The 245595-nt window shown below is 41.1% G+C and overlaps 1 protein-coding gene across 1 annotated transcript; it reads right to left on the bottom strand.

Annotated features, from left to right (window-relative positions):
* Positions 1–91064: 91064 nt before the first annotated feature.
* ATP10A (ATPase phospholipid transporting 10A (putative)) lies at positions 91065–200957 on the bottom strand. The gene is made up of 21 exons (XM_063149734.1): positions 200320–200957; positions 158650–158854; positions 141242–141327; positions 134721–134827; positions 134488–134619; positions 131989–132122; positions 130145–130397; positions 119866–120083; positions 118159–118353; positions 116116–116677; positions 110714–110817; positions 110416–110542; positions 108093–108277; positions 106384–106705; positions 104023–104099; positions 100590–100715; positions 96078–96278; positions 93789–93869; positions 93594–93698; positions 93058–93245; positions 91065–92364 (listed from the first exon to the last, which is right to left on the bottom strand). Exons 1-21 carry the CDS (start codon positions 200760–200762, stop codon positions 91659–91661), a joined length of 4557 nt encoding a protein of 1518 aa, XP_063005804.1. The 5' UTR covers positions 200763–200957; the 3' UTR covers positions 91065–91658.
* Positions 200958–245595: the final 44638 nt, after the last annotated feature.

The raw sequence follows: 245595 nt of genomic DNA, 5'->3' as shown, positions 1-245595 counted from the left end.
ATAATTTATGAACTGGAATCAAAGTTGTAGAGTTATTTCTAGTACTATAATGCTTGTAATGCTGGAAATAGTATTTTCATAAAGCATGTCATATGCTTCAAAACTAATTAAGATATAACTAACTATCATGTCTAAGTAATCTTTCTTTTTATATACTTTTTTATTTTTATTGTCTTTCAGAAAAATTATGCCAAGTCTGTGAACTAAAAATATACAAAAATAATATCAAAATTAGTTTAAAAACACTCAGGGTTAGACATAATCTCTGAAGTTTAATAGCAAGGGAAGTTCTGATCCACAGTTTTATTGTGATCAAATGGGATACATTATAATCCAATATAATACATGGGATACATCAAATATGGGATACATAAGGAACAATGGCTTTCTTTGTTATATTGAACTTTCCTTATGTACTGGTTTTATCTGGGGGAGAGTTAATTTTCTTCACAGTGGCTGATATGGGGCTATGTTTTCAATTTGTGCTAAACACAGAGTTGTTAATATAGAGATGTTTTTGTTATTGGTGAGCAGAGCTTACACAGAGTCAAGTTCTTTTCTGCTTTTCCTACTGCCAGGCTGGTGTGAAGACTGCGAGTCCATGGAAAATTTAGGAAAGACATAGCTGTGACAGATGACCCAAACTGACCAAAGGCATATTCCACTCAACATGACATCCTTCCCTGTATGTAAAGTGGAGGGAAGAAGGAGGAACAGAAAAATATTTGGATTGATGGCATATGCCTTCCCAAGTCACCATTGTGCATGATGGACCCCTGCTGTCCTGGAGATGGCTGAACACCTGCCTGCCTGTGGGAAGCAGTGAACTAATTTCTCCTTTTGTTTTGCTTTCATCCTTGGCTTTTGCTTTCCCTATTAAACTGTCTTTATCTCAGCCTGTGAGGTTTCTGGCTTTTACACTTCTGACTCTCTCCCCAGTCCTGCTGCAGGGGGAGTGAGCAAATAGCTGTGTAGGGTTTGGCTGCTGGCTGGGGTTAAACCACGGCACCTTAGAAGAGGAAAAGACCTGTCATGCTGTCCCCCAGAGGACGTGGTGAGATGTCATCAGAGACACAGAGGGCATGTGTGCCTTATCTTCCTTGCACAGACACACGTTCATGGTGAGTGAGAACTGGAGAGGCCACCTCCCAGACTGACACCCATTAACAATTCCTTTGTGCTCATATTTCAGTTTCCACTCCCTTAAATTATAAATAAATAAATATAAATCTAGCACAAGAGAAGACCTCTTTTCGTGGTGTTTATATTACAGACTACATGTAAGTCATGTGAATGATGAAGTATTTGAACTGCAAGGTGTTTTATATTACATTTACATCAAAAAAATCTTTCCTGCCCTACTTGAGCAAAGAATTCTCTTGTGTACAGAGATCATGACTTGTCTCATTTTCAAATGTCTTTTGCTGGCAGTGGTTGGTCTATAAAGTATTTTGTTTTCCCTAGCTTTTTTTTTTTAGGTATCTGTTGGGGGGATGCAGGAAAAATGAAGGAAAATGTATGATAAAGGCTAATATTCGAAAAGGTTGCTTTGGAGTATTAGAACATACCTGTATTGGGATGTCACATATCTATGGGAAAGAAAATTTTTATTTTTATCCTGATGCTTATTTTTAATTTTTTTTTTTTAACAAAGGGTCTGAATGTGTCCATATACTGTTGAAATGAAATGAGGAAAACTGGAATAAGTTGCTAAATGTTTATATAGAGACATTGTCAATCTAAATGAGTATTCATAAGAAATGACCTGACTGATAAGACTCTTAAATCATGTAGATTCTACATCAGTGGTTATCACTATCTAGTCTGCTGTTTTGCAATTATTTTTTTTCACCATTTGGGGTTGACTTGGTACTTGAAAAGATGTGATATTGATAGCTTTGTGGCTGTGAAAATGTTTTCAGTCAAGGCAGCATAGATAAAAGGGCAGCAGGGGAAGCATCAGGGAGGGATGTCTTTGCTCTGTGGGTGCTGACAGAAGTTGATTATTGAAAGAGAGTTGTTCCCTGGACACTTGTGCCAGGTTCTGGTAGCTGAAAATAGTAGCGATTGCTGTAGGGCTGTCTATGAAGAACTAAATTTTATCTGCAGATAAAGCAATTATAAGGGTACTGTATGTACTGCTATCACAATACTATTTTTTACTCACTTGGGAAAATAATGTGAGCGGTTTGGATAGCCTCTGTTGATCTGTAAGCATCAGGGTCCTCAAGATGATGAATTACCAGCTGAAAATGCCTTGTACTGGATGTGGACCAGGGAAGTGGATTTGGAAGCCAGTGGAGTTAATGCAGCACTGGAGTGTGTGGCCCCAGGGGACAAACCTGGATGTGCAGCAGCCTGAGATCTGAGTTAAGCTCTTGGGGAATTGTAGCAAAGTCCACACCTCCAAGAGGGGCTTCTAATACCTCAGTGAACTGGACAGGCAGAAACATCCCTAACTACTGCTGCTAGCAATTGTATTGCAATAGTGTGGGATCCAAGCAGGAGATTTTACATTTGGGGTTCAGATTCCTGAGGGAGCGCAAAATGGCCCCCTCACGTTTTCTGTACTGGGTAACAGATGAGTCATCCTCTCTGCAGAGTTTTGCACTGACTAGGGATGGAATTTTTCAGTACTGACCTAATAACTTTCTTATTGGTGTTGTGCAGAACAGAAGTGGGCCAAAGCTAAACTTTTAGTGCAGCTATTTAAGTAAATGGTGCAAGTAACACCTCGTGTGTGAAACTTGCAGGAAGTCCCAGGGTGTCTAGGTGGATGTCTGAGACACACTGGGGGGGTGTCACAGAAAAGGAGTTTCCTTCTCAGCTCTCCTGGCTTTTCTTCTCAAAGATTTATGACAGGTTTTGTCAGGATAAACCAAGTGGCTTTTCCCAACTGCATCCTGTAGGTCTGTGGTGCCCAAACTGAATGGCCTTTAACATTAGTCTTTAAATCTTTTAATGTAGTGATTAAACATGACAGGGATTAAGTCCCTGCCCAATAGAAGCTCACCTGGGTACGTTGTTGGTTAGATGCAAAGCACAAAGCCAAATGCTCTTAAGCACCCAAGCATAAGGCGGTTTGGAAATGTAGCAAGACCCATCATGTCTTGTGATTAGGAAGCATTTCTTCTTTATTGAATATAGAGTGGAACAAAAAAGGTGGCAAAAAGAAAGCCTTTCAGAGCAAAAGAAATAGATTGTGAACAAAGTTTGGAACAAAAATTGAAAGGCTTTATCCTAAGTGTTTTTAAAATATATGTATATAGTATGGTTTAGATATATTTATGAGGTACCTACTGTAATGGAAAAAGAACTTAAAATTTCATAATTTCCTCAAGTATCTGGGCAAGAGACTAAATTACTCATTTAAAGCAAATTAAATAGAGTTTGACACACAAACCATTAACTAATAAAAACATTCTTCTCTTTGCCAAGTCACTTAAAAATCTCTCAGGAAATGGCAGAAAGGAGGCATATGTGTGAGCCATAGAGCCTTTAATTATGCCAATGCGTGTTATATTTATTCTTGCAGGCTTTTTGCCTCAGTATTTTTTATTTTCTCCTCATTGTTTTATGTGGATTTTATGGTTAACACACAGTTCATGTGTGATTTAAACCCTGTTCTGGAGACAAAGTCCTTTGTTTCCTTATTGGCCTTTTCCTATGATGCTAATTACTATAGCAACTGAATGCTTCCCATGGCTTTATTTTCATAACACCTCAAAATATTGATGGGGTAGCATTACTGTACTTTACAGATTAACAACAGAAAGTTTGAGGTAAAAAAATGAAGTAAGTTTACTCATTTATAGAGGAAAAGCACCATTTCAAGAAAATTAAATTGTCCATTAATGAGTTTTGTTTTTAGCTAGAAACTATTCTGGGAAGTGTGATGATGATTTTTTTCCTCCAGAAGAATAAAATCCAAATATTTTCCTTCCATGTGCTTGAATTTCACAGGAACACATTTGTGTTGCACTGGCTCCAAATACTTAATTTGAAATCTCTTCTCCTAAAACAAAGTGAACTCGGACAGTGGAGCAGAGTCCTTGGCAGCTTATGCCTCCTAATGCAGAGTCTCTGTACAGGGGCTACATGATACTGTGTGCTGCAGCAGATGGAAACACAATTGTTAGCCTGGGTATCTAAAAAGCAAAGAAAACATGTGGATTGATCATACTGTTGATTTGTGTGGACATGCTAACAGCCAGGACAAAAATGTCGATTTCCCTGTGGAACAATCTCCCTGTGGTAGGTATGCAGTGAAGAAGGTGGTACAGAGCAGCTGCCAGCTGCCCTTTGTGGGTTGCCTGGTGGCTTTTGGGAGATCTGGGATGCTTTGTTAGAAACTTTCATAGGCATTTCTGGACAGAAAATTAGAAAAGGAGACCCTCAATGCCTCTCAGCTCCCAAAGCTTTTCCTTTAATCTTTCTACTTTTTCTTTGCATGCTGCTTTGCCTCTCTTACTCTCTTCTGATGCCACATGCTCGCCTTTCTCTGCATCCCTGGTTCTCCCCAGCCTTCTGTTCTTCTTGTACCATGTTTTATTTATGCATCACTCTTCCTACTAACATCAGCCCATGCTTTGCCCTTTCATGCTTTCACTACTCAGCCAGTCCCAGTTTTCCAGTTCCACTCCTCTGAATGTTATTTTCCTCATTGTCTTGACAGTGTCCAAACCCATGTTCCCTATTTTGTCCTCTTGATCATCTTTGCTTTTTCCTGGTGCAGTTGCTGGTCCTCATCTGTCCCCTGCCTCCCCCAAACTCTGATGATCCCCAGACCGATGATCCCCATCCACTCCAGGTCTGAATTCAGGTGTCTTTTACATGGTGTTTGGATGGAATATTGCTATTCAGTTTCAGCCACTGCTCAGTCTGAAGTATCCCAGAGTCATGGAAGTGCCCCTCCAGGCTCAAGGGAGCAGATGGAGCATGTGACAACACTATCAGTCACTTTGAGGAGCCTCTTCTGAGGCCAGAGAGGCTTTGGACATCAGAAAGGCTGCTCATGGACAAGCAAGATGTGTAAAACAGGATCCTTTGGCAGGTCGGGGGAGGATGTGGGGGCAGAGGGTATTGGGGAGGGGGCATTGGTGGTGGGCAGGGGTCCGAGGTGGAGCCTGCCCCATCCCTCCAAGGTGGCCTTTTGGACAGCCTTGTTATTGCCAGCTCCTCTCAGGGCTTGCTTTTCCCATGCCCTCTGAGGCAGCAAGAGTTAACATAAAGGGAGGCAGCTGGGCATGGCTGAAGCCCTTGGCAGGCCTGCCTGATCCATCCCTGCCTCCTTCACTCTGTCTGACCATCACCCTCCACACACAGGGCTGCCTCCTCTCTCAGCCAGGAGGACAGCATGAGGTGGGTGCTTTCTTTTTGATGCAGTAGCATGATCCAGCTAGGATTTTGTGAGGAAGAGCAAAGGATACTCTGACCCTTCACAAAATCCCGTTGCATGAACTGCTGCTAGAGGGAAGCTGCCCCCACAATGGGGAGAGATTTTTCAACAGAGGAGATTATTTGCAGCAAGGTGTGCAGGGATGGTCAGAGCAGTTTTCCAGTTTAGTTGCTACCTAACCCCAATTTTGAGATGGTTCAAGGAGGGCTGAAGAAATGGGGAAATAGTGCATAAACTGAGGACAAAGAATACTGAAACTGAAAAATGACACAAGGCAAGACGTCATCCACATTGCAAAGAATCCACAGATTCCACAGATTCCACAGTGGTCTGTACTTACTGCTGGACTTATCTGTACCTTACTTCTGAAAACTGTTCATCTGTTTGGGCAGCACAGCTGAGTTAAGTTTAAGGAAACAAAGACTTTGCCCAAAGGTATTCTCTGTCCCAGAAAATGAACTGAAAATATAAAACATATGGGGCAATCTCATTTTTAACAATGCTTTAAAAAAAAAAAAAGGAAAACACTTTCACTCTGTATTTTAGAATTTCAAGGATAGCAAAAAATCACTGGCATGATTAAGCTGTATCTGGAGAGCTGATGCAATCCTTATCAGTAGGGAGTTATTTAACAAATCTGGGCAGAGTTCCTGCTGGTGGCAGATATCTTTGCAGTGTAATAGGCAATATATGGATGTTTTAGGGTCCCAGCTCTGGGTTCCTCTGTTAGAGCCTGTCAGTTCTGCTTGGTGACAGACTTTGGAGCTGGGCTGTCCTAGCAATCACAGACATTTGGTCCGATGTGCCTTGGACCCTCAGAAAGTACAGGTAGAAATGATAGAGGCCTTTCTGATAGCTTAAATTGGGGTATTTTGCCATCACTTGTATTTCTTTTGAGCTGAGAGGCTCAGAAGAGGGTTTAGATACCCTTGCATTGAATTTCACAGGCAGAATAATCATGAGCATTGACAATAAAAGTGCCTGTGTTATACCTTTGTGGAGAGAAGCAGGAGGTAGAGACAGCAGGTGTCTTGAACATTGCCAGAATGATGGTCACTGTGGCAAGCAGAGGTCCCAGGAAGCTGTTTAGCTGTTCCAGCTAAAATAAACCACTGCAGATTCCCTCTCACAGCAGACCAGAGATTTGGGCATTTTGCACTCAGTTTAGGATCCTCCCAAAGCTCTTGCAGCCTCTTCTGAACTCCTGCACACACATAATCCCCAGCTCCTGCTAAGTGTCCAGGCAGTCCAAAAATACTTTATGTCTGTATGCTTTCAAGTATCATTGTTGCTGAGGGGAAATCCCTGCTGTTTCCCCCTCATCTGTCCCTTTGCTTCTCTCTTCTTCACGTTGCCAGTGAGGATTAGGCTTGACTGCAGCTGACTTTGCTGCCTCATTTCCTGCAATGGGGTGCCAAGAGTTCCACAGTGACACAGCAGTTTTTCCTCTGCCCCACTCATTCAAAGCCACAGGGCTGAGGATTTTGCTGGTTCAGGGATGTCACCAGGCTCTGAACTTTTGCTGGGGGCTGACTTGCCACAGTGGGTCTGAAAAGTGCAGCAAGGTGAAGGAGCAAGTGAGGACCCACAGGATTTTCATGATTTTCACTTTACCAGGAATGAACCAATTCAGAGTTTACAAATAGTTTGCATTGGTAAAACAACACAACCTCTTTTTAATTTTTTTTTTTTTTTGTGGGAGGAAGGAAACCATTATGAAAAAGTTGTAAGTTGTATCCATGCATGAATGTGTGCACACATGCTTGTTTGGATTGATAGCAACAAACACTGAAAAAAATGCAAGAACATTTTTAAATTTCTGTCAGACATTTTCATGAGCCTAAAGCATTGTCACAGGACTTGACTGGTTGCTGATTTTAAAAGTTCAGTGAATCTCACTGTGATCTCTCTGAAATTACTATGAGGTTTAATAAGTACAAGTTATTAAGACAGTGAATAAAACCTAAAAGACCTAGTTTTTCTCTTGATTTTGAAATATGGTGATTTATTATTATTGTTGTCATTCTTGCTGCCAGTCTGGGGTGTAGAGGCTAAATTTCAATATCTTTGAAGACACTCCTGGAAAACAAATGAGAAAAAAAATTCTGCATCAGCATGGATGGCTCACATTCTGCTTTACTTGGTACATTATAATTTTCCCTGTTCTTATTTTCCTTCTGATTGTCAAAAGTAGTTTTTAATTTCTCCAAATCACTCTGTAAATTTACATTCTGGCTTAGCTGGCCTATTTTTCTATTTTAGAAAAATCAAATTGAGTTGGCTTGGCAAAGTAAATTACTTATCTTCAGATGAGAGGCATTTCACTCAAGTGTTGGTTCACAAGATGCACAGTTCCCTAACTGCCAAGCTGGATTTATTGACACAGATGCAAAGTTGTCCAGCTGAAGTTATTGCTATTTGCAAAGGTTTGAGTAGGAAGGAAAGTTGTTCCTTGTCCCTCCCTGCCCTGTGTGACCTGTACATCCAAGGCCAGGTCCAAGTCTTTGGGTGCAGTGCCAGCAGTGCCTGCTGAGGATGAGCAGCAGCAGAAGGGATCTTTCCTCTGCTTTTTGTTTCAGGTTTCATACACATGCTCATTCTCTGCCACAATCACTTTGCTCTTCACTGGGTTACGTTTTTAACTCAAGCTGCCCATCTCAACTGGACTTCAGTACACCTAGGAAAGCACATTATCAGTTTACAGGGAGAGGGATGCAGAACCAGGTGATATGAGAGCACCTGATGCCAGTGAAGAGGCTGAAGATATCAGACTTACTAAGTTTTTTGGTTTTCTATTTAGACTTTTCCCTGCTGTTGTCTTGAGAGGAGTTTGAGCTGTAGATGGTTGTGTAGACAAGGTTGTCTTTCTGTCTCATTGATGTTCATCATCTGTTCAAAAAGTTTTATACATTCTAAGCTGCTTGAAGTCTTTTGGCTTTACTTTTATTTTTCCCCCACTGAAATCCTTGTACCTATCTCTGAGTTGAGAAGTCTTATGCAGACTGAGAACCTAATTGTGAAAGGTCTGTGAATAAATACTTCTGCTAGTTAATATTCTGGCCTGATGCTGGAGAGCAAAATATTTCTGTCTGTATTAAAATGCTAACCATTCTAAGTACTGGTTCAAAGCTTGTATTGATTATGGCAAAACCTCATCATCTTTCTGATCATTATCTGTGTACTGGAACAGTCCTCTATAAAAAAATTAAAAATCAAAGAGCAGATCAGATGGATGGTGTTCTCATTCGTATTTCTTTCTGCCAGTGTGTGTCTAGGGACTGAAGGAAAGAGGTGTCTGAATTTTCCCAGGCTGTTCTTGGCTGGTTTTCCCTGCTGCTCTGCCTGGCTCTCCCCTCTGGCTGAGAGTGGAGGATGAACTCTCGTGCAGAAATGGGGAAAATCTCAGGGCGAGTGCACAACCCTTAAAAAAAGCAGCTTATCCTCCATAGAAGAAAGAAATTTTAGCAATGTTTTATTCCCTTCTTTAAGGGGAAGGAATACTACTTGCAAATAACTGAGTTTTTATGTCATGGAATTTCAAGTCACTAAGCAAAAAGAAACACATATAATGCATGAATAGAGGTGTCAAGGGAATCTTTTCATCTGGACTTTTGGAAAATGCTACCCATTAGTTGTGTAAAAGCTTATGTTATGTTCACCTCTTCAAGCAGGGTGGCTGCATAATTCACCATGCTACCTGGGGAGGATGCTGCATTAGAAGATCACGTGAGAGAAGTGAAGTAAAAATAGCACAACAATAAAAACCATGGAGCAGAACTGATGCTTGAAACAGCCATTCACAAAGTAGTAGCAGTTGCATTTCAGAACCTCTGCTGCTTGTGAAGAGACTGAACATCTCTGAAAACATGCTGAAACAAGGAAGAGGGTGGGCATTTCTGAAATACTGAGTATTGTGTATGTTACACCATCTCTTTCTGCTCTCAAATCTTTGTTTGTAGGCCAGGTGTTTGGCCCACCCTGAGTTCCTGAACAGGCAGCAGAGGGAGAGGGACTCCTGGCTGGAATCTCCAAAAGTGGTGAAACATCCCTGTTTGTCCATGTAATGCCTGAGAGCAGCACAGTGGGCCTTACTGAAAATTTTAAGACAGAGATGAAAAAAGTGGAATACAGCAGCTATGCCAAAATTGGTCCTATTTCTCTATTTCATATCTTCAAAAAAAAACCAAAAACCATTTAGTTTTAGCCAAGTCACTAAGAAAAAAAATGAAATTAATGTATCTGTTCTTACAGTGTGTTTCAATGATTGCAAAACCACAGGAAAGCTGTCAATTAATTATGAGTTAGTGTGTGTGAGTGCCAGGGGTGAAAGTGAGACCAGTTAGCAAAACACAGGATGTCTTTGTTCCTCTCTAGAGCAAAGACACCATCTCCAGTCTTCACTTGACACAGCAGCTTGTGTCAGTTTATTAATCACTCCTTGTCCTAGGGTGACTTTATGATGCTTGTATCCCAAATTGTGTGTTCTGCTTATGCTGGATGTTAAATTCTGCACCTTCAAGAGTGGTTCTGACAGCAAGGGGATGTTATAGATGATAATGAGATGATTGGCTCTTGCAATTAAGGGATGCCCATTGTGTGAATATTAAGAAAAGCTTTAGTGATGTACAGCTATGTTATTGTAGTTTAGATGTTCTCTGTTCTCCCCACAGTTCCCTTCCCCCCTGTATTGTGACCATCAGACAGCCGGGGTTGTCTAGGACAGGTAAAAGAAGGCTGCACACCTGTCCTTTGCATGGGCCAGTTGGGAATGGAAAAGCTTGGTGCTTTGGGGGTGCAGCATGGCAACACCTGAACTCCAATGAAGTTACAAGAAAGCTGATATATGGCAAAGAAGAGCTGACTGACAGACTTTGGGAGGGGCCAGTGTTGGCTGATGCAACTCCCAGGGGCATAAAAGACTGACCATCCATCTTGAAGATGAACTGGCCACATGATATCCACAAGGGCAGTTCCCAGCGCTGCAAATTTTTCCTTATGTAGTCCTTTTGTTGTATTTATGTCAAGGTTTAATAAACCTTTTTAAATTTTCAAAGTGAGCAGTTGTTTCTCACAGGGGGAGAAGAAGCATGCAGTTTGTTTGCAGAAACTGCACTTGGCTCCCCTGCTTTCCTTCTCATGGACTGTGGTGTCTGCAGCACAGGCAGTGGGACAGAGCTCTCCTTTGCTCTTAGTCAGGTTTTTTCTAGTTGGCTGAGGCCAGAAGGCCTTTGGAATTGTTCAGCTATTGTTCAGTCTGGAACACCAGGACTGCGGTCCGGGGGCCCCCAGGCTGCACTGTGGCCGGGACACCCGACCCAAACCCCGGAAAGAAAGACCTGAGCCCTGGAAAATGGAGTGAGCTGAGCTACAGCCCATGGAAAGGATTCTGTCTCTGAATTTACTGTCTCTTCAGAACAAGGAAAAATTCCATTATTTAATATTATTCATTTTTTTTCCTGTTTGTGAGTACTTTGCTTGTTAGTAAACAGTTTTGTCCACTTCTCTCGAAAAATGTTTATATCTCCCAAACCAATGAGGAAAAGGGCAGTTTAAGTTTGCTTTCTAGAGTCACCCCATTTGGAAATTTGCTCCCAAATTTGCCCTAAACCAGGACACTCCTGAAGACATACTGCCCACAGCTTGTCTCTGTTTTCCCCTGCTGGTTTCCAAGTGAGAGTATTATTCTCTCAAAGTCTGGATGTTTGAGAACTGAGCTGAACTGTGGGTCTGGTTTTAATTTTTGCACTCCTGCAAGCTCTGTCTCTTTTTGTCTCCCTGTGGCCACGTTTAGTCTCTTCCAGATTTTTCCTGTTTGCTGGTACAGTAGAACAGGACCTGTTGCTCCATAATCAGCCACTCCTTCATCTGTTCCAGCATCCTCTCTGGGACAGTGGAAAGTGCCAGGTTTGTCACTGAAAAGGTCTGAGAAATTCTAGAGCATGATAGTTAAATAGAACTTCCTTGGAGGGGAAAAAGTTTGCTCTTGCCCACCTTCAAAGATCACTTTATGTCCTGCAGCCTACACTGGAAGATAGCCTCCATTAAAATCAAATCACATCTTTACTTTTAGCACTTGACATATTCTTTTTTTTTTCCCCATTGAAATGTCCATTCCTTTTTAATTTGTAAAAAATAACTCCTGGTATCAGTTGTCTCTGGTGGAGAGGAATAGCATCAGACAGTTGCTGTGGGAAAGGATTGTTCTTCATCCTATGTCTTTCATTTTCAGCAGATGCCCTTCTGCTCCTTTATGATGGAAAATGATGAGCAGAACCCAGTTTCTTTGTAATTCTGAATACCTTTATCTTTTCCTTCTCTGAAGTGAACAGGTTTGATTTTATTATTCATCTAGAAGATTTTCTTGCCTCTAATTGTTTTCATTGTCATTTCTAAACTCATTTCATGTCTCTTTTGTCCTTCTCAAGGTGTCCAGAACTGATCATGATGTGCTTAGTTTGGGTAATAAAAAGTATTTTCAGTATTGCTTCTCTGTTCCATTCTTTTCCCTTCCAAACTGTTCCTGTTTTTAGCACTACGAGACATCTCTGACAAAATGCCAGTGACACCCAAGCATTTTTCTTACTCTTCACAGTTAAATGTAGAAGCCAGAAGATGTAGTTTATACTCTTCCTCTCAAAAAGCACCATCTTCTGTTTGAAAATGCTGCATTCATCTGTGATGCCATCTTGCTTTATTGGTATCTCACCCAAGTTCCTCTTTGATTTACTTAATTTTTTTTTGCTTTCCATCATCTTCACTCTCCCATTTCTTTGCTCATTTTCAAACTTTCTCAGCAAAAAATCTTTTGCACTTGGCTGCCCAAGAGTGTTTTGTATCCACATTTTATTCCTCTCAGTTCCCAGAGCCTGAGTTTGTAACAAGATAACTTGAGTAATCTTCTACATTTAGTATTGTACATATTTAAAATGCTTTTAATCCAGATCAGATCAAGGTATTACCATGGTTTATTAGTGGGTCTAAAAAAGCTTGGCTTGTCTATTCTGTACTTACAGCAAAAACATTTCATCCACCAAGACAAATCACTCAAGTTCACTCAGAAGCACAGGTGCCCATCAGCTCATCAGTCAAACAGGCTGCAGAAGGCCATGGAGCAGCAAACAGTAATAATTAATGGCAAATTAATTATTTGCTTTTTGTTTTTCCTCCCTGAGACATACTGACCTACAAACAAGGAGAACAATGTAGCTGGATATTTCATGATTACATCAGCCATCAAAGAGGCATATTGACATGTCAGAAAAGAATATGACAAATTTTCTTTTTAAATAAAAATGCTTACTTGGGAATTGATAAATATTTTCTCATTACTGTAAAATAGTATTGGCTCAAAAAATATAATTATGTATTAAAAAAATAATCTAAAAAACCTGCCCACAAATGCCTGTTTCTTTCTCAATTGCCATTTTCTGACTTGGGGACTGTTTCCAGGGCAACATAACAAACACTGAAGGAAGTGCATGAGAGAATTCCCTCTTCTATTTTAGGTGAGAGTTATGTCCCTCCATTATTGCTAAGGAAATGAGGAGTATTTTGCACTGAAAAGTACTTATCATGCATCTCTGCCTGAAGCACACAGAGCCTGTGCAGTCTGTTTTGTACCTGATATTTGCCAAGAGATGGAGCTGCAGAGTAAGGCACCTCCCAAGCCTGACCCTGTAAATCAGGAGAGATATAATAAAACCCTTGGCAGCAAAAACCTGTAGCTTCTCATACTGATGCCTGTTACTCTTCCCCAAGTGGCAGCGAGGCTTGTGTTGGGCACTTAGCCAACTCTGTTCAATCTAGTCCAATTTATTTCATTAAGCTGTGGCTCAGAAAAGCCAAGAAACAAGCTATTATTAATCTTGCTGGATATCCTGGCCCCTGCTCAGATAATGTTATAGAGAATGCTCAGCAGCCCCACAGCTGAGCAGTAACAGGGTAAAACAGCTGCTCTTTTGGACTTGCCTTAAAACGTGTGTTCCCTGCAAACACTCCAGTGAAATCTTGGTTGCTCTGTATTGTTGTTGCTCAGCTGATAATTTTCTGGGGCTGCCTTCACAATTGAGGCATTATGAAAAAACCCGTTTCATTATCCAGGCACCTGCAGCGTGAGACAGAAGACAGCAAAAGGATTCCCAAACTGCCAGAGAGCTGAGTTTGTCAATCTATGAAATGTCCCTCCCCGTATGGATTTACAGGCTTAGCTCTGGGAAGCTGTAAACCTGTGTTAGCACTGAGCAAAGCCAAGTATTTTTGGAGCAGGGCTCGGGTTCAACGCTGGGTTAATGCAGTGATCTGGCATGACTGAGCCAGCTGCCATCCACACCGTGCTCCTGTCCTTCCTGTCCCAGCACTCTGGCCTGTAGAACAAGTCCAGGTTTGTCTGTACCTGCCCATAATATCCCAGGATTGCCTGGAGCTACTTTGGGATTAGGTACAGCATGGAGAGCCTTCTGAACTAATCAGGCTCCCACCCCTCTCCAGGCCCCAGGGCATTCTCAGAGTAGACATTCCTGCAAACCAAGTCACTCCGGTTTCTGGGTCTCCCCAACATCTGCCACATCAGTTCTCACAGGGAAAAAAAGAGCTGTGAAAAGGCAAGGATTGACTTACCCAAGTACCCTCTTGTACCCATGAGCAGTCAGGGCATTTCTTTGTTTTCAAATCTGTGTTCTGCTTCATTTGCTTAATTCAAAATCCTCGTGCCTACTGATTCTTTGGGTGAGAACCAGCAGATTAACATGGGATAAATTCTGCCTCTGTTGTGGTCCCAGGTGAGGGAGGAAGGGAGAGAGGAAGGTGAGTGAAGAGAAGTCAGTCTACCTCTGCCTTTGGATTACAGTGCAAACCCTGGGGCTGTGTCAACCAGTTTTGAGCCCTTCTCCTAATGAAGATTTCATAGATTTCATCCTTTGTGTTATGCAAATAAGGAAGAGACTCAAAGTGAAATCAATTAGAAGAAAAGCCACTCATATATTTGCTAAACAGGATTGAGAATAGTTTTTTTCCTCCCTGTGTTTTCATGGGAAGAGGCTGCCCTGGGTTATAAGCATAACTCCAGCAGGAAAATCATGTCTGGGAATACTGATCAGACTGAGTGGTTCAAAGACTTTTTGGGATGAGGATTCAGCAGCCTGTGTCTAGTTGGTGTTTCCCTTTGGGTGTCCAAGACAGCTCTTTGCTTGCTATTTTCTGTTCTTTTCCCTAATTTTGGGCTATGATTTGCCCCAGCTGTCAGATACTCAGAAAATTTTGCATGGTATCCCTAAGGTTGCTTTGGAGTTTTAAACTGCACAGAGTTGGTGAAATATTTTCTAATCTGATTTCCCAGGGAAAAGTCTGTTTGTCAATCAGTCTGTTGTTTTATAGTAGGGCAGGGAAGAAAATCCAAAAATAGTACAGGAGAGAAATGGACTATTGGTCATACTTTTAAGTGAGGTGTGTCTGGTCAAAATACGTGTTCGTTTCAGGCATGTGTAGATCCAAAATAGCATAACACACACTTGCCTTGCTGTAGTGTCAAAAGAGAGAAGATTTTGAGTTGTGGAAAAAAAAAACCTACCTGACTTCAGATGCTAACTTTTTCAAATACCTGTGGGGTTTTAATGTGGTAAGTAAATTATGGGGGTTTTTCAAACCAAAAGGATCCCTATTAGACTTAAGGTCTTCTGATACAATGACTTCCAGGTCCATACACTTCACTGGAGCAGTGTTGGAGAGATGCCAGTATATTTATGTGCCTGTATCAGCTGGTTACAATACAGCTTGTTGGGAGCTTTTGCTCTAGAAGACCTGAGGCAATTTGATCCTGTCTCCTGTGCATACTTATCTTGGTTTTCAGGGAGTAGTTTCATGCACTAGAGAGCAGACAAACCACATGCATGGAGCTGAGCTGTGTTTGAAAAAAGCAATTGAGAGCAATATTTTTGCACTGCACAGGTAGTTGATATTTTAAATTATGTAATTGCATGCACATGCTTTGTTTATTAAAGATAAAGCATCTCTTTTAAAGTGCTGTAATTAAATAACCCCCTCTTGTTGGAGCAGCTCTATTTTCTATATTGTAAAACCACATTCCTCCAGCACAGAATTTGTGCCAGCATTCAGCTGCCCTCTGAGCCTGTGGGGACATTGGTGTGCTCTGCCTTAGCCAGGAGCTGGTTGTGTCTGGTGCTCACAGCCTGCCAGCTTTCAACAGAAGATGTGGACCTTGGTGGTTACTTCGGGAGTTAACTCTTGAGACCAGAAAAACCTTTAAACACTATTTAAACAGCAACTTTTTTTCAGTCTCTAGCTGAAGTTCTATGATGTTAGATACTTTAAGTGTGTCAGATAAAGCAGACATCTCTTGGACATTCCAGTTTTGCTCCTCTGGTAAGCCATGGTGTAGTAGTGATTCAGACTTTAGGACTTTAAAAAGTCACGGGATACCAAGGACTATTTGAGGCTCTGCTTCTACCTGTTTGTAGAAAGATGATTCAGTGTCAGTTATAATGGCATCATATTGGGATGAGTATACACCACATTATTTCAAAACTAACTAATATGTGTATTGTTGGTTGATATCATACATAAGATTGAAGAGTGGGAAAAGAAAAACATCACATTTGGGCTTTTTAGATAGAAATACTGATGGAGGAGCTTGGAGTAATTGTACAACAGAAGGCATTGGTCCATGTGCTTCCCTTTAGCTAGATAGGTGTTTGGTTTGGCTTTTTGGGCATTTCTTTGGGTCAACATGAATAATGTTTTCTAGGGTGATGTTTAAGAGTAGTTTGGCCTTAGAGAGGCTTGGGATGAACGTAACAGTTTTTGGAAAATTTATGTCCAGCTTTGATATTTTCACATGTTGGAATGAGCAGCTTCAAAGACTAGCAGGGATTGCTCTTTTCTCAGACCTTTTTCTTAACCTCAATGCTATTTGGTTCCAGACTTATCACAGTGTATGGGTGCCACAGAGTTCTCTTTATTTATGAGGGTGGGTGGGCTGTGCAACATATCTCCCAGTGTTACCAGTGCCAAGTAATGGAAAAGAGAGGTAAAGCCCTTTGACTTTTGGAGCTTTCAGTCCTGGTGCTTTTCACAAGCAGCACATTCAACCTTCCTTCTTTACTGGTGGCTCAAGCTGTTCCTTCTGAGCCTCCTGCACTGTACTGGTACAGGAACAGGCTGACAGATTTTACATCAAGAGCAGTGTCACAGCACTTTGTCCTAACAATTTAGGGTGGTCAGTTCAGGTTATCTGTAAAACTTTCTGTACTGCTTCCCATACCTCCCTGGACCTTCAAATTCAAACCTATTTTTCTTCCCACAGAGATGTCAGATTATTTCCTTTCCTGTTGCATTCCCTTCTGAAGCACTCTCTCCACTGGAACATACAGTTCTGTGGAGAGGTATAGGCAATGCCTGGCTATTTTTGATATATACTTTAGCAAGGCCAAGTGCTTGAAATTCCTGGACCATTAAACTGCTGGAAAGCATAGTTCCAGAGGAAATCTGCTTAGTTTCCCACCAGCTCACAAGCTCAGACTTCTGGCCAATGGTCCAGAGGCAGCCCTGCCTTTTTGACAGCTTTTGATTTGTATACTTTATAAAGTCAAAAATGTGTCTGAGGTTCCCTGGCAGGAATTGGATCAGGGGACTCTGCAGGTTGTGACCATTAACTGGACATCTGAGCTACATCTGTGGTTCATAAGTGTCAGGGCAGGTGTTTGAGTGCTGCTCTGTGGTTCCCATACTGCTTGGCTGGGTTATCCTGGCTGCTGCCATGGGTTTGTGGCACTGATTACCAGCTGCAGATACTGGGCACCGAGAGGAGAGCAGCATACCCTTCTGGCCAAGCACTCTGAGCATGGTCACCCTAATTTTGGGAGGAGAGGGGTTTGCCACACACAGGGGAGAGCTGGGTTCTGCCTTTTGTCCTCAGGGTCAGGGCACAGCCCATTTTACTAGTCCAGACAAACCAGTGGGTGACTGCTGAGGGATGAATTGTGCCCTGGCTGCTCCAGGGCAGGATGCTCCCCCAGCAGTATGAAGGGCTGTGTAAAACAGTCCTGTTCAGATGGCTTGAGGGCAGGCTGGTGCCAGCCCATGGCACAGCTGGGCATCATGTGCTGCCCTCTGCCTCTGTGACTGTTGTTGCTGCTGCTGCTATTGCTGCCATTGATATTGTGATGAGGATGATGGAGTGTGACTTTCTGGGCTTTCTGCCTTCAAAGTGACTTGAAGACTCTTCCTGACCAACCACAGCAACACTTGAATGTCAGGAAATTGGAGCTGGGGCATAAAAGCCTCCAGGAGCACATGGAGGTGAAGGATGGGCTGGGGTCATGCTGGATGGGGGTGATGGGCAGACCCCAAGCTGGTGTCACCACTGCTCAGTGGGATCTGCTCCTGGAGCCTGCTGTCACCCAAAGCTGAGGGCAAAAGCCACTCATCCACAGCATAAGATCATCCAAGGCCAGGGCTTAACAAGGAACTTTGTGTTATTTGAGAACAGACATACCACAATAGTTTGAACTAGTAATTATGAAGCCCCAGCTATGCAAGTTGTTATGGGCTGCCACCCAGGGGTGCATCACTGTGCTGGCTGTCCCCAGCACCTGTCCCAGGTGTGCTGGAGACTTCCTCAAAGACTGACAGCTGCCCTGACACGCCTTTCAGTGGCTCCTCAGGAGTGATGGGGCTCTGAGTATCAGTAGACAGGGACAGCAGCAAGCAGATGTTTCCCAGTTTCCTCCCCTAGACTGAGGGGTGTTGTGTCTCTGAGTATTTTCTCTTCCTGCAGGATGTCAAAAATGGCATTTGTGAAAGCTCAGTGAGTTCTTCTGATCCACTGTGCAGGAAACAAGTGAAAATTCCTTTTCCCCAAAAGAACCTAACAGTTTTCAAATAATTTGACAATATAAAGAAATTATTTCTATTAGTTTAAGGGATAAAGAAAAAATATTTGGGAATATAACAGAGTCATCTGGGTTCAGTGAAGCAAAACTTCAGAGATGTTATTTTAGGATGACTAGTTTTACAGTCCTGGTGGAATTTCTCCTTTTAATTAAAACCAAGGAGTTTTCAAAACATGTTACATGCATCTTGAATAAGAATTATTCTGGGAGCTTGCAAAACTAAATCTGAAGTAGTTCTCCTTAAGCTTCAATAACTGATCCATTCAAAAGAGGGATAAATCTTTCCACTGTGACTCTTAAGTGCAACATCCTTGCTAATCTTCTTTTAATTGATGGCAAAGACAGTTCTGGTGTTTTACATATCAGTACTTTCCAGTTGGTGCCATGCTGAATGACTAGGCCTTAAGGTGATAAAGGAATTCAGGCCTGGAAATGCTGCACTGCTTCCTAGGATATTGTTATCACTCAGATATAATTATAATTTAGAATAAAAAAGCATGGGTAGAACAGCTGCTTCTTTCTTGCCATTGTGATCTCACATATATCCTCTGTTTTATACCCATGCTAATGCATCACCTGAACCTAGAAGGAGTTAGCAACATGTACTTTTATGAGTCACACTCCTGATGTTTCTACTTGGGCCAAACCCACGAACTATGTCATGGCTAGCTTCATTTCCACATTTGAAGAACTGGAGCTCATGAGAGCCAATTATTAACAATATTGCTGAATGTCCTAGTATTTTTTGCTTAAGTGATACACTTGTTCTTCTGGATTGTCTAAAAAGGATGAAAATGTAGTTTAAAAACATGTTGAATATGTTAGCTAAGGAGTTTAAATGTATTGACCAGGCAGGAATACCTGAACCTAGTGTCAGGTTAATTGGTTGGCTTGGAGTCCGCTGTTAAAAATGCTTCCTCAAGAAAAGATCAGGCTCTAAGTATTGTGATGCCAATATATTTTTAAACATCTTAAAAGTTTTTCTTGGTTTTTAAAGAGACAATAACTTCTTTTGTGATTCATAAAAATAATGTTTCTTGAAAGACATGGTAAAACCACCCACACTGTCATTAAAAGAGACATATAGTTGCATTAATTGCAAAACTGATAAGAGGTCATGGAGCTTGCAAGGAGTTATATATCCAAACAAGAATAGACATATCAAGGTAACTCCTGTTATGGAACTCCAGGGTGAAAAATATATCACCTGAATGATAGGTGACACATTTTTGTTATATTTTACTCAAGGATGGGCTTTATTTTTCTACTGTCAGGGCATGGTTAACAGTTTTTAAAAGGGTTTATCCCAGAATCAGCTGTAGTCAAAGAAACAGGAATTGCTTTACTGAAGGTGAAGTAGTTGGCTCAACTACCGAAAAGCACAATATAATGAATAGACTGGATTTTCTATCTGTCCCATTGAAAGTGCACTTGAAATGTAATCTTCCTGCATTTTGATTTTTTCAGGTTATTTTTAAAAGTAATCACTGACTGCTAACAAGTGGCAAGCTCTTAGTGTGTATATTTCTAGTTATGATGAGTTTATATTTCATTACTTGAGTGTGAAAACAAAGCAATATTCTTAAGGAATGTTTGCTGGCTGTTTCTCATTCCTTTCCCAGCTGTGGTAGGGATGTGCATTAATCATACCCAGGTATGATGCCTCCAGAGCTGAGAAGCCATGAGAACACACAGCATATGTGGCTGTGCTCGGACACCTGAGTGGGAGAGCAGGAAGAGAGAGGCTAACAGCCCATGTTGTTTCCCTGCACACAGATAGCCACAACTCACACTTACACATATGCTCTTGCCTTTAGCTTGGAGTGGTTTTCCCGTGCAGCTCCGTGCCACGCTGCATCACACAGCACGAAAGCCGTTGAAAAGCCCATAGGCTGTTAGCACAGGAATGCTTCTCCACCTAAGCACCATCTGCTCACCAGAGCTGGAGGCTGAACCCACCAGTTGAACTGTTTGGAGGCAGCTGAAACACGATGCAGACACATGATCAGAGAGCACTGCTCCATGCTTTTGCTTCTTTCTGGTCCTCTGGTGAAACCATGCCATCCCCCTGGACTAAGGGAAACAGGAGTCAGTCTTTTGTTGGTTGTTTTTATAAGGAATGTTTGGTCTTCTTTGAAGGTGCTATAGTTTAAGGGGAATAAAAGGCATCTTGGGTGATGAAAGCAGAAGAACTTAACTTTGAAAAAGAGAAGAAAGTTGGCCCAGTCAGACCATTGCCTTATGAAGGAAGGCTGCAGAAGAGAGGAGAGGGAGAAAATGAACTTGTTAGTGCAAAAGCCATGCTTGACTTCATGCCTTACCATTACTTACCTTTTTTCATTTTTTCCAGTCTCTCAGGCAGGCTTATCATTCCTAACAGCAGTTGTTGCAGTAGGAGTAAATCACTGTAAGAGTTAATCTCATTTTCTAACCTCTCCTAGTGGGAAGGGTTACATGCCTGTATTTAAAAAGACTGCAGTGCCAAGTGCAGTACACTGAGAGGCAGTGCTGAGGTAGATTGCAGAATCATCATGCCTACGCTCTGTCTCTGATAGCTGGGTTTGCTGGGAAGCTTTTTTTTCTTGCTACTTTCAAGCTTTTATTTTTTCAGTATTTATTTTTTTGGCGATCTAGGAGAATGCAATGCCTTGGGAACAACAGAGGTGTCACGGCATGACTCACGTTTAAGCCACTAGTAGGGACAATACTCAAGGGACAAGGTATTCTTGGTGCAGTGAACTGTGATAAGGAGACTTGGAATCTCACAAATTTAAAACAAGTTTCGAGCCTCATTTCAACCAGGCAGTCTCCTGAGTGCATGTTAACAGTAGGGTAGCTCTGAAATTTTGAGTAGAGAGCAAGCCTGTTACAACCCCAGCACATTCACTTCTAGTCCTACTTTCTGGACTTCAAACACACTGAAGCAGTGCTAGAAGTTAGATGTAATTGGGATTCTGCAGAGAGCACAGCTGCCTCACATCAATTCTTAGAGGTTTTTTCTTTTACAACAGAGCCTGGAAAGGCTGGCCACGGTGTCCTCTACAGGAGCTGCTAATTAAGACAAAAGAGTAGAGAGACATTTAATCCCTGTTTCACACCATGTTTTAGAGGTGCAGCATTTTACCCTTCAACTTCACTTTCTCATGATGTTGCTTTGGGTTTTCCTCTTGTCCCTGATCAGAGGATGCTGTTTATTGCTTTTGTGTCTCTCTGGTCCTTTGCTGAAATTACTTCTGCATTAAGAAGGAGTAAAGGCCTGCCATTTCTTACTCGCTGGTCACCAGCTTACAGTTCTCAGTCTTTATAAAGGTGATGGAATCAAAGGAAACAGTAGAACATCTCTTGTCTCAGGGTAAGAAAGAGAGCTGACCCTGTCTAGCTTGATGGGGAAAGCTTGGAAACACGAAGAAGGTATAAACTGTGTCGGCACAAAGAGAAGAAAGACTCCTCAGCCTATTTTTTGAACCTCACTCTTTTGGTGCTAACTCCCAAGATTTTGACTGCTTTGCAGAAGTGCTGTTGCCAATATGCTAAATTTGAATGCACACCCAAACACATGCATATATGTGCAGCTCTTTGGGGCTCAGTTACTCAGCCTCCTCTTGGTGCAGGTTTGTTTAGCAATCCTTCTGCCTGCTTTGAGCACCAGCTTTTGCCTAGCAGATGCATGTTGATTGCTTCACAGCAAGAGAAGCTAGTCCTGCCTGTGCAGAAACATGTATTTTCTGGTGCTGCCTTTAGTGCTTTGTTCACTTGTCTTTTGCTTGTGGGTTCCCATCAGATCTCCCCCTGTATCAGAGCATGAGTCTGAAAGGGTTTCCTGACACCTGCTGTGTCATCCCCAGCTCTGTGGTCTAAATCAAGCAAGGCTGTGGCTCTGGCTGTCCCAGCTTTCCTTCTCAGTGCTGTGAGCTGAGTGTTGACTCTTCTGAGTAAACTGGTGATTCATATGAAAATGCTCAGCAATGTGGGAAGAGTCACAGAGCAGTAATATGAAAATGAAGGTTTCTTTTTCCAAAGAATCTTCTGCAAGATTTTTCTTTTGAAAATAATTTTTTTCCTTCTTCAGATCACAAACAGAAAGAAAGATGTCTTTATTATTTTTTCCCTAGCTTAAAAATTATAGTTTTATGTGTAATTTCAGGTGAAAATCCCCCTGCCATGTTAAGAAAGTAGAAAAAGAGCTTTAAGACTGGCCCCTGTTTCAGTATTCCTTTCCTTCACAATCTCTCTCCTCCAGTGTCTCTCCCCTTCATCTCTCTGCCTCTCCCAAATTTGGGGAGAGTCTCCCAAATTCTCCACTTGCTTCTCATCTGTTTCCTCCTGGCTCTGAACATTTCACCCCACCTTGTGGTGTTTTCCTCACTGCCGATGTTTCTCAGAAGGAGTAAAGGCCTGCCTACTCTCTGGTCAGCAGCTTACAGTTCTCAGCCTTTATAAAGGTGATGGAATCAAAGGAAACAGCAGAGCTTCTCTAAAAATATTTCTCACCTTTCTCGAGACATCTCCATGTCTTTCTCTAGGTCAGGTTGTGATAAACAAAGCAAGAAAGTAGGGTATGTGATGATGTCTTCAAGTCAGGAGGAATTTGGGCTGCAGTGGGCAGAGTCATTCAGAGCTGCCTTCCTCAGAAAACTCCTATTTAAAATTTGTGTTTTCCCTGTATCCTCCACAAGACCAGAGCCTCACAAGCAGCACCATATGGCAAGGAGCATGGGAAGGAGCTGGACACCAGCATGGAGACAGGGCATCATTCTGGATGGGCTTGTAGCCACAACCTCTCTCCTTGGGCACTTGGGGAATTAAAGGGGAAATTAGAAAACAGAGCTCTTGCAAAATCACCTACACCACCACCATACAGTCAAAGGGCTGCTGACCCTAATGAAGGCCCTAGATGGTGTCTGAATCCTGCCATTATGCATTTTAATGTCTTAATGTTTGTGAGAAGTATATTTCTAATGCCCCAAAGGAGCACGAAAGTGCACAGCTTGCTGCATGGCAGGCCCAGTGCTTCACTCAGAGTGGCAGATTGTATTTTTCCTAATGTAAAGATTTTTTTTTTTTTAATGGGAGGCAAAGTGTAATATTGTGCCATTTATACAGGACATTAGAGATGTGCTGCACTCTGGCTGAAAAGACACACCAGTGCCTAGAGTAACTTAGTCCTTGCTGTCAGTTTTTGCTGGCAATTCTGCCATGCAATTTCACTTTTAGATAAGTCCTGCTGTAAATGTAGTGTAATATAATAAAAGGGGAGGCAGTGGGGGAGTCAGAGAAGCACAAGTGGGAGAGATGTGAAGGACCACAGTGCTCAGAGAGACTTGTGGATAGAAGCTCCTGCCACTCAGCCACTCTGTGCCATGGTCCCATGCCCCACACACACATGGAACCTCCAGCACTTGGAAAAAACAGTAAGAAAATAGATTAAATCCTAGTGAATTTTATCAACTGCTCCTTAATACAGGCAGGTAATTGTTGCACAGGCTTAATTGTTCCATCTGGAATGAATGGTGTGCAGCTAATGAGCCCTGTGGGCAGAGGAAAAGCCCTGTCTGGCCCTGCTGGCAGAGGGAAGGAGGGGAGGGAGGGATACAGGGATGGAGGCACAGGGGATGGAGGTGTGCAGGGATGCTGGACGCCCCGAGAACACAGTCCACCTCCCGGGGATTTCTCCCAGCAGATGTCACTGTTCACCCACCAAATCAAACACTCCCAGGCAGTAAAAGGCCTTTGGAAAAAGGCACTGCAGGCTATTACTTAAAAATGAAATACGCTGCCTCAGAGGAGCATTTCCACTCGGGGATGAGAGGCAGAGCAGTTTATTTTTATAAAGATGGCATGGGATGAAAATTGGCTGTAAACCTGGAGGAGAGCTGTGCCTGCAGCAGCCCCCTGGCCTGGCACTGCCTTACCTGGCACACAGCTCTAAGGTGGGCTACGTGGGGTGAATGGGTGCCTCTGAGGGTGGAGGAGGAAAGCTTGAGCTGCTCTCACTAATGTTCCTGCACTGCAGGGTTTAGTAGGATTTAATCATGACTAACCATTTAGTGATTTAATCATGACATAATTTTGTGGTTTTAAATCATGACTAGCCCTACCCATGCTTTATTTATTCAATATGTAGGTCCTTATGATGTTATATAGACTCAAAATTCATATTCAATATTGGAAGAGGTGAACTATCTTTCCCTCAGTACATAAATTAGCTATGAGCGTTTTGAAACTAGGCAATTTACACTAGAAGCGACTTACATTCTTATTCCCTTTTAAAGATTTTTAGGGATACTCTTCAGTCCTCTTCTCTAGGAGAGAGGCTCTAGGAGGGCTTTGTTTTCCATGCAGTATGACAGAGCTGTTCCTGGCATGCAAGCAAAGTATCACTGCAGAGATATGCAGATACAGCGATAAGGCAGTGCAGACACCCGAGTGACAGACGAGCAGAAATGCTGCACTGCACACAGGAGAGGCAAGCTGGGGTCTTGCTGGCCTAATGATGGGGTTGTAAATGGGGTAATGGGCATGTTCAACGTGGGACATCAGAAATATTCACAATGGTGTATTTGCAAATCTCATCATCGGTGATTTTGCATTTTAAAACAGGAGAGAAGGCGTGCGTCAAGAGAAAAGCAATCATCTTACTGCTGGGACATCATTAGCCTGGAGCATGCTGACACTGATAGGGGCATGCAGCACAGAGCAGCAAAGGGCAAAACTGTGTGCTACACACTGCTTATCTCAGAGCCCCTGGGTGCAGAGCACTCCTGGTGCTACAAAATCCCTGGAAGAAGCATTTCTCCACCTGAAAACATGTTCACTTTTTTCCATTTCAGAATCCTGTATTTTCCTGCCAGCCTAAGCTCCCTTGTTTGCTCACCCCACTGACACACTTGTGCTTTCATAAGCACAGCAGGCTCCAGTCAGGAAGAAATTTAGACTCTTTTCTCCATTGTCCTACACAAAATCTGATGGATCCCTTCTCTCATCTGAATTTCCAAACTGAATTATTCATAATCATTTAAACTTGTGCCAGCATTGTTTTTTGAGGTGAGGAGCTCCTCTGCCCCCCAGCAGGCATTTCTAGGAAAGCAATTGCATCCCCCTCTGTCTCTCCTCCACAGGATAAACAACTCAGGCTCTCTGGGTCTCTGCTTGTTGGACTGGCCCTCCTAGCAGGCCCACCTGAGGTCTGGGCATTTAATGTTCCTCCTTGTGAGGGGGGTGAGCAGAAGTGAAATGTTGTGCTGTGTGAGCCCCACTTGTGCCTTGTACATTTGTTTTACCAGGCATTTTTCATTTTTTTAAAGAGCTCAAGATAGAAAAGTTTGAGCTGCAGTGATATCTGAAAGCAAGCGTCTGTGTTCAGACTGAAAGCTATTGCTAAGGCACTCCTTGAGATTGCTCCAAACGTGATTTCCTTGAGGAACCTCACCAGTGATTTCTTGTTAGTTCAAGAGTTCTCCATGTGGAGCTGATTCAGTCTCGTCTCCAAATAGTTCTTCACCTCCTTGGCATGTCCTGACAGTAAACTCAATATCCAGCATTATGAAAGAGTGGTGAAGGTGACTTTGTGTGGAACATGAGAGATGTAAAACATGCCACGGGTGGGCTCAACCATTGCTGTTGTTTTCATTGTTTGTGAAGCCCCAACAGAAAAACAATTGGTTTAAGCAAAAGGGTCATTGAGTACCCAAACCCTGTAATGACTGAGTTCACTCATGGGGCTGGGTTCCTGACATGGTCTCTGACCTTCTCTCTAACTCATGAGGGGTTTCCATCAACTTTGGCAGGATTGGGAAGAGTTTGTTACAGAAAACATTGGAGGCAGATCATTCTGGGGTCAGGGAGGAGATGCCTGTGAGTTACTGATGAAAAAGAAGAAGCCAAAGCAGGGCAGGAGGCCAGAGCTGGATTTCTGCAAGGCAGTGGCAGTGGCACAATCTGCAGTGGCAGAAGGAGGAGCAGGTTATGCCTCAGGTGCTTTTGGGGCCCAGGATGACTCCCCTCCTGCCTGTGCCTGTCTGGATTGTGGGACCAGCTGTGTCCAGGAGTGAGGAGCCCAAGTCAGCTGCCTGGGTGAGCCACTTCAAAGCTCCTTTGCTCAGACAGTGGGTGAGCATTTTGCTAAGGCTGTAGAGTGACAAGGCACTCCCTCAGCAGCTGAGTCTTACCCTGCCTGAAATCAGATTGCCTCACTTGCCAGCTCGGCTCAGCCAAGAACCATTATAAATTGGCCCTCATGAAATGCAAAATGCTTGTCTGGCAGAGTTAGAGAAGACATATTCCATTCCTTGGGTTTTGCTGTGACTGAATAACACTGCAGTGAATGGATAAGACCCTGGAGAGCACCTTGTTTGGGAGAGGAATTTATCAGTGTCGGAGGTGTAAATTAAATGCAGTGCAGACCTGAAGTCAGTGAAGAGGGGAAGCTCGGTGTCTGCACATCATGCTGGTGCAGTGGGTGCTCCTCTGACAGCACTAGGAAGAGTCTGGCTCACCCAAAATAGAGCATTGCAAACATGGGCATGAGCAGAGTGGGTCTAAATAGCATCAGACTAAAGATATAGTCTGGGCCTCAGTTCTAGAGCTCAGCACTTTGTAGTCAGATGTGTGCCCATGGACTCCCAGCCATAAACCAGGTATCTAAATCTTCTGCTCAGTCCAAGGGCTTGATTCAGGACTCTCGGCACAGGTGGTGGGACCAGTGGGAAACCCAGGTCCTTCTGGAGTGGCAGCTGAAGACATCTCAAGTGGCCCTGGCTGGCAGTGACACTAACCCCTAATTCATATTTATGCACCTGTGTGGAAGAATCTCACTCAAAGTGTAATCAAAATACAATGAAAAAAGGCCACTGCTGCATCTTAAAAAAAAACCACTTTGTAGATACCAACTCAATTAAAGCAAGTGGTGGTGGGCTGACTTGCTGCAGGCTGTGGGTTAAGCTGGAAACAGTCTGTCAGCACATGCCTGAGGCTCCTGTGCATCCTGAGGATGACCCCAGGAAAAGGGTTTGGGACTAGCAAACTGTGTAAAAAATGTATATAAGCTGTTCTTGATGGAAAGCTTGTGCTTTGCTAAATTATACTATTTCACGAAAAATGCCACCTCCTCGCAGTAAGACGCAGATTTTTGTTGTCAAAAGGTAGGTTATAGAAAATGAGCACAGAGCCAGGGTACAAGGATTTCTTCATGTGGGATGCTGGGTTGTTTTGTGGGATGGATCATCTTAGCTAGCTGCTCACACCATAGCAGCAGCAGGAAAATAAGGCTCCTGAATCAGTGCTGTTGTGAAACACAGCAATACTCACAGCCAAACTTTCAGAGGAAAGCTCATATTTTGTCTGAAAGTTGGTAATTTCCATGGAAATATCCATAAAATCTCTCCACTTATTTACATTTTGGTTGTGAAATAGTTTGCTTTCTGACCATCCCTAGGGGGAACCATCCTGAGAGAGGCAAGGGCTCCAGCTCAGGGGTGTTCAGCAAGGCAGAGGGCAGAAACAGCAGTGTGTTTCTGATGGCAGCAGTCATCAACATCCAATCTGGAGTTACAGGAGGAGTTTATGAACACAAGGCAGAAGGGGAAACCCCAAGATTGCTCTCACAGGGCAGGCAAGAGAGTATCTTTTAATAGGTGTCTCTAAGCAGAGCTAAAACATACTAATGATGGGAGAAGGGCCTTTGAGAGAGAGGTTTGGAAATGTGAATTACAGCGTTCACAAAGAAACTTTCTTCCACAATACACACATTTCTTTAAAAGCTAGAGATGTGAAGGAGACCGAGAAAAATCAAGGCAAAGCTACCAGGTGAAACAAAAACCAGCTTTACTCCTCCTGCCATTCCTCTGTAGGCTCATTAATATGACTTATCTCCTGTTTTTTACCACCCTTCTTGATGAAATGTCTCTGAAGCCCAGCAGAGACTGCTGCTGCCTCAGCCAGAGGAAATTGGCCAACGTGTTCAGAAGCTGCTAAGAAAGAAATGGACATACAGGAGAACCCTCTGATCACATTAGGCTTGTTTCCTTCAATGCACAGGCTAATAGCAAACCTGTGATGTACACATGAATTGGTGACCCTGCTGAGCCTCCCACTGGACTTGGATGGACCACAGCTTGTGTGGTCAGTGCTAGGAAGTCAAACAAGGGCACAGCTTCTCAAGGTGATGGTTTAAAAGTCTGTTATACAAAGAGTGTGGCGAGGCAGAGAAAGGTCAAGCGTTGCTCATGGGCAGGCTGAGGGAGTTAATCTCTCTTGTTCTCCTGCTGTGGCCATGGCATCACAGCACAAGAAGTATTTTTGGTGTGTGATACTCAGTTTCACAAACATGTGAATCCATAACTGGACCAAAAGAATCAGGCAGAGAAGCTTACCAAAAATACTTCAAAATGCACAGGGTTGTTACTAAAAATTTGCTTTTTAAAATTTTCAAAGTGACACAAAAGTCTTGCCCAGCACTTAACACCTGCAGATAGTAACAGCTGCATAATCTGAGTAATTATGCAAAAAATGTTCTCTAAGCTCAATTTAACTTACCCCATCCTTTCCCTCAGCTAGAATCTTGGTGCTAATAAAAAGGCCTATCTGTGTTTATTTAAAGAAAAGGGAGATGTTTACAACATCATTTCAACCAAATGAAGAAAACAGAACTGAAGACAGAGCTCTATTGCCTTAGATCCTTCCTTGATGCTGTTAAAAGACTGTGCAGTAAAAATCTGGATTGATTTACTGAAAATGTGGGATTAATTAGTTTTCCTATCCAGGGGAATCCACACTAATAGACAGTTCTTCACCACTCCATGTGAAGAATTTGATTTTGAAACACAAAAGATGTTAAATTCAATGCATGGCAGTAGAAAAAATGGGTGTATGACCCTTTAACAAGGGCAACAAATTTGCCTGGAATCCACCTTCTTCCACAGTGTGGGGAAAACCTTCCCTTTCACTCTAGGCTCTAGAACACTATATATGTATCAAGATAAGAATGTTTAGGGCAGAAAACAGGAATTAGGCTTAGTCCAATGCTTATGGGACCATTGAACCAAAAATGCTAAGCTGTTCTAGGTAACTCCTCTTCAATAAGTTGCTTACTGATGGTCCTGCATGTGAGAAGCATCTTCCTTCATGTGAGAAGTAACAAGCCTGAGAACAAACTTTAAGGTAGAAAAAATAGATTTTTCAAATTAGTTTCTTAACATCTTAAATAGTCCGTATGGCAAAGATGTTTATGAAATTACTTCTGCAGCTTGGATAAACCCCAGCAGAACTCTGTGATGTGTAAGAAACTGTAAATATTGCACATGATCCAAAAAAGCTGGCCTGCATCTCTCTAGAGAACAGTAATTTCTGTCTTCTTTGCTAGGTTTGGACTGCACACTGACTGTGAGCACTCCTCCTGCAGTCCCATTGGAGGGATGGCAGGAAAACCTGGTTTGTGCCTTCCTCTCCCAACAGTCCCATGCCCTGGGAGGAGCTGTGTCAGAGAGGGCTGCAGAGGGGAGCCTCTCCAGCATCTAACACCAGCAGCCGAAGGGAAAGGGAGGTTGGAGATGGTGGCCTTTGGGCACCTTGTCCCTGGGCTGCCACATCACAGTTTGCAGCACCTGCAAAAAAGGCACAGCTTGTCCTGAGAATTGTGCATGGGGAGTACTGTCTGCTTTTTACTGCCAGGAAGGGGAAATTCCACATCAGGTAATTCTCACCCTGCACACCCCAAAATACTGTAGGCACTACTCAATGAGAGTGGCAAACTGCAGCTTCTTGTTGTTTGTGTCCACAGCTTGAGCCTGGTGCTTTCCAGCCAGAATATCCCCGGCTTGGTTTGCATTGGCTTTTGGGTTTTCTTTTGTTCACACAAGGATAAGACTTCTCCTTTGCTTAGCACAGACTCTAAGCTCTCTGAATGGGTCTGCCTGATCCCATCCCTCCAAACCACTTTGTGCTTTGTCCTCCAGACTCTTTTACAATTGAGCAGAGATGACGTTGATACACACTGTGGGCCAGATTCTGCCATTCTTCTCAGTTGGAGATGGTCATAATTCAAGTTTTGGTGACAGGATGCTGCCTTAGAAATACAAGATCATAATGTGGACTTCCAGTATTTGTTATTTCCCAGTTAGAGCTCTTAAAAAAAAAACCAAAACAAAACCAAAAACAAACCAAAAAACCATACAAAAACCCAAACCACTCAGAGGTCCTTATTGTCAAGCACTCTATAAATCTACGTGATGATATTTTCATTTACTTTTTATTTACTAGTTTAAAATGCCACCTTCTGTGATTTATGTCTTGCAGTGCTCACCAGCAGCCTTTAAATATATCATAGCAATGATTTATCAACAATTTTCAACAATTCCCTGTTGGAAGTGAGGTTTTGTGTGAAAAATTAGGAATTACAGCACTCTCTCTCACATCAGGCAATAGCTTTTGACTAATAAATTTTGCACCCAGTCATTTACCACTTCTTTAGTTTGCAAATGATGATCATGATTCTTAATGGTGCAGTGTTAATAATAATTAGAAAAAAAAAGGAGATGGCTTTCCAGAATATGACTGAATAGGGCTGAGTGCTTTGTTCCAGTACCCAGGACTTTGTCAACTATTACCAGGCAGTGAATGAACATTTATTCAGCTCTGAGAGGACCACAAAAGATACATGATTAGGACAAATTTTAATTATTAGCTTCCAGTGTGTGAATTTTGTAGCAATGCAGTGTGCCCTCGGTGCAGTGCCCTCAATTTGAGAGACTGCTTTGCCTCTGCCCATCCGCGTGTAATTTCTCTGCTCCACACAGAGCCCAGTGTTAGCCAAGTTCAAAGGCGAGTAGGGATAATTTATGACTCTTATGCTTTCACTTGTTAGTCATCAAGATGAAGTTAGGTCCAAGAGAAAAAATGCTCAGAGGATTGGCTCCAGCTCTGCATGCCATAAAATTAGAGTGCCAGAGTGAGACAGACTCCATGGGCAGCTCTGCTGCCCTGCTGGACCATTTCCATCACCGATGGAGAGTGACAGGCAAACCCAAAGGGAAATCAGCCAACGTGATGTTTGAATGGCTTTCATCAGTGCCTCTCTGGGGCAGCAGTGGGACCTGGGCATGCTGTGTGCTCAGCACGATGGTGCTAAGTGAGGTGAAACCATGCCTTGCTCACCCTGTTCATCCTTTTATTTTTCCTTCTTGTTGGTACTCCACTTGGCTTCAGCTAGACATTGCTATTTAGAAACTAGAGCCAGTCTTTGCTAAGTTTATACTAAGATCAAATTCCCCAGTGCTTATTATATCTAAAAGGAGATTTTATTTTTCCCTCTTTCCATGGGAAGGTGCTGGATTTTGTCCCACCTACGTCTTCCCAGTTCAAAATCACATCTGAGCATGCAGAGCAGAGTTAGTGCTCCTGAGGTCTCATTGAGAGCCAATGCCCAGCATCCGATGGCCTTTAAAGCTCATCCAGCTCTGCAGGGACTCATGGCTCCAGAGTGAAAAAGGAGTCAGAGACAGTCTGTAGGGTTTAAACCTTTTCATATCCCTTCTCCAACTGAACGCCCTTTGCAAAATGAAAGAATCGTCATCTCATAATTCTTGTTGCATAAGCAAATTACATGAAAACAATCCACCTTTTTTTTGAATGTATTACATGAGCCTAGAAGAACCATAATCTCAGAGACAAATAAAATATCTTTGAACTTCCATGCATGAATGACAGAGAATGTATAAATCCAAATAATGGAGCTTGTTCTTCTTTGCTGCAAGTGAACTACTTGGTGCTGGAAGTGTAGCCACCTATGAAGTTGTAGAAATATAGTTGTCTGTATAGCCTACTGGCTTGTCTATAGAAGAGGGAGGATTTGGTTTGTTTGATTGGGTTGGTTTTTTCCCCTTTTTCTTTCATGATATAGGCATTTAGATTCTTTCAGGGTCTGACTGGGGTGCAGTTAGCTTTCTTCATACCAGCCTGTGTGGTGCTGGGCTTTGCATTTGTGGCCAAAACAGTACTGAGGAGACAACAGTGTTCTGGCTGCACTGAGCAGTGACTGCACAGCATCAAGGCTGTCTTGCCAATCCTCTCACCCCAAAAAAGACCAGGCTGGGAGTGGGCAGGAGCTGGGAGAGAGAAGTGGCCAAAGGAATATCCCATACTACATGATGTTGTACTCAGTATTAAAGGCAGAGATAAAGGGAAGAGTGAGGAGACATCGCAGCTGTGATGTTTGTATTCCCAAGCAATTGCTATATGTACTGAGGCCCTGCTTCCTAGGAGGTACCTGCTGATGGGAAATAGGGAATAAATTTCTCTTTTAGTTTTGCTTCCCTGCAGAGTTTTTGGTTTTCTTACTCAACCCATGAGCTTTTCCATCTCATTTTCTCCCCCATTCTGCTGAGGAGAGGGAGTGAGAGTGTCTGGGTGGGTGTCTGGCAGCCAGCCAAGGTGAACCCACCACATCCTGCCAGCACAGCGTTCTGCCAACAACTTCATAAGCCTTCAGCCTTTGTGTGACTTCACAGTTGGATGTTTGAGACTTTAATTTCTGTATTGCCAGTGACAAATTGAAAGGTTGAGTTTTACCATGAACTGAGCCTCAGAGGGGACCATCATGACAGTAAAAGTAGGATAGGCCTTAAAATGCTATAAGGCAGGGAAAGCAAAACCAAAGGAAAATGCTGTTTGTGATTAAAAACAACAGGGAGCCAATTCAGAATAACTTTTTCTCCTTTTATCCAGTGTTAGTTATTCTGCATACCTGTGCCAGACCCCCAGCTGAAGCTGCACAGCTCGAGGGCTCTTGGCTTGCCCAGCTGCCCATGCCAGAGTTTGGACAGCTGGTGGGTGCCACTGTGTCAGCACTATCCTCGACCAAAATGTATATTCCTTACACAAAACCCAGAAATCTGAGGAGATCCTCCAGGAGGGAGCTGAGGAACAGAGCCTCAAGCTGGGGCTTTAATGACCATCTATGAATAGCCTGAAAACAAGATCATTAAACCTATTCTTGCAGGGATTTGCTGTTACATTTTTTTTCCTTAGTTTTCACAGAATCTCAGTGACTCACCTGAAAATTTTCCTCCTCCAACATCACTTGTGTCTGACATCAGAAAGCTGATTTTCCTTGTCCCTTTCCAGGACAAGACCAGAGGCAGCTGGAATTGGGTGGGTGAACCTGTATTTGTCAGGTTTTCCTGTTGGGAATTTCAGATGTTAGGACAAAGAACGCTCAGTAATGCTTAGCATGGTAATAGACATCATTCCTTTATGTAACTTGTACAGACAGCAAGCCATCCTTACTCATTGATCTGACTAATAACATTGTTTAGGCATCTCAGATACTCCCAGGTGCCTTTTGGGATTTATTAAAGTTCCTGAACAGGACAAGATCATAGGTACCCTACACCCAGACCACTGCTTCAATGGGCTGCACTGCAGGAGTGGATCCTACAGGATCCAGGGGAGCCAGAGGAGCTGACAGCCATCACAGGCTAGCTGAGAGCAGCACCTGGCTGGGGCTGAGGCTGTTCAGCACTGCAGGCAGAAGCCCCACATCCAGGCAGCTGGCTGAGAGCACTGTGGGTTGGAGGCCCTGCCCTTAGCATGGGGACCTGTGTTTTCCTGTGTCCTTCTTTCAGTACTGTAGCTTTGGGGGTCCTGCCTGCCTCAAACACCCACCATAAACCCAGTCTGGCTCCACAGCTTAGGGCAAGGGATTCAGTGCAGGGCAAGGCACTTCTGCTCCCTTTTTTTAAATGAACTTTCTGCATTTTGAGCTTTTAAGCAATGAGTGTCTAAAAACACACATACAGTTCTGCAGCAGTGTCACGTAGGTAGAAGGTGTGGTTTACAGTAACTCAGTTGCTCCCATAGTCATAATGATCACAGAACCATAGAACCATAGAACTGTGGAATGGTTTGTTTGGAAGGAACCTTAAAGATCATACTGTTGCAGCCCCCTGCCATGGGCAGGGACCCCTTCCCCTAGACCAGGCTGCTCAGCCCCTCATGCAGCCTGCATTTAACACTCCCAGGGATGGGACAACCACAAATTCTCTGGGCAATCTGTTCCAGTGGCTCACCACCCTTGCAGTGAAGGATTTCTTTCTAATATCTAATCTAAATTGGCCTCTTTCAGTCTGATTATGCACTGTCAGACTTAGTGGTAACCCAGGCTTCTACAGCCTCTAAAGTCTAAATGCTCAGGTGCTTATCTGGATTGCTTAACCTAGGAAAAAAGAATTCCTATGTTAACTGCAGTATCTTATTTCAACTGAGATTTTCATAATTTCTTTTGGACTCTGCAGTTTTATCCATCATTGTATCTGATAAATCTGACTCTGCTAAACTGCAGAGGTTATAAGCCTGTAAAACAGTGTGGCCTCAGCAAAAGCACAGTAGTGAAGTCTGGGAGAACTGGATGTTTCAGAAACAAAATGGAATTTTACTGTGTATGCTAAAAATAATGTAAGTGCATTGGCTGGGACAAGGACTCCCAGATAAGCTGAAGCAGCAAAGCAGAAATCCTTCATTTGGTGATCAGAGACACAGAGGGGTTTGCAGGGGAACTTCTGGTGAGGATAGTTGCTGGTAGGGATTTCTCCAGCCCCAAAGCTCCCTGAACTTTTCCAAAGTTTCACAGCCTTTAACTGAACTTCCCATAGGCAGAGCATCCCACAGGATGGCCTAAAGCCTTCACCTCTCTGTTTCTCAGCATCCTTCTGATCATAAACTCTTTCATTTTGTCCCCTTGGGTTCCCCAGCTTTCAACTGAGAGACCTTGGGATCATTTTGCCAGCGGTGCAGAACCAACGTGTGCCAGCCCAGCTCAGAGCTGTCCCCTCTGTGAGACAGAACAGCTCCTTCTGTTCTCATTGTGTAGCACTCAGCCTTGGGTTTTCCTTGAGTCACTTGGGCTACTCCTGTGGCTGTGGCTGTGCTTATCTGGGGGTGTGTGAGTGTCCATCTTGCTTTTGCAGGTTCCAGGGAAGCAGAAGCCCTGCTAAAGCCCACCAGAGTGATGCTTTGGGAGTGTGAAATTGCTGCCTGTGCTGCAGGCTCTGGGGAACAGCACAGGAGCTTGCAGGCACAAAGGCAGGTTGGGTAGTACAAGGGCTGTGTGTGCTGGAGAGAAACAGACCTGGGATTGCTTTGTCCTTTATACCTTCTTTCAGCAAAATGTGGTGTGCAGTACTCCTATGAAGTTCCTGTAGAGAGGATGTATGTGGTATTACCTGGCAGGCTTTTACAGATTCACTCTCTGTGGCTCAGGGGTTTTCCTCAGTAAGTAGCTGCAGACAGACCATCATGTTAAGTCCTTGGTGGTGTTTCATGCACTGTTCTAACACCCTTTTGAAATCATTATAATTTCTTCACTTTGCATTATCCTGTGCCACTGAGTTCAGTGATACAATTATGTTCTGGGTGAAAAAGTTCTTCCTAATCTTTGTTTTAAACCTGCTACCAGACCATGCCATTGTCCCAGAAAAGCAGCAAGTAAGGGACAACTTTCCCTATTTGTTTTAGCAATAGTGTGTTGACTTTGGAGTCCTGTGTACCCTTTCAATCATACAATTTCCAAAGTGAAGTCCTAGTCTCTTTAATCATTGTTTCATTTGGAAGTCATACCATCCTGCTGCCCACCAGCACTGCTTCCAACTCTATTGTATTCCTTCTGAAATGGCACAACCAGAGTGATACTCATTATTCCATGAGTATATACTCTGGGGATTTTTACAATGGCATGATAGTATTGTCTGTTTTTTTCCTCTATTCTTTTGTTAGTAATTCCTTCAGTGCCTTTTTAACCACTGCTGAACATGGAGTTACACCCATAGAACTAACACAAGTTAGTTCTTGGGAACACATGGTTTCAAGATTTCTTTCCTGATTGATTAAACCTTCTTCAGACTCCATTAGATATAGTTTAAGGTTTTGGGTTTTTTCCCCATGTGCATATTTTTGCAGTTACAGATACCAAAATTTGCCTGCCATTATCTCCATGTTGTGTAATCCCTTTGCAGCTCTGCAGCATCAGCTTGTCTCCAGCTTTTCCCCTGGGCCTGGCTACTCTGAATCACTCTGCACCCCCAGTGAACTTGTCACTTCATTTATCCCCCTTTTCCTTTCCAAGTTCATATATGGATATGCTATTTAGTACAGGTCTCTCAAATCCTCACCACATCCTGCTGGGAAATTTGCTTCACTGTAAACTTGGACCTATCTGTGTCCATTGTGTTACATCCTCTCACTAGTCACTGATTCAGAAGAGTGTGTTTTCACATGTATCCTGAAAACTCAAATGCTTAGCAGTGTTGAGGAGCTTGTTCAAAGCCTTTTGAAAATCAAACTGTGTGCACCTCCAAGATACCATCCATTTGCTTGCATACTAATGTCTCATTTCTTTGGTTTGAAGTGAGTATTTTTCTTTTTATGTGAATACTGAAATGATTTTCCTGCATGGCTGCATAGGGTTTGAGGACTGTTACTTGTGTATAAATGCCAGGGAAGATCATTGGCAAAGAGTAGCTGCAGCTACATGTCTGTTTACTGAGTAAGTTTAAGTTAACCCACATCAGCTGGCTTTGAATTATCTGGTTATATCATTGCAGTTTATTTGACTGATAGGAGAGAGACACTACTTCATTCTTTGATAATGTGTATTTGATGAAAAGATCAGGACAAGGATATTTCCAGTCCATTCTGGTCATATTACCACTGAACAATTCACTTAGTGACAAAGACTGCACCCAGAGAAGTGGTACCTGGACCTTGAACTCTCCGTCTGTCAAACAGGAAAAATAATCACCTCCAGTCCATGCCAAAGATGCCATTATCAGCAGACAAGACACAGTCCTTTCTTTTTATAAAAGGGCAGATTTCAGGCTTTGGCAAACCTTGTAACAAAAGGCAATTGTATAAATAGTTCAGTTTTGTCTTTGTTATGCATGCATAAAGTTATTTAGAGCCATATTAAGGACTATATTTTCATCTCCATGTCTTAGAATGATTTTTGTTTTGGAAATACCTCTGTGCCTTACCTATAAAACACAAATAACCTTTGGTCTACCAAGAGCTGGCCATGAATGCAATTGTGGATGCCTGCTATAATAAAACCTCACATAATAAAGCTGGTTATGAAAAGAGGAAGAAGACAAAATGTTAATACTTATCACAATATCATGTGTAAGTTTTATCATTGTTTCCTAGAGATGTTGTAACAGACACACAGCCTGAAGCAAAAAACATGAGATTCAACTTTGGCTGTTGAAAAGTTTGTAAAGACACCTGTAGAAGAAAAGGAAAGGAAAAAAAGAGACTTTTTCATCTCTTTACTGGACATGGAGCACCAACTGGTGTCTAGTGCCAGACACAGGCAGCAAAAAGGGAGGTTTCACAGGGAAGATGCAAGCAAGCTTTGAACATCTTATCTTGGCTGGGGCTGGCATGAAGGAACAATCTCTGTGTTTCCAGAGACACAGCAGGTAGATGATTGAAGAAAAGGTGCAAGAAGAATCAGAAATAATCTCACAATAAAAAAGAACATGATTATTGTTTGACCTAGAATAAAAAAAAGTAGACACCAGCTGCTATGGAGGTGGATCTCTATTGTTAAACATGCCCCTGTTCAGGAACCTTATTTTATCTTTTAGAATGTCATTCTATGACTGCCTATCAATTTAAAGTAAACATTTTATTCTCAAACCCTGATTAGTGCTAAACCTGGTTCTGAGGGACTTGGCTGGCAGCAGATGACTCCTCTGGAGGTCTAAGGCAGGCAAACCCAGGGACCAGGAGCCCTAAATAAGCATCCAGATCTTTGTGCATTGCTCTTCCTACTGCCCTTGAAATTGAATGAGTCTGGGTAAAAAGATGAAATCGGTGAGATGGAAAAGAAGGAATGTGTCTTACAAGGGCAAACTAAGAAGTTCTGTGTTGAAGAGGAAGATGCTTCAACCCTACAGGTTGTTAGTAATATACTAGCAGAATTTAATGGACTTCCAAGATTGTGATCTGGTCAAAAGCCCCTTTGCAAACTAATTTCCAGAACATTTTAAAACAGAATACCCATGCCAGACTTTTGAGTCTCAGGAACAAGAAAAAAAAGAGCTTTCTATGTCTGCAGTAAGAATATTAAAAAAATGTAAACTTACAGAAAACCTCTCCTTCTCTTGAGAATTTTAATAATGGAGAAACTTGTTTTTTATATTAGTTCACTATTACATGTATTTTGCGCCAACAGGCATTGTCTATATTAAGTAATTAATTGCTACCTTAGTCTTAAAAATTTTAGTCTGGGGCAGTGTAGTGGGTTGACTCTTGGCTGAATTCCAGGCACTCACCAAAGCTGGTCTCTCACTCTCTCCATGACTGGACAGAGAATATACAACAAAAGGATCATGAGTTGAGGTAAGGACCATGAGAGATCACTCACCAAGTACTGTCATGGCCAGAACAAACTCAGCTTGGGGATATTTATTAAATTTATTACTAACAAAATCAGAGCAGGATAACGAGAAGTAAAACAAATCTTAAAAACATCTTCCTCCCTCCCACCCATCCTTCCTTCCTGGGCTCTACCTTCTCCCCTGCAGCAGTGCAGGGAGATGGGAAATGGGGGTTACAGACAATTCATCACATGTTGTTTCTTCCACTGCTCAGGGACAGGAGTCTTTCTCCTGCTCCACTGTGGGCTCCCTCCCATGGAGACAGCTCTTCACAAACTTCTCCAATGTGAATCCATCCCACCGACAGCAGCTCTCCCCAGACTGCTCTGGTGTGGGTCTGTTGCACACAGTGCAGTCCTTCAAGCACAGCCTGCTCCAGCGTGGGTCCCCCACAGGGCTGGTCACGAGTCATGCCAGGAAACCTCCAGCCTGGGCTCCTCTCCTCACAGCTTTACAGGTCCCTGCCAGCACTCTGCTCCAGCATGGGTTTCCTATGGGCTCACAGCCTTCTTTCAGGCATCCTCCTGCTCCAGGTGGGTCCCCTCCATGGGCTACAGGTGAATCTCTGCTTCCCCTGTGGATCCCCTTGGGCTGCAGGGGCACAGCTGCTTCACCATGGTCTCACCACAGGCTGCAGAGGAATCTCAGCTCTGGCACCTGGAGCACCTTCTCCACAGACCTTGTGTCTGCAGAGTTGTTCCCCTCACATGTTCTCACTCTGCACTTTTCTGGTCCCAATTACATCTGCACAGTATTTTTAGATGCATTATCAAATAAGCATTACTCTCATTCCTTATGGGCTCAGCCTTGGCTGGTGGTGGGTCCATCCTGGAGCTGGGTGGCATTGGCTCTGCTGAACATGGGGGAAGTTTTCAGCAGCTTCTGACAGAAGTCATCCCTGTAGACCCCCACACCAAAACCTGTCCATGACAACCCAATACAGTTCATGGGGGAATTTTGTACTTGCCAGCTGCAAAATGCACCGCTCTTATTGATAGAGTCAACCTCCACCTGTACTTGTTCCTGTGATTCTTGCTGCTCTTCATGTTTAAAGATGATTTTTATCATTGGCATATGTTTATTTCAAAGTATTTGAAGAGATTGGTTTTATGGAGATTAGCATTATTATTAGAATGGTGCTTATTTTACTAATCTCTATTATGCAACTGTTCATTCTTGATTATTAATAAGCAATTCCTTTTGATAGAAACACTTCCACAGCAACCAATTATAGTGCTTTGTGCAAACACAGGATTATGAATTCCAGTGGGGAATAAACAACAAGTGCAGTGGAATTTTAAAAACAAAGAGCTTGTTTTCATGCAAATGCCTCAGTGCTAAAAAATGGGGAAAATTATATGCTGGAGAAGCAGAAGTTCTTTCCAATTAGAATGTTTTTCAACAATTTCCACAAAATGTCTAAATTAAGAACTTAGCACTGAACTGCTGGAGCAGTACATCTCATCTGGTATTCTATCTCCAGCAGCAGCCAATGTCAGAAATGTGTAATCACAACTGCTCCCCAGATCCATTTTCCCTAGAAAGACTCACTGGATGTCATAGCTGGTCCAGTCTGCCTAATTAGGCAGGACTACAGCCATTTCTAAGCTGAGATTTTTACTGAGCAGATCCAGCTGAAAGAGGATGCCCTGACTTTGTGATTTGTTTTCTGGCTCTAATACTGCCTATCTTGGGCAGTGCAGCTGGAGCAAATGGTATCTCTGTTCTGCAAATACTTTTGTGTATGATTAATGCTGTACCCTTGATGAGAGTTTTTGTATCTAATGATAAGCAGAGGACAAGGAATTTGCAGAACCTGGTACACATTTGCTCTTTGCTCTGCAAAGGGTGGTCTATCTGTGAGAGGTGAGCTTTGCAGTTTCTTTTAAACAGCTGATAATACTTAGGCTTAAACCAGAATACCATACACTACACATGTCCAAGTATTAAGATTAGAATAAGATACATGCCAAAAATATTTCAAAACTGCTTATTTAATTTTGGTTTTATCAATCAGGAGATTTCCTCTGTATTCATTGCTTCAATTTACTGTTTATAGCTCCACAGTGTGATTTTTTCCCCTAACAAATACAGCCTTGCACCCCTTACCTACAATAACGATTGCTTCAAATAAAATTTACTTTCTGCCTGTGAAAACAATTCCAAGGGTAAATAGCAATTTGCTAGTGTGTGCTTTAAATAAGCTTTATTTTGTTGATGTTGTATGTGATTATTTGGAAAAGAGATTTTATTCCCTAAGAATTGGCTTGTGCTGTGAGGGAACTTGATCACTTGACAAAAGCAGACATACAGTTCCCTCATTGTAGGAAGAAAAAGAGTATAAATGTCCCATGGGTCCATTTCAAAGACACAGACAGCAAAATCAGAGAGCCTCCATCCTACAAAGGTCAGCCGTGCTCCTGACGCCTGGAGAGTGAACAGACACTTCTCTCCTGAGATGAATTTCCCTCAATTTCAGAAAAACAGGCTGGTGAGGCAAAGCAAGGATGGCACAGCATATAATGAGTTCTTCTTTGAGCTGGAGCTGTGCATTTCTAGTGTGGTGCAAAGCAAATGACTCAAAAAACCAGGCAGACCAGAAGCCCTGCTATGGCAGGAGCTGTGTGCTATGGGCTGTATGGGGTGCAGGTACAAAGCACCAGGAGGGATAAGCCATAAATCTCTCTGCCAGCCCCACAAGAGCTATGTTACAGCAAGAGATGGCCCTAAGGTGTGGTGGAGGTTGGCAGGGATGTGCCTGGGACCTGGGCAGTGCTGCTGGAGCCCTTTGCCAGGATATGACACAGCCCAGTGCACCCCTGGATGAGCCTGGAAAGACAAACCTGAGGCAGTGCCCAGATGCTGCTGGGCCTCAAGGCACTGGTGCAGGATTGAAAGCAGTGCAGGAGTGTGTTCACATGGGGAAGGTACCAGGGCTAAGACACCCTGAGCTTTTAATGGTTTTGCAGTTGTGACTGGAGCAAAATTCTCTTGGGTCCCGTTTATCCCGAGTGCACCATGGCTGAAATCAGTGTGAGTGATCTCTTGGTTTGGTTCCCCACAAATAGCAATGTCAGAGCTACCTTAACTGCTGGGATTTTATTAACCTTGTCAGTTTTTCTCAGCCATCCAAAGGAATTCAGGGAGTTTAAAAACCAGAACAACCACTCTGACTATAAAGGAACTGGGTCTTAACCTGCCAGCCTGGTCCTTACAGGGCAAGAGTTGGAATTTCACAACCACCATGTCTCTCAAAGGATTCCAGTAGCAATAACAGAAATATGGGGGTTTTCTTTAAAGATTTTGTAGTCATTCTATTTGATAAGCTCTGATTTTCTCTGTTAGGATGCCTCTGGGTTTCCCAAGAGAGAGAACCTGATCCTGCTGTAGTTGAAGTCAAGGGCATCTTTAGCACTCAGTCCAATGGAGCAGATGCAGAGCTGCAGATGATTCTGTTTGGGGACCCCAGAGTTCAGCAGGGCTTGCCTTGGCTGCTGTGGTGCTTTTGCCTTGGTGGAGGTGCTTTAGAGACACAAATGGTCTCTTCTATTTCTTTTGGAGCAGCAGTGTCGGTGAGGTCAGCTCTTGTTGTTCTGGGACATGGGGTGAGAAAACGCTGACTTAGGAGCAGGACTGGTTCCCAGGCACAGATGCTTTAGTGTGATTTGCAAGCCTGGCACACATCTGCAGGTTGTGCCTTAGCAGCAAGCAGACAATGTGGAACAAGTATAAAGCCAAGGATTTTATTTTAATTATTTTCTCTTTCTTTTGTTTCCTTCTTCTTCCCATGAGTATTTTACAACTGGCTACTGTTTTTAAGCACAAAATGGTTTGTGCTTCTTCACAGGAAGGCATTAGGCTGTGAATGTCTGTAACTACTGGGCTGACCAAAGCTTTTTTCCATCTCTGCTTAGTGTTCTGCAGTAGCTCTAGCAATCCTGTGTCAGGCTCTTCATGAAACTCTTTTGCTTATCCTCAAAGTTGCAATTTTAAACTTTTGTCTTTTATTCACTCACTGGGATAAACCTTGACTGCCCTAAAGCTCTGCCATCTCTTGCTATTTCTGGAAGTTCCTGGCTGCTTGGTTGTGGTTCTCAGTTCTGGCTTGAAGAGTGTCCTTACATGATTAAAACCCATCACATTTTGTTCTTCACACCAGTGTTCTGTGGGAGCAGGGAAATATCTCATGTGCCACATAAGAACCAGGCTCTCAGAAACCCCATTACAGAATGAGAAGAGGATTCTATGAGTACAGTTTGACCATCTTTAGCTACACACATAGAGTCTAGTGGACACTTTTGTCTAGTGATGAGTGAATTAGCCATCATCAGCCTCAAAGACACTAAATATGTGTCTTTATTCAAGGTTGTGGAATGGGGGAATTTGTACCAAATTTTTTTTTATTAAGTAGCTGTTTGTACTGGTTTTTAACACTTAAAAAAATAATAATTATGCTGCATTCTGAGCAGTGATAATTTGAACTTAAAGTTTCAACAGCATGAAAGGGATCTCACATTGGAGCTGGTCAGGAAAGCTGAAAATGCAAACAAAGAGCTTGATCTTTTCCCACTGCTGTAGCCTTTTTTCCCTGATTTTGCATAGTTCCTGCCCTTCCGCCTCTAGCCAGGGATAAACCTACTGACCTCATCAGCAGATGTATTTTTAGATGTATTGTTTCTAGCTAGAAGGTTGCAACAGAGAGGGCTGTTAACATGTGTTACTTTGAGTTTGTGCTTTTTGTGTTTCAGAATACAAATAACTGCAGCCTTCAGCACCTTTGAAGGGGATGGCCTTGCTGCTCTTTCCTTGCTCTTTTGTGGACTCACTTGGCAGATGAAAGTTCTCTTCATCAACAGAATAGTCTTGGGTTTGGCCACTTTTGATTTGGAATGTATTTGATACTGTTTATAACACTGCTAAATAAACAGAATTATTACCTTGGATTTGACTGCTTCTAAAACAGAAGGACATAATGTGTAACATGGAAATAGATGTTTAGTAATTAGTACTTATTATGCAGCATCACAAACACATTCATTGTCAGAGCACACGCTGACACTGCTCACCTGCCTCATGGTTTACCTGTACATTTTCTTACTTGAGTGATAATGTTTGAATACCAGATGTGCCTGGAAAGCTGTGACTCCAACTCCTTCATGGACAAAATTAATTTTGAGTTACATTTGTACAGGAAAAATACAGTGGAAAGAACTGAGAAGCTTTTATAGAGGGCCTGTTTCATTAATATTCTTCTGCAACCTGGTGAGACAGAGCTCTGATTGTCATCTGCATACCACTCCCTCCCTTGTTCTGCTGGGTTGGTTGACCATAAAACTGTGCTAATTTCCTAATTTCAATAGTAAAATAGAGTATTTTTGTGGAATAGGGACCAATTCAAAATAATGAGGGAGAGCCCTCAAATATTTAAATTGAATGACAAATTAAAAAATAGCTAACTGATGGTTATGTTGACAAACGTGGCCAAACACTTCCCTCTCTTCCTCTTCAGGGCACAGCCCCCCTGTGCTGGGTGACCCCATCATCCATGTTCCAGATGAGTAAAGCAATGAAAATACACCTGCTTTTGGGCTGTGCAGTTGGACATGCCTTTCCCAAGGTTTGCAAGGTTTAAAGGCAAGGGGATGGTGGACGTCTCAGCAGATACAGGGCTGCCTCCAGCCCCAAGCCCTGGGTGCATCCCAGCACTATCTCTGTGGGAAACAACCTGCTCCTGGGGCACAGTGTGGGTGAAATTGTGTCTTTATCAAAAAGGGAGGCTTGTCCTACACATCTGGCACAAGTACCAGAGCCAAGCATGCAAAAGGGAGGGAGGAAGCTCTCTGGGCCACCTCTGCCATGACAAAGATGGACTGTGGTCTGGCCAGTGAGGACAATCATGGGGACACTGGGAAAAGCAGCATCATTTTCCATGCAACTTCACTTCCTTCTCATTGCCTCTGTGGAAAGAATTCCATTGGCTGCTTTGCAGATGGTGTTATATATAGCCCAAACACTTACTGCCTCTAACCTATATGGATACCTATTGTGTAGCAAAGAAAAACAATGGAGGATAATTAATCCTGGAGGCCCACTCCTCTCACGAAAAATCAATAAAGAGTTTTCCTTGCTATGTTTCCAGGTAAGAGAAGAGAGGACAATTTTTATTACAACTGACAGCTGCCTTCCCTGGAGCAGAAAGGTTTTCCCTTACATCCAGCAGAGACAATAGTGTTTTGCACCTGCCAGATGCTGTTGCCATGGCAATTGAACTTCGCACTTACATTGGAGAAGCAAAGCCCCAGGAGTAGGTACAGAGCAAACACAGCAGAGAGGGCACTCTGCTGGGGGCTGCCAGGTGGCCCAGGACTTTGCCTTCCTGTTTTCCCCATTCAATAGATGGGTAATTTAACTTTTCAAACAATTTTGGAAGGAGTTTCAATTGAGCAAATGATGCTGGCTGGGAATTTTCTTGCCAGCAGATCGTGTTTGGGCTGCTTGCCTGTGGCTCTGGATGCAGCAGTCTGCAGGAGCTGAGCTTGCCTCCAGGGCTCTGCCAGCCCAGGCTGCCCTGACACCTTGTGCCCTACTGGGCCTGTTCCCTCCTGTGCCCAGGCATACAAGTCGTGGTTAGACAGCTGTAGGCTTTTTAAAGAACTCATAATTTCTCTTAATTCCTTCACTGGTGCCTAAATATTCACAAGGTACCCTTGCATATGGCCCAAACCCACTCCAAAGTGCACAGGGGCCATGAGACTGTCAGCAGGCAATTTATTCTCAACACCTCATTTCCCAAATGTCCCAAGCAAATGCACATTTTGCCTGAGGACTTCCACACCAAACTTAATTCCTGAAGGATATTCCATTGCTCAAACACGATTAACAAGTGAGGGAGTGTGTGGTGCAATGAGCACCCAGAGCTCCTTCTTGGCTCAGCTGCTGCTTTGTTTGAGAGCACCACACACGAGGACATGACACCATGACACATGGATTGGTGCCCACCCTGCCAGGCATTGCATACATCCAGAGAGACCTGGCCTCGAGAGAAACCCCTGTTTATCAATGTACTTCTGGCAACAAGACAGGGTTATAATGTGGTGAGAGGTGCAGCTGACAACTGCAGAGTGCTGTGCATTCACTGGAGGAAAGAAACTTCAGTTACACAGTGCTATTCTTTTTAAAAGAGAATTTTCTATGGAAAATAAACCCCAAAGCTCAGAGAAATGTTATAGGTGAGACATTTCATTAGGAGAAGTGACTGGTAGAATTAAATACTAATCAAGCAAGCTCTGAAGAAGCAGGCTACATTTGTTAGCCTCTAGGACCTTGAAGAATTGGCTTTCTTACAATTTCTACTTTTAAAAAGGACCAAAAAGCATGATGGAAAGCCTTCTGCTTTAAATAACATACTCCTAACTCTGTTAACCTCTAGTTACCTTGGCTGAGAGTCGTGCCAGTCTCTACATCTCACTCAACATGTTCATTTAAGCTACTGCATGCTCATATTCAGGTTCTTTCTGTAGTTAGTGGAGGAACAGAGTCATTGCTCTCAAGGCAGACATCCAACCCCAATCTGATGAACCTGACAAGTGCCTGCTCCTCTCCCTCTTTCCCAGATGGAGCTGGTGCCACAAATGGGGATGGGCACCATCTGCACTGGCCATTTCTGAGCTTAGATACATGGCATTTCTAAGCTTAGGTGGCAGGTCTTGCTGTCCAGGTCAGCAGAGAAGCAGCACTGCAGACAGGCAGGAAAGACCAAAGTCCAGATGCACTGACTGTGTTTCCTTGGAGGAAGTTGTGCTTGAATCTTTGTGGTAGTAAAGCATGAGATAAACTAGAGGAGTAAGTGGGGACAGAGGGTGCTGAGCTCTGACTGCCCCAGTGAGCCCTCCCAGCTCCCCCTTAACACAGGAGAAAATGTTTCTCTGTTCTTTTCCTGCTTGTTGCTCCTGTCTAATAACAGACTACTTCAAGGAACACTGTCTGTTTCTCTGGGTCTCCACAACAAGAATTCCTCTAGTCTTTCATGGAGACTGTCACAGAGCAAATAATAAACTGATCTGTCTGGGTAATTACAACAAAATCCATCACTTGAATGGCAGGAAGAAGGGAATGTGCAGTGGCTGAAGGAAGGGTCTTCCCTTCTCGTCTTTAGCTCTGTGTTTCAATCAGTCAGGCCACTCAGCTTTGAATTATCTCCCAGAAAATACCACAGGAGCAGGGCTGAAGCAGAGGTTAGTCTTAAAAAAAAGGATCAGTGAAGAGTTTGGGTGGGGCTCAGCGTGGCTGCTACTTGTGAACATTTGTTTCCCTGGCATCAGCACATGCAGCAGGTGAGGATGGACAGCTGGACTTTTTCACCAGGGCATACTGAAGGGGTCAGACAGGCCAGTGAGGGATGTGCAAGGGCATTGAGAGAGGGACGTGGCTTCTTGAAAAACTTTTGCCCCCCAAATATCACCCTCTGCCACCCTGAGGTAAGAGTGGCTTATGCTTCATTTCCCATCCATACACCACTTTCCCTGGTGTATAGAAAATGAACATATTGTACTCTGCAGAGGCGGGCAATTTGCTGAATTTCATTTCACTCCTTCAATCTGCTTAATGAATAACAATAAGCTTGAAGGTTTCACTAGATTCCAGCACTGAGCTGAAATTTTCATTAACAACAGGTTTTCAGACCTCACTTGAATTTGGTTCTGCCTGGATCACCTGCCTCTTGCCTGTCCTTGCATGGCTAAATTTTATCTTGCCAAATGAAAGCAGTCACTCCAAGTTCACCTAAAAGGCAGAAAGAAGTAGTCTAATAGGAAATTCTTGAAAGAGATTTATAATGCCAAAAGTTCCTGCATGGACAGATTTCACTCTTCTGGTAGTTAATATGACTCACTTTGAAATTGGATAATTGCTATATGATGGTGAATTCATCACTTCAAAACAAAATGAGGTGTGGGTGTGTTTATGTGTGCATGCAGGGCATTAGCATTTACTAACCATTAAAGAAAGTATATCTTCAGTCTACCAGTTCAACTGTTTCCCAAATTGTATTGGAAACCCTGTGTTATATAAATGGTTAAGGCCCAGTCAAATGCTGGTGGTCTTCTGGATTCTGACCACCATTTATCCTGGTGAGCTCTGCCAGCTCTGTCCAGGAAAGGGTCAAGGGCCTTGCAGGAAGGACCCAAATACACATAGCTGAATGCATGACTAAAGGGAAGACACAGAACTTGCAGTGGTACAGCCCAGACTCTGGCAAGACTTAATGTGGTCATCTAGGCTGAACTTGCAGTGAAGAGAGACAATCAGGGTAGAGGTACAAAAGGATTCTAAAATAACCCTTTTGCCCTTATAAGCAATTAATATTATTTATGGTTATATTTTAATTTAAATATGCTTAGATTATACAATAAGTAAAAATACAGGTATTTATATACTTTTTTCTCCTAGAGATTCTAGCAAATATATCTTTAGAACTGAATTTTTTATCTAGTCAGGACCAGGCTGCTTCAGAACTTTTCAATGACATGGACTGGCTAAAAGAGCAAATTAACTACTCCTAAGGTGGAGACAGAATGGAAGAATTCCATCCCATGTATTATTTCATTGGGTGAGGAAATGCAAATGTCTGAAGATTACGGGGATCTTGTTGCTCTGCCTTCACTGAAGACCCAGCTTCTCCTGATATTTAATCTAAGTCCTACAAATCACAAATGAATGCCCTGAACTTGAGTCCTTCAGAGATAAAATCCCATTTCTTAAGTCTTTCTCATATTCCAGAGAGACATCAGAATTGGAAATTTTCAAAAATGATCTGGGAAAGATGTTGAACAATGTTTTGAAGTTAACCTTGTTTGGAGCATAAATTTGGACTAGATGACCTGCACAAGTCCCCTTCGAGCTCAATTTCCCAGTTAATCTATCTTTCTCTGCAGGGGGATTCTCCCCAGACAGTTTCCATCTTTCCTGAAACACAGTATACATTCACAGACGTTGAACTACATCTTGGCTTTGAAAAAAAGTTATTTTGGATCCCTTATAATCCTGTTCATACACCTCAGTATTATCTTCACATAACAGTTCTCACTTTTCTTCAGCCTATGACAGATGCATCACAACCCCTACATCCTTTGCTGCATAACTCTCATTGAGTTTTTCCCAACCCAGTAGGTCTTTAGTTTAATATTTTTGTATACCTGAATTAACTTGCACTTATCTTACTGAGTTTTTAGGTTTTTTTCAGCCTACATCTCCTGCTTGTTGAGATAATTTTGAATTCCAACCCTATCTTTTGATGTACTTTCACATCAAAGTCCCCTCAAAGCTTGGTATTTACAGATTAAATAACCAGGAGGTTATTAAACACTTCCTGATCTCTCCCTCTGTTCCACCTACTTCTTACAAGTGAGCCACAGAGGAAACATGAAAGACCAAAGGAAGATATCATTTTGCTATTGGATACTACTTTTGAGCTACATTTTCACTGAGAAAAATAAAATCCTCTGTTATGGCCACCCCTAAATAAAGGCATGCCCCAGAGCACAAAACAGTAAAAGTCCTACCAGGATGAAGGGTCATATCCTGAACCAAGCCAGCTAACTCACTTGAGACACACATTCCCCTCCTAAAGGGCAAGGTGCAGAAGGAGCAGTGGGGGAATAAGCCTGGCCCTTTTAGCACAGTGCTGAGAAGTGTGCATCAACATCTTCTGTTGAGCTGCTGCCTTCCTTCAGCTGTTACCTCCTCCCATTGCAGAGCGTCTCAGCAGTCTCTGTGTCCCAGGCCCATGGCTTGTTGGCCAAATGCTTTTATTTCACCCATGCAGAAAAGCATCTTCACAGCTGTTTCATATTAACCAATGTGTGGCTCACAGTTGTAGGAGCCATCTGTGCTGAGTACCATTTTGACTGCTGTCCTGATGCTTCTAAGAGTAGCCTTGCTCTCCATCTTCCTCAAATGTTATAGAGCCCCCAAGACTACACAGCACATTTATTAAGAGATCAGAATTTGTTCCACACTGATGGCACTCTCTGGGAACATAGCTCTGAAGCAAAATCTTTTGCCATGCACAGATGTCAAGCCCCATAAGGCTACCAAGAACCAGACATGGAAATGTCAGCAGACTGTTAAACAGGGGGTGGAGGGAATCTTTTATGATTATCTCCAATTAGCTGGAAATCTGAGAACAAAAATCTTGTTAAAAAACTTTCAGACTTTTAATCACCACTTGTTGATGGCTACGGCTCTTCCCATCTAAACGTAACATGGGCACAAAGTCCCAAAAGCAGATCTGTAACCTTGACTTTGCAAGGAGCCAAAGGCTGGACTGTCTGCACAAAGTACCCCTTTGGAGCATGCAAATAAATCTGCCACAGACTTGCATCACATTGGTGATGTAAACAGCTTGATTTTGTCCATGAAGTCAGCTCATCACCATCAGGAATGATGGGCCAGGAAGTAGCAGTTTACTTCCAGGATGCTACTGCTGGCCCTCACTTGTTTCTCTCAGTGCTGGTCAGGGGGTTCTGCACCAAGCTCCCAGATTTAGGATACATCCTTGTTGTTGCACGCCCATGTAAGTTCATGAAATTATCTTTGGACAGGTGCAGCATAAAAATAAGAATATATTGCCAGACATGGGAGTGGCTGTCGAGGGCGGCAGAATGGGTATTCCTTGGTGTTGTTACCCCAGAAGTGAGATAAGCTCCCTGGGATAAGGGAAGTCTAGATGTGCAAATAATGTTTTGTAGTTAATAAAATTAGAGAGAAAAATGTTACAGTATTTTGGTGCCTATTCTCCTGCCATTTCTCTCTGCAGGCTATGGAAGCAGTTTCTCCCAAAACACCTTATCTGCAGAGGTCAGAAAGGGCAGCTCACATCAGAGGAGGTCCTAGTACAGATACAGGCACAACTTTTTCTCTGCAGTCATGGCCCTGCTGCTCACCCCAGTGTCCTGCCTTCCCTCTGATCCTCTGCCAGGTTCTAGTTTTTCCAGCTCCACTCTTCCACTAAGCGCATTCCACTAGAGAATACCAATTGGATCATTTGTGTTCTCACAAACTCTGTTCTATTACCAGTAATAGGTCACATTTCAAATATCTATGTAACAGAAAGAGCTAGCACTCCTACTTCTGCATTAGCTCAGTTCAGTGTAGAAATCCAGTTTGTGTATCCTAGTTCAGACTTAGACGTCCAAATAGGAGACCCCACAAAGCCTTAAGTAGAAACTGTGATCCATAAGCCTACATGACAAATGTCAGGAGCATTTTTTACTCAAAAATAACTTTTCCTCTCAGAGATGAAAGCCCCTCCAATAATTGCTAAGGTAGGTTTAAGACTCAACATTTAAATGCTGTCTATCACAGCCTGTGTCCATGCCTGTACCCTTACTGAGAACGTTTTGGGGAGATTCAACTCATCTAACAAATTCATAATTGTAGGTGTCTTCATCTGAACTAATCACTCTGGACTCCCTTTTATATTCAAGAGAGAGAAATAAGCAATTTATGCTGTGACTCATCTGACATATCTTAACATCTGTTTTAGGATAAAGTGAATCATGCTCTAGAGCTGTTCCCTTTCTTTCTTATTTTTCTCAAGGCAGCTAGGTTTACTAAATTGAGCAGCAATATCTACACACCTCTCTCCCTTTCTGCCCTAGAATCCATCCAGATCACAACATCTCCTCTCAGGCTCTGAATTTTTGCTTCAGCTTTTTCACATATGCAGTTTGTGTTCTGGTCAGCGCTGTGCCATGGCTTACAATATGTTCACTGGTGAAGTCCTTTGGGAGATATCCCTCAACACTTTCTTCCTACATCTCCCCTTCATTCTGCAGCTGTTTCCTCATGTACTGCCAGGGAATGAGCAGGACATCAGAACATCTCCGTGCCTTGTGAATGGCTGCAGCCTGAGTAACACATTTGTATTTTCCTAGGGCTGGCTGACTTATACTCCTGCTTCTGTCTCCATGTTTTCATGGTGTCCAGCTGAAGCCCAGTTAGGGGGTAGTTGAATGCCCTCCCATTCTCAAGTTAAAGATGAAGAATACAACAAATGTAGTTTAGTGAGAAGGAGCCATGCTTCAGAGTCACATTCTGCATGAGACCAGTCTCAAGTGAGCTCTGCATGTGAGGAGCATTCTTGTGGAGAGCACCCGCAAGAGAGCATGAGAGGGGTCTGTGTGTGCCATTAGTGTTCTCAGCACAAGCTGAGAATCCCATTTTCTTGAACATTGCTAGAATTTCAAATATACCTGCAATGTTGATTACCCATAGATGTATTAGTTCCATAGCACCATTACCAAGTTCTAGCATGGCCTCAAATTGTACCTTGCATCACTACACCATTTACCTGGGTACCAGAGGCAAGCTGTATTCCAGACAGCACTAATCTCTTGGTTTTGCACTGATATAGTATTGGGGTGAGAGCTGCCTGGGGCAAGCTCATGATAGAGATCCACAGGAATTCACCCCCCCTGCAGAAATTCCAGAGCCAGACTCTGTTGGGGTGTGTGAGTTTTCTTGCTGCTGAAGAGCTGCTTTGCAGGTGAGGTAAAAAGGACAATCATAAGATGCATCATGCAGTGCAAAGATGTGATCACCTCTGCTCCTGGAGATCTCTGAGGATCCCTGCAAGTCCCAAAGTGTTTCTTTCCCTTTCAGCAGCAACTGGGAAGCTGGGTTGTTTCACCCTGCTATGAGATGTCTGAGTGGTGCAGAAGGCTGTCAAACCATCATTCTAACATGAGGCAACAATTTCCATCTCTCAGAGGTGCAGAGAGAAGGCAGAATCCATTGCTGCTGTGCCAACTGAGCACAGAGATCATTGCTTATGCCTAGAAAGGCTCTGCTTAAATATCCACTGCGGTAGCTTGTTGGGCTGCACAGAGATCCCACAAACTGAGCAATAAATTAACTCACTCTGGATGGAAAAGGGACAGTCACATAGGCTGATCCAGAGACATCCTGTGCTGACACCCTCTCTTCCTCAATTGTCAAAATTAGAAGCACAAGAAAGCATGGGGTGGGATGCCCCTTCCAAGGGCACTTAAAATCACAAGGCTCATTTACCTTACAGGGCTTTTTCCACTGTAATATCATATATGAGCTTTTGACATGTGACCTAGTTTTCTAATCCTCCAGTCACTTCCCATATTTCTTAGTACTTGTTGTTGTTTTGTATTGGGTTCTCAATTGTTTTTTAATAGAAATTATAGCAGATGCTGTGATCTAAAAAACTTCTGGACAAAAGTAAAAAAACCCAAGAATTGCAACTTATTTCTAGTTTCAGAAAAAACCCGAGCAATTCTATTACTGAAAAGGAATCTGTAGTGCAATATTAAAAGATAAATTTCTTTAAGAATGAAATTACTCTAAGAAGGATGAATATTCTATTGCATATGTAAGGTTGGTGTTCATCCAGGAGAAAAAAGGACCTTTTATAAGGTCATATGAAACATTTGCAGCAGTAGGAAATGTTACTCATTTACATTCCATGGTTTTTTCTTCTTTTAAATATTTTCTAACAAAGAAAATGGTTTCTGGCTAAGAGAACCCATTCACTAGATTTACTTTTCTCTTTGGTTAGCTCACTATTTATAGGCAGAAGTGTAGTTTTGCTATCTGCTAAATCTGAGCAGTATTTAACAACAAGAGCAGCCCAGCTGAAACAAATAGTCTTCTTTGTGGAGGAAGAGATAATTCAGTGAAAAAGTGGCAGAACTCCAACAAAAGACTCAGTCCTGAGTAGTCTGGCACTGATCCATCATGGCCCCCAGTTTGAAAACTGCAAATCTACCTGTGTGTGTATTGTCAAGCATTTCCTTAGGCACAATGCAAGAGCAAAACACCCCAAATCCTGCAGGACACAAGCACAAACAAAAAGAAGAAATAACCTGAGCACATCTTCTGGGTACAACAGAGGTCTATGAAATTCTAGGACAGCTGATGAGGTTCAAAAGGTTGACCTGAAGAAGCACCTGATTCATGTACAACTGTTGTGTGAGCCAGATTTTTAATAGGCAATGACTGGTGAGGTAGCTCTATTGCTACCAGCTGGTATCCTGTTCTTCATCTTTGGATATAGGCTGGAAGCAATTAATGTTAATGCTATTACACATGCTACATGGAAGATTTGAAAGCCAAAGAGATTTCTTGGCACTTGCTTTAATTTTTTTTTTGGTGGGGGGGGGGCAGGTAGGGCATGTGGAGAGAGTTGGCATATTCCTTATCTTCTTTTAAACAGTAGCTCCTCAAAGTTTTCATACTCCTTGCAGAATATGGTGGGGTGTTTTTGTTCTAAATTGGTGTATTAGACACTATATCCATAATTCCCTGCCAGATTTGAAAGTTATGGTGTTTGAAAACCAATAGTTTATTTTTTTTCAAGGATAATTTTAAATTCTATTTCTAGACCTTTAAAATTCTCTGATTTTTAAAAATGGTTTTTTTTTTTTTTTTTTACCTTGATAAGACTGGAATGAAAAATGGAAAAAAATTGTAAGGCCATTCCGTATTACCAGTGGTCTATCAGAATTTTAAAATTTTTTTACTTAAATAGTAATAGTCTATTAGTATTTAAGTAAGCCATTTTAGTGGCCACTGCCACTTATTCTTTATAAACATTAAAAAATGACTATTTTGTGTCAGACCTTCATGGATGGCAATTATTCCCCAACAGTGGTTAATCCTGGATGACTTGTGAGGAGGACCAGGATACACTGGATATTTTATCTGATTTTTAGGTTTCCGTAACTGTGAGGTTTCCTACAGGGATGCTTCCTAGCATTGCTTCTTGGTCACCAGCTTTCTGAGGAGAACATGGCTCAAGACTGCCCTAGGCTGAACAATCCTCTAAAAAACTCATACCTGAAGTCTTCTGGAGGACTCTTCCATCTAATTTATCTTTGAAAGGTAGCATCCTTTCCAAAATGCATCCAAGAATCATTGCATGATGTGGATCAGAACAGATGCATACTACTTGATTTCTCTGGTGCAGTTGCACTGCAGAAAAATCGAGAGGATTAAATTGGGGGTTTGTTTCTTGCTACACATGTGCCTGTCAGCCACTGAGTCATGAGCTGGTCAAAAGCTGATGGGATGTGGTGGCTGGAGCTGCTTTTGAGATGCCCTTTTCCCATGCTCAGGATTGACAAGAGCAGCTAATGACTGTCCCTGTGCTGAGCCGTGTGCAAGGTGTGCTGCACCCCTTTCCTCCAGGAGCCAGGGTGAGAGCTCCTGGCCAGCTCCACTCCTGGCTCTGCAGGTGCAAGGGGATGTGCTGCCTGTTGAGGCATTGCTTTCCTCCTGAACATTGTCAGGCTCTTGGGGGAAAGCTGAGGCCACATGGAAACCTCCCATTTCTGTGGGCTGCCAGCTGGACCACTGTGAATAGAGGCTGATATTGCCCCATGAGCACAGACAGAAAGAGGCCATCCTTCCTTCTGTGGAAAACAGCAGAATGATAATTCTCTTGTTTCCTAATAAGGAGATTTCACAGAGAACTTCAGTTTAGCCAATTTTTGTCACACATTGCTGGTTAATTGTTTTTGTCTCTTAATTAAGTTCATCTGCCAGGATTTACTCAGAGAACTGTAGCTAAGAGCTCTTTTGCTGACTGAAAATGTCTGTGGAACATTTTTCCCTAAATTATTTGGTTTGCTGTGTTTGAGTCTGTTGATCAGAGTTGTCAAAAGTTTAGGACAGGACTTTTGGGTCATTTAAGGAAGGCTTCAAAATATGTAATTGGCAAAGTTTACATTTTGATAATGATGTTACAAGTTCCCACATATCCCTTCCCCTCCAAAACCTGAAGAGCACTACAACAACAGATCAGAGGTGGATATAGATTTGCTGAGCTTCATAATAGCTACCTTAGAGAACCTGAACTCAAATCCCATAACTTGAGATGATTCATCGTCTCACAACAGAGTCATCCAAAACTTGGCATTGTGTGGCTGTAAGGGAAAATTCCACAGCTTTGACATATCTCTGATTTTGTTGTGCTTGCACAGTTAATTTTTAAAAGGCAAACCAGATGCCACTTTGAGAAATCTAGTAAAGAAATTAAAAGGAAAAAAAGAGATGATTGCTGGTTGAACTAGAACAAAAGGAACAGAAACATTTTTTTTAAACTTTATACACTGCAAATATGTAACTGCTAATATTGTACTTATCAGAAGAAAATATAGAAATAAGAATGATCCCTTATACCAGTAAATTTTTCCCCTTTTCAGAATAATTTTGAGGTACCAAATTTTAAATTTACCAAATTTTGTGGTAAATTTGCCACATTGGTAAATTTAATTTCAAATGATTGCTCTTTCCTAGATTTTGGAAAGGAGAGTCTTCTGTGTAAAAAAACCAAACCCCAAGTTTGGCTCCAAATTGTAGCTAGTGTTTAAATATGTACTGTTGTGAGATATAGCACATGTCCTCTTGCCCTTATATTTTAGTATTCATATTGATCACCCCTCATTTTCTTATTCCTGGGTCAAGAAGAATTATCTGTACTTGTCTGGCTTCAGAAGAACTGCTGTCATTATTTATATAATGTCTGCATCTTCCTTATATTTACCTCTTTTTTATATTTACCTCTTTACCAAATTATAGGTAATGGAAACCGAATGTGATGGACAACAAGGCAATTGCTACAATTCCATTTCTCAGCCTGTGTCTATTAGGACCACCCTACTCCTGGAACACTGAGTCCATATTTCCATTTAATGCTTCCAAGAAACACATAAATGCTTCCAGACATATGGGGTAGTGAAACATCTCTAATCCTGAACAACTGGGAGACAATTTCCCAGCAATCCTGAATAAACCTTCCCCAGATCACATTAAACAGTCCATCTCCCACTGCAGTCAGGACTGGAAGATCCTAACCAGGAAACTGAAGCTGAAGCTCTCCAAAGTTCCCTTTGGCTGTGGAGCAAGAGGACAAGGGAGCAAGACCAGGAAGATGCATCACTGCATGAATTTTCTGGCCATGTTGTGCTGGAGAAGCTTCTTCATCCCCCTGTGCATCTTCTTAGCCTTATAAATCCCATGGAAATAGTGCACATAAGGACTTTCTATCTATTTGTAGCATGCTTGGTGAAATGGGAAGTAATTTTTGATGTTAAATGCAGTGGGCAACAAAGTTGAGAGAAAATTAAAAAAAAGAAGCTGCCAATAGGTGATGGCTAAGGAGGAGTTTCATTCCCATCTGGACATTTCCAGCTAACCCATATAAAATGAAATGTTTTTTTAACATGTACATAGATTCCTAGTCCATCAGTCAAGAAGTGGTCTCATAAAGACAAAGCATGAAGTCTAATCCTACAGTAAGCAGGCATGTTGGCACCAGGTAAAAAAAAAAAGAAGATAAATATATTTATGCAGACTGAATTTGCTCTGCAGAATAAAAGGGATTGCTACTGTGTGGCAAATGACACTGTCCTTGTACCTTAAGCAACCACAGTCACAATAAGTCTCTGAAGAGAACTGCAGAAAATGAAAAAAGCAAGTGTCAGACATGGTCTTTTAAGAAGATTATTTTTTCCAATCGATCTTTTATGGAGAGAGAAACTGATTTTGTCCCACTTCAATCTTAGAGTTTGTTACAAGATTTGCCATTTTTCTAGTCTTCAGTGAACAGAATAATAGTTTGCTTTTTTCCTTCACCTTGGAGCAAAACACTGAAACCCAGAATTATTGCCACAAAACAGATGGGGATATTTCTCATGAAGATGAAAAAGCAAAGACCTAATAAATGAAGAACATTTGAGAAAAGAAGGTTAAAGCAGCCTCTGCTGCACTGTGTTTGGCATTACTATTTTAGCAATGTAGAGGGTTTTACAAACCAATGCTTTTTTATGTTTTAACTGCTGCAATGCGTCTGAAGGGAAGGGTGGATTGTGTTAGTGCTCACTGCAAAGGTGGGTGCAGTCTGGTCACAAATCTGGCCATACCTCAGCACTTCAGATCTCTCACAGCTCTGTTCTGGCCAAAGGGGTGCAGTACTGCCAGGTTTTCTCCGTGGCTTCAGCATCCCCCTTCCCTGGGGTTTTTTCCTGCTGGGACCAACTATTCTGACACCATGAGACAGGGACACAGCCAGGGCAGGGATCTGGCTTGGCTTTCCCCCTTCTCTGTACACTCAGAGGTGCTGGTGGATAATATCACCAGTGACCTTGTGGTTTTGGTCAAGGGCTGATGCAACTGTGTGCGAATGAGGAGAGGAGTTAGAGAGCTGGAGTCCCAAGACAGGCAGCGCTGTGTAGCTGCAGCCAGATACTCTGGATAATACCCCTGTGCCTGCCTAGCTCTCCCTACCAGCTTCCTTGCTTGAGGTACCTTCTCTTCCAGAAAGGAATAGTGTGACTCTCTGTGGGAGCACAGTCTCTGCTACATGAATTAGCCTTTTTTCATTCCTTATCTTTTTGACTGAGCAGTGGTCTCAAGAGGGGAAACTGAATTGCTGTTTTGTGTGTGTGGTGTTAAGTTGTTTTTTTTTAAATTTTTTATTCCTTCAATTTCTAGTCAGCTAGTTTTCTTTCAAAATTAATATATGGACAATGTTATCCCCTGAGACTAAACATGAAGAATTTGAGGCCCATCAAAGAGCTTATCATAAAGTTAGCAGCCTGTGAAAACTAATGGTCCTAATAGAAATTTATAGATTTTAAATCCAGAAAGGACATTGGGAATGCATCATATGACCTCTTGTCTAACATAATTCATAGACTTTTACTTAAAAATTTTCACCCACCTTAACTAAACTGAATAATCTTGAAAAGATAAATGGCCTCATTTCAACAATTCAAGATTAAAAAACATAGCCCAGGATTTTGTTGTTGTTTGTTTTGTTTTGTGTGGGTAATTACTTTCACTGTCACAATATTTTGCCCACTTCTGTTGTGAGTTCATCAAAACTGTAATACACATCTGTCTGCTCTGGAAAGACTCTTCTCACATGCAAGCTCTTCTTATATTGGATCAGCTCTTATGCAGAAACAAATAATTGCCTCCCCATATCCTGCCAACTAATCAGAAAGAACTCCTTCATGTTTGGTGAAAGAGCTAAATTTAACATTCTTGTTGTTGTGTAGTGGGTATTTTTCTTGGGAGGGTTTTTTTAGTTTTTTTTTTTTTTTTTTTACTATTTAGCTGGTGTGTCAGGATCTTCTTCACTTACAGAGCAAGTGTTCCTTCCTTTTAGTTCAAATGGTGGAAAATCAAGTAGAGCATGTTTTGTGGGCCAATCCAGCCTTGAGATTACTGATGTTGGATAGCAGGTCTGCTTCTTTACACCAAGGCCTTTTCTATTTTTGCCTGTATAGAAGTAAGGCCTTCAATCAGTGAAAATTTGGGTTGAGTAAATAATAAAACAAAGATGTGCAGGGCCTCATGCAAGAAAGGGGCCTTTCCTTTATGGTCACCAGGGCTAGCAATAACCTCTGTGAGTTACATGGATTTGCAGTACAGTATTGAAAGCTTTACAGAATTCCAGAAAGATGACATGAGCTGGCTTCCCTTGATCAACTAGATGGGTTACCTTATCATAAAAAGTAATTAGATTTGACATGAACTCATGCTGGCTGTGACTGATGAATGAAGTGTCCTTCAGGTTTTTTTCAGTGACTCCCAGAATAATCTTCTCCATAATTTTACTAGGCACTGAAATAAGACTGAGAGGCCTGTATTTTCCAGGGTCATCTGTTTTGCCCTTCTTGAAAACTGGGACAATGTTAGCCAGCTTCCAGTCAACTGGGACCTCTCCACATTCCCAGGATCCCAATTCCCAAGACTGAAAAATCACTGAGAGAGGCCTCATGATGATATCAGCCTCCTACTTGCTCCTGGCAAAAAAGTATTTAGAATGAATGAGGACCCTTTGATCTCCAGCATCTCACCCTTGGTAAAACAGCAATGTCACCAAAGATAGCAGGATGAGGGTTTGAACTTTTTTTGGAGTATTAAGCAGGCCATTGTTTCACATTTCCTACTTGGATCCTTAAAAAATTCCATTTGATCTAACTTCACTGCTAGTAGTCCAGAAATAAAGCAATTCCTTGGGGCATGAATGCTATTCAGACAAAATAATACCAAATTTTGTCTGCTTTCCCTTGCTGATATCCAGCATCTTTGCCAGCTCATTTTTCCTTAAAGAGGAAATAACCCACTTCTGGAATTTAGATTTTCCTGACTTCTTGGAAAAAGGGAGTATCAAGTGTTCTGAATAATGTTCCCCTTTGAAACCTTCTCAAAATAGCCTCAAAAATATCTACTGCTTTGAAAGTTTGAAGTTCCCTGGGGGTGTAATTCTGCTGACATTGATGGCATCCGCCAGCAGAAACTCTGTTTCTGCAGTTTCTTCTGTGAGCTGCATTGCCTTTTGCTTGATAAGGAAAGCTGCATGAAGCAGGTCCAAGCCCAGCCATGAGTTTATTTTGCTGTGCTTTAGTCAGGCGGTGCTCAGCACTCAGGCAGAGCTGATGCTGGTCTGACAGGGGCTGAACCACTCTGGTTAGTGGGGTCACCACTCACAGCTGAGGGAGAGGGCACTTCTCCCTCAAAAATATTTGCTATGGAAATACACAAGTATTTGATCATTTTCCTAGGGAACAAATCCTCCCAAGATAATGAATATAAGTCAGAAAGCAAAGATCTCTCACATTACCAGAACAGAAGAGTTTCATAATTCTTACTGAACAAATCACATGCAAGTGAGTCATTCATAATTGCTATATAAAAATAGTGAATAAATGCTGTCTTATTCTATACTTGATTAAGCACCTGTATAACTTCAGTCAAAAGAACCTGTCTTGTGAGCATAAAGTTGTGGGAATAAGGCTCAGTAAGAACAGCACCTTGTGGAAAATATGAATCCCACAGCCAAAATGTCTTTGGGAGATGCAGTTCACTTTTAAGCATTTTCTACTTCAGGAAGACTTGCTTCTGTGCACAGGAAGAGATTGTGCTTGTCTCTCTTTAGGCAAATGAAACTGTCTCCAAAGTTAGCATGGTAGAAGCAAGAATTTCATCTATCTAAAAACTAATTCCTTCGTAAATTTATTGTCCATCTACCTAGATAATGGATAGGAAAGATAGTTCAATTGTGTTTTCTCTTTGCTTAGTTACATCTTTCATTACAGTACTTTTTTCTCTTCCTGGAGTGAAGATATAGGCTGAACTCTGGGTACAAAATAAAACAAACCCTTGGATTCCATACATCAGAAGGAGAAAAGCCGTGCCATGCTGAAGTTAGGCAATCTCATTCTTTTAATTGAAATGCTATCAGTTTTCTGAGAGGGCACTTTACCATCTCTAAAGCCAAGTTCAGTCCTTGTAAAAGTCAACATGAATGTTTGATTTTGGCTTGAAAAATAGTTTGTTTGACAGGTATTGCCTCAGAGTGCCAGCAGTCTTCAGTCCACCCACCTGCAGCTCTCCTACTGACAGGTGAGCAAATCCAGCACTCCCCCAATCAATGTTTTGAGAAGTTGCATGTGAAAAGAAAGCCCCAGAAAGCTCTTGCAAAGTGAAGCACAGGGTCTTAACATGGAGGTTTAACAAGCCCACAGGCACTGTCCAGATGAAGGCTGCCTTTCAGACCTGCCTTGGAAAAGCTGAGCAGTTCTGTATCACTTATGTCTCATCCACTTGATGGGTTTGCCCCCTGGACTCCTGCAGTTGAAATGTCTGATGAATTTATTCACTCCATCCCCACTGCCTGTTGGGGAAAGGTATTGAAGAGTATTGGTCCTGAAAGGGAGGATTCTGTGAGAGACACTATTGAAAGTTTTACTAAAATCCAAAAAGTTTATATCAACTGGCTTCCCTTAATCAATTGGGTAACCTTGTCATAAAAGGAAAAGGAGTTTGTTAGTCAGGATTTTCCCTTGTGAACCTGTGCTGGCTGTTCACGAGGGGAAAATTCTGATTAACAAACTCAATTTTTGGCAATAAGAGTTCTCCTCAAGGCAGTCTGAGGACTGTCCAGCACACCCTAAAAGAGTGTCTGGTCAGTGCACCTGCTCTTCAAACCTATATGAAAACCCCTAAATTTAGACGTCTTTATCTGTGAGGTAAGCAGCTGTGGTGGAAATGGTGTAGGGTGAGTTGCTGCCATCACTCCTGCTCACGGTTCACCTGGGATATCAGCACTGTTCCTTAACAAAAGAACTGGTGCAGGTCCCTTTTTCCCCTGAAGGAAGAAAGTTTTTGAGCAGTCCATCCTCTGTGCTGCCGGTGTCTCCCACCTCAAAATGCCCCTGAGTACTTTTCCAGCATAACTATGGTGATACTCAAAGACATTTGAAGCAGAATGATGCAGCTGCCTGGTCACTGCCCTTAGGATGTGAAACAAAAGATAAGCAAATGCAATATTCAAAATACTAAGGGTTCATACCTTTAGGGGTATTAAATGCATTTTCCTGTCAATCCTTTGCTCAAAAACTTTTGACCCAGAGTGATTTCACCAGGCCCTCGGTAATATCCCAAATGAGTGAGCCTAGTAGGCCACATGTGTAAAACAAACTGCTCTTCCAGGCCTGGCAAGCGTTTTTAGGGCCATGACAGTTCCAGTCAGATAGATTATCAAGTTCCTGGCCAGTGCTGTCTTAACATGGTCTCCCTGGTATTCTGTGTGCCCCTTGGCCTAAAATGATTTGGGCAATCCCTGTCTGATCCACAGCTCAAAAACAACTCCAGTTGCTCTGACAGCTCCTCTTGGGGTGGAAGACTTGTGGGGACTAATTGGAGGAGTAATAAATGGTATTGCTGTGCTGTGCCTGTAGATGGGGATGGCACCCCTCTCCTGATTTGCTCCTGCTGACAGGATGAAGCTGAGATCTGGGCCTTCTCCTGACACTGGGTACAATGGCCGCTCTGATTAATGCTCTTGTCACCTCATGCATTGATCCTTCCAGCTCATCTCCTCCATTTCACCTGCTTGGCCTACTTCAGGAATCAGCTGCTCTGCCATTGAGCCTCCATCTCTGTCACATGGAAAACGAGACCTGCCCAGCCGTGGTCTGCCCCACAGAGTCACCTGTGCTGGCTGGAGTCTCATCAAGTGTTTTGCTACATATTTCACCCCACAACTCACAGGGGCTCTGCTGGGCACCACGGGGCATCAGTGCTCACCTCCAGAAATGCTGCTGACTGTTTTCTGAAGATGGTGAATTGTTTAATTACCAGGTTCGAATAGGAGAGCCTCCACACCCTTTGAGCACAGGGCACAGGAGGGTACACTGCCTTCCCAGTGCAGGGCTGTACTGCTCTGAAGAGGGCACAAGAGAGGTGGAGAGTGTGAAAAGGCTGAGGAGAGGGGAGTCACCACACCTCCACCCCTGCCAGTGCCAGAAGCAGGGAAGGTCCCACTCTCTTTTGTCAGGGAGGTTACTAAATGGGGATGCAACGGTATTATAACTATGGGAAAACTGTAATATGGATTTGCATGTTGTTAAACGGTCCAAGACTGATTCCTGACATTGCCTGCTGTTGTAGCAAGGCTGTGAGTGTGGTCAGACAGATAATGGCCTAAAGCAGAGGTAGTGCAGGCCCAGCACGCGTCCTCCTTCTTCCCCATCTGGGGAGAAAACATTTCCATACCTGACACCCTGTCTGTGCAGTGGCCTGTGGCACATATGGTGACAGCACTGTGACAGCCCAGGACCTGGGCTGCTCACACCAGGGTTGTAAAGGCACGGTACAGAAGCATCCTGAGCTGTGCTGTGTGACAAGAGAGAACAAACCCAAGGTATCAACAAGGGTCTGCTTACATCCCCACCAGTTTTGTCAATGTATGTGTACTTCCCTGTAAAATTGTTGCCTCAATTGTTTTTTTCTTCCAGGAATGAAAGAAAAAGCTTTTACAGTTGCCCAAACATATTCATTTTATTAAAGGCAGAATATGTTTTTAGTAGAAACTGTGACCTTAAAAGAGCAATTTTTCACCACTGGATGGCAGAATCTTCCTCTGGTCTAACAATCTAATAGCAGAACAATTTGCTAAAATTAAAGAGAAATTGGATCTGTCATAATCAATCCAAAGTGGAAGGATCTACTGGAAATGTAATTCCAGAGGCAGAAGTTATATATTTTAGAAACTCCTTTCTGACTATAACACCTGACCTTTCAATATCTGTCCTGTTCACATGAATTACTGGGCACTTGCTCTTCTGAAAATTTGTCAGTGTCCCAAAACATTAATCATCATGTCAACATAGTATTTGTATTTACACTGAATATTTTTTCCCTTCAACTCCATATTGTACCACAGTTAGATGTCTGAATTAGGGAAATTACAACATATGTGGGAGAAGTGTTTAGGAAGATGTTGCAGTTGTTGTTATTATATCCTCTTAAAAACAGAAACAACAAGTACAGGTGCTAAAGTTCAATTAATATAGTGATTGGACTACCAATGGAAATATTATAAAAGAAACAAATACATGTACAATATCTATAGGGAGGGTGTGGTATTTTTAAATCTTACAACTTTTCAGGAGTCACTTTTAAATAGGGAAAAAACATGTATTTATTCACCACTGCTTCTTTTACTTATAGTATACACTGAGCAGCTTCATTAGACCATGCCTGAGAAAAAGGAGAATATTGCAATGAATTAAGACTTCGCCCTTGGCAAGTGGGAAGACAAACTTCATCCTTAACCTCAGAGGGCTTGGAATTAGTTTCTATCAAGCAGAGACTATTAGTTTCCATTAGCGGAGACCATTAAGCAATCTTGAGTATTGTTAAGAATCTAAAACTTTGATTCTTTTCTGAGTTCTACTTCCATGGGCATATCCATGTAAAGGTTTTAACAGAGATTTGAATAACCTTCAAAATAAATCCCACAGCACTGGGCAAGCCTTCTTTTGAGAGAACTTTTTAAAATGTTCAAATGAAAATATTTCCCCAATTGGTTAGCCTTTATAAAGAAAACAAAAAGCATGTGGATAGGTAAGAAAGGAGAAAAACCAAGATGTATCATAAACCAAGTTGTTTCAGTGTGTGAAGCATCCACTTTGTATATTTGACTTCTGCAGCATTCTGTGGCAATGACTTCAATAGCATCATTATATAGTTTGTACAGAGTATGTCTTTAGAAGTCTTTGTTCATGGCATTTTTGCCCTTTTCTTTACTGGTCATTTATGAATTCTAAGCTTTTTGTTGAAGGGATTTTAGCTTAAAAGAGACAAATTAACATTTGGAATGATAGGAACTGAAATATGCATTTGAGTCACTTTCTCAGCAACAAAATACATGTGATATCATAGAAAAAGTAAAAGAGAAGGTAAGCAGGGCAGTATGAGTGCAAATGAAACAGAAGTCACATGGACATCTCTGGAGGGGTTGGGGATGCCGCTGGCATTTCCATGAACCACAAATCATCCTGTGTATTGGCAGGTGATGTGCTGGAGCAGCATTTCAGAGACAGTAGTAGCTCATATGGCAAACCCCAGTGAGGGGCTGAGAAATTGCTTATTCTCCCCCTTCTGGTGACTCCCTTTGGCTCAGGATTACAGTTTACCTGGATTAAAGTGACCCCCAGGATGACCTCAGATCCACCCGACCCTTCCTCTGTGTGGAGCAGCTCTCCTAGTGTGCTCTCCAAAGAGCACCTTAACCCTGAAAACTGCAGAACTGCATTTCCTCTGTGAAGCACTTGTCAAGTTGTGCCAGAGGGTAAGAGGGCCTTGAAAACATCTGGATTATAATTAAGCAGGAATTTCCAGTAACTAGACCTAAGTGGCTTGAACAAGAAATTTACTGCTGATAAAGTGAGATGAATTTACCAGTGTAATCCTCTGTGTTTTCTTCCGTCCTGAATAAAATGTAACTTTGTAATTTATAGTGAGGGAACACTGGGAAAGGCTCATTTTCACTTGAGGGCTAATTGCAGGCCAAATAAAAGACTTTATCAATGGCAATACCCAGCAGCATTACAGTTTACCTGAGTGCCAGGCTCATCAGAGAAATGTAGGATTTGAGCTGCCGATTAAGAAGTGCAAAACAAGATTCAGGGCAAATAAACCATCACTCATGATGTTTTAAAATATCCTATTAGAGCTATAGTGAAAGTATAACAAGAGTTTGCAGCATGGTCTGTAGTTTATTTTTCTAAGGACCTCCTCATTTGGCAAAGGCACGTCAGGATAAATTCCCAGTGGTCATACTCAACACAGCAAGTCACTGATATGCATAATGTAATATTCATAACATTGAAACATTAATGTTACACCTGAATTAAACACACCTGGGGCTGCTTTCTGGCATTGGGCCAGCAGGTCAAATCCAGCCTCAACATGTTTTTCAGTCTCTTCCTTTTGGAGGAGGGGACAAGAGGTACAGCCAGACTGTGCACTCCGAGTGGCTGCTGGAAGTGGCTTTCCCTGACTAGATGGACATGTAGGGGTCCCTGCTGCTCCCCCTGTGAGACCCTGCAAAGGGCAGGCCATGCCTCTTCTGTTGCCTGCTTTCTTACCAAAACCACTGTCTACTTAGTCCTTGCCCTTTTATTTTTCTCTCAGCTACCATAGGGATGGTACAGAACATCATCTACACAGGTGGAAATTCCTTGAGGTCTCCTCCTGTGATTCACATCTATAGTAATATTAATGCTGACACCTCACACTTGCCATAGCTCTGCTGTGTTACAGTTAAATGTCATTTTTGATGAACAGTGGACAAGTTTTTTCTCCCTCAATGCATGGGGAACTGCTAAAGAGAGGGTTCCCAATACACTGCTAAGAGAACATGAGGCTCCAAGTGGCTGATTTTTAGTGCTGCTCCTGTCTGACATCACACAGACCTTAGCTGCTGTGTCCTCATCCCCTGCATGGCAGATTCTCTATGGAAGGAGCCAATGGACTAATTCAGCATGTCAAAGCTGATGTTGCAAAATCCTTGGGTATATCAACGTTTCGAAGCACAGCCATAAATGGCAGCAACGCCAGCGATGGGATGAATTACAGCGAAATTATGGTTTAACCTGTCACGAAGACCAGGCTCTGAAATATTGGTAATCTTGCCTGTGTTTTGCAATATATGTCTTCAGCTGAGGTCACATTGAGAAGTAACTGATTGATGTTTAACAGAATAAATGGTACACAGCCTGATGCTTCAAAACTCTTAATTTTTGCTTGTGCTTAGAATATTTATTTATTTTCCCCATTTCATTTTTCAAGAAATGGGAAAATCCCTGCTGTATGAATATCCCTATAAAATGCTGCTGTCTTTCAGCATTAATATCACAGGTACAGGGCTTTGCCTCACTGTGGCTGATCCTGTATGTAAAACAACCCAGCTAACCTTGTAAGACCATGAAAAAGCTGTTGGTCTTCCCTTTATCACTGTTACCCAATCCATTAATGAGATGCTAATTGAAAGGTCTTCACTTATGGTCTAACTCTGCTCAGTAAGGTCAGGATTAAATGTAAGTGCTTCCTTAACTGAACTCCTCAGGATTCCTTCCCTTCCTCTGGCAAAAGGACTTGTGAGATGGGATTCAAGCTTGATGTCTTTGATGTGAGGAAGAAGTCCCAGCACTTATTTCTGACAGCTTTTTCTTCCAACGCTTTGAGTCCTTCTTAAGGCCCTTCCGAAGGCTTCAGGGGCTCCTTTGTTCTGGTGCCAGCTCTGTGTGGATGCAAACCATCACCTCAGGACACTAAATTGTCTGGCTTGCCAATGTGGAAATCTGCTCCTGCTTCAGAAAATGGGGTCTGATTTGTGAGGGCATTTGGGAAAGAATGGGAGGTGCTATCTTTCTGACTCACTCAGGCAAAATGCAAAGTAGGGTAAATACTGTATAGCAGCAACAGGGAATAAATAGGTTTCTGTTTTGCATAGCTGTTATCCAGGGATACAGGGCTAGAGCAAACATATTCAGTGATAAGGCTCCTTTTTTTGTCTCATCGCTGGGTGTAAAATCACTGCTCTAAGAGTGAGCAGGAAGAATTTGATGTGAAGTGGCCAGAATAAATGAAGATACATGAACACAGACCAGGGTGGGTTTGTGCTGAGAGGACCACCTGCAGTTCTTGTGGAGAGAATGACAGGGAAGTCTCTGCAAATCAAGGTACTTTATTTTTTAATGTAAGAAAATAGAAAACCTGAGTCACAGTGAAATGAAACTCCCCATGTCTCCTTAGAAATGGCGGTTCACACTCCTCCAAAGGTTCTTATTCCCTCGATGGTCTTTGAAGGGTAATGAGGTGATCAGTGGAGGGCTCCTTCAGCTGTTAGTCTTCCCTGGACTGAGTGATACTGCAGAGAATTAAAGTTCCCAGAAGACAACAGCCATTCCCACCATCTCAATACATTTTATTTCTGTAAGTGGAAGAAAGGCTACATCAGAATCATTCACCCTTCCCCCACTGCCCATAACTTCCCTTATTGCTGCTGTATAAATTAAAGCTTGCAAGGGTTTTTCTCCTAAGCAGACTCTTAGGGCAGGTGCAAAACTCATTAAATGAAAACAAAATGTTCAACCCTTCCCTGTTATTTCCCTCTCCATCTGGCCTGCTAAAAAAAAAAATCCTAAAACTGAAATAGAAAAAGGTAGGAGTTTCCTGTTTTGCTCCCTAAAGGGAAAGGCCAAGCTGAGCCCTGGTGCAAACAGTGAGACCATCCACCCAGCCTTCAACTGGGGCTGACCAGGAAAGGAGAAGCAGCCTCAGTAGTGGGTGCAGGGATGCTGAGCCCTGTGCTGGTGCACAAGAGGAGAGAGGCATGTATCTCCTCTTCAATGCACGGCCCCAGGCCTCTGCTGGGTGCAGACTATGTGCAGGCAGTGTGTCCAGCATCAGCTTACGGTGGCCATTTAGTGACAGCAGATGCACTGAGACTGGCACCAGCCATGGTGTGATGGAGTGAAATCCCTCAGAGATACATTGGCTGCATGGAAACATGCAGCAAGTTTGCCTCTGCAGTGCTTAAATGGAGTTGTAAACAATGGAACTGCAGAAGGGCTTTGAAAGGGTAAAATGGCCATGGAATCCCTAACAGAGCCCTTTACCATTTCAAGTTATGAAAACCCAGTACCAACGAAAATTACAGCAAATTTCCTAGAAACTTTAGGTGGACTATACTGGAGTCTATGGGTACTGAAAACAGCTATATTCCTGAATGTAGCCTGCCAGCAGTGTTGGTAGGGCTTTGGTAATAACACCAGAGCCCACATGGCAGTTTTTCTTTGCCCTGGTGTGAACTAATGTCTTCATAACTCTCTGTCAGTGAATTGTATTAGCTGCAGTTCAGAGCAATCAGTCTCTTGGGAAGTTACCATTTGACTTTCTCACTTGCCCTTACTAAGTAATACTATAAATCTTTGAATCATCTGGCTGCCTTTGATCTGGCCGCAAGTGTGTGGAATGCTTGGTGACTGGAGTGGAGGAAGGAGGGAGAGAAATGCCTCATTGCTGTGCTAAAGTCATTCAGAGTGTTGAAAAAAGAGAGATGGATATGGCTTATCTTCCTAATGAAATTATTTTAGTTTGCAATGTTGCAATTTGTGTTATCACACTTCAGAGCTGGGGAGGAATAATATTTTTGTAAGCGTATATTTTCTGGGGAAAAACAAAAATATGTTTAGTTGTATCTTAAAATAGCTTCAAAATAAGATCTTGTCAATAGCAGAACTCACAGGTTGTTTGTAAATAGCACTTTGAGACACGATTATACAAAATATTTGAACAAGGCAGATTTGAGGAGACACATGCTGCTTGCAGGTGGATCACCCATGGCAGAACCAGATGATAGTGTAGGGTATGCTGAACTTGCAGCATAAAACCCCTGAGTCATGAGCCCAAGTGATTGCAGTACAGAAAATGCACTGGATTTCCCAAGGGTGGGATTTATCTCATTGAGTTCAGATCTTGCACAGTCATCTAGAGTCCCTTTAGCAGATAACAGACTCAGCTCATTGCATGTCTGCTGGAACGTGGAGCTGACCTTGCTTTTTGTCCCTAGTTATCTGGATGCTGCTGTTTGCACTGCCCCTTCCCACAGGCCAAGGGACAGTTTCTCATCCCCTGAGCATTTGTTACCTATGTTTTTGTGACACTGTGAAGTGGAAGAAAAAAGCCAAATCCTGTAACTGGCTTAGCATGGGCTGTATTAACATTTGTAGGAGATATCATCTGGTGGGCAGCTCTCTTGGAGTGGATCAGTCATTACTAATGAGAAGCACAGCAAGGTTTGCGGTGGAGGTGCTTTAGTGAGAGTAAAGCCCTCAACATGGTCTGTTGAGGCTACACTAGCCCTATTACACCATGCCAATGTCACAGAGAGCACATTGCCCTGAAACCTGTTCAGAAAAATGAGAGTGATAGCTGTGCCAAGCGATATATTAAGAAAAAAAGGAAAAGAAGGGCATTGTACTCAATATTTGCAAGGCCATCAGTCACATCCATCAGCAATCACATCTATTAACATGATTACTATTGATAACATACCCTTCACTTCTGAGCTTCCTTAATTTGAGCATTCATGGAACTCAGGTACCAGCTGAAATGATTCTGATTTTTTTTTCCCCCTGAATATTACTAGATGAGATTATTATCTTTGAAAAATGGCTTCCTCTGAGAATTTAATTTTGGCATCCTTTTTTGGTAATATTTAATACTCTTTGACTGTCTGCAAACAAGAGCAGAAATGGGAGAGAAATGCATCCTTGAGCACACGTTCAGTGCTCAAATTCAGCTGCAGCACCAGATTTGAATGAGACAGCAAAGCAGGACAATCACCTTTTACTCCTGAATGCTCTTGAGGTCAAAAAGGAGAAAATGCACCATTCAGCTATAGAGACTTCCAGTTTCTGAGGCAATCACTTCTTTTTTGCTGTTATCAGCTACTTGTGTTACCGTCTGTTATAAAAAATTACTCCCACACCCTTTATCTCCTTGTATTGTGCTTGTTTGTGCAGTTCTGCTGAGGCACTTATGAAACAGAGGAAGCTTGAAACAAATCTTCGTATAATATTACACATAGACAACATGTGTATGTGTGAATATAGATATATTTTTCTGGAGGCTGGAATAGTCAGGCATCCCTGAATACATTTATCTATCTCCTAAGAGGAAAAGTGTATCTTACTATTAAAAAAAAAAAATCTATATCTATACCTGTGACAGTGTTCACAGGGGTCTTAGGTTGAGGGGAGAGATGTAGATCTGACTCCACATTTCAGAAGGCTTGATTTATTATTTTATGATATACATTACATTAAAACTATACTAAAAGAACAGAAGAAAGGATTTCATCAGAAGGCTAGCTAAGCTAAGAATAGAAAGGAATGATAACAAAGATTTGTGGCTCAGACAGAGAGTCTGAGCCAGCTGGGCTGTGATTGGCAATTAATTCTAAACATCCACATGAGACCAATCACAGATCCACCTGTTGCTTTCCACAGCAGCAGATAACCATTATTTACATTTTGTTCCTGAGGCCTCTCAGCTTCTCAGGAGGAAAAAATCCAAAGGAAAGGATTTTCATGAAAAGATGTCTGTGACAATACCTGTACCTGTACCTATGGCATAGAATCAAAGAACGACCTTAGAGATCATCTTGTTCCAACCTTTGTTCCATGGGCAGGGACACCTTCCACTAGACCAGGTTGATCAGAGCTCCATCCAACCTGGACTTGAACACTTCCAGGGATGGAGCATCCACAGCTTCTCTGGGCACCTGTTCCTGTGCCTCACCACTCTCAGAGTAAAGAATTTCTTCATAATATCTGATCTAATCCTACTTCACTTCAGTTTGAGGCCTGGTACTCTTGTAAAAAGTTTCTCCCTCTGTCATGTGGGTTCCCTTCAGGTGCTGGAAGAACTCAATCTTCTCTTCTCCAGACTGAACAATTCCAAATCTCTCAGCCTTTCCCTGTAGGAGCCTCCATCAATTTGAGAGGGATGTTCTAATCAACATGGTGGCCCTTCTGTGGACTCAAACAGTCCTTTCTGTGCTGGGTCATATCCCAGATGTTCCCACAGCTGGATGATATCTATCTATTTCCACAAACACTGAAAAAATACAGAGAAATAAATGTGTGAAATGGACCCTCCCATGCAAAGCAGCAGTGGGATCAGACAGCCTTGCATGGGCTCAAGCCTCTGCAGCACATAAAGGCTCAGAGGGAAATGATGAGTCCGGTCTATCTCTGTTGTCACAGACATGTCCACAAATGTGAATTATGCAGTGCAGTTTTCTGGTTACCTGCTCCTAAAATGTGTCTTGTACGTGGGTCTATGAATACCAGAAGAAAAAGGGAGGCATGCCTTGTGATTAGCTTTCCAGCCCTAATGGGAAATACTATTTTCTGCTTAAAACACACCAGAGTTTTGTGGTCTTGAATTTCTTATGAAAGAGGAAGGCTTTTGATTTTCAGAAAGGAGGGTTGACTGGAAAACAAATTTGATTTGCAATTTTTGAGGAAAAATATTGACATTTTATTACATGCCAGGACAAAACATGCCCTTCCTGTTTTTTGTGAGCAGTAGGAAAAGCATATTTTGTGAAATGCACTTTAATTGTATTTATGCTTTGAGCAAGGTGAGACACAGCACACTGAAAAAATGTGCTTGGTGAAAACAACAGGCAAGAAATCCAGGTGCCAGACTAGTGAAAATCGGGCAATGAAAGCACTTTTCTCTCCTGTAACAGAATCAGAGGTGTAAGTTACAAAAACCACACTGCCTGCTTTCCTCCAGTAAGTGGGACTCACCTCTAGGACTGCTCATGTAGGAGCCACATGGGACATTTGGAGAGGGGAAAGGTTGCTTTTCTTTGGGAAGGCAGAGAGCAGGTGCTGTGGTGCCCTTTCTACCTGTGTGCTTTGGTTAGCTCCTTCTGCCATGAGGAAGTGCTCCCCGCTTCCCACATTTGCAGCAGAGCACTCTCACAGTGTAAAACAAGCCAGGAGATGCAACCTTCAGGCCAGCTAGCAGGATCAGCTCACCAGCCCAGGGCCAGTGCCTGAAGACAAAATGACAGCAGGAGGGTGCATGAGAAATTCTAATTCCCACTAATGGCTGGGAGCAGAGGCACATGCAAGTTTGATTTGATGCATTTTCTTTAGCAGTGAAGCAGGTCATCTTGGATCTGCTCCAGACAGCTTATTCTTGTCTTGTAATAGAGTGAATAAATATCACTCCTTGCTTGTAAGGCCAGGTCCAAGCAGGTGACTTTCCCCTGGGGAAGCTCCATCAACCCCTCTGCAGCTCTACCAAGTGCCTTTGATTAGGCTGAGTGCATTATATAGCAATAACCCTCTCCAGTACTTTGGAAAACCTGTATTAGAACCAGCAAATTGGGTGCTGGCAGTCTGGATTGATGGATAGCCTAGGTCTGATCACAGCAGCAACATCAAAAAGAGCAGCAGGATGCCATGCCTTGGCAAATGCAGCGGCAGGACAAGAGTAAGAGTGAGTGTGTTCAAGGAAGCTCAAACAGATTGTTGCAGCTCCAGGCCTCCCATGTGTAGGCACAGACCACATAACTGAGCAGTGGGAGAGATCAATCCCTAAGAGAGAGGCCACCCCCTGCTTGCCTGGGGCAGCTGCTCCCTTGCCCCTGCCCTGGAGCTGCCTCTGCCTCCAAACACCCTCCAGGGTATGGCAGCCACTGCACTGGGGCATGTGCAGCTATCTCAAAACACCAGGCATTTCTGAGGGTCCTTTTCCCAAGCTTACACAGCAGTTCAGGATGGACATGCTGACCCCTGCAGTGCCCAAGCACAACCAGATTGCTCTGGGATGCTGGCCCTCACATCACTAACTTTTTAAATGAAAAAAAAAAAATCCTCAGAAATGCAGAGTTTTTCCTTTAAGGCTCACTTTATCATTCTACAGGAACAGTGGAGATTTCCTCTACAATGAATAGAGAAGCAGGTATCCCTTTCCAGTACCTACACTGCCTGACAACAGCAAGCCACAGCTCTGCTGGAGCAGATTTTCCAAAGTACTGGAGAGAGTTATTACCACATAATGCACTCAGCCTAATCAAAGGAACTCGGTAGAGCTGAAGAGGGGTTGATAAACAGTTGCATGGAGCAATTTGCACATCCAAGAGTAGGTGGGAGCCAAACCACTGCTGTGGGGGTCTCCTGGGGGTGCAGCATTTTCCTTTAATCCCTTCTTGATACTCCTCTGAGGCAGATCCTAAAAACACTTCACAACCAGCCCAAGGGATGTCCTCCAGCCTTGGCACAAAGCCTGTGACAATCTTGTTTTTCTAACAAGGAAACCCTCTCCAGGAAAGCCTCTGATCTGACACTGGGGAGTAATACTCATCATTTAGATCCTTTTAAAAAGGATGAAGAGCTTTGGGACTGGGATGGGCGCACCTGAAATAGGAAACCTTGGTCCTTTTGAGTGCTTACCTTGGGTGTGTTCTTGGTTGCTCAACTGGGAGGTCCAGCCAGCAGAATTTTGGAGGCAGGGCATCTGCAGCCCTTCAGGGAACTTAGGGCTGAGAACCACTGTGCTGACCAACAGCCCTCATCCCCTTGACACAGGGCTGCCTTCTCCACCTTAAAGGTAATGAAGTGAGTGAAAATCTATCTAATTGAGCTTGGTCTACAAACAAGGCAGGTTGGAGAAGTCTGGATGATCTCCAGAGCACCATATGATATTCAGGTCCAGTTTTAATTATTTTTAAAGCAAGTATCTTCAGTTTAACCATGTAAAAAGCCTCTGAATTATGTCAACAAACCAAATAGGTACCGAAAGGAATTCCTGCTACACATGAAAGCTTTCTGCTGCTCGTTGCTAAAGGCAATCATGTCTACATCTTTGCAGGACTTGTAGCCTCAAAGATCAAGAATCAAATTTCTTAGTCACGTTTTTGTCTCTGAAATCCAGTACTCTGCTTTTTAACTTTTACCAGCAAAAGTCTGTAGTTTCAGAATACAGATGGCAGCTCTTGTACCTCTCTAGGCTCAGCCCCTTTCTTCTCCTTCCTTTTGTGTTTTTCTTCCAGTTTAACATCTCCACCAACTAAATGTTTTATATGATTGTGCTCCGTGATGAGCTAAATGTTGCTATAAGTATTAAAGGATTGCTATAGAACAAAATGCCCCTCTGGGTGAAAATACAGTAGTTAAATGTGGAAAACTTGTGTCTCTTCATGCAGTCAAAAAACAATTTAAAGCAGTGAGATTTCAAAAGTTCTTTAGTTGGGCAAACGTAGTGCATACTTTTGTTACCAAAATATACATGGGTCACTATTGCCCTTTGAAATCACACAGGGTCTCTGCTGGAAGATGACTGAGCTGAAAATTACTCTGTCTGGGATTTCACATTGTGCTTTGTTTTTGCTCTCAAACTGAAGGAGAGGTTAGAGAAATGCTGATGCTAAGGGTACTGGGCTACCTCTGAAAGTCCTTCAGCTTTTCTTTGGTGTTTTCTGGCCAAGGGATGTAAGGCAATGGAAGTCAGGCATAGTATTTGCTTCAGGTCCTACTAAGTTGCAAGACACAGGGTTATAGAGATATTATTGAGCCCTAAATTCAGGTTGTTTTCTGAAAATAACATTCATTAATCATGGTTTTCTTCTCTCTGTGGGATACTTGTACTTGGATTTCTGTTATCATCAACTTCTCAAAAATTAAAAAGTTGAAGTGTTTAATGCTTTAACACTGTAAACTTTTAAGGCCCTATTTTTTTTTTTTTTTTTGAGATAAGAATCTTCTGAAAGATGTGCATGGCTTGCAAAAATCTAATTGGAACATGTGGATTTTGGAAAAACCCCATGTAATTTCCAACTGTTAATGTCCCATCTGCCTCCCTAAGACTCCGGCCCTCTGCAGTTTCTTATCTCATCCCAGTCTTGATGCAGCCTTTAATATGATTGCCCCTGCAGGCACGAAAACAAGCCCCACTGACAAATAACTACATGCACCACAGACATGCAGCTTCTGACCAACCTCCCCATCTGTACCGAGGGCCGAGGGCCAGGTGCTGAGAGCTGGGACCAAAAAAACCCCCAAAAAAGATAAAACTCGTAATCATTTCTTTTCTGTACACCTGCACACAAGAGGGTGCAGAATATCCTTGCCATGGTGATGCAAGTGCACAGGTTGCCAGATAATTTAAGGCTGGATAATAAGTGCCTAAGTGCATTTTTAAAGGAAAGTGCATATGTTTCTCAGTGCCTCTAACAAGCTGCAGAGGAGTAGTATGGAAATCGGCATCCCCCTGCCCCCGCTGAGCCTAGAAAATGCTATTTAGAGCAGTTTGTTGTAATTTTAGTGGAGAGATTTGCTTTAAAAGCTTGTGCTCTCTATAGTATTATGCAACATATGCCCTGAAAGGCATGTTATTTAATCTGTTTTCTTGTTTGTGTTCTATTTAATGCTAAAGGGGGAAAAGGGAATACAGAGGTTTTCTACTGTCCTCAGCTCAGCAGCTTTTTGAGCAGGATTGAGAAGCAAAAGCAAGTTCTGCTCCAGGAAATACGGCACAGGATGGATGCATTTTGGACAAGCAGAAAGAAACCCGAAGGTGTGGAGCCAATCTCTGCCTAGCCCTGCATGCAGGAGAGGAGATTGTGCTGCTGGTTAATGTAAAGAACACAGGGGTTGTGTGGTTTGGCATTGCACAGGCACTCCAGCCATCTCAGGGCAGCTGCTGCTGTGTGGTGCCACTGATAGCAGCAGCACATGTTCAGCTCTGCGTCCTCGCATCTCAGTGATGACCTCAGTCCAAAACTTCAGCTAGAAACTGGTGAAACTTAGAAAAAATCTGCTTTTTTAGCACAAATAAAAGTGCAGGATTGCTTCTGTTGCTAACCTCAAGAATAAATGGCCGTGTCTGTACTAATTCACGAAGAGAAACCCACGACAATTCCTGCCATGAATTCCTGTTCATTTTGGTGCAGTGAGGTGCTGCTCCAGAAAGAGCAGAGTTTTGTTCCTTGGTTAAGCTGCAGGATTTCTGCCTGGTGTTTGGTTTCTGGCCTCACCCTGCACTTCTCCCATGGACTGAACTGAAACATTGACATTCTCAGAGGGCTCTGGGGAGCACCCTCAGCCCTGTGCTCAGACACAGCTGCAGAAACATCTCCAGGGTGGTGTTTTGGGGCTTAAAAAGCTCTCCCTCTCAGTAAGGGCAGCTCCGTTTTGCCAGCAAAAAGAAAGTGATTCCCAGGAAAGTAAATGCATTAAAGCCCTGTTGGAGATATTTTCCCAAGGAGAGACTGGGAGGGCATGGTGTTGAGGGAAGGTAAAAAGGGAAAATACTGAATTCCCTTTTGAGCAAGTATTATACAGAATAATTCTTCTGCCACTTTGTTGGTCTCCAAATCTTCACAGCAGGAGACCCCTGGGTGAAGCCCAGCAAGTTTCTCATCACTGGCCATAACTTCCTCCAAGAGAACTAGTTCTTGCTGGTCACTGCAGGACTTCCCCTCAGGTGTGGAGCAGACACCCTCCCGGGCTTCCTCATGCAGGTCATGCTTTTGCACTCCGCAGCTGGTGCATCCCCTGCCCTTTCAGCAGCCCTGACACTCAGATGGTGTAGATTAAAAAAAAAAATTTAAATTTTTTTTTGAGGCATTTCATGTTCAGGAGAAGGGCAGGAATTTTCAGTTTGAATGTGGGAGTCTTGGCACCCTGTATTCTGCATCTGCCCAGGGTGCCCTCAGACCCTCATCATTCATTCATTCCTCAAGAAGGAAATTCTTTGCTGAGTTTTCTCTAATGCTGTGAAGCTCCTCTGATGTTATGGCCCATGGTGGCTTTGCAGCCCCACTCCCCAGTCCTGGCCCAAGCACATCTCACCCTCCTAGAAAGCTGAATTCTTGGCTGTACTGTCACAGCCATTCAAAAAAAAAAACCAACAAAAAACCAAAACCAAAACCAAACCAACCAACCAAACAAACAAAAAACCCGACACAAAAACAACAACAAAAAAGCCCCCAAACAAACAAAACCCCCAACAAACAAACAAACAAAAACAAAAAAGAAGCAGCAAAAAGCAGTGTTTCCCACAGGCTTCCCCAGCTGCATGATGCAGTTGTGATCTAAATACCCCAGGCAGCATTTTCAGAGCTTCATGTAAGCACACAGCTAATAAAGGGATTTTTATTGGCACAAAGGATCCTTTTCAGTCAGTGGCTGAAAGAAATAGGACAAACCTGGGCATAAGGAGGGGAAGTGCTTCAGCTCAAGCCCCCTAAATCCCTTATCTTTTGTCAGATTATCCGACTGCCACAAGTGACCATACTTTGAAAAACCCTTCTTGTCAAAATTTCTGATAGAAAATCCCTCTTTAATCTACTCTGAATCAGGTCCTGCTGGCATTTTTTATGCTGCCAGGGTATTCCCAACAGTGACATTTCCCAGGAGGACGACAGGCTCATAGGAATAATGGCAGCTCTGGTGAGGCAATGCAAAAATGGTCCTGGATTTTGTTATATGCAGAGTGCTGCCCAGAGGGGTGGGAATTTTTTCATGGAGCAAGGCTCAGACTATAGCTTCCTACAGTGAGGGGAGGGAATAAAACAGGGCTCTCATTTTTTAAGAGCATGAGGAAGGATCCACCTCTCAGACAGAAGTTTTCCTTCAGCAACCAAGTATGACTACAGGCCACCCAAAAAATAAAAAATGGAAAAGAAAGGGAGTGGCCAGGCTTAAAAGCAGTATTTGGGATGAGATGCTTTGTAGTCATTCACTGCCATGTTCTGGGTTCTGGATCTACTTCAGGGGTGTGTTGTGGTCAGTAACTCTTGAGGTACCTCGAGAGTTAGAAAATAATAATAATTTAATAATTAAATAATAATAATAATTTTTAAAATGCACAGAAATCAGCTGGCACCTTCCTAAATCAATACAGCTTGCAGCAATCAAAGTAAAGAAAAAGTACTTAATTTATTTTCTATGGATATCCTTTAGGGAAACAAGCACTTGAAAAACCTGATGGTATTTTACTGAGTAGATGAGTAAATGTGTGGTGGGCTGATCCTGGCTGGATACCAGATACCCACCAAAGCTGCTCTATCACTCTCCTCCTCAGCTGGACACGGAGGAGAAAAACATAAAACATAGCTTGTGGGTCAGGATAAGGCCAGGGAGAAATTACTCACCAGTTACCCTCGCAAGCAAAACAGACTCAGCTTGAAGAAATTAGTTTAATTTGTTATAATTTATTATCAGCCAAATAAGAGTCGGGTAATTGTGACAGTGTTCACAGGGGTCCCAGGATGAGGGAAGAGATGAGGATCTGACTCCATGTTTCAGAAGGCTTGATTTGTTATTTTATGATATATATTATATTAAAAGTATACTAAAAGAATAGAAGAAAGGATTTCATCAGAAGGCTAGCTAAGAATAGAAAAAGAAGAATGATAAAAAAAGCTTGTGTCTTGGACAGACAGTCTGAGCCAGCTCACTGTGATCGGCCATTAATTAGAAACAACCATGAGACCAATCACAGATGCACCTGTTGCATTCCACAGCAGCAGATAACCATTGTTTACATTTTGTTCCTGAGGCGCCTCAGCTTCTCAGGAGAAAAAATCCTAAGGAAAGGATTTTTTATAAAATGTGTCTGTGACAGGTAATGAGGAACAAACCCAAATTTTGAAACAGCTTCCCCTCACCTCTTTCTTCTTCCCAGGCTCAGCCTATGTATTTCATGAACTTCTCCAGCACAAGTCCTTCCCACATGTACTGTTTCAGCGTGGGTGCCTTCCATGGCGTGCAGTCCTTCAGGATCAGCTTACCCCAGAGTGGCTCCCACGCTGGAGCAGCTCTGCTGGCAGCACCTGTGACCCAACGGGGCACCCACGTCACAGGTCCTGCCAGGGGCCTGCCCCAATGTGGGCTCCCCCAGGACCACAACCTCCTCTGGGTGTCCTGCTCTGGCATGAGGCCCTCCATGGCTGCGGGGGCACGGCTGCCTCACCACGGCCTTGGTCACAGGCTGCAGGGCTTGACCTGTCCTGCTTCACTGACCTCAGCTGCTGCAGGGCTGCTGCTCTCACATATTCTCACTGCTCTGTTTCAGCAGCTGCTGCTGAGCAAGGTTTTTGGCCATTCTTGAATCTGTTATCCCACTGTCACCAATGGGCTCGGCCTTGGACAGCAGCAGGTCTTTACTGGAGCTGGATGGCTCATTGGACACAAATGAAGTGCCTGGCACTTTCTCACAGATGCCACTCCTGCAGTCCTCCATTGACAAAACCCTACCATGCAAAACCCAATATAAAATTAAAAAGAAACCTGATATTTCTAGACACGCCCAAATTAATTAATTAACTTGAGAGAAAGCAAATTAAAGTGCTGGTATTGTATTTTCTGAGACCCTCATTGAAGGGAGGAATAATGAATCTGACTCCATGTTCTTAGGAGGCTAATTTATTATTTTATGATCTATAGTATATAAAAGAATACCATACTAAACTATACTAAGGATACAGACAGAAGGCTAAAAGATACTAAAGAGAACTCGTGACTCTCTCTTCAGAGTCCAACACAGCTTGACCGTCATTGGCCAATAAGTAAAAACAATTCGCATGTTGGATAAACAATCTCCAACCACATTCCAAAGCAGCAAAACACAGGAGAAGCAAATGAGATAATATTGTTTTCCTTTTTCTCTGAGGCTTCCAGCTTCCCAGGAGAGAAAGCCGGGGCAAAGAGATTTTTCAGAAAATACGACAGTGACATGCTGGTAGTGTAATAATAAAAATGTCATGCAAATTATTATGAGTTGTGGAAAAAAATTCTGGAGTGCCCCCAAGTTAAGGTAGCTTGTGGAGTGACAGGAAAAAAAAGGATCAAGCTTTCCCCAGCTAACTATAGCTTCATTGTTTAATCAATGTGCCTTCTCAGGTTGGTGGAAAGAGATGGATTATTGTGAACAGGAGTGTAAAAAGAGGAGGGGTGTGTGTGCATGTCTCTCCACAGATGGAGAGGCTGGATGCTGAGCATAAAACCTTCACTTTCAGGGTAGTCTCAGTCTGTGCATCTAGTTTAGCTTTTTTTGGTTTTTTTTGTTGTGCCACATCCCAAGCTGACAATCAACAGAAGGGCATGCTTTGGTATCAAGCTTGTTACCTTCTTGGAGCAAGCACATGTGGAACAAACAAGAAGGGGTTGTTGTTGTTGCTGTTGGGTGCTTCCCAAAGGAGAATTTCTGTCTGGAGAGGTGGTTGGGAATTTTGGCCATGAGGTGGGAGGTGGCATCAGAGTCAGGAAGCTGCTCTGTGCCTGCTGGGTTTCCTTTCACAGTTTGAATGGGAGTCATCAGTCAGTTTTCCTCCTGGCCCAGTGGCTGAAACAAGCAGGGAGCCTCCATCCTGGTGGTCTGATAGATGATCAGTTCAGTCTATAGTTCTTACACAGGCCTTGAGGAAATTTGCTCTGGCCTGCAAATACCAGAGGCAGCCTTGCTGGGTGCCAAAATGAGATGTCAAGTTGTGCTGCCCTTTCCAGTGAGATGAGAAATATGCCTGGGACATGAACACATTCATCTTGGCCTGCCTGCAGCCCCCTCAGGGTTTTGTACAAGGGAGTGAGCCTGGCATGTGTGCACTGAGGGGGCTCAACCAGGCCTGAGTGCCCAGCTCCTCCGCACCTGCACTGGGCTTTTATCCACACAGCAGGGAGTTACACAGGCATGATGGCAGCTGCCTCTGCAGGGGTGACGTCCTGTCCCTGCCAGTAGCCTGCAGAGCCCATGGCAGCATCTGTGGCACAAGCACATCTTGTCCTCCACCAGTCTCTGCTGCATCCCGTGGCACCCCACAGCACCCTGCAGCATCCTGCTGAATCCCATCTCCTCTGTGTACAGCCTGCTGCCCTGTCACTGCAGCAGAATTCCTTTCCTCTTTCTGGCTGTGCTGGTGCAGGGAAAGGTGCTGCTTTCCCAACCAGCCCTGCCTGTCTCATGCAGAGATGGCAGCCAAATGTGAGCGGAGTGGTTTATTGTTTATTCAGTTGTGGCCTTTGAATGTATGTACTGGGGTAATTTAGTGCAGGGACATGGCTCACTCCTCAGCCAGTGCATCACCGTGTCTCCTCTTGGGTTACAAAGGACTGCAGAGAGGAATGATGAGTGCCAAGATTTATGGAGCCACACTTTTATCAAGGAGATGAAAAGAAAGAAAACAGCTTACTAAAACTCAGCAGCATTGTGGCATCTTTTCTTTTTTAATGATAGAAAAAAAAAAATCTCCCCACTATTACTCTTTTTGTTCTGGTTTTCGTGTCATTTCTTCATTGGGTCTAAAGCTTGTCTGCTTGCCCTGCACTGCCGAGGATAAGCTCTAGAACAGAGCCACCCTGCATAGGAAACTCTGAGTGCCTGACGTGGGGCAGCAGACAGGCTGCCTTTGTTTGCTGGTTTGTTTTGGAGGTTTGTCACAGGCTGACACAGACAGGCACTGCCTATGCCCAGGCACCACCCAGCCCCTGGCTGTGCCCCTGCAGGGACCCTGGGGACCCTCGGGCTGGGGACAGCTCTCCCAGAAAGCCACTCCCTTAAAAAGGGGTGGGGTGGGGTGGGGTGGGGGGTGTGGTACAAAAGTAGTAATTAGGTGTGGGGTGAGTTAGCAGTGTGTGTGCTATTTTGGGAAACTCAATTTTCAGTGTAGTATGGTCTTTTTCCAGATTAACAGCGGTGTAAAAATATCCTGATCTTTTAAATAGTCTTCACAAACCTGTCTCAAACAAGTCTCTTAAGGATAAGTCTCCCTTAAATCTGAAGCAAATTTAATTGAAAATATTACAGATTTTAGTTAACACTTTCATTTTTGACTTTGTAAGGAGCAAAATGTGGTTTTACTGCTTGGAGACCCTTGAAGCTGAGCTTTTGTCTCAAGACACCTAGTTACAGGTTTAAAATCTCCACATTGCTTTCAAATAAATATACAGGGGTTTTTTTGTGAACTTTTTTTCCCTCCCTCTATGCAGAAGCACTTTCTCTTTGAAGATAACAAGTGGCTGGAAATGAAAGGCAGGAGTGGGAATAGAAGGATGCAAGGGCTTTTTGGACTTCAAGCAGATGATTAAAAAGAAAAGGCCACAGTGTGGTAATGCAGTCACTTATAGTCCTTAGGTTTTCTTCCTGCTCCAAACAAACACCAAACAAAGAAATGTAAATTGCTTCTCTCTTCAGACAACACTGAATTACCTCTAAGTAGTGTTCAAAAGTCTATTATTTAAACATGATGAAGCCTGCATGTTTTCTTCTGCTTTCTTTGAAAAATGAAAGTGTTCTCCTCCTCAAAACACAGCAGTGGGCAGTGAGAGCTCCTGAGCACAGAGTCACCCCTGGCCTGGCCCAGCCAGGGACAGTGACTGAGACTGTGCTGGAGGTGCCAGCTGAGGAGCCATCCTTGAGGGTGGACCAGGATGATGAGCTGAAGAGCTGTCCCTGGCACAGGGCTGCCAGGCAGGAGAAATTCCACACTCAGAGCAGTGCTGGAGAAGAGAAGGAGATGGGATGAATCCTATTAATTTTTTAAAGCAGGTTTTCTTTGCACATTCCACAGAATGGAAAATACTGATGGAGCACCTGTACCTGTAAAACTGTTCACTGGTAAAGCACCTCCTGGTGCACACAGATTGAAGACTGGTGTCCCAGAGCTGTCCCTTGTCAGTCGCCCTTCCCGAAAATAGGATATTTTGTATTTTATTTTTCTAAAGGGCCCCCAGGACAAAGAGCAAACCCTGGGAGGAGAACATGGGATGAAATGGTGGTAATGCTATGTAGAGAAGTAATATTGCTGGAGCAAGTTCCTAGTGAATGTTTATATCAGACTAGGATGAGAGCAGGGAGCTGTGGGGAGGAGAATGGTCCATGGGTGTTAGTTTGGAAATGTATTTGGACATGACATTCCTCTGCTTGTGCTGCTGCCTCTGGAGGGGAATGTGTGGGGTGCTCCATGCAGTGAAGAAGGTGCAGATTTGCCAGGGGCTGGGAGAGGGCTGGGACAGTCCCCCATTCCCGCTGTGAGCTCTTCCTGGGGACAGGTAGGGACAGGGGTATCCCCTGTGACCCCTCAGCATTTGCTGTGTCCCCAAAACCTCACGGCAGGAGTCACCACTCGCCTCAGTCCTGGATGAGCAGGAGCCATCTGGCAAGAGGGCGGTGGCTGGTGGGCTACAACAGCAGCCAACTGAAGGCACTGAAACCACATGGGGTATTTTTGGAAAAGCTGACATCTTTCTTTCTCTCTTTTGCACTGAATAATCCAAGAGCCTGGCTTCCTTGCACTGTGGGCCTTGCTGAAAGCAGCACTCAGTGGACAGGAAATGCTGCCACCTGTTTTTGATGGCTGCAGAGACCACCAGTGCATTTGGATCTAGTGAATTAATTCACTCTTAATCTTCAACACTCAGAAAACTTCAGATGAGCTGCAGGTCTTGGTGCCTAATACTGACTGGTAATTTCCATGGGGCCCCCAGGGGAGAGGAGTCTTTGCCTGTAATGCCTCCCATGATGTCATCATTTGCCCTCAGTTTCCAGATGATGCCAACTCAAACTTTCTATTTACCTCATCTTACAAAGAGCTTTGAGCTATAATGGTTTTATTGAGTTCTTGAGTGTTAAGCAAAATAATCCAGTTATGAAGTTAATTGTGTCTGCAAAATGACAGGGATCTTACAAACTGCAAACACCCAGCCCACTAGGGATAAAAATGGTTCATGCAGCTCTAACAGTACACACAGTTGATTGAGAGTTTGTTGGTAATTTGGGTTTTTTGTAAATATAACCCCCACATTTTCATCAGCAATTTGATTTTTAAAAAAATGAAAAAAAGGAAGAGCTTTGCATTTTCAGGTTTTTAAAGGGAAAAGCTCAATATCCCCCTTCTTGCTCTCAAGTTTTCCAGGATTTGCACATAAAGAATGGGATAAGAAGCAGTGTCAGGCCCTTCAGTGGGCAGTTGTGGGGGTGTGAAGGACATGCCAGCCAAAATACTACTTAAACAAGAGGCATCTCTGCTGTTTTCATTAGCACATTTCTGCTTTGTTTCTAGGCATGCTAATGGTGAGCAATATCTCTGTTGTGGTTTGGGTTTCTGAAAGTCCAAGTAGATTTTTGTGGGCATTGTGTTTTCGGAAGGAGAGTGAGGAAGGGTACAAAGGTAGGAATTGTATTCAGGCAAGTCTGGCTGCAGTGACAATTCAGTGCCTTCATGCACGTAAAATGGGTGGTCCAGGAATAAACTGGAGACTTAAAATTGTGCAGATTTTGGGAAATGTGATGAACAAGCACCAGCAATATACCACGGGGAATTTTGGGCCAGGAAATGCTAACTTTAGCTACAGTAGTGCTGTGTGTGGGGCCAAAGTGAGAGGCCCCTTGGTCCAGCAATGAATCAACACTGCCTCTGGAATCCTGCACCCTGTCCTGGCTAGGGGAACTGCCCAGATAATGATGAGGAATTTAAGTTCCAGCATGTCTCCCTAGGGAGGGAATGGGCACTCCACCTGGTTTGAGCAGCTTTTATTCACCTTGGCCAGCTCTTCACTGACACTTTTCCAGGTCCCTCAGAAGGCTCTTTCAAGCATTTTGTGTTCACTAGCAGACTATTTCCATGTGTTGTGTGTCTCCATGCTGCAAAAGCCACGAGCAAGCTAAATGCTGATGCCTTTAACCTGCTTTTCAGAAGGTTCTTGTTTGGTTGTACCTTGCACAGGGCCACATCACAGACAGTGCTATGCAAGATGAGCTGATGAAGCAGGACTCTGAGAGCTGACCCAACTAAAGTCCTCCCAGCTGCAGAGCTGGCTGCAGGACCCAGCTGTCTTTGCCCACCCTGGAGAGGATATGCTAAATCTCATCTTGGAAAGATTTATGTAGCACTGCACTTCATGTATCAAGGGAGACATTACTGCACAGAGCAAATATCTGTACTTGAAGCCACATGGAAGCTGCTGCTCAAAACAGAGGTAATTCCTTATGCAGCTATATAGAAAAAACCTTCCTTAAAAGTTAGTATTTTCTTTTAAATGCTCTTCTTCCATGTAAATAAAGTATAGTCCTCATGGCACTGTTGCCATTTTCAACAGCAGCTTCTAATTCTAGATTTTGAGATTTAGGGGTGGTCAGGCTCTCAGGAAACCACAGGAGATTTTAAAGCACACAAAGCACCATGATCCCCTTGAGTGTGTGATACACTGCAGGGTTTCACAGCCCAGGACAGCTGGAAAACCCTTGTCTGGATATGGGTGTCCAGACCCAGAGACATTTGTAAATCTTTACTTGTTAAATACCTCTTAAGCCAGGGCAAAACATTTTGCTGTTGTGTTTTCAGCTGAAGATGTGTGGGCTGTGACCACACAGGGTGTCCTTCCACAGAAAGGAGCCTCAGTGAGAAGCACAGGGGGTGAGCAATGGAGCTGTTGCTGCTGGCAAAGGTGGCTCTCAGCCCTGGGCAGTGCCCTCAGTGCAGGTGCTTCAGGGCCCCTTCAGGAGGGGACTGCCCATAGCATCTTCCCTTGCAGGAGGTGCAGCCATCCCAGGGGCTTTCCCATGGCCAGGATTCATTCTGGAGAGCGTGGGAGAGAAACATGGAGGCTTTTATGCAATGGCACAGGAGATTCCTTATGGAGCAGGAAGTTTCTCTGCCATGTTATCTGTTGATTCCCCACCTTCTGTGGTCTCAGCCTAATGAGCAGTGGAGGTCTGCTTGCCTTGGGAGGGGCACCAGGGTCCCTTTGCTGTGGCTCCTGCCCTGGTTTTCAACAGAGGGAGGAACTGTGGGACCAGCAGTGGGACCTGCCCTGGTCCCTGGCATAGGAGAGCTCCTGACCAGGGCACAGCCAGCACGTTCCTGTTTGCAAAGCAAGTGCTGACCTGCCTCCATCTGAGTCAGCATTAGTTCAGTTCCAGCCCCTTATCCATTCTCAGCTGCAGCTAACAAACAAATTCACTTGTGGTACAGCTCCAGCAAAATTTAAGCTAAATGGAGTCAAGTCCAGCAGCAAACAGAGAGAGCAATGTGCAGAACCTTTGCAAAGGCAAAATAAGGCAGTTGGGAAGCTCTGAAGAACCCCTTATCTCTCCACCAGCCATGGGATTTCTGAATAGCATCCAGCAGTGCCCTTCCTTCCCCACTTTGCTACACCTGCATGCCCCTGCTTCTCATGGTATCTGCAGTGCCTTGACACATACCTGTTACTGTGCCATCACAGTACATGGCTTAATCAGCATCATTTTCAGAACTGCCATGTGTGCTCCCTTACAAAAGCACATGGCTGCATTTAATGCTGGGCTGAAAAATGCCCACGGCATAGATCAGTCTGGATCAAGAACCAGCTGCTGCAAAAACATGAGACTTTAAAAATATATATTTATTTAGTTCAAGTTTTGGTGCAGATTTATGTTTATGTTTTATAAATTGTCACTCCATGATGATTCAAGCACACACAGTTCTGACAGTTTATTTTAAGCTGAACATCTCCATTTACTGAAACCAGTATTCATGCAGAACCCTTTTATGTGGCAACTTGAATGAGTAAACCTTCTCAAATCCTCCATATCTTGTGTGTGTGCCATCGGGCAGTCAGTTGATGTTTAGGATGTATAAGCCTGGAGTGGAGCAAAAAGTGAGCATGAAAGGTGGCTCAAGGCACAGCAAAGCAGTGCCTGTTGATTAAGTGGGTAGAGCCTTCAGGAGATGTACTGGGAGCAAGCACAGACTGCTGCCCTGAGCAGTGAATTGGGTGTGAATAAATGATAAGTCAAAGTTCAATGCAAGGTCATTGGGGAAGTCATGTAATAGAAGCAAGAGCAGTCTCTGAGTAATCTGAAAAGGTCTGAGGAAATTTTATTCAGGGTGTATAGCTCTGGTTTCACAGCCAGAACAGGAGGGTGGCAAGCAGATTCATGACTGAGCACACAGAACAGTGATGTATAGCTGGAAAAGCCTGGAAAAAACACTGGAAGGTTGTTTTCTTCCTATTTTGACAGTCATATGCCCAGTTCTACTGGCCTGGCATATGTGTGAGATATAATTTCTGAGATTAGAGAGTCATGCTGATAGAACACTCTTGTCTGTTTCTAAAAGATCTTCATATATCCAGAAGGAACTTTGGAAATGGATAAATCACTGAGAAGTTGGTTTACATCAATAAGACTAAGAAGTATGGAACTCTGTGATGCTTAATTCACAACTCTCTTCTTCTCAGTCATTAATTTCATCTGGACTACTTCAGCCAGTAACATCAAGCAGACACAGAAGTGCTTGCAGAATTCAGTGCAAGTATTTCAAACAGTGTACTGGGGGCTGTTGTTGGTAAAAGACCAAACATGGGTACTGTTTTAATTGCCTTGTGGAATCTTTTCATAAATAGTTGCATGCTTTTTGTGGATTAGCCTCACACATTTAAAGCTTTGTTTTGCCTGATACAACAAGTGCTCAACTGCACCACCAGGAATGACTTTACAAGTTTTTTCTATTTTATTAAAATCCATGTATACAGCTTCAAAAAGCAATTAGTGTTTATTTAGCTAAAATGTTTCAAATATTAATAGCAGCTTCAAAATGTTGACAAGTCCTAAAACCCAGCAAGAAACATGTTTTGATGTGTTTGTCTTCTGGCTGCTGAAGGGAGAACTGATTAAAAATGTAAATAATTAGTTCACTTAATATTTTCTTTCCAAATGTGAAATGTTTGGGCTTTTTCCCCCTCCAAACTGTGGTTTAAGTTACAATTTATTGATGTTATTTTACAATGTATCTCCCAAAAGAAAATGGAGACAACTTGCTTGCTAACATCCAACTGACCTGGTTCTTGCCTTCAGGTAACTCTCTGTGCGGTTTGGGACACCTTGGCCTCAGTGTGGCACATCTTCCTGCCCATCTGTAGGTACAGCAGAAACCCCGCTGAGGCCACTGCTCCATTCAGGTCAGCAGGATCCTTTGGTTTATTTAAGATTAAATTAATAAATTCTTTAAGGATTGCTGCCACAATAAGGATATTTTATCTTTTAGTATGAAGGGATTAATTTATAGCTTAGGTATTTCAAAATCAATCTCTAAAGATTTTTTTTTTTTAATTTTTATTTTGCAAAAATAGAGCAGTTATGGAGGCCTGATTCCCAGCTGGGGTAAGTCATCTTGCAGATACTGGAGATACTATGATGTTGCAGCAGCTGAGGATTGAGATCTACAGTTTCCTTAAATATATGAAGCAGATGTACAACTCACACCCACAGTGGCAACTTAACACATCTATCTGGCAGTGCATGAGCACCTCTCAGTCCCAAAGGAATCCTTCCATGCCTTACCTACAAAAATAATCTTTGAAACACTGACAGCACAACAACTAAACCAAATCTTGTATTGCAAGGGCATGGCCAGAGAGGAGTTTAGGTTCTTTCTGAGGAGAGTATAATGAAATACAGCCTTGAGCCAAACCCCAGTGATGCTCCAGCCTTTTCTCCTGCCAGCAAATGCCACGAAGGCCTGTGGGACACCAATCCTGCTGTGAAAAGGAGGTGACTCCTGATGCAGAGGAGTCAATAAGCTCAGGAGATACTCACCTGGCTGTTAGGGCTGCTACAGTAACTGAGAGAGGGCACACACCTGCAACATCCCTGGCAAGCTCCTGCTATGAACCTGTGACATTCTTAGACTGAATTTAACATCCTGCAAACCTATGAACTCTGCCCACCTGGTATCTGACTCTGTGTCCTTCTGTGAGATCCTGTTTTACAAGCAGATGAAGGTTTCTAACCAGATGGCAACATTCACACATTTCAAAGTGTCATTTGACTTCTCCTCTGACATTAAAAGACGCTCCATCTCCACACAGATGAGTTATTTACAATGGCAATCTCTGCACAGGACATGTTAAATACATCCAGCTAACCTTGCAAAAAGATTACCTGCAAGGTCATGCCAGCAGTTACTATGCAGAGTGAGCAGGCTGGCAGAGCAAGCAGAGATACCTGAACAGGGGCTTTGTCCCTCAGCTGGAGACCTTAGCAAAGGAGGTTTCTGCAGCTGAGCTGAGTCCTGCAGGCTCCTCACCAGTGAGTGGAGAGTGCTGTGACAGCACAGCATCTGCCCTGCCTCAGAGGGCTGTGCCAAGACCCACACTCCTGCCTCCTGTTGGCACTGACAGGGCAGATGCTCACCTGCCTTTGTGGAAACTCAGTGGCCACTCAAACTGCCTCATTTCTGTCACAATTTCTGTAGCACAGGAGCGCCAGCACATTTTCAGCCAGAAATAAATGAGTCAATAGATGTGCCTTCCTCCACTAAACCCATACATATAAACCAACGTTCCTCTTCATCTCAAGGGTAAAAGGAAGAAGTTCAGCTTCATTTTTTTCAAATCAATAATGCTAAAAGCTGTTCACAGGAGGCTGCAATAGTGAGTCCCTTAGAGCCTTTCCCCTGTCCCCAGTCAATTCTAATCCCAAAATGCAGTTTAGTTACATGTGGATGTGTCATGTTTCATGAGGGTAACATATTTACAGGCTGACTGCTCTTATTTACATTGCTTTCATCTCTTCCTTTCATCGGCACTTTACAGTATCATATTATCAATTCAGCCTTTGGGAAAGAGGCCAGTGTATATAAATCTCTGAAAAAGAAAAAGATCCTGAGTGAATTAGCAAGTGACAGATGGTAGGTACTGAGTCTTACCACGCTGAGGCAATCCACGTGTTAGGCAGGTTGCCAGGCACAGAGCATGGCACGAACAAGTTGTGGCCTTAGAAAAACTGATGGCAAGCAATAAAAAGGCCACGAAAGCCTTCAGTGAGGAAAAGAAGTGCAGCACATAGTTCACATGTGGTCATGGTGAGCAGGTGTGAAAGAACCAGCAGCATTCCAGGCTAAATCCCCTGGGATCCATCAGGCTGGCACAGGGCAGCTGCACAGCCGTGTACCCCTGGCAGTCTGGGGTTTACAACCACGTCAGGTGGGCTCAGAGATAACCTCAGAAAGCAGTGCAGCTTCCTGCTTTTGGGACTGGATATAGCCTGCTTTGCACCAGGCTCAAATAGCTCTGCTTATCACGTACCCTCACAGCTGGTCATTCAGCTTCACCACCCACAAGGACTCCATTTAAAGCTGACTGAAACAACAGCAAAGGTGTCTCACAAAATTCCACTCTGCCAGTCCTTCACCCCACCAGCAAGCACAACAGATCTCTTCAACAGCAGTGGCTGTGGTAGTGCTCCAGCACCCAAGATCACAGGCTTCCCAGCTCAAACTCTACAGCAGACATGAGGCACCAGTTCTCTGCCACCAAATCCTTCCTTACAAACAAGCAGCAAGCTTTTTGTACAGCATGATGTAAGGCCAAGCCCAGCCAAACACCAGCTACTGCAAGGGAAGGGCTGAGTTACAATTAATGCCAGACTGGGAAGTCACCTTGCAATATGGATGTCATTTATTTATTGTTTTATCATGACACATCAAATGCTATGGCTGCAATATCAGAACATGGTGTCATTTATAAAATACCAGTATTATTAATGCGGTGGTAAGATATTGTTAACATTTACAGAGAGGTGTATAATAATTCCACAGCTTTGCCTCAGTGACAAAATACACTGGCAAGCAGATGATGGATGGAATACAGTGACTCTTTATTATCATGGTTTTTCCTCCTTGATTACTGAATGGCCTATAATGATATCAGTAATTGTTGCTGAATCTAATCCTTTCAAATATAGAAGATAGATCCTTTGCTTTTACAGTATGTGTCAGAATAAAAGAGAAGCATCTGAAAAATAAAGAAAAGGCATTTCTTTACAAAATGAGATGAAAAAATAAAACAATATAAATGGAACTTTCAAGTGTTTCTTTTTATATTTAAAGCTCTTAATAAACTGTATTTAAACATTCTTAAATAATCATTCTGTACCTTTGATTTTCTGTTTCACCTTTGGAAACAAATAGAGTAATCTCACTATAAATGTGTGCAAATAGAAAATATATAAATATATTTAAGGCCCACATCATAAAAAGGTGGTCTCAGAAATGTCATTTTTACAATGATCAGTTGGGGTTCCTTTCATTTTGTCCTGCAAGTTATTTGAGCTCTCTTCTTTTAAGCCTTTGAAGTCCACATGCAAAGAAGAGCCAAGCACACACATACTGTCCTGTGCTTCATTTTGTAAACTGCTTGATGACACCTGTAAAACAGTCCCAATGTGACTGAACAGTGGAGTTGATGTGATCCACTTCAACAAACTGAAGTCTGCTTGGTCGACTGCTGAGCTCCATGGGAATGTTGTTCCCACAGGCAACGACTCCACCTCTGCAGTGCCACACTGAACTTCCCGAAACCCCATGGACCTTTCCAGAGCAGCTGCTGATGAGGGGAGCTTGTTTTCCTCATACAGCACAGCACCCTGGGGAGAGGCAGCCGCAGTCTGATCTGTTTTGTGGTCTGCCTTTGAGTCCTCTCGGAGAAGTGACTCCCTTGTTTGAGGAGAGGCTGGCAAAGGAGTGCTTTGGTTATCAGCCTTGTAACAATCACTGGCGTTTGAGCCGAGGCTCGGGGAGAAGCTGTCTGCAAAGAGCCGTGTCTGACACATTGTCTCCTTTACATTCAGCTCGGTGAGGAGCTGGGCACGAGTCTCTGGGGACAGTTTACTCAGCTGGCGTCCAAGCTGAAGCTGGGTTGGGAATAGTGTTCCCTGAAGGGTTCTGTACAGGAACCTGCAAGATGAGAATGGCCATGTGAGAAGAAATGGAAGAAGGAAATACCCAATACGTTATTAAGGGGAAACATCCAAGACAAAAGTGCAACACAGAAAAATAGGACAGCTCTATGTGCTGTTCCTATGCTCCATACAAGAAAGCTTGCAGATGGACAGCTCTGGATGCTGGGCTAATATTTTGATTAATAACTTAATTAGGCAGTGAAATAAATCTGTATCTTTAGCCAGTGATCCACCTTGTGATTACACACAGTCTTTCATCTTTCCTGATGAGGAAAGGCAATAGGGATAAGCCTGCAGAGCAAGTTTCCTACGTCTGCAAATAAGCAAGTATGTTCTCAACAAACTATCAGAATTTGGGTACTGTGCATTTTATGTGAGGATGGACTGAATCCAGAAGCATCACAGAAAACTTCGCAGGGTAGCAAACCTCTGCATGGCCAGGAGGTTTGACCAACAGACTGCAATTATCCCATTCCTGTGGTCCTTGGCCAGGAGCTGTGGTCTGTTCCTGTGGTCAGGAGCACAGAACAGGTCAGACAGCCTGATTTCAAACAATCAGCTGCTGAAAGAAACTCAATTGGCTGTTAGGCAAAACAAAAGGTGGGGAGTGTAAAATGTTCTTGCTCTCCCAATCATATACATGAAGTGCCTTTACATACAAAAAAAGACATGAGAGAACATACAATACCTGGGCAGCAATGCAACAACTGGTGATATAATGCAAGTGAAATAGAACATAGGGTCTCCCATCAGCCTTTCCATGGTCCAGTAGGGATTGGATGGAGGATGGCAGACTGGGCAAGAAGCATTGTAAACCAGAGCCACAAACAAAAATAAAATTATACTGAAGATGCAAGATGACCAGTGGAGAAAAGTCTAGAACAAAAACCAAAAAAATCAACAACATAAGTATAATGATTCTTTATATTTTGAGAAGTTTGCTGTGACTTATATTAAAACTTCTTAATTTCTGGAGTCAAATCTATGCACAGCAAAGAGTTTAGAGTCTTGTATATTTAAAAACTCTTATAAATACAACACTACAAAGCTGTTTGCAGATCATATTTTAAAACCCTTTCCATGCTTTTTTAAAATGCCTGCTAAAAACAGAATGTACTGAGGGAAAGGAGCAACCATCTTATGTTTTTGAAAGGTGGCACTAAGAGAAGAATTATGTCCATGCCAGTGGCTGGCATACATCTATGTAGGCTGTGGGTACCTTACCCAAGTTTTGGTTTCAATAGCCAAATGCAGGATGATGGTGAAAAGAGCTATTGTGGTGATGGGAGTTCCCCAGGAGAAGATATCCACCTCTGAATCATAGTAAGTCTGTAAGAAAGAAGACAGAATTTAGCCCAAGCTGTGTTGTCAGTTCTCCTCCAAATGCTTGAAATAGAATGGCTTAAACCAAACACTTACAAAATAGGGGATGAAGAAGCAAACCAGGCTTTGATACATAGCATCAATCATGTTCATCCAAAACATGTGTGGTTGGTACTCCTGTGTTGTTAAAAAAAACATAAAGAAGATCAGATCATAATGAAGATCCTCTCTGCCAGGATAGGTATTTTGAGGGGGATATTTCAAGGGCAGTTTTAAGGGCTTGGGAAAATAGCTTCATAACTTTGCCAATCATTTAGCTACCCTGGGGGATGAAGCATGAACAGTCTACCTGCAAGTCACTCTGTTCTGGGATGAAAGTATTTTACCTCTTTTTTCTTTTTTTTGGTTTTTTTTTTTCCTTGGCAGAGGATGTAATTTTAATCTGATGCTCAGGCCAGGAAACATTTATGAAGGTGCCCTTTTTTATGCACTACAGTCAGACCACTAATGAACAGGAATAAATGGGTTCTACATCACAGAGGCATAAGCACAAACACAGGGTATTTATTGGCAGAAAACAGAAAATGCACATGTACTTAGAGAACATTCACAACAAAGGTCTTTAGTGGCAATTCATGCAGCAATTTATGCTACAAATATTTATATAAAACATATATATATATATACACATCTCTAAGTATGTGCATAAAATTGCTTGCTAAAAACCAATATTAAACTAACATTTTGGTTTACAGAAATATACAATTGCAGGGATATGGATGGTTATATAAGGGACCTAGATATAAGGAAAAATAGTTTATAAATGGAAAAATGGTTATGTAATTTTGGTATATATTCTACATCTCCAATAACTAGCTTGGTCAGGTCTTCTTCCTTTTGTGGAAAATATCATTGTAGACTAAAAATGGGAATGGAAAGATGGTTCGAAAGTATTATGATGTTACTTGGCCTCCTGAACTAGCATGGTTAATTACTGCATCAGGCTGCTCAGAGGAATTCTGGAATCTCCAGTGCTGGAGACATTCAAAACTGGACTAGATAAAGACCTGAGAAACCTCATCCTGGTTTGCAGCTGTTTTGACCAGGGGTCTGGATCAGATGGCCTCCAGTGCCATCTAAACTATTCTACAATACTATAGGTCCTTTTTGAAAGAGATCCCACCTCAAACAAGATTTTTAGGTTTTTAAAATCCCTTTTTAGGTAACTATAAAGGGAATATGATCAATAGATTTTAAAAAACCCAAAAACCAAACAAAAACCGTAAAGAAACAAGCAAACAAAAAAACTTAAAATGATTTCTGGGCTTCTCTATGAGAAATAACTGTTCTGTGAACCTGGGAGACTTCTCAGTTTGCCAGCTGAAGACAGGCAGACATAACCTCCCAACAAGCCTTAAGGCATTACAAGATTTCTATCATCCTAAAAATGTGCAAGAGAGGAAGATATTAATAGTACAGATCTTTCAAGTGCGATGCACTGAAACAGAAGAAATGTAGAAAACAGAAAACAACAGATGAAAAGGACAGAGTTTGGACTAATGGACTAAAATAAGTTATACTCAAATTCTCCTTTCATCTTTCCAGGAGAGTATCTAGCAATGCTACTACATGTGTGGGGTACCAAATACAGGTGTACACTTGGAGGCAAAAACCACTTAGTGTGTCCTCTAAGAGGACAGCTTTGTAAGACATTTTTAAGAAGGCTTTTGCCCTCAAAACAAGGTCCTCCCCATATAGATAGTTTGCCAAACAGCAAGATTTTCCCACGGTACACTGTACCTGTAATTACCAGGAATGGTTTGGCTCAAATTTCTCCTGCAATTCCTTTTGTTTTCATTGTGCAATTCAAGCAGATGGGGACAAGGTGTTTTCAATGGATATTTCAGCTGAATCTGTCATCTGTGACTACTTCCCTCAGAGACTAAGTTTAAGTGCTTATTACCAAGGCCATCTTTGTCTTCTTTTTGTAAAGGGCTGGGAAGTGACGTTTTGAATAAGTACTGTGAGGTTATTCTGTAAAAGCCTGCACTAGCTACAAAGTGCAATCTGTTTTGGTTTTTTTTTTTTTTCATTATTTGTGACCCTGGACCAAGAAGGAGGTGTTCAGTTTAGATTTAATTAAATCATCCAGCCTTCTCTCCTGACACGTATTAAAAATATGGCTGGCTGGGGCTTTTTTTGTTAGTGTGTCTTTTGTTTAGGTGTACTTTTGGCATTTTGACTCAGATAAGAAGTATCACAGAGTAATAACACTGACTTCTCAGACTGTATTTACCACTCATCTACTCTTTGGGAGCAGAGCTGGTTTTCAGTCAAAACTAAAGATGTTCAGGAAAGAAACTGCAGCAATCAAGAAGTTTTTACCTCCATATTCTGTCCGCTTTTATAAAGCTGAGGTACAGCAATTAACACTTCAGCTGGCACATCCTTATCCAGCACACCAGTAACCAGTTGTGGAAGAGAAGAGAAGAATAAATTAAAGAAGATCAGATACCACTGATCAATCATTGATGAGCCAGAGAACCCGCAGTAGAACTGGTACCAGAAGAGAAGGGCCACAAACATCTGAAACAGAACAAGTAATGCTGTAAATATAACAAGATAAGGAGGATCATCATCCCACTGTGTTCTGAAATCATTCTCATTCCAGCTCTGCAAGAACTTATCTATGAATGCTGAACATGTGAGCAATCCTTGTGAGGATACCTGCTCTTTAACTCACTTCCTGATGCATGTACCACTTGGCTAAGCTGCAAACACCTGGCACACCTGCAAGTCTTTGTGCTGCTGCAACCTTAGACCTCGGGCATCACACAAAATTCACTTTCAGTTCAAGTGAAACACTGAAGTGCAATTTAACTAACTGTAAAAAGCTCTCCCAACCACCACTGACCTCTAGGTAAATGAGTACTGATGTCACAGCACTTACACAGCTACTGTAAGAACAAGAATTGCCACATTAACACCCTCTGCTGGCTGGAGATGTTTTGGGAGACTTCTGCAGTTTACAACAGATAAATGCAGAGCCTTCTCTCAAGATCAACATGAGACCAGTAGCAGTAAGGAAGGTGAAACTGTAAGGTCTAGAAAAGTCATCTTAACTATTCAATCTTTGTGCTTTGACACTCAGCAAATTAGCAGTGCTGTAAAGATTCCTCAATCTCCTTCTTCAGCTCAAGGAAGGAATCAGATGCATACACAGATGCAGAGGGGTTGTTCATCTACTTGGGTAGGAATCACCCAAAAAGAAACAAACCACACAACTCATTTTTTCTACAATGTCTTCAGCATAGAGAATCCAGAGGGCTCAATAAAGGTGCTGATTTCAGATGCTGATGAAGGACTTGAGGCCTAGAAAAAGATAGCCAGCTTCCTAGAGAAGGAAATAAATTCCCAGGCTTGGTTCCCCTAAGACTAAAATTTTTATTATTTTTTGTAGAGTGATTAAAACCAGAAAACTGTTGGAAACTGTTGAGGGTTTTCCTACTTTAAAGATGAAGATGGGAAACGACATAACCTCTCCTTTCACTTCCTCTTCTTTTTGTATTCTGTTCTCAAAAAGCTTTCAGTCAGATGGAGAATGTTAATCCTTCATGAATTTTCGTTATATAGAGGAAAATACAGATCTATTCTATCTGTGTGCCCAAATGTGGTTGAAAATTAAACATAGGAGGAAAAAAAAGGCTATGTTGTGCTTAGTCAATGAAAGCTGTTCATTTAAGGAGAGTAAACCTGTCTTGTAAAGGGGAATTGCCACAGAATAAGAGGAACATCCTGCAGCACACAAATGTACATATGTGTGTGTGTGTGTGTGCGCGCGTGTGTATGTGTATATATATATATACATAAAGTAGATAAATGCTCAGGGAAGGTTCACATACTACATTGAAGTGTCTTGTATATGAGCAGCAAATACACCTCACTGTTAGTGAGCCCATTCTACAAATTACCCTAGGGAAAGTTAAATGGTAGTATTTTTGTAAGTACAACCTCTAGAGATGTTTCTGTAAATGTAATTCAAGAAAAATATCTTCCTATGGCCCAAACAAGACTGAGTTACCAAAGCTTACCCTCTTCAGTACAGTTGTCTGGGACACAGCAGTTTCATTCCCAAACTGAACATATTTTGAAAATTATTTCTTCTCCACACCAAAAACAACAACAAAAAATTCTTGAGTAATTTCTCAAAAAGAAATTACAATAAATATGTAAATTTATGTACTTTTTTATCACTCTTTTAAAACAATATGCAGCTAATCCTGGAGATAGTAAATTTTCTCTCTAGAGCCTTGCTAACCTGTCTTGGAAAAAATTTGGCTCTGACAAAAATAGATAGTTTGATGAAAATACAGTCAGCTGAAAATCTTCCTTCCAGTTCTACTATGGGTCTTAGTAGTGCTGTTGAAGAAAGCTTTACAAATAAATGAGGCTTAAATAATATTTTTTTTCTCCTGAAATTTTATTTTGTATTAAACAAGTTTTTAAAATTTTATTTCAAATGTTCTCTCTTGCCTCTGTGTATTACCACTCTGAAAAAGACAAAACAAATTTACATAAAGATTTTAAGTAAAAAATCTTTCCCTTTCTCCCCCGCCAGATGAGACTGTTTTATGAATGTGGTCCCAGAGAGAATTTCTCAGTGAATGAAGTATATGTTAAAAAAATTTTAGTGCTGCCTTGCAGAGACAATGTATAAACAGGAAGATGTGCAGGTAAAATTTGTTTACATGAAATCCCTTTTCATCAAGCTCAGATATTGCCTATCATGCTATGTTTTAGTTTATATTTTACTTGTATTTTTATCATCTCCATGAAGCTAAACATCTTCTTGGAGAAGTCATCTAAGTTTCAAAATGGCTTTTGCAGCAATGTGAAGTTTAAATTTTAAATTAGCTAGGTTCTAGCGGAGAATGGAAAATTTCACAGTATGAACAAATGGGAAAAAGAAACCACTTAAGCAAACAGAAAACTTGCAGAACGTCTGCAGTGCAGCTATCTTGACTCTCTGTGGAGAATCATCCAGAATAGTCTCCTTGCAGAAGGTTCAGGTGCTCCTATCTTTCCATTTTTGACAATCTTTCCTTAAGGGCAGGCACTGTGTCAGGCGTATTCATGTCTATATGCTGGATATCCAGCTACAGTTTTGAGTCAGAAGCAACAAGTATTTCTCAGGAAGCTTTGAAGGCTGCCAAAACACAGCCAACACAAAGAGATCTCTTCAGTTATTTTCTAGCCTTGAGGCAGTAGCTTCTGAAAATGTCTTATTAAAAATGGCATGAGAAATAATACTTGTAATCAAGGGCAGTTGTACCACAGAAAATGGAAGATTTTACCCAAGCTGAACAAAAGCATTGATGTATAAGCAGCATCTCTGGCTGCTGATTGCTGGAGTGTCTTATGTGCATTACTTCTGGGTTTATTTTTTTAATTTTTAATATAAGATGGCTATGCATACAGCTCTTGGAAGTTCAGATTTGATAATGTCAATGGGTACCTTGGAAACATCCAGCACTGGGGGTGGGAGTACAGATGTTCAGCATCATTCAGGATTAAGCCTTAAAACTGATGGATCTGAACACATCCAGCACTGGGGGTGGGAGTACAGATGTTCAGCATCATTCAGGATTAAGCCTTAAAACTGATGGATCTGAACACCACCACGTTTCACTGCTGTACTTCAACAGGTGGCTCTCCACTCAGTGCAGCATTACTTAAATTTGCTTGCTATTTCTGACTCAAGCAGCAGCTCAGATTACAAAGTCCCTTCATTCTTCTATGTCTGAGAGGGCACTTGCATGCAGTCCCTGCTCTGACCACAGAATGTATTTTAACATGCTTGTTTTAACAAAAAGACACTTCATTAATCCTTTAGCACCCTTAGGTATTCTGGTGATGTTCAAAATTTTGAGCAAATAATGGTTTCCTTCTGATAAAAATCGAGGGTTAGATTAAAATTGGAAAGCAACTTTTACAAAACTGAAAGCCACTTTTCTTCTGATACTGAGGACAAAATCCAGTCTCCTGCACACAATTCATACATTGCCCTTTGAAGCAAACAGAGATATGAGAGCTCTATCTCTCCTCTTTTTCTTGCTTCTTCATATGCCTTGCTCCCAAAGTGATTTGTAGCTGTTGCAAGTGAGCAAATATATGTGCCTGCCAGTGACTCCCACCCAGCTGGTGGTATTCTTGGTTTCCTTGTTAGGCTGTTTTCAATCAATCATCTTTGTACTCCAAGATCAATGCAAAGGGCCTTTGTTGAGGCCAAGGAGTTGAGCTGCTTCTGGCTTGATGCCCAGTACTGGATTGAGTCCTGTTTCATGCACCAGGGAGGAAACACAGACCCGTCGTCTGTTCTTTACCACCATGTGCTTCCTTTCTAATGAGCTCTTTTGATTAGTTGGAAATAAGATAAATCAAGGGAAAAAACCTTCCCAGTCTCTGCATCTGAGACACAGAGAGGACTCAAATTATCTCAAGGCACCAGGAAATATGTACAGTGATTCATAAACAACAATGAGATAAAGTCAGGAAGAGAAAACACACTCAACTGCTGCTTGGGACCAATGTCGGATGACTTTGGCATTGAAGACTCCCATATCCAGCCAGCTAAATTCTGCAAAACTGCTCAGTAAAGAAACTTTTCTTCAGCAGCCCTTTTTATTTGTGTTACCTAATTTGCACATTCAGCAGCACACTGTAGCTGTTATGGAGTGCGTCCCGTATTTTTGCAAATGGCAGCCAGCTGTCTTTCAGCTCTGCAAATTTCTTTGCAGCTTATTTATAAACCATTTGAAGGCTGACCTAATGCTCACTTAGCACAAAATAAACCCTGGAAACATGTGGTGCCATAAAGCTGCCAAGTCAAACACTTACTGCATTTTTGTAGAAGAAATACAGCACCATGTTGGCGAGTCGGGAATAACACCAGTGGCCATGAACAAGCAAAAGCTTCTCCAAGTGCCTGAACCTCGGGATTGCAAAGTCGCTCGCCATCACCGCCTTCAACGAAACAAAGGTTGGAGTCGTTATTGTAAAGCACCCCTTCAACACTACCAATGAATCTAGTCATCTTCTCAACTCCTGCAGGCAGTGGAAGTTGTACTCATGAAGAATGAAATTCATGACAGTGCTTACGAAGCGCAGCTATTGCTGCATGGATGTGCAATACCCACAAGCAAACTCAAGGCAACCCGGTCCTCACCCAGAGGAGATTACAGCCTGCATTGCAGATGGTGACAAGCAACAACAAAGAGCTGGAGGTGGGAGAATGGCTGGCAATTGCAGTTGCACGAGCATGAAAGCCCAAGGCTCGTGTGTGAAGACCTTGGTGGCTCTATCTTTCTCTGTAAAAACTACAGTGCACTTACAGGGCAAAATGAATTTCCAGAGGAAAAGATGAGAACAGCACAATTAAGTGGTTGCATCATAATGATTTGACTTTAAAAGAAAAAACAACAAAAATATTAGTTTTAATTTAATTTGCAGACCTGGTTTATACAGTTTACTTGGCTGTCCTGAGATATCAGTATTTTGAGGGATTTTTAAAATCACACATTTTCTGTAACTGTGTATGAGAAAAAATCACACTAGATGAGAGTCCTCTGGGACTGTGCAGACTGTCAGATGACACTGACAAAATGAATCACAGTTTCTCTCTAATTCTGACTAAATTTCAGGGTACTGTGTATCTAGATGAGACCTACTTGTGTTATCAGGGGTGTTTCATGATTTTCCTTATCCCTAAGATCACACTAAGATTTAATTTAGTATTATTTTACATTTCTTTTTCTGTTTTGGTATCACCTTTCTTCTCACAATTCAGTTCAGCAAAAACAGGAGGAAAGGTGAAAACCTCCAAAGGAGCAGTATCTTCCTTACACTCTGCTAGATATACTTTGGCTGTATTTTTAAATGAGAGACATATTTCCTTTTAAGTTTTCCTAATTCTCTTTCTTGGTAAAACATCAAAAGGGCTTAGTTTTCCCAAGTAGGTGCTTGTAGAAGCTAATAAAATAAACTCTAAAACAGTATGCAAGAGAAGGTGTAAAAATGCATTGCAATTTAAGCAGTAGCTATATATGAGGACTGAGAAACTTTTTAATATGTTGACACATCCTAGGATTTCTCAGGTACTGAGACACACTTGTTAAAACCTCCCTGCACTGAAGTCTGATTTGTCTTGCAGACACACAGCTATCTTGCAGTTTGAGTAGAAAACAGCTATGCTATGTCTGCTTCCTTGTCCTCCACCCCATCTCAGCCTATTCCAATGTCAAAACAAACCCGTTAGCTTCATTTGTGCTTCTAACACAGTACTTCTCAGCAAGCTCTGAGAAGTGTCACGATTTTTTTCTTTTTTTATTCCATTTTTTTTATGGTGAGGAACATAGAGAGAAAGATATGTTATCCAATTACATTTGCATGTTTACTTAGGCTCAAAATACCCACTTGATTTTCACATTTATTTTTTTTTCCTCCAGCTCCACATGCTTCCACAGAATGTGAAAAGAAAATAAATCAGACAGTATTGCTGTCTTAGGCATCTAAATGCTCAACACCTTCTGAGTACCTGCATGTGTGCAATTCTGACAGTTGTTCATAGTAAAGAGGTCTGTGTGGGTCCTTAGGACTCGCAGTAAGGGAAGCAATCTATAAACATTTTCAACTCTGCTGAACTTTCATTTAGAAATAAAACCAGGTAGTTTAATGAGTTAATGAGACAACAGCTTTCAGACCTGGATACACTGCAAAAGCCAGAGGATTTGAGAACCAGTTATTATAAGTGTACGAGCTGAACTGAAAGTGGCATAAAAGGGCAAAGAGTCAAAAAATGCTATGAACAGTTTATGTCTGCATTAGGAAAAAAAAGTATCTGAATTAATACATAGATGATGGAGCTTATTGGTAAGTTCATAAGAGGTGGTAAGACCCAAGAAAAATGTTTGCAGCATATTTTTTTAAATTTATAGGTTTGGAGGGGAGCCCACAAAACCAGCCTTCTCTGAGCTCTCTGGAGCTTGGACTGCCTGCAGGATTTGAAGATGCATACACAGTGAAAAGTGCATGATAAATAAGAAAAATATCCACTGACTTTTCTCCAGTGACCTGTCCTAGCTTCTGCTGATCAGGAGTCAGAAAATGCAAAAAGTTGATACCCAAGTTCATAGCTCAATTACATTTTTGTTTTATAAGTTTTTTTGTGTCGACCCAAATAAATGACAGCATTCACAAAATCCCATTAAATAAAATTCTACAGCCAACTTGTGTACTGTGTGAGGGAGGCCTCTCTTCCTTTTTGAGCAAAACATCCAGCCAATGTTGCAAAAAATGCAATTTGGGTCAGAGAACCACCCACTGGTAACTAAGTTAAGGAGCATGCTCATCTGCTCAGGTCCTCAGGATGGAAACACTTCCCACTTTCCTGGTAGAGCTATTTGACATATACTCAGCTACTCTGTTTTCTCTTGCAATCAGCCTGCCCAAATACAAGGCAGGTTGTGGAAATAAGGTATCCTCCTCATTCTCTGTGTCTTACTGCCACGTCTGGTCCTGACACTGCAACTGATCTGCACTAGCAGTAGAGGAGGCTGAGATAATACATACATCCTATACATATACATCCTCTCTTCTGGGGATGAGAGAAGTACCTCTTACACAGTGGTAAATGCAGTAAACCCCGGATGGACCACATTCAGGAGACTACAAGGCAAGCACCTTCATCCTGCTATTCCCTTTGACTGGAAATGTGGCCAAACCAAGACTTGCTATAAGGTGTGAGGAGCAGTGGTTCTGCAAAAGGCCACAATTTCTACTTTATTTACTGTTTTGCTGTCTGAATAAGCTGAGTGAGTGAGATGTGTGGGTGGCTGGGCTAAGGGTCACCACCACACTATACAAATAGCTATTACATCAATTGTACTGGCTTGTGCAGCCACTCCATAGAAGAAGTATACCCAAGCAATACAGGAGAGAGGGGAATAACATGAACCTTTATTTCTTAAATAATGCACAGCTGAGGTTTTTTTTCTCCTTTAAACAATTATTTAGCAAATTATTTCTTTAATCATATTGCTTAGAGAGATCTGCTAAGTTCAATTTTCTGTGAAGGCAGAGTGTTTGTAAACAGCCATGGATCTCAGAACATGTGTGAGCTCAAACTCAAGCTGAAAGAGCCCTTTTAAGACAAAACTGGCACTCCTCAGCACAACTTGCTGCTTTTCCTTTACTTGTGCTGACTATCCAGAGGCAGTCTGAAAAATGTGACCGATAAGAAGTGTTTCATGCCCTCATGGATGAGCAAGATTACCTGCATGCCTTCTTGACCAGAAATCCCCACACCAACATCTGCCACTTGGATCATGCTGACATCATTAGCACCATCACCTAAAGATGACAAAATGCAGTTTTGCTGTCACTAGCAGATCAACAATAGCTGGCAGCAACAAAACAAAGGAAAAACAGTTGCTATTGAGTGTTGGTTGAGTATAGTAAGAGAGATATTTACTAAGTGTTGGTTGTTTATAGTAAGGGAGATGTGCTGTAGGAGAGGATACACCTTTAAAATATAAAGTTCAAAGCTTGCAAATTTTCCAAGACATTCTGATCTTTTAGATCTTTTTATCACAGGAAAGTAACAATAAAACAAATCCATCTCTTTTTAATAATACCTAAAATTTAGGTATCAGGCTTTAACTGCACCAATAGTAAACAGCAGAATGATGAAAATAAGCATCCACAATACTTCTGCTTCCTGATTAAGAGTCTGCCTGCAATCAGGTATGACTAAGAATTAAATGTGCAAGAAGGCCTAAAGCCAACGAAAATGTCTACACTGCAAAATACTAAAAAAAGTTAAAAAGTAGATGAATGAAAGAAAAAGTCAAGAGAGTAGGGTTGACCAGTCTGAGATCTTCAGTACATGCAAGGCAATTTAACTGGACTGGTTGCAGAGCCACCACTCCCTACTCTGCTTGCAATCATGATCCCACAAGTGATAGGTGCTGTAGACAGGATACCAGAATGAGATATGTATCTAGTTCTTATCCTCTTAAATTTACAGCCAGCGTACTAATGGAAAATGACACTGTGTTAGCTTATAACAAGACACTTGCTTTTGAACTTCAGTGGCTGAGGTGCCCACCACATGTCATCAGTTTCCCTCCTGTTGGCATGTGTAAGAGTGGTAGCCACTCACCAGACAAAGCTGATGTCTTTGTGACTGTGTGATACACAATCACAAGGTTGGAAGAGACCTTCAAGATCATCCAGCCCATGTCCTAACTCCTCAACTAAACCATGGCACTGAGTGCCATACCCAATCCTTTTCTAAAGATATCCAGGGATGGTGACTCCACCACCTCCCTGGGCAGACCATTCCAGTACTGTATCACTCTTTCCATAAAAACTTTTTCCTAACATCCAACCTATATTTCCTTTGGTGCAGCTTAAGACTGTGTCCTCTGGTTCTGTCGGCTGCTGTCTGGAGAAAGAGATCAACCTGACTACAAGGAAGAAGTCCTTCCTTTCAGGAAATTGTAGAGAGTGAAAAGGCCACCCCTGCGTCTCCTTTTCTCCAGGCTACAACCCAAATTAGGTTGTGTTAGTTAAAAGGGAGGATGCATACACCTAGGCTTTAAGCCAGAGCAGGAGCTTAAGCTCAACTCATAGGCTCAAGTTGCTCAGAAAGAAAGAACATACAAGCTGCCCAGTCTCCACTAGTGTTTTTAAGCATTCTGGATAATTCAAGTTAATGAGCCAGATGTTTTTTACAACATATGAAAATTATTGTCAGTTAGCCAAAGATATAAATTCAGTGGGAGGGAGGAATATTTGAGCAAGATATAATACATTCAGCATGAAGATTGTCATAATCAGCACATATTTGGTGATGTTGATATACAATTTTTATATGTACTTAGGGTTTCTCATGGGCAGGTCCCACCCATGTGTGTTCCAGATATAATTAACCAACACAGATAGATGAAAACAAGTGTATTTGTGACAGTATATGCTGAAAGCATATCTTCAAATGAAACATGAACCTAAACTTGAGCTAGGGTAAGAAGAGCTGATTGACTTGTGTAAAAATCATAGAAACAGGGAAGATCCTGTCAAACTTAACAGAGATGGACTGCCAAAATCTCCCCTTTGCCAGTTGAGTGATTAGGTGGGAAGTGTAAGTGTTGTTATGACACCAGTTGTAAATCCACTCTCTATACTAACAAGGCCAAGTCATAGCCTGTGCTTATGGCTGCCTTGTGATGATAAAGACAGAACCTTGAGTTTAGGCATGATTGGGTGAAACAGCACTGAGCACAGTATTTTTGGGTGCAATACAGTGATTGCAAAATAGTGTTTTGCACAGCATAAGATAACCCAGTTCTTCACAGCTGTGTTTACACATGTCAAAACCTCTTAGCATAACTAGGTTCTGATTATCTAACTTGTGAAGGAAGAAATCCCAAATACTACTCCAGAGCTTTATCCTGGTTTTGAGTAAGTATGTTAGAATAAATATATTAGAATTGTTCAACATGTTTTCAGACAAAACTGGAAGGCTGCTTCATTTGTGAGGCAGCTGGGAGGGATCTGTTGCGTGTCAAAAAGAATCAAAATTTTCAAGACACATTATACATCAAGGCAGACTAGTATAAACGGAGGTATTTACCTATTGCCAAGGTCATTGCTTTGAGTTTGTCTCTGACTAGTTTCACTACCATGCTCTTTTGGAGTGGAGTAGAGCGACAGCACAGGACTGAACGGCATCGCTTGGCTAGTGCAAGAAATTTATCTTCTAGTGTGGGTTCCAGGGCATAAGCTAGAGTCCTTCCATCAATAACTAGGCCCAAGCTGGAAAGCACAGGGGAAGAAGGTGGATAGAGAGGGGTGAACCCAACAGTCATGTTTCCAGTAGCTCCGTCTATTGTGTTGTTTGAAAATTTAGACTCTACGCATTGCAGACACTGTTCCAGCAAGACAGCACAAGTCTCCTGAAAAGAAATTCAAAATAAAAATGCTTGAGAGAAAAGAACATGTATTGAAAGGCTTCTGTTTGCTGTATGTTTAGGCATAACTAATATGGGGAATGTATTATTTGCTATGCTGGTAAAGTTTTAATTTCTAATAATCTTCTACTTGTTCTGAACACACTTAACTCTTGCAGAAGATGTAACAACAGTAAAGAGTAGAAAGGCTTAAAATCTAATTCTTCTTTAACATGTACTTTTGTATGCTAAATTTCTTTTAGCTCCTTCTCAGAATAACAGTGCTGAGAAATGATATATAATTGGTACCAAGTTAAGTATGGTGATGAACTCCATTATGGTGATGAACACCATATATACGCCCACAACTCAGATCAAAGAGTTATGCATTGTTAAAGGCCAATTAAAGGTTATTTAAGCTGAAATCTCTCTCCTAGCCATACTCAACTAGAAGATGTTATTGAGAATATAAGAACATTTAAAAGAAATACTATTGGTCTTGCAGCAAAGTATGACTAAAAAGAAAAAACATGGAAAATTAATTTACCAGTTCAGTTGATACACCCAAGAATGGAAATTGCTGTTATCTTTTCTTCCTTTTTGAAAGAAATTGGAGCTGAATAGTGACGGCCTACCTCTCCTCTGCTGATCTGAAGTCCAATTTTATCACCCCATAAAAGGACTACAGCACTATCAGTCTGGTTCCTTGTATGTTAGACCATATCAGTAAACTCTTTGTGACTGCTTGCAACAAGTTGAGGACCGGAAAGATCAGTAATTCAGAAGGATTAGGAAAGGTCTGTTAGGAAGCAAGGCATTATTGTAGATGTGGTTTTCTGCCTCTCACTGTTAGCGTCAAAATTTAAATATTGGTCATTTTATCTCCAGAGAAAAAGCCACCTGAGAAAACATGAACGACTGAGTTATCTAAATACTACATTTCAGTGGCATAAAATAAAGTACAATTTCTCAACAGGTTATTAATTGCTTTCTTTCTCAACATGTACTTAATAACAGGTTGCTTTTAGACCCATTAGTGCCAAAACACAGAAGTAGGGATGTTTTGAGAATGCATACCGAAGAAAGTGATTTATGCTGCTATGGCATATTTTCATTCATGGTGGAGTTCACTGCACACAGTTATATGTTTTCAGTAAGGTAATGATACATGAGGCTATGGTTTAGAAGCATGATTCACTGAAAAGTATTTAAAGCCATGTCCTACCTGAAAATTACAGCTGAAGCAGGAAAAGAAGCAAAAACAAAAAAAAAAAAAAAAAAAAAAAAAGGAAAAGGAAAAAAGCCATCAAACTTTTAATTGTACAAGTTGAAAATATAGCAAAACTATAGCAAAACTAGTTAAATAGTCAACTTGTACATTGGATCTGCTTACTGGTGATTCAGCATTCAAAGTGATAATTTCTTCATCATGATCTAGTAGCTTGCAGGCATATGCAATATTAACAGCTGTTTCTTGCTTGTCTCCAGTAAGAACCCAAATCTGCAACCCAGCTTTGCGCAAGCTCGCGATGGTTTCTGGAACACCATCCTGCAAACGGTCCTCTATGCCAGTTGCACCTAAGCACAGAAAAAAAAGCAAAATATTCCACATTAAATGAACATTTAGGGTTGTCCTTGAATTTTAAGCTTAGATTACAAAAAAAACCCAAAAAAAAACAATCATAAAAACCACAAAACAAAACCCAAAACAACCAGACCAGCAGCCACTTTTACTGGGAGACAGCTAAACTGCCAAGGGTTGCAAGATTTAGACAACTTTTGGGGGGTATTGAGGAGGACAAAAGGAAAGTAGCTGTGGTAAACAGTTTTAAATAACAATCCAGAACTCAAAATGTCAAAAGCCACCAGATGCCACTCCTAGTTCCAGAGGTTCACAAGGCTTATTGTCTCTATGCTCTATATCTATATTATTTCTCCTGAATGTTGCTAGAGAAGCATTGGTTCTTGGAGATAATTTCAGTTCCTAAAGGTCTTAACTGCCTTTTCTCAGAAAGAAGAGAGTGGGTCACTAGAAATTCTCTTTTGAAGGGGACTAATAGCAGGACTGCAGATTGGCAACAGCAGATTAGACTGCAAACATAAACCTTTTAGTGCCTTGTTGCTGCTCTCGGCTCTTGCAGAAAGATGCTGGTGCCCAAATGAGATATAGCAGAGAATAAATCATAAATCTGTTGACCATGATGTGACAGTAAAATGTGCATTTTCATGCTTTCAATGCATCTTTCTACCTGTTACAAGACACTGAGTATCTGTTTTAAGCTTACATAAATCAATTGACTTAGACAAGATTTTCATATATATGAGAAGTGGCAAAAAGGCACCGAGGACCAAGCTCAATGTCACCACTGGTACATCAGTGTTCCACTGAGTGTCAGAGAGACTTCAATGTGAGGAAATGCAAGCCCTGCCACTAGCAAATGAGGAAGTGACAGACATACAAGTTACCTGGAACAACAGGAAAAACAAAACAAACTTTTCTCAGCTAATTATTTCTTCTATGGTTCTTCCTTGAAAAAAAAGAATTAACAACAGAAGTCCCCTTAAGTCTGAGCACCAGTCATTTACATTCTTAGGGCAATTTTGGGAAAGCTATTGCTATCCAAAAAAAAAAAAATATATTTCATACTGAATTTTTACTCCCATAACCTAATGATGACTGATCATTGCAAGTTACAAACCACAGTATGAGGTTCTTAGGGAATGACTGAACTGATCGTTTATTACTGGCCAGAGCTCACTTTTTTTCTTCTTTTTTTTTTTTTTTTTTTTTTTTTGTTTTGTTTTGGTTTTTTGTTTTGTTTTGTTTTGTTTTGTTTTGTTTTGTTTTTTTTTTAACCTCAGAATGCAGCCAGAGCCAACAGGTACACCCATGGTGGGATCTTGATTATTCTGGTCTGAATTAGGCAACTCATCCCCCCCTTTAAGTCAGAGAAGAGAACCAAACCAGATACTTTGAGGGCATGATTCATCTAATCCTAAAGCAGATATCTAAGTCAGACCAAATGAACTACACTTTTTTGTCTTCTCTTTTTGTCTTCTCATCTATATGTCGAGCCTTAGAGATCTGTAGTAGACGCATTAGAAGTTGGGTGAGGTGGATCTGTCTCCCAGATCCATGCTGGCAATTGGTGAACATCTTTCAACATCTCAGCTCAAAAGAGTATGATTTACCTCTTGCTTTTTTACACACACTGGTTTTAACTGTAACCCCTTGCCACAGAATACACAGGCCCTGAGTGCATGTGCTGAACCTGATGTATATGAAAGTTGATGCCTCTCACAGATGCAGTTTGTGAGCTTTGCTTTGTGTGTCTCTGGTGTCCCTGGAGTCAAGGAAACCTCCAACACCTTGAAGCAGCACTGAACTAATGAAATTCTGTAGACACCTTGGGCCAAGTCCTCCTCTTCTTTAAAGCAGCAGTTCCCATTTAGGATATTGTGTCAAATTCATCCCTGCTATTACTACACTTACTTCACTAGTGATAAAATGAGGAGGAGCAGGAAAACAGGGTATGTCTTTTATGTTAATTATATCTTATTCCTTTGTGGTGCTGCACATGACAGCCATGATAAAGTCCCACAAAAGCCAATTTCTATACTGTCAGAAACAATTTAAGGGAAAGAACGGATTTCATAGCCAAGCTTTCAGAATTTTTATCACATTTTAATTTCATGTCCAGCTCTCATTTCATTACCTAGCAGATGCAGATTCTTCTCTAACCGCAGTGCTGACTGAAACAGAAGTTCTTCACGATTTTCAATAGAGGATTCTGCTTCTAAATGAGTTTTTAACCAACAGCCATACTCTTCCTTGCTGAGAACCTGTTACAAAGAGTATGTGAGGGCACAGTCAACACGATGCAAAGGCATTCATACTTTACTGAATAAAATGAAAAAGAAGTTAGGAATCAAGAACAATAAAATAATAAATACCTTCAGTAATCTTTGTAAAGACTCTCCTTAAAAGCTAAGTAAAAGCCTGCATTTACTTACTCTTTTTGCAATACAGAGAGTCCGCAGCCCATCTACAGCATAAAGATTAAGGTAATTCTGGGTTTTGCTTCGTATTTTTTTTTGATGTTTGCCCCGAGGGTCATCTAGATAAGAATAAAACCATAAATTACTTGTTGAAAAATAACAACAGCTGAATTGCCTCAGAGAATAAAAACTTGTATACAGTGCTTACTGTACCAGCACTTTGTAACTGATACTTTTAAAGATGTGTTGATATTTCCTGGGAAACTCAAGTTGTTTTTTTTTTTAATCTTTTTGTTCTCTTTTCTGTTTTCCTTCTTTTAAAAAGTCACTGTGAATGTACGTGAGAAAGACCTTTTTTTCTACTCAAGTATTTCTTTCACCTGAGTATTTTAAGAAATCACAATAATCTTCACAGCAAACAATACTGTCAGAAATAGAAGTATGATTTCAAATACGCTACTAGCAAATGTTTTTTCTGCTTCTCCACAGCTCATCATGTGCAGAAAAACAACACTTAAAAATAGCACTCAGTCTTCCACCAAGGCTAATATCTGGAAAGAAGTGGAAACAGTGCTCTGTTTTGAATATCTAAGTGCATGAAGGTCCTTTTGTCTGTTACTGCTGTACTGATACTTCCTATCAGAGAATCAATGCAAGAAGTTCTGGGTGTGACTGTGATTTCATTTAGAGCAGAATTTGTACTTGCAGACCTCACAGCTAGCTTCTACCTTGGATGCATCAGCAAGACTTCCACTTAGCTTTACCCTTCACTTAAAGTCATGTGTAACTACTCAAAATGAGGACTGAGCATCTGTTTCTTTTCTCTCTTTAGCTGGGACTGGTGTAGTGTGCTCACTCTGTGATCAACACAGAGTACTAAATATGATGGCAGCACATTTTGTTCCATCTTATTACATGAAATAATGTCTCCAAAAATTAAAAACAAGTGATAATGCATCTTTTTTATCATCTAGGATTGAGACAAGTTCATGAAAAAGGTACTGTAGTAGTAATCTTTAATAATATGAATTTCAAGGTTAGCACTTTAGTAAACGTACAAGGGGGTAAATTATAAGATTGGAGCCATTGAGTGAGAATGACTGGTATATTCTGGCAGGTTTCCCTACTCCCTGATGTGATACACTTTTTTTACTAAAGTCTGAATATTTTGGGGGGATGTAGAATTATTTCAGGATATAATTCTGTAACTGGACCTGTTCCTAAGTTCACTATTTGAGTTACTGGTACCTGCACAGTAACCAGTCCCTGAGTCAGGTGACCACTCCTCACCCCAAAGTCTGGGCACCTCAAGAGACCTACTACGTACAGCACTGAATGTGCTGATGTGCTCTCATACTGAGAGCCTGTGGGCACTGTGCCACTGTACTAAGCACTTAATACAGGTATATATATTTTGAATGCATAAGTATCTTACTGTTTATACTTTTCAGTGCCCATTTACCCAGTGTGCACTCATACTGAATTTGATCTTGCTATATGTTAACTGCATACGTAGATCTGTCTATAAAGTTACACAGCATTCAGCACTTTCATATTTATACAGCAGCAGAGTGCATAATTGGGCTTCCACATGCTCCAGGACAAACTCATACATGTATTGATTTTGTAGAAATAAGGGAACTGTGAGTTTGGAATCCAAATATTTGGTTTTTGTTCCATTTATCTCAACCATGTATCAGAACATTTAACTCACTGTACAGCTACTGTCTCACCTTTAAAGACTTTTCTGTTTTCTCTAGGTCTGCAAATCCAAGAGTATAGGTACATAGTTGTTCCTAAGGGACTCTGTAAAGATTGTGGTAATTCCTGCATATGTTCATTTCAGCTTCATCTGATTAAGGTCACGTGGTGAACACTGACTGGTAGGAATATTCTCATAGGCCTGTCCATCTACCTATTAATACTACCTATGCTATCACGGTTGATTGTCTCAAAGGGACAATACAGATATATTATTCCAGAAGGACATCTCTACAAGTATTATTTGCAATTGGAAAGCCCTTTCTTACACTATATATGGAAACAGGCATAGGAGGAATGAGCAGCCTAACACAGTTTCATTTTGCTATTTTTCTCTTAGTGCATTATAACCTTTTTGGTACATGTGACTTTGCTGTATAATGTAAGGGGTTTTTTTTCTGGGAGAAGTATTGAAGCAAAACTTCCTTGAGGCTTCTTGTATTAGTGAGGTTTTTTAAACTTTAGAACAATAAAGCAGGCAAGCATTCTTCCCAATTTATTGTGATACATTAACATTCTAGAAAAAATGCAATATTTTTTGCATATCCCACATGAAATCATGTTATGGGAGTGGCTGTTTCAGTGGCTCACTGGCTTCAAATGATGCAAACTTCAATAGGTGCTTAAACACATCAAAAGCTGTTTCTATCCCTTTAAGGTTAAGTGGCGTTAATAATTTCAGATCTGTCTAAATACCACAGGTGCTAATGCAGTGATGATAATGTTAAATACTCATACCTCCTTCAATGAACAAAGACAGCAACTCTCTACAACTAGAGATGTGTATACTATTTTCTGTGCAAGTTCTCATTTCCAGCATACCAATGACAGCTAAAGCCCCTTACAGCTGTTCATATGCCTTATCAGTCCTACCCTGAGATTGATCTTGTGCTCAGAAGTTAGGAGGAGGGAAGGGATCTCATGCAGACAAAACCCAGTTGCGGAGATGCTTTTTTTTAGCTGGGACGCAGTGTCTGCTCTGAGCAGTGTGACCACATGCCCCATGTCAGTGAAAAACAGCAAGAAGTTCCCTCCAGAAGAATGACAGAGAGCTAGTAGCCTTCTGCTTCTTCATTTCCTTCCATAATCTCCAGCTGCAGCAAGCCAGTGCAGTCATTGTTTTCTCAATGATTTATGTTCACAGCTCCTGTGCGAGCTGGGTATTGACTCAAACAGTAACTTTCTTATTTATGAACATGGTGACTGTCGAGATAAAGTGAAAACAATACTCTCTTGGGAATCACTTCAAGGCTTTTGGAAATATCTGTTTGCTATCAGAATACACTAGGTTCCACAGTCTTAACTAGATATACAGGCAGAGCAAATGGAGTCAATTAATAATCTTTTTAAATTTTGAGGCTCATGACAATTTATACTTTTCTGTAAGACACAAGGAAGCTAAAACATAATACTTCTGCTTCTGATTTCAGGCTGTTTCTCTCATCATATTCTAAAATACTTAGTCTTCCAAATAGGAATCTTTGTTTCATGCCATGTGGTGCTTGAGCTGGGAGATTACAGACATGGTGCTGCCTTGGTCCTTCAGTTTAAGGGTAGAAGTTTCAAGACACATGCTCAACTAGTGTACAGTTCACATGTCCCTAAAGCACTAAGAGAGCAAAGACCAAGTTGTGGGATTAGCTGTCGTGTCCATTCACTTTTTAGTAATTTCCTTAAAATGATAAATGACTGAATTCTTGTAGCATTACATCTCCTCTCACACACATGTTCCACCATCCCCAGTGAACTGGATAAAACCAATGACAGATCCCACAATACACATAACAGCCACAGCACAAATATTTTTGGGCTCCCTCTACATCCATTGACACTAGGATACTTCAGGCAGAGACAGCAAATTCAGTTCCAGGCATGAAAGATACTCAAGAGAAATGTCAAATGCTTTACAGACAGATCTGCTGAAACATACAGAATTACTGAAGCCAGCAGGGGCTTAAGAGGACTACAAAAAACAAGGGGAACTGCTTACGGTGTTCTAGTGGATGCACTTTACATTGCTTGCAAAAGCAAAGCACACCAGAACTCAAAGTTCAATTTGGGCTAAAGAAACCCCAAACAAACAAAAAACCCAAATCAAAACAAAAGACTTCCTGCACAATTTCAGAACCACTTTCAATTTGCTTCCCTGTAATGATGGTGGAATCTGTATTTGCCCAGCTACAGACACTGCTCATTCCCACAGTGACTTTCAGGAACTCTGCTCCTTCTCTGACATATATCATCTTTGATGATGTCACCATTTTTAAATTTTCTAACTGGCCTTATGGTTTTTACCTAGGTGGGTCCTAGACTTGCCTGAAATTTCTCCGAAAATTCCTTAATCCATTGAGTCTACTGTGAATGGACATTGTAGCTTTGAACACAGTCTGTTATATGGCGGCAAAAAATTTAAGATCTGGCATAAAATATTTTTTCTTTTCTAAATGTTCAGTTCTCATTCTGAGAAACTCATTTCCAATCATTATTTTCTTGGTATTAGAAATTTTCAGTGCTAAAGATTCTCCATTAATAGTTTGGAAGGACAGAAGTTTCCATACATGATCTACATGCCTTCTGTAACATCAGATCTTTAATAGAAAATTATTCATGAATACTTTGTTGTTAGTTAAGGACAAGTTGTTCTTAATTTTTTTTGGCTCAGCTTTGATTTATATGGCTGAAACCAGAAAACTAATGCCAACATTTTTTCTGTGTTTCGTTAAACTAAAATTACACAGTGTAAGCCTTTCACAATTGTTTACTCCAACTAATGTCAAAATAACCACAAAGTCAATGCTTTAGTGAAACATGGGAAGTACCTTTAGCACTTTGGGGCTCTGTCCATTCATATTGGGGTAATCTTTAAACACTGCATGAAATTCAGTGTTGAAAATACAGTAAATTAGATGCAAACTGATTTATGCAAAGTGAAACCCATGAGTTTCCTTTAACTTCTGAAAACTTACAGGATTCTTCTTGAAACCAACTGATTACAATTAGCCATTTAAAGTTGTCCCTGCTTCCTAGGACATTTGGGTGCTGAAGAATTCTCCATGCTTTAGGGAAATTCCATGTCCACAGCTACATGTCTGTTTCTTGCTAGTCAATTATGTATTTGAAGCCAAGATTTCTTGTCTGAACAGCATCTCTCTGTCTTTTGCCACAACCTTTCTGTTTTGATGGCTGATGGATTCACATTGCCCTTTAGCAGCATAGTTAAACAGGAAAAAATGTGCTGTTTCATGCAACATATTTCAGCAAATGGATGTAAGGACTCACAAATAAAACAAAGGGAAATAGGAATAAAAAGTACTTCAGTTTCATATAAAATATTAAACTGTCCAAGCATTGCCAGGCAGGTTTTTCTAAAGAAATGTAAATTGCTTTGTCTGAGTTGTAAGAAATTCCTTTAAAATAAAGCTTGCAAGTAGAAGATCTTCTACAGAAATTATCTTCATTCTTGTGAAGTAAGGAACCAGTAATTTGTTACAGAAAATTTGCAATAATTACAAAGTATTATAAAAGAAGAGTAATGGTTGCCATTCTACAAAATTAAAAGCATGCAAATCTACTTGCTAGACAAGGCATTAAGATATTATGAGATCTTCAGCAATTGAGTGGCTCCCAACCCCCCCAAAGGTAAGTAAGAGGTATACCTGAAGAGCAGGGGAGAAGAAGATCCATAACAACTGAATCTGCTCCTTTAGTGTAAACATTTATTTCATCTGTGAGAGGATGCCTGACCACTACTGACATCCTCTTCCTGACGGAGTCAAAGCCCAACGTATGTAATACTTCAAAGTTTAAGGTTCCCAGGTGAGGTAGCTCCACTGATACCTGGTCAGACAGCCTTCCAACCAGAGAACAGTTATATGCCCTTGCTGCATAGACAAGAGCAGCTTCATCTGGACTCTCTGCTTCATAACGGAGTTCTCCTTCCTCAGGTGCACCCCCCAAAGCTGTCCTGCCTTGCTGGGAGCTGTAGCCATTGTTATTCATCTGTGCAGAGTATGCCAGCTTCTCTTCCAGTTTTAATAAAGTGCTATCCGTAGATGTAGATGAAAGCGTGCTCAGACCAAATCTGTGCATTGATTTGCTTGTAGCTAGACTAGAGGAACTGCTGCTGTTAGATCCGGAGGTCAAGCGACTTGGAGTGAATCTTCGTATGAAGTCTTCAATGGTTTTTACTGGAGATTTTAGTTCAAATCGGTCTCTAACCTTGAGACGAAGAAAAGCCACCAATGAACAAATGCCGAAGAAAAGCCACCAATGAACAAATGCCAAAGAAAAGTTGAACAAGAATTCTGACACTGATAGTCACTCTAAGCATCTCCAACTAAAGAGTACAATTTCTTTGAGGACAAAAACTAATGGTATTTGTATTTTGAGGAACAAAAGTAAATGGGTAACACTGATATAACAACAACAAAAAACTCACTAGAACTTCAGAATTATACCTGTGTGTGAAAGCACATATGTTTGTATTAAAACAGTTTTTTCTTCTTTCACCTCTTCAGCTACGACGAATGTTGCACCATCACCATCAGCAGTGCATACTAGAAGCTACCATTAGTATGAACTTGTCATCCTTCATACATATTCAGAGACGGTAGTGAAAGAAAAGTTAATGCAGTATTTTTCTATTGAATAGGGTAGTATCAGAAGTAAAGTGTAATGAGAATATGCCAACGTTGAGAATATTCTCAAAAGACATGTTGCGACAAGTAATTTCCCCCGTCGCTTTCAGCATTGAAGAATTTTGCTTCAGACTTACCATTCATCTCAGTTCACACAAATCTGTTCTAAAGATACAGTAGCAACACTAGTAATAGCATATTCATAGTAATATATATTATATTATTGTATAACAGTGTAGCATTCCTGAAACAGCCAAACTGAGCATTCTCCAAATGTTTCCTTGGCACAAAGCCACATCATTTTGCAGACTAGCTCACTTTTTATTCCAATCTGGAACAGAAGCAAAGTGCAGAATTTTCTCCAGAATGGAAATTCCAGCTGCTGGCGAGCTTTAATATTACATTCCATTATAGTTTTGTCTTACAGATCATCTTGGGAATGCATTCTTGAAATTCTCATTCATCAATTACACTAGTTAAAGGCCAATTTAAGCACTAACGATCATTATTTCTCATAATGAGCTTAAGATGTATCTTTTACATAATTTGAAAGTTTTAAGTGATGTTTTTCAACTGTATTTCTCTTTCTAAACTTTTAAAAAATGTCTCATCCTTTTCTTAATTTATTCCATATATATGAAATACTTATTCACTGACAGCTTATATCCCTTTCTGGTAAGTTTTGCACATTTACAAATTAGTTTCCACACATGCTTACATATTTATGCTTATTAAATGAATAAATTACAAGAAATCTGGAGAGTTTCAGAGGTATCTTGATATTGTCAATAAAAGAATATCTTGTCATGGAGGCAAGTGAAATAGCTGACACACTCCATTCAGCTAATGCATTATTAAACTCACTGAGTTCTACAAGTCATCACCACCCTAGCTGTTTCTCAGTAGAACAGGAGGTTTTCATTTCCCTAGCTTACCAGGGATAATTTAGTAATTGGCAATAATTAATTTGATAATTTAGTATCAAGGCAAATACAATAATTTGATAATTTAGTATCAAGGCAAAAGAAGCCTGAACTCTCTTCTCCTTTTTCTTTAACTTACCTTCTGTCGGGGCTGATTAGGTGCAGTAACCACGACTGTGTTACAAATAGTCAAAGCTATGAAGAAGTCGAAAACGTCACACAGTTCTGGACTCAGATGGGATAACGGCTGCTCGTGGCTCCTCATGACCTCCAGATGCTTTGCACATTCATTCACCTTTTCTAACAACCTAGGGTCAGGTGTGATGTCCTTCTCCTAGTAACAAATACCAGTGATTAATATCTGTGCTTCTACATTTCCAAAGCAGCAACATGCAAAGCATCCAAATTAAAGCAGCAACATTAAAGCACCCAAAGCAGTGTCAATATCAAGAGTTTTGGGGTGGCCTTACACCACAGAGTAGAAGTGGAGAGAACTGTAACACACCCATTCTAGACAATAAACAGTTAACAATGAGCCTACTGGTAGAAATGATGTGAAATATTTATAGCAGCAATATTTATCTACTTTGGAGGCAGTGGAAAGGAGGAGAGTTACATCCTAATTTTCCTCCCTCTTTCCTGTTTAATTCAAGACATTTATTATGTAATACTAAAGTATGGCACACTGCAGAGACCAGAGGTGTGGAAAAAATAGACAGCAATGACATTTAAAGTTTGGCTTTACATCAGCACAAGAAAATAAAACCATCTTCAATTGCTTCTTAGAGAACAACAACCATCCACACATTTGAAATTAATTCATGAGGGTTTTTTACACTGAAACATTGAGCCCTTTCAAGTCTATTTCATCAGTATTTTCCACTTATTTAATATAATTCTTGTCAGAGCAAACTCCAGTATTTTGTAACACAGAGGGAGGCAAGGATACAAAAGATTAAAAGATAAACTGATCTAAGCCTCTTTTCTCAGTAGAATATTATCTCTTGATGCTCAGCAGCTGATGAATATGAGCAACCAAAGAACTCCATGTATAAAATCTGCAGCTTGGAATTTTATCAAAAGAGCTTACTCTTCTTGAATGAAATCAAGAAATTCACCAGTGCAAAAAGCATCTTTCTTTGTCTATATTTGTAATTTGCTTTAAGGGTGAATTTTTGTGAACAGTGCAACAATGCAAAATCCCTGAATAGACACAACTTGGCTCCTCTCTCCTCTTATTACCTTTTAGCTGATGTAAAACTTACACAGAGTCACAGCAGTATAAAATAAACCAAATGAAGTTGTAAGGACATAAAGTCGCCAACATTTTGAAATGTAAAGACGCTTAGTTTTCAAAATACAACACATGCAGTCGACTGATAACTACTGAAACACACTAAAAATTATGCTATGGTGTATGTCAACAGTGTCTAAGAATTGTAATACATGGTGTTCACCCCAGCACTTGATAGTTTTAAAATTCTCTGACAAAACAGAAAATAATTTGCATATGCAAACAATTCAAGTCCTTGACCTCAATGCTGTTCTGAGCTTCTGTAGATAAAAGGAAGACATACATTTTCTTTCCAAACTCAAATTATAACTCAAACCAATGTTTCGGATTGTCTTTACCTTCAGCTTGTTTGTGCAGACAAGGCATTTTGATAAGATCTATGCCAACACTTCATTGTTTTTGTACAAACAGCTGTGACTACAGAAGGCAAACACCAAGATGAAATCTATAAAGAGTCACACAATGTGCTATGGATTTCTTTGCCTTTTCCTTTCCAAGACATGGTTCTATTACAAGATACAGGACACTGTGCATTTAGTTCTCATGACTTACCATTGGGCTACTGAATGCTGTGTGCTTCGAGAGTATGCTGGCTCTTTTTGCTTCAGCTCTGCTCCCCGTGCGCCGGTGGGTTTTGGTGCTCTGGCTCCTGTGAATCACTTTGATGCTCTGATGGCTGCAGATACTGTCCCGCTGGGACAGAGTTCCTCCTTTTGGGGCTGCCTCTTCTTCTTCTGAATCAGGTTCTTGGTACATTGCTAAGCGTTTGGCTATCAGTAAAAAAAAAAAAGAGGGACAAATGCTGCATATGTTAAAAGTGGCTTAGAAACAGGGAGAGGGACATGGTGACTTTTTTTCAGGTGATCTGATTTTATATTATGCTGTGCTTTCTCAGTAATAATCTCCATTACCAGGAGATAAAGTGTAGTCTTAATTGAATGGTAGTATCTAATGGAGGATGCAGATAACATAATTAGAAATGTAACACAATGCACTGTCTCCCTTATCATCACATTCTCTCTGAAAGGCAGTTAGAGTCTGCAGTAATTCAGTGCATCCCTGAAGACTATTCTCCAGCTCTGCCTGATGAAATCAACCAAATAATTTGGTCTTCACTTGAAATCTGAGTAGGAAATAAACAATCCAGAAATTTTTCATGTCATTTCCGACACAAACTTCAAATTAAGTATTTTCCAGCCAAAATGTCACAGCTACTGAGTACCAGTTACTGACACCTGAAATGTACCCAGAACACCACACCTACAGAGCACTACTGGTTTTGTTTTACACACAGAGATAAGGTACAGACAGCATTAAAGCCTTGCTTAAGCTCAGGGCCATTTGCTGCAGAGTGGAGACAGGAACCCAAATTCTAGCCTAGTGTCAAAACCACTGTGGAGCCTGTGCCTTCTTCTCTGCATGACAGGACAATGCAGCATGCAGTATGAAAAGCAGGGGACCCTCACCTACTGCAACACTTGTTCCTATCACCATCTGCTGCAGTGACCAATTCCTGGTTTACACAGAATGAGTTTTTCCAAATGATATATTTTAGATGAATACTTCCTCAGTGAAGAATCCAATCAAGCCAATTAATGCTAGAAAACAATCCTGGCAGTTAGATATAGAGAAATCAAAAAGGAAACAGAAAGCAGAGGTGTGAAACAGCTGTGGAATCCCACCCCTCTAATGACAGGCTGTACAAAAGTCTGTTGTACAGGCTATATACAAAAATACGTACAACATATTTTTTCATTCCTAAAGACCATGGACATTTAGTGTCTGGGTGATTCATTAGGCAGGCAAATGCCACTCTAACAGGTATCTATTTATTCCTTCATTATGTATTCATTGAAAAGTTTTTCATTATGCTTCCAAAATAATCCACACCATACAGTACAAATTACATACTTGTGGCTCAGTTTGTTTCGGTTCTCCAGTGTAACAAATTAGATTTTCCTAATAGCAAATGATAAATCACTAGCATGTAAGTTAATTATTCAGGCCTTTAACAAACAAAGAAATTATTTCAAAATACTTCCTGAGAATAATCTTGCATTTTATAGGGTGAGTTTGGCACACAATCACTTTTAATGTAGCTAGCTTTACAAACAAAGAAAAACCCACCCTCACTATCCACTGCAATTTCCAAACATGTTTTAGCTGTCAAAAAGCAGTTGGAGGAGTTGAAAGCAGACCACACACAGTACATGGTGATAGCTCTATCACTACAGTATTATGCATCAGAGGTTTTTTCAACTCCATTTGAAACACGTATAGGCTTTGTCTGAAATCCAGGAAACGGGAGTTTCTCAGTCCTGGCTGTGTCTGCTCACCTGGTTACTGCTCTAACTCTGTGCCCAAGGATGCAACTTCTCCACTGCACTCTGGCTCCTCCTGGCAAAAAATTCAGACCATGGGTGTAGAATGGACCATAGCACATTTGGAGACAGAAAGGACACACTGCAGTTCACTTCTGCCCTGCAAATTGAACAGAGCCCTGCAGCCCAGGTCCTGAGGCTGATGGTGAATGACTGGGGAGTCTCCTTCATTAGCATTATTTGGTGGGATACATGTTCCTCTGTGTCATGTGGGCAGGAGAGAGGTTGAGCAACATCACGTTCACTGCTGTGTAGGCAGCTGCTCCTTGAGGCACACAGCTTCCAAGAGAATACCACAGCCCTGCTGCCTTTTCTTTTCAGGACCTGCCTAGCTCTCTGATTTGTATTACAGAACCTACAGGACGGCTCAAAGAATTAGGGAGGCCACTGGTCGCCTTGGCCCTTTTGTTGCATGGTAATGAGCTACAAGTAAATGAAGTTCATTTCACCTCCTAAGGTTACTTCCTGCAATTTCATGCAAGTGCTTTGGGCCAGTGCAGTTCTAACCTCTTCCATCACTTCTGCCCACTAGTTCCCACTTCTGCTCTGTAAGCTATGCGTATTTTCCCAGTGGAAATGCAGATCCCTATAGTGTGAATTAAATTCAACTGATTATAGGTTTGTCTCTATCAGAAGCAGTCTACACTGAGGGCCCAAATTGAACCGCAACACCTTCTAAGCAGAGTTCCAGGCCCTGGATCAAGAGGAGACCCAGACTGTGCCAGACTGCTCACTGCTCAGGAAGGGAGGAAGGGGCCATGTGGATACCACAGTGTGTTAATTTAAGATGATGCCTCAAGAACCAGAATGGAGCATCACACTGAAGAGCTCTTGTCCTTCTCTCCACTGGGGAGGTATGATGGAGTGCACACCCCAGGATGAGGCATGTGTGAGGGCAGTGCCCAGTCAGACAGGGCATCGTCTGCCTTCATGATCTTCTGCAGGCTCCTTGCTACACACTGCTAACCCCAGGCTGAAAAAACATTGCTCAAGATGACACAGCAGTAAGGTTTTCCACACTTTACCAACATTTAAGATTTAAATCAATTGTAAGAAAAACATTTCTGTGGCTCATTTTCTCTAGAGCCCTCAGCAGCAAAACCAGCTTCAAGCAGAGCTGGTGCCACATTTGGACATGGCCACTCTCAGGAAAACCATAAGAAAAGTTTGGATTTGCCACAGGGACAATATTTTCACTATAGATGCTGGACATTTGAATGCTAGACCGAAATCTGAGCTGCTTCTTGTCATAACAGGTAACATCCCTTGACAGGGAAAGAGATGTTACAATTACTTCAGCTTTACAAAATGTGCCACTTAGTTGGTCCAACTCCCTTATAAGCAGAGGTTTTTTTTAAAAGGATACATTTTCTTTAATAATCACACCGACTTTAGGTTTCTCTTCTGAAAATATGTCTTGAGATATAAGACCTCAAAGATCCTGAACTGAATATAATTTTATTCCCTGTATAAAAACTCTATGGTTAAGCAGAGAATGCATTCCATGTACAATACAGTAATACCTGCATACCATATTTCTGGATTCCTCATTGCTCTTTCTTCCATTACATCTAAACATATTTTGTTTATTCAACATAGCAAAAGCTGTTTCCTAATGCAGCAGTTTATTTATTAGCATTACATTGATAGTGTCGTTCTTTTTAGTCTCTATAATAGCTATCTCTTGCTCCCTATACAGGTTTTATTGTAACACATCCATTTAATTGTCCTTGCCCCTGAGAAAAAGGAGGAAAAGGGAAAGTAGGAACTAGACTAGAATCTCATTTAACCAAATCAAATGCAATTCTTTTGATACAAATGGTGTTATTTCAGTTTATACCAAGGGAAACCTGACAGCAACAACAAAAAACAAGCCTGAGCACCTTTAAACATTTTCTCAAGTGCAGTCTTACACATTATGCAGCAAGAATGAAAGAGTTTAAAGAAATAATGAAGCGTGGTTCAATCGTTATGCTATGGCTGAGGTTCACACTGCTTCAGCTGCACAGTGCATGCCTCTCTGGGAACATGCTGTTCTCTCCACCCACTCAGCTCCCTCAAATTGAGAACCTTTTCCTGTGAACATTATAACCTGAGAGACATTGTTGTGGGATACTTTTCAGTTTCAGCACTAAAAATTGATGGCCTTGATCATTTTTTCTATCTAGTTTCTTATTAAGGGCAAAGACACAAACTTTGGTAACACAGCAATGCAATTTATGAAAGTCAGATTGCACTATCCTGTACTCCACTTTATATTTATGACACAAAGAAGAAACAACAGTTAATACTTATTCCATTAACCTTCTTTTATCTTTCATAAGACTGCAGAAGCTATAAATAAAACTCCTGTAATAGCTGCCAAGTATTGAGAAGATAAATTCTTTATCTTCTTGAAGATAAATTCTTTAATTTTAAAAATCCTTTAATTTAATTTTGATTTTGGGGTTTTTTTCTGTTTTACCTTCCATGCCATATATGCTCTATGACAAGGAGCCCATTTCTCAGGCTGACAGACTGTTGCCACACAGCCAGATGTTCCGCTAACTTGAAATGAGATTGGGAACCTGTAAAGAATTTCCCTTCAAGCAACATGAAACTGCAGACCCCTCAAGCCAGGATACTTAAGCTGTCTCATTGTGTGGGCACTATTTCACCATGGAAATTTTCCATTTTGCTTCAAACCAGTCAATAAGGCTGCTACTGAACTGTCACCAAGTAAATCTGTATGTGCAGCACTTACACCATCACACCACCTTATTTCCTTATTATTTTATAAGTGCAAGTTTATTTCACTCTGAAGTGCACTCTAGTGTCTACATAAAGATCAAGAGAAGCAGCTAGAATGCTATAAATTTGTACAAGTTGGCTAACATAATCCTAATTTATTTTGCTAGAACTTGCGCATAAGAGCAAGCCTTGAGATAAGAAAGCACCAAGATTTCCCTTCCTCTAACCTTTTGACCTCCCCAGGGGCTTAATAACCTTAAGTCCTTTATTAAGAACCCTTTACTCAGAAACTGAGATTACTTTTTTTCTTGAGATTTTTTCAGAGAAAATGTCAGTGTAGGTATATGGTTAGAGAGAAGTAGTACTTGTCTCTAGGGATGAGTTATTCTGTCTTTTATAAGATTTAAAGTGGGGCACTCACTCCCTATGTACTGAGTTCTACATCTGCTCATACTGGCTCTCTCCTTAGTTACCAATTAGAAATTTTTAAAAAGCAGTAAGAAAGGTAAAGAGAAACTACAAAAAAGCTACACAGAATGCCTTAAGCACCCAGTTCTGCTAAATATTTTCAGCTTTGCAGGAAAGGCTAGATGGACTATCCTGGTTTATAAAGCACGTCAGATATTAAAGGTGGCAAATGAGAAATCCCTTTGGAAGCAACCACTGCATTTATGGAACAGGTTTTTCAATTTCTATATCCTAAAGAAAAAATAATTCTCTAATATGCCTGGACTATGCAAGCTATGTTCTCATGAGTGCACACAAAAAGAGTGAGAAAATTCCACTACAAAACAGCCCCCTGAAGTAGGAAAGATATTTTAGCATAATGTATTTTCCTATAAAAATTACTTGCTAGCCAACCTTCATCAAGAAAAACTGGACAGCAGTAAGAAACTCATTCTCTCTCAGATTTAGTGATTGAGAAACTTTGTTAAACAAGAGAAAATCACGGAGGTTTTTATCATCTACCTTCACTTCCATAAACTTCTCTTATTGTTATGTTGTCTATAGTTTTTTCAGTCATTGGAAGGAAAGGGGAGGAATTCAAAGAATGAAAAATTCAGATTTTTCAGATTTGTGTGGTTGTATTCATGGAGATTCAATTTGTGTTTTGTCAACAGCTTCATACAATGGGTAGCTAAAACTAGAAAAACAGAGATCACATCCCATAGGCAAGAGGGTGATTAATGCAGCATTTGGAAAACAACTACGACAAATGTCAGGCCAAGACCATCTGGTTGTAGCTAAATTATGTAAAGACTTTCAGAAGCACAGTGGGCTTTTGGACACCTACTGTCTCTGGGATTAGCAGGCAAACTTGGGGCATGGCCAGTTCTAAGAATTGTTAGGAGCTGCCTCCTAGTCTGAAAGAAGAGTGCTGGTATGGTCATGCAACTTGACATATAGGGAAACAACACATTTTCTCCTTTTTTTTTATGCTAACATGTTTTGGGCTAGAAGGTACTACTGATTGGAAGAGTAATTCTGGCATTTAAGCAGAGTATAGTGCCAATGGGTATTCTGTAAATATCCAAGACACTTATGAATGGGAAAATCATTCTTCTACATGGAGTGGTCTATGGCCTACCCTGCTCCTAAATTAACACTCTGCCAGCCAAGAAGAACCTTTGGAGAAGATAATAGCCATACAGACATGAGGTGGGAATTCTCTTTGTCTGTACAGAGAATTCTACACCACAGAGATATAGGTATGATGGTACTAGAGAACCATCATAGATGTCTAAAAAAAAATCTGATAAATTACATCCCAGAAATGTTTAATTTTCTCCAGTAACTGTAAACTTACCAGATTACTATCCTCCACGCAAATATCAGCAATTAGGGAACTAGTATCCCATCCTTGTCAATATAGTCTCCACAGGAACTAAATGCAGTGCAAATTCCCTTAGTTTGATCCAAATCAGTGCAGAATCCACCACCAAAATACTGTAAATGACCTCAACAGTGCTGAGTATTTCATAGTGCTTCCATCATGGAACTATTATTACGTATGCTACATTCCTGGATTCCTCTTCAGTGCTAAGCTTTTGCATAGCAGAACCTATGAGTAATACTTTGTATTACCTCCAGCTGATTCTGTCTCACACTAGTGCAATTTATTGCCCTCCATTATTTATGCTTTTGTCACCTCTTGTCTAGACTATAACAATGCAATACTCCTAGGCAAAGCGCCATCCAGCAGTCATAAGAAACTTGGAGCTTATAGAGAATTCTGGAGGAAAATGTTTTCTCCAGAACATTCATGAAAACCTGCTTCCCATGCCTAAAAATGTATTAAGTCTTACTCAGGGTTTCTGTTTTTATGTTAAAGCATGTAAGAATTGCTTCAACTCTGCACAAGGTCCGCATAAAACTCTGTGATGAAAATCATAATTAACACGTCCATGTCTGATGCAAAACAGAACTCTCCCTCATAATCATAAAGCTCACCTTTCACACGGGGAATTTATACAGCTTTGTGGTATGAATTTACAAGGAAAAAAAGGATAGTCCCACCACTCAAGAAAAAGACATGCTACCTCAAGTATGCCAAACTGAACACAGCATAGCATACACCTTTAAAGTAGCTCCCAACCTCCCAGAATTGTGTATTGCATGTGTAGGGAGAGGAAGAAGGGGAAAGATCAATCTACATGTCAGGGAACTCATGTGCATTGCTTAATGCACTCCCTGAGTAAAAGGAACTGAGATATGACAATGTCAAATGCAGTATAGTAACAAGTAGAACAGAAAAAAATGGGATAATTTCTCATAACTCTGAATAAATTTTAGGGAGAAGAGCTTATAAAGCAGCATAGAGAAAATTTATGATGGCTATTCACAATCTGTTGGTTGAGTAATTAACAGATATGCAGTAGTCCTAGATTATGCAGAAAAAAAAATGCTTTAAAAGAGAATAAGAGTTCAAAAGTTCGGAAATTTCAGACCTCAATTTGCCAGTGTAGACATAACTCTCCTTCTCTGTGTGTGTATGGTTTAGCCCAAGGATATAGGGCCTCCAACTGACTTCAGTGGAAAACTTGCCAGAAAATCTTGCCATGGGAAAAAAAGTCTGCGACATCTCAACCTTGTTCTTGGATATGGCTGAATGGTGCTGTTATAACTGAAATTTCTCTCCTAAAATTTATGCCTGAGGCAAACGTCTGGCATGACAAATTTGAAAGAATAGTTAAAAATTAGTTTGTTAAAAATAGTTAAAAAATAGTTTGTCCAGCTATCCAAAACTGAAAACAGGATCTTATCATGAGCAGAGTCAAACAACTGGAATGACAGGCACTGCTACCCCACCACAGCAGAATAACAACTTAAATGAAAGAGCTCAGAGCACGGTTATTTCCATCCTTAGACATCTACTTTTACAGTGGAAAATGACCTGTTATTGGCAGCTTTTGCATCCTGAACCATGTGAAATAATTTTAAATTAACTTCTTCATATAGAGTGCTACTCAAAGTTTGATTTCAAGAAATAAACCACTATGCAGAAAAAAAACCAACTTGGATATGTGAAGATGTAGTGTCATCTTTGAAACAGATCAAAAAAAGCAAAAGCATTTTACTTTATTTTCTAGCATATATGGCAGACTCAGATCACTCCCTAAGTAAAAGATTTTAGAATTTTCTATTTCACTAAATCTTCAGCAAAACTTGAGGTGAAGAGCAGGATGGCATCAGTTATAATGTATACAGGAAATTCAGATACTCTGGTATAAGACACAGAAAAGTGGCTGACAAATAATTTGCAAGTAAGCACACAGGAATGAAATGTTGTTGATGCACACCCTAAAACCAGAAAGAGCTGTGATAGACATTTTATCATACCTAAACAAGAAGGCTTCAGCAGCAGAAAAGATAACAGATGGTTATAAAATCAAACTGCAGAACAGAGCGAACAAAATACTTGAATGAAGCATAGTATTTATTATGTTATTTATACTGATTATAGAGAACAAAATAAATAGAAACTATCACAATTTATATAAAGAATTATAGAGAAAGACCTATTTTCCTTGGAGGAAAAATAACAAAAGAATAAAATGCTGTTTAAATATTCTGTGTCAATTTAAAAATTATATTTGTCAGAAATGTTATACTGACTGGAGTTACAATGAAGCCCAAACAAAGCCATAGGTGAAAAGAAGGACTGAAAAAAAATCAATCAGTTTGTGTATCTGACACTTTTGTTTGTAGTGACATTCACTCTGTTTTCTTTAACTTTTATATTGTAATATGAAATCATAAGAAGAAAGTGTGCCCAAACATAGATTTCTGTTAAATTCACTAAATCTGAAGAAAAAAGATCTGAACATTCAATATTCAAACTTAAGGGCCTGAGTTCAGCTGACATATCATCAGATGACACCAAGCTCATAAAAAAACCTTCTCTGAACTGTTTTAATTGTCAATAACATCATTCTTGAGAGGAACAGAAAACACTCTTAAATCAGTGTAAATAAGCAAACAATCAGTTGCAGAGAAGAAGCAAAAAGGAATGCATTTTCAAGAGTGTCACAAGCAGGTTTAGGAATCCAGTAACATTCTCTAAGTTCTAATTCTTTTCTCTTTCTTACCTACTGTACAGAGGTAGAAAGTCACAGGTTCTCCCTAAGTCCTTTCTACAACACTTGTAACACTACCCAAAGGTCTAGTTTCTTGGAAAAAAAAAAGTGCCTTAAATGTAAGGTCTCAGTACTGCTTTAAAGTAGGAGAAATAAAAGAACAATCCACTACTTCAAAATATCTTTTTCCTGTTTAAGATCTTGTCATCTTTCTAAAGCATGTTTTAGAGTTCCCAGTCTATTTTGAGTCTTTATCTTATTCTGTATCTTATTTGTAAGCTGAAATTCTCTAGTGTTCTTTGAGAAAACTTCCTAATCAGAAGTTTTATGTGTTGTGTAAAATAAGAAACTTATTTTTTGCAAACAAGAAAATTGTCAATATTTTCTTGCATACAGAATATGATTTGAAGAGTTAAGATCTGTTCTTTCAAAAATTATAATGACAGCATGTTAGAGAAAAATACCACAAACTAAAAACACTGAAAAATAAGAAATTATAATTTTAAAAGGATGAAGAAATAATGCAGGGATGACAGCTCTCACACTGCCTTGTGAAAAATAATAATCTTTTACTGTTTTAAGAGCCTGATACTTGAATGTGGATATTCCCTCCACTGCACTGTTCATAGAGCAAACATACCTGACACAGACACTTTTCACACAGGAGCACTGAAAAGACTCTGACTAAAGTAACATAAAATATGCAATTCTATCCAATTATGTTTCTTGTTAATATGAAAACTGGTACCTTTGCATTTATTTCTCAGTACAAAAGGATCATGTCATTGCGGGTCTGTATGCTTTTAAGTGTTATTTTACACTGTGTGCTTAAACACACCAAAGAAGTGGGATACCAGCAGCACCACTGATTTTCTTACATCAGCCATGCACTCAAGTGCTCTATTACATCAGGAGCTAAAGCCAGAAGCTTTAAATGTCTCAACAACATACTGTAGCTATTACAGAACACTCTGGTAAGATTGCCATTGCTAGCTGAACACAGCCATCGAATTATACTGATCTGACAACAGCTGTTAAACTTCTTTTGTTTTCCTTTTTGATTTAAGATTACAGCAACTTTTATGGCTACTCCAGTTTGCCCAAAGTACAACTGTTAGATAGAAAACGTGACCATGAGCTCACCGTTATCATCATGGGAATACTCTATTCCAGAAACAGTACATCTTCGGAAAACCATCTTGTTTTCTGTCAGTGTCCCAGTCTTGTCTGAAAAGATAAACTGCACCTGACCCAAGTCTTCTGTGATGTTTAAAGCTCGGCACTGCAGCTGAGAGTCTGTTTCTTCATCGTATAAATCTTTATCTTGATGAATAAAGTATACTTGGCAGATTTTAACTATTTCAATAGATACATACAAAGAAATTGGAATCAGAACCTAGAGTACACAAAAGGAAAGAATTAGGAGAAAACAGAAGCAAGAACACAATTATTAAAGCTAATTAATTTGGTACTAGACTGGAACATAAAGAGGGTATGTACTTTAAACATTTATTCTAAAGTTATTATCATGTTTAAAGAGTTTATTTACTGTGTTAGATGAGGAAAACCTATGGTGAATTGCAGAGCTGGAATGCATTATTATGTCTAGAAAACTGATTATCAAAACATGGACAGAAGCAAATATTTCTTAGGCTAATAAGCTGAGCTTTACACTAGTTGGGGAAGAAAAAGAAAAAAAAATCCCATCCCAAATCAGACCATACAATCAGAATACTGTAGATGTGAAAGGACTGAATAAAATTGTTCTGCATAAATAGACTGTTTACAAATTCACTTTGCAGGAATACAAGAAACAAAGTGAGAAATGTTAATCTTTTCATAGGAACAATATCTTTGGCCTTGACTTTTGTACTGCAAATTATTTGAATGAAGATCACATTTTATAAGTGCTGAATAAGGAGAAATGAAAATATTTTCAACTATTGCTTGAGGATTGTCAAAACTACATAAAATATCTAATTTTACATGAGCTTTTCTCTGCAGATTTTTTTCAGGATAGAAATGCCTAACTGCATACATTGTTTAGTTTTCTGAATTAGATACGTGGGAGAAATTATAGCATGGCTGTGGGTGGTTAATGTGGTCATTTAAACAAAAACTACAGTGAAATGTAGGTGTTTAAAGAAATCAGTGGTGAATTTTCTTAACCAGTATCATAACTCAATCCCTCAGGGTAAAAATTATTTTTACAGTCTTTTTCATTCCCTTTTATAAACAAGTTGCTGCCTCCAGTAAAGCAACCTCCTCCAGTGTCCCACTAGGCAAACTTCCATATATCTCAGTGACATGAGGTTCTTTTACTTCTCTGAAATTAACCACCTCTACCATTCAAGATGTTTCTCCTAGGGACCAAGAAACTTTTAACATAGTTTGTTACCTGGCTGACATAGGGTTTTGCTAAGAGAAATATATGTGAAAAGCTGTTAAAAAGTATAAAATTTATTTTCATAGCAGAACACTGTACCCCAAGTGGCATCCTCAGTCTCTGAGGTGCTGTTCTGCAGTAGTTAGATAGGAAGAGTAAAGCTTGTTTTCTGGTTCATGGGGTTGTTCCTCCCCAGGTGCAGGACCCTGCACTTGCCTTTGCTGAATTTCAGGCACTCCTCCTCTGAGCATCTCTCCAACCTGCCAAGGTTCTTCTGAAGGGCTGCACAGCCCTCTGGGGTATTGGCCACTCCTCCCAGCTTGGTGACAGTGAACTTGCTGAGGAGGCATCTGCCCTTCATACAAGTTATTGGTGAGTAAGTTAAAGAGCACTGGGCCCAGTATTGAACCTTGGGGGACATCAGTAGTGACAGGCCTCCAAACAGACCCTGTGCTACTGATTACAACCCTCTGGGATCTTTTTAGTGCTTGATTAGCTTCTTACATGCCTTAGTGGTGAAATGAGTACTACTTATATTGCACGTATGTAACTTTATGCAGCCGACTAGGAAGAGAGGTGACAGCATGTACAACTTGATTACCTGGAACACTATGATCATTGTCAGAAATAAATACACTGAAGCTAAAACAGGTGACAAATATTTGCCATCGGGCCCTGGAACATCAAAAATTGGTTTCTTCTTCTCACCATATTGCCATACCCATAGACCATGACCTGCAGAAAAATTGGAAGAGAGAAAAAAGCAAATTAACTCCAAGCAAAAAGGCTTCTGGTATGACTTTGTTCTTAAGAGTTATGTGGGAAATTGTTATTTGTTTTCAAATATTCTGCATGACTTCTGAAAAATGCCCCAAACCCATGGGTTTTCTTCCTTGGGATCTGGAATTTGAGAAAGGGCTTTGGCTGTCCTTAAGCCATGCAAGACTAATTTCTCATAACTTTATCTAAATAAAGTGAGCTGGCTAGTCTAAATTAGTAGTTTAGATTGTTTCTGTCATCACCAAAGAAAACGACACTTCTTCAGAAAAAGATCTATTTCAGTGATATGCTGTGTGTTAAAATGAAAGAACTCAACTGACTGGACTAGATATATGTACCAGTCAGCTATCAGTAAACTAGCTTTAGAAGAAAGTTTAATTTTACTGTGCAAATTATATCCACCACATGCACAGAACTAATGAAATAACAGTATCAACAGAGTCAATATCATGGAAGCTGAGGAATGAAAAGCAAAAGAAATTACATGTCGTGCTCAAAATGTTTTCTTTTTTTAATTGACTATGCTGATAGCTAAATAAATATAAGATTTTTATTGTTTTGGGAAAATTACATTCTTGGTAGAGAGACAGAACGTTGCCTTTTTAAGTATAGCACTAAGATTTAAAATCCTAAAATCCCTAAAATGGTATGCCTGATGCTTTTAAGGCGTAAAAAACAAAGAAGAATTCTTCTGCAACAAAAAGCATTCAAACTATCACTATATAGTGAAAATTTTTCTGATTATGAAAATCAGAAATAAAGGACAAAGGACTAGTTTAAAAATAATCTTCTGTAAATCATCCTTTGACAAGATCCTTTACATATTGATGCATAAACCAAATACTGAGTGCTTGAAAAATAAAAACACATAAGCGAGCACATTATTTTGTCCCTATACTACCAATATGAGATCACACACATGATGTCTTTATCGATGTATTTATTTTTATTCTTGAGAGCAAAAATAGAAAGCTCCATACTGAGAATGACCTACATTAAGGTTTGTTTTATAAATGCCCTTATATTTTCGAAATAATTAAGTGTCATATCTCCAGTTATACTTTATAGACAGAAGGTAGAAATGGCCTGATTTCTACAGAGCACCAGGCAACTCAAAGGGCTGGAGCAAATTTATTTCCAGCTGTTTGTGGCTGTCAGCACCGCGAGCAGTTTGCTCTGGCCCTCTGCTGGCGGCTCCCAGCCCTGTAGCAGACGGGACAGAGGGGAAAGTGCACTTGTCACCTCCTGAGTGCCACCTCGGGGAGCCCCAGCAAGGCTGAAGCCACTCACAGGGGACACCCGCTGCTGCTGCTGCTGCTCAGGGGACACCGCCCAGGGCGCACTGGCAGGGGGGACAGCTGCAGGCAGTAGCTCCCTGCCATGAAGCCTCACCACGACACTCCAGCCCTGAGGACTGGGCTCCCCAACACTGAAACTCTACAAAAATGGGTCATGAACTCAGTGGAAACAAACAAGCTGGCTGGTTCACAACTGGAAATACTCATCTTTAAGCATTTAACAATACCTGGAAAAAGGCACAAAGAGATATATTAAAGTGGCGTAAGATTGTTATTAAACCTACACCATGGTTGTTAAGAAACATTCTGGTGTTTATGCCACATGACTCACATGCAAACATTACAGAACACACAAATATTAAGGAAATGGAATTCACATGCCGTATATAATTTTTTTTTGTGCCAAATGTAAAACTCAATTCTTTCTCACAAATTAACAGAAAAAAGGCCTGAGGAGACATAACCTGAACTGCAGCATTTGCTTAAACACTCCCAGAAGTTTAGAGAGTATTCTGCTTGGATTTATGCAGACTTTTGCTTATTTCTTCTATGTTATGACTGCAGCCTTAGGGACAGTGAGTCCATGTTGTGCACTGTGCTCTCAATTTAATAAGGAGTACTGGGGAATACCACCGTGCTGATTTTGTTTACTCTCTGCTCATAAATTACTCTTCTGCCTGATTAATGGCAAGTTACACCTTACCACCTGTAATTTTGAGGGGACTACATATAAACTGGGGGCTTTTTTGGGCTTGACATTTTTGGATGCTATCAAGGGTAGTATAATCTAAGCCTTCAGATCTCTGGTACTAATAGCATATATTTTATTGAGATTAAGAAGGTATTTAGATCAGGTTGTGTATCAAGACATTTTAATTTTTGACAAAAATAAGTATGGAGACAGCTTTATGGATTTTATGTGTTGGCAGACGTATGTTTTTGATAAAGCTACGTGCATGAATCCCAAGACAGTGTAATATTTAACTTAAATAGCAGTGTTTCTACTAGTGAAGAGCACTTACCAATGGCAGAAAACAGACACATGATTAGAAGTATGAGGACACACCAAAGGACATCGGCATTCATCTGCCTTTCCAGCTTACTGCGCTTGTAACGTGGTCCATTATTATTTAACAAGGCTTTGGTCTCATGCCCTGCAGAAAGAATTGCACCAAACATGTCATATGGAACTTGGCTATTATTGTATAGCTATTAAAAGGTAGTATGTCCTGTAAGACAGAAAAGCAGCTCTTACCTGCATAGATTACTATTCCTGCAACTTCTTCTGTGTTTCTAACGGTACATCCACGTAACAAAAGATTCTCTTTGAACAATCCATCCTTTTTTCCACTTTTATGAATACTACAGAAAATTTAAAAACAGAACAAAATTCGGCATGTCAAAACATTAAGCTTGTTACATCATACTTGTAATATAACAAGCCCAAGATCTTCAGCATTTAAGAAGTTTTTCAATTTGATGGCAAAATATTTCATTGGATCCTCCTCCTGGGAAGGTTCTCTGCTGGATTTTGAAAACTGAGATTACTTACCCAAGGATCCTTGACATGCATCAGCCCATCTGGAGCAGCACCAGTTGCTGTTGGATATACAAATGTCCTGGACAAATGCTCACTAGAGATACGTGGGCCAAATCGACAGCATGTGTGCAGCCTAGCTAATGCTTGGAAAATGCACTGGACTTCCTGTGCATGTGTAAACTGATTGAGCAATCACAGTTAATCCAGTCCACCTAAAGGCAGCTATGTACTGGATAGAATTAACCCACTACTCACACGTGCTTACTAAAGAAATCCTAGAAAGCAATATGGTGAAATTGGGAAATGTCTGTGCTTCACAACTAGCGATACTAAGGAAGATGTGCCAGGGGTAAGACACATCAGTTCAGTGAAAGGAAAAGGAAAAGTATTCCGTGTTTTTATTCCATGTATCAGTGAGAACATGAGAAATTATTTTCAGAACTGTCTTACCAACTATCTAAAAATGGCCTGCACCCTGAGGATTCTTGTTGACTAACACCAAAACACAGAAGAAAAATGGAATGAAGTCACATTTCTACTACAACTTATTATCTGTTGGGCATGGACTGACTGGAATTTCAGCTGACAGAGAAATACAGAAAATAGCCTTATGAGAATTAACAGGGAAATGCTAAAAAAATAGTAATTAAAAGTTAGAATTTTGACTATGTAAAAAAGACAAATCAAATAATAATTTAAAGCTAATTTCAAATGAATAGTTTCATTTTATCAACTGAAGTACCCCAATGCCAGACTAAAGCAAGTCTGGATTGTTTAAATGTTGCCCTCACTTTCAGACCATCAAAACCATCACACTTTCAATATGCTACACTAAAATTAACATTGTGCTGCTGGAACACCAAATCTTATGTCTACCTGAATTTGAGCATTTAAAATCCTCTGTACCCTGAAATCTGCAAACTGGCTTAAAATTGTCCTTTTTATGTAAAGGTGGAGTTCTTTTTATTTGCTTCCTATTTTCTAAGCCTTCACATCTGGGTTATGTATATATGCTTTCCCCTGTTAGGTACTTCTCTTTTTCTAAATGAGGACCAAAATTGTAATTGAAGTACAGACTTCTAGGATCTCAGGCCTAGGAGCTACACCAAATATGCTGAGATTTGTAAGAAGAAAAGCTTCACATTGGTGAGTTCTCTGTACTTGTCCCAGTCTAGTAGGACTACTTGCAGAATATTTTGTAATGCTAGTTATGCTACAAAACCTCAACAGTCAATGCTTTTAGTGAGCAGAATATACCTGTGTGCATATACACACACATACACAGCCTTTTTTAGTTCAGCACAATATATTATACCCACCCTCTGCACAAAATATATACATATATATTGAAAGTATTGGTGCTTCAACAAGTATGCTTAGCTTTTCTCTGCAGGGATGGAGAAGAAGCAGTGGGTTTGACTACTGAGGTAGCAGCTGCACTGATAACATCTGACTAGAGGCCAGAAACAGAGAAAAAAAGAAGTGGATAACACCAACTTTGCAATTCTAACATGAAAGTTAAAGGTGGTTTTTTAGTCAGGAGACAGCTTCCCCTGCTCAGCCCATCCTCCCTGCCAGTCTCAGACAGAACAGAGCTTTTACTTCTGTTCTTTTCAGCAAACCTCCTTAAGCCACTGTCTCACCTTTTGCCAAAACAGTATCAGCTGGGGGGCTGCCCAACATCCCTCTGGCAGAATGTCAGTAGGTGTCAATTTGTCTGTGCTTGAACTATGGGAAATAATTTCTTAATGATTCCATACTGTCAAAATTACACTGCTACCAGGATTCTGTCATTCCTCTGATTTTTAAGGCTAAATTCTGCATTAGGCTTTCTTATAAATCATGAGAATGTCTGAATTTCCAATAAAATCTCCAAGTGACAGTTATGATTCCTGTTAATAAATGAGATTTTGTAGAGATCAACCTTCCTAAGTGGTTCTTGCTGTGGCTTACAGTTTTATAACCTCCGTTAGTTTTTTACACTTAACAGTAACAGTGGACTGTGCAAAGTATATTGCACATGGCAAACTTCATATACAATTACTTTTATATTTGTTCTATAAAATGATATATTTGTTCTTACTATCTTAGCTTACAAAACAACTCCAAAGCAATCGTGCAACATCTGACGTTAACCTGTAGGTGTTAAAACCCCAATCTACTGTCCTCACCCACAGGCTGAGCCTTCTTAGCACATCTCATCCTTACATGCATTTGCTACTGCTTTTTACTTTTCCATATCCAAATGAAGTCAGAGAACTCAACTGTTGCTCACCAGACCTTTAGAAAATATGGATGAAATCAAAATCTGGAAGAAAAAAGCCAGCAGAGGCTGGAGGAAACTCATCATTTGCCTCCTGTCTACAGTCACTCCCAGTGACTCAGTACCACAACATACACATGAAACAGTTGGGCACTGACGATAAAAGGAAGGAAAAATTGCAGACATGAAGGTTTGGATTAAAAAATAATGAAAACTAGACTTAGATAAAACTGCTCACTTTGGTAACAAACCTGCCAATTGTAAACTTTGGTTTGAGAGACAGCCTAGTTCCTATTTCTAGCCCTGTAGAGTTATAAACCTCAAGCCTGTTAAAAAGGCTGAAGAGTCTGTTTTCCCCTTTCTAGATTTTGGCCAGTGTAAGTTACAGGCAAAGAAGGAAAATTTCCTCTGTCATTCTTTAGAACAGTGTCTGGCTGAAGCCACTCAGATGCTTGGAATGCAAAGGCTAAGCCGTGAGGAAATGCACTGGCAAGTGTGGGTGCAATGCTCTTTTTCTCTGCAATTTCTCACATGGATGACACTGCAAAAATGTGGTATCTTCACATCTAAAATACAAATGCACCACAAATTAGGAGAAGTGGGCAGATAATTTGCAGTTAACTATTATTATGCTACAGTACTCTGAAAGTCTTTATACAGAAGTAAGCCGCTGGTTTAATACAGCAATGCAAAAATTAGCTCACTTCAGCTTTCTATTGTTTCTATTCAGCTTTCTAACCGTTTCAACTTTTTACTTATGTGTCTTGTTAACTTACTTGTTAACTTATGTGTCTACCAGCATTAAATAACAAGGTAACCAATGATAACTGTATTCAAAAGAGAGTATTTTCTTTCAAATTTTGGTTTATCAAGTGTCTTACAAAGGAAATGGTAGAGCTGGCATTACTTTCCAAGGCTTGACACTCCCAAAGAAAATATTCAACAATCTTAAACATGATATCAGTTAACATTACCAGTCAGAAAATTCCTGACTCTCAATTGATGCAAATTAGTCTAGGTTGCTTTGGGCTTTTATTGCAGGATTGGATCAGTTACTATAGCCATTAAAGAGACATCACTACAGATTTATATTTGTTTTTTCTTTAAAAAGTTGTAATATGGTTTTCTATTAATTTGGTTTTGTTACATTATGACAACCTTTCAAATAGAAATACACACATGTATTCATCTCCTTCTTCTTCTTACAACTCCAAGCTATACTTATTTTGGTATGATCAAATAAAATTTTATGTTCTTGTCTAAGAATAAAATTATTATTTTCAAAAAGCTGAAAAGTGAGATTCCCAATTACAACTTCTCTTTTTCCCTTGCCCATATACACACAAAAAGGTACAAACAAGATTTTAAAGCAAATATTTCTATTTTTGGAACCTGGAATTGGATTTTTGAACGTTTGCCATGCATACTGTACATAATCTGGCTAGACACATATGGGCAGGGGGCATGTTAGGTTTTGTTCTATTCCCTTACACAGAATATGCTTATAAGGGAAATAAAAGTGAGGGCATGTGCTTGGGTTATTTGGGGGTGCAGAAACTGTAAAAGAATTAAAGTAAGCACCTGAATAGAACTGGTAGTCTGCCTGTGCATCTGCACACCCCAAGTGTGTTCAATGCAGATTGTGCCAACACAACTGAAGAATTCAGATGCAGTAATGTGCATGTACACATTTTCAGATACAGGATAGGGCTAGGCCCATCTCAGTGCATTTTGCAGTTATATTTTTTTTTTCATTGTAATTTCTCCTTTTATCCTGGCCTGCCTCTGTTACATTGGCTACCAATAGTGATTTTGTTTCAGGAAAACTGTAGGGAACAGAATTTTTTACATGTTTACAGCATACACACACAAAAATATTTCTATTTCCTGAAAGATTTGTCAGCACAGACATTAAAACCAAAGACCACATTTCATACAGGAAAAAAAATCTGAATCAAAACTGGAAACCTACTAAGTAGTCAAAATGTCTAGGAAAATTTGGTGGTAATGTTTCAGCACAGCTTTTACATACGGATTGGTTGAAAGTCTATTATTTCACGGGATTCCTATTTAATATTTTGGTATCATTTCAGTTGAGCTGTTATTGGCTGGTAGCTATTTGATCCATTACTCCAAGCAGCAGCTACCAGTAAAATTTTGAACAAGAATTAAGATCTGAGTTTGACATGACAATGCCATGTTTCAATTTAGATATGTTAATTGCTATTCATCTTGTTAATGTATTATTTGAATAGACTCCTGATTCCATTATACTAATGAAGGAACTCTAAAAAGTGTAGGGGGGAAACCTTCTTCTGTGATAAATTAAGGGACTGAGAATTTATTTGTTGAGGGGTTGCTCCCCACTCTCTAATTCTAATGGCCCATGGGTCTTTAGCTGTAAATCTCTTGGAACATAGCTGATGAGAGCTGGAAATCACCTGATGCTTTCTGCCAGATTCAAAATTTGTGTCAAAACATATTCACATCATTTGTGAAACTACAAAATACAAAGAAGATTAAATATAATCAATACTAAACAATAGGCATCAAAAAGATAATACCATGTTTTCTGCTATGTAATTCAAATGGTTCTGTAACTTACATGCCACAGCCTTTTCCACATATAGTAAATAAGTAGATATATAATGGAAGAAAAATTTATGCATATTTTCTACAGTATTCTGCTCAATATTTTGGGGACTAAGATTCACACATAAAGTGTGCTAGAAAAGCTGCCAAACTTTCCATTTCCATATCTGGAAATGGCATGTCTACAGTAGAGCAGGCTCTCTATTACACACCCTCATGCAGTAATGTCTAATACTAAACTTTTTTCTTCACATGAACTGTAGAGCTTTGTGCTGCTAAATAAAGGAACACATTTTCCCACACTACAACTTGATGTAGTTTAAAGAAACTGTCCTGATTTACACCAGTTGACAGTACATCCTACACAATCTGTGACATCTGAGAGTAGTAACTATGGTGGTAAATGGCATCACTATAAAAAAACTCCCCAAGCTCCAGCAATTTAACTTGTGACATTTACACAATTTAATACTGCTTATCACTCCTAATCAACATGGGTGGTAAATCACTGTATTTGAAATGGAATTAGTGTCAGTTTAACTCTCATCATTAAAATCTGGGCAGAAATTATGTATCCTGGGCTCTCACTCTGCATGAGGTTAACAGACTGTAGAAAATAAGTCGTTCAAGAGTGCATTTCCTAAGCCACCGCAATCAACATACCCTTACACTACAGACCAGGCTACATAAGAAGCGAATCCTAAAACTTTTGCACATCCTAAACCATTTGTTCTTGCACATCCTAAAACAGCTGTTTCTGAGCAGGACTGATTGGCCAGAGATGAGCACCCTGTTAATGTAGTTTGTTTATTTAGAAATAAGTCAAGTGAGCATAGGTGATGTGATAATGTACAGGCATACCCACTGTGTGTGCCAATCATTTCATTTTATCTGAATGATACGAAAAGGAATAGTGCCATAGCTGGAGAAATATCAGTTTTGCCTTCTGATTTTCCTCAATGACGCATGTATTAAAAGAAACATGCAATAGACCTATCTTCATGAAAGTGCACAACAGATTGTGCTTGTTTGTTGCCTCTCTTGGACTTGTTTTCTATTTCTTCCCATTTCCAGATGGGCTTTTTTGATCCATGAAGGGAAAGGAGAAAAGTGCCTGTAAATGCAGTGCTTCATACATTCATTTCTGTAGTGTAAGCTGACTGAAGGTAGCAAATAAATCCATCCTAAGTAATGGAAATATGAGGTTCCCATCTCACCCTGAAGACAGGATCCTCTAAAAGAGCCTTAAATATGCAGCCCTATTTAGATGTGATGATGATGCAACTTACAGAAGACAGAGCAAAGCAAATAAGCATTTGTTTTATTCCATATTAGAGAAAAGGAGCGTATTATAGTGAAAGATAGTATATGAAATACTCACATGTAACCTCGAAACCTACTTAAGTCATTGTTTGGCTTCTCACATTCAATCACACTTGTGAACTTCAAGGGGTCAAATTCTGAATCCTGGAATAATAAGAGTGTTCATTATTTAGAGCAAAGACATGAAAATTATATTCAAAATAACTTGCTTTTCTAATTTTTTAATATTATAAAGTCTATTTTTTTTCCCAAAGGCAATGAAAGCAAAGATGCGGACCATTGGCACTGAAAATCAAAGGGACCTGAGGAAAAGAATCCAAAGATGACTCCCAAAATCTCTCTCACAAGGATCGCTTCTGTTCTGCAACTGGAATATGGCAAATTATTTTGATCTGCAGTGGAAAAATGAAATTTACCTGAAAAATCTCAAAATCTTAAACATTATCATTATCCTTCATGTTCAGTGAAGCTAGTGAAAATTTAGAACAATGTAAGTCAATACACTGCCAATTATCAAAAAGCTAAGATGAGCTTTTGAAATATTAGCAAACTTTCTTAATTGCTTCATGCCAACTGAGATGAATTAGTCTACTATAGTAAATTACACATTTGGCAGAATAACTTTTTCTTAATTATCACTTAAAAACCTTCTTGATTGTCTAACTCATTACTCTGAAACTGCTATTGTTGCTGACTATTTAAGTTTACCTGTAGTTAGCACCTTGTTGTGTTTGAGGAAAACCATCATATCACAGCAGAATTACCTTGTTAAATAAAAATCAAGATTCTCCTTTTTTTGCTAGCTCAAACTACACATTGAAAGCAGACATATCTGATCCTGGTGCTGCAGACAAGGCTGTTTACCTCCATCAGTGAAGATAACTTCTATAAAACTGCTTTGCATGCCATTTGAAGCAAAAAACTAATCGTGAATTATCATACTATTAAGCTTTCAATAGTGACACCACTTCATATGTTATATTTTATAATGGTTTTGCTGAGCTGCCGGAGACCCCAACCACTACTTTTTAGAGTACACTTGTGAGAATGGTTGACTGAGAACCAGTAATCACAGGACAGACACAATCTTATTGCCAGTTTCTCTGAAACACACAGGTGTCTCTGGGGTTTTTTGATGTTGACTCTATTCTGGTGAAAGAAACCAGATTTTGAGTAAGAGATAAAAGAAACTAGAGGATATGTCAGGATCAAAACCAACACCCTCCATTTTTCTGCTGGTTACACCTGGAAGTAAGACAGACTTACACTATATATGTGACAATTCAAACCACCCACACCTGAGACTTTTGAAAACCTTTTCTGTATTTTCAAGAAACACGAGATGATAAAGAGAACTGTGAAAATGGGCTGTCACTTAGAAACAGCTACAACCCACTGGAGGAATGAAAAATTTTGACGTGCAGAATTCAGCTTGTAAACAAGGAGAAAAAAAAAGTAGTAAAAACAAAGGACAGCTCTGAGTTGAGACTGCTTTGCTGAGAATCAGACTCCCCAAATTACATCAAGCTTGGCAGTCAAGAACCTGAGCCTTGGCAAGAAATAACACCTGCCTGTTGTCCCACATGATCTTTTCCTTCCTTGCCCCAGGATGTTCCTTGGCAGAAGAAAAAAAAATAAAAGGTATAGGAAAAATAATGTACAAATATCCACCTCTGTAGCTTAAACTGCATTTATAAATTGGATGTAATGGGAAACATTTCTTTTCTCCTTATTATAACATAATATATATCTAATACATTTAATTTAGCACAAATTTTTATTCAATGGTCTTAAAAAAGAAAAGAAATAAATCCTAACATCTTTGATGAATGTCTGTGAGGGAATCCTAGAGACACCTAATAATAAACCCCAAAGCAATCAAATGCAGGTTTTGTATGGCTGCTGAACTCAGGAGAGAGAGTGTGGTTGGACACATTACCTTGCAGGACAGCTGAGTTCCCTTTCTGCTAAGAAAATCTGTCACTAAGGTTTATATTTCACAAATAAAGATTAAAAAAAGTACTTAAATCTAGAGCCTCCTAAAGTCTTCAAAAAAAAAAAGACAGATCTTGTCAAGATCAGAGAGGACTACATGTACCCAGCCTCTCCATCAGTACCATGCAATATTGTCTTTCTCCCTCCTTTGTTTGTGGATCTCTTTTCATTTATGACTCAGTTTTGGAACTAAAAGTCCTTTATCATTAAATCTGTCTGTATATTTGTGTTCTGTTACAATTAACTTGAAATATGTGATTATGGTCTTTACCCAGATAATATCTGGGAGTGGAAATCCAATTAGAATAGTAGTTTATGTAAGGAAAAAAAGCTGATGAATTCTGATTTATGGCAAAAGCACTTTGGTTTATTAATAAATCAAACTCCTTCATCTCTTCCCTGTGAAGAGCAAGGGCAAATATACACTGTATATTCCAGCTGATGACACTGTTTTGATGTGAAACTACCTTTTGGTAAATGAAAGAACAAATATGTTAAACACAGCCTGTGTGTGACTGCTTTCAGTGGTTACAAAGAAGCACAAATTTAATGTAAGATTTCACAATGATCAAAGTATAGCTCTTTTTAATGCTGATACTCACACTTCGACAGCAATTGAAACACAAACTGTGATGATGTTCTCATGTATTAGCAGCTAAGAGAAGCTGCAGTTTGACAGAAGTCAAAGCCAAAACTGTTGCTTTTACAGCATACAGATTTGCTCTTTTTTTCTTGGTAAAAGTCCATGAAAAAAAAATTTCCACCACCACCTTTATTTTTCTCTTACACTGAATTTCTGCATCACTGTTAAGACACAAGAAACAAGATCAAAATATGGTCAAACACTGAACTGGCCCAGAGCTTTGTGCAGCAGTTACCTGATGTTCCTGATTTTGTGTATCTTCCCACTTGGAGAACTGCTGGGCATTAAAGCTGTCCCAGTACCAAGGGGGATGAAAAGCTCCATGCCTAGACAGACTGCAATCTGAGATGAGGCTTTCCAGTGCCTCATCTCTCTGGGGTGTTCTCATCATCCCCCTGTGCACATCAACAAGGCTGGGTCATACACAAAAAGCAGCTGGGGGCATTTTTTAATTTTCTGAAGACATGTATCATTTTTTATCGGGTACCTTGGCAGCTGTCCCAAACTTTTGACTTGTGCACCACTGGCCTGAACAACTGACTCTGGCTGATAAAAACTGGGGAGAGATTCACTGATTGCACAGAAGTTCCCCAGAGTATTTTACAAAACTGTAGGGTAGCAAAGGCCAGGGCTAACTTCTGTTCATGTCAGTCACATTATTTCTGTCAAACAACCAGTTCTACTTTTGCTACAATGTACATTTTTCTTGCTATGACTATTTCTAAGGATAAGCCCCCATAAAATAAAGTAAAGCAAAACTTACTGCTTTCACTCAAGGCAGATATTTTGCTACTGGGTAGAGTTTAAGGGCACTACCCATTAGAGCCCAGACCCATGCTCTAATAATCCACTATGCTTCAGAAGAGCACTAAATTATGCTTGAGATATATTGGAGGAGTAAAATCCACTTCTTGCTCAACTTTTCTGCCCTATTATGTCATATCAAAATGAAAAAAAAAAAAACAGGAAAAGAAAAAAAAAAAAAAAAGAAGGGCTTTGATTGAATAAGAAACTGACTTCCATAAAATCCCTGACTTCACTTTTTGATTTTGCCAAGATAGCTTTAGTCCACTGCTTTTCTTGGAAAAAAAAATGCTGACTTCTTAGGAAGTCAGAATACCTTCATAGGTATTTCTGAAAGTTTGAAATTTGTCAAGAGGACACATGGTGATACTTACATTGGGTATTTTATATACTCAGGGATTCCATGGAATGTATTTCATTTCTTCAGGACTCTCCTTGCTAGAAAAATGTTTAACATCCTATACATATATCCTATTTCTTCCACTTTCTTAAAGCCTTGGGAAATTCATTCTTAGTCTAAATGCAGCAGTGGAAAAGCTTGTTTTCCTTACATAAGCAGACCTAGTCAAACTGCAAAAACCTACTAAATATTGATTCCTTCAAAGTTGAATTTCAAATTAAAGTTAAATTGCAGATGCAAAGGGTTTTGTGACTAGCCTTTTAACAATGCACTAGCTAGTAAATCTCACAAAAGGTTCAATTTAAAACAATATCTTAGGTCTGCAATAATTGTGCTGTGTCTTACGCCCTAAAAAGATGAAGCATTGAGGGGAAGAAAATGTTACAATGTCTTTATAGAGTGGGAAACCAACAGGTAGACAGATGAAGACAGTATAAAGATTTGTCACAAAAAAAGCAGAATTTAGCTGTCTCCAATATGACTTTGTAGCTTCAGCTGTAAGATGATTCTGAATCTCCACAGTGAAATGCCAACCTTTTCAGTTCTGCTGGCAACCTCACGAAACTGTCATAGCTCAAGAAGCAAAGCATGCCAGATGAGTCAGTTTGACAATTACACAATGTTCAAACAACATATTTCCCTTCATTAAATGCTTGTTGTATGGGTGATTTAATAGCCTGCTAGTGATATTAATAATGCATAGTTATTAAAATGTTTTCCTTTATTCATCTGCCCTACTTTACTGCTGCAGAAACCTGACTTTGATGTTCAGTCCTTCCCCCAGCAGGACAGCAGTGGGTGCCCAGGATGCCCTTGGGTGACAGTGACAGCTACCCGCTTATCACATTGTGTTTACTGCCTAGGCTGGGGATCTTATCCAGACTTCTCCCTGCAGTGCAGGGCTGATGAGGGCTCTGGGATTTGTTTTGGCGTGTGTGTCTGGAGGAAACAAAAAAGGGAGAAATGGAGTCATGGGGACAACTCAAAGAAAATATTTAATAGACAAAAATCTGCCTGAGCCAGAAAAATAGCTTTTCCACTTTAAAAGCTTTTGAGTGCACTAAGAACTCAGCCTGCTAATGCATTGGTCCATCCTGTAACTGCTTTATATAGCAGTACTCTCCCTTTATCATATATAATTAATCTGACCTTTTATTAGTGTGCAACTGGAGTTACATACTGATGTATCCAAAGCATATGAACTGTTTATATACTGGAAGAGTGAAATGTTTTCACATCTGAACTGTATTAGTCTCTAGGGTACAATTTATCTGTGCCACTAATTCACAAGAAAAGGAAGAAACAGTTGGATCTGTGCTGTTTAGGAACTAAGAAGATCCAGCCGTACATCAGAATTTAACTATTCTGTTTTTCACACTTAAAATTACTACTATAATTGGATTTTTTTTTCAGTATTGTTTGTTTAAAAGTAACACATGTTCATTACTCAGAAACACTGGAACAACTGAGCAAGTCAAATACATTTTTGGGAGCTGATCTTCTTCTGGCTGACCAAAGTTTTCCTCTTTGTAGAAAACAATATGAGGGAACAGTGCAATATCCAGGGTGCAGGACAGAAAATGTATTGCTTGCAAGGCCTAGGAAGATCTCAATAATTCTGTAACAGGCAGCTGAAGAAACTGCTGTTAGTCAATCACAGAACAAAAGTATCAAAAAAAAAAGGCAACAACACTGAAAATACAAACATGCAAGTTCTAATGTCCCTCAGGCTGATGGCCACCCTTAGCAATGCACTGAAAATTATGGTGGTGTGAATGAATTCATTTATGGACTATAATAGTGCTGGAGAGTGGTAAGGTAACAGTGTGTGTCAAGGCTGAAATACAAGCCTTGATCTGGACAATTTAGAAAGTGGTATCTGCCTGTTCCAAAAGCCAGTCACTGAAATAAATGAATGGGTGCATAGTCTTTAAGAGCCAACCTCAGTATTAGTCAGTGCTTCAACTAAACCACAAACCAAGATTCTCAAGGACTCCCAAAACTCTGTGTACAACCCACGGCGCTACTGCAGAGGCCTCTCGCTTCACGCTCACAGACAGATGTAACTCTCCCCACCCTCCAGTGCCTTCTCCTTTCTGGAAAGATTTCTAGCAGTCTTTCTGCTCCATTTCTTACGTGCTGGAAGAAAACTTCCTTTGATTAGTGGCAAAAACATTGCACATTCATTTTAAAGTACTAGCACAACAGCTCAGGTCAGCTTCTGAAAATACCTTGTCCTGCTCCTGCTCTAGTCCAGACTGCTGGACAGTCTGCCTTCTTGTGGGATGAAGTTCTGCCAGAAGAAATGGCTATGGGAAGGACTAAGGTCCTTCACCCAGAAGAGAGAAATGCCAAGCACTGCTCTTACATCATTCCACAAATAAAATCCAAAACACCACAGTCCTGATGGGAAAAGAGTGGTTAGTAATGCAAGGGTTTTCTTGCGAACAGTAAAACCTATCAGTAGCAGCTGCAGCGTCAGCATGCAGTTAAACACACCAAAGCTTGATGACCCTACCTCAGCCTGGAGACAGGAAATCTGGATAAAAGCACCTTCACCTTACAAAGTATCATGTTAAAGAAATGTCTCTAGGATGTGAGGGAAGCCTGTAACATGCAGCAATTGCCTAAGGAACTGAGAGACTCCAGCCCCTGGCAACTGGAGGGGGGCACAGAGGGAAAGAAGCAGTCCTAATGAAAAGACACCTTTTATTCCAAATACTACAGGACAGTGTTTATATCAGCACTATCACAGTTTTGTCAGCCTTTGCATGAGCATCTCCAGCGTGAGAAGGTGTTACATTCAAGTGAAAACTCGCCAAGCTGGACATTGGCATGCTATCTTCTCTTGGGTTCATATTTTTTATCAATATTTACCATCACATGCCTGTCCTACTGCAAACATGGCATTCAGAATGAACCTTCTCCACTTAATCCCAGCTGCTTCTGTTCTTGTCTCTTAGCTCTGTGGAGAGGGTGGAGGTGCAGCTGTGAAGATTAACAGTCAGTCTGAGGCCAGCAGGCTGTGGTTGGCATACACAGAGCAGGGGGGAAGTTGGGATGGCTGCAGAACTCTTTGGTTAGCAGCTTCCCTTCTGGTCTATTTTCATCTGCTATCTATTCTACTGAAGAAGCTGCTTTGCAATCAACATGTTAAAGTTGCCACTAGCAAAATGAAGAACACCTTCTCAATGAATTCAATGGTGTTTTATTTTTCAGACACTAGCTGATTGCATGAATCTTATGAAAGGAAACTCACAATGGTCTTGTCAGTTCCAAAACTAGTAAATGAGCTGAGGGGAACAAAAATTTATCGTTATGGCAGAGACTGAGGTTTGCTTCCCTTTTTAGCTCTCTAGACAGCCTCATACTTCAGGCAAGCACAAAGACTACAATGTTCCTGCATAGTCTTGTCTTCAGTAGTCTGTACGCTTTGTTCAGATAAGTGTGGAAATCAAACATACATGAATATGTATAGGAATATGACCTGTTGAATTAGATCACAGCAGCACAGCTACTCCTGTGCAGGCTTTCCTCACCACCTGTCTTACCCTCTGTGTAGAAATCAATGACCTGAACTTCTTCTGTCTTGATTTGGCCTGTTAGATGGGTAAGGAATTGGCTGGATGGCCACATCCACAGATTTATAGTCAATGGTTTGGTAACCAGATGGAAACCAGTAATGAATGGTGATCCTCAAGGGTTTGTATTGGGGACCAGTACCATTCCTCAGTGACACAGACAGTGGGATTGAATGCACTCTCCAAAGTTTGCAGATGACACCAAGCTGTGTGGTGTGTTTGGCATGCTCGAGGGAAGGGTCTACACAAACCTCAGGAATAAGGCCACGTGCATGTGGGTTGGGGCAATTACCAATATCAGTACAGACTGGGGGATGCATGGATTGACAGCAGCTCTGGGGAGTAATGCCAGAGATACCAATGGATGAAAAATTGGACATGAGCTGGAATTCTGTGTGGCAATCCAGAAAGCCAGCTGTATCTTGGGTTGCATCAAAAAAATGCGGCCAGCAAGTTGAGAGACGTGATTCTTCCCATCTACTCCACTCTCATGACACCCCACCTGGAGTGCTGTGTCCAGCTCTGGTATAAGTAAGACATGTAAAAGGTAAGACCGGTTTCACAAGAGAGCCACAAAAAGGATCCAAGGGCTGGAACACTTCTCCTATGAAAAAAGGTTGAGAGAGTTGTGGTTGAGCCTGGAGAAGGCTCCAGAGAGACCTCAATGAGACCTTTCGATATATAAAAGCAGCTTTTAAGAAAGACCAAGACAGACTTTTACCAAGGCTTGCAGCAACAGGACAAGGGGCAACATTTTTAAACTGAGAGTATATTTAGATTAGACAAAAAAATACACTTTTTACTAAAAGGATGGTAAAATACTAAACCAGTTTGCCTAGAGAAGCTGTAGATATCCCATCACTGAGGTTTCAGATTCAAGTTAAACAGGGCTTTGAGAACATTGATCTAATGAAAGGCGTCCCTGCCTTTGGCAGGAGTGTTGGATTAAATGGTCTTTAAAGGTTCCCTTAGAACTCAAATTACTCCATGATTATATGATTCTTATGCATATATTCATTATTATAAGCATTCAAAAAATGTGAGATGTTGAAGGGCAACCAATGGGAAAAAATGTCACACAAAAGACCAACAGGGAGAACTTCAATTGATGAAACAGTTTGTTTCATTTTTCTTCCATGTCATTATCAGTTATCTAACCTACAATCACAAACTTCCTATGAAGTACCAGGAGACAGCTTTTTGTTTCTTAGTAGCTGACATGACCCACCTCCATGCAGCTACTAGCAAGACAGTCCTTTTTAGCCTTTCCTATTACACTGCAGCAGCCTGTAAGTCAGATCCCCATGATCTCAACCATGCAGGCCACATTGCTTACAGGTATATGAGGCCATTTGGGGTATAGTTTTCAATCTGTTTTTAAATCAAGTCATACCAAAAATATAGTGTGTAGAGAAGCTTGGAAAAGTTAATGAGAAGAAGGGAAAATGCTTAAGATAACTAATATGCATTTTTACTCAAATTCTCTTTGTCCTGGAAGCAAAAAGGCTGTGTTCCCTGCCTGATGTAAACCAATCTATTTTCTGTACCATTAAGAAAGCTGAATTAGGGTATTAGCACTTCTGTCTATAGATCTCCATGCACTTCTGATATTTTTAATTCAACACAAATAGAAGTGTAAGCGTTATAGTGCTGTGGGGAGAAGAGTATCTTGTCCGGTCAAATACCTGCAGGACAAGCACAGCTCTCTCTCTGTCATGAGCACACATATGTAATGGAAAGTATCTGACCATCACAAGAGTCATAGCAGAGCTTGAAAGTATGAACCCGAGTATAACCAATGAACAGAAATGTTCATGGTTGCATTGAAATATCAGTTTTGAGACATACAGCCAGCCACTTCCCATGTAAGTAACATTTCAATGCAAATTTCTAATGACCACCATAGCTTATACACTAAACTGTGTAAAAGACTTGGAGGTTAGCAGCACGTGGAGAAAAGAGAAGTGGGATGAGAGTTCACATCTTTGATGCTGAAATAAATACAGGAGTTCCTCATACTGTTCCTCTCCCTCTTCTGGCAGAAAAGCGGGCCCCTTCTCCACCTCAGTACTCTCAAAGTGAGACCATAGCAATGTAACTGGGGTTATATATGGCTCAATACTGAGAACCCTTCTGCTCTGGAAAAGGTCTTTCCATCCCTTCCTAGCCACTGATACTGCCATCTGGGGTTGTGGTTGCAGAGACCAGCGTAACACGACGTGTTTCCAGCTCAAAAATTCTGGCCCTAAAATCATGAGTTCTCAGTGCTACACTGCAAAAACTCATTTCCAAGAACATATATTCCAGGTATTTCCTGTTCTCAGGCCAATGAATGGCTAAGGAATAAACAGTTCTAGAAAAATACATTTATTCAGTAAAATTGAATTAGGCTGTATCAGAAAAGTCAAGACAGAAAAAAAAAAGGAAAATATCTTCTTAACTTGCTTTAAATGTAAATGTTTACTTTTCTATAACAGGAAAGCAGTATAGCATTTTATTTTCTCTATGGACCTGACATGCTTTTGTGTTTTCTAATACTTTTTCAGAGAAACAGCAAAATGGAGAAATCCTGGGTTATTGATACAGAGAATGAAATTTCCTGCCTCTACAGAGCTTTAATTCAGCACAAGCACTGACATAATACATTTCCTTACATGGATTCACCACTGTTCCTTCCACCAGTGCTGGAAGGATTACCCTAGGGATGAGAAGTCCTCCACAGCCATGACACTCAAACCTGGATTCATCAATTTAGCCCCTTTAATCTCTATTTAAGCACAAAACCAAACAACTAATGCTAATGGTAAAAGTCAACTACTCAGCACTCTTCAAACTCTCATGACTCTTCATCTACTGTCCCCCTCCCTGCTATTGCTTAGATTACTATAGCCAAAATTTTCTCTTACAGTTATTCAAATTCTTTGTCTCTCTAATGAAGCTCTCTCAAAATGCAAACTTGTGGCCTGGACACCTGTACAATGGAAACTAGAAGGAGGTGATAACGGTGCCCAAAGCTGACCAAGGAGGAAGTGAACCATCATTCTTGAGCTTTTTTTGTTTCCCCATGTCTTCCAGTGTGGCACTGCTGACTAAGTGCCATGGTTAGATGTGGAGTGAAAAACTGTTCTCAGCCTTCCTTTAGCACATTTGGCTCAGACAGTTTGCCACAGCACCGACTTGGGTCATTCTCTGCACCAGGTCGTTCTGCACACATCTGTTACATGTTTGTTTCTCTGTTAGAGAGACAGCAGTTGCTGTCTCTTCAACTAGACATGTCCACAGTTCCACACAAGTCATCTCTGAAGAAGATACTATCCAAAAAAAGATACAACAATATAGGTGTAGAGATTTTCATAACAATTCACCCCTATCAAAGAAACCTACTGAATGTTCAAGGCATTACCTCAGACAAAAGTCTTTCTCAGGGTGTGACATGTTTGAATCTTGCACTGACAAACACAGGACTTTTTTCTCTAAAATCTTCAGCTAAACTGTAAAACTAAAAACCAGTAAGTTTTAATTTAATATTCTATTAGCGCATAGCAAAAACCATTGTTCACTTTTGCTTGTTTGGTTAATTTTTTTAGACTTTCTTCTCCCTTGGGAAAATTAATTTTGGCAACACCTGTGGGATGGAGCACTAATACAATGTTTTAACATCTGCATGTCTGGAATTTTCAAACCAATTTTCATCACCTTCTCATGGAAGTCTTCTCAAAATACTGCAAAAAAGGGCTACACAAGGAATAACTCCCAAAAGATGCTAGAGAGGTAGTTGCTGTTATTGTGGCCTGATTCTACCTTATTAAAATACAGTCAAAACAACACTGAGTCAAACAACAGTGAGTATGCTGATTAATTCCCCTCTACTAGATTATAATAGTGTACTATTCACACTAATTGCAGGTGGATGGTTGCCTGAGGGTACTAGTCAGACAAGAAGTAACAGGGAGAATACAGCTATACCTCTCTTATCTTACTGTAGAAGATTCATTCAGATTCTTTGAGATAAGAAGCTCATATCAACAGGTAAGTTGAAAACTAGTCTGCCTAGAAGTTGAGCTGGTTTAACTTCAACTGTTCTCTCAAACTGGGCTAGTTTAGACAATACAGATGGCTGCACAAGAAATCTTAGCTCAGTTTAGGCTGAACTAACATTTGAAAATTGCTTTATTTTCTCTTTTTTTTTAAAAAAATTCTTTGAGTGTGTAAAAAAACTGAATGCAAAAACAACATCTACACTGAGATACCAAAGCTGCCCAGTGAGTTGTTTACACACAATCAGCATGAGTTGCCCTTGCCAAAGTACCTCATACGCAGAGCAGTCTGGATTCATCAAGTCAGGTTTACAGTGAAGCCCTTCTAGAAACCAATCCTCTCTTCTGGGCTAGCTTTTGCCTGGAACTCACAGGGGAAAAAAGAAATTGTATAAATGGCTTAATGCTTCAAACAGGGAGCTGTGGGACTGTTTCTCTAAGTCCAGCAGTAGCCAATGTATTTCCAGCACAGTGCAGGACCAGGAAAGGCTGGAATGAAACCTGGATCTGTCAATTTAGCCCAACTTCCAGGCTGGGACTGATGAAAAAATATGCCTGCAGTAAGCATAGGCTCTGCATTTATACATATTCCAGAAGTGTTCACAAACTGACTTGTGAGGAAATCAGATTCATCAGTTATTTTGGTGCTAGTCTGCATGCAAATGAGCCTCCCAAACAGGCAGACACCAAATTCAGATGTGCTTCTCAGACAAAGTAAATAAGCAGTCACAAAGCAATTTGCAAGGCTTATCTAAACCTGTTTAATCATGCTAGTAATAAGTTTGTTTTGAACGAAGTTCTACTCTTAGGAAAAAATGAGAAGGAAAAAAATGCATCTCCTACCCCCCAGCAGCCCCACAGGGACACATGCACCTTCTCACAGGGGATGGCAGCCGCTACATTTAGCTTAGCTTTCAGCTGAACTGAAGCTTTCCACATAAACATCCAGGACAGGGGCAGTGGTTAATAAACCATAAGCTGCTCCAGAATCCACAGTGAGTCTTTGTGGATTTTGTTAAAAGGCATACATAGTAAAAACAGTGGAGCATGGAAATGTAAATGTTTTTCATGAGTCTAGATTCATACTATCAAAATATCCTAAATCAAGTTTATGAAATCTGAAAGGGAGTTTTGAGCTCTCGCAGCCCGAGCTGTATCTGCTTATCCACTCTCTGAAGAGCGGCTGACATGACGTCTCAGATGGATGGAAAACATTCCATAAGCAACTGCAGAGGGTGTGGTGGCACGGCAGCTTGCAGAGTAGCACAGAAAACACATTGATTCCTCCTGCCTACTGTGTCTCCTGTTAGATCCAGTGCACCAGAAATGGCTGCTGTGACTTGGCAGCAGTGAGGATGGGTTTGAAATTAGGAGGAAACGGGCAGAATACCCAGAATACCCCAAAGAGTGGGTTTGGTTTTTTTTTTTTTCAAGAGATGCTTACTGGCCATGGCTAACATTGCTAGACCACAAACAGTGGGGTTTAGCACAGTGCTTTCTCCTAGCTGCACTTGCCAGTGAGTCATGCTACACACATGAACCTGATCTATATTTCAGGGTGAAGACAGTCCACTATCCTGTTCGTTTTAAAAACATAGCATGCAGAAGTATGTCTATGGCTATTTTAAACATTTCTAACACATCCTGTTGCTGTAGTAGCAGAATAACAAGAACACAGTATTTAAAGGCTTGGAGGAAAAAATGTCAAGGCCTCTGTAAAATCTCCTGTTTTCTTTTTTTCTTTTTTTAATCTACTCACTGAGTGATTTTCTTTTCTCTTGTCTATTTTGAGACTACAACAACAAGGTATAATTCAAACTGGTGTCTTCAGACATGGAAGCCAGAGGAATGTATCAGTGACTCTTCTCACAGCTTGTGCATTGATAAGGTGTAGAATCACGTACACAAAGTACAGGTTTATGTCTGACAGACTGCATTCGTTAACAAACATGCAAAGCTAACAAGCAGTATGTTCCCAGTCTACTATAAATTACTCAGACAACTCAAAGCAGCACTAAAAAAAGCAGTATTTATGGTCACTTGCTCTATAAAGGAAAATAGTTTCCTGGAATTCGCAAGTGGGGAGATGCAATCCAAGCCCACAAATGCTGATCCTGGACCTTCTGAACATATGTTCAGAGTAAAGTAATGCCTGCAAAGCACCAGAGACAAGGATAGAGAAAAGCTTCTATAATTTCTTATTGCTTCTGCAAGAATCAAGCTAAAAAGGTTTCAGAATGCTACTTTTCTGAACAAAGGTTTGGAAGAGGGAAACTGTTACTGCTGAAAAAAAATACACCAAGATCCTTCAGAGGATGCTGGAGGAACAGTGGCCTTTCCACAGGACAGTTGTACCCAACACAACAGTGCTGGCCTTGCTGGCCTTTGGAGAAAATGTAGTGGCTGCAAGATGCCACTTCAGTGATCCCAAATTGGCAACCAAGCTGTCTGAGAGCTCAGCACAGACCTGTGGGGCTGTAAATTGTGTGGGTGCACACAAGGCAGGAACAGAGTCAAGAAAGCACAGCATTAGCTTAAAACAACAGTTCCTGCTGCCACCCCCACTCCAATCCCATGCCCAGCTGAGTGACAGGTATAGAAATAGCTATCCTTCATTGACCTGCTTCACAAGCATGTGCTCCAAAGTTATCAGTTACCTCATATACGAAGCACAGACAAGGCAACCTTTGTAAAAGTTCCTTTTAAAAACTTGAGATACCGATACAGATACATTATTCAAAAACAGCTATTAACAGCTGATACTTTGAAAAGAAGCTTCCCAAAAATCTGGGTTTTGTCCTGTGATAAGCCACATGACAAGGCATATCATTCTGTAAGGGAGGTGGGGAAAGTGTTTAGCAGTGTGGGAAAGAGAGGGTCACAACTACATAATTTATTTGTTTGTTTTCCTGCTTGAACAACAGGGCTGCAGAATGACACAGAACCAGCTATAAACGTAACTGAGAGTTGTTCTTCTGCGCAGAGCGTTAATACAAAAATAAAAAAAATTCTTAGCCAATGCATGAACAGGCTAGGATACCGGTCTTGTAAGAGACTTGGGAATAAGCTTCTCTGAGGCTTGGCAAGAGCGGTTAGCATTAGGTGCAAGAAAATTTTGGTCATCCGAAGTATTTTATGAGATCTACCACTAAGTTCTCTCCAGTTGTGACAACTTAAGACATATCCAGAGAGGAAATGAACTTCAGCCCAACAGACAGGCATCACCTTCTTATTCCATGCTACTTGGCTGTCCTCCTACTATTCATCCACCATTTTCCAAGCACCTCCCTCCATCCCGCTGCTGAGTGTCTCTCAGCAAGGCAATACCTTCAAGAATCAGTAAGACCCTATCCTTACTAGTATGGAGTGTGAAAGCTAATGCTGCTGCATGAATTAAATTAACAGTATGCTTAGAGAGGTTTTGGCCAGGACTTTAATGAGGATGGCAAGTATTCTGCTGGATAACGTATGGCGTGCTGTTACAGAGAGATTCTGATGCTGCAGCTGCTGAAGACTTCTTACTTGCGAGTGTGCACTTTGCCTATAACTTAGTTGATGTAGGAACCCAGGCTTGGATATTTCCTGCTTTCTCAGCTATTTTAAGAGAGGGGTGGTAATCACATGTGGTTTTCTTACAAGTTCTCTTTCAATACTTGCCTCCTTGAGGACCAGTCCTGTTTTCATTGGAATGAACGAGCTTTTTGTCACTGACCTCAGTTTAACCCCTGACAATTTACTATGGACCTCACAGCTACTGTAGTTTGGCACCTTGTGATCTAAAATTTATTTTAAAAAATATTTATCCACATTTTTCTGAGCCCACTTCTGAAATAGAAAAGTTCCATAATCATCTTATGATACAAAGAACTAAGATATGGAAGGAGAATGAGCTGGAGATCCAAGGCGTGCTAGGTGTCTACAAAGCTGACTACAAGTATCTACAAGGCAACTGATTTCCTCAGTAAAGCAGGGTATGCTGAACTAGCCATGCCACATACACTGTGATGTGCTCGGCACATAGAGCTAGCCATGCTTCCCTAGGCAGGAACTGTTTCCTCAGCCTTCTTCCTCAATGAGGCCCAATTCAGTCTTTGATAATCTAACCTGTTTGAGAAGGAAATGGCCACTCACTTCCACACAATAGCCTAAAGGTTGCAGGTCTTGCCAAACTGTACAAACTCCAGAGCTGAAGTCTTTAGCTGCCTGGTTTGGATCAGCAATTTAAACCTCATTGAGTATGCCAAAGATAATGTTGCTGGGGTACTCCCTCCTGGTTTTCCTGCTGTGTTAATGCATGCATGGGACTGCTGGTTGAAGACACAGAAGTGACTCCAGAACTGAGGGGCTCAGACACACATCTAGGTGCCACAGCTCACAGGAGCAGGGCAGTCTGTAAGGCTGGCAGGCGTCCTCTCAGCCTGACAGCTTCCAGGAATACTGAATCAATACCCTGCTGCCGTGGAGCTGGGGATCTCAAGACAGTATAAGGAACTCCTTTGGGCAGCAAGGGTCTTCAAAGCCAGTTGCCTGATAATTTGTAATTGGACATATTGATTCCTTTCACCATGTTTACCAACACCTAATGATGTGTGTCCAGTGGTCTCAGATTGCAGAAATCCAACCATCTGCTGTAGATGAGTGAAGGACCTGGTGCCTTCCCTTTGAAACAGAGCTGGAATGTGGCCTTAGCTTACAACTGTACCCACAAATGCAAAAGCACACCTGTGTTCAGTTACCTAAATGACATCTACAGTTTCTGTCGTACATAATGTACCTGAAGTCACATAAGAAGTCTGCATTGGCAGAAAATTGATACATCATCTGAGCACCTCCCTGAAGCTCTATCCAATGGGAGAGATTTCCTCTCAGCAGGAACAGGATGGGAGGTTTTAGCAGCAATTCAATTAACTTTGAAACAATAAGTTTTTGAAACATTTGGCCTGTAGCTGATTGAGCTTGTTGCCAAGTGGTAGGTGCCATGTCATATCTCAATTCTGTGTGGAAATCACTGATCATTAAACAAGTCCTTAACTCACATTTTTACAAGTTATTTAGAGAAAAGATCTACCTACCATAAACAATTATTTGGAGGGCACATTGACTTTCATCCTGTTGGTTGGATAATAACTTCATTAATGTTGATCTTTCTTAATACAACCACAGGCTTCTGTAGTGCGGCGACACAACACTGTAGTTACCTTTGATGACAGTGGTAAGGGCCACAGCTCCCATTGTTTGCAAAATCCCTCAAATTAGAAGTGCTACTAGGAGAACCAATGTATCTGAGTTCTAAAAAATATTTTTTTTTCCTGACAAATACAGGAAGCTGGAGTCAGCTGGTAAGAGGGATGGGAGAGGAGGGCATACAAATAAATACTATTTCAATAAGATCATTAAAGCAAGTAAAACTTCAGGTAATTTCCTCTAATTCTGCTGTCAGTAACTGATCTGGATTATGTTTTGTTTCAAAATAGTGCTGCTGGGGAGAGATAAGCACAGTGAGAGAGCAGTAAAACAGTTTTTGAGCACAGATACCTCCAGAATGAATGCCTGCTGTCCCTTTAAATCTTACAAGCTTTAATGCTCCAACTGCTGGAGGGATATTCTCTAACACAGAGTTTGAGGCAGACTCCTAATTGAAACTGATCTGGTTTGCAGGCAGGAAAAGTACATGTTTATATTTAAGTATCTTCTCCTTGGGCAGTTAAAATGTGTTTTCAAGAATCAAGCTACAATAGAAGCCATTAATATCCTCCAACATTTTCCAACCACGCACAATTGCCCCAAATAATTCCTATTCAGATTCAAGGAAAAATGATGGTAAAACTTCTGATACTATGATGAGGTCAGTTGTTGGCAAATGCTAGCATTTTAATGACAACCATAACAGTAGCTCATCAGCACTATTAGATCAAGCAGCTTTAGCTAGTGTGGAGAATATTGGTAACCAGCTACTTTCTTGAAAGAAATTCTTATCTTAAATGTGAGTTAGGAATGGAGACTTACCAGCTCTAAGAACCTCCTCACCACCTGTCTTTGTTTTAAGTTAGTTTCCCCATCCAGGTTGGCTGTTTCTATGTGGCACAGCCCATCAGGATCACTTGAGGAGAGCAGCAATATGTCAGCAGGTATAATTTCATTACAGCGAAGCTGCACAAAGTCTCCAACTTTCACTTCTTTCCAGTATCTGCTTATATATTTCTTCTCAGTTCTGAAAAAAAAAAAAAAAACATACAAGCCTTTTAATGAAAAAAAATTGCACAGATTGAGATGCTTCTGATAAATCTGGTTTGATTTGTAACAGGAATACCTGTTACAGGAGTGCCTTTGGAAGATCAGGAACTCTCAAGTTGCCCTGGGAAAAGTCAATGCAGAGTGCCAAGAGGCCATTTCCCAGTGACTCAGAAACAGGTCTGAGTTACCAAAACCCTCTTTTAAGATCCAGAGGAAAACAGGTTGATGTCAGACTTGACTAAGCAGGGTAAACAGGAGCTTCACACATTCTCCTTTCTCTCCCTGTATGCTCTGAGTCACCCATATCACCCCAAGAAGGAGAGGCGTGCCCATACTGTGTGAAAAGGAGTCACTTTTAGGAGACATGAGAACAGGTCTGGGCCCAGGACACCTGCTTGGAATGGCTCCTGAATGGTCTCCCTTCATGTGCCACCCGCTGATGCACCCTCACTTAGCTTCAGCTTCCCCTTGCTCCCCTTTTCCCAACAGGGAGAAACTCTGTATACTGCTGCACTTCATAGCTGGACAGAGATCCCTAAATGAGAGGAATTTCATCACTAAATCTAGAACTAAAAGGACATACTGTGTGGTAAAATGCAATCCTAACTACTCTACTGGGAAAGGAGACTCTAATTTCCTTTGAGTATTTCTACTCTATTTCCATTCTAGCCAGACTGCTGTCTGTTACATAGATGATTTCTGTTTAGTTACCCTGAACCTTTCATTTTGGAGTACAAGCACTAAATCTCTTTCGTTTTAAAGGCCATGCTATTTTGCTACTTTTTTAGTTTTTAACTTTTCCTTGAGAGCAAGAGGAAAAAGGAACTGGTGACTGCTTAATTCATTTTAGCTAAAATATCAGGTTTTAGTTTTACAGTAGGCACAGACTCATGTACTTTTGTGGCATTTGCAGAAAGTGATTTATTCTGTTGTGATTTTGAAAGAAATCAATTTCAAAACAGCCCCAATATTGACTTGTTAAAATACATCCTGAAAATGGGAAGCTAATAAAATGACACTTTTCTAAGCCATTAGAAGGCTTTCTGCTGTGTGAAGGCCAAGATAATTGTCAATGCTGGCACTGTCACCAGAGACTCTCCTGGGACAGCACTTTAACTGGCAGAATGGGATAATGATTGAGGGGTGGGGAGAGGTGGCAGCAGCTGTTTTATCTTGTTTAAAGGACATTATTTTAAAAAACATCACTTTCAGCAGTAATGTGAATAGATTTGTAACAAAGTGAAACAGGGAAATCCTGACAATGTTGTTACTTTGGAGCTACTGATAGTTATGCCTTCACTAGTGTTAGAGGAATTAGTAACTAAATTGGCATTTATTCATATATTTAGCCAAAATCCTAAACAATAAAGGATCAGGTATCAGATCAGGTTATATCCCCCAGAATTTCTTTCCTTTAACATCCAGTTTATAAGGGGAAGAATGAAAATTATAATTGTGATTTCTATTTTGATGAAACCTGAAAAGGATTAGTATGTACCAAGTGTAAAACATGATAATCTCTAACAAAGGCAAGTAATACAACTACTAGGTGCTGAAATTACCCATTTTCTTCCTAATCAGGATGAAACAAACATTTAACTTTCTCTGCTAATGAGTATGAATTGCTTTGAAACCCAGTGTGCCATAATACAGTACAAATACCGCACTGCAGATCTGAAGGGTTTGTTAGCTCTGCAATCTGTAACTCCAAATCCCTTTAAATGTGTCTGTTGTTCTTCATCCTTTTTAATTTAACTGTGAAACTGGGTGATGTACAAATGCATGTACAAGGAGCAGCAGCACAAAAGCACAATCAGGATAAAAATAGCAAGTAGTCCCATACTATGCTATAAGCACTACTATTTTTTATTTAATTTCTATTGTTTGAAATAGCATTGCTATTTTAGCATTTCCTCATCCCTCACATGCTCAGCAACTGCCACAACTATATACACGGTGGCAGGAAGGGTGGGTATTAAGCAACACAAGGCCAAATGGCTCTGCTGAAATAAATGAAGTTGTTCAGCCTGGAAAACAGAAGGCTGCAGGGTGAGAAACTACCTTATTGTGGTCTTTCAATATACAAAGGGGACTTGTGAAAAAGACAATTATTACCAGTGCCGATAGCCACAGGACAAGGGGTAATGGTTTTAAACTGAAAAAGCAGAGATTTAGATGAGGGAGAAATAAGGGAGAAATTTCTTATGGTGAGGCTGCTGGCACACTAGAACAGGTTGCCCAGTGAAGCTGTGGATGCCCCATCCCTCCAAGTGTTCAAAATGGGGCTTTGAGCAAACTGATATATTGAAGAGTGTCCCTGTTCCTGGCAGGAGTATTGGACTAAGCGATCTTTAAAGGTCTTTACCAAGCCAAACCATTCTATGATTCAATAAATCTATGAGTGTAAGACCTCTCAGACACGAACCAGGGCCCAGGGCACAGCCCCCTTCATTAGGCACATGGGAACAATTTGGCCCCATATTCCACTTGATCAGCTCTTTGCTAACAAGGGTCAATAGTGGATGGAAAATTACTGTCTTCATGGAAAATTACTTCCTAATCCTCTTTACACTGGGTTGCTCTGTGTCCTCTAGCAGAGCTCTGAACTGAGACTTGTCCCACTGCAGCCAGTGAGTGGTCACTGCGAGCCTTCTCTGCAGAGTATGGCATGGTACTGTCTTCACATGAGGTGGTTCAGAAACTATCTGGACCATGACTACATCAGGCCCTATGAAGCTTTCCTTTAACATTCTCAGCCTAGTCCTCTGAACATGCAGGTTAGCTCACCTTGAGACAGCCATCATATTCTGCAGCCAGTACAAACACACCAAGTGACCCCATTGATAAGGTTAAGCTTTTTCCATTGATTCTGCAGAGACAGGACTTTGTTGTCCAAGTTTTATATTACCTACTAAATGTTTATTCTTGCTGTTATATTGTGCCAGTAAGATTATATAATATAGAGTTAGAAAAGCAAGACTTTCTACAGGAGAAGGAGTCCAAGAGGATGGCAGTCCTCTGCAGTCTCAGTACAGGGCTTCTGTGGTGGTGCATTCCCTACCCCCCGAGGTCTGCTCTACCTCCTCAAGCCTGTCCTACAATTTCAATAATTCTCATTAGGCTTTGGCTTTTGCATAATGAGTTGGGCAGTGAAATGTCCCATGACCATACCAGGAACCTCTGCACAGCTAAGGTGGAGTGGCACTGTTCATATCAGGGACACATTCTATCTGACCAAGGAGGGCAATGAGAAATAATCAGTCACCCCTAATACCCTTGGAACATTACCCACCTGAATCATAACTCCAGTGAAACTGGGCTTTTGAATAATTTCAGTAATTATCAACTTGGGTTACAGTCAGAATGGAAATGGACTAATGAAAAAAACGCCAGTCATCTTGTGACCTTATAGACAGTGGTCGTGGTCCTATGTGAGGCCCTTTGAGTTGCACCAGACCACAGCAGACTGTACCAGCATGTCCCTCAGAGTGGGATGCCACTCAGAGCTTGCAAACTACCAAGACTCAGAGGACTGTCACCAAAAGCTGATGAATTGGCCTGGGCTGACACCCCCAGTCCTTGACACTCAAGCCTCTCCCATTGAGAAATGCCAAGACATTCAATGTGAGTAATTCACTGACACTGCAGTGAAACAAAGTGGAACTTTTAACAAGTACCTCTGTGCCTACATATAAATATACACACACACGTGCACACACCTTTGTGTCTGTGTGAGTGTATGCATGAATTGATTTAAACACCCTACAGATAACTGAGTTACTATTTTGATTAAGGTTAGTCCTATTTAATCACTCTGTAAACATTAAATTAGTCAATTACTGAGTGCTGCTAAATCCTTCAGGCATAAACCACTTCCCAGGTCTGATGCTAAGACTGGACTCAGCCATACCCAGGCTGCATCTGAAGTTTAGAAAGCAAGGGAGTCCATTCTAAATCTTGTAACCCAACAGCAGGATTTCCCCATTAAATCCTTTAGATATCCCATGGATGAAGACTGAGATGAAGTTTGGATTGAGTTGCACTTAGGGTCCTCAGAAGTTTAGAAAGAAAGGGGGCCCACTCCATAACTCATGACTCAATGGGGAAATCTCCCTTACCCTATGTACTCTTACCCTAGTCCTTGTGTAAAATATGCAAAATTCATTATTATTCTACTTTCCCTGTATGCTTCCTCTCTGTAATAATAGAGTGAACCTTGCCATCAAACTCTTCTAAGTCATGCTTTCACAAACATACATTAAAACCTGCTTTTGGTGACTGTTACTCTTGAAGAGGCCTAAACCACTCATTTGTGACAGCTGCAGGCACTGTTTGCAGGGACTTGTTAACAAAAGCTTTTGGCAAGTTTACTTTATCAAACCTCCTGGAATATTTTGTGGAAAGGCTCAAAGAATTCTGGCAGGAACACAGGAATGGGAGGCAGCATCTCAGTGAGTCCAGTCCCCTACAATGGTCACAAGAAACTGTGCCATGAAGATCTAGGCCAGAAGCTGACACCTCACAACTCTAGCTCTACATGCCCTCATTTATCATGAGCCTAAAGATGCATTTTATTACCAACAATATACTTAAGGCTGATGCTACAAGAGATGAATGCTGCAAACCATGATGAACCACAGGTGGAGGTCAGAGATACTAAATCTTTCAAGCTTGGAAAGTTAGATAAAAGTCCTACAAATCAATATGCTGCCTTGAACTAATGCCATTCTGGAGAAGGAATAGATATTGTCGTTATTCTCTAGTTAAATCACAATGATGATCTATTAATTTCAGACACACTATGCCCAGCTACTATAATGTGTCCTGTTGAACTCAAATATCAAAAATGTGCATCCTCCTGCACACAACCTAATCTTTATCAATACACTTGCACACAAAGAATGTATCTGTCAGCTGTGGTTTAAACCCAGAGTCACATCAATCTTCATGCTTGTCTCTGCCACAATTGGAAGTAGAACTTTCCAGTGCCTTCACATTTCTGAGCATGTTGTTACAGGTAAACATTGACAGAAATCTAAAGATGAATAGCTCAAGAGCCAGCTGATACAGCTGCATCAACATCAACACTTTTGTTAGCTAACAACAAATGTGGCCCTGACAGGAGTCAAAGTGTAATGATAAAGTGCCATTATCCTAGCATATCTGCTCTTGAATATACACACAAAAAGTCTGAAACATCCTTTCAAGTGTATGAACACAGAGAAAAATACTTTCTTTGCTATTAAAAATTTGAATTAGTTTGTTTATTGCATATATTTGGCCAATGCTCTGTTTTGAAGCAGAACAGCCTGCAGGTAAATTTGAGTGCCAAATTTGAGACTTTGGTTAGCAGCAGAACTGCTACTTTGTTCAGCAAAAACTGAACAAACCAAAACTATTGATTATTTTTTAAAAAAATGACATTCTAATTTAGAAACGCAGAAACTCATAAATGACATTATCTTTTCAAATCAGTTATGCTTTTTTTTTCTTCTGGTCTCCTTTGCAATATGAACTGATAAAGATCATGCTCATAATGTTGCTTTCTGGACATGCAGACTGTCCAGAAGACAGACTATCAAGGGGTGCTTTGGTATCTACAAAAGGCTAAAGATTTTCAAACTGTCTCAATTCAGAAATCACAAAAATAACTGTTTATTTCTTTTGAATGTATTTTAACTTTCTTGGCACAATAAGGAATTTTTAAAAATTATTTAAGATAACATATATATAGATGTATATAATAATAAGATTAAATGTGTCTTGCTTTTTCTCTAGAATTTCTTTTTTAAGTTTGGGAAAATAATCATAATCGATACTCGGCAAAGAAATATGAAGGCCATGCAGCTATAATCTGTTCCACTCGTGTAAGGTCTGCATGGTAGAAATTTTATACATTAAATTGAGAGGATGGGGACTACTAGGTAATAATTTCTTACTTCATGTACTTCTCCACTGACAGAAATTATAGTCAATGAGTGAGAATGGCTGATGCAGATTTGCTCCATCAGATCCAGTGGCTGGGGCACCCATGCTTCTAAATAGTGCTGCCCTAGCTTAGTCCCAGCACAGGCTCCTAGATTCACCTCAGCACGGCTTGTAAAACACGTGTACCAGAAGTTTGGAAGATGTTCTCTTGTACTTTTTGGGGTGTTCAACCTGTTTGACCTGGCATATAGAGCATACCCCTTCCTGCATGCATTCCAGCTGCAACCCAGAGGTTTTCAAGCCTCTCAAAACATCTAGATAAAATGTCATTTCCCAGTCCAAGCCCATCCGCTGACCTGCTTTTGAAGTAACAATCCTCTTTACTTCAAAAGAAATCTGACTCCTTTGCCTTCCCTGCCAGCTGAGGTTGGCCAGTAGGATTTTAAAGAAACAGCAAGAAATTAAGTCTGTGGAAGAGGAAAAGCCCTCCACAAAAGACAGTCAAAGAGCTGTTGTGCATGTACAAAGCATACTTTGTACCTGTTCTTGATGTCAGCCAGGTCCTTCCTTTTCATCTCAGGAGGCAGAAATAGATTGGGGTAGCACAAAGGAATGATTCAGGTACATCTCTGCTCCCAGTGATTTAAAATATCTTCCAATCAATTGCCTACAAGTGCTGTGACAAATCTTCTGGTTAGGTGCGAGCTAACTAAAAAACTTGGGAGCTAATTAGCATGGCCCAGACAGAGCAGCATCTTCTGAAGGAGAACCTCAAACTAATGCAAACACAGAAGTGTCACATCAGGCCAGACTATCTTTAGGGAGGTTCCAGCATCTAGCTTTTTATCCATAGGTCCTTTATGCTCATATGGTTTTCCCAAATCATCAGTTCTTTCTCTTGCTTGGTCTGGAGCCTCTACCTTCAGTCCCTAGACCTGCTGGTGTGGAAAGGGTTTCCACTAAGGGAGCCTATAGCACTCTATGAACACTTCAGTGGCAAGCAGAGATGTTGCAAAATTCACCACAACTGAAAATTAAGAGCTGGTGGACAGCACTGAAATGGGTGAACAAAACTGCTGTGTTATAACCAGTACTGATTATGATTTGAAAACAATGGGTGTAGCAGATCTCAGAGTTTAAAAACAAGTGCTATCTGTGAGACCAAGGCATACACTGCACAAAGTCTGAACATGTCAAGTATCTATGGAAACATGTTGAGAACCATTTGGGTACAATTACAATGTTATGGCAAAATGAAGGAAAAACATGTAGCATAAGTTAATGCCAAAGGAGATTACATAATGCCCAGAATATGTCTCCATTCCGGCACAAATGATAACATCTGTTTCTATGAAAATAAATCACTAAGAGACTCTGAATCTGATACTAATCAGACAAAACAGATTAGTAGAGTGTGTTTTTGAGAAACACTGAAGAGAATGAAATCTCTCCATAACTGAAGTTTCTAAATAGACTCCATAATGTTCACGTTATTTTAGGGGCATTATTTTCATGCACTTCAAATATCCTTTTTTTCTTTTGGATGAGCATGTGCAAATATATGTTAGAGTTGCCAGAAGCAAATCTGCATATATAGTGGTGATGAGGTATAAAGGTGCCTTTTATCAAATTCATACTTTCTGGAAACTGCTAATTTTTTTGCTACTAGTGAAACTTTCTATGAAAAGCTACCCAGGGAACCTCAATGATTCAGGCTTATAACATGGAAGTAGTAATTTAATTTCTCTTGGCAGTGTTATCTCCATTATACTTCATATTGAAAGAAACCTCACTATTGTTAACTATAATGAAACATTTACTACCCGGAATAAATGATTTTTCAGCCAAGAAACTTGTTGTGACATGAAACATAAAAGCAGAACATGTAATGAGACTTTACACAAACTGAAGAAAGCAAAGATGTCTTCTAGAACTTGATTTTAAAACGAGACTGTTCCAGAGAGGCATTTGGGATTAGGGTTTCTCTAAGTGGCATGATTCTCAACCTCAAGCATTTTTGCTGCCAAAAATGCTAAAAAAGTCCTATCACTCTTCCAGTAAACACATATATTGGGAGAGAAGAATATCAGTTGCTTTACATATAGCAGGACAGACAGCTCATGTTTAGTATTGAGGCTTTCTAAATGGAATCACACAAGGAGGTGTGGAAGAACAGAGGAGGAAGAACAACCTGGATGTGATCTGGCTCACAGCCAGGCAAGATTCTCATCCTGATTTTCAGAGCTAGCACAGATATTAACATTGAATATTTCCATTAAAGTGCTGCTCCAAACCACTGTAAAAAGATTCAGCAGAGCTTGGTGTTCTGAAAACATAGAAGAAGAAATAATGTCCTGCTGAAGGGAACTCACTGAAATAGTAGAAACCCAATGACACAAACCTCCTGAATCTGTGCCTGCTGCCTAAACAATTAAAGAAAGAGCAGGAACTCTTCCTAGGGAGAACTTAGGTGCCAAATTTTGATAAGACTTGAGCTCCGTGAAGGAGCTTTCCAGCGTCCTTGTTCTCTAAACGATTAATTAATGGCTTGAGAAGACTCAGGAATACTGTCTGAGTGCTTAAAATTCAGGTGCAAGATAGATGAACAAATCTGGTGGACTACACCCTCCTTGCATCCCCACTACATTTAAGGCAGTGCAATCAGATGACCATTCCAAAGGAGCTCTTCAAATCTTAAAAGTACATTTTAAAAGGTAAATTAAGCATGGCTCTGCCCAGTTACTGAGGAAAATGCCATTCTTTAAAAGTTTCAGACACTTCAGTGGAAATTTTATTCCTTTTCATTCCTCTTGGTCTGCATATCTGCCTCATTTGATCTCAGGACAGCTTGACCCAGGACATAAAAAAAGCTTTAATATATTAATTAAGTATACACAAAAAGCCATTTACAAAGACCTTCTAAAGACAAGTACTTCTTAAGAAGTGCAGCTGGTTTTATTTGAAAAAAATTATTCCAGTTCTTTTAAATAAACATGTAAAAACTGAAATAATTTTTATCAGGAAAGGTATTCACTGCTAATTACGTTCATACTCCTGATGGAGTTGTTGAGTGATACTCAGCTTGGGAGACTATTTTCCTGTATGTAACTGTGCCATACATCTCCTTTAAAACTCTGAAGGCCACATTTTACCTAATCACTGCAGTAAAGCACTCTAGAAGCTAATAGAGTTTGGCTATTTAATGTTAACCAGAACATTAATAATTCATCATTTTCACATTTAACAGTCAAAGCCAACATCTCAGACCAAATATAAGCATTCAACTTCTCCAGGTCCTCCTAAAACTATGAAGTTGTACATTTTCCATCCAGTTCTGTTCTTGTCTGGGCAACATCCATCCATGACATCCATCTTATTTGGATGTTCTCATCTGTGTTCATCTGGACAATCTAAAGTACAGGTTGAGGGTAGTAAAAATACTGAGTACCAGCTGAGATCTCAGTGGGTTCCAGAGTGCAATGCTTACATTCAGAACAACTGAGATTCTATTGTTGCCTCAGAGTTTCCTCTGGCAGCAGTTCCAGGAATTAGCTTTAGCACATACACCAGACTTTGCTATTACAGTGCCACACAAAATTAAACTGCTTAAAGAACTGGTATTGATTTTTAAAAAAGAGGGGAAGGGGAAGTGGAAGTGGAAGTGGAAGGGGAAGGGGAAGGGGAAGGGGAAGGGGAAGGGGAAGGGGAAGGGGAAGGGGAAGGGGAAGGGGAAGGGGAAGGGGAAGGGGAAGGGGAAGGGAAGGGAAGGGAAGGGAAGGGAAGGGAAGGGAAGGGAAGGGAAGGGAAGGGAAGGGAAGGGAAGGGAAGGGAAGGGAAGGGAAGGGAAGGGAAGGGAAGGGAAGGGAAGGGAAGGGAAGGGAAGGGAAGGGACATCTGTTTCTGATGTTTCTGAGAAGAGACATCTCTATCATGGTGACTGAACCAAACACAAAAGAGCAGCAGGTTCCTGCAGTGCTCTCACCAGTGCTTGCACTGGTAGCCAGAGAGCTGCTTGACATTTTACATTTAGCTCTATGAAGTCACTGTGTGAGAAGAAAGACACTGAGGTCCTGGAGTGTCTCCAGATAAGTGTAGTGGAGCTGGTGAGGGCTCTAGAGCACAGGTAGCATGAGAGGAGGCTGAGAGAGCTGAGGTTGTTGCGTCTCAAGAAAACAAGGCTCAGAGGGAATTAATTGCTCTGTACAACCCCCTGAAAGGAGGCTGCAGCCAGGTGGGGGTTGTCCTCTTCTCCCAGGCAGCCAGAGACAGGACAAGAGGAAATGGCCTCAAGCTGTGCCAGGGAAGTCTTAGGTTGGCTGTTCAATAAGATTGGTTCAGTGAAAGGGTGGTTAGGCATTGGAACAGGCTGCTCAGGGAAGCATGGAGTCACCATCCCTGGAGGTATTTAAGACATGCAGATGTGGCACTTGGGGACAAGGTTTAGTGATGGACTTGGCAGCGCTACACTTGGACTCAACAATCTTGTTTAATTTTGGACAAAGTTGGACTTAATGATTCTATGACAAATCCCTGATCTGATGCACGAACACTGTGACCCCCTGATCTGAAGCAGAAATATCTCTAGCATCAGTATATTTGCAAGAAGGAAGGAGTAAGAGGCACTACAACTCAGAAGAATCCTAATTTGTCATGTAGCTGGTAGAGAACAAGCCTTAACTTGTACTTCAGGCTGATCTGAGAAGCACAGTTGAAATTTTAAATGTAGTGACTTATCTTAGGCTGTATCTGGCCAATTTTTCTGTGTTCAGCTGCTCTCATAGGTTATACAGCCTGTCTTTACATTTCTGGATCACTGCTTGCCCCAACAAGACAAGAATACAAATGCAAGGAAAAGCAAACAACCTCAGGCTCTATCTTAGTACTAAGGCATGTTTAAATTAGCATATTGTTCTCAAAACAAAATTTAAAAATATGAAAATCTCTAAAATTCTGGTATAAAATAATAATGATGTATTTCCCAAAAATGGTTTCTTAATGATGACCATTAAAGTCCCATCTAAACTGGATCCTGGGAGCACTTCCCAACAGTCCTATCTGAGTACACAGACTGGGTTGGATCCTACATTAGATTGAAATCTGGGTCTCGATTTGCTATGCTCTACGTCCTAATGCAATTTGAATGCAGCCTTATATAAGGCCATCTTACAGAAATTCACAGAATATAAAAATGTTCCTCACTTCCATCAAAGAAGAATTAGAAGACCAAACTCCATGCAAATCATATGCAGTGATATGAATCTTTGAAGGTTTGAGTCAAAACAAGTATGCCTAGAGATGCAAATTTTATATTCAAAATTCTTGGTGGAAGTAAATAATAGAGATATTGAAGAAGTGAGAACCAGGAAATGTAAAATCCTACTATTTAAAGGAAATGTAGGTTGCCTTTAGTAACATTTGAGTAGTTCAGATTGAAAACTAGACTGATACTGCAGGTATCTATGTTAAAAAAAAATCAGGATAAAAATTCATTTAAAGCTTTTTTTAATGTCAACTTGACTGTTTTCACACTACCTGCTGTTTCCTCTGAATTAAGGATGAGGGTCTTCATCTCATTAATATTCCAAACATAGCCAGTCAATGAGTACAGTTGAATATGAAACACTAAGCTAGAATAATACTTTTCACAATAATGTTTTCACAGAGAGAAACGTAGTCCTTCCCTGTCCCACTGATTTACAATCAAAATGACTATGAATTATGTAGCTCATAATTCCAATGGCATTATGAGATACAGTCAGCTCACACAGACAGTACATCTCAACCTGTTAACATAGTTCTTCAGAGACCTTGTAATTACAGAGTTCTGCAGGGAAGCACGTCATCTTTTCCACTTGTCCACAACTACTGAACTACCATAAATAAAAAAGCTAATTTAAAAAGAACAATACACCATCAGTACAAATTTTGATAGCTTGTTCCCATCACTTTACCAGACAATACATTTTCAAAATGAAGTGTATGTTGCCATAATAATTCCCACAGCAATTATCCACACTTCTAAAAAATCATTGTCAGCTATAACCCAGATATTCTCAAGAGCTTGTTAGTTGACAGATTTGTACATATTTAAACAAAAAGCTTGTAAATATACTCTTCTTCACTATTGCCCTATTACAAAGAAATAGTGTCATCTGTGAACCCTGTTTCACAGGAACTCTTTTTTAATTAATTTTGAAGAATTTAAAATCTAAGCAGGCCAGCTATTAGGAATGGATACTGTCCTTTGTTTCTTTTTACATGAAAGGTTACTTCATCAAGCTCAGTCTTTCTTGGAAATGGCTGAATTAATTTGTTGGCAAATATTGTTCTCACATTTAGAAAAACATTTAAAAAACAATTTCCATGCATGATTTTCACTTATTGTTCACTGAACTCCAAAACCAGGCTACAAATCTTGGCTCAAATTCAGAAACATATCTAAACAGATGTCTAAATTCAGGCAGAAACGCACTCTTTCTGGCCAAACTCCATAATGACAACTTCTCTGTAGTTCACATTCATACCTTCCTTGCGGGAACAACAATAAAACACTGAAATTCAATATCCTAGGAAAAAGAAAATAAAATTCAAGGTCTTTTTTGTATCCAGAAGAATAAAGTGACTAGTTTTTGAAACATCCGGAAAGTGAGCTTAGAGCAAGCAATTTCAAAGAGAATATTTATTCAAAGGGTTTGAATCATGGAAGGGGAACAAGCAGCCTAAAAGAGGTGCTAAAAGAGCTCCAGAGATCTGAAGCACCTCAGCAAGTGGCAGCCACCCTGTTCATAGACAGAAAAAAACAGTATGAAGCAGCCTGGCAGACACAAACCAAAATGTTTGTGTCACAACCTCTAATCAGAAGCTAGTTTAAAGGTGAGAGTTTTAAAACTGAACTTCAATCTGATCTCACAATAGGGTATTCCAAATTAAAGCAGTCTAGTCCCGCAGATAAAAGTTGTGGATTTAATGAAAGCAATTTTTACCCAGAACCCTTCCCCACAAGTCTGAAAGAAACTCAAAAGAAATGAAAATATTTGAATCTCAGCTTTTTAGGGCTGGCACATGACCATTTTCAACTCTGTTACGCAAAGCTGTAACTGAGGGTTATTTTTCACTCCTAACCCCATTCAAAAAAACCCCACACCTTAAATGTGTACCTTTCTTTCTCTCCCTTAAAAAAACTCTTATCAAGACATTCACTTCCAGTCTTTTCTCCATCCTTTTTCCACAATTGTTTTGCTACACGTTCCTTCTTTATCTGCAGCAATTAATGGCTTTGAACACTCTGGCTCCTCATTGCTACATCCAGTTGAGTGCTAAATCCTCTCCAAAACACCTTCTTCCTCCTTATCTAGGGATTGCTATATCTCTATAGATAGTGATCTTTCTTGCTAGTACCTCCTGATTGATTATGTATCTTTTTTTAGGACTCCTCTAGTGGATAAAACATTTTTCCAGACATTAAGTGGATTGCACTTAGCTCCATATCTGTGAGGTTAACTAAGGAGAAGCCTTTGTAAAGAAGACACCCCAGCTTGTAAAATTCCTAAAACTGAAAGTCATGGTTACAATCCCCTTGTGATGTGGATCTTACTCATCAGAGGAAAGTAATTTTTCATCTGTAGGCACGAATTCAGACCAAGCTGCTTTGTAAACGCACAGCACAAATTCTGTAAATGCTTTCCCGACTACCCTCCCTCGACACAATCCATTCTTTTGTAAACATATGTCAAGAGTTACTTCTGCCACCAGGACAGAAATCCAGTCTAGACATGTTCCAAAATACATCAGGTCACTCTGTCAGCATGCTACTGGCCTGTGTGCTGCCTACAGCTTGGTCTGTCTACGGAGACAAAAGCCATACACCACTGGCACTTTCAGAAACCCAACTTACATATAAGCTATGACATCAGAGCAAGAGTGTGGTATGAGAAAGATGTATAAATTCTTCAGGGCTAAGCTATTTAATTTTTTTTAATGTAATCAAAACAAGCATTTTTCCTAGACATTTTTAGACTTAATAGTAATTTATTCTGCATAAAAAGAAGTAGAATGTTTTACAAAGCATTCAAAAGAATCTTTAGTCATTTTTTGTTTAAGATGAGTTAAAAAAAATGCTGTTGGCTCAAAAGCTTCTTTGAGAACTCTACATACAAAGCATCATTTTCCTTCATCTTTTCAAACAAGACACAGCAGAAATAGTGACATGATCTTAATCTGGGTGGAAAGTGCTGTGGGCATATCCAAATACCTCCTGTGACTACAGAGAATGCCTTCGAAAAATCCAACCTAAAAACAAAAGCAAACCACTGAGTTCTGAAAAGGTTAAAGGGCTTGTTGCATACATATTAATTTCTAACATACAGTTTTTGTTAGAACATATTAATGACAGGAATATTTAGATTCTGGACACTATCAAATGGACCACTAGAGAAGGAGGCATTCTCTAGCAAACAGGTTTTACAGCCTGTGCTACTGCCCATAAACTGCTCCACTGCAGCTGGCAACCCACTGCAGACCAGACCATTGTTTGTAATACAGAGTTAGACTGAAGCAGCACCACATGAGAGACCTGCAAGAAACTCCATTTGATACTTTGTGCAATGAAGGCACATTTGGGAAAGGTTCCTGTGGAATCAAGCTAGCAGTTAAAATGCAACTACTTTACAATTCAGACTAAAAGAGGGCTTCTAATCCTTCTAATCCTTAGCCCTTGACTAGGAAGAATGAAGGATTTCTCTCCTTTCTTACCATCTTTGCATCAATAAGCAGATCCCTCCCAGGATAGATCGATATCTTTCTAGGAGAACTCTGATTTGACAGATATGTCAGACACTGATGAAGAGACAGACACTGGAAGAGTCTGCTAGAAGGGAACACAGAAATGAGAAGTGTATGAGAATTGAGAAGAGGTACGTGAGATACACACAGAAGAGAAAAGTATGAGATATATATGGAGGAAAGTGTAAAGAAGGTTAAAAGCAGAGAAAGGGAACTACTGGCCACTTGAAAACATAGAGGAAGGAACATTAAGGAAATAATTTAACTCAAGCAAGATCACAGAAGTTTCGGTTTAGGAAAAATTCAGTCCAGTTTGAAAGTGGGGAGAAACTAAGGCTAGTTAGTAATAAAAGGTTATCTCTGTGACTTTACTTTTGCTGGGGACTTCTGAGCTTTATTGCTTAACCTGCAAAACAGGGCAGTACTGTGCAGCTCTGTCTTCTGGATCTGCTGTGAGTTTTTGAGACCCTAGCAGCTTGTGGGCCACAATGGTCTTCGGAGATGTAGACTGTGAATTAAACTTACATGCTGAATATATAGTGAGGGCTGCACTTTTGGAGTGACTTTCATCCAAGCCAACAGGAGACATTAAAGATAATCTCAATGGACTATTCCCATTCAGTTTCATACAGATGGCATATTAGTTTTCAGAGAGAGGCTAAAGCAAAACGTACTTTACTAAATGTGCAAAGATCCACCTCGGAGCAGAGAGACTTGTTTAGTTACTCCCAAGAAAAACAAGAAGGTAAAAGAGATTTCTCTATTTGTGTCTTTTACAGCCAGCCTTAGTTCACTTGGTAAAGCATCTTTAGTTCTGCACATTTAATGATATATAAAAGTAAAGGAAACAAGAATAATTGTATGCCCAATACATACAATAAATCCTATTAGACTTAGTTATCAATCACACTTTACTTCCACATCACTTCAATTGGGAAACATTACAGAAAATTTATAGATACATTTTTCCTGCTTTGATTTAGAATGAATTTGAATGTATTTTTAATCAATCTGGAAACTGAGGCTGATGAGACTAAAAAGTCTTGCCAAAGGAAAGAGGTAAAATTATATAACCCACAGACTGGGATTTTAAAATAATATTGTTTATCAGCAGACTCTTTCTTATTAGAGTGAATTTTATGTAAAGAAATCCAGCAATCAAAACCAAGATGAGGCTGTATCATTCTAGCTGGTCAGCCCAGATACAGTAGTCTCTGGGTTTCCTTCAATCCTAACAGAGACACAAGTAAATCATGGCAGCATGTGGGAAAGCAGGAATCCAGCAGGATCCCATTTTTCTGTGAAAATATTTTGTCTTTTCACATGCACATATTGATATCTGTCTTTCAGTTAGAAAACCTCAAATTATTTAACCTGGCAGTGGAGTGAATGTTCTTTACTCACCTTAACCTCAAACTTCAGTGCTGAGCTCAGCAGAGCTCCATCAGCTGACCCAGAAAGTCACCCAGTATTTAGCTGGACTCAGGCACCTGGCACTCAGGCTGGACTCAGTAATTCCCCAGCAAAACATTACAAGACATTTCAGGCCACACAAGCCCAGACTGGACTGCAAAACCTATTTGTATCATGATAATTTATTTGAGCTGGCATGCGCTTCAACTGCTTAAAAATGAAAGGTTTTAAATATGGGTGTGGGACTCTGGCAGTCTTATGTTTATCACAGACTATGAATCTGTCCAGTAAAGCTCTAAAACTGAGAGAGCCTTAGCCAAACTCCAGCATCTACCAGCTACAGAAGTGTCAAAGTAGTGACAGGCTGTGCTTAGAACTGACTGCTTAGCCTAAACCAAAATAAGTTATGTTTGGCACAAGGCTAAAACCATCATCATCTGAAATACAGAGAAAATGAACAAAGATGACACCTTGTTTTCTAAAACCAACAAACATATTAAATAGTAGAAAACAATCAAAGTTGCCAGATCACAAAACACTGGAACAAAGTATTTTAAAACCATGTGATCTCACTTTAAACAAATCTGCATAAATAGGTTTGTATATTCTCCTCAGGTGGCAGATTTCCCTATGCAAAAAAACCTAGGACATTTTAATGATCTTGCTGTCATTTTGCTTTTAAGGGAAACTTGTCTTAAAGGCTCCCTGATAGACAGAATGTCTGTATCTCAATAGAGGATGGAATACCATCTCTAAGCATCACTAGATTTATTATTCCTAGTCTAACAAAACCTATTGCATATAGCTCAGAAAGTACAAAAAGGTGTTCCTCTGAGGTTAATCAATTATTTTGACCAAATCTAAGAAATTAGTCAAAGTTCAATATTAATGTCTACAATCTATGGAGGTAAATACAAATTCTCTGATTTTTTACACTAAAAACCTATAGCTCCTATTTATACAAAGATATTCAATCCTTTCTTCAAGCAGAATCATATGCTATTTTTTTTAAATAGCTTAGTGGAAAAATGAGAACAGATATAATTGTCTACAGACTGTTTACAGACTATTTAACTGTTAACACATCCCATTCAACTCTGTGCCTAAAGTAGATGACCCAGCAAAGTAACCATGTATGTACTTGGCTATACTAATAAATCCCTGTGAATAAAACTACTGATTGTATTGTACTGATTATTATTTTATAGTGTCTGGCCAACTTTTAACTAAAATAATTTTTTTTGCAGTCTCTGAGAAACTGGAGCTTATGTAAAGATGTGAACTATTATGGCGGTCAAAATGACATCAGTTAACTGAAGTGGCATTATGAGAGATGTGAGTCTAGATTTTGTTACCAGTAACAGAGTATACAGATACACTCAAAACCTTCTTGGGTTTGGTTGGGATTTTTTTTAGTTTAAAAAAAGACTATGAGTTTCAAAACTTGCAATCATATTTTTAGGGTGATGGTATAACACATGAAATACATTAAATGTCAGAATGAATAACAGCATCAAAAGAATCACAGACTTCTCAAAGAGTTTCATGTCACAATTCTCACTGATGACAACTGCAGATTTTTGGCTGACCTTTCTGGCATTAAACAACTGCAGAAAAACACCTACAAGGGCGTAATTCTAAATGTGATTGCATTTCCAAAAGCTTTAAAGCACAAAAAGAAAAGACAAGACATAAAAGTCCGACTAAGTGCTGTCATCAATATAGTATTTCACAAAAGCTTTCTGAAAATGTTACTTTTAATAGCATCAGGTGTAAAGAGCAGTGTAATATGGCTTATAAATTACTGGAAGGGCTGTTGACACAGGTTAATAATAAACGACAGCATATGCAGTAGAGAGTCACAGAGGAATGCTTGCTAACTCCAGTTTTAGTCACCATTAAAGCTAATGATCTGTAGGCAGTGCATGCATCATGGTAAACTAGACCTATCAAATACAAAGTACAGGACCTACTGAGGTAAGTTATCTTCTATCTGCTTTATTACACAGGCACAGCCATGTTAAATTAAACTGATGGTTTTATTAGCACTAGGCTGTACAGAGTGTGGTGTTAAGACACCTCCTTCACTTCAACTCTCTCATTTCAGAAAGGGGTTCTTAATTCAGTGCTTGCAGAAAGATGCAACCGCCCTCCTGAAAACTCTCTGAAAATCAAGCATATGAAGAAGAAATTAAATAAGCTCCTAAATACAACACCTAGGCATAGACTTGCAGACTTTGTGGGGAAGAGGGCTGTGATATCCGCTGGTTATGTCACACGTGTAGATGACACAGGGGGTAGGACATGAGAACACACCAAAGCATGAGTCCCACTCACACAAGATGAGGGTGTGTATGGAAATGTTACCTTTAAACACAGCAGTTGAAGGTCAGCAAAATTTGTAGCTAAACACAGAGATTATTCCATCATAGCAGGGATTTCTATTCCTCTGACTGCTCTGCAGTTTGAAATATTGCCAGGGACCTCAGCAGTCCCTGGAATGAAAGGGATGAGAATCTGGGCAGAGTTCAGAGAACACAAACACAGCATGATCTTTATTAGGAAATATAAAAATAACTCAGTATGTTGTACAGTGCATTCAAATCATTTGCAGAGGTGTGATAACCTTACAAATACTGGAGCTGTCAAGTGAAAGAGGGAAGGCATTTTAAGTGTGGTGCAAAGAGGCAAAAAAAGAGCAAAAGAATGGAAATCCATTCAGAGGACCATCTGCTGCATCTGGGCAGCAAATACACAAATATTAACCATTAGACTGGGGCTACAAGACCAGGACTGCTACTGTGCCCAAGCAGCACAACACCCACATATGTTGATAGAAACTTACTTTTCATGTTTGCCCTGTGCTGCTTTAGAAGTACAGTGCTTTGCCTGCTCTGAGTACAGCTGGGGCAAGTTCAATGGTTACCCTCTGCAGCTTACCACAGACAGCTCACCACTGCCTTCCTGTAAGATGTGACTGATCATCACTTCAATTTCTGGAACAACTGCTGCTTCTTAGGTCAGGTCAGTTAGAAACAAAATACAATTCCACTGTCAGAAGTGCTGGAGTTCTTCTGGATCATTTTGACTGAACTATGCTAGGAAGAAACTTTAAGAGCTGCTAAATTGAGCAGCTGAGGGAGTGCGAGGGGGTCCTGGGGGCAACCAGACCTGCAGCACTCAGCTGAAACTGGAACAGGATGTGTAACCACACTGCTGTCCTCCACTCTCTGTCACTGAGGATGTGTCTGCTGGAGGCAAGCAATTCTTTCTTCCAGCCTGTGCAAGCCCTTTTGGCTGAGAAAGGATCACAGTTTCCAGTAATTATGGTGGCCTGCCCACTGCTCACTAAGCTAGGACCACAAACTATCCAACACCTCAATTACTACCAGCAAATAAGGAATGCTCCTTATTGTTACCACTCTGCACAGGATTAAAAAAGAACCCTACAAAGAAAACCAGACTATCTGCCTCAAATAAGAAACTCTACCATGTTTATGATACCCTGCCTCATCTATTATTTTACCTTAACTGAGTATGACATGAGGAAAACAAAAACAACCCCCATGACCCCTCCACATTCTCCAAGAGTTACTTTCTGGAGGTTTACTTGGCACGTAGCTCAGAAGTGAGGTGTTGAACAGAACTGCAAAAGGAAGATGTCTGTCATGGACAAGCATCTCTGAAACTGTTAGTACAAACCCAACCCTGACCACAGTGACTTCCACTACACCTACTGGCTTTGAGAGCTGTGACCTTTCAGTGATCCAGCTTTGTCCCTAATGCACTGTTAACACACTCAGAATGCTCTGTTAGGAGGATAAATGAGTTTAATGAGTAGTTCCATTCTGGGAGACTGCCCCTGCCAGTATATTCTGGGCTGTGTGGCTCATTTCTTAAACTAAAATATTCCCTAGAGAAAAGAAAAAAAAGGACAATTCTTGGCTGCAGGGTGGATACAGAAAGGTGGTTTTCCTAAATAATAAATTAGGTCAGTCTTTAAATAAGTCATCTCCTTCTGCCTGGATAAATATTTACTCCTTCCAAACTAATATTAGGTTTATGAGTCTCCCAAAAACTTCTTTCTTTTCTGGTTTTCATTAGGAGTTCTGGAGTCACTCACAACAGAAATTAACTAGATGGCTTCAGGGTATTAAAAAAGGAACACCAAAATAACAAAAAAACCCACTTGGGCTTCTAGTTTTCAATAAAACCAGCCACTGTTCATTCAGCACACAGATAAGTTATTTCCCCAACAAAAATGACAACTGATCAAATTAAACCCAAAATTTTCTAAATGGAACTTAAACACTGGAAAACAGCAGTTTGCATTTTCAAAACCAGCTGATAATTTACTACAAATTGAATATTAGAGAGGCCTTATTCTTCCAAAGCCCAGTGCTCCAAAAGCTGTTGTGTCAAAGACAGGTAGAGAAGGAATATTTTGAGGATAGAAGGCCCTGCTGTATATACACAGGGCCCAGGGAGTAGGGGGAGAAAGAAGGCCAGCAAAAAATTAGCATTAGAGAGTCCAGAGGAGAGGCATGAAATTATCAGAGAAGAAAAACAATGATTACCTTAGAATGAAAAATTCAAGAGAAGGCTCTTTCACAGTACACTGTGAATCTTAAAGACACCTGGTGGCAGACAAATTGTCATTTTCACAAGTTGGATGCTTTTCTGGTTTACAATAGTTTTTGCTTCAAATTGCTGTTTCCTAATGATTTTGTTTCCTCGTAGAATCACAGAATGACTGGGGTTGGAAGGAACCTTGCAGATCATCTCATTCCAAGCCCCCTGCCATGGGCAGGGATGCCATTCATTAAATCAGGTTGCTCAGGGCCCCATCAAACCTGGCCTTGAATGAACCTGACCTTCATCCAGAGAGAGGAACAACTTCAAGTTTTTTAGTGATCCTTTTGTGTTCATTAGAAAGCTTCTGGTTTCATTTTAACTTTTTAAAATTATCTAAAAGTAAACCAAAGAAACCTTTCTTTTACACTATGTTTGGATTTCTTGGGGAAGAAAACAAAGCCAAGTGAGTTGCTTCATGACTCCCATCAGAGTAAGTTTGAGAGGAAGCAAATGGGTGTTTAACCACAAGGGGGGTAAATCCTTGGATAAGACCAAGTATAGAAGTGTCCATGAAAAAACTAAGGCTGGAAAGAATGGGATTTCTGAGGACTGGGGGATGGTACAGGAGGGCAGTGGGTGCACAGGCACTTCAAGGCAGAGTGTGGTGCACTCACGAAGGAGGTTGTTGGACAGGGTGCCATGAGCCACATGACATGGCATGCCATCTCAGTCACACAGTAACAGTTTCTGAAAATGGAGACCCTGACGTTACAGGGAACCCTAGACAGCCCTGGGCTTCTACTGGCAGGCAAGTTTCTGTCCTTACTGAGCTCAGTAAGGCACTGACACCCATGTCTTTACAGTACTTCATTTTCCGATATAAAGCTGAGCACCAACAATTTTAAAATGCTCAGCTAAAAGGAACTTATCATCAGACATTGCTGCAATTCACAGCTCCTCCCTCTACAGTAAAAAGCCTAACAAAAACTTGAGGAATGTAAATTTGATCACTTACCCTTGAATTTTAGGAACAACAAAACAAGAGAATCTACTAATCTCTATCTATTCTTCCTTAAAACTTGGAATTATAAGAGCAAATAGACCTGGTATGAGAAAGCCTTACATGCCAGAAAAGCCAAGCAAGAGCAACCTTAGGTTAAGATCTCAGTGGTTTTTATGAAAAGAGTTTTGAATGTAGGTTTTCTTGTTCTGGAACAAGTACAAAGCTGTACTTGTTTATCCCTTCTGCTATAGAGTGTGTGCATAGCTGAAGCAGAACAATCAGCTTGAGGAAACATTCCTAAAAAAGAAAAAAAGTCTGATTTTTTTATTATTCAAAAGAGGGGAGAAAAACAAACATGTAATTTCAGTATACGCCCAAGAGCTTTTTTTCCAAAAACATTTTTATTTGTTATTAGATCAGTAAGTATGCTTTGCTGGCCACATCAAAGCTCTTTAATTTATCTGTGATCAATCAGGAGTAAGCTTGTAAGATAATTTTTGTTTTTCCATCAACTAAAAAGAATAAGCAGGAAAAAAAAATATCCTAGACATCAAACTAATCAAATTATACATGTTATTGGTCTCTAACAGCTTCTTAAAAGTGATTTTAGAGAACAAAGTGGTCTGCTTTAAAATTACTTACAATTAGAAATATTTGCCATTTATTTTCCTTTCAGGAAATTCCAGTGCTTTATCCCAAACTAACTGATGTCACTGAGGTTTTTCACAATGATTTCTGTGTGCTTTGGAGCAGATCTCTGCTGCATTCAGACTTCTGTCAAGCAAAAATCTCTGAATTAACCCCTACACTAGGATGGGTGGGAATGTGCTCAGAATATCTTGCACAATGTCTGACACTGCAAATTTTCCCCTACATTAATAGATGACTGGCTATTAGGCAAAATATAGCAGTGAAAACCAGAACATGTGCAAAGTAATGTGTAATCTGTGGTCTTAAAACATGACAAATAGAATAATTTAACTTAACTGTTTGCATTTCTCCTCATTCTTATGGTTTTACAATGCAAAAACAGGAATCTAATCCTGCATTCATTAGGAACACTGAGACTTGTGCTATTCTGTCCAAGGAGGACAAGCCTCTAGATTCTTTTGGAATTATTCATAATTTGGGTTGTCAAGAATCGATTAACAGTTAAGTGAAGAACTTTGCTTTGTAATCTCAACAGATAATGCGAAGCTATGTAGGAGGCAAACCTAGCTACACCTTGACCTTGTGCATAATGGAGATAATGCCAAGTTTCTATATCATGGGTCAATTTAATTAATTAATTAAGGACAAGAATTGACCTAATCAAAACTTGTTAAGAGCTATTCAGCGCAGGGCTTTCTGAGGGAAGTGGTGAGGCAAGGAAAGAACAAGGTGCACTGGTTAAGAACTAAATCTAAATGAAGTTCAGACAGAAAACAATGTGCAAGTTTTTAATTGTACCAACAGGATAACTTCAAAAGGATTTGCATTCAGTTGTAATCTTTAAGATAAAATTTTCCGCATCAAGCAGCAAATGATGCAGAAATCTTTTTTAAAAGTTGCATCCCATGTCTTGAAGACAATATAATTATCAGACAACAATTATCTTGATATCACTAACTGTAATCTGTTTTCCATGGTGTACTGCCTTTATATTTTTTTGACTTTGATCAAAACATAGGTTTTTGTACCTGGTGTGCCCATCAATATGCTATGCTCCATCATCGAGGTCTTGAAACTACATGTAAATGACTATTTCTAGTGACAGATCAGAAATAGGAAACTCTTAATTTGTAGGAGAATGTCTTTAAAATTCAGGTTCCTTACACAACTTTCCTTCTTAATTAGGAAAACAGTAGTGAAATTAGGCATTTGTTGATTGTGATTCTTAGAATTACTGGGATGCGTCTGCAATCTGAAAGGTTAAAGCAGCTTTCTTTCAAAACACCTGCTGTGTTATTACTGGAAATAGTGCTTTTCTACAGCAATTCGCACTCTAATCACTTCCCATCCAAGGAATGTCTGACTACCAATATTATCCCTCAAAAATTGTAATGAGATTGAAGCACAGTGTGAAAACGAAACTTATACAGATAGTTGGAACACTTCCATTTTCTGTTTATTTGTTTGGCGCTTTTTTTTTCCCAAGAGAAAGCAATTAAGTACTATCTGGAGTAAAGAGGCTTTACTCATCACCCTTACCTGTTGAGTAAAGATCTCTCTACTTGAGGCATGCCACACAGCCCTCCTTAAAGAAAATGTGCAAGTCAGCGTAGGTTGCATTTACAGAATAAACTTACAGCTTCTCACCCTGAAAAAACTCCAAAAACCCCTTTTGTTCAACACTGCCCTATCTGGAAATAAACAATGGCATGACAGCTTTAGGTGTGATAACAGAAATAATTGAGTACAGGGGTTTTTTTTCCCAGTAGAATGCACTAAATGAGATTCTATCCACTTGTTATATTTGCAATGTTCCAAAATTGCATAAAAGGGTGCTGGGGCAGCAACTTAGCTGAGATGAATCAAAATAGCTGAACTGGATAGGATCAAATAAGGTGACTGTCTCATAGTCTTTGCAGTGTTCAGCCCCCAAACTGGAAGTAGTTGCAGTCCCAAATGGAAGACAGCAGGAAATTTACTCTCTTACTTGGCATAAGTGGTAGCAGAGGTGTTTGTGATTTCTCTTATTTTTTATGTGCAAGCATTTTTCTCGTGAAGTACAGATCCAGCACTTCAAGGCTACTGATAACAAGCTTGTTTTTATCTTTCACAGAACCTGTGTGTAATGCCTCCCGCATCTCCTGGGATTTGTGTAGATGCAGGTGGAAAATTACTGCTGGGTGCATTTCAGGAGATTCCAAGAGCACACAGGCCGACTGTCAGAGCTGGGAAAAGGAACAGACAAAAACACTGCTGAGCCCCAGCATGTGAGAGCTTCTATACCTGCACTGCTACAGTCCAAAGCCACTCTACAGGACTGGTAGGACTCAGATGTGCTCATGGCTTTTGAAAGCCTCTGTTTCTTCAATGAGAATGGTGGCAGAGGTACACAACAAGAAAGGTTCCATCCACTAGTAACATCAGGCTGACATTGGAGGCCTCCCTGGGCACCATGTTGATCCAGGCTGGGTCTGCACTTGCTGCTCGGCTTGCTAGCGTCAATCACACTTGATAGGAAAAGTGAGGTCAATCCAGTGAAAAATGAAGCATGACAACTTCTAGAAAAACAGCAGGTACACTAACAAAAATACAAGAGTATTGACAAAATTTGGCCTCTAATGGAGCACAGGATTTAGTACTACAAAGCATCTCAGTGATACTTGCAGCTAATTGAGAAGATCTGTACATCCCAGCTTGTATAAAGTGATAGAATGGCACTAATTAGGCCTTAAACTTGTTAATATTTAGGATAAATAGATGACTGGTAACAAAGTTTGATATTTACAACAAACAGGGCATGGGCTGTTAGTATGATTCAATATTCTAATCATCAGTATAAAGGTAAAATATTCTCCTGTTAAGACCACCTTTATGCACATCCACATCTACCCCCCTGGTGACACAAGGTTTTCATTCCACCTTATTCGAGCTGTCCAGATGTGAGGGAGCTCATCTGCCCTACTTGCTTAGATGTCTCCATATCAGATGGCACCTTTGGTGGGTGATTCTTCTTAGCAGAAGATGGATAGGACCAACAGCTCTCTGGAGATGACCATCTTTTTGCCCAGGACAGTGTGAAGGACTACAAGTTTAGTGGGACTGGGTGCCTAATATCCAAATGGTTTAGGACTTGCAAGAGAAATCTCAGGTTGATCTAGGTGGTTTCAGAGAACACCAAGCAACCTCAACAGTATAAACAAAGTTTGGCTGGTGGATACAGAGGCTAATTTATCCTTTAATCTCACCCTTTCTGAGAATCTCAGCTTTCCCTCTGAGCAGATATTCACGTTCAAGTCATTTATTTTGCTGCATATAATTAGAGAATGGTTTAGACTGGAAGGGATCTTCAATGACGGTCTAGTCCAACCTCTCAACTGTGGGAAGGGATGCCTTCAACAGAACCAGGTTGCCTAAAGCCCCATCCAACCTGGCCTTGAACACTTCCACAGATGGGGCACCCACAGCTGCTCTGGGCAACCTGTTCCAGTCACTCACCACCCTTAAAGAATCTCTCCTTAATGTCTAATCCAATCTTGGAGTTTAAACTGTCGCACAGTCCAACCCTAGGGGAGGTAAGTGAACACTGAATTTGGCTTAGCGTTTCCCTCACTTATCAGCACCTTCTTCAAACAAGCTTTCCAAAACCCCTCCCCCTTGTTTTCAGGCATAAGTGATCCACATGCCTGGGTGTTTGCAGAACTCCTCATTACCTAGAGTTAAAACCTGTAAGACAATTGCATGAGAAAAGTTTCTCAACTCCTGAAATATTTTCAGAATAAACATTCTAGAGACAGTTTCAGTATTACCCTTTTTGCTTTCAAGTCTTTTTTTATTTGACCTTTGGAACAAATATTTCACAGGATTATTTGTAGCTAAGGAACATGATGGAGAACTTGAAATATTCTCTCTTTCTGCCTGTAATTTGTTACTGTACGTACGTTTTTATTCTGAATTGCACCTCCACTTCCAAAGTGTTCCATCTCTACCAGCTGGCAACTGTTATTGTGCAGTAACATTTCTTCAGTAAAGAGGCATTTCTAAAGTGATTATTTCTGCACATGGCACCTCCAAATGTTTTGCTTTGTCTTAACTAAATGCCCACCCTTTTTTTCTGGGTTGCCTGACAATGACTTTTTAATTTTTTTTTTATTTCAGAGTTTCCCTGAGGATTGTGGGAGAAGTACAATAATGATAATCCATTTACCACAGTAGTGTTGGTACTCATCTGGCCCTTACAGATGGTAGATACAGATTTCTTTATAACTGAAACTGTAATTTTCCCATAACCTATTTGCTACTCCATTTGAAATGGTTGTGAAATCAAATCACAACCCAAAAATAAAAAAAAAAAAAAAAAAAAAAAAAAAAAAAAAAACAGACATTTTCACATAAGATAGAGGATTTGAATATTGCTGAAATGAGAAAGTCAAAACTCTGAACTCTTATTCAGCTTTAAGGGAAATCAAATCACAACAAAGACCTCTTTTAAAAGTCCTGCCTCAAACTGCAAAAACTCTATGAAATAAATCACAGTTTTCCCATTTTGAGGACTATGACTTTGACACACAGGAACACACAGGAAGGGTCATACAACTTGCCTTTTGAAGACCCAAGTGGAGACCTGGTAACTCCCTTTAAGTGTCTTTAAGATTCAACACTGTCCCCTTTCCAAAAATGATTGCCAAACCTTTCAGCAATTCAGCAAGACAGACTAAACAAGAAAAGGAAAAAAGGGGCAGGAGGGAACACATTTCTTGCACAAATGTGTTACTTAAAAGTGTTCTGGGTAACAGGAAGGAAACAGTAAGCACATCTTCATTCACTGATGCCCTTGAAGCTCAAACTTGGGGGGAGGATGTAGCTTGCCTTGGGACCTCTCATTTTTGCATACAGGTGATGTTCCCACCTTGCTGCAAGGAGAATTAACGTGCTTGTGCGGTGAAAGTAATTTGTCATGATATAGAAAAGTGTCCATCAAAAAAGAAATCAAGGGTTGGATGTAAATCAAACCCCCAGAGCCCTAGTTTACTCCCAGGGCTCATTTCAAGACCCAGATATAAAGCATTAAGAATTACTTTTACTGATATTAGAGGCTGGAACCACATTTGTCTTTTCCTTAGCTTTTAGTTTATCTTAACATCGGCCTTAAGGGGCCTTGTAATAATCAAATTTTGCATATTTTTCTTCAACTTCCATAGCTGATCTCTACAGTACTAACTAAAAAGCCACTGGTTTTTCAATCTTGCAGATACAATGTCTTGTTCTTCCCACAGCAGCTGGGAACAAGCATTCTGTTTGTGAAAACATGTAAGCAGAAAATAAACTCAAGGATTCTGATGCAAAAAATAACTTGTTTTGGCAAGTTAAAGTATTTTGTGTGTGTGTATCTGCAAGGTGTTGGTAGGAAAGCTAATTCCTAGTTCATCCAAAATATTGTAGAAGAATAACCAAAACAAAATACAAAACCCCCTAAATACCAGTGCTTGCCAAGTGGTAGAAAAACAAAACAAAACAAACCTACCGGTAGCAAAAAAGTATTTACTTCCTAGCATCTAAAGTTGTTATGGGCATTAGAGAGCATTTAGGAAAATGCCTTTTAAAAAACCACTGAAGTGTTATTTTAATAACTTGAAACAGGAGACAGAGTCAGTGCTACTGATGCATGAAGTTTGGCTCTGTCCTTCCTTCTCCTAGCAGGTTGAATTAAGGACTGCCCGTACCACCCCTGCAGAGTGATCTCTTTGTTAGCCATCAGCCCTCTCTGCGCCAGGAGAGTTCAAAACACAACTTCAGAAGTAAAGTGCCTCTCTTGGAAATGTAAAACCAGGACCAAATGTTTGAGCTGCCCAAAGAATAATCCCAGGATATGACAAAAATATTGGATTTCCAATTTCTTGGCTGTTGTGTGTTGCCTATGTTCAATACCATGAAAACACTGGTTATTTCAGCCATCAGTTTCTGGACACTGAAGGCCTGTGGAAAAAGACCTACCTCTGCTATTTTATCATGGCTGTTTGCTGTCTATTGCTCAGAGACTCCTGATACAGCGCAGCTATGCACAAATACAGCTGTCCCGGCATACAAACTGCTAACTTGCTATGTGTGAAGCCACATTTTCTCTTGACAAGACAGCAAAACTGTCACCCTGGCCATTTTCTCTTGTACCTACCCAGTTGTAAAGCACCCGACTGATGTTTAAAAAACACCCTCTGCTTCCTTACAGAGAAAAAACTATGACTACACTTATATCCATTTAAAGACTTATTAAACTTCCAATCATATTTTTAATACTTTCTCAGTCCAAGGACTGTTGATTTCACAGCGCCATATACAGCTGTAAACATTGTAACCTCAATATTTCTACTTGCTTGGTGTATGTAAACCAGGCTCAGAGAGTCTTCTGAGGTGCAAAACAATCCTGAAACTCCAGCTGGAGACTTTTGAACCAAGGGCTGTGCCACGAGCTTTCCTCTCCAAGCAGTGTGACTGTGCCAAGGCGTTCCTTGCCTCATGCTGGCTGTCAGTGCTTGCTGAGCAGCTCAGAGATCTCATCAGAGGCATTCTGTGCACACCAACACAGCAGCCTGCTGCAGCACCCATGCAGACCTGCAGGGTGGAATGAATGCGCCTCTGAGTTCCCCACACTAACCACCAGGGACTGCCCCTACAATAGAGACAGATGCACACAGACACCAAGTATAAAAGCCAGTGATGTTTAAGGCCATGGAACGTGATCCTGCAAATCATAAGGAAGGCCTGACTTGCAAACAGTGTCTTATTTCTGAAAGCCAGGTGAAAACTCATGGCTCAAATAGAGTTCTCCTGCAGACTTCTTGCAGGGTAAACATTATCTGGAACATTGCCTACGCTGCTGTGACATGAACAGCCGACTTTTTTGAAGCTTCATAAAACTCCTAAGAATGTTGTGCTGCATTCCTAAGAATTTAACAGCAACTTTTCCACTTAAGTTCTCAGTAAAAATGAATTAAGATGGCAGAAATATGATATAAGGATAACAACTTGCAGTAGCACTTGCTTACATCTGCTTCACTTGAATATCTTAAGCTTATAGCCAGCTTGTTTCATTTGCTTTTCAACCCTTAATCATCAGTCTCCTGGTAATTTGGTATGTGCTGATGTAGCAAATCACACTTATTATCTGTGCGTGTCTTAAAAAGAAAAGGACTGTTTGACATGATTTTATTTCATAAAATTTACTTTCTGATCTAAAGTTATTAAGGAAATAGTGCTGCATTAACTGCCAGATACATGGTTTGCTATCCATTTGCTCACAGTTAAATTGAAATAACCCTCTCTAAATTAAGCAGTCATGTAATGTGTATATGCATTTACTGAGCAATTTTTTCTTGCTGGGTTTTATCAGTCTAAGGACAATAAATTAGAGGAGGGCGCAGGGTTGTCCCCACCAGCTGTGCCCCATCCACACACAGAAAATGTTAGTCATGTGAACTTGGCTGTGTTTGAGCTGACAAACCCTGCTAAGAGACAGGACAGCAGTAATGACCCAAATTGCTTCCAGAGCAGCAAGCACCTCTGCATGGGGCTCTGAGGGTGTTGAGATGCACCAGCTGGGACAGCTGTGATTCGTGCTCAATGTGTGCTGCAGAAACACACCTTTCACAGCTGACAGTCTTAAGAACTAGCACTCATGTAACCAGCTGTGTAAGAAGTCACACTTAAAAGAACTTGACAAACCTCTTCTTCTGGGTTTTGCCTCTTATTTGAGTTAGACTTGGACAAAGAGATGCAAAGACAAAGCTTTCTACATATCTGGTGCATACTGCATATTGCCTTAAGAGCTGCCATTAACCATGCAAAGGTGTAAAGTAATTACAGCACAGTAATAAAAGTTACAGAAAACATTGACTGAGAACCTCTCCTACACAGACTGTGTTTTCATATTGTCTATGCTCTTGGTGGATGAACTGCTGTGGAATCTAACTGGAGCTCATGAGTACAGTCAGAAAGAAGTTAGACATCAATGAGGACATATCCCAAATATATCTTGGGCATATGGGATGTATGCTCAGTAACTGGAAAAACAAAAACTGTGCTCCCAAGTGCTCATCAATCAGGTTTGCATCTAATATGAATACTGCTCAACTAGCAGGGACCATGGATCACAGGTCTTGACCACTTCTGTGTCTACATTTGGCTGTCTTTCTACACTTCCTACCAGTGGTAAAGAGTATGCCTTGTAGTTTTCTTGCTTGAAACTTTTTGCTAGGGTGCAGCACTGCCAACTCAGGCATGCTTTCTGCAAATGCAAATAGTGGTTAAAAAACCAAATCAAAACAAAAAAAAACCCACTCAAACTTGAAAATCTTTCTAGAAGTTGCCAGATAGGAGAGCTGAAGGGAATGTTATTATGACTAAGAGGCTGAATTCCATGCACAAAACAGCTATTTCTAGTGATAAAGCATAAAGGTTAAACAACTAAGGACAAGACTGCCAGATGTAAAATGGAAAGTTTCCAATTTAGGAGCAGCAGAGGAAGAACATGAATTAATATGGAAAGACCAAATTAGCATTATAAAAATCCTCCGAGCCAAACCAAATGCCATTGAAAATAAACTCAGGAACTCTCCCCCTTTTCTGCTCCCTGCATTCCAAGGAGGATTGAATTTAGAACAACCATAGGGAATTTTAGGAAAATCTTACACTTAAATGCAGAGCAAAGGCTTTAAAAGTTAAAGACTGCATGTGCTTCAAAAACACTATTAATCATTCTAGATTCTTCTTCAGTACTGCTGTTTAAAAGGATATAAGTATTTTGGACATAAGTTTTCTCATTAGTTTTATCTTTAGTGAAATTGGTAAAGATCAGGCTGATTCTTCAACAGTTTTGAAACTGGGGTATTAAATAATTTCTACTTTTTATTAACTGGAAGAAAAAACAAATACACACACACAAAACCAACAAAATAAAAACCACACTAACAACCAAACACTTTGCAAATACAAAAAAAATCCACAGGTCGTTGGGTTTCCAAGCTAGACTACATTTCAGAGCTAGCTTTGTTAGCTCTGCATGGAGAGATACACTGTCAGTCTGGGTGTCCTGCAGCGCAATGTTCTGTGCAGATTGCTCTTACTGGTCTCACACACACTTTTGTGGCAGATATCAGTCTACAGTGGTATTCCTCAAACTGAAGATATGTCATGGATTGTTCAGTCCCTAAAAGTCTATTACAGACTTTAAATTGGACTCTTGGAACCTGGATGTAGCAGATTGAACATCAGCACTGCTAGACTGATGGCTGCCTTCAGGCTTTTCTGTTGAGCCTGAATTTAAGAAGCTCCCACAGGATCTGACAGCAAGAAGAGCTTCCACACAGCCAGGATCCAAAAAAAAGCAGACACGCAGGGAACTACACTGAAAATAAATGAGGGATATATGTAAGAAAAACCTGATAGGATTCAGGATATTTAAGCCGAAAAGGATCAGGAAGAGCAGAGTGTCAAATGCTGCAATTAGATGAACAGACTTCAGGACTGAAGATAGCAAACAGCAGCATGATGTCTTATGCCACTGCACCTCTTATATGGCTCCAGGGTATGTCTGCAGGAGCCTGTGCTCCTATAAAGATGGAGACTGAAATTCCAGCATAGAAATTGGTAACCACAGGTAAAGCAGCAGTACTCAAAATTAGCAGAATAATTTCGCCATTGATCCCTCTGATTGAACCCCTGATCACCTAGCAACATCACCTGCAAGTCTGAATATCTGAACCTACTGGGCAAACCCAAAAGCCTTATCTGATATTTATGAGACACCTGACAATGAAGCCCCACTTTCATTCTTGTAGCATCCATGATTATGTCAAACACAACACCTCTCTGCATTTTACAAGTTAAAGAACAAGTAAGATCCCCAAAATACCAAGATTCCCTACATTGTGAGGACAGTCTGAAAAACTCCAAACATTGCAGAAATGCAAATATAATCGGTCATTCAGAGAAGAAAATTATTCATTGACAACATCTAATCTTATATTGTTTCTCAACACTGTGACACATTTTATGGGTACGAACAATAAGTGAATGGCTATTGCTGAAGGCAGAACGTGGCAGGAGATGAAACAGTGGATATTTGGTTAGCCCCTTCACCTGACAAGTGAACTTACCCATACCTGTGACTCTCAAATAATAGTTCTTAAATAAATAATTAAGTATATTGAGTAGGATAAGCTACTTACTCTTCTACAGTCAAAAAATCGTAGGCAGTGTTAATTGAGAGGAAGCAAAATCTATTCCCTCTAAGTTTACTAATGGGATTCATCTCACCTAAACTTAGCTCTGTAAGTGACCATCGAGTTCAGCTTCACCTGTATCACCACTGGAGTGTGGTAAGAACCTCTTGATTCAAACTTACCTAAGGTAAGTGTCTCAAATAAGCTGGAAAAATTTCCCCTTCCTCCCTGAAACCATTCTGTGCTCTCCACGGATTTTGGCACAAGTGTAGATGATGTGGTCAGACGGGACCTGTATCTTTAAGCTGAAAGACACATGACATAAATCTCACCTCATGTTCCAGAAAGAATATTACAAATTCCTTTAGGAAAGACCCTTGTCAGGTAAGAGAGAACCTCATTAGCACTTAAGAGGGCTTCTTGCAAGGGAGCTACAATCATTGGCTCACTACTGTTTACTGGGAAAGCAACTACTGGCATTTGCAGAAGAGTTAAGATGCAAATCAGTGGCTCTGTTGGGATATAGGTATGCCAGTCCATGCTTCTCTGATAAAACTGGAACCTAGGACTATGAAGGAAGAAAGATCTACATGCTCTCAAACATGCAGATAAAACCAATATATGTCTTTATTCTGGTAAAGGGTGTAAGATCAGGCTTTAGCTTCACAGCTCTACAGTTATACAGCAGAGAGAAGCAGAACAAGGAGAAGCTGACAATGAGAACACGGGAATCCTAAAAAGAGAGGAAAAGAAAATACAAGAATCATCCAAACCTCCAAATATAAGTGTAGGCCAATGCAAAAATAATGCACTACAACTGCGGGATCAAACTTAGGAGGATTATACTTGATTTCTTATAATCTACTTTCAGCCAAAACAGGTTACATCTTTCTAACATAGTTAATGAACTTTCTGCATATCTAAGTGTTTGGCTGATAACCTGCCTGCTAAAATTTCAAAATTTCTTCACTGGCAAATATTCTGAGGCATCTTATTCCATGTCTAGATATTCAGAACATACTCACAGATATATTAAGGTGATTGCTGTTCTGACCTTCCTGTGTTGGCATCAATATTTTGACAGATTTCACAACAACCTTCCCAGTGACTTGCTAGTGAACACACAAAATCAGCTAACATGGCCCAAACAGGCATATTCATGTTGCTACTGGAAGGTGGGAAGGTGAACAGACAGGAGCTGAGGATATAGGTATATGGCTGTGAGACCCAGAAAAAGCCCATGAAGCATAAGATAATACACGAAGATAAAAGACCTCTGCTTACAAAAACTGTCACTTCAGAGTGGACTTTCTCTTTTTAGTCAAAAAGTCAAAACTAAAACCTCCATGGAAAATACAGAAATACCAAATATTCTGCAATAGTGTTCACACACTCAGTGTTGATGTGACAGCACAAACATGTAAGAACTGAAGTCAGTTATCAGTCAAGGAGTTAAAATCTTCCTTGAAGTAGGTCTCTATTTCCAGACAACCAGAAGATAAAAACAAAACAAGTGACCTCCATGCCTATCGAAATAAATCTCCAGCAGAGTCTGGGTTTATAAAATGACTGGGCATGATGCAAATGTTGGCCACTGAACTGAAGAGTGGCCTACTTGTCACTCTTGAGAAATTGTGGTCAGACAAAACAGCACTGGAGATGGAAGATGTTTCCTACCCTTGAAAACACGTGCCTTGCCAGTTCAGGACTGTCCTTTAACCGGCCCAGGATGTGGGCTAACCATGGCAGAGATGTTCACCTGCAACTGTTCCAAAATAGTTAAAATACTGCTCCTGCTGGAGCAAAGAACTAGATGGTAGTTTGACAGCTCCAAAGGGGTAGATTATCCCCAGCAGCTCACAGGACAGAACACTCTATTAGCTGGGTGGCTAGCCTGTTATGGACAGGCTGGGTATCTGCATTCTTGAAAGAGTAAAAAAGAGAAAGATGCTCCTCTCAGCTCACGTCTGACAGGCACTGTAAGCTCTTTGAAGCCCCCTCACTCCCACTTCCTGTACAGACAGCAAAGATAAAACCAATTAGCTTAGAAACATACAGGTCATTTCCAACTAAATCTGAGGTTTGCTTTATCGGATTTTTCAGAATCAAAGATATACTTGGAAACGTACATTATCTCAGTTGATCTCAATGTTAGGGCTATTCATGCTCCTCCTTTGCATTTCTTCTCCCCTGCACACCACCACTAGCACCTGCTTAGGAGAAGCTATAAGCTAGCATCTTTCACAAGTATGCTTTCATTGTGGCTGAATTTTGGCAGTGAGTCAACTTTTGTGCTTGATGTGCAACAGAGGAAGCTTCTGCCCACAACTACCAAATTTACCCATGAGAGGCAACTGTCCCGGTTTTTAGCAGGCTCCTCACTTTATGCCATTCACTGAAATGCACTCTCCCTGGTTCACTGCATGGAGAATCTGTCTTGCTTCCACATTCTGGTGACACAGAGTGAGGCAGTGCTGGTGGGTACAAATCAAGTTCCTGCTGTGGATCTCTTCTGGGTACAAACATGACTGGCTGCTACCACAGCCACATTAGTGACAACTCCCAAAGTAAGAACACTAAGGCTGAAGGTAAGCCATGGAAACTGGTTCACCTCCACAACTAAGTGAAGTGAAAGAAATTGTTCTGCTTTTCATGTACTTAATTGCTTTCAATATATGCAATTGCTAAAACCAAGCCTGCACAGCATAAATCCTGCAAACTGGATGCAATCCTGAAGCTGTGCATTTGACTTCTCAGTTGCATTGACCTTACTGTGTCCATATGCAAAAGCACCACATTCCCAGAAGGCCTGGTGCTGTGGGGAAACAGGAGAGATATCCCTGAGACTGCTCTTGCACAGAGTAAGTACCCCACAAATTAGAAGCATGCTGGATTACACAGCAGGAAGATGCAGCACTTGGACTTCTCCTGGTGCTGTGTCAAGGTAAGCAACCATGAGGGTTGTGTAAGCCTGGAGCAGGTACCTGTAAAAGTCCTGCCCAGTGACAGGGACCTTCCTTTCTCTATTACTTCTGGAGGATTGATGTGCTTGTGAGAGGAATGTCCTGGCTGAGTTATGCCATGCTAGCTAGCAAGCAGTTCCATAAATATTAATTTTTGCATGGCTGTCAAGGGTTTCAGTTCTGGTTTTCAGTTCTGCTGACTACATGACACATGGAAGGTGGAATCACAATACCAGGCAGAGTTTAACCCTACAGGCAATTCTTTTCTCTTGTGTACTCTCTTTGGAAATGCACTCTGACAGAATCAAATAGAGCTGCTATTCTTTGGCCACCTCTAACAATAATCATGATCTCAAGTTAATAAAGACACACAACAGCAAGGAGATCTGCACACAAGGTGGCCACCTATAATTCTGAGCTGTGGTCTGCTTAGCACAAGAGATTATGGTGTCTTTCCGGAGAGGCAGCATGTAACAACAAAAATTTATTTGGGGACATCACCAGGTCTTTCAAGGGAGATTAACAGCATCTTCTTTGGCAGTCAGCCAGAGGCATGTGAAACAGCCTACAACAGCTTTCATGACATCCAATACAAATGAAAGAGCTTAGCAACAAGAGTCAAGCATTTCTCTTTTCCAATAAGGAAGCTCAGGCACTTAGAAAATTTACCCTACACTGAACAGCAAATAAACTGCATACATACAGTTGGACAGAGAGATGGGTTCTCTTGTGCATTCCAGCTGGCTACATCTCTGAAGATTAGCACAGACATCCCTTGCTACTTGGATAAACTCTACTGCAGAATAAAACTGCTCCCTATCAGTCTAACAGAGGAGCCTCTACTACATTGCTCACTGAGTTTATTCACTGCCATCCTAGCTCAAACTGAAGTAGTGAAGCACAAAGACACAGTAAGATGAACGGAGATGCATCTTTCTGAAACTCAAGGAAGGAACACTCAAGTCAGTGTTCAGATTCAGGCCACTACTTCCTGCTTTCAGCTCTTTGTACACCAAATTCACTCACAAAGGAAACTGAGTAATCCCAGGTAGTTTCCTTTTGAATCACATGTAGTGACATTTGTGTTTTTGACAGGGGACAAAGTTGCTTCCTCTACTGAGAAATGTCTTATCTGCCAGCACATTTAGGGACAAGAACCTGCTCTTGACTACAGTAGTAGTAGGAGATACAACCTAATTTGACTGGTGTTGCTAACAAAATGAGGCACCTTAGAGTGAAGTGCTTGCAAGCAAGTCATCATCTGGCTATTTTTGAGGCCCCGAGTGGGATCTACTGTGCATTCGTGAGGATTTGGTAATACTACTGTATCCTTTTCCTCCAAGGCTGGAATTGCTTTCACAGCTGGTTGGCAAAGGGAAGAAGGGACTGTATTTTTGAAATTATAGGAAATGTTGCCCACATCAAACTCTCTGCTCTCCGCCCCTTCAGTTTTGCAGAAAAAAATTAATATTTTATGTAAAACAGCCTGCTTTGACAGCTGTCTGAATGCCCCATTAAACTTTTTCCACACCTCAGGGGTGACAAGTATCCGGTCATAAACTGCAATTTTTCATGGATTTTCTAAGTTACAGGTTGATACAAGAAACAGTTATCACTCTGATCAGTATGTAGAAGAATCACACTCTTTAGCAGTACTCTGATGGACACAGCAAGAGTTAAAGAATAGATTTAAAAAGCAAAACCCTTTGGTTTTGAACATATGGCTCATAGAAAAATGTTAGCAGAGATTATCTCACCACCACAGCCCTGAGACAGCAATAAAATATAATTCCATGATGGACAAGTGCCATTATTTGTTGTGATTGCAGTTACCACTATTCATCTTCTATTTACATGTCATGTAAACATATACCATATTTTGTAACAGCACACTGAAATCAAAGCTTCTGCCCCAGTGACAAATTCAGTTCTAGCAAATATTTAACAGTAGACATTTACATGTGCCATGCACAACTCCAGTGAGAGCTGGTGAGCACTGGAGGACATAATTGCAAAGAAAACATCCCCCTTCCATCCTCCCTAGTCCAAGATAGTAACACACATTTCACTGTTAGGATTGCAAATTTGTAATCTCCAGTCTTCAACTAAATCCATGGGTGACAGAAATGAGGAAGAGGAACAAAGAGAGGAGACTAAGGTAATCAAAGGTTTGCAAAAACAATTTTCTGCAGGCTAGGCCCTAATGCCTTTGTAACTTCCCTCCATTTAAATCAACTAAGAGTTCTGGCTGTCATCCAGCATTCCTAGCTTAAGCACCTGTATAGAACTGAAATTCTAGGTGACCTGTGAAGCCATCCTCCTAAAGTAAGTGCCTCATTTCCTCTGTATCGCCATATGAGAGAGGCACCCTAAAGGTCTCTGGAAAGAGGTCTTATTAGCTCCTCCTGGCTAAGAAACCTTCCTCAAAAGTCTGCCTGCTCTTATAGACAGACTGCAAAGTCCATCACAGAGCAACACAAGTCTGCAATTCTCCTGTGTGTTTCACTCCTCGACATAAGCTGCCAATTCAAACTCAATAGCTTCTTTCAATTTATTCAAAGAATCAGGTCTTTTCCCTTTCCATCTGACTCTAGAAAGCAACAATCTTCTGAGCTATTTTCCACTCTCCACAACATCCAGGATTCCTAACTGAAAACGTCTTCTTTCTGTCAAAACAAGCTGCACTGCTCGTCAATTTCTTACTTTAGGTTGCATCATCTTTTGCTGTTTTGCTGTCTCATAAGTGTTGCCAACTCTGAGCCACGGAGTCATTGATTCTGCAGTGGCTGTATGAGAACGGGTCATCTGAGTCCACGGGGCAGGCAGGAGGAAGAAGGCCAGCTGTCAAGCAGTCAGAGTAGGGAACAGTATTTTCCAGCAGACCAGTTCTTGACATGGTCTGCCTGTGCAGGCTGTGCCAGAGCACCAGGCAGCGGACACTGCTGGAGTCAAGTAGAACCTCCTCCTGATGAGCTGCCCTAGGCTCTGCCTATCCCTGCATTCTCTCTGTCCTGTAGCTTTTGCATCACTAAAAGCTGCCTGTATCTAACACAGGACAGGTACTTCAGCAGCCAGGAAAGCATGTATGGATTATACATAAAAAGGATACATGGCAGAACACACAGTATCCAACCTGAATCTTTACTTGATGACTAAACAACATGGAACATGAAGCAGAGGGCTTTTCTCTACTGCTGAAGCCAAAGTCCCTGTCTCCATTTGCTGACTTGTAATTCAATGTTATTTTGCTGCAGTGCATCTGAACGCTGTAGTCTGTATTTGAGGGGGCTCTAGCAGCTGTATGGAAGGCTGGCAGGAAAGGGAGTCCATCACAGCAGAGTCCTAGAACTCAGACACATCCCATCTTGTAGAAGGCCTCTTTCCAAGCTATGAACAGCTGACCAGCAAGAGCTACTGCTCCCTGACAGTGCTAGGGCAACACAGGACTGCAGCAGTGTTCATTAACCCACAGCAGCATTTCTGTTGAAGACAGCATTTGCATCAAAGTCTGCCCCAACCACAAGGAAGTGGCAAGTAGGGGGAGGGAGAGACAGTCTGGTAGTAAAACTGATAAGGGATCAGCATTAAATCCATCTGATGAGAAAGCTGTCATTTATTACTTCCTTACGTGACACGCTTCAACATTCTTCCAGAAACAAAGAGACTATGGAAACAAAGTAAATATCAGGATCAATCCCTTGTGCTTCTCCTGGCATGACACCTCTCTAAGAAAACAGCTTTTCTGAACTCACGCCCAGCAACTTCAATGACCTTGATACAAATCTCTCAATCTTGGTACCCCGTCACACGAGTTTGCAAGAATCTTAGCTCTTATCTGCAGAAGTAGCAAGTTTCTAGTCTCATCTCGCTCACTGGAGCTGGAGGGTGTTTAAAAAGGTGACTTGGTGAAGTTTATAAAAAGCTACAAAAGAATAAAAAGTGGGCAGATTAAAAACATGTGAGCAAATTACTTTAACCGCATGTTTTGACTGTATTTTTTAGTTGTGGGAGGGAAGCTTCCCTAGGGACTGCTGGAAGGTGAAAATGGGTGAGCTGCTGCTGGGGACCATGCTTCTGTTGCAAGGCTGTAAGCACACACAACATTCAGCTCTGCATCCAGCCAGAAAGCTGCGTCTGAAGAGGTGACAGAGCTCTCACACTTCCATGTTTGCTGCCCCACAGGGATTTGGCCGACATGGGCCTTTGATGCCAATGCAAAGGAAAACCACTCCCAAATTAATCTGTGTAAGTGTCTCTCAGCAGCAATCTGAACTCTGCAGTAAAAGGAACAATTCTGGCTTACTCTGTAAAAGCACAAGCATGACAAAGGGTAGTGCACTTAGCTGGGACTCACAAAAGACCTCAAGTGATGTTAACATCAAAGGTACACCTCTTCTCATAGTCACGTCTACTTTTTGGCAGCAGAGAGGGATTGGAAAATCGCTGAGGGAAAAACATTCCAGAACTAATATCCCAGTACTGGTGTTTGTTAATATTTTAAACATCTTCTGCACTGGGCACTTAGTGCTTTTCAACCTAGGAAACACAAGAGCTCATTTCTAAGCTGATTTAGTTTGGAAAAGGTTAGATTAACCATCCTTATTATCACTGTTCTACCTTCTGCATAAATAGCCCCTTACAAGACCTTCTGCAATCAATCTTCCTCAACACCAGAAGTGTTCAGAGTTCTACAGACAAGCAAGGCACTAGGCAAAGGCACAGGTTGGCAGCAACTACATGTGTGACTTGACTGGGTTGGTTTTGGTTTAGTTTACAGAAATAAGGCCATTTTACTTATGTCTTCAGGCATGCATATCTACTGGTGGAGGAATATCCCTGGGTGAAATTTCTTACATGATACCAGTTTGTGAAATAACAAGCTGAGTCTGCTGATGTCAGAAAAGCAGCCTTTTCTGAGTTCTTTTTCAGTGTATTTTTTTTTCTCATGCCTTTCTTGCAATAGGAGAGTTGTTCTCTGTCTCATGCTTACGTCAGCCCAGAAGACCCTCCCAGGCAGTCTGTGGAATCTGAGTGTAAGTTTCTTGGCACGTGTTTAATTTCTTTTAGACTTAGAAGCATCAGAAATGAAACTGAATCTGCTTTCTCAGAAAATATATTCTTCTCTCTTTCCCCAGGAAACCTTAGCCTTAGACTACTAGGAGATGACTGGCACTTGGATGAAAGCAAAACAAAAGTTTTGTAAAGCTGGCTTCTAAGCACATAAATGTTGATGCAAACATCATTTCAGTCTGATTTACAAACAGTAAGGCAGTGCTCTAAATGTATTGCCCTGATCATTAAAAAAACTAATTCTGAGGGACATAAATGACCTAATGCTCCATCAGAAGCACTGGGAAATAGCAGTCACAGTGAATGATGACACTTGAGATGATATATAAAAAACATTCGCTTAGAAGTAAACGTTCAATGGAAAGACTGGCTCATTCTTTAGAAAGGCAAAGTTTGGGTTTACTAATTTCATGTCATGAAATCTCACACACCTAAATGAAAATTCAGAAGCCTCTGGCCTCCATCCTTCCTTCACTCATTGAAGATTTAATAGCAGACTGCATGAGTTCTAATGTTATTATAGTGAAATTAATGCCTGAAACTATACACGAGTGTAATTTACTGCACACACTGGGAAGTGTTTGCATAAAGTGATTTACTGCCAGACCCCACCAGTCAGAGCGGATTCACGTCCACCTGTAGGTACAGGACTGCATGAACTCCCGCAGTTCTGAGTTAAGAGTTGGGAGACACCAGTTCCACGAGAACTGGGAGCTTCTTTGCACTTAAAGTGGAAACGAAAGGCCTCCACAATGGAGCTGCCCAGGGCCCTCTGAGAGCTGGCGCCAGACGGGACCCCGGCGCTGTGTGCCGCCGAGCCCTGCCCGCACCCTGTCTGCCTCACCTGCTGTACACCAGGCACTCCATGTGGTTGATCTCCTTGTCGGAGCGGTAGCGGCTGTAGTCCTCCCACAGGTCCTTGATGGCGGTGACCGCCAAGATGAAGAGCACGGGGGCCAAGGCCAGCTCCGGCTGGAAGGCATTGACGGCCGGCACGAAGTTGAGGAGGGCGATGAACACAAAGTAGACGTTGGCCAGGCGGTGGAACTGCTCGAAGAGGTTCTTGGGCAGGAAGGACAATGCCGTGTACTTGGTGGTCTTGAGCCGGTTGCAGGCCAGGACAGTCCCCTTGGACTTCTCCGGCTCGGCCTCAGGTAACAGCAGGCTGGAGCGCACCAGCCGCGTCTTACTCTCCTTCTTCTTCCTCCGCCTCCTCTTCCTCTGCCTCTCCTTCCCCTCCGGCAGCACCTGGGGCGCTCCCTCTCCTCCTGCCGTGCCCTGGGACATCGCTGCCGCCCCGGTGTCCTACCCGGGCAAGGCGGGCAGCTCCCACGGCAGGCACGGCCCTAAGTTATCATCGTCCGCCGCCCGCCACGGCTCTCCTTTCCTCTTCCCCTCCGGGGGCGGGCGGGGGGAGGAGGGCTCTCTCGAACCCGCTCCCAGCCGCTCTGTCGGGACCTCTCTCGCTTTCTCCTCCTCCTGCTGGCCGGGGAGGGGACGTGGGCAGGCGGGGGCCCGAGCCCTCCTCCCGCGGGCCTCTCCCGCGCCGGGCGCGGGGGATGCGGGGGCCGCCGTGCCGCGGGCCGGGCCGGGGCAGCGGGAGACGGGAGCGGCCCTTCCGCGCTCAGGCTGCCCCGGCCCGCCGAGCACAGCCGGCAGCGCACTTAGCGGCGGCTTTTGACTCTGAGTTGCGTGTGGGACGGGGAAAGAGGTTCGAGCGGGGAAAGAGAAAATTCCCGCTGAAGCGTCGGCGCTGCGCGCGGGCCTTTATCCACGGTGCCCCAGCACAGCTGGTGGGAGTTTCTACCGGCTGACTCAGGGCGAAACTCCACGTTCTGCCTGAATCCGTGTGCCACGTTGATACCCATCCCCGTGCTGAGCCTGGAAGCCACAGCACAGCATCTCCCCGCTCCTCACGTCTGTCTGGTGCGCCGGCGCTGCTGGTGGCGGCCGTGGTGCCTGGGACAGCCCCACAGGTGGGAACCAGAAAAATGAAATTTCCGATGGAAAACATTCGGCACTGCCACCTCCGCACACGGCCTGGCAGCGGTGTGCTGCAACGCACGTTTGCCTCTGTGGATTTTCCTATTCCCTCGTGGTAGGGTAGGTCTTACCAGCGAGGACTGGAAATGCCAATCTCTGGCTCTGTGGTTTACGCTCTGCGCTTTCTGGAGAAAGATACAGTTATGGGTCATGATGGATAGACAAGAAATACAGAAGAGAAGATAATTTAGATTGAAAGATTTAGTCTGAAATCACAAGTGAACAAATGTAGTGAATCAATGCAGAGATTTAAAAAACGCATAATAAAAAAAAAAATTGCTGCTAGGTGTGACATGAGTCTTTACTGCATGGTTTTAGGTTGGGATTTAAGAGCAGACCCTTTGGATATGGGAATCCACAGATCACTCCAGGCTGTGTCTAACCTGTAGCACAGGTGTATTTTATGGAGGGACCCTTGGTCCTGATCCTGTGATATCCCAAGGTGGGATCATACTGAGTACAAAAGCAAGCCCTCCATACCTGCCAGCATGTTTCTTGTTGTCACAGAAAATAGGCATAGAGTATAAACATCTAGTCTTGATATAAGGTCAGGTCAGGACAGTACTGGGGCATTTTTTGGGAAAGTACCTAGTCCCACAACTCAGATGCTGCCATGGCAAATTCCATGAAGACCAAGAAGTGTAAGCCATTTTACCCGAACCTCGCTGATTGTGTGTGCTGCTGTGTTTTCATCTTTCCTTCTCCCATTTGCAGTATGTTTGCAATTGCTCTTTGAAGTGTCCGGTTAATTGGGAGCCCTTTTCAGCCCCTGAGGCACTATGTGAGTGCTAGTTCAGCCCATGACCTGGTACTGGCACTGTGTGAAGCCACAAACCCTCCGCTAATCCTGCTGTCTACTCTTCTGATGCTACTTCAAACTTAGCAGGGATTTCCTGGGTTTCTCAGCTCTTGGAATATAGACACAACAAGGTTTTAGTTAGTGCATGGGGAAAAGAAAAAATTGGTCTGTTTTGGTTTTGTTTGGTCTTTTTTTTTTTTTTTTGCAAAGTCTGCTCCATTGTTGATAAGGGACAAGTACAAAATGATAAGAGAAAAAAAAAACACAAGACAAATTTAAAAATCCCTCCTAATTTCAATTTACTGTATGTTTTTTTTTTTGTTTGTTTCTTTGTTTGCTTACACTTGGGTTAACTTAAAGGGGAAGCTGGAATGAACAAACATCCTTTTTCTGTGCGTTGGGAATGCTGAAGTGGGATGAGGAGGACATTTTATTACTGTGCAATATTCCTATAAACTGAGCTTCATCCATCCAAGGGCTCCTTGCAGGGGATACTCCAAAAAGTGAATTGCTGGGTTTTTAGCCACTGGCCTGCCAACCACTGCAATCTCTGTTTTGTAGGTCTCTGGTTCATCCCAGGCCTCCAGGAGCTGAAATGCTGTTCAGGCTTCATTTTTCCTCTAGATGGCCCTCCAACTTGTTTACACAGATTGGAGGAGAAGCAGCAGTATTTGTTCCTTTCTCTTGCCAAAGCACATCACCTCTTAGAATAAACTATTCATATCTTTGTCAATGCCAGGTGACTCACCTGGCATTCCAGGTATACTCAAATGGTTTGAGTATAGCACATCTGAGTGGAAAGATGGTGCACACACAAGTGTTGTGGAGTAGTGAGTGCCTGTGCTGGCAGGAGAAGTAAGCCAGTTGCTCAGTCACTGAATCCACCGCATAAAAATGATGTGTAAATCATCAAAAAAAAAAATTGGTGTCTAGATCAGGTTTGGCAGTGCATATTCAGCAAACTTTCAGTAACTGCAAGTAAATTAAGGGTTAGATATGTAGCAACATTAAATTTTCAGACAGAGTGCTCAAGGCAAGGTAAGAAAAGACAATTCTCACATTCCCCTTAAGCTACTTGTTTAAGGCAAACACCTGTGCAAGTTTGGAGAGCCTAACCTGGGATACTATTTATGGATACCACTTACACCTAGTGGTATCCAAACCTGTGACACCAGATATCCCAAAATTGTCAGTTACAATCCCACAATTATAAGAAATGGTCTATAAGTCAGTGGGCTAGACTTGCAAACCTGTTTTACTTGCATAGTTTTGGAGTGCTCAGGATTCGCATTAACAAGATTTCTTTTGGAACAGAATAACAGGAGAGAAAGATTTGGAGAACCTGAAAGTTTTAATGTAATTCCCATGAGCTGAGTTTTACAAACAGATATAGCAGCAGAAAGAAAATAAACAGTTGCATGGGAGCCTCTGAAAAATTATGCACTTGTCTGCTAAATTGTTTATTTACAAGCAATTTAAAGCCTTTGTATTTGAGTATGTATTGGCAGAGTTAAGGGCCGCCCTTGGAAAGTTTCACTATAAAAAAAAAAGTAGAAAGTATACCACACCCCGCTGGTCAAGAGCTAAAAAGCTCTTCTCATATCATTGACCAGGACTTTCTTTGTTGCTAGTAAATTGCTTTTTAACTGATACAGGCAAGCTAAAGTATTGCAAGGCAGTGCCACGTGGAGAGGATGTGGCACTCCTCTGCTTTCTGTGTTGCCACATGAGGAGTCCAAAATTCCGGATATTTGTACTAAAACCTGACAAAATGTAATCCATGATAAATAAAAACAAGAGTTAACCTTACTTCAAAAAGCCTTTAAAAACTAATGTTTGTTAGGCTTTTCTAGCCAAAAAATTTGTCAATTTAGACACTCCCAAGAATTTAGTCCTTCATTTCCATTTGCCAATAATGCAGAGAGGGTTTGAGAAAGCATGAATATTTGTATCTAAACTCACATCTGACCCCTCCCTGCCCACAGAGTTCAAGTATGTGAGGTTGGAAATAAGAGGCAGGCAGGCAGGAAATTCAGCTTTCAACTGGTACAAAATACACATGTACAAGTCTGGCTTTAGCTTTTGAGTACAAAAGGACAAGTGTTTTGCTTCTGTTGTTAACTGCAGTACACCTGCATCTTCTTTTTATGGAGTCTTCTGGAGGAAAGGAGGTGAAAAGAAATTGGCTTTAAATCATTCTCGATGATTCATGGATCCTACAAAGTATCACCCTCAAGAAACAGAAGCAAACTGTTTTGAAAAGCCAGAGGAGTCAAGAGCCAAAGACTAGATTTACCAGATAACCTGAACTAAAATGTGGACTCTTTACTAAACTAAAATGTGGACACTTAACTGTTTTTCGGGGTCATTGGAACGAAGCACTAAACCCAGGTGATGTCTGCAGATTGCTCCATGCTTTAATTGCTCCCTGCACCCATTGACGCCTCCTTCCCACCCAGAGCTCTTCCTTTGTTGTCACATGGCTTTTTCTCAGTGTCCTTCATCTCACTCCATTTTGCTTGGTATCTGATCTCTAATTTCTCCTGCCATTTACCTGAATCCAGCCTCTGATGCCCAATATCTCTTGAAATGCAAGCTCGCTCCAGAGCCTTTCCAGTGCCTGACTCCTGTTTTTCAACTGTGCACATTTTCTTCAGATCAAAGACTAAAACTGAAAAAGGAGAGATGTTCTAAGCATCACTTATGCTGATAATATACCTAGTGAGCTCTTTGATAGCCTGGGCCACTAAAAGCTGAGCCTTAAGGGATGACAGTGCCTTTAAGGCTAGAAGGCACTACAGGATTTTCTGGCTCAAGATACTGTATTGACTTGGCCTTTTGGATGCCACACGTGCTAGAGCTTGCAATCATTATTGAATTGTTATGTGAACAGGCTGGTTGCTCAGAGACCACATAACTAGTTTTATTCCTCTTCTCAGGGTCCTCAGCCCTGATTACATTTGAACTATTTTAAATGGCATGAGGTGTTGTCAGTTCGCAAGGATCATTATATCAACCAAAAAATGCCTTTAGCCTGATGGTTGTGTGAAACAGCTGGAAATTGGCATCCACCTGAATGCTAAGGATGAAAACACCATAGACATAGAGATAAGATCACATATACATTACTGATATAATAACTCCTGATTTGACTTGTCATGGTTTTAGAAAGCTTGGAGTTACCATTATTCCATTTGAACAATTAGCTTCTTCCTATCATAAGAAAGTGAAGCAAACCTAATTTTAACATAGTCTAATTTGCTAGGCCACTTTTGTAATATTTATATGATCCTAAAATAAAGATTTCCCATGTTGGATATTGCCAGAAACATTTGTCAAATTACTTGTGATTCTCCTTTGGTCCAGAGAAGTTATTTTAATATTAACATGCTTAATATTATGGGACCACCCAGAGGCCTTAGTTGGAATCTAGGACTTTAGAACTATAAAAATAACTGTAAAGACATGGTACCACACATCAGACAAAATCTGTTCTGCCCTTTGCAGATGAGGCGTATCCCATCTGGCTTCCTGTAAAGGGGACAGGCATACATGTTTTGAACAAGCAGAAAAAAAGGCAAGAGGCTTTCAGTGTGAACAGCCTGCTGAAAATGCCAGAATTTGATGAGGCGAGACAGCAGCCAAAATGGCATTATTCCTCATTTCGTTTTAGTCTGCAGGAGATACGTAGATACACACTCATGCACATACAGAAGCTCTCTGTGTGTGTGTTTATGTATATATACACCACAAGCAGTCTCATAGAACGGCTTGGGCTGGAAGGGACCTTAAATATCATCTAGTTCTAATCTCACTGTCATGGGCAGGGATGCCACCCACAAGAAAAGGTTGCTCAGAGCTCCATTCAAATTGATCTTGAGCATCCTGCCAGGGATGGGGCATCCACAGCTTCTCTGGGCAACCTGTCTCAGTGCCTCTGTAAAGAATTTCTTCCTAACACCAAATCTCTTGTTTTTTAGTTTAGAACTATTACCCCATGTTCTTTCAATATTTGACCATGTAAAAAGTCACTGTCCTTCTTTTTTATAAACCCCCTTTAAGTACTGGAAGAATCCAATGAGGCCTCTGTGGGGGAATGGAATGTAAGAGAATAGAGATAGTGCAGAAAGCAATCTCGCCCCTGAGGAGTTGCAGCTGTACTAATTACCAAGGATTAGGAACAGGCTTGCCTTTAATAGGCCACAGCTATGTCCAATAAGGATGAGTGCTATAAAAAAGCTGCTCGAGAAGAGAGCTGGAGTTTGTTGGCTGTCCTGTGAGGAGGTGCCCAGGAGAAATGACTGAAAAGGCGTGGAAGTTTTGTGACAGGACAACTAACAGGTCTCCCCAGAGCATTCTCTTCTCCAGACTGATCAACCTCAACTGTCTCATCCTGACTTTTTAGAAAAGGTGCTCCAGCCCTCTGATGATCTTCATGCCCCTCCTTCAAACAGGTCCTTGTCTTTCTTGTGCTGACGACTCACTCCAGAGCTGGAGACAATCCTCCAAGTGGAGGATTGCAAGAGTGGAGTAGAGGGGCAGAATCACTTCCCTTGACCTGCTGGCCACACCTCCTTTGGTTCAGCCCAGAACGTGGTTGACTTGTGGCTGCAGGTGCATGTTGACAGGTCATGTCCAGTTTTTCCTCCACCAGAACCCCCTAGTCATTCTCTGCAGGGCTGCTTTCACTAAGTTCTCCCAGTCTGTACTCATCTCTGGGATTGCTCTGGCCCTGATGTAGCACCTTTCATTTGGTCTTGTTGAACCTCATGAGGTTCTTGTGGGCTGACTTCTCAAGGTTTTCCAGGTCTCTCAGGATGGCATTCCCGCCTTCAGTCATGTCAACTGTACCGTGCAACTTTGTGTCACCTTGGCGACTCAGTCTCACTATCTGTGTAATTGATGAAGATATTGAAGAACACTGGTCCCAAGACAGAGCCGTGGAGGACACCACCCATCACTGACCTCCACTTGGACATAGAGCCATTGAGCGCAACTCTGTCTACATCCAGAGAAATCCCACTCCTTTGTTTCTCAGTGGGCAGAGAGGGGACATTGGTGTCCCAGGGTGAACAGGAGCCATGTGACAAGGAAGCGTGTTCAGTGTTGCAGCACTAAGGGAAGTCGATCTTATTCAGGGCCTGAGCAGCCCTGCTGGGCCTCTTCAGTGCAATGGTAAGACATCACTGAGGAGCAGATTCTACCTTTTGGAAGCCAGAGCAGTGCTACCTAGCAAGCCTCTCACATTGTGTACATTTCACTGAAATGCTTCTCCCACCTACCATGCCCCAAGGGCACCTGCATCTTGCATTCTGCCAGGTACATGTTGCAGGATCTGCTCACCAGCTGTTTCTGATGAGGGATCCATAGAGGCTGTCTGGTGTGCAAGGGGCTGGAGGGGGAAGGAGGCTACAACACTGTGGAATGCATACCTTTGATTGGTGTCTTGTGTGGAAAGAAGCCTGTTCAGAGAGTAGAGGGCTGCCATGCCCTTTTCTCCATCACCTGAACAGCCACATCCATTCTATGACCCTGTTCACATGCAGACCCCTGGCAAATGAGCCAACTGACCTATTAAGCCTCAGGAATGGCAGATTTGGAAATTGGTAGTGCTGTATAATAAGCTAGATAAAAAACTAGTCAAGGTGCAGGAAGGACAGCTGTAAATCAAAGACATGAAGCATTCAGGTATCTGAGGTTAGCTTGTAGGCATGGTACTAGTGAAAAACTTTGCAAATGCTTAATAACTAGTAATATTTGAGATGTAAGGAATAGCCAGAGCCATTGATCAGCTTTTAGAGCTTTCAAATCTGGAAGTTTCCTCTAGTAATCTTAACTGAAAAAGTGCTGCCTTAATTGGTGGAGAAAGACTCACTTCTAGGACATCAAGAACATCCCAAAATGTGTCAGTAGGTAAATGCATCAGTGAAGCCCATGCTCAAAAAAGCGCTTCATTTTCCACTGACTGCAGAAGTCATAAGTGATTATGGCAGAGGAAGGTATTTCCTTGGTGTATCCAAAGCTAGGCAAGTAAATTTGTTCCTTCATATCTTGCCCAAGCCAATCCACAGCAGAGCAACCAACACTCCACTGTAAAGGACAAACCTGAATTGCATGGTGTTATGAACAAAAATTCGGTTAATATTTTTTCTGTGAGAAAAAGTTACCACTACTGCTGGGCTGCTGCCTGTGTTATGGTAATTATGGGTCGTTGTCGTTAATGGTTGTTTTTGTACTAGTAAAAGCCCTGGCTGGTGCGAGTTAATGGCCCTTCTCCTGAGACAGTGAAGGGTGGGGACCTTCCCGAACAGTGAGGAGAAGAGACCTGGAGGGGGGGTTATGCAAAGTGACTCCAGGACCAGAATGCTTTGTGGGACCCCCGACTCCAAACTCACGGAGAAAACCCCCAAAACAACGAGCCAAATAAGAGACTGGAGTGATGTCTGGACGTGAGGAGCCGAGTGCTGAGCCTGCAGAGATACGGAACACCTTCGGAGCCTCTCGCCCTGACCATGGGAGTCGTCCCCAGAGATGAGGCCCTGCTAAGACAGCCAGGAAAATCAACATTTGGCGGGAATACCGCCCCCTAAAAGCTCCCATGAGGACTATATTCCCCAGGCCTGCCCTTTGTGGACCGAGCTGTGCATCTCCTCTGAGTCGACCTGGGAGACGATAGGACGCTGCAGACCTGTCGACCCGCTCAATCCTGAGCTGATCGCTTTTAATAAAGGCATTAAAAAGGTGAAGAAGTCTCCTGGCCTTGTTTACTTCACATGGGACACTCAATATACAAGATGAGTGCAGGAGAACCCCCAGCCATGTGAGAAACCTGTGGTCACTCAGCTGTGCCTGACACACCAGCCAAAAATTATAATACACAGTGGCAAGCTGTCCCCTTAAGCAGTGGGAAATCAGAGACAGCTCTTTACCTACTTAATCTCCCCACTCGCAGAAATGCTTTTTTTTAATATCCAAGGCACTTACAGGGGGAAATCCATAAGCATTACTTCAGTCCATCAACTAACATATACAGGGACACTGCAGAAGAGGAAATGCAGGAAAACCTATGTAATTAACTGCAGGAGTCAAAGCAGACATGCTATTTATAGAAACTGCAGTTTGTGAGGAAATGAAAGTTAATATCCTTACTGTGGAGCTGCCAACTCTTGCTATTTCATGGTAAGTCTCACAGTATTTGTTGCTGTTCTTAAAGCTGAATATCCTTGCATAATGGGATCTTGCAACAAGCTCAGCTTGCTAATGCAAAAAAACATGGTTGGAAAAAAGAAGCAGAAAATAAAGAAGAGACTATAAAAAGACTTGAGTTAATGTTTTTGGAAACACTGTGATTCTTAAAGCAATTCTATGACTTTTTAAATTCCTGATAATTTTTACCACCAAGCACTTGAAGTGATTGTCTTTGTATAGGAGCTGCTGTGGGATTTCCTGTATGTGTGGAGTCAAAACGTATTTCACATCTCTCTAGAAACAAAATACTGACTCAGGATATTGTTCCTGAATGGCAAATTGGGTGTCTCTTCAAATTAAGAGATATTTAATGACTTGTCATGCTTATATTTTTCCATATCTAGATTTCTTAAAAAACTTTGCCCAAAAAAAAAGCTAATTAAAGATGCTTGAATGAGTTTTTACAAGAATTTGTCTGAGGAGAGCTTGCTTTGCCTTCACTGGAGAATTAAAAAAGGGAAGCTGGGCTCTTTTGCTATTTGGTTGTTAGTCAGGATTGCTCGAAGAGAAAGTTGTGCAAGCCAATGTTTTCTTGCTGGCTAGTCACTGGAGTCAGATTTGCCTCTGGATTTTGTGACTCTGCACGGCAAAACAAGACTTCAATTCAGCTCAGATGCAAAGTAGCTGCAGGCTCTTACTCCTTTTGAGAGGCCGGGTGCTGCTTTCAGTCTGCTGAGGGTCTAGGGCAGCACTGATCGATTGTCTCCTGCCTAGAGCTGATTCAGAACCGCCAGGCTTAGTACAAAATGGTGTAAATGGGCTGTAAACAACCAGATTTAAAAAGAAAAGGAAGAAAAAACTTCAACAGCAGGAGAGTGAAAGGGCGACTTCCCCGCCTTTGGGGAACTCATCTGTAAGTAGAACTGATTGGGAAAAAATCTGGTTCATTGAGCCTGACTGCTTTGTTGGAATCTAGTAGCCTGGAGAGCTTTTGCTGAAATTAAGGCAACATTTTCAGCAGTAGCTGCTGGGTTTGTCGGAGTCCTGTGATACTGCTTAAGGGGGGGCTTGCCCAGTCTGCTTTTCCACTTGCCCTGGCAGCAAGGGATGCCCTAATGTATGGGATCCCTGACTCTGCAGCACTCGTCTTGGTAGCTGGGGCCATTCTAGCTGGTCTGGAAGCTTGCAGGCTTCTTAATGTGTCTGCCAGTATCACCAGAGAAACTGGCAATTGCAGTATTTTAGTGATTTGCATCCTGAAAAATCTTTCAAGTAAAGCAGTGCCATGGGACTAGTTCAGACTATGAGTAAAATAATATAATCCAGAGTAGAAAATTACTTGTAGTAGAGCAACACGAGCTTCTGACCAGTCCTGTTTTTAATCCTTGTGTCCAAATTCATGTCTGAATGCCAAGGTCCAAACATTCATTTGTTTGCTACATACTTTAGGAAGACTGTGGTGTATGTCAAACTTACTGTCTCTGTTTATATTATATGCCACTGACCATAAGAGTAACTCATCCTTTTAGCTTACTAAAACTGAGGAACTTCAGTGGAGGCTCGCTTTTAACCACTATTTAACCAGGTGTTTCTGCAGTGCTAGAATAGATCTGATCTGACTTCTACTGAAGTGGGTAGAGAGACCAATCTAATTTACAAATTCCCTATAATTTCCCAACTGGTTAAAATCCTATAAAGATTCAGAGAGACTCATTATTTGGCTTTTGGTGGTTTGTTTGGGTCTTTTTCCTGGTGTAATCCTCTGTGTGTAGTGACTGTTCTGTAGACGTCTCCATGATGTAGCAGGAGAGGTCATACAAGGCTGCATGAGAGTAGAGTGTATGTAAGCATCAGTTATATCAGGGAATTTATATCACAGAAACATCTGAAAGATGACTTCTAATTCAACATTCACTAATGCAGTAAATATTAAGACTGTATAAGACTTGTATATAAGACAGTATATTAAAATGGGAGGGGAGGCTTTTTATAATCAACTAGCTTTTGCTGTGTTTGGAAAAACAGAGGACTAGTGCTGGCTCTCTTCTGATCTGAAAGTAACTCTCAGGCGTGGAAAAAATTGGTATTCCTTCCACCCTGTTGTCCAGAAGATGAAAGTTCCAACCACTTCCCCATAACAGTGCTTCCATGGTGCTGTGCTGGTTTATTGACTTGGGAAACTGCTGCTTCTGCTTTGTCAGCTGTGTCAGTGATCCATGTTTCTTTTCTTTCCCTACTTACTCTTCCCTGCTGGCCTTAATTTAAACAGGTTTTTATTATCTGTGTTTTTATATTATCAGGTAACACTACTAATCCCTACCTGAATGAGGGTGACCACAAATAGGCTCTATATATAATATACAGCACCCACCATATGAACACACACACGTGCAGCCATTGTATGCATACACAGTCTCTGTGGACACACACTGAACTGATCTCTGCAAAGTGTACAGAGTGACTTTTGATGTTGTTCAGAGATGTAGTAAATTGTTGTATGTAGTAATGATACTGTAATCTGAGAGATTTCTGTAGGCATTGCTTTCTGCTAGTAATTTAGTTACATTCATTAAGCAAAGGCTATTATATCATACTGCAACTCGAGCTCCTGTATGCCTTGCTTGCAAGAAAAGCACTGGACTTGAGATAACTAATGTTTTAAATAAATAAGATGTGGGAAACCAGAAGGAATGCCAGTGAAAGGGTGGTGTATCAACAGTAGTTAGGAGAAATCTGAAGAGCAGCCAGCAAAATAAGTTTAAAGGGTGGAGGAGAATTACAATGGCAACACAATGTTTTGATCAAAATAAAGCAATTTTTATGTGTAATGAAGAAATAGCCCACAATTTTTAAAGACCCGTGCATTCAACAGCCACAGGCTGCCTTTCAAGTTTACAGGCTTATGTTTCATATTAAGAAAGGATATAGTTTCTAATTCTCTTTCAACAAAACACCAGATAGCTAACACAGCAATGAAAAACAGACTGTAAAAAAAAAACAAAACAAAAAAAAACAAACCCTGGTGAGTACTGTTTATTCTGTTAATTCTTGATTTGTTGAATTTTTATCCATTACTCACTCTCTGCTTGGTTACAGTATGAAAATCTCTCTGCTCTTCTGCTTTCTGACCCTCCTTTCCTGCTCCTCTAACTCCCTTTCTCCTAGCACAGACCTTGGCCAGCAGCATGACAGACTGTTGCAAGGTATGTGCATCAATCAGGGGAGTGCTGAAGTGTGATCTGCAGCCAGCACAGCTGTGCCAGCAGAACCCTCTAGTATGGATTAAGACATATCAGCAAAAGTGCTCTTTTACAGAATGATTTTTTTTCTCATAAGGTCAGCAACAAGTTCTACCAGCAGAAGTGGAGTTTTCTCACTCTAATGTGTAACTGCAGTATGAACACTGTTCCCAAATGTAGCCTGTCAACACCAAGCTACCTCATACAGCACTTGGCATAAATTTGGCTTTCTGCACTTCAGAGGTTAATAAGAATATCTCCTGAACTCATACCATGGCCATAGCTCTCTGCCCTCTTCCTCACTCACTCTCCTGCTTTGGCCTCTATAATTTATCTCAAACTTATCCATATTTTTGAATTTCACCTCACCACCATTTGTTCTGTGTACTCTGATCTTTTTTGTCACATTCTCCACACACTTTTTGGTACCTCCTGCCTTCCCTTAGAAAATGATTTTCCTATATGTGAGCATTTTTGTATCAAACTGCTAATGCAAGGCGTATAAAAGTGAATTTTTTTATTCCCTAAGCTCCCATAATGTACAGAAGAACAATAGCATATTTGGGTCTTTTTTTACTTGTCATTTAGTATTTGGAATGTTGGAACTTATTTTCATGCAATCAGTTCTAAATTCCTGCTTTAGTATTTGTATGAAAACTGATATTCTTGAATAATAACACAATCTGAGTATTTGGGGGCTTAAGGATTATTAATTTTCATCACCTGTCATTTACAGAACAAACTGGTTCAAATCCTGCAGCACTTATTTGCTCTTTGCCTAAAACCAGTGAAAACCATCTAATCCCTCTTCAGATTCCAAAGCTGTGTCAATGAGGGGAGAGAATGGCAAGAGTAGGCACCCAGACTCAAGCTGCAGCTCCACTGCTGGTGCCTGTTCATACTGAAATGATCAACAATTTACACAATGCCACTGGAGCTGAAGAGTATCCCTCCAGCTTCAGTGCTGAGAAACCATTCACCACAAGGGAGCTGGTTTGGGATGGAAAAGATGTCTCACTCTGTCAGAGGAGCTTCTGGTTCTGCTGTGCATGCAGGGTGAGCCTAGGGGTTACACTTATGCTGGTATGCTGAGGATTTAACATCTGAGTGAGGATCTAAGAACCCAGAAAGTAAAGAGTGCTTCGTAAAAGGGGCTTCATCTATGAAATCCTACCTTTTACCAGGTATGCATGAAGCTCTGAGGTTTTCCTGGGAAACTGTGAACTTACATGAGAATATGTTATGTAAATATCACATGACTCAGTTTGACTGATGCAATCCTTGGTGCGGTGTGACGGTGTTCACCGGGATCTTAGGGTGAGGGAAGAGACGAGGATCTGACTCCATGTTTCAGAAGGCTTGATTTATTATTTTATTATATGTATTATATTAAAACTATACTAAAAGGATAGAAGAAAGGATTTCATCAGAAGGCTAGCTAAGAATAGAAGAAGAAAGAATGATAACAAAGGCTTGTGGCTCAGACTCTCTGTCTGAGCCAGCTGGGCTGTGATTGGCCATTAATTAGAAACATCCAACATGGGCCAATCACAGATCCACCTGTTGCATTCCACAGCAGCAGATAACCATTGTTTACATTTTGTTCCTGAGGCCTCTCAGCTTTTCAGGAGGAAAAATCCTAAGGAAATGATTTTTCATAAAAGATGTCTGTGACAGTGCAGAAGTCTGTCTTCCTTGACTCCTCTATGCATAAAAACAAAGCAGAAATAAACCATGGGCGTATGATCACATGGAATGCTTAATTTTTAGCTCAGTTTTTGGTCCCAAATACTGCTTTGGTTGATGCCACCTACCAGTCTTTCAGGCTATATTTGGCCAATGATTTGGACCATAATGTGTGCCAGATTTTTGGGAGGGGATTATGAAAGAGACAGTTTAGTCTTCAAAAGTGAATAGCACTGTCCTAATAGCCTGCAGAGATTGGGCCCTAGAATATTTTATTGATTATTCAACAAGTAGTCTCTAAGGCTGAATTTCTGTCCTTTCACAGTTCTGTTTAACCCATGAGTTTTATGCCTTTCATTTTTATTCTCTTCTCCACCTAATTTTCTTTGTCCACACAGGGAACAAAGAAACTGATTTTTCTTACCTGCAGACACCTTTCACCCTAATTTTCACATCCATGTGACACTCAGCAGAATTAGGTAGTGCACTAACTCCTGGCCTCTCAAAGAATAAAGAAAGCTCAGGAAGCATTTGCTGAATTTTTGTTGGACAAACCAGTCCTTGAATCTCTTTGCAGATAGCATATTCTTTGCAGATCATTGACCATCACACAAAAAAGCCACTGCTGTACTTTATTTTCACATCCTCAACAAATTGCGGCACAGCTGGGAACTCATCCCTCTGCTCCAGATGTTTCTCTCCACTTTCTTTTCTTCCCACTATATAAAATTCTCTTCTGTTATTTTTTTCCCTCTAGTGGTGGTTTTATTCACCTTACAGAAAACTTTAGGTGAGATTTGTTGTTTGCCCTGCAAATTAAGGAGTCCGAAAGACCCCAGGAGAAGGTCAAAATAAAGCTTTGAGCTGGTATTTAATTAGCATTTATCAACAAACAGATTTTAAAGCAAATATTAGTACAGGCTTACTAATAAAAGGGAAGTGTTTGTGTAGTGTCACTCCCACTCATTTTCACCTTGAGGTATTTTAGGAATTGATGACCTGGAAAAGTGAGCAAGCAGTAAGTACTGTACAGACTGTGGGCAGTAGGAAAAACTGTTTGTCTAAATTCAGTGTTGTGACAACTTTGTGATAGAGACACCAGGCCCTGGTGTCCTTGGAATGTAGGTGGGTGAGTGAGTCACTTATTGCTGTCCTGACATGCCATAAGTAGGTGGCTGTTCTCTGTTGTCTGAGTATGGTCCTTCAATTTTTATTCAGTGAGAGACATCACCATTTAAAAATGGATTTATTTTGGTTCACACTTGAATAACTGATGTCATTTTTCATTCTGAGCAAGGAGCTTCTTGAAATCAATATACTTTAGACCTGTCTACAGCCATTTACCAGTTCCATAGTCTTGAACCATTTTGTCTGCTTTAAAACAGTGCCAGGTGTCTGAATGCAGATGATATGTTTGGAAGCAAAATTGCAGCCAAAAACTACCTTGGACAAATGCTGTGCTATAATTGTCTTTTATCACTGGTCATGCTTCCTATAACAGAAGCCATGCATAGGAAAAGATGCAGGAAAAATGAGTAAGTAGCACTACGGTTAATGTGGTTATCTTGTCCGAGACATCATTTCCTCAAAACACTGGAAAAATGTGCATATGGAAGAAACCTGGCATTTCTGTTGTCTAAATGGGAGTTTAACACTGGGTTCCCTGAAATGCTTTTAGTTAATTGGGAAAACCAGTCAGAATTGTTAGCACATTATATTGAAAGAAACATCAGAATTTGTAGTTGCCTCCAGTGAACTTCTGCAGAGCTTGTAGTCCCTTTGCTAAGGAGCAAATGACTAAATGATTTCCAGGGGTCCCTTCCAACGCCAAACATTCTGTGACTCTGTGAAATACTGCCCACTAACAAACATATGGCTGAGGAGGGCTGTTGCAGGGCTGTTCCAGAGGAGTTCATTAACTGAAGGTCTTCTGTTACCTTTATTAAAAATGAAATACTCATCCCCACTAACAGATATTTCTGCTAGAAACCTAAATTCTTAATTTTGTGACAGACTGGGAAAAACTGCTGAAAATGTAGGACAAAGTCCTATAAATGACTGAATCATTAGCATCCAAACCAGCCAGTCACAGTATGACAGATTGAAGGACCTGTTGTCAAGCTGAAAGATACTTGGTCAAAACCATCATTCCTCTTTCTGAGAGTCCTCCTTCATGACTCTGCTGTTAGGAAGGTGGATGCAGACCCCAAAAGCAGCACCCATTCTGCAGCCCTAGCAAGTTTCAGATTTGGTAACTGGTTATCTGGCTTTGGGGTAGTTTTTCTTAGAGAAGAAGATTATGCTTAATTTATCCTCCCTATTGTGTTCAATACAGAACTTTTTCTTGGATGTTGCAGACCCATTTCTGTATTTCAGCCAACACAGTCTGGGCTAGGAGCTGCTTGGCCTTGTTCCAAAGTGGAAGGACCTTTCCCTGTTCCTTAGATATGCATCTCTGCTGCACTGGCATCCTGGTCCTCAAGGGCTGCAGGCATGGCTACTACCCCTGAACACATTCAGTCTTCCCTAAGCAGTCTTTTTTTCCCTTCCATTTCTTCCTTCCAGCTCCAATGTTTTACTTACCGTGTGCCTCATCAATTCAACCCTAGCTATGGGCAGTTTCCTTCTCACAGAAGGCTGCAAGCATCTGGCCTCCTTTGCTTTCTCATGGTTCCTGTTTTTCTTGCACTCAAGAGAGTTCCCTTTGTTTCTCCTTTTCAAAAGAAAAAACCCCTGACAACTTGTACCTACACACTTATTCTTCCTAATGCTGCTAGCTCACCTTACAGTCTTAAAAACCATAGTTAAATAATTCTGTCTTTGAAAGATATGGGCAAATTTGAGTTTGCTACAAGAAGTCGAAACACCATTAATGCTAATAGATTTATACCATGGTAAAATTAGTCTAAATTGTCTGTTTCCCATTTAAAATAACCATCCAGAATAGATGTGCACTCTGTCCAGCTACACAGCTCATTCATCCTCATTGCCTGTGTCTCATGTGGCAGAATGTTCTTTTTAAAGATTTCAGTAATCGTAAATGTTTCCATTTCTAGTAATACTCTATTGTTTGCAAGTTGGACAATCCAGCATACTTTTGGTAGGCTTCTAAGGATTAGTTTCTACATTCTGCATGCTTATTTTAGTACAAAAAGACTTATGCATATTTCCTAAGTTATAGTTGAATTTGCTGTTAGATGTAAATCCCTATAAATACAACATTATTTTGAAAACTAGTAATGTAGAGAATAGTATGTGTAGTGAATATTTAAAGTTTTGCTCCAGAATTTTTGCCAAAAACTAAGAGTGAACATAAACAGCATTTGGAATAGAATTAGGAAATGACATTATATTTAGAATTGAAAGTACAGCTCTCTTATCTTTCTAGCATCCAATGTGGCAAATCTGATAGTAAAACTGCCTCATTTTCTGATACTTCATTTTTGAACATTTCCTTCACTTGAAAAAATGCATGTGATTTTTAAAAATCAGTTTAGTGACCCAATGAGTTATATGCATGCAGAATTTAAAAAGAGAAATCTTTGTTCAATTTATTGGCTCCCCCAGATATGGGATCAAGCTTTGCAAGCAATCTGCCTGTCCCAAGGACAGCAGGATATTGCATGGCCTTCAAAAGGGAGCATTCCGGATCATGGTTGAATACTTCTGGTCAAGGAAGTGTCGCAGACATCTTTTATGAAAAATCATTTCCTTAGGATTTTTCCTCCTGAGAAGCTGAGAGGCCTCAGGAACAAAATGTAAGCATTGATTATCTGCTGTTGTGGAATGCAGCAGGTGGATCTGTGATTGGCCCATGTTGGATGTTTCTAATTAATGGCCAATCACAGCCCAGCTGGCTCAGACAGAGAGTCTGAGCCACAAGCCTTTGTTATCATTCTTTCTTTTTCTATTCTTAGCTAATATTCTGATGAGATCCTTTCTTCTATTCTTTTAGTATAGTTTTAATATAATACATATAATAAAATAATAAATCAAGCCTTCTGAAACATGGAGTCAGATCCTTGTCTCTTCTCTCAACCTAAGACCCCTGTGAACACTGTCACAAAGGAAGTTTCCAAAGAGTCTACTTTTAACCTGTGCCTGCTCTCTAGGTGGTACTCTGGTGATGGTACTCTGCCTTTCATGGTCTGAACCTAATCCTACCCACACACCATAGTGGACAAGGTTTTGTAGAACAACTGTAGAACGATTCATAAGAGTTTTTTTCCTTGTTTTCATTATGGATCTCTCTGAGGATGGATGTCTTTAATCTGTCACTAGTGACAGGGTCTACTAGGACTGTGTCGTCTTCCTGTCCCACCAGTTCTTGACTTTATCCGTTTCCTAGTTAGCTCCTTAGGTGTTATCTCGCATGGGGACCACCTCTTACTGTGGATGAATGTAACAACACATTGCACAAAGGGATCTTAATTTTCTTCAGTGTGTATTTGTATTCACCCGTTTGTGTTTGAGTACTACCAGCCTGAGAGTTTAAGACAAAAACACAATTACTGCTGGAGCCCGTGGGCACTCATGTTCATACATGGCACTCATCTGTGACATTTGTGCTGCTTCTTCCTTCCTTCCCTGCCCCTTGTCCCTGTTCCTTTGCTATAGGTCACCTGCCCCAAACCCGAGATGGCCGAGCAGTGCATGTGAGCTTCAGCAGAAGCCTGGTCATGTAACTCATCCTCCCACGCCTTTTTCTTGGTATATCATGGAAGGTTTTGGTGCTTTCTACTGCTAACCAGCCTCAGCAGAGAGGTGGTGACCAGCACTGGGGACAAGATGGGGTGGGAACACCTCAGGAAGTTGCATCTGTCTGCTACCTAAACTCTATGAAATAACTTTTGTCAGTGTTTGTTCTGCACTCAGTCTGCAGGCAGCACATGGAGCAGCAGAGCTTCGGAGCTTCACACAGCTACAGCCACAGATCTGCTTCTGGCTCATGCAAACCAGTGGTTTGTCACCTGTAAACGTAAGAAGAAAAGTGACAGGAGAGAACAGAGTCAGATGAGAACCCAGGAGAAACTCAGAGAGAATCACAACTTACACAGTAGTCCAGAGAAACCACTACAGATACTTAAGGCAAAAGGTTTCTGCTTTTTCTCCTATTTTACGCCTTTTGGGTGCACATGGATCGCTGGCTTCAAAGTAGTACTGATAGTTCTACAAGTAGCACATTACTGATAGTAATGGACATGGTGAACAGCAGTGGGAGAACAGAGAAACATATAGCAGCAGTGGTCCAAAGACAGGGGGAAAAAGACATTCAGAAAGCTATATTTATAGAGAAATGCTACCAAGAGAAGTGTGTATGAAGCTAATCCATTGACAAGAGTGGACAAAACTAATTATTCCCCCAATACATCACTCAGGATCTGCTTTGTAATGCTAGAATATAGCTGGCTTTGTGCAAGATGTTGGCTGCAATGTGGAAGAATACAAAGGAGAATAAAACATTTAAAATTTGAAGCTGTCCATGTAAGAGGCAGTGTAGCATGAAGGGCTTCATTTGGAGCAGATTCCCATTAATGAGATTTGGGAGGAAAAGCTGTCAGACTTGTGCTGATTTGATTTCCTGTAGATAAATAACAGGGTATTGACCACATTGGTTTTAAGACAGGCCTGACAGGACTTTACTAGAATTCTCACTTCATTCAAATATTTTATGTCCACATTTAAGACTCTAGAAGGAAAAAGAGCCATTCAAGGAAAAAACTATTGCACTTGGGAAGCCCTCAAGGTCTTGTAGTCTTACAGGGAGTGACTAGGGTGAAGAAATCTCTATTCTGTATCAGTATCTGTCTTTTTTTCTACCATGCCTGTAATTTCTCCTGCCTGCACCTTCACTTTTGTCAGACACCTCTACCATAGTGAACGGATGCTGACACGTGCTGTTTTGTTATCACTGAAGTCCATATAGCTTTGCCAGCTTGGCAGTAGTGTGCGATTTAGAACAAGAAGTTGACCAGTGTGCCTTGATCTTTGCACCAGGATTTTTCTATGGCTACATTAAATGCCAGATGCTTCTTGTTACCTTCCAGTTTCAGTTCAGGTAATACCTGACTAGCGTATCTTGACTGAAACCCCTTTCCTCTGTGCCCTTTCTTTTTTCAGCTTAAGTATTTCCTTGCACTGGTCATCTCTTCACAATCCAGAATAATGCAAAACAAATAAATGGGAATGGAGGGACAGAAGGCTTCAATATAAGGAACATTAATTATATCCAAGGAACTTTTTTAATGGAAAAAATCCCTACCCTTCTTTTAATAGCTGTCATCTGCTGGGAGGCAGGCACTCACATCAGTACATTCACAGTCTTATCAAACTTCAAACTGTAGTTTTTCAAACTTTGGAGCATAGTTATAGTGAGCATGTGACCAGAGGTTAAAAGCAGGAGGGTAGGTTAGCTGCTGTGTTCTTCTTGTCCTTCCGTGCTTCTTGGTGCATGTTAAGGATTGTAAACACAGACTACTCAGATAACTTCTGGAAAACAAACAAACCTCAAATACACCCCTAGAGCAACCAAACAACAAAAAAGCCACAACAGAAAGTATACATTCTAAGTCAGTACAAACAAATTATGGCAACTCTGTGCCAAGCTGTCATAAGCCCCAAACTAAGCATGCATGGCTTTGGGGAGAAGGACCTGTGGTGAGTGTTTCTGTCCTGCAGCTATCTCCCTGGCTCTTAGGCCATAGCTGTGTGCTATTGTGATTGAATCCATGAATAAAAATCTCTTTGCTCCCCAGGTTTTACATTATGTGAAGCTCAGTGGCAACCCAGAGCTAACCTTGTGGGCCCCTGGGGAGGTAAAGGCTGACAAGGTCAGATAATGATGGGAATTCATGTTTCCTGTAATTTTGATTTATTTCTTGTGTAAAATTCACTCATCTTAATAAAGATGCATGGCAATTGTTGAACCTACATAAACTGTTTCATGCTCATCAATAAAATGGTTTGAGGGGCATGTGGTGAATGTAGTTTCTCTTGAACTAGTTCAGTATTTAATTCCTGCTAATGTACACCATGAGATTGTGTCTAATTCAATTTGCAAAAATATAAAGTGCCATTTAAGGAGAACTCATATATGGCTAGATAAATGTGTAACCCAGATGCCTCTATAATTCTTCTTTCAATATCATTAATTTGATATTCTGAATTGTGATTTACAGACTCTAGTTCCATTCAAAAGAGAATAAACCTCAGAAAAGTAACCACAGTAAGTGCTTTTAGGAGTTTGGTTTTTTTCAGTAGTAGTGCATAGCACTGAGGAATGTTGATGTCTCTTCATATCTTGTCCTCAGCATTGTAGCTTCATAAATATCATTACACAGAAATATCGCACACTGACTAATAATAAAGACACCACACCAAAGAATACCCTGAGAAATTACTGAGATTTAGTTTGTTTACATAATTATCACTGTAGTTCTATGAGTGTCAGAATCAGTAATAGTGAAGTCAAGCGAATATTGGTCTCACTGTATCACAAGTGTAACAGTAACATAGTGTACCGGTATCGCAGCTTGGCCTTAAAAAGGCCTGACAGTCTTTTATAAATGATTTTGTGTAACTTGCTGCTTGTGTGATCACCCAAGTTGCTGCAAGATCAAGCCGACTAAAAAACCCAGCTCAACCTTTTCTTCAGCCAGTCAATTTGATACAGGGAACAAGGGTGCCATTTTTACATTCCCAAACCTCAGTTTTGAAGTCTCTCTCTGTATTTTGCTTTCTATATTTTATTTCCCTGGAGGCAATATAGCTTTAACCCTCCCAGACGGACTGCATCCCATTCAGCTGGATTAAAATCTGACTATTATTAATGAACTTGAGTGATGTAGTCACAAAATGGCCTCAGGAAGCAGCAAACTCACCCTCATGTACAGCAAACAAGTCAAATGAACAGCAAAAATATGCTGAGGGTATACCTGGGTTAGTTATAAACACTCATGTTTGAAAATTATATAAATGCTCCTTGGAAATTCTAGAACAATTTTTCCTCTAGCATCTAGTGGTGTGTACTATCACTGGAAGAGGTTGTGTTAAAATACATTTGTAGAACAAAACAGTTGATCCTTAGGAAATGACAGACAGGATGCATTGCTGGGAATTTTTACTTTGGACTAGTTCTGCCTTTGTCCCACAGTCTGGATGCCCATTGGAGGCCATAGTGGTATGACAGGAAAAGTATGGGTGGAGGAGATAGCCAGGAGATCAGTACCAAAAGCAATTTGGATCTGAACTGCCAGTGTAGGCAGGAGCTGCCCAGAAATGAAATCTTTGCATGGGAAGCTCAGCTGTGTCACTGGAGTTTCCCAGGAATTAAGAGTGGGACAGACTGCTTGGTTTGAAGTCAAAATGTAAATAACAGGCATGAAAAGCAGCCAAAGAATGTGCAAGAGAATAGAAGATAGTAACAAAACAAGTCTTAGGTAAGGTACTCAGAAATAATGAAAAATGTATGGGGGAAAGCTAAAGGCAAAGAAAATACTTTCCTTAACATTTGATTATGTTATTATCCTCACAAAGGCATGCTCATTTAGAAAAATCCTGTAAAAAATCCAAACCATTAAATGGGAAGGGCTCCACCTAGCCATAAAAAACATAACACTTTTTCTTTACACAGGATATCTGAGCGCAGAACTTGTGAACATAGGTTCTGTTGAATATTTTTTTCTGGTTCATCCCTCTTTAAGTGCTAAGTGCTGGGGAAAGAAATGAGCCTTATCTGGTTTGCTACCTGCCTAACCATTATCAGCTGGCATCAGGTAAAGAAATGAGCCTGAAAGAGTGAAGGATAGGTGCAGATGCTAGAATTCAGTGAGGTCAAATTGATGGATGAAAGGAGTGAGAAATTTTCTTAACGTTTGTTTTCAAATGAGCAGCTCTAGCAGTAGGAGCAGCAGCAAAGTGTGCTTTGCCAGAGGACTTGTGTCTCATGGCTGGATTCTCAGGTGTCTAATAAAGTAGAAGCAGTAATCTGAGGTTTTTTCTCTGAGGTGGGCTATTCATAATATTTATCGGTGCAATTTCCTGTGATTGATGGGTTGAGCTAATGCCAGGGGTCTCTCTTTGGTTAGTGTGTTTTTAACAATCTCTCCCTTTACTTGTTAGGCTAGTCTCATAAAAATTGGTTGGGTCTTAGTATTACTGTGGTTTTGATCTTCATATCAAATTTGATTGAAATAATTAAATGATTTAAGATTTAGTGTGTTGGAGAGTGGTGTAGTGCAGGTGAGGAACAAGGGGATACACAGGACCAAACAGTGTCATATAATAAAATTGCAGAATTCTTTTTTCCTTTAGAAACCAGGCCTAAAAAAATAGATAGTAGCAAGCTCTGAAAGAACATGCTTTCTAGATTCTTGGCATTTTTGATTTTGATTAGAGAGACTGAATGAAAAATTAAGAGTGCCACCCAAAAAATGTGCAGCTGCTGCATGTCATTATTTGAGTGTTTTGCATTAAGATTTTTTCTGGAGTTTGGTAAAGGAGGTGAGTTTAACTGCCTTCTCCTTTAGATTCCTCGTAGAAATCTGAAAGTGCATCTTTAAATGATATGTTTTGAACAAGGGAAGGAGGCTGCTGCCATGGCACTGGGAACTGAAGAAGAAAATACCTGCTTGACTGAGCTGCCCTTTTCATCCAGAGTAGTGTGAGACAAACTCACTGAATCAAAGCCTGAGCTCCAGATGCCTGGTGCAGTTGGAGATGGCTTCCTGCCAACGAGTTTCCAAAGCAAACAAGGAAGAGCAAATTTGCGTAGCATGAAGTGCAGCCACACAGGGAGGCAGTGAACAGGGTGGCTCCCTTCAGCGTGGAAGGGAATGTTAAGTGCTTTAATACAATGCTGTTTTAGAACAAACCAGACCCTGAAAGAAAAAATATAATTTTCAACTGTGATCTTGAGTTTTCTGAATTTAACCAAGTTAGTCAATGACATTTTGACTGGGGGTGGTGTAATACAGTGGCTGTGGCTTGCTTTAAAGCATGTCTCCATGACTAAGAGTGGTTTCTGATATAATAGAATCAGAGACTTGTAGAACAGTTTGGGTTGAAAGAGACTCTTAAGATCATTTAGTTCCAACGCCTCTGCCATGGGCAGGGATGCCTTTCACTTCAGAACCCCATCCAACTGGCCTTGAACACTTCCAGGAGAGGGGCATTCAGAACTTCTCTAAGCAGCCTGTTCCAGTGCTCATCACCTTCACAGTAAAGAATGTTTTCCTCATATGTAGTCTAAACCTACTCTCAGTTTAAAAACATTCCCCCTTCTCCTCTCACTATGCTCTCTTGTAAATAGGCTCTCATCAATAACCAACTTAGCACTGAAGTAGATTGGAGTAAACTCTAGGTCAGACTTGCTGGGGCCAAACAGACTCCAATACCTTTGTCAATTAACCTTGATTGGCAAGATCTGCAGATCCGTGCAGCTGGCCATATCAGCTAATAAAATAACTTCTGATCTCCAGCCAAGTGTACAGGGATTCCATGTAAGCAAATCCTGGATATACCCATTGGTGTTAAGATGCTTTCCATGTCTAGTATAGTGAAGGAATAATAGTACTGAAAATAAGCATGATCTAAGAGAAGATTTTTGTGTTGTTCTACCTTCTTGCCATATGTGCTTATCGACTTCAGGAGTGGTCTTTTCTAAATGCTGAAAACAGTTCCTACTTTGTTGCCTTCTTTGATGATACCGTTGGATTCCATGATCTTAAAGTCTTTTCTAATGTAACAATTGTATGATTCTGTGCTGAAAGAGCTGACTGACCTCTTCATCTGTCTGCCACAGAAGCACTTGGCTCCAGTTCACAGTTTAGAAACATCAGTTCTTGTTATTTGTGAATTTGCCCTTACTGCTGAAGGGCCTGTTTAAGAAGAAAAATAAATGAATACATCAGTTCTACAGCAGCCCATCTGGGAATTTTACAGTGGTATTCCATCTTCACAGGAGTAACTGTGGAGGATTGCAGATTGAAAACAATGGCTTCAGTTTGTTACAGCTGAGGTCTGGGTAGCAGGAGACTTAGTACAGGATAACAATTTGATATCTGAGACTGTGATTCATTCAGAGACTACAGTTCCCTTCTGTACCCTCCTCCGCCTGGTTATCCATTGAACTAAGAAAAATAAACCACAGAAACTTAATGAGAAACAAATGTTGTTGCTGAGTTGGTCTGTAATGGGAAGCCAAACTGTAGAAATTATTTTGTTACTGTTTCAGTCACTTTACTTTTAAAGGCAGTTAAATAATTCTGAGTTGTCTGTGAGTCATGAACTTTGGGAACCTCATCATAGACTGACCTGTGTCCTATATGCAGGCTTGGTCAAGAAAACGTGAAATTGAAGGCAACAGTGTAGTCTGGGATCCAAGTGACCATGTACCAGTGGCAAACACAAGCACCTTTGAATGAGTAGTGGAAAGGCTGTTTGTTACTTATGGCACACAACAGCACCGCTCCTGCTAACAGGGTATGTGAGGCCCTTCTGTAATGGTTTACTGTGATTGCATGGGAAAAGGGGAACTAGAAAAGTGCCAAACAGGGTGCTCTGCCTCCCTGTGTTGGATAGGTTTGCTCCCTACAGAAGTGTTCTGGAATCTTGGGAATTGAAACAACTACCACATGAAATGAGGTGCCTCAAAACTGAGCAATAAGGTGCAATTTCTCTGGGATTTTTGCAGGTCTCTTGGATCCCTAAAAGGATTCAAGTGTCAGTTGCTGGGTGAAAGAGCAAATGCCATTTCAGAGGGACTTGCAGGGAAATTGCTGAGCTGCCCAACATGGCTTTAAAGAAAAGGGTCTGAATTGTTTGAATTGTGTTGGGCCCCAGCTTTCAGTTCATGTTCTTTATATAATCTTGGACAGTGCCAAAACAGCAAAACTGTCCCAAATTAATGTTTTCATATTTTTTTCTTTTGTTTTGGCAAGGCTTGCCATAGAGATTTTAATCATATACATGGTAAAAATCAATGCCCTCTAGTTTCTGTAGCATAGATATGTGCATTACCAGAACTTACATATTTAAGTCTTTAGTGCTCTTTGAAAAAACAATTATTTTGGAAACAAAAGGCTAGTACATCAATTTGTCATTCTGCCCAAGTGGGCACTGGGTTTTTACCTTGTTAAAAATAAAAAAATAACACACCACTATCTTTAAACTACAGATTTCTCTCATATTTTTATTCCCACTCTTCTCCTAATGTTGCATAGTACATAAAGTTTTAACTTGCGCACATTGGTGCCACCTGATCCCAAAGTGTCTGTAGGTTTTTTTCTACAGCTCTGTCTGCTTAGTGATTGCTTTTTATGGTGCAGCATTTTAGAGTTGGTTGGATTAAAAAATCAGGGTGAACCCATTTTAGACAGGGTGTATATATATATATATATATATATATATATATATATATATATATATATATATATATAATTTGTTTGTGTGTGGACATTCACACACAACCATATTTAAAACAATGTTTTTTCCAAGAGTGGAAAAACCCCTTAACCACTGCAAATATGGATTCAGTGTATTTCTTGCAACACAATGATATGAAGATGCAGGGACCTGTTATAGTAAAAAAAACCCAGCCACATTCCATTTTAGGAGCCTAGTATGTTAAATTATATTTTGGAATAATTTGTTACTTAAACAGCCCTGATGGTTCAGTGTGAATTGGGATTTTAATAGCAGCTCCCAGCTGAAATGAATGGTGTTTGCTTGACTGAGCATCTTTGTCAACTTTGAAAATTTTAAATCTGGTTGTATCCCTCATGGCCTTTTGGGTTCTCTGAGGAGCAAACCCAACTGTCCTTGCAAGGCATCCCTGCTCAGGGGAAGGCAGACAGGTGATGGCACCTGGTGATCAAAGATGCCAAAGTCATCAGGGAGCTCTACAGATACCACTTTGGGAGCTCGTTCACGGATACAGCCTGGAGCAGATTGCAAGCCAGAGCCATCTGTGTAATCTCAGGGATGTAAGCAAAGCTGAAGCCAACTAAATGAGAACATCAAGCTTTTCTAATACATCACAGCCTTAACCACAATATGGAAGTTTGTGCAAGTCTGTCTTTGCCAGATTGTCAACCTCAAGTGACAGCTGTCCAAGCAAAGGCTTGCAGCACTGTCTGACGTGCTGCAAAGAATCCCATACTTCTTCATCCACCTTCATCAGCCAACAAAGAGGCAGAAGTCCAAAAACCTGATTTCTTTAAAAATATGAAGTAAAATCCCAGCAGATCCAGAACCTCAATGTCTGGGTACAGAGTAACAGCAGGCAGAATGAGAGGGTAGGAGAAAAAAAGTGGAACTCATGCTATGGTTCTCCCAAACTCCAGGGTCAGCTACTGCAGGTAGCAGTCCTCACTTGGTTGTCACTTGTCATTCAGCAGCTGCAGACTGCATTAAACTGAAGCCTTCCCAAAAATTCTTGTTCAGTGCTGGATTGGCATTGCTTCTGGGAGGAAATGGTTGCAGATGAGCTGTCTCAGAAGCAGCACTGAGACCCTTGTGTTGCTCTTCTTTGTGTACTGCTTTAGATATGGCACACAAAACCTAAACTAAGCAGTCTTTCCCAAAACCAGTAAGACATTTTCTAGAGGGATCACTAGAGTCATGTCTCTCCCAGAACAGAGGCAGCACATTAACATCTTCGTCTTGGGGAAGGCTGTTCACAAGTATGTAAGAAAGAGTTTTGCTAAAAATTATGAGCATCTGTGTTTTACTGACAGAAGTTACTGAGCAGAGAGAAGCTTGCACGTGACCTATGTGTTGTACACTGGCTGATAAAGCCATGGGCAGAACCCAGACACCTCCCTTCAAGACCCAAACTTGTGCTTCACTCTCTAAAGACTCCCACTGTCTTCCATGTAATTATGGTCCACTCTGGGCAGTGGGGAACTGGTTATCCTGGAAAATACATGTATTTTTTCAGTGTTTTGTGCTCCTAAAAAAATAGCACACGGTCTCCACAGTTCTATAGCATAAGTACTGTAACTAATACTGCAAGTATTTTTACCCTCTGTGTTTCTCCAGCCTTTTCTTTGGATTCTGGGTGCTGAAGATGCTGAGAGAAGGAACATTACACAGCCCAGAAATGTATAAAAAAATCAGTTCAAGCCTGTAGTGTGAGCATCTGGGGTAGGCAGAAATGTGAAGGCATGCCTGACAGCAAGTGTACACACTGTATAGTGCCACACGGGAAAGAGCAGCCAAGATTACCCCAAGTGGTGTCTCTCTCATGAAAAAACCTTACTCCCTTCACACTGGCTGTGTTGTGCCTAAGGATCTCTGTCTGGAACTTCACCATGCAATATAAGTGTGCACAGAGCTACCAGCAGTCCCTGGCATGCCCACAGCACCATCCACATCCAGGCTTACCTGCAGCTAAGCATCATCAATTCACCTTAGCCAAAGTGTGTCTGGCTCTGGGACTGCAGGCCTAAGTCCAGACACTGCTTGTGCTCGGAGCTGTGGTGAGGACAAAGGCAGCCCTTGGAGCATGTCTAGTCTTTCTCAGAAAGAGAGGAAATTCACACTGCATTCCACTGGGAAAAAGCATCTCTGCTGGTGCAGGAAAGGATGCAACCCCCTGAGTCTTAATAATTCCTTGGGAAATGAAGTGCCAGTGATGTCATTGATAATAGGGGAACACTAGAGTTTGTCCAGTCATTTCTGGGTTATTTCTGCACTCAATCTCACTTTCAAGTCATTGTTGTCTCCAGAGCTCTGGGGTCCCCTAATCTTTTATTTAGGTACAATTTAGTTGCAAGGCACCAAATCCTTTCTTCCTTCAAATGTTTATGAGCTGCAACCTCTTGTGAATAAATGGCTTCTTCACAGAAGGGTTTCAGTGGAGAAGATGTTTTGCAGTTTTACTTTGATCAGTGCATGGCCCATCAGGATGACTGATTAAAGGCCTCAATGTTTTCTCAGGTTGCTGTCTGAGAAAACGTGGGGCTGAAAAAGTCAGACCATATTTCTTCTTTGTTTACAGTGATGGTACTGGCTTTTCACAGAGGAGCAGTTAATTTGAGGAGAACTTTTATGGGACACTAGGTCAGGATGTCATACAACACTCTTCCTCTACAGCCCCATGACAACAACTGGATAGGATATCTCTGTCTGACGGCCTTCCAGCTCCCAAATGGTTATATGGTGAAGTGTGATTCCTTTTCAGCCTTTGAGAGATTTGAAGACAAATTTCAGGCTTTTTCTTCTGCCCAAACTGGATGCAAATATCTGACCAACAAGCAGTGTCCTTCTGAAGAAGGAGCTGCAGAAGCATTCATGCACCATGGTTGGGATGGCTCAGGGTGTCTTTGAAAGTCCTGCACCCTGAGGTTTGAGTGCTCTGCTGCAATTATCAGAACACTGAGACAAGGGTTTCCTGCTCCACTGGGGAAGTGCCCAAGACCCTTGCTGGCATGCGCAACCATGAGGTGATGCTGGGGTGGCTGGCCTGTTCAAAGTGCTGCAGCTGAAATGCTGGCAGGAGCCACAGCCTTCCCTCCCAGTGCTCAGCCTGGCCTCTTTCGGTTTACACCTGGGTTGGGCTGATAGCATTTCTCAAGGACAGAGAGGACCCCTGGGTGTGCCAGTCCACTCCCCAGGCTGTTGGGGTCTAACCAGTGGGGTTGGATAGGGCCAGCTTGCAGAAGCCTTACAGGCAGTGGCCCAGCAGGCAGAGGGAGCTTATTCTTTGCTAAGGGAATGTTTTGAGGCTGAGCTGCAGCTGGACTGTCCTCCTGCATGTGGGCAGGCAATGTAGAGTTGACAGAACGCTGCTAAGCCCATGTCCCAGTGAGCAGGGTGGAGATGAGCACCTCTGGCAGGTGCCCTCCACCTGTTTCACAGGGGACTGGGGGCGTGTGGAGGCCACAGCAGTATGGCTGTGTGCCCACTGGCTTCCTTGAAGAGGGTCTCGAAGTGGGGTACAGACAGTGTGATTTTTGTAGTCTGCATGGGTACAAAGTGCAGTGCTGCTGCTGCTGTTTTAATGTCCACCCTTCCTGCTCACTCTGTTCTTTTACTACACTCTGAGGAGGATGGTTGGACCTGTCCTACTACCTCATACACCAGGGACAGTGGAAGGGAACCTCACCCAGCATGACAGCAGACATGCTCCCAGCTTTGTGCCCTCTGTCAAACCCTGGACTTCCTAAAACAAGACTACTTCTAAATCAGTGGGGAGAGATAAACACCCTTGGGAGTGGGGAATCTTTTCACCATCTCAGATGCTGATTGCAGAGGAATCCTTCTCCAGCTATGCCTTGTCTCTCCTTGTTGGCTGCAGACCGATGCCAGCTGACTGCTTTAGAGCAGGCAGAAACTTCTGAAAAGATAAATTTAGATGAAGCCAATTCCCTCCTGAGACCATAAGCTTGCATAGCTGTTGTCTGGTCCTTATGTTTTAGTAATGTCCTTTTCCTCTCTCTGAAGGCTAAAGAGCACATACTCCTACTCTTTTTCAGTTATTGCTCTAAGACTTTCCTCACTCTGGGTGACTGCTTGAAAAAAAGCCATGCAGCTGAGGGCAAAAAGAGGAAGTGCAAGGCCGACTGAAAGGAGAGAGAAGGAGCTGGAACTTCGAAGAGTGCCACAGGAAAGTAGAACAAGAGTCACTGTCCACAGAAATATTTATTTATTCTAAGTCACTAGGCAAACACAAGACAGCTGTTGGCTTTAATTGTGGAGACTGTGATTGGTAACAGTATCCATCTGTAACCTGTGAAGGAATTCTTTTACAACTTTTTACAGTCTTTTTAAGGATTTTTAAACTTTATTCCAGGGAAACTGGCAGGCTTTAGTCACAGACACTTTTTACATGTTAAACTGAACAGAATCAGTGTAAATATCCTACTAAGAAAAAAATGTTTATCCCCAAAGTATTGATAAACAAGTGGAAATGAAATTAGTAGTAAGTATAAGGTAGACTTTATCTGTGTCTAAAGACTGCATTTAATTCATTTCAGTAAATAACAGATTGGATAAAATTATTTACAGGTCCATGAACAGTTTCAGTAGAAATGAAACAAAATCCCAATAAAATAATCACACGATAGAGTGATTCAGTGTGAGCTGCTTATTGTCAAGTGCTTTAGTTAGGATTTTAGAGCCTGAACATTTGCAATTCTCAGCTCCCATTACAGCTTCTGATTTAATATTTTTTTTAAAAAGCAACAAAAGAATTATTCTGGCCTACCAGGCACCTGATAGGGATTGTTTATATACAGCCACTGATGTTTTATTTAAAAGCACATGTGAAAAGCCTCTGTGTATTGAAATAAAAGTTGAAGAGGAATTAGGAGGTGCCTGCATAAGGGAGGGGTCAGTCAAGCAGAGGATTGCTTTTTGGAGAGGTCTTATCTAGGAGCATTGCTCAGAGATGCTCTTGGTATTTTTTTACACTGGGCTACAGCCTCGCTGCTTTACTGATGCCTTGAGCTCCCTTGGCAGATCTCACTTGCCTGTGCCCTGTGCTTTGCCATGGTGCACTTTAGAACATGGAAACAGCCTGAGACCTCCACTTATCACAAGTGGGGAGCAGAAAGTGCTCAGGAGTCAATGTGGTGGCTGAGCAGTTTCTCACATGGATGTAGCAGCAGCAGTAGCCCCAACCCTCCCTGCCTCTCACTGCTGCACCTCTGCAGGAGCTGCCCTGCCTTTCTGCCCCACCACTTTCCCCGCTTCACTGATTTTTTTTGAGATTTCCACATAAAGCCTCTCTTTCCTTATAAAACCTCTTTGCCTAAATTAGGAGCAGTGCTGCAAATAAAAAGGCAAGAAATAAAGAATCTTATAGAGAAGCTGGAACCCAATGCAGAGCACAGCAGACAAGCAAATTTTCTGCCAAATGTTTTCTTGGTACTGGCCAAGCTCTTGCAAATCCTGACAAAATAAGCCTATGCCAGCTACCTTATGGTTTGGTTTGTGAAAAGGAGTAGGGCTCTGATTCTGCACATGTTCATGGATGTGAGCAACTCCTTGCATCTGTGGAAGGCTGCCGAAAATGCCTACAATTGTAAACTGCCTTTAATGTGTAGGAACTCCACCTTTTTATGGCCAGATTGCCTTTGTTATCTGCTGGGAAAATCTTTCCACATTAGTTTCTCCTTTTTGTCTCAGGAAAGGCTGCATAACTGCTCAAGCAATCTCTGCTGGCTTTCAGGCAGCTCTCCTTCCCTCTGCTTTCATGTGCTAATGTACTGTGGGGGATCATGGCAGGGGCCGAGGAGTAAAGTTGCTCTTCATCACATTCCACATCTGAATAAAAAGGAGCCTGCAGGTCCTTTGTGGCAGAAGGAGTGTGTAGAGCTCTCCCCTCTCTCTGGAGAAGCATCCATAGGCTTCTTTCTCACCAAACACTCTCCAGATCAAAGCCTGTCTCACACCGCCACTGAACCTCTCTGTCCCTGCCATCCTCAGCTGTCCTTGCAGCACAGATCCACTTGCCTTACCCAGAGGTCTGTGGCATACAAAGGTAGCTTGGCTACAGACCGGGCAGGTGCCCAGAGCATGGCAAAGATAATGGGAATGGGGAGAGAGGTACTCAGTGCATTATTGGCAAGAGTTTATTGGTAAGACTGGTGTCACCTACCTGCAAAAGAGAGTCTGCAACCAGGGCGGAGCTGGGCTCCACTATGGTTTTTACATGAGCAAACACAGACATTGCAAGTTCCTTGCAAGGCTCAAGGTGATAGAAAATGCTTTTGAGGTGTGATTTGGCACTCCATAGAGTCTGACAACCCACAAACCTGAAGTGCCTGTTGCCTGTAAGGTGTGCCTGTGGTGAGTGGGCATAAGGGGCATTGCTCAGACTCCACTTCTGACCTTGGGGCTGGAATGGCTCCTGCCTGGCCGTATGCATCCACCAGAGGATGAGTTGGGTGGGACCCAGCCCAGCCTGGGGATGGGGACTGAGGGGGCACCTTGCCTTCCTGGAGAGGCATCAGTGTGGATGGGAGGGATGTTGTTGCTGGTCTCTCCTCTTTTTTGTTTTTACTTTTCAAAATGACTCTTGCATTCACCTCCCACTACAGGCAACTGCAAGCCAGGCATTTTGTTGCCATGGGCAGAACTGGGCTCCCCTGTGGTGCTAACCAGGCTATTCAAGTCTGCATGTAAGTCAGTTTTTATAGCAGGGCCCACCCCAGATGTTCAGACCAAGTTGAGCATTCACTCTGGGTGGTTGGATTAAATTAGTGGAAAATTTAATAGGTGTGCTAAATCCTTATGATAACAAGTAATGTGCAGGTTTATATTGTAATACTTCTATGGGAAGTTTAGAGTTCCTAAAATTAGTTATTTCCACACCACGGCAATAAAATTCCTGTTCCCCATGACTCTTATAGGGCAGAATAGTCAGGATTTTTTCCTAGGTTTGTCTCTGGTTTGTATGTTTCAGCAAGTTAGTTATAAGGGGTAGACTTACCAGAACACCTATTGGCTGGGTGATAGTGTGACCTGAGCATCTGGAGATGAGCAAGGAAGCACTGAGTCCTTGGACTTGGGAGAAGCATTGTACCACCTGGAAAGATAAAATACCTGGAAATGGACATTCATTCTTCTCTGAGGTGGAAGAGAAATCCACCACCCCCACTTTGAAACACCCTTCAGAGTGCCATGAGGATGACAGAGAGAAATTGTTCTAAAGACTTCTTTTCCTTCCCTGCCAGCAGCTTCTGGGGCTGCCCCTGAGATATCTGTCTATTCTAATCAGGCACTTACAGGCTAAGTAGAGAAAATTTTTACATTTCAGACTTCTAATGCATCCAGAAATGTAATAGAAAATTATTCTTTTTGATGACCTATCTCAGGTGGAAGTGGAGAAAACCTGAAATTAATTCTTAAACTCTAATTTTATGTCTTACCTTAGCCCAGATGAACCATCAATCTCTGACAAGATTAAATAAAATATTAGGTCTCCTGTTGCAACCTGCTCAAGTCCACACAACCTGTCAGTTTTCATGTGCAGAACAAATACTTTAAACTGAATGTTTCACTGACATTTGTGACATATATACCTCTACACATTGAACTCTGTGAGTGTGTGGGTGATGTCACATATTGATTCATAAATGCTAAAGTAACTATTCTCCAGTTATCTCTTACCCTGGATAATCTCCATTGGCTCCTCTCTTGTGTAGAATCAATGAAACTCATATTTTTTCTTTACTTTTTTCACGGCTGTAAGTGTGGAAGTTGGCTTTTATACATGCTTGTTTCTTACATTTATAGGAGAGCATAGTGAGACTGTGTGAAATCAACGACAAATCCACTTGTTCAAAATCCTTAAGAGAACCATCTAGTCCTGGATATTTACATTTGTACTAGGTTATATCCTAATATATTACCCAAGCAATGTCTTTAAGGCAGCACTGCCCTTATGGCTGGGATACAAGCAACTTGATCTCTTTGATCTAGAAATCGAGGATGTTTTGTGCAGAGAGGTGTTGTGTGCAAATCACTTTCTTATTTTCCAGAGATGATAGATATTCTCTCATTGTCCATAGATACACTAACAGCACAGAACTGAAACAAAATGGATTGGTGCTTTCTCTCTAAAAATACAGAGGAGCCATTAGCAGTGATGTGGGTGTTTTATAACATGTACTCTCATACTTACTTCCAGCATTAGGCGTGGTCACTGCTTGGAAATCTGCATATCTTTATGCTCTGCTATTACATGATGACAAAGCACCAACATTTCCAGGAATCTAGGAAAACAACTAAATCCTGGGGAGAGGCTTGCTTACTTCATGCATGCTTGCCTTGCTTAGAGAATTATATTTGCCTCATGCAGTGAGAACCAATCCTTCATTCTGTCTCCTTCAGTAGGAGTCTTGGTTGGGGAAAGACTTCTGAGTTTTTCTGGTCAGAAGGAAGTTACTTCTTTTATAGGATCAGAGAAGAATGCAGTTCTGTGTGCAGCAGTTAAATATCTCTCCTGTGCAAGAAGAAAACTTTAGATTAGTTCTCTTTTAGACGTTTTTCCCTTTGCCATTGGAGTAATTTAACCTTATCCCTTCCTGAGAATCCTGATTTGCTTTATGCCAGGGGGCAGGTATGTGTGTGCTTGTTGAATATGTGTCACATGTTATCCTGCCACGGAGCATTAGTGAGCAATGCTTTTACACAGACTGCAGGGCCCATTTTGCTATCAAAAAGGTAAAATGTGTGTATGTAGGAGGAGGGAAAAGATATATGAATTACAAAAAATTTGTATCTCAGAAATGTGGCTTTACAGCTGTCAGAGTACATGTTATGTTTGCAGCCTATTATTGCCATGTACGAAGTGGTTCCATAGCCTGAGGAAGAACAGATTTGAGCTGCAGAAAAGGCACCCACGTGTGTATTCATGCCCTTCCTACACCAGCACTGCGTTTCAGAGAGCAGAGAAATGCATTTCAGAGGATGGGTAGAAAAGGATGAAGGCAGTTTCTCAGCAAGCTGTGGAAAAAAGGTGAATAGTGCCAGTCAAATTAACCACACCCAAATTACCTTAGACTGAGAAAAATCACATCCAGATTTATTACTCTGTATTTTGAAAGCCTTCTAAAGGAGAAGGTTCATTAGTCCATTGATCTTTTTGTGGATGCTGACAATCAAAATCTCGTTTTCCCTTGTAGACATTCACATGAGGGTGAGCTTGGGGAGAAGAGAATGTATCAATTTCAAAACAAATAATTTTTTGCCCAGTAGCTCTTCTGTCTAAATAAGGTTGTCTTTACCAAATGTCTTGAAAAATTTTGGGATATTCTCATCAACAAGTTGTTCATTGTTGACATCCTGACATATAAGGTTCTAGTGAACTTATGTTTCCCATTCTCTATTTTAAGTTACCATATATGAATCTGGAATTTTAGATTTCAGACTCACAGTTCCCATTGGGAATGTTTGTTAAGAACTAAAGGTCATTTTATCAGTGACCTAGACAGGAAAATAATCCTTCTGGTTTGGAACACTTCTGGTTCTGGTTTTTCCATTTTGAGGCAGAATGATCTTGTTACAACTGGAATTGATGGTAAGCCATAGAAAGTCTCTCAAACCAGCAGACAACTGCACAGAAAAAAAAAAGTCCTCTAGAAGCCTAACTGCTGTATTTCAGTAAGTGCTAACCTCACATTGCATGTGCTGACAGTTCTTGACCACTTGAGGGTCAAGGAATAAATTGCTACAGAAAATTGTTGACAATTTGAGCTAATGAATATGTTTAGGGTCATGATCCCTTCAGTGGAACTACTTGGGAAATGAATTTTTTTGAATGCATAATTTTCTCAGCTTCAATGAAGAAGCAACATAGAAATTGAATTGTCATCTAGTCCCAGAAGAGAAGAGAAGAGAAACAGAGGCTACATGAAACCACAATCACTGGTGTCAAAGAGACCTAGAAAAGTTTTATCCTAGTCTCTCAGTAAGTTTCTGGTAAAAGAAAATGTGAAACAGAGGATAGGCAATGACAGTATCAGGTTTAAAATACAGTTTATTCCAAGCACTTAGAGTAGTGCTTGGAATAAACATTTCAGTAGTGAGTCTGACCCAAACTCCATCCTATCTGCAGACAAAAGCTCCTCTCTTGAGTAAAATTATGTTTCAACCTTCATCATGCATGTCTGTCAGGGAGAAACACAACTTCCAGTCTTGCAGCTAACCCAGCTGCCTTGCAATTGGGCATCTGGCAACTGGAGCTGGACTTCGCCGTGTGCAGTTTTGTCCCACTTGGGCATAAAGTAAAAGTTTTCCATTTGTGGTCAAGGTATCTCTGCAAACCTGCAAACTGCTCCTTAGAGGATCTACCAAGGCAGATTAAGCCAGCCTACTGTCAGTATATTTGCATTCAATTTACAAGAATTGTAAGCCTCCAAGCTGAATTTTTTTTTCTCTGTGGTGACCAGTGACAGGACCCAAGGGAATGGCCTGAAGTTGTGTCAGGGGAGGTTTAGGTTGGGTATTGGAAAAAGGCTGTTCACCCAGAGGGTGTTTGGGCATTGGAACAGCTCCCCAGAGCAGTGATCACAGCACCAGCCCGACAGAGTTCAAGAAGTGTTTGGATAATGCTCTCAGGCACATGGTGTGACTCTTGGAGATGTTGCTGTGAAGGGCCGGGAGTTGAACTTGCTGATCCTTGTGGGTCCCTTCCAATTCAGCTTATTCTGAGATTCTGTGATTTGTCCACAAATCAAACTTGAAAGCTTTCATTATAAGGGAATTGCCATATTTATTCCCTTGTGCTCCCTCAGCCATTTTTAGTAGCTCCCTTAGCCACTCCACCTGCTCCTTATTTTCTCTATCCTAGAAGGCACTGTAGTGCACACACTACACATCAGGATCACAGCAAGAGGGAGAAGTGGACACAAAAATGTTTGTCAGTGCCAAAATAAGTGACACATCTACATAGAGGCAGAGAATCCTGGCAGATCAAATAAATCCTTTCCTGTAACAGTCTTGAAATCTGTCAAAATAGGTTGAATAAAATAAGGGTAAAATCAAACACTTTATTTCTTCCTGTTGTTGCTGCCTGTGTTTCTCCAGTTCAAAGTTAGCCTCCAAACTACAGAAAGTTGTTTTTGGTTCTCCAGGGCCGTAATTGCTAGCGCTCTCCACATTCCCTTACAGTAACTAGTTGAAAACCGTGTATCTGGAGCTTTCTAATGAAGCCTCTAGGTATTTCATTGGAGCTTAAAATGCTTTTATAAAAAAAAAAAATCCTTTCAAATTGATTACTACAATTGTTCCTTTTCCTTACAGAGCACAGGTTTGCTTGTTTTTTTGTTGTGTTTTTTTGTTGGTTTTTTTGTTTTGTTTTTTTGTTTGTTTGTTTGGGGATTTTTTGGTTTTGGTTTTTGGGGTTTTTTGTTTGTTTGTTTGTTTTGTTTTGTTTTGTTTTTCTGGGAGAGAATATTTCCATCTGCTGCTGATAATTGCCAGACATTACTGGAGAGCTGCAATATCTGCCTTCACTGACTTCTGGGCTGGGGATCCCCCCTGTTTTATTATATGTGTACATACATACATATGTATATATGCATATTTCATATCCTTCAATGTGAGGGTGTGGATTGATGATGTGTTAAAGTTCAAACATGTCTAGTACTTGGTGAAAAAGGCCTTGAACATCTAATATGAAATGTCAGGCATTTACAAACTCCTTCTGCCTGTCTCAAATGTGTTCAAAGCAGTTTGATGGGTTAACTTTCTGTCATATATGTGTGTGTGTTTATACATGATCAGTATTGCCTGTCCAAATCCAACCATCCACAGTTATTGCAACAATTTTTGCTGCTCTTTTTAACTCCTGCTCATTGCCACCCAAGATCATGCTCTCCAGCTGCTGCAAGATTTGAGCCCTGTGAATCCACTTTTGTTTTTGCTGTTTCTCTCCACTGGGCTTTCATTAACTATGTCTGCACTGATCTTTCTTTTGCAGCTGATGTCTGCAATGCACCTTTCCTTGGTTGCTTTTCTTTGAATGAGACCTCCTGTCTTGTATTAGAATTCTGCACCAATGGAAGACTTTGGATTTTCCAAAATACCTCCTGCAGCAGCCAATGCAATAACCATCACACACTGTGTATAAAACATTCTTATCTCCCTGGCCCAGCCTTACCCAATGGAGTCCTGCCTAGACAGAGGCAGAGGTTTTAGCTCTGTTGGGCATCAGGCTAGGAAGGCTGTTTTGCTGCAAGATGCCACTTTTTGAAACCCAGCTGCAGAGATGGCTCAGCGAAAGCAGAGAGGCAAAGGCACAGAGGCAAGGCCAGCTGTCCTTAGAGGACCTACAAGAGGACAGGGGTTGTCAGTGGCCAATCTGGCACCAGGGCAGGGAAAGCTTGCCTGTGCTACAGCATGTCTGACTGCAGCCTGGAAGGTGAGGAGCAGCTGTTTATTGAGCTCAGGAGCAGAACCAGTCCCCCTGATCCCCACAAAAGGGGAAAGCAAAGATAAGGAACAGACGCCTGAGGGAGAGAAGGAAAATGGTTGGGAATCTCCTTAGTTCTCAGGTGTCCACAGAAAGGTGACAGAGACACTAGCCAAGGTAAAAGGCTTTTTCCCCATATTTTCTCCTCCATCTTTTGAACATTTTGTATCAGGAACAGCATAGCACTGATACCTCTTTAACTTCTCACGTCTACACAGCTTCTGATCTCTGACCAGAGCCAAAAATTCACAACAGTGCTTTTCTGATTCCAAACACCTGTACCTCTTTACCTGTCTGAGGGGTTTTCCCAGGCCCATTACAGCAGCTGATCCACAACATCTCCTGGGAAAGTCTGCCTGGCCCTCTAGAATCAGCTTTCTGTGAAAACCAGCTACTCTGGCCCCAGAGATGTTCCTTTGGCTGGTGCTGTGATACACAGTAGCCATAAAAACACTTGAATATGTGTGTACACAGATATATATGTACATACAATGCAGAGCAATGAGCATGGTTTGGCTGGAAGAGGGCTTCTTTGATGAAGTAAAACTACCCTGTGCCTCTACTGAACCGTTCCTGATCCTCACCAAACATTCACCAACATCAGCTTAGGTAGCACAGCTCATACCATTGAACTGCAGCTCAGCACAGAGCTGCACTAATCCCTGTCCTGGCCCTGGCATGGAAAGGCTTCACTGCTAAGGTCTCCTGCCTGAAAGAGACCTGAGCCAGTGTGGAGACCAGCTCTGCCTCTGCTGGGAGCATGACTGCCCCAAACACGCTGGGAGCTGTCACACGTGGTGTGTGCCATGCCTGCTGTCTCCCTGGTGAATCAGTGGCACAGTGCAGTGAGACTTGTGCAGAGGGACAGCTGCCCACAGAGCTAGCCCAGGCAGCTGAGAGATGCTGGCAGCAATCATCCCAAAATAGCACAGGGTGGGAGTACAGCTGGGCTGTGGATGGCAGCTGCTTTCATTTTCTTGCTTGAGAAGAATAGAAACCTGTGGTTGAAACCAGGATGCAAGGCCCAGGTGTGCCCCTCATCCTGGCTGCTCTGGGGCCACTCAGCACTGGGTTTACTGTGGGAGGCAGGAACTCCCTGCTGTCCATGGGGAGCATGTTCTGGGTGAATGCTATTCACAGTTTGGAGCAGAGATTTCTGCTCTTGCTGCTGTATTCCATACTTGTGAAGTGGGATTACATTGGGACATACCTCAGGTGGTGGAGGCAAATGGTGTGCACTAGAAACGTGGACTGTCTCTTCAGCACCCGGCATCCCTTGTGCTTTTAATCACCCTCTCCAGAATTACATTCTAGGCCAAGTTACTAAGGCAGCACTAAGTCTGCCACAGGCTCTCTCTTGGAGTTGTGGAAGTGAGATGATTCTAAAAGTGCTCTAAGATAACCATAAGGATTTCTAGTCCTACCTGCTAAACTGCTTTCATCCCTTCTCCACCAGGGTTCTCTGTTCCCCATGTTTTCCAGGTGGAAAGCTCTTTCTTTTCCCCCCATGGTTGCACTTTCCTTTCATGAAATCCTTTTGATCTCTGTACTCAAACAATGTTGAGATTATTATTTATGAGGATGGGATATCAAGGACTGCAGAAAGCCTGGAACAAAAAAGGTGCATTTGAACATTGCAAGAAAAGCAGAATATGCAGAAAGACTGTCATTGATTCCTTCCTGTTTCTGCACAGTTCAGAGCTATAACCAGCACCCCCAACAAGTGTCTGATCCAGTAGTAATTAGCCAGGACTTCCCCAAATCTCAGTGGTGTAGGCTGGTACAGAGACAATTGTTCCTACCTGTCAAAGTCCCACCAGCTGTCTTCTCTTCCTGATGCCCTAAATATTGCTCTGAATTATTACTTAGGTGAAAGGGAACCAGGTAGACAATGGGAACTAATTCCTATCTGACCCTCCATTGTGTCAAATGCAAACCATTTTAATCTTGTCAGCATCAATAAAAGATACAAAAAAGCAGAGGTTTTGCCTTCTTCTCTCTGAATGGCTGTGCTCTTTTTTTGAGATCTGCTTGTTCTCTGTAGCAGTTTCTATTTTAGATTGGGTTATAATACTAAATGAGCAATGACTTTCAGCTGGATCATAAGACAAGGGTATTTAATGGGTCATGCCCAGTGTTCAATGTAGAAAACAAGTATTAGACCCAACTGAAAATGAGATAATCTAGAAACAAAGTATAGTCATAGGTGGCATCGTTTGTTCATCAGGTTAAAAAAACTGGTCTATAATTTACCAAAAAGTCCTGAGAAATTTCATGAAGATGAAAACAAGGTAGTTATAGAGGAAATACATACAAAATGTGATAAATGGGATTTTCCTACATAGAAGTTAAATGTAATGAGTTTGAATCTGGACAATTTGTATTTCAGAATGACATTTAATTCTGCATCAGAATCCCACCGTCTTGTGAGGTCAACAGAAACTTGTCTTTTGAACCTGTATCCCTTGGGGTCTGTCTGAAGTCTCCAGCTGAACATGGCAGAACTGTCCCTCATTGTCTGGAGGGTTTGTGCCACAGCACGATACATTTCAAATACACCTCAGCTGAATCCCCTTGGCTCAGAATTTCTCTCAGTAATATTTATGTTAAGAGGAAACTACAAAATGAAGCTCAAACTCCTATACCTGTAGCTCAATTTCTTATTTTTCAACTCTGACTCCAGAGGGGACAGTTAACCATGTGACTTTTGTGAGGGTGGGGTGAAGAAGGAGACAACTATGAAAATATTCAAAGCCACTCTGATGGAAATATAAAGTGTTGGGGCAAAAGAGCCAGAAAAACACCAGGTTGAGAGAATGAGGATGATTTAATAGGCATAATAGCTTTTCTACAGCATCTTGAAGTTTTATGAAAATGAAAAACTCAACCCCCTTATGACTCCCTTACCACCTTGACAGCTAGACCTCATAAACTAGACCTCATAGATGAAGTGCTTGAAGTGCTCCTCTCCTCCTTTACAAATTGTCCAAAATCACAACAGGATGTTTCTACTTATGGAAATCTAATATTACACACACAAAAAAAGAATAAGTAGAAATGTAGAACAAAGATGGACAGAGAAAAATAGTTCAGATTATTCAGAAGACTAGTCCAGGTTGCAGAGACGAAGGTGATATTTTTAACATTTTGCTCATATACCCTATCCTTTCTACACATTCTTATCCTGGCTATAACTTGTAGTTGTTTAGAGATTTCTTGGGATTTAGTCAAATTATTATTTTGCTGTAATATATCCCTGGAATATAGAATGGATATGCAATACTTGGTTGGGTTGTGGGAAGATTTCTTTAAACAGTTCTTTAGAAATTGAGGTATATCTCACCTAACTGCAGCTATAAAGTACTTTTAATCAGTCAAGCTTGCATTGGTATTGGTCAGGTTGCTTTTTAAATCTGATTTCTTGCTTTCCCCCTTTAGAGAGGGAAACCTGGGGACTAGCTATCTTTATTTCCTTTCCTAAAACTATCTAGAGTAAAGTATCTTTGGATCCTCTGTGATTGATTCAATGGTAAATCAGTTTTTCTGGGTTTTATTTGTTTTCCTCTTCCACGACCAAGCCCTTTGTTACTGCCTTTGCCCTTTTGCTGCTCTGTGAACCCTTCATGGTTATAGGTGTGCATGTTTTATTCATAGCCTGGAGTTATCTTTCTGCCAGTATCATTCCTTGCTTTTGTTTTTTTTTCCTCCTGCCCTCAAGTCAGTATACAATATCAAGTGCCTCTGTTGTTTATTGATTTATGCAGTGCTCCGAGGCTGTGCTCAGGAAGCCTTTTACAAGCAGAGAAGACTTCATTTATAACTGAAATCCTGGGACCTCTCGGCTGGAACGAAGCGGGCGGATAACAGCGCCGGTAACACAGCTCAGCAGCTCTCTGAGAGAAGCTGAAGAATACCAGATCTAATTGGAGCAACAAGGGATAGTTAACTACTGCAGCAAGAACCTAATTGCTTATGCTGGAGACCGGCCAAGACGCTAGGGTTAACATTTCCTCTCTAACAAAGCACATGCTGGGACCTTTAAATGGCTACTGCTGGTTATAATTACCCCAAATAACACTGTATAAACCACCTTTTACTATCACATCACATCACAGTATCAACTTTTTTATTATTAATGCAGCCTTCAGAATGGTCTTTTTGCAGTCTGCCACACAACAAAGTAATTCACAGAATGCTAATAAAGCTGTACCCAAACTGCTTCAAATCAGTGGACTGAGCATGAAAAAAAGTCCAAAATAAATATAACTCCTGCTTTCAGATGAGTTTTATTTTTAGCAAAATCTAAAAATGTCAGAAAATATAACTTGAGTAGAAAAATAGTGCAAATGGGTAGGTGGATTTGGCTGGTGAATTTGATTTAGCTCTACTGTCCTGAGTTTGTAAAGCAAGAAAACAGATTGAAATTTCTCCTCTACTGTGTTGTACAGTGGCTGGAAAGATTTCCACAAACTTTGGGGAATAAGGTAGCATAACTTGTGTCCATCTCACTTTTGTCCATCAATGCCATCCTACTGGCATTTGAAGAAATATAACTGTGTTGGTGTCAGGGGCACTCACAGTCAAAGAAAACTTTGCAGTTTAACACTTGAGCTTCACGAATGCATTTCAAATTACATGACCAAAATGGTTGCAGTTCCATTAACTGCTAGTCAGGTTCAGCTGAGAAAAATTTCACTCATAATGTCTGGGCTTGAATAATAATCACTAATGGCACTTAGCAGATGCCTTTTCTTTTTCTACTTCTCCATTAACTATCATTTAATGATGTATTCCACATCTTTATGTTTAAGTAAAAAAAAAATATCTCTTTAGGACTAAAACCTCCATTAGTCATTTTAAATAACAGCCTGTTCAGGAGATAGATGGCCAGAAGCATGAGAAATGCAGAGGTACGTGTTCAAACCTGTACCATCACCATGTTCAAATCCACAGCTCCCAAAGCTTTCACCCAATGGTTCAGTGGCTGAAACCTTTGGTAGTGGGCTCCAGAGCTGTTGAAGTTGTCCTTCTGTCAGACCCAGAGATGGAAAGGCAAATCCCACCATCTTGTGTAACAGAGCCCTCACTGCCCCTTGCACAATGCAGTTCTGGCTTTTAAGGTTTTCCCAACACCTGGGAGGGGAGCACCCCCAAGTAACACCATTCTGGACAGGGGCAGTGCTTCAGGGCCTGCCAGTGGATCTCATGGCCATTGGCACTGAGCAGAGGGACAGCAACACATGTCCATATTAGTGACACTACTCAGGGTATGACCTTCTTAGCTTGGATTTAATGTCTAGGCTGGTTTGGGGCTGCTTTGAGGAAGATGTTGAAGGTGAAGCATGCACGTATGAATATTGGCTGCAATGGGACCACTCCCATGCTCACACTTTATTAAATGCAACTACTTGTAAGAATGAAGCTGTAAGTTTTAATTTTACAAGGATATCAGTAAAGGCTTGTGCCTTTAAGTCGTTTCCCACCCAGCTTGGTCCCTGTCCATGGAAGCAAAACAGAGGTTCACACTGTCACGCTTGGAGGCAATGCTTGGAAAGAGTCACCAGCTTGTTTTCCTGAGGACACTGCCACAGGGAATACAGTGATCTAATGGAAAGATTTTTAAATAATTAGATTATCTCTCCCTGTCAAGAGTTGCCTCTCTCATGTCTTTAACTGATCATGTCTACAACAGTACTAGAAATACTGAAAGGAAACTCCTGAGATCCGAGGAAAATTTAGCCCCCATCCCATCCTCTTGCTCTGTTGTTTTCAACAAACCAGAAATCAATATATGCCAATAGCATCCTCCCTCTAAACAGATTTAAGTCCGTGATATTATCGTAGATTCTCACAGTCTTCTTAAGTTATGGGTTTGTGTGGGTTATGTGTGTGGTTTTATAAAATATTTCTTTCATTTCTGCAGAGCTAAGAGAGTTCTGTGATGAATAATAGTCCTGTATTTGCAGAATTTATATTACTAGTAGTTAGAAGGATGGATGTTCCAGTCTGCTGAAGATTTTAAAAACTGATTTTCTTCTGAAGAAGAATAAACTTGAATGTTTTAAGGCTTCACAAAGAAGGACTTTAAAAAATACTTTAGATAAATACAGAGTTCAACAGAGTGCAGTGTTTTATGTTAGTGCTTACTTGTTTTTCTATATTGAAATAAAAGGTGACTATAATTGGAGAGGAAATTCATTTGTGCAGTTAATGAGGCATTTTTATTTATGAATACAATAA

The sequence above is a fragment of the Melospiza melodia genome, chromosome 2, assembly GCF_035770615.1.
Source record: "Melospiza melodia melodia isolate bMelMel2 chromosome 2, bMelMel2.pri, whole genome shotgun sequence".
Taxonomy (NCBI): domain Eukaryota; kingdom Metazoa; phylum Chordata; class Aves; order Passeriformes; family Passerellidae; genus Melospiza; species Melospiza melodia.
This window is presented reverse-complemented; position numbering and strand designations above follow the sequence as displayed.

Coding starts and splice junctions, on each gene's coding strand:
- ATP10A (XM_063149734.1), bottom strand. CDS start 200,762: ATGTCCCAGGGCACGGCAGGAGGAGAGGGAGCGCCCCAGGTGCTGCCG. Junction 158,855..200,319: donor GAGTGCCTGGTGTACAGCAG/GTGAGGCAGACA, acceptor TTTTTTTTTCAG/AACTGAGAAGAAATATATAA. Junction 100,716..104,022: donor CTGGTCAAGAAGGCATGCAG/GTAATCTTGCTC, acceptor GTTTCGTTGAAG/GCGGTGATGGCGAGCGACTT.